The sequence below is a fragment of the Takifugu rubripes genome, chromosome 4, assembly GCF_901000725.2.
Source record: "Takifugu rubripes chromosome 4, fTakRub1.2, whole genome shotgun sequence".
NCBI classification, from domain to species: domain Eukaryota; kingdom Metazoa; phylum Chordata; class Actinopteri; order Tetraodontiformes; family Tetraodontidae; genus Takifugu; species Takifugu rubripes.
In genome coordinates, this window is record NC_042288.1 from 8186725 (window position 1) to 8475082 (window position 288358).

The window sequence follows — 288358 nt, forward strand, 5'->3', positions numbered from 1 at the left end:
TTTAAACAAGAGGAAGAAGCTCGCCAGAGACGCCGGTTTTGACGACCATATTTTCCTGACTCCATCTGTATCCAAAGGAAACAGAAGGCTTGGCATCAGCTGGAATAAAGGGATGGAAGACGTCAGCGCATGTTTTAGTGTTGGCTGTCCAAAACACCTTTGTTTTATGATCACAAATTTGGCTTTAATGTCTTTTTGCAGAGCAAGAAAGAGGTCAACAGTTCAATTAATGCCTGACTTTTTTTATTGGTCAAAAGGCTGATTTTAGTGGGATTTTATTACTATAATAACACCTTGAACTGAGTTACGGGGATGAATGAGGCATTATTCCTAAAGGAATAGTGAATGTCACAATTTGTAAAGTGAAAATTCAAATGCAAACCAGTTCAGTACTTTAAGTCTGTCCCAAGGTTCTGGAAGCACAGACACAAACTACTTTACTTTTAAATTCTGCCCACCTTTTAAATCCAGCGGTACATTTCTTGTTCTGCCGCATCAGTTAAGTACAAAACAAAGGTTCTTTGTTTGAGAGGTGTTGTTGAACTGTTGCCTGTACTTTTGCAATGCCTTTCGAAAATTGTCCAGAGTTCACCAGCTATGAAAGGCTTTCATATTTCTGGTTATTTTGGTCGAAGCTCGGCACACGCAAACCTTCAGATTTCTGGATAAACAGAAAGACACTGCATCTTTTGTTTTTTCTGTGTCCGTTCAAGTAAAAGAAGGGACGTATATCAGGAACGGAGCACGTGGAGCTCAATGCAAAGGCAGAGTGGGAGGTTTGGAACATGTTCTTCATGCAACTCGAATCCCAAATGATGGCTGAATGCCAGAGTGTGACAATTCATCGCACAGTACATTAAATAAACATGAACCGATGAAGCTCCATAAAAAAAAATAAAGATTTGACACTGATGAGGGAGGGTAAGATCAGTATGCTTTAATAATATCAGTGCAGAAAGACAAACTTAGAGGGTTCAATTCCTCATTAAGTAATAATAATGACAATATATGATAATAAGATCCATATTAAGGCACATGAAAAAAATGCAGCTAATATAACTGTACTGTTTGACACGGAAAAACAAAACAGACACAGCGGAACATGAACATAAAGGAAAAATGCTGTTAGAGGAGACAGAAGATAAAAGGTCGACTATTTCAATGAAGTCATGCAACAAGTGAGCCGATAAATTCTGAACAATTCACCCATCAAGTGACACAGCATCTGAAAGTGTTATAACACAAATGCACAAAATTTTAATAAAATCAGGATTCAGGAGCTTGAAAACTGAGGCGGGATTATCTATTTATGTGTAATCGACTTCCATCTAGCCAACGTTTTCAACATACATGAACAGTTTTATTGAAATCGCAACTTTCCTGGGAATTTTTCAAAACTATGTTCAAAAATGTCTTTGGCTGGCAATAATGATCGATAATTACTTTGCCATGGGAATATTAAAAACTCTGTTTTTTCATATTAAGGTGCTTTAAAGAAAAGCTACATATGGCTACTGCTATTGGCATTCCCCAGAAATTCAATACGCAAACTCAATCTGGTCACTGACACCCTAAAAATTTGTTTTGGGCTCTAAAAACAGACCAATGTAGGAGTGAAGAGACTGGATGAGTTGAGAGAGATGCATCAGTGGGCAGGCTGTGCAACACTTCACTCAACCTGACATCACAACCTTTCACACTCACTTCAGTCTTTTTTTAGATCAGGTTTTTATTAAGACCCAGTCCTCGGTGGCTGCAATCCAGCCGGGTCTTCTGTCCTACCAGGCAGAAAACGCTTCAGCAGTTGAAAAGTGGGATCGCTGGCAAAAGATTTGTGTGTAGTGAGACAGAAATCCTGACAGGGACACCATTGAGGACCGGGTCTCGACGCCCCTGGATTAGATCAAAAACATTGAGAAATTCAATAACTGGCCATTGGTCTTCACAGTATTGGGCTAACACAGGTGTAGGCAACCCAGTCCTACAAGTGCCACTGCCAGGCCGGGTTTTCTGTCCTACCAGGTAGACAACTGCTGTCACCACGGAAACTGGGATCCCAGGTGAAAATGCATATTTATCCGGTAAGAGAGAAAACCGCTACTGTGGCACTCGTAGTTTTTTGGGTTGCAGAGAACATTGAACTCCCTCAAATCAAGCAGTTTGCAAAAGCGAGCTTCTAACTTTTTCCCGTTAATAAACCCACTGGTCAACAGACGGACCGTCCGGTCATCTGATGAGCTGGGTATCCATTTCCTTTCAAACCCTCACAATCATTTCACCTGTCGGCACCAGGGGAGCTAAAGCACAAGGAAATTAAAAGCCTGCACACAGAAACAACAGAGAGGAGGCTATAAAGGAGCTGTGGCCGATGACAGGGGGGCTAACTCTAGCCACCCCTGTGACCCTGTGTCCCCATTTAAACAAAAAAAGGTTCTTGTAAGGCAAAAATAGATGTTAATAAATCCTTAACTGTCATAACAGGGATTTTACATAGTGATAGCCCCCCAAAATCCATAGGTGGGAAATGAACTGTGCACTTGAAGGGCAAACTCAGAATTTAAGATAGCCATACAGTTACAATAAGGCACATTATATGGATTAAACGTAATTAAAAGGTTTTCAGCAAAAAAAAAGACCCTCGATATACAGTATTAGTGGATCCAACAGATAGTTAAATTTCTAAAAATGACATATACATGATCAAGCACCACTGTCTTTATATATGCAACTGGAAAAAGGACTTGTGTTGAATTTACCTTCTGAACAATTTTTTTCTTAAAAATGCTACATATCTGGAAAATGAAACCGATACTCATCTTTTATCTGCATTCGTTTTTTTCTATAATCATCCTCCTAAAGCAGAAAAAAACAGTACTGCCCATTCAACACATAATTTAAGGATCAAATATGATATAGGATAACATTATTAAAAGAATAAAACTCTGGGAAAACGAATAATGCCACACACAGCAGACAGAAACAGCGAAAGAGGAAAGAGCACTGCGAGTCATCTGATCTATCTGCCTCTAAAGATAAGGACAAAGTACCAAGACACAACACTAAAAACAATATCTCAAACACAAGTTTTGTCTTTTTAAATATGTAACATATATGTGTACATAGCTCTATAACTGATACTTAAAAGTGGTCACCACATAGAGACAAATATACGACAGGCAAGAAGAGGAAAATACCCAGGACTCATTCTGGGAGACAGATTTCTAGTGGGAAAAGTTAAGATCCCGACACATGGAGAAACAGTTTTCTGATATTTGCAGCCACCGTCTTGCTGATTATAAGAAAAATTAAACTGGCCTTGTCCTCATCCTGAATAAATAAAGTCCAATTTCTGTCAAGGTCACAGGCGGTTGGACTGCACGGACACCAAAACTGATGCTACTGCGCTCGTGCTAAAAGAAAAACATAAGAAAAGACAAAATTTGACTGAAAAGACGGTGAAAGGGGATTTTTGTTCCTGCTTTCAAGGTGGATCATCGCAGTAACACGTGTGTAACCTGCCAGTACTATGAGGGTCGTTCACTGAAACGGTAACACAGAAAATAACAATCAGCAGGAGCTAATGGTGACAAATGAATTAAGGAAAAGAAATCCCAACTAAAGGGAAGCCTTGCTGTTAGCCAAATCTCGAATGGAATTGTGTTCCGGATGTGGTGCACATCCAGCCCAAATCTTTTGCCATATGCCCTCAGCCTGGTGGAACAACAGTAATGTTCCTTTAGCAACCCAACACATGAACGCTCAGCTGTTATTTATTCTGAGCCTATTGTGCAGCTACATTATTATAATATTAAAAGTCTTGCAGGCCCATTAGATCACCTAACAAATACGTCAACACATTTTCTACTCCCATTCAAGTTATTTATATTAATTTTGGCAAAACTTATTTATCACAATTGCGTTTTTTTCATTCGAACAATGCTTGCTTTCTACTAAAATAGACATAAAACTGAATAAATTGTGGCTAACAGCTATGATAAAAAGACTTTTTTCCTAATTTATAGTACATAGGCATTTATGTTCCTCCTAAAACATTCATACGAGTCTCAACTATCATGTCTGCTTACAGTAAATGTAAAGTAGATAAAAAGAAATGTTATCCTGCATTTGATTAGTCGGTAAAATTAGTCAGATCCTGTCTCGGCTACATTCGCTTGTGATTAAAGTTAGCTTCAGGCTTTCAGATCTATGAATTATTATTTGCGAGAAATGAAATTGAAAAATGCACATGGATAAGAAATATGACAAAAATAGGAAAGAAATATCTTGTTGTAAAACACAAGCAGAAATATACGCATATTATTGTGTATTTCACACGAAAATTAAAAAAATCTCTCATGGGGTAAAAAAAGAGAAAAACCTGGAGAAAAATAACAGAAAATTATGTTAAAGGTGACACAAAAAGATGATTCTGTTATCAAAAAACTGCAGTAAAAGATGTTACTCAAGGTATTAGTGGGTAAAACTAAATCTATAAATGGTGAAAATTGAACAGACTAGGACTGATATAGATTTTTTTTTTTAGAATAATTGGTGTCCCATCAATTAAAACAAATACATTCTTAAATCGTGCTGCATAATGATGAAGGGGGTCAAAATTCTTGAATATTTTATAGATTTTGCCATTATTCAACTGGTTAAAAAGTCAAAAGGACTAAAACAAATGTGTTCAAACACGAAGGTGCAAACAAGGTGCTCAAATAAAATCTTTTTGGCGATCGGGGAAGTGTTGATTGAGATATTTGCATACCAAATTTTAACACGATCAGATTCTAAAAGAGGAAGGCGTCTAGATAAAACGCTTTGATTGGAGCTTAAAACAAGAGCAAACAACAACAAAAACGGCTGAATATTGGTCAAATCCCACCGTCTCTCCATGCAACATCTCACCTAATCTACTGTGGATCACGTGAGGGTGGAGCTGACTAAGCTACAGAGTTTATATCGGTCTGTAGTTTCATTTCCATACTGCATATGTAGTCTGGCCACCTTGGTAGGAAACATCTGGTTGAACACCAGATCAACCTGCATTTCCAAAAACAGGTCTGACCTCTGAGCTTGCAGCAAACCAGATGATCAGTATTGAATCCCAGTGTCAAAGACTTTTTGACGTAGTTTGTAATACCTGTCCCACGATGACCTTTTTATTTAACCAAGTGGTCTATGTTATCTAAGTGCATCGTGACGTTTGTGCACTGACAGCCACCCGTCGTGTTGACTGAGAACTAGGAGAGGGTGTAAAGTGGCTTAACCCTGGTATCAAAACTCATTTAGGCACAGAGTTATGTCTGAACTGAGTGCGAAGCTAAGGCAGATAAGCTGGACTCCTGAAAGGCCCAGAGCTACAAAGATGAGAAGCTCAGGTCCCCGGAGAGCGAGGAAGTCCGAGTTCATTCTGGGATCTGGATGTAGGAGTTTAGGTGGCCTGGTCTAGGGCTCTCAGCAGGTCACAGCCCTGGAGGAGGTGCAGGTTGCCCTGCAGTGGCACATTGACCTCACAATCGTAACGGGTCAACTCCGGCAGACAGGTGGACTCAAAAGAAGGGCCAAGCAAACGGCTGGCTATACCTGGAAAATGACAGAGAAGGAGCGGATGATCGGGAGGGTTCACGGGCGCACAAGGGAAAGTGCGTTTACAGCTGCCATGTTGCTTTAAGGAAGACATCATTCCGATTTCAGCTTCCAGCCTGGTTTTCGCTGGGCCACCGAAGGTCAACTCACCCTCGCTCTTGTTAGATGGCAGCAGGTTATACTGAGCGTAGTCGCATCTCTTTTTTGGAAAGGACTCCTCGTTTGCAGCATTGATCATATTTCCAGCATACTGACACTTCCTGTGCTGCTGCAGACAGCCGAGATACGACAACATGCCGCCCGGGATCATCCTCTGCATCTCTGATTCCAACACAGCGAAAGTACAGTTTAGAAGACGGACGTGAGGGCAGTGATGCTATAAAAGTTTACATTATGACCCATTGAGACTTTTGACGTGCGTATTGGGGCAAAATCGAAGTTTTCAATTAGTTTAGGATGAGCTATTGCAAGCGCGGATCTCTCCACATACAACTGGGAAAAACAATATGGGGGCCCAATAAAAGCCCTTGAATGGACCCACAGCAAATGGTTCTGACCTGCCAGGGATCCCCTGCTGATGTGACCATCTATAGCGCCACAGTCGTCATCCCTCATTTTCTTCCACATCATTTCTGAAAACCTGTTTTCACCCTGAAACACAATGAAGTGCTACGTCAGCGAACGAAAAAAAAAAAATCACACATCAAAAGAGTTTTAACGAAAACCCACCACAGACATCTGAGCGAAGGAGCGTTTGATTCTGTTGGCTGGACTCATCTCTCTGTAGAACACACACACACACAATATTGGACACATTTGGCCATAAAACACTGGTCACACCTGTGATTATAAATACATTTAAACTACCAGCAGATTTAACTAGGCAATTCCATTATGCTCATAGTGCACGTGGTGCATGCATGATCAAATATCAAAGACTGCAATTTGTTGAAACTTTATGCCATGAATGTCACCTCTGTTTTTGCATGAAATGGGGTATGCTCTGTTGGCAGGACAGGCGCTCCTCTCCTGACAATCTGTCCAGTGGGAAGGACTTTGCGGGCTGCTGTGGTTGTTGGTAAGTTAAAAGAGGGTCCGGAGGCCACTGTAGATTTTGACGGCCACCCATAGAGGACAGAGGGGTTCTTGCAGGGGCACGGTAAGGGGGATTCTGCACATGTGCCATCATACACGACCCGTCAACGGAGCCCACAGCCGCTGGTGTGGAGCCCATCTTCTCCTTTGCGGCACTGGGTGCAGATGTAGGCCGCCGCTGGTAGTGACCTTGAGGCTGGGCAGGGGAGGACAAGGGCTGGAAGAGGCTGGCGATGTTGCTAAAGCTCTGGTGTGTGTGAGCAAGGTTGCTGTTGCTGCCCATGGATCCCTCCAGGGGCTCGATGGGATTCAGTTCGAAGTCCTCGCCATCCATAGGAATGTAAGGAGCCAACGTCTCGAGGTCAAGGTCACTTAAGTCCATCTGGGAAAAGAAGAGTACATTATATATGTAGAAATCAGAGAGCCAAGTGTGTAACCAGAGTGAGGGAAATACAAACCTTGGTGTTAGCAGGACCGTTATCCCCCTCTGTGTCCAGAATTAAGAGCTTCTCAGTCAGTTCCACCTTCAGGTCACTGTCCATGGAGCTGTAGTAATCACCTGGACTGCTGGGCTGCAGGGCAGAAGAAGAGGTTAGAGCCAACGAGGAAGCAAACAATACAGACACGGGGGAAAGAAAGGGAGCAAGGAGAAAAGAGAACAAAACACAACAGCATAAAACGGGGATGGGTTCTAACAAAGACAGGATCCTTCCAAACATCCAGCCCTGTTATTCCTACACACAGGGCCCAGTTTGAGACCTTCCAACCCTCGTGTATCAGCAAACACAGACAGAACAGAGCAACAACTGCCACCAGTCGCTCACTCATTCAAGACACCTTTCAGTTTATGATGATTGACTGCCCGTTCTCACCGTGGAGCAGCTGCTGAGACTCGGCGTGGCACTGCCAGTCCGTGGATGCTGCTGCATGGTAAAGGCAGCTGCCATATTGCTCATGTCCTTTGGAAGTGGAAGCGGGCCCTTGGCTGGTGCTGCAGGGGCAGGCTTGAGGCTCTCATTAGACCAGGATGGAACGTCTGGGAGGGCCATGCCTGCAGCAGACACCTGACCGTATCCTGGTGCCTGCCGGGTCTCCTCAAATTGAGGACGAGCTAAAAATAAATACCGGCTGTTATTTTCCCCAAGTTCTTTTAATTACACGCAACCGCATATGTGCATCATTGCAGGAACATAAACAGCAGTGTGATTAACTAAAGCAAACATGATTTATGAAGTATAAAATATTTGCTTCCAAATCAAATAGAATCTACGGCTGGTTTGATCAGGTGCAATATTGTACAAGCAGGTAAACAATTATTACTGCTAACGGCCTAGCAAATACACTCTGAGCGTGATGGAGGTTGACACACACCAAAGTCGAGGGTAATAATTGTGTCTCCAGGCGTCGGAGCCAGCTGGGTGAGATCCTCCGGCTCCTCTTTGAGTTTGGTAAACAGGGCGTCTCCTGGCTCGGCGACCACGCCCACACCTCCCTCAGTTAAGAAACCGCTCATGTGGCGCGGTTTGAAAAGCGCCTCGATCTGCTCCAAGGAGAAAATGGTAGACTTCTCCTCAATGTCGCTGCAAGATTGGTGAAAGGGAGCAACAATGGAGCGTTGTGAATAGAATAGAGAACCGGTGTAAAAATGACTGTTGTAATCGCACTGCATGTCCGGCTGTTATCCACCATAACACAGCATTTAACCTGTTTCACCTGTGAGCGCCCATGCGCGTGCTCTGTGTTGACTAAACTGTTTTTGCCTCTAACTTGCCAGAGGTGTTGAGTGGGGTGGCGATGGTTACCTGAGGACGTAGTTTATGCACACGATGCACTGGGGCTGGGAGTTCCGGCTGTTGTAAATGACCGTTCCCTGAGTTTCAACCCAGATGAAACCTCCGTTTTTAGCCAGCATACGATACTGAGCCGTCACGGCCTGACCCTTGGTGCACACTACAGAGAGAGAGAGAGACAGAGGGACAGAGACAGACAAAGACAGAGACATTGGTCAAAGGAGAGAAGGAGCACAAGTGCATGTAGGATGGTATGGATTATAAAACCTAATCCATATGTTTAGACTGTCTCTGATGTCGCTGGAACACCCTTAGAGTCAATGTCATGAATTCTTGCAAAGCTGTCAGCAACTTTCAAGCAAATTAAAATGACTTATTTGACTAGAACTGAAAAACGGCAGTGCTCCCAAATCAGGTGTCAAGTGTTTTCATGTTAAACCCCAGCATATTAGCAAGATATAGCATATAGCCATAGAAATGACTTGTTTCCACAGACAGACGCACTAATGTGACAACTAAATCCAACTGCTTTATCTTTAAACAAATGACTTTATAATTCACGACCGTTTTGGATGTTTTGACATTGATTATTATTGTGCAAAGCTGCAAAATGAGAAAATGGCGCATTTGACTCCGAGTTGAGATGTGCTGGCCAGAATCCAAAGTTCAGTATTGGCGTGGGAAACGGGCTGAACCGTGGTCGGCGTACAGAAGGCCAATCACTGTGTGTGAGCGTAGGCTGTGTGTGTGTGTGTGTGTGTGTTTGTGTGTGTGTGTGTGTGAGAGACAAAGAGATTAAATAGCACACAAGCACTTAAATATGTTCTGTATTTAAACCTATATATGATTTGAACCATCAAGAGACAAATAATCTGATGATAAAAATATAAAGTTTTAGTTAACTCAGCAAATTGACGTATTTATCAGAGTTGAAGATTTAATCTGAAATTACACAAATATATCTTTATAATTACCACACACACGCACGCACGCACACACACACACGCACGCACGCACACACACACACGCACACACACACACACACACACACACACACACACACACACACACACACACACACACAGCCATAATTATGTTGCAGGGATGGTTTGAAATCTTCCCCTGTACTGCCAGAGTTGTTCACAGCGCCTAATGATCTGGAGAAAAGCCACGACTCTTTAAGGCTATGTTCGTGCACGCACAATCATCCACGCACGCACACCCATGCATTATAATAGGCCACCTGGTCCGCTGGGTAGGAGGCAGCAGCGAAGCAAACCTGAACACACCATCAGGGGCAGCACTTTATTTAATAAAAACAAGGCATCTTCATAGCGCCTGCTTCACACCCACCCAGACATCTGTAAGCGAGTGCATGTACGTGCACACACAACGCTTACAAAGTCCTGGACTTTAGGACACCATCAGGTCAAGTAAGACAGTGGAACCAGTCAAGGATAAATGAAAAATCAAAGATGTTTTAATATCTATGAAGAGGGGTAAAATCATTTTGCTCTCACAGTTCTGGTGGCTCTTGGTGACTTTATCTGAGTCCAGCGCGTGGTAGAAATCATAGACCGACCTTCCCAGCAGATCCTCAGGAGTGTAACCCATCAACTCTGTTACCCTGCGACGAACAAAACATAAAGCAAAAGTTTAATTCCATTACAGTCCATCGTGTCTCTTCCACTTCTGAACGGCTCCACTTCAAAAGGCTTCACACATGATTTGGGAACTAAATGGAATTTTCACATTCTCACTGTATTTTCACAGAAAAGCTAATCTCCCTCCAACACTCACATGACATGAAAAAAATCGCCTTTTCCTGTAATATTCTTCGTGTTTCCCAACAAATCTCACCTTTTAAAGCAAAGGATTAGACTACTTCGCGACATGGGAGGCTCCTTCAAAAATGAAAAACACATTGGTATTTTCTGATCGCAGCAGATAAATTAGTACCAGAATAAGTAAAGGTATCGCTCATAATTCACTACAAATGTAGCAAAAACACGCTTTTTAAAATTTACCCCGATTTTATAATCAATTACACAGATTACAGATAAACACAGCATCAGAATAGCTTTTCAAGGCTGCCAGCAAAAGCAGGTGTGTGTTGAATATTTGGATTTTCATGTTTCCAGACAAATGGCCCTTGATTTGTGTAGGACGACAAAGACGAACAATCAAGATGTCTGATGAAGAAGATTAACTGCTGGAACTGATTAGAGAAAGAGGAGATGGAGAAAGAAAGAGAAAGAAAAGAGATTTGTCAGCGAAAGGTCCTGCACATCATCAAGGAGGGGAAAAAAAGCAAAAACAAGGAAGATAAATGAACGAAAGGAGAAGAAAGGGAAACATATCAGAGCTGCATTTTTGTTTTGGAGCGTTCAAAAAACATCATCAGACAAGTAACTGTAACTATAACTGACTGTTCAAAAAGCTTTGTCATTAATGCGACCAAGACACCTTTTCTACGCTCCCTCTCTGTCCCCGTCCTTCCTTTTCCTCCTCGAGCCCTCACACGGCCAGACATGAGCTAAAGAAACATTTTGTTCCTTCCCTAATGAGCGCAAGTCCCCACAGAGCCAAAAACAATAACCTCATTTGTGTAATTGGAGAGAAGATTTGGCCAACTTTTACAATGCACCAAAAACAAGGAAAATGAAAGAAAATGAGTCCTTGTGCGCACACAATGTTCTACACAAAACATTTGCATGCACAATCCAAAGCAACAGTAACTTTTTCCCCGCTCCAAAACAAACCTTTGTCCTGCTTGAGCAACTTGATAAGATAAGAATCCCGAGTGTGTGCGCTTGTGTAACTTCATCAATGCGTGTTTGTCTTTTAATTTCAATACCACAAGGAAGAAGAAGTCCAGCAATCTGCTCAGATTCAATATTTTACAACCAAAGCACTCTCCATAAAATAGGATGTGACTTTTGTCAAGGGCCTTCCTGGTTTCTGGCTGTGAATAAAAACTACGATCCAGCTAAAAAAAACAAAACAGCGACAAACAGTGAGAGAAAGGTCCCAGATGTTCCAGGTGGAGCATTTTCCACCTTTTATCAGACCTGGAGACCAGTCCACTCACCAGGAGCCCTCGCAGAGCCGTCCTGGATGATTGAGAACCCACCAACATGCTGCTCCTGCTTCACTTCTCTGTTGTGAAGCGTCATTAGCTGTTGGCAGCTTAACTGGCTACACTCCCTACCCCGATTGCTTTAACGCTGGTTGGACTCCTGGAATGCTGCAGGCCTGTCCACATCAGTGTCTGTACGTCCCTCAGACTGCAACCACGGTCAAAACATGATTCTGCACATGGATAAACCAGCCGTGTGCGCCCCACTTGGTGTACCTCTCATCGCAGTAGGTGAACTTCATGTCCATGCTGTGCCTGCTAAGGAAGGTCCTGGTGTCCATCGGCGTGTCGATGTTGGACGGGTGAGGGATGGGCTCACACATCAGGACAGCGCAGGTGAGAGGAGGCTCCCTGAAGCTGCACAGTCCTCGCGGTGGGCAGCTGTTGTACATTTTCAGCTGTCCGGTGCAGTGCAGCACCTGCCGATAGGGGACATGGAGAGGCCAAATGTCACCAAGAGTGCATCAAAGACCCAGATTATGAACTCGCTGGAAAGGGATATTTTCTGAAAAATCCCTCATAACACTGTTGTAAAGAAGCAAACCCATATTAGAGACCTATCCTGATGTTAGAAAATCCCAAAATTCAGAATCCAGCAACTCTGACCTTCCAGCCGGCTGACTTGAGGTTGACTGTGCGCCCCCTGGTGGTCACCGTGCACTTCATCCTCATGAAGAAGTCTCTTTCGCTGCTCAGCTCCTTGCCTTTCTTGTCATAGGCATTACCTAGAGTACATTTGGTGGGATACTGTGAGATGAAGGTGATTTTTCTTTATTTTTGATGATGGTGGGGGCCTTGAGTGCCTGAGTGCTGACCAGTTGTCTTCAGGCTGAGATTTTCTCTGATCTCCTCGTGGTCACATGGATGGGTGAAGTCAAAGATGCTGTGGCCAGTGAGGTCCACCTGGAAGAACACAATAAGAATGAAAATTCTAGAAAACAATCAAATCCAGGAAAAAAAATAATTAAAAAAATATATATATATATTTATATATATATATAATGTCTTTCAGAAATGTATGTTCTGGATCAGTATTGACCTCCCTGTTCCAGCAGCAGCAGAAGCAGCAGTATTTAATGTTTTTTTAGATAAATTCCTGCAGGTGATTCAAACTTTGACTCCAAGCACAGAAAAAGTGCCACCTTTTTTGGGCTGTTCATTAAACAAAATAATTCAAATAAATTAAATTGATGTGGAAAAAAAATACTCCTTTTTCTAACCCTTCGAACTCAGACTGAACAGAATTAAACGGATGGCTCATTCACTTAAATTAATCAATTCATACGACGATGACTCGTGTGCTGTTGCTGTTGTTTTTAACACGCTGTGCGCAGACATAATTCATGATTTGGGTTGGAAAAACAGCATCTGGCATTTGGAGTTCGCCGCTGTAGAAAACAAAGGCCTCCTCGGACGTGCCTGTTTTAATGTGCCTTCCCCTCTTTGTGTACCTGCGTGAGCCCCATGAACTTGTTGATGTTCTCGGACAGATATATCATATCACCGTCTGATGTTACCACGGCGACAAAGCCCTCCAGAGACTTCAGGTACAGACTGTCCATTTCCTTGTCCTCGTCGCAATTGCTGCCGCTGCTACAGCCTGGGGAGAAATAACGAGATGAGTTACACAAATTGTCTCGGTTTGTGCTCGTTATTAAGTGGTATCATTGTGGATGCACGTAATGTTTGTGATAGTGTTTCTCCGCGTGTTTTCCTCCTTGGCTCGGGGCCAAAACAAACCAGTAAATCTCCTTCCTGAAGCTCCTCAACCCCACTTTTGTCAACATCCACCCAAAATGAGTTTTATACAAGAAGCCCTCTTTAAGGACATTACACACGACAGGTTTCTCTTTAGATGCAAATGGTTTTCAATATTCAGATTCCAGTGCTAATCACTGCTAGCGGGCTAGCTTTACTGACCCCACATGTGCAAGTGTGAACAAAGCCCAGTAGCCAGTGTGGGTGGAGACCTTTGCAGTTCCTCCAGTGTGCTTCCCTAAGATAAGAACGGCTGGTTCTCAAACCTCCCAGATGGGTTTTGCAGCTTCAGTTTGGAGCCGGGCCCAGAAAGCCCTAACCCCAGGGGGCGCCAAGGGTTTTCTCATGGACCCCGTGGAGTTCAGACTCTTGAGGTTCAGTCCACAGACGTGCGGCACCTTTAGCCTAAATACTGATCCATGATTATGAGCTACTTGGACTAAGTTGCACTTTTCATCTCCGTCTGTTGTTCTGTGGTTGTGTAACCCAGAGTTCCGAACGGGATGGTGTTTTCCTTCAACAGTGCAACAGTTGTGACATTTGTGGTCTAATAGAATGAAAGGACACAAGGCTCTGCTCATTCAAGACTCGGAGCGTGCGACTGATTTTGTCGGTTTTTTTGCTTCATGTTTTATGGTACCATCCATGTAGGTCACCACATAATATAAAGTACTGGTCCACGTTCAAAAATGGCAACTTTTCCAGAACCAAGGATATCCAAGACAGCCAACGTTTAAATTCCTGCCAGATGATGGGGAAGAAAAAAAACAAAACAATCCCCCCCCTTCCAATAAACCCATAATTTAGTTTTAGTTACTAAAATTAACACAGGATGACATACCTGGAATAATAAATTCATGTTCTTTGGACCCAGTTAAACCAAAAGTGGTTGCTGGACTTGTGTGTTCCTGATCTTATGTAACATAAAAAGGTCTTTCCTACAGCTAACATTCCTGTTGCTGCATGCTTATACAGCCTGTTTGTGTCCGTGTGCATTCAACCATTTTTGGCGCCATGGCAGACGGCTGTTATGGCTGGCGCGGGTGATGCCAGCAGCAGTGGAACGATGGGCAGAGTTCTTCGCTTCCTCTCAAATCTCTGCTCCCATCGCCGAGCAATCAGCCTGGTTCTGATAACCTATCGGCCGCCGCATCTTGCGGAGCTCCCATTCCTCTCCTCCCATCAACAGCTGTCTGTCTGACCGCCCCCCCCCAGCCATCTGCTCAGTAAAAACAGAAAGTCATCCACTGCGACTCTGCTCTCTTTTTTATGTACAGATTTGATTCTTCTGTCATTGTTGCTGTCACATTTTAAATCTTTGCTAAAAGATCTTCATAAGGAAGTGTAAGTGACTGAGTACACAGAGACAGGAAGCGGCCGTCACCATTGTTTCGGGACACATTATGTAGCCCGGTTTCCCTGACGAACAATGCAGAGTGATTAAGGAAGGCCAATAAATTGAAATACTGTCAGTCACGATGTTAATCAGGTATAAATCAAAATTATTCCAAGAACAGGTGTGAAGATATTCTAAACGTAACCGAAAATATGGTCTGTTTGTCAAAGCTAAAGCTCTGTCGTTACACATTAATCTTTCAAATATCCATACGTGCTTCTGTATCTTACCGTGCGTGCAATAAAGCTATTAATGAGAGTGTTGAGATGTCTCATGACAGTATCTTGCTTCCAATGCCTGTAAACCTTTTACAAGCTTTCTTAAAAGTCTTTTGTGTTTTTACAAGTTGCTGGGGTGACCGAGGCCGCTTCTCTTCTCTGATCTCACTTCAAGATGTTACAAAAAATCAGAACAATAGGGTCTGTTTCTTTTAGAGGCTTCCTGCCTTCTAAATTTAAATGTGACAAGAGGAAGGGGTGCAACGAAATAACTTTCTACCCAACAATTACGACCCCCATCTGTTTAAATAAAAAACAAAAAATGTTGAACCCACTGAAAGACCCCCTGTTGCTTTGTGTAACATTTACCCCCAGACTCTTCAGATCTATACCGACACAATCAGGTGTATAGATTGGAATTGTGTTGCAACGATTAGGATGATTTCAGGTTACCCATGATGCCTTCCGCACCAACCGGTTAATCAACCTTCAACTTAACAACCAGAGAGACGAGTCGGTCGTCCGAAATGGATTTATGGGAAATCTGGACTCATCACAGCACCAGACGCTGTACGTACTTGTGTCGAGCAGCTTGCGTGTGCGCAGGAAGCTGATCGCCAGCCTCATGATGGAGGCCTTGTCCAGGTGAGCGCTGACACTGTGGGGTAAAGGCAGCTGGTGAGCCAGGTCGTAGAACACCTCCGTCTCTTTGCTGCGCCGGCAGCGAGCTGCGTCGCGAGATTTCTCCTTGCGCCGCTCTGAGCTGGTCCTGCAAAGAGAAAGACGAGGACGGTCACAGAAGCGAAGCACAGAAATACGACACTACTGCGACTTTACATTTGTCCCACATCACATAAGTGATAAATCATAAATCTGCAACCTTTATGTTGCTAAAGATCATATTTGATTACAGCGCCCACTACTGGTCACGGGACGCAACTGGTTAGATATCGTTAGCCCTTAATTTTGTCCTCTTGGTCATTAAATATGGGAAAATTGCCCTCTGCCAGCCCAGGCTTCATTCAAATGTCAGCATATCCAACAGAAACCAGAGCTTGTGTTGGACCTACTGCCGCTTTGGCTGCAGAAACAGAAAGAAAGAAAAGCCCATTAATTAGACCCTAGACCCAAAGGTCGACCTACTTATAATAACCTATATGACAAGCAAGGGTGAAAAAATATCACTGCTGACAGATCAGGAAAGCAATGCATGCTAACCTATATCCTATAAATATTTTGGTTTTTACGAGACCCAGTAAAAAGGCTCATTTTATGTTTGAAAGTGTGGCGGGTGAATTTTCCATTTAGGTTCAAGGGTTTTAAGAGCCCCGGGCGTCGCTCGAGGGTCTCCAAGGACGTTGGTGTCATGCTGACAGTAAAGTGAGTGGTGCGACTTTACGAGAACCGTTCAGCATTAACCGTCAATAAAGGTGTCGGGGGGCTATGAAGATGGGTTTTAACTGAAAGTCATGTTTCAAGTTTAAACATGCGAGCAAAGAGCTTCTGGTTTCTACAAGGAAACAATACAGGTGACACAAGATCAACAGGGTTGTTATCCACTTTTCTGCAATTTTTAAAAAATAACAATGTTGAAAATATCACTATGAATCCAAACAGTTTGAAAGGTAACATTTTACAGAAAAGGCGTAATTTTGTGGTGTTTTCAGCATTCGCAAAAACAGTCTGTATTCGTAATTTAAACAGTAATAGTGGAGATATATATACATATATATAAATAGTGTGTAGGTTGGCCCTCTGTGAGAAAACTGGCTGCAGCCCAAGATTAAATCTGCGCATGCACGCAAACGCGGGCTAGCTGATTAAAAAGGGAGAAAACGATTTAAAGTGGCAACCGCTTTTATATTGAGAAGATAAGTATTTGCCATTGCAAAGACTTCTAGTGTCAGATCTGAATTTTCCCTCTGGCTTCAATCCAGACTCCCCCGCAAATGCACATTAGAGAGAAACAGCGCGCAATTAGCGCAGCAGGCGCAACACAGAAGCTGCGTTATCTTATCTCATGGCGTATATATGTCCCATCGCTGCGGCTCTTCGCTGGTCTGCAAGAGCTTTAAACTCATTACCCCAGACTGAGAATCAGCCCAACTCTCATTACTACTGACCCAGCAGACAGCGAGCAGACCCCGGCTGCTCACGCTCAATCGAGTCAACGGTGACGGCTAAAACTGGACTCGCACCTAAAAGTGTGTGCTTGTGCGTGCGTGTGGTGCCGCTCTTTGATAGTCTGGCTCCATTGTTGCTACAGCTCCCAGCAGACTATTTGAGGATCCAAAACAATGGGAATCGGTCCGCCTCATTGGGGCACCGAGGTATACTCAGTGACCCCTCGTCATTTCCACCAAGGGAGCCGAAATCCGACTTTGCTCACGACAGATTTGATAAATATACACTGAAATAACAACATCTGACTTCAAAGGCATGTGGGAGAACCATATGATTCCGAGGTAAAGCTCTTTTTATGAGAGAAATAAAGCCATTAATCACTTTCAGCAGCCGCAGCCACAGAGTTTTTCAGAGTAATGTTTGAGGTGATCCAACCGACTCAGTAATGAGTAAAAGACCAAAGAAAATACTTGTGATTACTTTAAAGTGGTTCAAATCAACCTGGCCCAATTTAACAACAGTACAACCTGCAAAGTACAGCAGCTGGAGGGCAAAACAAGAGAAGCTATGATGCAACTGATAATCATTTTAATTAGCCTGGATCACCAATCTTTAGTTATTCAATACCTGAAAATGGATCAAAACCAAGGGTGCCGCCCTTTCTCATTGCTCATCTTCCGTCGGAGGTGATGTGATTTTAAAATCACAAAAACAGCCCCATGACAACAGATATTGGACAAGATTCAGCATGTTTGGATACAGAGGGCATCGAGTTCATGCAGGCAAGCCAGGCGGAGAAAATGCAGCACCCGCCGATAGTCAGCTAGTTTCTGGTCTGGTCGTCACTGAGCGAGAGCCAGCCTCGTCACTCAAAAATAATTACAAAAATAAATAATAATAATAATCTTAAAATGATGACAGAGTGTACATGTTGGTATGGGATGTGGATGGATCTTAATAGGGATTCACAGAATTCACTGCTGCAGTTGATTAATGTTATATTTGTCAATATTTTATATATTTTGTCAATATTTTGTCAATAAGCACTCCCCAAATTAAATGTACACTGACAAACACATTCACGACCACACCAGAGAAGCAAACTTTACACCAAATATTTCATATTTCTTTTAAGTGGAAAAATCACAGTATGCTTGCCTAGACTGTACACATGATTTTACTATATTTGGTACATAAAACTGTATTATATAAAACCATGTCAGCACTGTTTTGCCCCCCTACAGCACAAAGAGAACACAGGAGTCCACATTTTAACGCGATACCTGATATCTTCAACCCCTGCCACTGTGTTTTCAGGCCAACAGAGGCACGGAACAGTGTTTCAACTGCCAATTAAACACAATTCTCACCATGTCCATTGCGACAGTGTCTTGTGATGATTAAAGGTCACACATAGACGCACACAAACACACACATATACTTTAAATATTGCATTGCTTTCCTGTTGTAGTAACTCCTCAATTTACCTTTGAGGAGATAAAAAAAACAACCCACAACAGGGATGAAAAACAAACGCCCTAACGCCCTGCTTCTCTGTCTTAACCACAACATCAGATCAAACACGCCATGAGACTTCAGAGGTCGCCGTGCACGGTGACGCAAGTCCTTACGGCTTCCTCATATCATCCACAACCCAAAGACACACATGTCGACCTGGGAATGAATCAAATCCGAGACAGCCTCATTTGGGACAAAGCTCGGCTCTGGTTTGCCGTCAGCACAAAAAGGCGCTGCGGCGGCAGCAGTAACGCTTTTTTGTTCCGCTCTGATTCTCTGGCATCTTTTTCACGTTGCTTTTAGATGTGTGAGAATAGCAACCTGAGCCACAGCTATGTGGATATACAAGCTGCCAGCTATTTTCATCATACTGCACTCACGCAAGCTTGCATGCACAGCCCCAAATGTTTATCTAGAGTCGACCTTTCACCTGTTCTTGTCGCGTTTGTAATCACAGTACAATCATTTTTCGTCATTTTGCCTTTTAAGCAGACGTCAAATAGCGATTAAGTGATAGCTCAGCGTTTACCAAGTGAGCTCGTCATCGTTTTTGAAATATCGCAGTACTTGGATTGAAGAATTTGTTGTGTACGTTAGATTTCTTTATCCTTTGGTGCAAACACCAAATAATCCATTAAACGTCCCCTATGCAAAGACAAAGGGGAGGATGTGTGGATCAGTGGGTTGCTTCACACTACACAGATTGGTCATTGGTCAGAAATATCAGTACGCATTTCACAATTTGAAATGAGAATTTCCTGACAAAACCAAATATCTGAGTTGTTAAATAACAATATAAACCCACAACTTATTAAACACTAAACTATGCGACTGGAGACAGGCCGCTTATTCTGAGGCTGCCAAAAACAGAAAAATAAAGAGAAAAGGTGAGACAGGTAGAAAATGCCGTGCATTCTAAAACCTCTATGACAGAAATAACACTGTCACTCTAAAAGCAAGTCAGTACACATCGGGTAGAAAACACACACACATATTCACGTCACACAAGACACTGAGTCAGTGACTGGGCTTGAGTGCCCTCCACCTGTTTTCCTGCACATTTCCTTCAGCACTTCAGGCAACATGATCAAACCAGCGCCTCAGTGGACCTACGTTCGTGTGTACATGTACACACTGGGAGTTGACCAAGAACCTATATGCCAGTATGGACGTCGACAAAACAACTTATCTTGTTCCTCCAACTCTAGCCCCTCCCATTTTTGAGACGTGTAGGAAGAGACAATGGACCAAAGATCACGTAGTGACCAATTTACATATGAGAGCAACAGTCTAATAACCTGTTGGTCTGCCATTTTCTCACGATGTGTATTTGAAATGGCAATGTTGCATGCAATGTTTAGAATCAGTCAATAGATCAATAAATCAATCACTCACCAATCAATCAACCAACCATCAGTCCATCAATCAGCACTTTATAACAGCCTAATTGGTGACCAACTTGGTAAATATTGGTATTAAAAGCCAGCGTGATGTCTTACAGAAACAAAGGAAAAGTCAATAAAGAAAGCGACAGAGCTGCTGCTGTTAGATCTACTGGATCTGGTCCCATCGCTAATGGAGGCATCAGCAGCCCCCCCTCCCCCCCTCCCCCAGTGATTGGAGTGTACAGCCGTACCCACTACAGTGAACGGGAAAAGGCAAAGAGAAGAGCGTGATACAGGGCAAAATTAGACACGAAAATGATGATGATGACATCACTGGCTGATTTTTAGATGAAAAAAAAATGTCTCCAATTTAATTCAATGATCACTTAATAAAAACTGAAAATTGTGGGACGTCTGAAGCTGTTTGGTGCCACAAGACCAAACAGAAAATAACATTTTAGTATGTTAATCACTGCTTTCAGACAAAGAGAAACCTGCCATCTCATTGCTCTTCTGTTTTTGTCTGAATATTTTTGTTTATTCAAACTGATCTCAATTGAAGGATTAATAAGAACAATAATAATGAAACCATCTTCTTAAATCAGCTCAGCAAACACTTTTCATGTTTGCACTCTCAGTGGCTCGCAGTCTGGAATGGCATCCATGTGCGTCACTGCTCTCACACAGAGCTTAAGGCACCAAAAAGGAATTAAGAGATATTTAATGGAGAGATTAGCGTTGGATGCTGTGGAGAGGTGAGCGTTGACCAACTGTTTTATGTGCAGGTCCAAGTAAAACAAAGATGAAGAGAAGTTGTTTTCACTGCGAAGGATTATACCAAAAACCCAGCTGCACTCACATGTCTATGGGGGCATAATGGCATCTTGTTCTGTAATTTGTTCAGCAAATTTATGTTTTGAATGTTTCTTGTTTCTCCACAGCAACATCGCGTTTAATCAGAATCCCACAGCTTCAATATTGTAATTATATTGTAATTGTTTTTGAAGTGGCGGAATCATTTATCAGCCCACCTGCACGATGCACGGTGGAGAAAGTCACGCCACAAAAAATTGAATTTTTTTTAAATACAAGCTCATTTTCATAAAGATGGGAAATATAAATATCGCAAAAATGCGGAAATTACATCAAGCTGTAGTTTCATAACAGCGTTGCACGAATGTTTTCTCTTCTCTTCTGAGTAACTCGCTCTTATCTGCGAAAATCTGCAAATCGTTCCATCATTCACTGAAACCAGAGCAGTTCAGCTGGTGTGTGTGTGCGCGCGTGTGTGTGTGTGTGTGTGTGTGTGTGTGTGTGTGTGTGTGTGTGTGTGTGTGTGTGTGGGGGGGGGGTATGCAACATCATGCTGAATGTTACAAATGAAAATCTATGAAATGCAATGTGTGAGGAATCTTATTGCATATCTTCAACATGCAGCTTTATTTCTTTTGTAAATGTACCACAAAAATCAGGGGAACACGAAGTAGGTCAGGCATAAGATGTCGCTTTTTCCTTCAACCTTATTTATTTTTCACTAAAATCTCAAATATTAAATACGATAAGCTAAAATAATATTTTACCCACAATCTGAATAAAAAACAAATAATGTATATGGTGGTGACGTGCCCCGAAAGTCGAACAAGTTTGTCCACACCCAAAACACACACGTCAACAGAAATGTGTGTAGATACACACACACACACACACACACACACACACACACACACACACACACACACACACACACACACACACACACACACACACACACACACACACACACACACACACCTTTCCTTGCTTACAGTTGGTCTTCCTGCAGTTGTGGCGCCTGGCCGAACACAAACACACATCAACAATACAGTACTGCCTAATCTGTGATCCTGGGGAACACAGAGTTCTAAAAACACAGGCCAAACACACACACACACACACACACACACGCACACACACACACACACACACACACACACACACACACACACACACGAACAAACAGCATCCCAGACGGGGGCCTCCGAGTTTGGCTCTATCAAGAGAAAAAAATAAAAAGATGCAGGAGATTGCTGATGATTCTGATAAGCCATGCGGGACGCTCTCTCTCTCGTTCTCTCTCTCTCTCTCTCTCACACACACACACACCCACACAATCAAGCACACACACACCAAGACCGACCCTGGCACAAACAAACAAACCCACCTACGCCACCCACTGATGACCGGGAGAGACTCGCTGATTGAAGGAGCTGTAGAGAGAGAGGGGCCAGGTGGTGTAACCGGGGGCAACTGAGCGGTCTGGGGGCCCTTCGTCAGAATACCAAACATGCTGCACTGGCGAGATTTCAATTAAATGAAATTAAAAAAGGTATTTTATCCTCATGGAAAGTGTTCTTTCTGATCCACATTCTCCCACTCACACCAGTGAAGTTGGAGTTCGTTAGCAGGATTCACAATTTAAATATTAACATTAAAGATACATGAAAAATGGATTAAAGAGCCTAAAAGAGAATGTCATATCTGCTGTTGTACAACATCACTGCTTTCTAAACACACAAGTAACAAGATGAAGGTGAACCATCAGAGCAGTGTTACAATTTCTGGGTTTTATTTCTCATTTTTCTACCTTTACCCATAAGAAAACCACACTATAGCAGGAAGGTTGTAGGAAAATTATGACTTTTGCCTTCAAGACAATATGTTCTTTCAAACTTTAGAGTGAGAATAAAAGTCATAAAAATAGAGAACAATAGCTGCAGACACTAACAATCTGAGATGTTTTCACATGAGTCAATGGCAGAGCTCTGCTTGAATGGCAGCCAGTGGGTTTTTGTGGGTTTACAGAAGAAAAACAGTGACAGGAAAGATGACGGTGACAGTTTACATATGGACCGTGAGCGCCACATCTCCGCACGCCACCACAGCCAACAGCAGCCGATTCAGATGCCGAACCAACCAATATGAACAACATGTCCCTCAAAGTTCCAGACAAGTTTGGCCTGTTTACTAATGCAATAGTTTGGCTGCCTTCGCAAACCCACACCAATCAACTGGGTTGCTATGGGAGTTGCTTTTGCTTCTGTTGCTTGTGTTTTGACAAATTTAGCTTCTTTTTTTTTGCAATTTGTTAGAGCTATTGTCTGGCAGACAAGTGGATCTGATGGAGGAATATTACTTTCATCATTTAGCCTTATTATATTTTCTATTTTTCTTTATAAGCATTTCTTTTCCTGTATTAGCTGCAGCTGCATTTCCATTGCATTTAACCCAGATTTATGATCTAGGATTTGACATCTGGAAATAAATAAAAAAAAATCAACAGGTTTACAAGAAGTACAATGACTGACTCGACCTGGAGCTCAGCCAGGTGACACACAGTAATGGAAGCCTGCCATTTTGGTAGCAGAGGAAGAGGAAGTAGGAGAGCTGGCGGGCAGGAAATAGGAAACGGCAAGGAGACAGAGTTCTTTGGCGGGGGGGGCATGTGTGACTCGTCAAATGGCCTTAAACTTGATGGGGCGTGGAGAAGGACAATCATGAGAGAATGTGATATGAATAAAAGGACAAAGAAAAAAAAAAAAAAAAGATTGTGGAAGAATGTAAGTTCGGAGAAAGGAGGAGTGGGAGCGGGAGATAAATATAACAAAGGAAAGACACAAAAGTGTTCCCGGACCACCACTGGTCTTCCGCTGCAGCTTCCCGAAGACCAGAGTGACGCCGCCAGGCTTCGGCATCATCTGAGGCAGACGCGTCCTACTGTCAAGACTACGCTCTTTGGCCCCCACTACTCCCCCACTAAGGATGCTCCTTCAAACTAGACCAGGGTCTGGTACAAAATGATATTTCGATAATTGTTCATGCCTTACAGGAGGAAAAGAGATTAAATCGTGAGCCTCTAATGTCAAAGGTCAAGGTTTAAGAAAATGTACTTGATTTAAAACATTACAATTTCTGATAAACTTACTTATACATGAACATACATTGCATAAGAATAGAGTAAAACTTCCATGGCAGTAAGAGGGATAGTTGACCCCGAAGTTTACGGTACTTGATAATAATCCAGAATTTCCTTGAAAATCAAGGTCGTGAGTTTCCTCCATCAGGCTACTGAAATGAACCCAAAGACCCCATGACTGCATACAAATAGTTGACATAAAATGGGAAGAAAAGCACAGAGGAATTAACCAGCACCCCTCGGGGCTCACAGTGCACTCAGCCCTGACAGGGAAAATCCTCGGCTTGTTACAGAGAGCTGCGATCGCTGAAAGACTTTAAAATCTTCACTCTCTCAGCTCGAGCTGTCTAAGCACTCTCAGCAAAGCCATGTTAAAAAAGCCCGTTGGACCCAGGCTAGCATCCTCCAGCAGTGCTTGCAAACACCAGCCGGCCCATCTGGGAACTGGCTGGGAAACACTCTAGATACCTCTCTTGACCATATCTCGAGCTCATGACCTCAACACTGCCTGGCAACAATAAATCCTTTATCGCCTCTCTTTTTCTGTTCCGTTTCTATTTTTTAAACCACCTTCCTCTTTAAATCAGGAAACCTCTAAATACGAGTTTGTGCGGGAGAGTTTATGAGGACAACGACAGATTTTTGGGCCTCGGAAAGACTTATTCAGAAGTGACAAATACACTCAAATCAAATTAAGCTAATGTTTATTTTTAACCAAAGCTCCACAAATAAACTATTTTCTGTTGGCTTAAACAGGAAAACTGGACCGAGTTCTGTCCGCATCTGTTAAAAGTTGCCCAACCAGAAGTCAAGGTTCAAGTTCCCAACTATGTCCTCATTTCGAGGGTCTATGTGGATAACGGACCCTAAACAAGCTAATTATCTACAGCCCTGTAAACATTCCTCAGTGGTGGGAATGAAGACGTCACCCTTCCTCCTGCTGACAAACAATAAAATACTGGAATCACAGAACACGATTATGTGCTGGTTGGTTCAGTGAACTCGATTTCAGGGCAATCTGCTCTTTTCAACAACATATTGCATGATGTTTGGAACAATCACTGCATGGATTATGTGCCCTGTTAATAAGCATGAGAGGGGCTGTTGTTAAACTACACTGAGATAAAACGTTATATAAATGGTTCATGTGCAAGGCAGCTGCTGCAACACTGTGTTTGACTGACCAGAATATGGCTGCAAGCCAAAATTATTTAACAAAAAACTTCAGTAAACAGTAGTTTAAAATAAAAAGTCTTTTATCAACAGATTATATGAACATAATTTGTATGATAGATTACCTAAATCCAACAGGAAGTTGAAGACAAGTCTTAACTATTCTCCTGTATTGTGTCCATTTTTAGCATTATGGCCCCACAACATGGAGGCAAAACCCCAGTCCCCTCGATTGGTCGTACACATGACCTGCCCAGTCAACCCAGGACCTTGTCCAGTCAGATGAAGGCATGCATGAATCCCCAATTATGAATAAACAATTACTTGAGACTCGATGGACAGCCAGAAAAGATGCAAAAAAGTGGACCCAGGCGAGATTCACGTCCACCTGCTTCCCTCTGTAGAAACTCACATTTCGGCTCTTTCAGAAAGCAGGTGGAGCGACTGCTATGAGTTGGATGATGTCTGGCTGGTGCAGGATTAGCATTCAAGAGAGACATGGCAGCACCGTGCCAGCCAGTCGGGCCTCGGTTCACTACACAGAGATGCGATGATGTGATGGGAGTTAAGAATCTGACACAGAACTGTTTCTTCTGGGTAATATTTGTACTCCTGTTCATGCAAACGCTTCTTCCTCTCAAGACTTATCACAAATGCAACAAAGTGTCAAAGCGAGGAAAGGATAAGTGTATTCACTGTTCTTCTAAATCAGAGACTCAGGGAACACACGATTTGTTTTTCTCTCCCAACGAAATGAAAACATTGTGTTGCGTCATTACCAACCAAGATATAGTTGAAATTTTAAAATAAGAGTTCATTTCCTCCGCAGTGATTTCATATGTGCCTGACAGTCGTGGCTGCTCTGGACTTGGACTTTGAACATGGACTCTGGCAATGGACTTTGAACATGTGTAGGGGAGATCACATGCTAAGAGATGTCACTCAACCGCAACGCATATGAAATAGAGCCCTTTAAAGCGGTCGGCACGGGGGGAAAACCTCCAATATGTTAACGTGTCAAGCGGCGGTGGAGGCTGACTCAAGAAATGACACAGACAGAGTGAATCTGTGCCATTTACTGGGAGAAAGTGTGTTTAAAGTTGAATGAAAAATTAAAATGTAGTGCCTTGAATATCTAAAAGACATCATTTATGTTTCTGGAGGTTCATCCTCTCATGTCAACCCAGGTGAGAGTATCAAAACTATGAAAAGCAGCACCTTGGCATGCATTTGGCAGGCAGCTACCATTAATCACTGCATGTATCAGAGTAATTATGACATTGGGACAACCTTGACAATGTGCCGCTGGGCACAAGACAAAAACACATTTACAATTACGCACATCATTCTCCTCTAGTCGAAAGAAAAAACCTGGAATGGCCGATTGCTCTATGTGGGAAAGAGCTAATCACCCAGGAGGTACAAATGAGCTGTAGGTCAAAAACCCCGTGTACTGATATTTCATGATATTTATAGCAACTAAAGCAGAGGACCAACAGAGAAAATGGGTTTCAAACGCATCACTTCCTTCCTGAGTGATGGTGCATGTTGAACGTGGCGTTAAATGTGACGTACAGTAGTTGATGAACCTGTTTGTTTGCATTTTCCTTAATGAACATTTTTGCAGATCAAGTTCCCTTGAGCTACAAAAGTGTAACATGATACAATTATATGCTGCTAAAGAAAATAGAGTGTCACACAAATGTCTATGATCATGTATAAAGAACCAAACACACAGCAGACTGTACCACCCCTCGTTTTGACGGCACCAAATGGAACAAGGAGTGCGCATAAAAAACACGATTCTGATGATTAAATTGTATTTTCTCTTCATATTGCAAGAATATTACATTGATTTTGCAGGTACTGTTTCCCCATTTGCTGGTATTCTGGGTTGTTTAAACTGATACATGTGTTCTGATTGTAAAGAGGATTCAATTAACGTCACGGTGAGAGGAAGGGGACACAGTTTAGAGTCAAAACGCACAGCGTTGGATTCTGTTCGTGAAACATCCGAGATGGAAACATGATGCAGTAACAGTTTCTTGAGTAAATAACTGGATTCATAGTCAAACATGACTTGACAAATTGAATCATCCAAAAAAAACAAAACAAAAAAAAACAAAAACAAACAACAAACTAATATTGGAAGGCTGCTGCATTTTCTTCTTGCAAAACTACTGCACGATACCTGCAGGTCTGGAAAATTCCTGACCAGGCATTTCTGATATCTATCATAAGAGCTGATTGTAGCACATGACATCTGAAAGCAGGTCAGAGGTTAGGAACTCAAAAATGCAAAATAGAATCCCCCCCACGCAAAATTACCTGATTTGGGGGAGGGAGTGGGAAAGGTACATTCATTTTCAGCACAAAATGGGAATTAGGTCAGGTCCCTGCCAGGTCTCCTGTGGAAGGAGATACACTGATATTCTCCAGGGACACCAGACAGTGTTTCCAAACTTTTTAAAAAGGTTTTTAAGGGGAGGTCTCCTGTCAGCCGTGGACTCTGTCACTCAATTCGACTCTCATCTTTGTTACAACCCCATCACAAACGGTCTGGTGAAGCCACGGGCTGAGATTTTTGACAAGCGCACTATCTGATCAGGGCCAAGTCACATGGAGCGCTGCTGCAACAGGTCTCCTTCTGTGCAACAGGAGCCACCGACTTTTTCCCCACCGAACACACACTCCTCTGTTTAATGCGATCATTAACACAGGGGAACTAAATCCAAACGGCTCACCTCTTCTTCTCCTTATCGGCCGTCATCTTTTTACGCACGCTGGTGTTGTAATTCCCTTGGTAGTGTCTAGTCCAGATTTTAGAGCAAAAAAAGACAGAAAAAGGTTAAAGGTATAGGAGTGACATCGAAGTGGCGTTAGTCCACAGAGCACCGGGCTGGTTTGTGATCGTCCAGGCTGGAATGGTGGGGATCAGGGCCGTACAGTCTCAGAACACTGCCGAGGATTGTACAGCCTCTCACCCGTGGAAACACCGGCACACAGGCTGCTGTCGCTGCTGCTGCTGCTGCTGCTGCAGTGAAAAAAGGCGCACGCTGCGCAAAACTTTTTCAAGACGCTGAGATCTGCAAACTCTTGACACCGCACTGCCTCTGGGCTGATCAGCTGGCACCGTCAAGGCCGCTGCTCCGGTCCGGGCACGCTGATTGGCTGATTACACTGCCAAGGAAACGCCCCCAACAGTGTTGCGCCCCGCCCACAACCCACGCTTCTCAAATACGCGCCCCCACCCCCCCGCCTCTGCAACAGGTGAATAGAGGAAAGTGAAAATGTTAATATTTACAGGGAATTTCCAAAATCCCATCATGAATACACATTAGGATATTCCAATAAATTCTAAAAAAATAAAATAAAATCCCTCAGTCAGGTTTTAAGGAAAAAGTCACCACATGGGAACATTTTGGCCGTTCTGGAGGGTCATCTGCTTGACATCACTTGGAAACCTACCATAAAGGCAACTTTATTGAATGTGTATAGTGTTATATTTTTATCATGTCAAGTTTTTAAATGCAAATATAAAGCACTCTATTGATTCTTCTTTCAGATGGCATAACATTTAATTGGGTTCAAAAGAAATATATCCAAAAACACATTCACATCTTTTAAATACAGTACATTTGGCACATTTGTGCAAAAACAATTGTAAAAACAGAGACACAAATGCTTGAACAAAGAAAAAACATCTTCACAGATGCAAGGGCTGGATAAAAAAAGACCAAATCAACCATTACAGGTCACCTAAAGATGCAAACTGTTAAAAAATGAAACCCTAACACAGTTTCATCACTTAAACCACCATCAGTGCCACTGTGTCGACCTTCACCGTGAGATTAATACCTGAAAACTGAACGTTTCACGCACGCTGTAAGAGACAGTTAATGAGGACATCACATTTAGAATTTACAGCATTTTTTTTTGTTTTTTAAATACCATTTTATGTTATATTTTTAATTTTAAAAAGATGCAACAGGAGACACACTGAGAGGAGAGTACATACAGGAGGATTCCGATGTCAGCACATGCTTTAAGGGAATGTCGGCCTACAGCAAATCTATTGTCAGGAAGGAAAAGCAAACAAGGCCTTTTAGTGATAGACATAAATAGTAAGCAAACAAAATGTTCAAATACACATGCTATCAAAAAGGTCACATCAGAAAGTAAAAATGAAATAATGCAGCATTTCTATAATCTGCACCATCCTTGTGGAAGTTTATTAATTCAATTTGGAAAACTGTTATTTATTTTAGGTCAAATCTATTAATACAGCAACTTACATAGGAGTAAGAGTGCAATGTGCGTTATTTCGATAATATTTACATTGAAAATGTTTCACATGTGATTGCTGCTACGGAGACATTTCCAGATGTTTCCTCTAACAATGGTGTCTCACGTCAAAATTGATTTGGCTCTCGGTTCTTCTCGGTGGGGTGTACCAAGCGCTTCTGAGCTGAGGCAGCAGATGGTCTGTGTTTGCCGTTGCATCGGTGTCTTCAAATTGAACCTGCCGCACAAATATATGCAACAGGCGAGCATCACATCAGTGCACAAGGTCTGCAGCTCAGCAACAAAAAAAACAAAACAAAAAACAGACAAGCTAGTGAAATAACAATCATGAACTAGACAAAAAAAATGTTATACATTATGATGTATGTACACTCAGTGTAAGACAATCACACATCTGTGTGCAATCCAAAATGTCCGACTGTAGACGCGTATGCAGTACAGTTCCACATTTCAGGATATAAGGAGTTGATCTTTCAAGACAAGACATTACATTACAGAAGGTACACAGATCTTCACTAACAATGACTAAATGACCTTCATAGTGAGCCCCTGATGGGTCCAGATTTGGCATCAATCCATGACTGGTTTGTGGAAAACTCGGGTTACTCATTGTAACCTTTGACCTATTATAACAGACGAAACCCCTACTGGGAAAAATCAATTTCTAACCGTGTTCATAAATAAGTTAACTTTGACACTGAAAACTCTGGAGGGGAAAGTCTTAAATATCGACACTCCAGCTGGAAGCTAAGAAGGATAGAAGCTAATGGTACCCTTTGGTTTTGAATACTTGGACAGGAACATCAGTGTGCCGACTGAACAAGAGTACAAGCATGGGGAAAAGAATTCCTTCAGCAACCATTTCAGTAACGTCAACCGTTTAACCCCACATTTACAATCATTTATTTCTCCAGTCACATACATATTAATGGAAGAAGCAACGTCTTTGGACACGGGTCAGCACAAAAATGACAACTTTGTATACATGCAACCCTGAACACACACACACACACATATGCACGCACAGCAAATGTTTCTGCACACATATTTCATGGAATCACCTCTCAGAACACTTAATTGGCCCGTATCACATTTGGAAACATCTGGACAAACAAGGGCGCAAGCCCACTGCAAATGGCCAGTCTGAAAAAGTCCAGCAGCTCGCATTCGGGTTTTTTATATTGCCTCCTGCACTGAAGACGTTCAGGTGTGTTTATGTTGGTGCAGAAATGGACTCGTGTCAATGTGTTTGTTTAGGACAAAGTGTTGTCCCCAAAGTAGGAAAATCCTTTAAACTCATCTTGGTTGATCTGTTTGATTATACTGTGGTCCACTGGTGTCAGGACAGGCTCTTCGCGCGTGAAATCCTGGTCAAAGTTATTCACATCCCTTTTGGTTTTCTGGAAATGACAACAAAATGTGAAAAATGTGTCTTTTTTAGTTCTGAGAACAAGGCAGCAGTTGAAACATGTGCAGCACAATCTGGTAACATGACAGTAGCAGTGTTAGCGTTTAGCCACAGCCTTTTGCGTGCACGAGATGGTGCCGATGGGCGTGCAAACTCACGATGCGCGGTTTGAAAGGTGGTCTGATCTTCCTCTGCTCCAACAGCGTCCAGTCAATCTCTCGGAAGAAGCGGTGAAGCTTGATGGCCTCTTCCAGTCCCTGAGCCACAACGCACCCCAAACGTTTGTTCGGACTCTTCGTCATGAACTTAAAGTTTAAAAGAGGACAATTAGAAACATTTTTTTAGGCTTTAGCATTTTATCTGTGGACAACAGCTACATTTTTTTGAAGTTTGTGAGCTCCAGAAGCACTGAAGAGACTCTGCTCTGCCATTGTGCTGAGTTTATCGTGTGACCTTAGGTCCCTCCACTAGTTGACACGACCAATCAGAGCCACCAGCACACTGACTGTTCACAGTCCAAGACATTCTAGAACATAAAAACATTTCCCACAAGACCTTGCAAAATGAATTGCACTGGTAGCCAAATTAAACACAAAGCCTGTCATGGGAAATGAAAAGAACAAACAAACAATGTTTCACTTTATGCATAAATAAAAATATTGTGAAATGAAACAGGGAGAATAAGCCAGAGCTTCCGCTGTAGAATCAGGAAACACTCGTCCACATGTGAGAAAGGGAACTGTAGTCCCACCACTCAAATGTACATTGAGAAAACATTCAAAAGAGGCAGAGATTTATGTAATGGGCAGACTTCAGGCTTACCCAGCATAGGCAGGACAACAGGAGGTTATTATGGTAAATCATGCCATGCTGTGACTTTTGAACTTCATCTCAAACAAAGACTTTTAGGCCGCGATAGCTCCTTATAAATGATAAAGCAGCACAGATAATGTCTGAAGACTGACCGCTTTGAGAATGGACACGGCTTCCTTGCTGAGCCAGACGGGGTAAAGGACATCATCGTGTAGGATGGACTCAAAAAGGTCATCTTCATTGTCAGCCTCAAAAGGTGGCTGTCCCGCCATCATTTCATACATCAGTACTCCCAAAGCCCACCAGTCCACTGATGGGCCATAATCCAGCTCTTGAAGGATCTGTTGGCACATTTATGGGATAAAAAATAACAATAAATATCCATTTGAGGCACTGATTCATTAACAATTTTCCATTAAACTGCCTCAAATCAAAGATGAATCTAATCTTTCCAAATGAGTGCTCCACGTGGACGCGTCAGCTATGGGTGCATGACTGTGCGTATGAGGTCACCTCGGGCGCAATGTAATCTGGCGTCCCGCAGAAGGTGGTGGTGGTGACACCGTTGAGGATACCTTCCTTGCACATCCCAAAGTCTGCCAGCTTACAGTGGCCGTCTGCATCCAGCAGGATGTTGTCCAGCTTCAAGTCCCTGCAGAGCAAGAGGAAAATGTACGTGTGCACCAGCAACAGGAATTTGGATTAAATGCACAAACACACAGAGTATTTATTTAAAATGTTTCAGTGTATTGGTTCACAGCTTTTGCGCAATTAATACTGTTCAAGACAGTCGAAAACAGTGTTTTAACAGGTGATTAACAAACCAACGGAGGGCAAAGATGGAGGCAGGGGAAAAGCTAAAATGGATGGTTTTATGATGGAAGGAGATAGAGGGAGGACTCTGAGATAAAAGCGGCAGTGTTGAACGATGACAGGGTTGGTCATGAATGCAGCCACTCTGGGCTTGATGGTTGATCGCTACAAAAATGTCAACATTTCATCCATGTAGCCAATGCAACCGTTCAACACGGAGCTGTTGTTAAGATCCCGCTACCCTGACAGATCGGGGAGAACACGTTGCACATCGTGTGTGTGCATGTACGCCTTATGCAACTGTTCTTTTTTTTTTTTTCAAGGCTTCAAAATAAACTCGGCCTGAGCGCTGCTGTGATTTACTGTTGAAAGGGTTGTTGTCCCATCATGCCTTTCCTGGACGGGTCATTGGGCGAAGTACAGACGGCTTAGGAATTAAAGTGCGGTTATTACCGAAATAATACAACAAATAATACCAAATGCACACAAATGAACTTTATTATGAGCTTGATCCTAATTTTAAATCGGCCAAAGATTGTAGATCTTGTGTCTTGAGCTTTTTTTTTTAATGAATCAGTGTTGTGAGTATATCATTTTTTAGGTCACGTGAATGGCGTGTGAATGCACGTCACAGCTCATCCTTCTTGCATTTGATTTAGAGCTAGAAAAGATGCTTTCATTATTCGAATCAGCTCAGTGTTTTCAATGATGCCTTAGTTAAAAGAAAGTGTATTCCCAACCATTTTCCGTGTTATTTTTGGTGAGATTTGAGAGAATTAAGCACGCTTGGGGTTTTACATCAAGTTAAATATCCCAGGTGGTGTAAAAAGGAGATAAGTGAGCTGGACAGCTCGTAACCTTGGATATTTCGCCTCTGGGCAACTCTCAGCACATTAACTCTGGCCTGCATGCCTGCAGCAGGGCAACAGAAATATCACCAGAATGTAATTATTGTGGAAATAAATGTAAATGGCTGCTGATGTTAATCTCTGCATTACATATCACCTGAAAAGGGAAAATTTAATATCGCTGGTGTTCAGCTGCACTAATGGAACGAAATTTATACATATGAAAATGTTCCCTCAACAGCAGCCAATGATCTCTGTCAAGGAGATTAAATAGAATCAAATCATCCCAAAGTAGGTGATTCAGGTTCTTTGTGTTCGGTTGGATTTCTAGAGTTGGAGCCTTACTGTGCATTCTGTCCTAATCCTGACAGAACTGGTCAGGTCAGTTGTATTTGTACAGCCTGAAATGAAAAATCAAAGTAGGTTTCAGTAGGATTTGATGTCTGATTCCAGATCTGAGTGAGCAAAATGAGCTCTCACACCCACAAAGGCTGTTTTAAGCACATAATACACACATTTCCGATGCATAAAAGATCACAACACACTAAGAAAACATAGACAACCTAACTTAAAGGGTTAGATAAGTATAATACACTTAAACACATTTTTAAATAGAATATAAATGAATATAGAAGATAAATTATCAGTCTCGCACAAACACACATGCACACACACAAAATCAAGCTCAATTGAGAGCATTTCCTGTGTTGCTGTTTAATCTAGAGTGCTTTTTCCATTACGTCCTAAATGGCAACCCCTGTGCTCTATGACTGCTAACCCCTCGCTCTCTTTTCTCTCTCTCTGCCTCTCTTGCATTCTTTCTATCCGTTATATTTAGACATATAGCACAAAATAGAGAAGAACAAGAGAACATTAATATCAAATATAGAAATGTTATGTCCAATGTTAGGACCAGAGCTGGTCTGTGACCATCTTCAGCATACACCTTTGCTCTTACTTATATAAACTGCATATTTACAGGTGGACTAATAAAACTCAAAGCATTTCAGGGAAGATTTTACCCCTAATTTTTGCAAAGCAAAACTCAGACAACAGCTTCTAATGTAAAGTTAATAACAGATGCTGCTGCACATTAGGAGCTATGTTTAATTAACATTTTTTAACTTCTTCCTGTTCTATTGATTAATGTGTTTAAACATGTCCCTGCCTGGAAACTGGCATGAACCTGCAGCACCGTAGCAAAACATTGCTTCTTCTGTGGTCTCATGCAGACTTCAGTCAGTTTAAACTAAAGAGAAAGACAACATTTTCTTTAAAGGAATGATGACCTTGGCGTGGAAGCTGCTGATGGGAACTGATGGGATGAGTGTCATTTGGGTAAGAAAAAAAAGAAAAGAGGGACGAGGCCGAGTCTGGTGGGGGCGGAAAAAAGGAATTGGGACATGATGTTCCCATAACACTTGTTGTTCATCTTTTATTGTGGTAAATAAACAAGAGAGGCACAGAAAAAGAGAATGGGAGACACACAGAGAGAGAGAGAGAGAGAGAGAGAGAGAGGTAAATGAGTCAAATCAACCATGACTTAAGAATGAATAGGTGTGATTTTGCACTTCCAGTAAGACCAGTAAACCTTGCAAGTGTATTCACTGTCTAAACAGTGTTGGTAAATGACATTATTAGTCATGACCGATGAGGCATGACATAAAGGAGTCATTTACGGTAATCACAACTAAACTGCACATCATCTGTATGTGCATGTGTATGTGTGTATGTGTGTGTGTGTTATACAGAACATGCCAAGTACACGCTGAGCAATCGCAGGACAAGAGCTTATAAACATGCAGTAAGACCTCGGACAAACCCCCACCAAAAGAATTATTTACAGCTATTTTTGGTGACAAACAGCCTGAATCTGCAGCGACATTCTGTCCGTCACAATGGTGTTGTGATCTAGGTATCGAGTTGCTTTCCTGGGACCAGCTGTGTGTTTGTGATTAGCTGACAATGATATTATGACTGATGAGCGTGCAGACGTATAATGGGAGCTACAGGGGAAGAGTGGTGAGGTAATCTCGACCCGCACATGTTTGGGCAATTTTTGGCTGCGAAGGAAACGTTACACAACAGGCCCAAAGCATCAAATTGGGTTCCAAAGTCAAGCTTTATCCGATGCTCCATCTCCCACTGAAATCTTTAATGGGATCAGTTGTGTCAAGACTCGGTATCCTTTAAATGAGCAACATTCACTTTGAACAATCAAAGAGGTGGTTAGACACAGACAACAGCTGTGATACCTTTCAATGTTTACAGTCTGAGTCTGCATGTCTGCACGACTGGATTTTATTCCATGGTTGGAGAGAAACGGTTCGACAGCAGTGTTGTTGAAGCGGTTACCTGTAAATGACCCCATGTCGGTGCAGGAACATCAAAGCCGACGTGACCTCGGCAGCATAAAAGCGGGACCGCGCCTCGTCAAACTTCCTCGAGCGTTGAATCTGAAACATCAGGTCGCCTCCGTTGACATACTCCATCACAAAGAACAACCGGTCCTGTAGAGCAAAGTAGAGCCGGAGTCAGCGGAGCCTGTTTATCATTTCTGGGTCAGATCCAAAGCTGTGGTCCCTTCTTAAAATAAAATTAAAATAATACTGAAATGTTACGGTCAATTACAGCTCTTAGTTTTTGATGCACTGTGGTTTAATTGCTGTTATCCAACACTTACATTTTGAAAAGCCTCTTAAAAGGTTATTGATGGGGATTCGATAAAGAAACAACCACCTTTATTCAAAACAAATACTTGGCCTCATTCATTTTCATTTTGTACATAAGCTTCTTTCCGTCTTTATCCCCCCAAAAATGTCTTTTCTGCTTTTTTTAGGCAAAAGCACAAATGAAACTCTAATGAGTTATGTAAGACTAATTTCCCTAATGTGCACACTATAAGAAAACAATCTATACCGCACCCTCTGGGTTCCATTCTCTTGGTATTGAAATGGCCCCCTTCCTGAATTCCAGCCAGATCCCTTTCTTCTTATGAAAATTAAAGGGAGAAAAAAGGGGAGGCGTTGGGTTATAAACAGCTCTGTATAAAGACTGAGCCTTGCAGGTCATTGTGTGAGCCCTCAGGGTTAAAGCATACGGTGACATTCACTCATGTTGTATATCAACACCTGCATGTATGTATGTGAGGGAGCACGTGGACAAAAGTTCCTGTTTAAGATGTTCACTTTCAGGAAATGTGGAAACATGGATGGAACGCAACTATTGTTTGAACTATCAAAGCACTGTCATGTAGTCTTTCAACAGGAGCTCCAGTTTTTGGATCTGTCACTATACACATGCAGCAAAAGGTACCTGCAGTAGATGAGTAGGGGCTGGAGGTTCCAACGACAAACACAAAGCCCCCACAATCCCCTGGAGCTGTTATTTTGGCATCAGTCCACACATTCAGGAGCTTTTGGAACTCCTCAGCTCAACAGTTATTCTCAGAAGTCATCTGATTTTAGCTGAAATGTCACTTCCTGTTTGATTTTGGTGGTTTTTAGTTTCCCCATTATCAACAACTTATTAAATTATACGTACGACCTCTACAGCTTCTTCTTAAAATAAATCAATCTGATATAATTGGACTCAAATGACAAGTGCAATTTGGACAGAGGCAACAACAACAATACACATGGCAATCATGTAGATCGGTGTCAGGATTGTTTCAGAGTTTAATTTTAGATTTAATCTGGATGGCTAATGTGTGTTTGAACAAGATGAGTGAACATTAGTGCAGTCATTTAAATAAAAGAAAATAATGGAAAGGTGGAAGAAGGATTTCAAAGAGTGCCTCGCGCTTCATTTCTCCACTTCAGTATCAGTTTGAAGGGGCCTCAGGATGGGATCTTACATAAGTGCCCGCGAGTCCACCTCAGTGATTTTTTTTTCTCAATCGCTTCTCCTCCTGAAAGCAACTTTAAACAGGATGTTGAAATAGTTTGTTTAAATGTACCCAGAGTCCAGTCTGGTCCCACCCAATCAAACATGAATAAACATTTCCTGTGAGTAATTACAAATGCAAACACACACACACACGCACACACACACACACACACACACACACACACACACACACACACACACAATCTAACTGTATAGACAATAATGTCTTGATGTTATCTGACCACTGTGTTTATGCGTTTCACATAACATGGCCTATGAGTGCCGCCCTGTAATGTATGCTGACATTTCTCATCATGCACCTTTTATAACCTGCTACTAGGGCATGCAAACATTAATAAATGCTGGAGTTATAGAAAGGGACCACCTCTGTTGGGCCTGTGGATATTCCCTTCCTTCAATTACAGTCTTGACAGTCTTGAAAGCTAGGGCTAACCACTAGTAATGGAGCAGCCATCACATGGAGGGAGCAGGAGGCTAAGGCTCTCCCCACCAGGCAGATCATATCCATTCAGCAGCCAGGTGTCACATGATACCCTGTTCTGCACCCTTAATGCTCAGTGGGCAAGCTGGCTTATCTAGGAGGAGAAAGTGATATCCTGTGTGGCGGCCCTTAATATGCACTCTCAGAGAGCGACAGTATTTTAGTGATTATTATCCTTCATACTCAGAAGAAGGCAGCAATGATAATAAGGATGCTAGTGTTCCTTCAGTTTCACTTACACACATTTGATGGCTTTTCAAATGCAAGGATGCAACATAAATGTGTTTGTTTTTACAGCCTGGACACCTCAGTTCCCTCACATCCGATGCCTCAGTTGCAAGAATGGACGCAATTTCATCCAAACCCTGCAAATTGACAGTCATATGGGATTGTTACAGCACTGTCAAGTGAGACTCAATGATCATCATATAAAGTGCCTAGTCAATATGTAATCAAAGTCACGTACATTTTTGGATATAGCAAAAATCACTGCTTACATCTGTCAGAGCCCTGATGTCCAAACTAAAGGTGGCAGTGAACGTACCATATGGATGATTTGTGCATAATAAAGATTGTGTGCATAATAAAGTCTTTTATATTTGATATTATGGGTGCAAAAGAATTGTTTTGTGAGGTTGTGCACTTAACTTTAGTTTAAATCTTTGATCTTTCTGAAACACTGAGCCTTTTTAATGAAAAAAATGCCATGAGGGCTTATGCAAACTTGACATTTTTCACATCCAAGTCCAGACAAAAGGATGATGTCATATATTCCATTATTTTACACCCATTTGGCCGCTCATGAAATGCCAACAGGAATGCAAGAAAATGGCAAGTAGAGCCAGGTGTCTGCGGGCTATACTGGAAACCGCCATGTGTTAAGCTGTTCTCCATTACCAAACAGGAAAATTATTAGTTATTTTTAGATATGTCTTCATTAATTTGAATTCAACCAAGTAAGAAAAACCGTTAGGATGTGAATCTGTAATGTTCTACATTTCTGTTGTGTTGCTGTTGTGAAAACAGTGAGATACACCCCTGGAGGCACATGCTGACTGCAACCTTTTGGAGTTTTGGGAGTTGGAGCTACTTAAAAAAGAAAATAAAAATAATACCATGTCTTTCTTGAGTTTGCGTAACACAGGAACAGACGTAACCTAATCCTGCCGCAAATGCAGCCGCCATGCTGTTGCTGGTCCATCAGGTTCACAATGTCCTCACAAAACAACAACAAAGGTTCTTTAATGCATGTCTGGGTGCTCTGCTCTCTGATGTTCACCTGATTAAAGTCATTAAAAACGCTCGTTTGTCATCAGGAAACCTGGCCTGTTGCTCGCGTCATTCATGTCACTTTTCATCATCACCCCTTTCACTCCATTCAGAGAGACTTCCCTGTTTATCATCATTATTCTGCAGGCTTTACTTCTCTCCTTTCCTCAGTCACCCCTTCCCTGCCTTCACCTCCCTACTTTGCCGCTGTGTGGAGCGGGGAGGTCCGACTGTTGTATAATGTTATTTACATTTCTCTGCAGTAATTAGGCTGATAGGGGAATGGCTGCGATCCCACAGTCGATTAAAAAGAACAAGGAGGGAGTGTGTGTAGGTAGGACATAGGTCATACAGAGTACATGTATAGTGATATCAGTAACTTCGTTTATGGGATCTACAGTCCACTTAAAAAAAATAAAATGAGGTGGATAGTTCATGCGGTACACATTTTAGCAATTAGCATCCATCTATACAATTAACCACCTGATATTTTTCCAAAGAATTTACTTGTCTGATTGTATTTTTATTCATTCTTACCGTGACATTTGCATGTATGTGTTTTGATGGTGGTTATGTAAAGTGTTAAATATAAATATAAAGTTGGAGGTGTCATTTATGAGCTCCGGCATCTGAACTGAGTCTGATTCTCTCTGCTCTCATGCTTAGATGAGCCAATTCATCATCTTGGCCAAATGCCGAGTAGGTCCAGTGTTACGCAAGAGGCGAAGTGCAGAGGAGCTCAGCCGGGGGGGAGGGAATCATCGTACATAACATTTACAGTATGTGGGCTTTTTTACGGTAATTAGTTTGAATCCAGACTCCAGTGTGTGTGTGCGTGTGCTTGTATACGTATGGTGTGTGTGTAGCTGTGTGGGGCGGGTGATGTGGAGGGTCCTACAATGTTTGGAACAGGCATCACGTCCCTGATAAGAATCAAAGTCCTTATGTAAGAGCTCACAAAAAAAATCCTTTTGTTTTGCCGAGAACACACGCCCATGGACACCTGAGAACCAGGGCGCAGTGTGTGTGTGTAGTGGTGTGTGTATATGTGTGTGTGTATATGTGTGTGTGTTCTTTGTACCTGCTACATAATGAGAACCAAAATACTCACCCTTTTAGCAAAGTGAGGTAATTTGGGGGAAATTTATACTGTAAATTGGGTTGGGGTGAGTCATTGTTTTAGGGTTGAGGTTAGAATTGGGTTTAGGTTAGGGTTAAGGGTCAGGGTCAGTGTAAGGAGCTGAGGAATGTATTATGTCAATGAAAGGCTATGCGATGATTGTGTGTGAACAAAGATCTGTGTGATCCCAAAATGCAGCAGATTTTTGAAAGAATAAAAGAAGGATTGCTGTATAAACAGTTTTTGAATGTCATCGGAGAGCACCGCCGTGCAGTCTGTTATGCCCCGACTCATTCTTATCCTTCCTGTAGGAACATATTTGTGTTTGTTGTGAAAGAAAAGCAGGAATAAATAAATTGAACGGGAGACGCCATCGCGGCTTCAGCGCTACACGACAGTCTGCAACAACAAACGACCTGGACTCAACTCTTTCTCTTGGAAATCCAACAGTGGCCTTCGACCGCTGAATACGAATCAAAGAAAACTGCGGAGGGGTCAGCTGATAGTCCTCATGCTGGTTTTGCAACAGTTAATTCAGCGCATAAATAGTATTATAAATAGTTTCCTTTGTGATAAATTTGCAGCACATTCTTAGATGTAGTAGAGTGTGATGAATACTGGGGCTTGTGCCAGACCACAAGGTTAAATAATAAAAAAAGCTCTGTCCCCTTAGAAGTGTAAGGTTTACAGTGAAAGGCCCCCATGGCAACACAAGACCATCGCTTTCAGCAAGTTGTCCAACTGGAAAATGCACAAGCACACACACGTCCACATACAGAACCTCTATGTACACAAGGGCACTTATGTAATATAGGATAGACAAAACATACAGTATAGACTGAAGGAGCTGTCAACACGAGCAGTGTGCCTTTCCTGGCCTTTGTGTGTGTTGTGTGCCATGGTCTACTCACTGTAAATGGACAAGTTGGTGGAGAATTGAGACAATTAGAGGAGATCATAGTGTGAAAGACAGAGCAGCTACAGGCTTCAGTGGATTTTCCAGAGGTTTATAAGGTAAATCACCAGATGTAACAGTGTAATGATGAAAGGAGGACAGATTGTTCCCTGACATGTGAGGTGTTGTGACTTATTTAGAATTAAACACAAAAGCCTCTGTTGGTATTTGTATCATCACATTTTGCAGTGACCTGCAAAATGTGCACGTCGGGGCAAATGATATGTTACATTAAGATAAAGTGGTATTATTTAGCTTCAATTCTAAATGTATGTTATGTATAGCATTGGAAAGGACTGATTTAATATAGTACAGGCATTTATTATTATATCTTACAATATCTTGATATAAAATATTGCTAACATAAAAGACCTAGACTTGGTTTTACATATTAATTTCTCTTTTTGACAAAAAAAATACTCCCCTTTAAAGGAAATGATTCATTAACTTGAATTTAACTAACTTAGTTCCCTTTTAACATAGGAACATATAAATAATTTAAAGGCATAAACAAGATGTACTTAAATGGCTCAATTCTTCTTCCTTTTCTACATTTGGACTAAAAATGCAGACTATTGTTTTATTCTAAACCGGTGCTGCCCCCTGGTGGCATGAATAACACCAGCGTCACTAATATTTCTGAACCAACACAATCAGACACAAGCTTGGCTAATTCCATGGAAAAAACACCCAGAAAGAAACGCTGTCTGTGCCATTCACTGTGCTGACCTTTGAATACACTACTTCATATTCACTCTTTTAGGCTAATGGCATCATAAATGAGGGTAGCTACATCAGAATAAGGCATTACGCCACATTTCTTGAGAGAGGAGATACTGTAGTTGGCAGTGTTCATGAAGATGGCATGAATCTAAAACTGGACGAAACATTTAAAACAGGGTTAAGGGGCCCGAGTTAGACACGACAATGCTGTCTCACGAATCTGACGAGGAACATCAACCTTATTCAACGCTATAATCATGCCAGCTTATGGTGATTTAATATGGTGGGGTTGGGTCAACATGGCCATCCACCCTCTTTGCACATGTTCAAGGTGTTAAGCCCCTCTACAGGAAAGCCAGGACACTGAATGTCCCTCACAGCTGGATCAGCTGCCTTGACCTTCAAGATTCAATGCACGAGGCGGCCGTGACCTGCACGACTGAGAATCCGCACAAACGTGTGTGTACCTACTTTAGTCTGGAAGCAGCAGAAGAGCTGGGTCAGGTAGGGGTGTTTCCTGGCCAAGGCAAGGATCCGTTTCTCAGTGAGGGTGCAGTCCACGTCGTCATCCTGCAGGATCACGTCTTTCTTCAGCACTTTGACGGCGTACACCTCATCACCGCCTTTCAGCTCTGCCAGCATCACCTGGTCACGTGATATGGTTATGGATATGGTTTTATTTTAGTGATGCAGAGCTACAAGCATGTGTCAGGAAGGCGAAACTCACCTTTCCAAAGCTGCCTTTTCCCAGAACTTTGATGAAGACAAAGTCTTGCAAGTCCATCCTTTTGACTTCAGGAGCCATGTGACACTTGACGCCTCCATTTTCATGACTTCCTTCACCCGCAGCACTCCCGCCACTTCCCCCTTCCCCACTCTTCTTCGCCCTGATGGTCGCATCTGACGAGGCTGCAGAGAGAGGGTGCGTTTTCTTCTCTTCACCGTGGTGATCAAATGAGAGAACCTTCCGGATGTTTTCCAGCTCCGCGGCATCTTGACAAAGATAACAACCATTTGGTCTACTTGTTCTTTTGGGAGGATCAAACAGACGCCTTTCAGAATTTTCTGCTACCTTGCTCACATGGTGACGTGGGGGCAGACTTGGAACGATCATCTTCAGGTTTTGGTGTCCCTGATAAGACCTGCTGGGGATCCTGAACCTGAGGCAGCTGTTGAGAAAAAGTCTTAAAAACACAAGAGATCAGCTTAGTTTTTGTTTTGTTTTTTTTTGCAAAGTATAGAGTGTAAAACAATCCATAATATTCGATAACTGACCTTTTTTCTTCTCTGGGCGCTGTTGAAAATCTTGTCTGGCGTAACTCCGAGGTCTGAGAGGACTTTAGCGATTCCTCTGGCATCAACGCCACAGTTAGGAGCTACGTTCCTCTCACAGCGGCGGTGTACATTCACTTTGCACACTGAGACAAGCATCACAGAGCAGATTCAGCAGGTTTGTTGTCGGGTTCAGAGACTCATACAGCCGACAGGAGACATACGGACCTTTACACTGGAGTCCCTGTCGGAGCAGACCCCACAGCAGGGATCCACAGTGGTCGCAGAAGGTCAGAACCTTAAAGTTGTGGATGCTAAACTTGTGTGGAACATTGACGCTGAACCTCTGAGATCCAACTAACTGTAACGAGAAAAAAGTAAGCACTGGGTGTGATCCGCCTGAACCAAAGATCTGTCCTTTATTCTAGAAATGAGGTTTTAATCCCCAAAACTATTGGTCTAAATCAGAACATCGACGCTTGGAAGGTACAAATGCAGTGATGCATGTGCAGAGATGTAGATCAGCACCTCGCCGCCTGCATCCTCCTTCTTCATCCCTGCACACTTGGTGATGATCAGCTCATGGCAACGCTTATGGACCACACAGGTGCAAACTACAGGAGATCACGTATGCAAGCAAAGGAAATACATTAAGACTTATTTTTATTAATGATTATTATCATTATGTAATGCAAAATGACCTTGCAATAACACATGCCTAATAAACACACTACTACCTTGACATTGGTAGCCCTGTTTTCCCAAGACACCCCTGAAAATATGAGGAAGAAAGAGTTGGTCAAGATGAGTTGGTCAAGATTTTAAAATATATCCATATAAACCCAATTTTAGATAATCATCCTACTTAGGGTATATGTTATTATCCTACCAGATGAAGTCCCTGCAGTGGGAACAGTACGTGGGCTGTCTCAGGTACGTGGCCATGAACTTGTGGCCATTTACTTGGTGGACCCTGCGGCGGACGGCACCCTGACGTTTCCGGGGACGCATCCGCTGCCGAAACACACGCTCTTCATTCTCGGTGGAGCTTGCTCTAGCTGGAAACACACGTACACAGAAGATTTTTTTTCCAAACAAGATTAAAGATGTTCCTGGTCATCAAAATGTGCAGTAACGCCCTCCGGACACTAGATGGCGTCGACTGTCTGTAAGTGAGGAAGAGAAGTCATTATATTCTTTGGCTTTTAGTCCTTTTCCTTCGGAAAGTCACCATTATTTGAGCAAATTACAATGTTATCATCATTATTATATGTTCACCTTTGAATTAAGTGTAGCCATGTTCCACTTATAAAGTCAACAAAATGTCCTCCTCAATCAGATAAAACTAAAATCCCTAAAAATGTTTTTTTATTTTTTGCAAAAACAAAGCTATTCAGACTTCCTCCCCATCGCAACCTTGATTTAAAAACAAATACACAGATGTGTTAATTCACCCTGTATGAAAACAATTCATAAAGCAATTAAAATCTAAAGGCAAAACAGCATCGGCAACCAAAGACAGCACTGGTCCTGACTGGTTTCTTACACTCCAGCACATTTGCTTTCCATTAGTCACCCAGTAAATCTACACTTTAATCAGATTTTAAGCGACTTAATACGTTAACAGCCTTTAAAATACTGTCGTGTCAGCCAACGCCCAAGAACATAAGAATGTTGGTTGGTTTATAAGATATTTGGTCTGAGTGAGGCCTTTAATGTTCACCTCTGCCAGATCTAAACAAGACAGTTAAGGGGGAGGGGGATTCATTGGACTCTTTACTGCAGACTAACACGTCTTCTACCTAACAGCTTTTTAAAGACCTTCCTCTGGATTTAGTTTAAATTGGATCATATATTTTTATTGCCAGTTACAAGATTGTCTCTAAGTGCTTTACAGAAAGCTAGAGCCCGACCACAGAGCAGAGAAGTCCCTTCTCTGGGGAGAAACCTTGAGCAGGACCAGAAATCATCCTGAAGGCCGGCAAAAGACATCAGTGACCTTGATGTTGTCAGCTGGGGGGTGTTCAGCCATGGCACATTGACAGACCTGCTCGTCCTCTGACGTTCCCCTCATGACCCCAAATATTAAAGACCCGGATGAATAAGGATGCACAGCACAAAGGCAGTGTGATGATTTATTCATGAAACATGAACCCACAACAGGGAAGTCTCTGCAAATAAAACAGATTTATTTTCATTATGCTGACTGTGACTAGACGAGAGCCAGGAAAACACATTGATATTAAAAAAAGTGGCACACATATGTCACTCCATGGATGCATGTGTGTGTGTGTGTGTGTGAGAGAGAGAGACAGAGAAAGAGAGACAGAGAGATAGAGAGAAAGATTGCAGTCATTACTAAAGTGTGTTTGAATAGCAGACACCAAGAAACCATGTGGGTGAACTGTCAGGCCTGAGAGCTGCAATCAACCTATTAGCTTCACACACACACACACACACACACACACGCACACACACACGCACACACACACACACACACACACACACAATGATGTAAGCGGTCCATTAGAGAACACTCCACTTTACTAATCAATCTATCATCCACCCCCCAGCTGACCTCCAGTTAACTCACTCTCCATCTCACCCTCATTCTGTCGTGTCGTTCTAAAATTATAAACAATCCACACACACACTGCCATCTGTATCAAACAGCAGCACGCCATTAAAATGTATCTGGAATGTTTTAGTTATTCTTGCAGTCGTGTGCTCACGCTGACCCATATAGACGCACAGATCATATAATCACCACAGTTTCCACCTGGAGTTTGGATCCATTTAGAGTCTTTAAAAATGTTGTGATATATTAAAAAAAACAATTGAATGATTTAACGAAGGAAGCCATATAATCCAAATCCTATTTAATAGTCCTCACTGAGATAATCCTCAGGAAAATGATCAAAAGTTGACGCAGGATTATCGTGTCTGGCTGGAGGCCTGTAATGATTAATACCTTTCAGTCCAGGTTATGTCACCACATTAATGTGGGAGAGATCAGTCTTACCTTCGCTGGAAGATCCTGCAAGGTCAATGATCACATACACCCTCCCCACTGGCTCCAGGTCAATCTGCAGGCAGAGAGGTGGTGGAAATTAAATGAGGCAAGGACAAAGCAAAATTATCCAATTTAAAAGTAGGGAAAAAAGAGATATATTCTCATTGACATTAGAGAAGAAAGGGGAGAGAAGGGAACCGAAGAGGAGAGGTCAGGTGACATTTGGAACACTTTTTCTCTCCGTTGTTTGTTTGTTCCAGAAACAGGCGCCACCTTAGAATGCTCTTAATGTGTCTTCATTTTCGAGGGCTGAGCATGTCACAAACATGATTATTCTCATCCATTTGCGTTCGCCGCGAGACGGAGCAGGAGGAAGGAAGTCATTGTGTCTGATGGACGGAAGCGCGAGGAAGAAGATGGCTACAAATGTGGAAGAGGAGCGTAGGAGGCGCGGCTGTCCATCAAAGGGACAGAGAGCATTGTTTATCGCATTAAAAGGCGTCATAAAGTGCATTAGCAGATTGTGTCGTGGTAAGATCCAGGCGCCGTATTAATGCTTATTTCCTATAAAAGGGTTGTTTCCTGATTAAATGTATTTTAGGGTGCTGATCAAATCAAATCAAATCAATCTTTATTTATATAGCGTCTTTTACAAACAAAATTGTTTCAAGGCGCTTTCCAGAATCCCAGGGCCTAACCCCAGGCAGGCAACAGTGGCAAGGAAAAACTCCCCTTTAACAGGAAGAAACCTTGAGCAGGACCAGGCTCATGTAGGGGGACCCTCCTGCTGATGGGGGCTGGGTAGAGAGAGAGGAGAGGAGAGGAGAGGAGAGGAGAGGAGAGGAGAGGAGAGGAGAGGAGAGGAGAGGCGAGGGAGAGGGAGAGGGAGAGGGAGATTATGACATCACCGTGAGATGAAAACTGTCCGTAAACATCCGACACACAGACAGACACACGGACATCACCTCCTTTCCGCTGGGGTCACAGCCCTCTATTCATCAGCTGCGGACTGAGCGTGCTCAGACTCGCAGGTGCTGGTGCTCCTATATATAGAGCAGCAGAGGAAGGAAAAGGCCTTCTGCCTGCGCAGCACGTGTCGGTGTGCGTTGGTTCTCAGGCGTACGGCAGATGCACGGCTGCACCGCATGCGTGGGGGCAGGTAGTACAACACAACATGATCTTTACAAAATGGCAACTCTAAAGGTTGAATAAAAGGGAGTAATTAGTTGTATTTAAGCATAAATTTTAGTCCCGAGTTCCACAGCTCCGTTGATAGTTTTTTAATAGCTGAGGCAGGCAGATTTGGCTGGTTGAATTTTAATTAGAAGAGCCTCTATTCCACCTTAAAAGAATCATTGATCATGCACAGTCCACAGATTTAAAGCTCGCGGCATTATTGTTGTTAATAATGTGACCTGCATTAATGCATTATGGAAATGCGGACGCAGGATTTCACCTCCTGTTTGGAAGCGAGGAGCTTGGTTAATCATTTCCATGCATTGACAGAAAAAATACGCTCATATTTTAACTTCGTTACTGCTGCCTGCTCCTCAGAGGGATAGCCCGTTTACAATTCACGAGCCTTATATCATGTGCGCTTCATCATGTGGTCAGCCATGTGTGCACGTGTGTGTCTGTGTGTAATTACTGTACAAATCGGATGTATTTAAGGGGGGGGGGGGGGGAGTTTAATTTAATCCATGTCCATGTGCGTTTTATCCAAGCTTTTTAAAGGAAAAAAACAAACCTTCGAAGAGTTATTAAGAAGAAAAATTTAAATATGTTGGAATAAATCTGTGGCTTGAATGAACGTGTGGCCGCGTTAAGGATTCCAAAGTTGTTGTGCTCGAGTGAAAATATCATCTTTTAACACCCCAGAGAGCCAAAAAGGTGGAAAAGCTGCCTGAATTCTGAAGAAATGATGAGAACTGTGCACGGATGTGTTGATACCTCCTCTCCTTTGCCGAACCCTCTATCTCTCTCTCTTTCTCGAACACACACACACACACACACACACACACACACACACACACACACACACACACACTTGACTAGTCTGCACAACAAAAGTGAAAGCCAGGATGTCAAACTCCTGCCTCAGAGCTGCACATACACACAATTAGCGATCCCAAACTTAGCGGCAGTAGCGGAGAGAGAACAAGAAGAGCAAAATCACAGAGAGAAAGGCAGAGAGGGAAGGAGAGAGAAAGAGAGGGAGAGAACAAGGGGAACATTGTGTTTTCAGTCCTGGGTGACAGAGCATGCATACAGTGTCTGTGGAATGACACACTGCAGAGCCTTCACACACAGAAGCACACATGCCAGGAGCCCCATTAAAAGAGGGCCTCATCTGAGGCACCATCACTCTCTCCTGCCTCTTTTTAAGTTTGCCGTTGCACTGATACGCCTTTGCAAAGGAAAAAAAAAACACCCACAAATGTTACCAACTTCCATTAAAGAAAATCAGTATTGCATTTGCAATAAAATAGAAATTGGAGTAAAGGATGAGGCGTTGATGGTCCTCAGAAGTATAGCCATATCAACAATGGTTGGCCTGTTAACAATGATCCAGCGTCGCTTATTCAACAAGGACAAATTAGGCAGCGGCACGGCTAAACATCAAGGCTTGCTGACAGGAGGAGGTGTGTGTGCGTACGTGCTTGCATGTACGTTTGAGCGTGCATGCTCAGCGGACTCCTAATTTCTTTAAAGTAAATACAGTGCATTAGGAAAGGCCCAAGATGGCTTCCAGACACCAGAAGCTTGGCCAAAACCCGCCTGTCCCCTCAGCTGGTAAAGACAGGTGAGGTTCTATTTGATATACTAACTTCTAAAGATCTTTCTTTTAAAGTTTACCAGATACATCCAACTGGGAACACATCCCATGGTTGACCCAAGGCGCACCACAGGGATTTTATAGTATACCCATCTGTTCTCCAAAGGCCCTCCAAGCTATTGGCATACACAGAAGGACTAAAAATAAGGAGTGGGCAGAACTGAGGGAATATCAGAGCAACGCTAAATGTGAACTAGAGCCATTTGCAGTTCATTGTATGGTAAATCAACCAAAAGCCCCTCCAGCGGCTTCATATGCCAACATGTGTACAGTGCTCTTTAGCTGATTTATGTCAAGTGAAGAGCTTAAATTAGGATGAGGATGAATATATTCTTAACTGGTGATAAGGAAAATGGAGCGGAGAGTTATAGCAGGAAATACTGGAACTGGGACAAATACTCCACATGCAAAAAACAATAAAAAAACATTTGTCTACAAACTGCAGTTTTAATCATTCATGATGATTGCTAACATGGAAACATGCGATTTGCCGAATGCAATTATTCCCCGATCAGGTATTCAGACAGTAAATATATGAAGGAGGAAAGCAGTTCCTGCTGGTGACCGCTAGGGGTCAGAGCCTGAGTGAAATTATTAATGGCGCCTGTACATGAGCAGTCCTGATAATTATAGCAACGACTGTTTATATAAGCTCATCTCCTCCACAATGTATTCATCACACACACACACACACACACACACACACTCTTTTCTAGGCATAATACATTACCCAGCTCCTTACCCCAACCCTAACCATCCCAGCTAACCCTCATTTGAAGTTGTGAGGACCAGCCAAAATGTCCTCACTTTCCAAAATGTCCTACTTCTGGCACTGACCTAAACACACAAAGGGAAGGCGAGATACATTACTGTTAACATTAGCATTTGTATTCCCACCAACTACCACCACCCTGACCCCCTATGAGGCATACCTGAGGCTCCATGAGCACCTTTTTTTAAATCTAAATTGCTGTCTTATTAGCATGTTGCAGAGGCCAAATAGTGTATATTTGCATACCAGGCTTACAAAAAAGAAACAAAAAAAACATGCCCAGTGCTATAGCCCATCACCATGGGCAAATCAAACTGGGGAGGGGAGCAGACCTGCCTCCAGTCAACACAGTGTGAATAATCTTGTTGTTGGCGTTGTTTATTTTGCTGTTTGTTGTATCTATAGCAACAAAGTCATCAGGTGCTCCTGGGAATCAGTGAATATTTTTCATGTGTTTAGCGCTCAACTTATGCAGAAGTCTGTTAGTTCGTTAGCATGTCACGTGTTGTCAATGAAGACCTTAATGTCTTAACTTAATCACAAGGAGACGTATCCCTGCGAGACAGCGCTGTCCCTCATCTTTGACAGCTCACATGAGTCTTGGTCCAGCTTCAGTCATGTGGCTGAATGTTTGTGAGAGGACACCAAAGGCCTGCTGCAATATAAACACATTCCTATGTTCCTTTTTGTCAAATCATGGCTTGGCCCATTATTTTGGAAAGTTAATGATTATGTGATATAAATTTCCTTCTAAATGTGGCTGTATTGATGGAAATTCTTTATACACAGGGGCAGGAATGAAGCACTGGTTGCACTGGACTCAAACCATTAAAACTGTTCTTGGATGCTGCAGTTAGCATAAAGCAGTTATGCTCTTTAGTGAATATTCGTATCTGGCATGATGCACAACATTGGCCATCTTGTAGGGGAGGAAAAGGAGACGTCGAAAGTACAATTCTGCCCTGCGGTGCTCACCAGTGATTTAGTTGGCAGAAATTCCATAGATGCTTGACCTCTGAAGTTCACATTCTCTGAATTAGAATTGTTACATAAGTCTTATTGTGGTCTATAAGGACTTAAAACCTTCAGCAAGATATTTTTGTTTTTCCCTCTTATCTCTATGTTGTTCCTTCTTGGATTTAACTCAGCAGACTTTCGTGAAAACCAAGCACAAGGTTGAGCGGCGCTTTTTAAAAAAACACATCTTTTCCGAGAGAATCAGATTGTTTCCCGAAATTGAATAAATAAAAGAATATTAGGAAGCATGCAACAGCCAATTACTTTTAGAGTGTGTCTCCATTATAGCCTCCCAGAGAGGAGACATTTGTGACAATGCAGCAACATCTCTCTCTCTCTCTCTCTCTCTTGTCTTCCCTTCTATCTATGGGAAGTAAACTTGGACAGTGAAAACAGGAAGAAAGGCCCACCGTGTGACTCAAAAACACGACTGCTAATTTTAGACTCATACACACATATGCGGCCCTGCCCCTGCTTCCTTCAGTTTGTCCAAAGGACACCCCTCAACCAGAGCCCACAGGGAAATGAGGTCAGAGACAGAGAGAGAAAGCAGGCCGGAGCCTGATCTGAAATGGTCAATTGGGAGCATTTTTAGCATTTGGGGCGTCTGACATGATTCTTTGTGGGTAGTTATGGTGAAAAAGCAGCTCTGTACTTTGACATTTCTGCTGCATGCGTGTTTTACATGAGAACAACAGTGTTCAGCCACGAAGCGGAGCACTCCGCATTCCTCAGATGACTGCAGAGACAAACAGACAGCGTCACTTATTAACATGAAACGCATCGTGTGCCATTCTCTTCACCTCTGCAGACGTACAGCTGGATGCAGCAGAACCGCCGTCGCTGACACTTTCACCCACGGAACAGCCACAGCGCAACCACAGCCTTGCCCCAAATACAGCCATGTGACCACAGACCGCAGGTTGTTTAGGTTTATTAAACATTACTGTGATTTGGCTGGGTTAAAAACAACACAAACACGACTCTTCATACCAGGGTTTAGCGCATGTTGCTCAAATAATACTTAAGGATTAGATGCTAACGCGAGTGGTCAGGGAAATAGAAAAGGCTAGCGGAGTCAAGATAGTGCATTCTCCTCCAAAGAAGGGGATCTCGTGGTCGGTGTCTCATAATAAACTGGAGTTTTCAACTGACAGTGATAAAAACCCATCTGCTGACTCAGCACCTGCAGCCTTTCCTGGCCAAGTCAAACTAAACATAGAACACACCAGCAAGACTAAATCAACAGTAACGTGCTCTGCAGCTCAGAGGCAAAAATCCCCATTCACAAGGAAAATGGGAACGGGATGCATGGAAGGGACGATCTTCCACCCTCTTTTATGGCAAGCCATGCTTTATTTTTGCCCTTGAACGATCAGAGGACAGTAACTAGACTGGCTCCGACTTAGACCATTTATTTCTTTATTTTGTCCTTTTATTTAGATCAATTTGACAGGCTAGCATCCCTTTTATCAGCCAATGATCCTACAGTCAGCCTGAGTGGACTTAGTCGACTGGTTATTTTGTGCTTTTATAACATAGCACGAACATGAAATCACATCATTTGGTATTAGAAGGTCTTGTTTGAGCCTAGAACACTAGAGAATGAAAATGTCAATATTCTGTTTTGTAATTAAATAGAGGCATAAAACTGCAAGTAAACAGATAATTGATGGAACACACAACAAAAATGAATGATTCTGTGGTGTGAGTCTCAATGAATACACTCAACTGAAACCATCCAGTGTAAGAATGAAGCCACTCAACTGGCTGTTGTTGCTTAAAATAACGATAATGTGGAGTATTCATCTGCAGCCGAGTGTGCCTACGTGGGATGTGTGTTGGAGGGCAGCACTTGTGTGCAGACCACTTAGCCCGATGAACTAACATGAAACATGGGAAGAGCTGCATCCGTTCCGATCTCATCCGCTTTTAGGTCATCATTTTTCTGTTCGATGGCATTTAATTAGATGGTGTTTCAGGAGAGGACACCGAACTGAAGAGCCTATGTGAATTTCATTATATCTGCGCACTTGAGTGCATCTTAGCTGTGATTCCAGGATGGCTAAGTGCAATACCCTTGACAGAAATTCAAATTAACATCATATTCGTTGGTAATGTTAATTATAGACTGTATTATAGCTTAAAGTGGCGGCCACCTGCAGGAAGGAGCTTCCGAGTGTGGAAGACTGAAGAGCATCAGTTATCTATTAAAAATAAAAGGCTGAAGCTAGCATGTGAAGCCTTGTCCTCAACAACAGGAACCATGCTCAAGGAATATAATCAAATGCTCCAGGCATTAACAGGCATGCATTCTTACTGTTTAGGAAAATCACCCACTATAAATGAAGCCTGGTCATTTCAGACATGTCATTAAGTGATAGCAAGACCTTCAATTTTATGTTCCGTTCAAGAATGGATGGCTAAAGGATCAGACCAGGAGACCCTCCACATCATGTTGCAGAACGACACAAAGCAAACAGATGTATTAGCAGGTCTATTATGTCAAAGAGGAGAATGAAAAATCAAACTGTCCTAAAAGCCCTGTTTCTTTCCTGACGCACTTGAAAGCACCGTTTCTCCCATAGGAAAGACCTTTGTTTCCATAATCTTGTTCCCTGTCTCAACCTGCCACCGATAAACCTGATGACCTCATCAATAATACACTCAATGATCCATCAGCTTAACCTCCTTAGACAACAATAACAGGAGCTGGACAGTGTGTGGTCCCAACACAGCCCCCCCTTCACCCCTTCGGTAGCTGTGCTCTGGCTCGCTGACTCAGCTTAGGAAAACTGCATCACTTGTGCACCAGCCAATGTGATTTTCTGATTGTAATATGGTTAATTTAGTCAGAACAACATCAGTAACCGTCGAGGTCTGGGGTGGGCCTGCAGGGGCGTACAGTACGCTCTGGCTCGGGATCAACATACCCAGTAAACCTAGCATTTCTAATCGTGTTAAATGGCAACACAAGGCTGGTTATCAGCTCAATCAGTCAAATACGCCAGAATGTTCACATGACGTCAGGGTACGAGCGGCGACGGCCGTGAGAGAGCAGGAACGCCTGTTGTCGTGGCGAAAATGTTATTATTAAGTATTAAGCTGCTATTGAGGCGACCACAAGTCTCGTGAAGCGCGACATATTTGCAACTCTTGGCTGGGAAGAGAGTCGAGGACGTGCTGCTTCAGAGGAGGAGCGTGAAAAACCTCCCAATTCCTCCTGTTCGCGCTGGGTTTCGGAGTTCTTAGGTGCTCCTTCTGAGCCTGTTTCTCTCCAGCGTGACCTTCTCGGCAGCAGGTCAGCTGCGTGGTCCCTGTTTCCATGGCGATGTACCCTTGTCAGAACTGATCCAGCTCCACCAGAATAAGTCTGTAGCACAGGCCTCAGGTGTAACTGGTCGTTCCGGTTGTAGCACCGGTTTCAACTGGTGCTAGTGATACTGGCCCAGATGGGTAGAAGCTGGGTGACAGGAAGCAACCCCTGAGCCTCGGGCCAAAGGCTAACAACCTCAAAAAAAATGCTAAAACGCCATATGTGCTGTTTACCTAGACGGCAAACAGTGATGAAAAGTGAAACTGTTTGTCGACTCTGTTGTTCTGGGCTCAGCCAATGCAACAGCTTTCCAATCAGTCTGATTCAATGCATATTTAAAATCGGATTAATAATTGAATAGGGTTGCATAAAACATCAAAGGGCTTAAACAGCCTCCATTAGTCAGCATGAATACTTTTTATTTATTTTAAATGTTTCAAGCTTGATTTGTTTGCGTGATTGAATAAATCATGATTGCCCAAAATACAATATTTGACACAAAGCTGACTCCTAGATGCATGCTGGGGGCATCTTGGAGAATTTCAGTCCTGATGTTGGACATTGGTGAGACGTCTTCTCCAGCTCATAAACTTAAGTAGAGGGGTTTTATAAAAAGAATAAATAAAAAAAGAAAGGGTAATAACCCGTGTTTTTCTGCATTTAAACCACAGTTGAAGTGGATTATTTTGCACCTGTAACATCTTTAACCCTGACTGACTCACCCAGTCCTCGAAGTGTTTGCTGCCGTTGTTCAGGATGTCCTCAAACTGGATGGTGCAGTTGGCCACAAAGTCGTCGTAGCCGATAGGCGCGTCGTGGAAGACGGACAGCTCGATTTTGTGGCCATCGTGGACCTCCGTGGTGAACTCGTCGTTCCATGTGGGGCTGTTGGTCTTCTGCTTGGTGGTGGTTTGGCCGACGCGGCAGTTGTCCACGTTCAGGGCGATGTACGGGTCCAGGAGGAAGGATTGGTTCTTGGGGCCGACGGCGTGACGCAGTGACCAGGCCGTCGGCTTGAGCTCCAGAGCTTCGCAAATCTTGATTTTCAGCTGTCCGTTGAAGACCACCATGGTGAATGTGGTGGTGCTGAAGCCCCTCCGACGCTCGGTGTTCAGCCCCTGAAACCAGCCGGCGTCTCCCCGCAGCCACTTGAAAAGATTTCACTACTGTAAAGCAACGATTCAACCGGTGGTCCTGCAGACAGACACCGGAGTTCTTTTACCCCCCCTGTCGCCAACTACCAAGCTTCGGTGTGATCCAGCCGACAAGCAGAGGCCCCGCACGGGAGCTGGGGTGTCATTTTAGTTATGATCTCGGTGGGTTCAGCGGAGCGAACTGAACGCGCGGACCCGTGTTGCATTGCAGTGTGCGGCGGGTGGGAGGCTCCAGATGTCTGCTGGAGGCTGCCGCTGGCTGCGCATCGGGGGGATGATATTCGAGGCGGACCGCAGCGACTGGAGAAGAGGGGCGCAGAGGAGGGGCTAGGTCGGTAGGTATTTAAGGGTTCCAGCTGATCTCAGGCCGCCGCCGCCGTCGCTGCTCTCCGCGCACTAAATGCGTAAAACACGTCAGATTTCGAGCAGACTGCCGTGAGGAGGGAAGAGAGGGGCGGGGGGGACCCGCGGCGCACACCCAGACTAGGGAGTGCGTTTGTTGCTGGCAGATATATGGATATAATAAAGTGCTCCACATCCCCAACCACCGAGGTGCCCTGGAGCAAGGCGCGCAGGTGGTGTTGGGATATTTAGGGTTTTGTGGTGGATTTCCTGCAGCATATCTGCTCTGTCAGTAAAGGCCAGAGCTTTAATAGATGGGACATATGGGGATGAATATGTGAGACATGTATGGAATGCCACATAGATGTGGCCATATAGCCACAGTAATATATGCTGCAGTGGAAAGACTCTATATGTGCACAACAATCTGCGTGTCCAGATTAAATAGATGTTCCTTTCCCATCCTTTCTGCAAAGCCCTGAGTTAAGCTGCAGCCTGGAATGCTGTAGTCTGTCCTCTGTACTCTGCTGGAATACAGATATTGACAGAATGTTGTATCTGCAGACAGCGGCGCACTCGCTTCTACAGTCAAGTGTCCTTGTGCTGATACAGCAGCACACACCCTTGTATGAACACCCAGGACTTGTTGCAACATTACTCTCGCGCCTGATGCATCCCTTGTTGTGTTGTGTGGAACTAATAAATGTAGCAATTTTGTGCTTCTGGACTCAATGTTCTCACTGTGGAACATTATAGCTAATCAAATTCCACTGTTGTCTGCAATGTTGAACTGTATACTTCTGTATACTTGGACTTATTGTTGTTGATGCATTAAAAACTGATGGAAAACTCAATATATACCTGTGTATGTATTTAAAGAACGTATGTTGAACTGGATGGGGATGTTTCAAGCTGCTGATGCAGTTTGGATGTCCTTACTTGCCCTTCTAAATAGAGGAAACAATGTGGGAGAACCACGCTAATCCCCATTGATCGCAACAGACAAACATTCAGCCATTTGGTTGATTTTTGTATTGTTTCAAGTTCTGATTATTAAGAATATCCCATCCGAGAAGTTCCAGTTTGGATTCTGTCAGTTTAAATTGGGAACTGTTCAGTTCATGGAAGTTAAAAAGAGCTGCTCACTTGGCTTAATTGTTTCATTCTTGTGCATGAGTGGGAATGGAAGTTCTTATTCGAATGATCATTACTCCTGCCAAAAAGGATTTTTCTCTTCATAAAACACCTGTACCTCCTGGGTCTCGAGTCCTGCATCTGAAGCTGCAACTAACTGCTTTGTTCATTTTGAAGCAAGGAAGAAGAAGACGAGGTCTGAGTTTTAATTTGACTTTACACACTGTTTTTTTCTATCCCATAAAGTCCAAATATTCCTCCATCCCTCATCTTTTTTTCTCATTAAGATTCTCTGAGTTCTGACGGCAGACAGAGGAAATCCCCTGGACATCAGCCATGTCCTGCTGCCTCTCTCGCCAAGAGTCAGGAGTGGTAGACAGAATCAAACTGTAGCTTTCGTTACAGCTGTGATAATGACATGACAACAATCTCCACTCAGACACACTTAAAAGGAAGATTCCAACCAGAAGGGCATGAAAATCTTTTATTTATCCAAATAATTTACATTCACATTAAACTCCTTTGATTAATGTTTTCCAGATGAAATGGAAATTTGAATAGAGCTAGGTCCAGATTCACAGACATTCACGGATTTACCCCCTTTCTTTTTCCAGCTCGAGAAACGTACGCCCCTACAAGCTGCAGTACCTACAAATCAACAGCAGAGGTCACTATATATCAGCCTCTACATTCCACCCGCATTCACGTGTGTTTCATCAGGCCTTGGCTGCTTCTTTCTGGTCCTTCCTCAAAAAAATGACATTCCTACCAGAAAATACATTAGACATATGATACATGAATCCAATGACCTTAACGTGGAAACGTTCCTCGTTATCCAGCTCCATCCCTTATTCTACTATTAAATTATGAGCAAGCTGTTATAGCTATTTTTCATACCTACTTCTATTCATTTTCCTCACAACGTTTACCTGCATGAAACAATCAATATCTCCATTTTTGTGTAATTTTGATATAGAAATACCAGAGAAGGACAATGCAAAGGTGAATAGATAGTCATTATACTGTATCTGTAGGTGACTCATTCCATTAAATTGACATTTATAACACCAAAGTCTTATGGTTAATTTCTAGTTCATAATCAACCCAGTGTTAATGAATATTGACGTGGGAAGAGTCCATCTCCTCACATCCTTGACCTTGTGACTCGATTGGCAAGGAAAGTCTTTCCAAGATCAGTATTCCCACCACAAGGCATTTGATAAACCCTGTATAGAGAGGTGAGGCAGATGGGCTCGCTGCTGAAGAAATCAGGACAAAAAAGAAGCGGATGTCAGCAGCAGAGGTGCGCAGCAGAGAGCAGAAGGTAGAGCTGCGTCCCAGGAGGGGTGTAAAAAAAGGAGCTGGATTGTAATGAACCAGCTGTGAGTCAGGTAAGATGGAGTCCACAGGAGGTTAGAATCATCTGTAAAATAGAAAATATTCATTCGTTTATTTGAGTATATAAAACCCAGGTCCCATGGCACTGGCTGTCTATCTGCAACTAAAAGAACTCTGGAGCAAAGTCCCCATATTTCTTTGTCCCAGCCGTTGATGTTTGGCAAGCACAGCTGGGCCAAGCTTGAAAACATTAGCAGTGTTTTGGATGGAAGTGTGTGGATTGGAGGAAGACTGGGAAGAAGACTAATAAACCACACTCGCTCTCACCTTGTGATGCACCATGGTGATCCAAATCCAGTTGCTCCAATGGAAACCTTTTACACACAACACTACAAGGGTTTTTCCCATAGTGTTGGACTGAAGTTGGTAGGTTTTTTGGGGGGGGGGGGCAGGAAAAGAGAGGACAATGATCTCATTCTCCCTGCGCGCCTTCCTGCAAAGAACAGGCTGAGAGATTAAATTAAGTTTTAATCCAGGGATACGGCATGGCAGAACCGACCCCTGCTGTGTGAGCCTGGTTTTTACCCCATTGGTTCACGTACGCGCGCGTGTTCTGCAGAACAGAAAGTGCAATATGACGCGAAAAGCCGTGCGTCGCCGTCACTTGGCCTTTGCGTAGTGCCCGTCAGCTGCGGCTTTATGACATCACGTCCGTGCGGGACTGTCTCTTTAACCGTGCGCGGCCGTGCTGCTCATGCTCGGATGCTTTTGTGCCGGAGTCCCCCCCACCCCTCCCCCCCGTCCCTCCCGTCAGGGAGAGCAGCTGTAGATCCGAGCTGCGTTATCACACACGCGCGGAGGAGACGCGCCGCTTTCGCTGATGAGAAAAGCTCGTGTAACACGTGTAACCATCCGGGTCCAAGCTTCCGTTAGTGTTGTCACTCTCATCTCCGGGTGTTGACAGCCCTGTCACCGAGGGGCATCCCGGTGCAGCCGTTTGTTTACATCGGAACCATCACCGCGGAGGAAGGAAGTTGGTAAATTTGCGAGGACGCGCCGCTGAACCAGTCCCGACCATCTCATTTTAATTGCGTGCACGCTTGATCAAAGTTTCTTTGCTTTTGTCCTGAGCCACATTTTGGAAAGAGATGCCGCTCCGCACGCTCTGACAGCGCGTAAATACTGTTTTCCTGCGTCACGGGTGGGCTACCTGTGTCTGCTTGCAGAGGATCACCTCGCAGTTTAGGGTGACGGCTGCTTCTTTGCCGCCTCCCGTCCAGCACAGCCCCGCTGCGCGTCCATCATGGATGGCGCGGTGGGCATCTCCCCGTGCAAGTCGCCGAAAGGGAGCGTCCGGAGGGGATACCTGGGAGTTTGCGTTGCGCTTTGTCTTGTGCTGCGCAGTGAAGCCACCTCTCCGGCCAAGTCCTGCGATAAAAGCTGCTTTTCAGGAACCTGCACGAACGGGACCTGCGAGTGCGACTACGGATGGGTCGGAGACCAGTGCCAACACTGCCAAGGACGATTCAAGTAAGTCGGACATCTTCCTCTGAAATCCAGCAGTCCAGTAAAGCCCGCATGGCACCGGCGTGCAAACTATTATTGATCTTCAATCTAATCAAGCAAGTGCCATCAAAGTTGGCAAGGTTTTGCGTTTTGTAAGATTGTTTAAAAAACAACAACACCACACACACACACACCCACACACACACACACACACACACAAAACCCTCTGGATTCTAAATCATACAAAAATGTTAATGAAATTAGAATGTGGCTTTTGCATGCCCCCCAAAGTAGGTCATCTTCTAATGGCTATAACTCAAAAACCTGTCAGCAAACAAAGAAACGCAGGCAGCAGTGGAGGTTCATCGGCTTCAATTGGTGTGTGAGAGCAGAACAATCATTTAAATATGACAGCATGTAATTTTAATGATTGTTGTCTGGCTCTGAGTGAATGGAGCCCAGTGGCTGCCTCTCCACCTGCCACTTCTCTCTCTCTCTAAAAGGTCTGCCGTTTCCCAGCTGCTCTTAAAATATGAATCAGGATTCAGAGACCTCATGGCTCATAGTTGTCACAGTGCTTTCATATTTTCCTTGCATGAAAATCGGCTGAAGTGGGAGGACATTTGCAGAGCTGAACTGTAAAGTTTGGGTCCTGGCTCAGCTGATTTCTCATCCCTCGCTCCAGCCTGTGAGGGAGTCTGGCTGCGGAATGCTCGACATCCATCGATATTTCATCTTTGAAGACGTTTCTCCTCCTTTCGTTTGATGCCAAACCTCTTTTTACACAAAAGTTAAAGATGTTTTCTCCCTTTTGCCCTCCTCGTAACACATATTAGTCCCTAAAGCAAATGTTTTTAGCTGTGGACGACCACCTTGATCCTTCCAAACTGGGATTTTTCTCTGGTTCCTGTTCTCCACAGGGTCGTTTTACCAGCTCACTACAGCTCAGCAGCGCCCAGAGAAGGTGGCAGCCAGTCTGGGTTCTGATACGGTTTCAGCCGTCGCAGCCAGGGCGATGAGCTTATTTTAATAGATTCTTTGATCATTTTTTAAAAATTTCATTAGGCAGTAAGGAACTGGAATACCAGTTGCAATTACGTGCGGAGAAATGCTCTTATTATTCCACAATCCCATCCATATCTTTGAACGTAAACCTTATCTATAGTAGCACCTTTTAGATACAGTAGTACCTTCTTCCTTGGTGGATCCGCTGGTGGATCAGAATGGGCAGACAACGACCAGACGTGCTGGGATGATCCGATCTTCTCCATATCTCCCGGTTGTCACGGTCACCTGACGCCTGATCCACAACCGCGAGGACAGAGACATCAAGAGTTACAGGACGTCAAGACTTACATTTTGTCTCTGGAGGACTGCAGTGATTCCTCCGTTGATGTGAGCCCAACAGGCGGTAACCTGGCCGCGTGTCAACCAAAATGCATGCTGGGAGTTTTGTGGCTTCCAAATGGCACCGCAGCAGGCATTAATATGGAGTTGTTGCGCACAGACCCTAAATTTATACAATCGCCGATTTTTGGGTGTGATATTCAACGTCGGTTTCGGTTGGAGGAGCGGGAAGGACTTTAAGATACGTTTAAGATCTGCTTTGATGGTTCCTCCCGCTGTTGTTGTTCAGAGCTACATTTCTGTCTCCTGTTATTCGGGGGTTGATGTTCGGATGCAAAGCGTGCACAAATATGTTTTGCAGTCGCACATGGCCATCGCCTCATCCTCGGCCCTTGAGATGACGCCAAAGCCTCCCCTCTCGTATAATTTACTCAAAGATTACATCAGCTCATAAAAGAGTTTAATGCCGTTCAAAGAGTGCTCACACTTCTGCCGTCTGTTTTATTGTTCTGTTGCTGGTGTGAGATCGCACGCAAAGAGACGGGCGGTGTTGTGATAATAAGGACGGCCTGGTCCGTGCTGCCCAAGCAGACACGTAACCTAAAGGTTTCACAGCACTCGTGGCAGCATAAGCATTATTTATACTATAAGGAGGTGAGGAGAGCAGTGTATCAGACTGGCTGGTAGTGGTGCAGAGGCTTTAGAATCAATCTCTCTCTCTCTCTCTCTCTCTCTCTCTCACACACACACACGCGCGCGCGCACACACACACACACACACACACACCAATGTGTTTTGTATCCACACAGAAAGATCCAATAACAGAGAGATAGAGAGTAGATTCTCTTTATTGATTTCAGGTATTGGTGCTCTTTGCGGTTTTATAGGCCTGCAGTCTTACCTTTTATGCTCCTTTGGTGTTCCCTTTATCTCCTCTGCTCCTTCCCTCGCTCCTCTTCTCTTCAGCCCTCAGAGATCAGATGCTTTCATTCATGGAGGTGCCAGTCACATACCAATTAGGGGTGTCCGCAGTTGCCAGTCAATACCAGGAACAAAACAAACATGTATAGAAATAAAGTTCATCACATTCGGTCGTCAAATCTAACAACCTTTGTCCAAGTCGCTGCCGTTTCATTGTTTGTACTTGTCTGGAGGTGCATCAGGGGCTGAGCTGCTGCGTGCTGATGTGTTGAAAATGTGTTAAATACGCTACAGCATTTATAATGATTGCTAAAAACTAAACAGCCAGTTAGCATGTGCTATCTGGCTAACAGGCTCTGACATGGACATGTGACGCTGGGGAGGACAGATGGCTCATCGCTGTTTTGCTGCATGAAAAACAGCAGCGTCTCAAGCTGTAATTGAACATTGAACAGGATTTTAGGTGCATTTTATCTTCAATAATAAAGTCATAGAAGAACAACTGTTTGCTAGAATGCTGCTGTCAAACCACAACGCTATGCTTACTATGCTTACTAAGTTGCGCCTGTGTGTGTTTCTGCTTGGTTGGTGATTTTCGTCAGCCTGGATTCCAAAATCAGCAACAGTTTTGATGTCAAACCTGCGAGGACTTACTGACAAACATATATTTCACTTATGAAACGATCAGATGATAATCGCTGCTGTGGATTATTCTTTTCTGCCACATGTCTGATTTAATCTTGTATGCTAATGCTGTGAGTGCAGTTCAGATGTTGTAGTAACGCCCAAATCCTATTATGGGTCTTCTTCATCTGTCGATTCATGTCCTCTTATCCTGATTCAAACATCAGAACCTTTAAACTAACGCGCCGATGTTCAGAACCTTTGCTACATGCTTCAAGAGGGCAAAAGACTTAAATGGGGTCCCGTTATGCTCCTCATGCGAGTCACAATATGTCAACAGCATCTCGGCTAAGTGCATCTGCTCTATGGGAAGCTTAGATCAAGGTTTGTTATAATGGACATAAGTTGATTTTCCCATCGGCTGACCAATCATGCGAGCCTTGGGGCGGATGAAAACACGCTAGAAGTGAAGTAATCAATGGCGTAGGCCCAGTGTTGACAAGGGCGTCCCTGCAAGCAAGTCTGAAATTGGACGAATGTTAGCCTGTGCACAAGCACAATCTTATCGCTTGTCAATAAAGTATGCCTCTCACGCAGCTGCATTTTAAGTTCAAGGCTGTTCTGAGCAGGAGGATCAGAGAGGTGCTTCCAGCTAAGGGTCTTGGTTGCGCTTTATTGACTCCAGTATGTTCTTTGTGCAGAAGGAGACCCAAATAAGGCAACAAAATGATGTTTTATGTGATGTCCCACACTGAAGGGAGAGCAGAAAGCTTGGTTTGACAAAGATAATATAGATCTTAGTGGGATTTTTCATTTTGGTCAAGCACTTTTCCACAATGGATGCAGGGAATCTGAATCTGATGGCTACTTGGTCAGTAGTGATCACATGTGACCGTCTAAGGGGAAGATTTAGTAGTTAATCTATGGTGAGATATCCCACAATAAAAAAAAGAAACAATAAAAAAAACCACATCTGCCGGCGCGTTTCATTAACAGGAGAGAATGATGGAAAAATGCTAAATATTAACACACTAAGCTCTGATGCTAAAACAGGCAAAAACCATTCAAGGACAACATGACCACATGAGTGAGAGGCTGGCTGAGTTCAGGACAGAATACAGTGCTTTTCTGACATCAGAGTCTTCATCTGCTGACACTGTGTGTGTTTGTGTCTGTGAGTGTGTGTGTGTGTGTGTGTGTGTGTGTGTGTGTGTGTTGGAGAAAAAGAGAGAGAGAGAGATTATGCATGTTTAAGCCTCAGGCAGTGTGCGATTGTGATGACGCAGCTTTTGAACTGAAGTTGCCACTGTGCTGTGTGTGTTACACACTGTGATCAGTGTGTGTGTGCGGCCTCGCGTGTGTCTATGAGTGTACATGTTCGTTTGGGGAGGGAGGAGGGCCATCTGTCCAGTGTGTGTGATAATCCTGCCGTGATGAGACTGAAAGCAAGAGCATCACACACACACACACACACACACACGCCCTGAGGCAGTATCTGAAATATGCAAAGGACCTTTTTTTAATGACATCATTATGTCATAATGCATTGTTTATTTTTGCATTAGGATAGATGTTTGTTCTCTTCAGACATGGAAGTTGTACACTGGAGATCCTTTTATTTCTTGTCTTCTTCTGTAGAGGCAACACATTTTCAAGTCATACCACACAACCAACACATTTATTTGGGAGGGACTACAATTATCAGGAGTCATCCCTTCTACTGATAAACACGCAGCGGCACGTCATACACTCACGATAATGATGGCGGATAAAGGAGGATTTGGGAATTTGGAGAGTTCATTTTGGGGGTGTTTGAGAGAGACTCTTGAACCCAACACACCGGAGGAACGTTTAAGGGTGTTTCCCTGGTTGGGTGTAGACCAAAAAAGTTGAATTTTGTGATGGTGCTATTGCAGAACAATATTTATTTATTTATTTATTCATGCTTGGACACTGCTGTGTGCAGTAACATGGATTCAGAATCAGATTATCAGCATAAAGCAGCTGATGTTTACAAGAAAGGTAGGGTGGGGGTTAGGGTTCTGGTCAGGGTGGAACAGTTTGGATTCCCCCCTCATTCACTGTTCCTTCCACTCTTCCTCTCCTTGGTTCATCATCTGATCACACTTGGTTTCTCTGCGTCTCTCCCAGTGGGCGCATCAACGTGCATTCTTCCCCTGCAGTCCACCCATAAAAAGATGCATCCCCCCGGCTTCTAAACTGAATGATTTCATCAGTAAAACATGTGCTGGCTCTGTTCCCCCTGTGTCATATATTTTTTTTACTGTGTGTTGTACAGCATGGGCAGATTATGGTGTTGTGTTTGGGCGTATGTGCCGTGTTCTGTTCAAGCCTTAACCCTCTTTGATTTAGTTGTTCTTTTCTGTGTGATCAGACCCCTGGCTTGGGCAGGAAATGTGTGTATGTGTGTGTGTGTGTGTGAGAGAGAGAGAGAGAGAGAGAGAATGTGAGAGTGGGGGAGGAGAGAGGACCTACAAATATGCCTGGAGCAGGAGAGCATTTTGCCTGCAAATTAGCAACATTTTTATTTTTATCATGTAACTTTCAGCCTCCCAAGGGTGTTTTTCCTCTTTTCCTGTTTCTTCACACCTGTTGTTATTACTTTGAAAGGAAAAACTATCTGAACTCTGGTCCTGCTGGATGGTTCTAGACATTTCTAATGGCCGGGCACGTTCTGCCTCCTGATCCTAATCAGTGCAATATTCTTAGTTCCATTATTGTTGTGTTTGAGCATTTCCATACGCAAAAGCTGGCTGCACTTACAGCAGTTCATTATGTTGCACATCGTCGATGTGTCAGAAATGAAACCCAGTTTAGGTCGATGCTGGCCGACCCTCCAAATGTGTCGTTAAATGAAAGATCTGCAGCCTGATGTGGCTCCCAAATTAGTTCAATCAGGGACGCGTGGATGTTTACGTCTTAATAATTAAATAACGCCTCAGAGTTAGTTTTTTCATTTATCTTGCGTAGTTTCTGTCTTTGCGATCCATCCTTTTTTACGTGAGGGATTCTTGATAAGGCTCCCCTTTCATGTTTCAAGATTCAAAGGGCCTCATTTAAACAAAATCTAAATGCCTGTCATGAAATCACGGGCTCCCACAGGGGGTGAAACCACCTCAGTGTGACCTCTTATCTCACGCTGGAGTGTTGTGTTGTTGGTGTGGATTGGAGCAGATTGTGTTCTGGTGGTTTGGGTGTGTGTAGTCAGAGGTTGCCGGAACTCGCCGCACGCCGTCATTATACGATGGACAGAATGACAACGTGTGATTTTGGTCAGTATAGAAGTGCTTCCACACCCCAGCAGCTTTATGCACGTGGCCCTGAGCTGAGTCACGTGTGGTTTGCATTAAATCACCCCCACCCACACACACACACACACACACACACACACACACACACAACTGTGAGACTGCTGGACAACACACTGTATAATCAGTCTGTGGTCTGCCTGGGTTGGGTGCAAACCGGGTGATAATCCAGTAGCCTGTTGTCAAGCCGTAATAAAGGCTCCGTTATGCACATGTGCACCGGAGCTGTGCCAGGACACAGGAAAAAGAATAGACTCTATCTCCATTTGTACATGAAATTAATCCTCATGTCGGCCGTCTGACCTCATCAGCTTCAGTTCAAAGACCTGCTGAGGAATCCTGCATTCCCGCGGGAGAACTCATTAAGGTTTTTTGTGTAACTTCTTTGGGGTAAACACACTGTTTATTATGTCTGGTTTATAATGACCAGCGCTGTGACAGTTCCAGCTTTAAGCCTTTAGACCATAAATCGGGGCTTTTACTGTGCACGTACAACCAACTGTCCACATTAATCTGAAGTTGGAGGAGTGCTGATAGTCAAACTCTTCCAGTTTCCCTCCAGGGTTGTTTAGCAATCTACACCTGCTGCAAAACTGCATCCATATTTGCCCATGAACAGATAAACACTGAGGATGTACATAAGCCCCCTAATAATAACACAGTCTGCAGCGCAGTTTATAGTGGAAAAAGACTTTTTTCCCCTCTGTGGTGTGTTTAATCCTTCTCGGTTGGTGTGGAGCAGGGCTGCAGTTCAAAGGACATCTAAAACATTTGAAGATCTCCACAGAAGATGTTTCTTTGTTCTCAGTTTGAACTCAGCCACCGAAGGACGCGAGACCGACTCAAACACAAGAGGAAGAATATCCGAATATGACTTTCGCTTCCCGCTGAGACGGCCGGGAGTGAGAGGATCAGCTCATGTGTATGGATGCTCACATCGATATTCAGCCTGCTGTGGGTTTGTGTGTGACAGGCTGTGCAAACATGCATACATGCATGTGTCTCTCTCTCTTCATCTTCTCTCCTCTTTCTCACGCACTTGCCTTCTTTTTTCTGCTTAACCGCCATTTTCAGACTGATCCCCCCCCCCACACACACACACACTCACACACTCACACTAATCGTCATTTCTGATTTATGTATTTTAATTACTTTGTCTAACTGCCTGGCTGAGCTGCAGGAACATTTCCCACCTTTTTTTTTCCCTTGGTCTTGTTTTCCAGGGTTTTCTTTTAGTCAATTCCTTAGAATGAGCTATGATTCTATTACGTTTTAACCTTATTTGACTTGCAGAACTCATATGGTGTGTGTGCGTGTGTGTGTGTGTGTATGTGTGTGTGTGTGTGTGTGTGTGTGTGTGTGTGTGTGTGTGTGTGTGTGTAAAAGAGATATTGAAGTGGCAATGAGTGATGCACTGGGGTGGAAGTCATTGGACCATGACGATACTGTAGGTGATAGAGACCCAGTAACATCAATCACATATGCTCTCTCTCTCTCTCTCTCTCTTGCTCTCTCTCTCCCTCTCTCTCTCTCCCTCTCTCTCACTGTCTGTCTACCTCGCTCTCATTCCCAGGAACCTGCGCTCTCACCTTGTTATTCCCAGTAGAAGAGCTTTTCTTGATTTTTAATAAAGGATATCTGCAGAGAAGGTCAAGGTTATTCAATTGTTGGTCATTCATCTTCTCCTTTTGCTCTCCCTTGATACACACACACACACACATACACGCACGCGCACACACACACCCTGTGGAATAAATGTACAAAAACCACACTGCGCGGATCTCTTAATCTTAACTATAGTCTCCAGCTCTGGGACCCCTGTGTGCACGTGTGCGTGCTGGTTGGTGTGAACAATCCTGCCGTCATCTGCAGGTTGTCTGGTTATCCATCTCTGGTTTATGTAGCTCTGCTCTTATCTGGGATGTATTTCAGGTTAGTGGTGTTCACACCTGTCAGATACTGTTTTATCAGTACATTTCAGCTGAACGCAGGCGTAAGCGGTGTTGAATTATGATCTTTGGGCGGGATCCCATCGAGGGGGCGGTTTGTTCCCAGCAGCGCCGCGCGTTTGCAGCTCCTCGTGCAGTGAAAAAAGAAAAAAAAAAAAAAGATTGAAATTAAAACAAACTAGTTTATTTCCACGTTTCCCCCCAGATTTCACTGAATGCATCGCGGGTCGTGCACGTTCACAAAGCATTTGTTGGTGAAGGTGAGCAAAAGTCCAGGCGAAACTCCAGCAGACGGCTGGGAAGCGAATTCCATTGTGCCGTGCGTACCTGTCAGCTACTCCCTAACACGTGAACCCATTCCTCGCTGTTTTGTTCTGCACGTGGTCGTCTGCTCGGGGAGCGGTGTTTTTCTTGGAGGAACTTCAAGCGGTAATGTTCAGATGTGAGGCAGAACATTTTTGAGAGGAGAAGTCATCATTTGGACACCCTCCGCCCTTAAAACAAACCCGTGTCTGATAATGCTGGTGCGTGGTGCATCGGGGGGTTCTGGTTACTATTACATGGCTCAGGGAATGAGAACAGTCTGTTGGAAGCCCTCCGCAGTCAGTTAATCACAAGCAAATGTGTGTTTCTTGCCGTGAGGTCACTCCCAGCTGACTCAGGCCTCTGCGGTTTGTTTGCATTCTACACGACGCGCCGCTGTGTCGAGTTCTTGTCAGGACAGTCTAACTTTGGCTGCTTCTCAAACCACTCTTGTTCTTTAAAATCGGCCGACACCGTGTTTACATTTTTAAAATTAAACTTGTTAAACCTGCTAAAGCCCACACGGAGCTGAGACATAACAATGCATTCCTTTTATATTATGAACGATAAATTTATTTTCTGATGACTGAACAAAAAATGAATGCGAAAAGCCCTTTGGCGAATGCGCCTTGAAGCGGTTTTGTGCCAACACGATATTTGTTTCATTTGAATTATGAACAAAGCTCTTGTTGTGTTCCCATGGATCGAGGCTGATGCAGCAGTTAAAACAGTACCAAAAAAAAGTTCATTTGCACATTTAAATGGTTTAACATGCCCTTTTGATGCTCTCCAAATCCCTCCATGGTCTGTTTGGGTTATTTAATCTGGGAAATGACATAGAATAATATATTTTTAATGCTCTGCTCAGGGACTCTCGTCACTGTCATCCTACATTCAACATTAATTAAACATGTCTTGTTACTGTTTTCTAGTCCTTTAAGTTTCCAACTGTGCATAATTCACAAGCATTGGAATTAAATTGCCAGCTTCTGTAGCTGCCCGTCTCATTAAAAATATTAGCGATCATTCCTGGTAGCGAGTATTTTTCAACAGCACTTTGCTCTTTCCCACCATTTGTCTGAGGTGGGTGCATCTGTCTTCTGCGCTCCATCAATTATTTACTCAAAGCAAATGAATATTTCATCAAGTGCTGGACTCCTTCCTCTTACCTCCATAACCTGGTGATGTCTCTTTTTTCTTTTCTTTTCTTCTCTGTCTCTTATTCTTCCTTCACCTCTCTCACCCTCTTCTGCTAGATGTTGTTTCCGAGTGGATATTTATGTATCGAATGTGTGTCTGCTGTTTGTGAACGCACCCTGATTCACTTCCATTGGGGCCATTAAAAGAGATGATGTTGGCCTCGTGCTCTGTTACCTGTGGTCCTGGGTCACTGTTTATGGCTCAGGTGTATTTTGTGCACGTGCATGTTTGTGTTTGTGAGTACCCCTGCAGCAGGTGTTCTTGCAGGAGATTATTTGATTTATTTGATTCGATCATTATTCTACTGTAAAGTCTGTATGGAGAGCTTCTCCAAGGATTTCCACCATTTGAAAAACTGCGAGTTTATGAATGCCATTATTGAAATTACTAGAGTAGGAAGGTGTCTTGAAGGTGTCTAGTTGGTAGAATGTTTTACATTCCACTTGGAGGCTCATTGGGGATAATTAGGCTCTGTTTAGCTGGGACCACTGTTTTCTGGTAGCCGCCATCGCTGGCTTCTGGTAATAACCACTGGCATCAATTATAAATGAGGAACTTTTTATGTATGTACACACATTGATGTCTATGAAAAATGGAGGAAGTGAGAGCTTTGTGAACATGAAACCAGAGCAGCCTGATAGTCGTGTGGCTGCAGAGATCTCTGGTGTGTTTGGGTCAAATGTTCTGATTTGCAGCTGAACCACATGAGCACTTGGCTGGGGTTTCCTCCTGATTTTAGCCAGGGCGTAAAAACCCAATGACGTTTATTTTTCTGCTGAATCGTCTTTATGGGCCTTATCTACTCAAACATCACGGCAGGAATCTTTGGTATTCATGTGTCACCACAGCGAGGATTCAAGTGGGTTTTGATCAACATCATCAATCATCATCATCAATCATCGTGCCGTTATCATTTTAGTCAGGCCCTATCGCACCGTGACACCGTGGTTTTTTCCCCTTCTAATCTGGGATTAAAGTGGGAGGATGGAGCCGTGATCACCAGGGTCTGATTGCAGAAGCAGATATGGAGCTAGTGAGAAGTGAGAAGTGAGGGAAATGAGTGATTTCTCAGAGTTGGAGAAGAATACAACTAATGAGCAGTGGCAGACCTTCATCGGGTCAGTGTTTCTGTTACTGGCAGAATTTTTATGCAGAAAACAGATTTTAGAAGAGGGAGGCAGCACATTTGTCCTGACCCCCACCCCACCCCCCACCCTTAATGCCGTGACTGATGGCAGCGACCGTGTTTTTGTGTCTCCCAGTGTCTCCCACATGATCAGAACTGCACAGTGCCTCTTAGCTGCCCCCTGGTGGTAGGCTGCAGTCCCACTCTTGTCTGCCATTTGTTTACCTTGTCTGCTCCTTCTCAATCAATCTCAATCTTCTCCCTGCCCGTCAGCACGATCCGGCACACCTGTTTGAACCCCAGGGGTTTAAACCCCTGCCTGGCACTCTCTCACTCGGCCAGACTGTGTTGTGCTCACGCCTGACTTTCCAGCATTGTTTCTCGGCCTGATTTTGCGGTATTGACCTTGTCTGTTCCCCACCAGCCCGGCCCGTCCCCGTCTTGGTAAATTGCCTTCTCTTCTGTTTGATCAAGCCTCTGCCGGCTCCCTGCCCGTTATCGTCTGCCTGAGTTTTCCACGTTCTTGGACATATTCTCTGTGGATTATCGTTCTGGGGAATTACTTCCTGGATTACTTGGATGCTGTATCTCGTTATGAACTGGAACTGCTTTCTGATAAATTAAGATCTCTTGCTAAGTGCTCCTCTGTTGTTTGTGTGCTGCATCTGGGTCCTGTTTCTACTCATGACATACCTCTAGACTAGAGAACACGAGAACGGTTCCAGTAAGCTTAATTACATTTTCTAATATTCCTTTTCATTTGAAAGTCCATCTTCTACATCCTGTACTGGGGCGAGGGGCAGGTGGGGTACATCTTGGATAAATCACCAGGGGCAGGGCCGAAACAAATAAACCCACAACCATTCAGACCCAAGGACAACTTAGGGTGTCTTTGGACCGTGGGAGGAAGCGAGCGTGCCTGGCGACAGGCCCGGGAAGAACATGCAAACCCCACAAAGAAAAGCCCCCGGCCCCCAGGGAGCTTCAAACCCAGAACCTTCGTACTGTGAGGTCCCTTGTCTTCACAATGCAGTAAAACTGTGTCTCTTGTCTGTCAGCCCCCTGTTGCAGGCTCACACAATGAGCACACACATACTCAAATCGGCTGATGCAGTGTGGGTCTGTCCATCCTGAGGCAGCCTGTGACATCGTCCAACATCTGACGCGGTTGTGATTGTCCAATTGTGTGCGCGTGCAAGTCATCTTCTTCACCTTTTTCCACGTAGGCGGCAGTAAAATGAGATTACATTGACTGGCAGGTGTGGCCAGTGACACACACACACACACACACACACACACACACACACTCGTCATTGTTATTACATTTTCAAATGCATATATTATGTGGGAATTACTATGGCAACTGTAATCTTACCTTGACGTGTGTGGGAAGTCATGTTTCTGCTGCTGACAACATTATTGTGGTTCTTCCTCTTGTCTGTTCTTCACGGCCGCTGAAATCTATATTTACATATGTGCAATTCTCAAACTGTTTATTGTTTTGAATATTGCAACAGAGGGACAGGGAGAGTTCAAAACCCCCATGAAGTTACGTTTCTCAGAAAGAGAAATCACAGATGTCATGACCAGCTAAATTTCTGTCTTCCTGCAGGTTAACCGACCTGTCGGGCTCCCTGACAGATGGACCAGTAAACTACAAGTACAAGACCAAATGCACCTGGCTAATCGAAGGATAGTAAGTATTTGTGATTTTTCCATTTTTACCATTGAATTTTTATTTGTATAGCTGATCTACAGAGTCCAGAAAACAAGACCGTCTTTGAAAGCACCATGCAGATAACTATGACTACATGCGACCACATCATTCAATAAAATAGGCTTTTTTAAATTCTGCATTTCAGAGTGTATAATAGTTTATTTACGCCGCTTTTACAAAGATTGGTGGCTTTCTGTATTTCAGTGAAGTAATTCTAGTCTGAATATGGGATTTCTGGCATCTCTTTGTTCTTGCAGTGCCCGAACTAAATCAACATGAAATGCCTGTCAGCCTGCTATTTTCTGTCTGGTTTAATTCCTGTGAGCTGCTTTCGATTGATTTCACACCACTTTAACGGCGAACGCTGAAGTTGTTACCTTGGAGGCCTCCATTCAGCAGGGGGTCGGGGAGATTGCAATTTCAAAATTGACGAGCGGGGACAGAGAAATGCTGCAATTTCCACGTGAAAGAAAAAAAGGGAAACAGAGATGGTGGAACTCAAGTGCAAGGGCATTTTGAAATGAAAACAGTGCTAAGGTCGCCCACTTGTCAGTCATAAACTATGTCATCGAGTATGAAGGTCCTTTGTATCCACCAGATGTGGGTCTGTTCACTCTGTGCCCGCTCTCCTGCAGCCCTAATGCCGTGCTGAGGCTGCGCTTCAGCCACTTCGCCACAGAGTGCAGCTGGGACCACATGTACGTCTACGACGGAGACTCCATTTACTCCCCGCTGATCGCTGTCTTCAGGTGAGCGCCGGCTTTTCTGATGAGGACACCTGCAGGAGGGGGATGTATGGAAATGACTCGGGCGGGCTTCAGCACGCCGTCGTGAGTGCCAGCAAATGTGCTCTCCTGGAAATGAATGATGCCTCAATAGTAACCACCAACTACAGCAACAACATTCCTGCTGCGGTTTCTGGAGCTTTTCCTATTAACAATGTAGCTGGCACGGACAAAAAAAATCATTAAAAACACAATAGCAAAATAATTTAAGCGCTCTCTGTTTAATTGAGGCTTATCTTGTGCTCAGAGATATGAAGGAACTAATTTTGTTTTTACCGGCTGAGAATACAAAGGCAGGATTATTACCTACACTATATAATCTTTCTTCATCCATTATACGTGTATAGTCAAGGAAGGGGGGGTATGTGGTTTAGATTGATGATGCATCGGCTGCGGTTCATTTACTGAACGACGGGACAGCCAAATGGGAAACCGCAAACAAATGAAATGAAAAGCACTTTGACTGCCCACCTTGGTTCATAGCACTCATCTACACATTCAAAAATTTAGTTCCTTTTTAGCTCAGCGCATTCTCAAAGAAAACGTGAGCACAGGTCACCTGATGTTTGCTTTTTTCCTCTCTTCCTGTGTCTCAGTGGTTTGATAGTGCCTGAATCCAGGAGAAACGAGACTGTCCCAGAGGTGGTCACATCGTCCGGCTATGCTCTGCTCCACTTCTTCAGTGACGCCGCGTACAACCTGACCGGCTTTAACATCGCCTACTCGTACGTCTACAACTTTTGATTGTTCTATAGCTCTGGCTGCCGTTCCCACTAATATGAACCTCTCTCAGAGAGGACTGTGACGGTAACCTGGGTCAGAGGGAAGACCAAGTGGAACTAACTCATTTGGAGCTGTATCAATACTCTGATTGTATCAGTAGGATGGATGCGTTCTTCCATATTTTATTTAAAAATTCAGACCTTAAATCAGAGTCCTCAAATCATCCATAGAGAACGTCACACTATGTGGTGGCACAACTGCTGTGCTCATCATGGGGGGCCTCTGAATCCTGGTAGGTTGAACGCTGGGGAAGAGCGAAGACAGGTACAGCCACACGGCCTTCAGGCTTTCCAGCACACAACGCAGATCCAGCACGAACAAGCAGTGGTTGTCATGACAACTCATGTCATGGTGGAGCAGAGTTTTTCCCCCTAAATGAACGGTGATTTTTCTGTCTCTGACTCCTCTTCCCCATCAAGAAATGCTGTTTAAATGTCTTCATTATTTAGATTTTACGTGATTTGGTCTTTATTCTTTGCACCTTATTCTTTGCCTCTGGTGTTATCTTATACCTCACGAGGTTGCAATTTCCTTAATCATTGATAACTACACTTATGTTCACCGTATGTCCCAAAGGAAAGAAGGCTTCACTCCATAGTGGCCACCTGAAATAGGCATCTGTGGGTTATTATTATGGGTTATGGAAGTAATGGATTTCCTAAAATTCTGCAGCTTTAGTAGCAGTCAAATAGTGAAACTGTGCCCCCGGTCTGCTTTTTCCAGTGAGAGATAAACAGATAGAGATAAACAGGTTCAGTGTTGGGATACATTTGATCTCTTCTCAAATGCTTCATCAACTATAAATGGGAAAATAATCCACTGCGTCTGATCCCCTCACATGAAGAGACTCAGTTATTTTGTCCCCAGTGGACAAAGGGAGATGAATGGAGACCAGTTAAGCCCAGTGGAGTGTCCACGTTCTCCCATAGAAGAACCTTCCTGATGTCCTTTACGACTGTGTCTCCCTCAGGATCAACTCTTGTCCCAACAATTGCTCAGGCCACGGACGGTGCAGTCCGGCAAATTCGGCCTCTGGTCGGGTTTACTGTGAGTGTGACGATTACTGGAAAGGAGAAGCCTGCAACATTCCATACTGCAAGAATAACTGTGGCAGCCCAGATCATGGCTATTGTGATCTGACTGGTGAGAAGCTCTGTGTCTGCAATGACAGCTGGCAAGGTAAAAGATTTAATTAATCAAGGAACTTGAACAACCTCCAATTTGTATATTTTTCGAGTAGGGACTTTATTAACATGTCATGTGTAATATTCTTAAGTACTGTTCATCCCATCATAACTAAAAATCAACAATTCTGTTTCCTCTCTTATCCACCTATAACGTTCCAAAATATGACTACAGATTTTTAAGTAATACAATAAATAAATACGAATTGCACTAATTCTCGCCATAGACATAAGTAAACCGATGAAACACTGCCCCCTTGTGTACAGATGGCGTAAGTATTTTGAAAGGAAACCCCTTTTTCTTCACGACAGCTGGATTCTACCTTTAACACTTTATCATGCTGGTCCCAATAATTTCCTACCTCTTTGCTGCATTTGTGTTTTTTGCAAAATATCTGCTCGACAGCCAGTACTACTAAAAACAGATCAATACCAAAACAACATAATATTGTTGACTTTTATGGTTCCTGATACCATCTCACCAGGTCAGAATTAACTGTTTAATGTTGCCACGCCTTCTCTGTCTGTCTCAGGCCCAGACTGCTCTCTATCTGTTCCCTCTACTGAGGCTTTCTGGGTGCTCCCCAGTGTCAAACCATCAGCTCAGTCTTCAGGTCGGGCGTCCCACCAGGCTCTGGTGCACTCTGGTCTGATGTGGGTGGTGGGAGGTTACTCCTTCAACTACTCTAACTACCACATGGTCCTCAAGTAAGCTGCGCTTAAATTTGCAATGGTGTTTCATACTTTATTCATCCGGGGATGGGGGGGAAAGGTTACTTGCACCATGCTGCAAAAGTCTCTGCTGTATGGCTGAATAAACTTTAAAACCCTGCGGAGGTTCAAAAACATGTCTTACACAGATGGTTCCTTCAGGGCACTGTTGATACAGACGTAAGAAATAATTAAAAAGGGAGATAAAAGCGAATGCACTGCTGCGATGATTTGCATTGTTGATATTTATTTTTTCCTTCCAGCTATAACCTTGACACCAGTACGTGGGACGCGGTTCCCACCAGCAGCGGCCCCCTCTACAGATACGGTCACTCGCTGACTCTGTACCAGGTAAACATCAGCAACTACTGCTGTGAACCTTCAAAGACACTGAAGGGAAGACACTTCACATAACGGAACACAAAAACAACACCAATTACACACAGCCGGTTGTGCGGGTGTTGATTATTATAAACTCACCTTTGCACCTCACTTCTCCATATGCATGGAAAGACTCGCCCACGCTAATTAAAATACTATGGAAAATCCATAAATCTGGGATTATTTTGATGTTGTTTACTACATATATTTGTATTATCAGACGGAAACAGCGAAACGTCTAAATAGTGTTGAGAAAATCATAATTATCTGCTTAAATTTGTTTGAAAGGTTTTGTTCATTTATAAACTCCAGTAAAACTTTTTTTTTATAATAATCCCGACATGCAAAGGCAAACTTCACCGCCTGTCTTCTCTCCTGAAGGATGACATCTTCATGTTTGGTGGAAAGCTGGAGGTGACGTCAGCCAACGTGACGGATGAACTGTGGGTCTTTAACATCCCCGGACGTGCCTGGTCCCTGCAGAAACCCTCTCTGCCCCCTCCGTACGCCGTGGAGGGGCACACCTCCCACGTGGTGGAGCTGCCCGGCGGCGACCTGGTGATGCTGACCTTCTTTGGCTACTCACCAATTTACAGCTACATCAACAAAGTTCAGGAGTACAACATCAGTGAGTCCACCTGCTGACGCCGCCGTTTCTCTGCGGGTGTGTCTTTAATTCCTTTTTATTGACAGGAGTCGAACACGGGGGACTGGAGTTTATTGATCCGGGAACTTTAATCTTCATGCATCGTTTTAATAAACACTCGCTGCGTTTCCATTGGTATCTGTTCCGTTGACTTCTAGTTTTATGTAGAGGATGGACCAGTCGAACCGAGTGGTTAGGCGATTAAAGGTGTGTTTCCTTAGGAGAGATAAGGGTTTGTTTGCCAGTTGCATTATGCAATTATCCACAATTGATCAGGATCATCAGTACATAAGTCATTTATCTATATAGGTAAATATGTGTGGAACAAAAATGTAATATTGTTTGTCCTGCCCAAACATTTAATTATCAGGAGTTGAATTTCTTTAGAATCCTGACATTTTCATGAGACAGTTGTAAGATGAACTAAATTGAACTGTTTTGTTATAGTTTTAAGGCCATATTGCTGCAGTTTTCCCTGGCGCTTCAACGTGCAACTGTTTGACCACTAGATGGTGGTGTCGCACGGCGTTGTTTACCAGTTGAAATTATACCTCGACACGTGCGCATTCACGCGCGCATTGGAGTCATTAAAAAGGTGGTCGGCTTGTCTGGGAAAAGGGAAATGATGATAAATGTGCTCTCCTCATTCTCCTCCACACCGTTCCCTTTTTCTTTATCAGGCTCATTTCCATCCCTCTTTTCTCTCTTTTTCACCTCTCTCACCTCTTCCTGTCTTCCCACCTGACCCTCTCAGTAATCGGTGCACCTCGCTTCCCCTCGGTCCCCTACTCATCTGTCCGTCTGTTTCATCCTCCCCTCCACCCTCGTCTCGCTCTCTCTTTGTCGCTTTCACTGTCAAAGCTCAAGTCTTCGCTGAGCGCCATTAAAGTCGGTTCAACCAGGAACGGAACAAAGGGGCAGAATTTTATAAGACGGGGGGGGGGGAGAAAGGGTTTGACGGCCACTTGGCAAAGTAAGTTCACAGCAATTAGCTGCGGGAGATGAAATAAGATTTGACCTTCCGTTTTCTCATCTGGTCGTCATGGCTGCACCTCCTATTGTTTCTTTCTGTGCTCTCATCAAGAGTTTTAAGACCCAATAATAGATTTGAAAAATATCAAAAGAATGAGAAGGATCCTCATATTTCATTACATTTCTTCATCTTTGTTCAGTGCTACGTCTGTGTTTTGATGTCTGCGTTTAATTTAATGGACTTGATGTTTTTGAATTCAGCTGTCGCACATTTATATGCCGCGCCCTTGCTGAGCCCTTCTTTTCCCAGGATATCAGTTTATTATATTTTCTTTTTTGCAAGATGGTCTTACTTGACATTTACATCAGTGAAAAACAAATACACATTTACAGGGTTTTTTTTTGTATCCGTGGGGTCCGTCTGGTTTATTTTCTCGCCATTCTCTCGGGGTTACCGTTCCAGATGACGGGCACCTTTTCCCCGGCTTTTAAAGTTCCAAAGCTTTGTTTGTTATCTTTCTTCTTTATTGCTCAAATGATGTAATCCCAGAGTGTTTTTTAATAAAAACTTTTATGCACCCAAGTTAATGTGCATGCAGCATATTGGTCTAATAAAGGGCTGCAATAAAGGGCTGCTTTTAAATTCAATAAACTGTAATATCCTCTGGACTATCTCTTTTTCCTCACTTCTCACCTCCAGGAGTTCGTTGCTTTGTTTCCCCCATAAAAGCAGCCAGTGCACTCAAGGTTTTTTACAGGTTTTTGCAGCAGTAGTCAGGGCATCTCGCTGTCTTTCAGGGACAAACTCCTGGCAGGTTGTGTCCCCCGGAGGCGCGGTGGTCCAGGGAGGTTACGGCCACAGCAGCGTGTACGACGAGGCCAGCGGCTGCGTGTTTGTGCACGGGGGGTACAAGGCCCTGGGCAGCAACAAATACGGCCTGGTGGATCACATGTATCGATACCACGTTCACACCAAAACATGGTGAGTCAACTGTAAAGATACTCTTCCGTCTTTGTTGGATAATTCAAAATTCTTTGCGCACACTTTGTCTTTGTCCACCGTTAAAATTGCCAATTTCAACAACATAATTACTCCAGGAGGGGAAGCGGCGGCGTCGGCATCTTGGTTCCCCTTTCATCACAGTCTGAGCACTTAGATGCTGTTTACAGTGTTACTGGGATCAATTTGGGCAAATGGAAGCTAAGGGTTAAGTAGGGAGACGGCTCTGGTCCTGGTCTGGAGGCTCCAGAAGCCCCTGCAGGAGGGCAAACTGTTGATCAGGGTGGGAGGAAACTTTAAGGATGATGTGAGCTGGACACAGGCAGTGCTTCCTCTGGACGTTCTCATTGGTTGGGAGATGAGTCTCTGTGACCTGCTGAATCAGCGTCCTCAGGAAAAAGATGTGCTGCTGAGGCTTTTGGACAGGCTGGAGGCCATGGTGGACCAGGAGAGGTCCTTTGAGATGTAGATGTCATGTTCAACAGCTAATTTTGAATCCATGTACAGGCCTGCAGTTATTGGTGGTGAGGGAGTAGAGGAGCAGACTGAGCACACAGTCTATTGGTGCACCTGTGAGGAGAGGGATGGTGAAGGATCAGGTGTGTCCTGACCTGCTGAGGTCTATTGGTCAGGACAACTTTTGTCAAAGTTATTTCTCCCATGATGCTCTGGTGCAATCCAGATAAACCTGCGAATCTAATAATGATGTTCACGATTTTTACTGTTATGCTATGTAGCCAATCAACGATGGTCATTAAAACATGAGAAGACCTCGATGTCCTCAAAAACACATCTTGGTTTTGATCATTTTTGTCTTTCACGTGTGTATATTCATATATATATATAAGACAGCGCATTTGCACTGGTTCATGAGCTTTAGAAATGCGAGATGAAGGAAAGAATGGGAGGATATAACAGGAGGCCTGACCCTGGCAGGGGTCATGAGTCAGGCTCGTCTCTCCACATACATTCACATGTAACTCACACGCATAACCCACACATTCTGCAGCCTCTCGCTTTCCACATGGAATTTCCTGCCAGAGTCAGTTGGCATTTGTGCTGGTGGACTTTTGAACTCAGACATAGCTATGTTTACTTCTATACTTGCTTGCAAATTAAAGACATCTAGAAGATCCATAAACACTCAAAAATGAAAGAACCGGTTGTGTGTTTATGGATTCGTTGTAGGAGTTTCCACAGCTGGTCTCCACAGTGAGGTCAAGAGGTCACACACAGCTGACCGAGACCTCCTACAATGTCTTTATTTGTGTTTACGTTAGCATGTGCCGAGTCCTCAATTGAGCAGTTGGGCTTGTGTCACACACCCTGACAGCTGCCGGCGGTCCCACCGAGTGGCACCGACAGGTGAGTGCTGAGGACCGTCTGGATGTCTCGCAGGGCTGACGCTGTTTTTCTCTCCTCTCCATTTCTGCATTCCTGTTCTCGCATTCGCGTGCAGGTGGATCCTCGCAGAGAGCGGCTCGGCCCGGTACCTCCACTCTGCGGCGCTGCTGAGCGGCACGGTGCTGGTCTTCGGCGGTAATACTCACAACGACACCTCTCAGAGCAACGGCGCCAAGTGCTTTTCTGCTGACTTCCTGGCGTACGATATCGGTGAGAACAGGTTTCAGTGTAGCATCACTCGTAGGGCATAGCGTATGACCATACCGGGCTGTTTGGTTGTTTTGAGTCCTGTTTATGTAACTGTTATTCTTCAATATCATCAAGTGTCTGTATGTGTTTGCACGCGTCCTTACGCCACACAAAACACACCGCCAACTAGTGGCCCGAAATGGGAACTACACCGTTTTCAACACCTCGTTTTTTCCATCTGGATGATGTTATTTTTCTGACAAAATGGGAAAAACCGGTGTAAACAGGGCCTTGAGCATGGCATCATGGGTTAATGGAACAGAACAAAGAAACGCACTACTGGCCTTCGCTGTCCCCAAACTGGGCAATTTGATGAGTCACATGTTTAATATCATGTAACTCATATGAAATATGTGCTGTTGCCCACATTGAATGAGAAGGCTCTTTAAGCTGATTTAATTGTCATTATTATATCGATATATTTACACGGCCTCGCATCCATATTGACATTTGAGGGGACTAAGACATACCGTACATTATTGGACCTGTATTATCTGATTCCAGTTGGTGGTGGTGTTGCACTGTTGAGGTGCCAACAAGTATTAAATCAGAAGAACATTCAGAGAATCTGGATTTTATTGCTTCAAACCATCCACCTCTTCCCCCTTTCGGGGGCCATCCTTCTTGTCACTGTTTACGATAAATGATATAATAAAGGGGGGGGATATCAGCAATATTGTGAGATCAAGCAACAATTGTGAGGACGTGGATGGAATATGAGAGTAAGGTGCTGATGAAAAGAGAGGGATGAACACAGGGCAGGAGAGAAATAAAAAGGAAATGAAGGAGGGATTTAGGGAGTGGAAAGGAGGAGAGCTGCATAAAAAGGCAATAAACAACAAAGTCCCACCAACATTAATGCTCACAACAAATGTGTGTTTGCAGCTCACCTCTGTGCAAATGAAACCTCGTCATCCTAAATCACATCTCCATCATAGCTGTGGGTCTGCAGGACTTTGGTGTCTGCCAGACACCTCTGCAAAACCATCACTCAACACGTTGGGAGAAGAAACTGATCCGCCATTTCTTTCTTCCTGTAGCTTTTATTGACAGCGTCAGAGATTAATTGTGTGGTTAAAACTGTCTTGGAAAGTTTGGCTGGACTCGGTTTGATTTTATTCCTACTAGACATTTTAGTCCTCGTTTCTGGTTGAGCTGGACGCAGCTGAAGCGCTGCCCTGCGTGAACCATGCTCCAATTGGATAATTGTGCAAGGTTTTCATGCTTTAAAGGCAGTAAATCTGGTGTAAATGATTTCATTTACAAACCTCAGCCTTTTAACATCTGACAGGAAACTTTAAAACTTAACTTTTACTTGAGTTTTCCAGTCTGCAGGAACAAACTTTAGAGTAGTTTCCTCCAAACTCATCCAACACATTTCTACAAATGCTCCTCTCTCATCAGATAGATTGTCTCATCAATTGAAGAATATTTCATCCTTATTTGCTCCTTTGCTTCAATGTTCATGCTCCTTGTGTGTGTGTGTGTGTGGGGGGGGGGTACTAAGCTCTAATTTGTTTTTGTTTGGGTACTAACCTTGGTCGTGGGGGACACACTGTTATGAGCTGCTTCTGCTTCTCCGCTGCCTCGCATTAGATGCAGGTTGACACGCCGAGCACTTTTCATTTGGAGTTAATTCTCTGGCTCCCCCTGCAGCTCTCCCATCCTCTCCTGAACCTGCCACCCTCACACTTCTAATTTGATTTGGGGGCAGAATGAACTCTGATTAACTGATTAAAAATGGAGTCCTCCCTACATTGACATACCGCAGGCTGTAACACACACACACACACACACGTACGCGCGTGCGCACAGAGTAGCCCAGAGCTGATGGGGAGCTGATACGGGAGTTGCGATATTGTTGTAGGAAGAGGCACTGGCTGTTGTTAAAATATCCTCCTACCCTCCTTCGCCTGACCATCTTCATCAAGCGTTTGATTAGCGCAGATCAGATCAAATTAAACTGTCAGTCATGCCAGGTCGCTCGCTCCTGGACTCCCCGATTCTGCTCTCGGCACCATGATGCATTATTAACATAGAACTTCTCATATCCTGGGAGGAAATTAAAATCTGTGTTGATATGTCTTCCAGTGTGCAGTGCGGTGTGAGGTTTTGTCACTGATTGAAATCTTTTGATTTTGCAGGTTACTTGTGTGTGTGTGTGTGTGGGGGGGGGGGGGGGGGGGGGGGGGGGTTGGGTACTGTAGAGATCAGGAGTCACTGATGCTGTAAAATATACAGATTTTTGAAAATTATTATTCAAAAGTAAGTGTTTTCGCTATGGATTGGTTGCAGTTTAGTTTTGGAGACCTGGATGTGGACCCAGATCATGCTGGAGGGAGGACGGTCTGGGGGACCCCGCTTAAATCACTGCTCCTCTAACATGAGCCCAGATAAGCACACAGGATGGAATAATTCTGTACTCTTCCTATGGAATGTATACATGCATAATACAGTGAGAGAGCAGAAGTGTAAAGTCACATGGCAGCAGTTTGTCTGACAGCCTGAGTGACTGAGCAGATGTGCCACTTTGAATTAGCGCCTACACAATACAGCGATAATAACATTGCGAGAAATTTCTATTGCACATTCACATCCCCAGACTGACCTATGAGCACCTGTTGGGAACAGCAGCCCTCTGCAGGTCGTTATAGCGATGCTTCTTATAGTTACTTTCTCCTTATTTGAATGACGCCAGTTAAAGTTTCATGTTGGTGCAATCAAAGTTAAGAATCAAATTATCCGTTCCTCTCAGTTTTAGGGGACTTTTTACATACACTTTATTTCATATTTGGTGTTTATTTGGCTTATTTTGCATCCGTGTTCTGTGCCTGGTCAAAAAACATCTTCAGCTTGATCATATTGGCGTTGCTCCGAAGCATGTTTTGATTGACCTTTAACCTCTAATGGAGACGAGCTTGCTGTCAGTTTTTTAATAGACTGGCCTCCCCCCACATGCACTGTCATCGTGTCCTCTGGCTTATTCCTGCTCTTAAACAAGCGCTCAAACCCAGCGCACTGCTTAATGAGCTCATTAGCCACCTGGTCACACCCCCCCTTCCACTACCTGTCACTCCATTTTTGTTCCAGGAAGACTTGTCTTTGCTAAATGGCATGTTTATAATACACACACACACACACACACACACACACACACACACACACACACACACACACACACACACACACACTGCAGTTTCCCTATAAATTGATGTACCGGTACTCATAAGGGTCATTCAAACATCAGAGAGTTGTGATAAAGAGCTGAGAGCACTAGCGATTCTTGATGGTGCTTTAAGACACTGTATGGTCTTGTGGATTATTTCTTCAGTCTTCTACAAATTAGCATAAATTGCACACACAAGGCTTCACAATTCATCCTCATTTGACGACAATTTAGCTTCTCAGTTAAAGCGAAAAAGATGCTGATAGATTTTGCATTTGGAAACCATCGATATATCACCCACACGTGTCTTCTAGTGGTTTAGATGAGTGCACTTTTTCCAGAAATCCTATAATGCAGTGACATTTGAGGAATAGGTGACTTTCCAACATTCTGACAGCAGTTTAGGGAACTTTTTTCTGGCCTCAGGCACATAACCAGCTCCACATATCAGCGTTTTCCTCCAGTTGGTGTGGAAGAACTTGGCTTCTCTGCAGTCAGTGAGGCACTCAAACCAGAGCTGAGCCTGTTTTTGTTGATGGTCAAGGGGCCAATTAAGATGATAAAAATCTGTTAATCCCCCAGAATGATATATTTGATAATAAATATCCTCAAGTGACCTGCCTTTTATTGCATACTGTACCTGCATGTATAATGTAGATACTCGGAGTAGAGTAAACACGTATTTATGAGATGTCCTCGTAAATTACAAGACACATCGGACGACATTTGCATGCGCGGCACTTTAATAACAGCGTTTAATCACCATTAGTTGCCACGGCAGCCACTTAAATGATGGTTCCATAGCCTAAAAGTCACACTTCATGCTTAAATGTATATTTAAAAATGTTTGCACTTATTTCTTCAGCTTGTGATAAGTGGACCGTCCTCCCCAGACCTGGTCTGCACAGAGACATCAACCGGTTTGGACATTCTGCTGTGGTTAGCAACGGGTGAGCGTTTACTGCACCACCTTCTCCCACTGTATATCTCCTGCGTATGGTGAATTTCAGCTGGCTCTTTATCAGTGTTTACAGCATTAGTCAGTTCCTGCAAAGAATCCATACAGCTGGTGAATTATATTCAACTGATCCATTTCGAATGAATAATTCATTCCCCACTTCTTCTTTTTTTTAACATTTCCTTGATGTCTTGCAGTGTCCTCTAAGTTTTGGAATTCAGTCTGTCTCGGGCTTCTCTCGCCGTCGCTGCTACCCAGATTCTGTGTGGATTGTTCTCTCTCTTTTTTACCTCAATGTTAAATTTAGTGTACTCTGTCATTTCTCCCACTGTTGACTTCTCTGATGCTTTAGAAACTCCACTTCACTTCTTGCACCGCGACTGTTTCTCCTGCTGTTCACACTCGGTTCTGTTTTTTTGTTTATTTTTCATTCATTGCTGCAGTGCTATTTGCACACCTTCCATTTCTGACTCTTTGGACTTCTCTATTATACTGACTCGAAAAGTTTTCTCCGTTGTGGTTTTTGAGGCCTTCTCGCTGCCATTTTCCCCAAATAATTCGTTTAGTAGTTAAACTAGCAGGGAATGAGATTCTTGAATGTCCTTTTTAAATGTCATCATACTGGGTCATCACATCTGAAATCAAAAACCAGAGCTTTTCTTGTAATTGGATAAAATACCAAAAAAATATGAGATATTTCTGCAACGCTTGAGCAGATTCCCCAACATGATGCCTGACTTTTCCCTGAACTCAGAACTAATGGCGCAGCCCTTTACACTCTGTTTACAGTGGCAAAGATTTGCAGACAAATGTCAGCTTTGAACTTGAAAAGGCCAGCTTATTTCCCCACCACCAAACCCAAGTCCAGCTTTCATTTCAAAGGTTTTGCTACTCTGTTGCATTTATCTAACATTTTCTTCCATCTGACCTCATCCCTGCCATCTTTACCTCCTTCCCAGGTGTCGTTGTCTGTAGTTTTGCCCCGTATGGCCTCCAGCTTTGTTTCTGTCCCCATTGTGGTTTGTTTTAATCACGTATCTCTTTTGATATCATCTCCAGTTCCATGTACATCTATGGAGGTTTTTCTGGCCCTCTTCTGAATGATGTGCTGGCCTACACTCCTCCATCCTGCCCGGCCTTTTCTAACCCCATCGCGTGTGCTGCTGCTGGCCCCGGGGTTCGCTGCCATTGGGTCAACGGTAGATGTCTGGCCTGGGAGCCAAGATCATCAGAGCAGGTTGTTCCTGCTGCTTTCTGCATTAAATCTACTGGTATGTTATCCAGGAGCTCTGACTCCAACTTGTTTATTTACTTCATTCTAAATATTTTGACTGTCCTCTCAGCATATTTTTCTGGAAAGTGTTGCTCTCAGGAGGCCATTTTGTGTTTTAAATGATAATTATCCCGATCTGGCTTCTGAAGTTGGTGGAATGGTGTAATTACAGGAGCAGGAGGACACAGCTGCAACAGTTACCTCATTTAGAAGCAATCAGATTCAATAAGACCCTTTTTCCCCCCATCTGTCTCTGTCTGTCAGATGGATTTCAGCGACCGCGCTGTGAAGTTTTCAGCTTCCCGGATTTTGTTTTTTTAGCACTTTGGGTCCTTTGCTTTGTGTGATGTTCGCTGCTAATGGATGGAATGATGCCACGATTCAAACCACTTAACCAAATTGAGGAAATGAAAGCTATAAAAAATACAGATATAACTGTCTCTTTGACTATGTTACAGGCATTTTCCTGATGTCTGATCAAACTCAAACATGGAACTTTATGGTGAACAGGAAGTTATGACACCGAACTGATCATCCATTTGGTTCATGGTGAGGTGATTTTTGCCTTACAGACAATTCGGAAGAGCGGTGTTTCCGCTTTTCTGACTGCGCGAGCTGCACCGCCAACACTGAGGGCTGCCAATGGTGCGAGGACAGGAAGTGCATCTCTGCCTCCAGTAATTGCACCGTGGTGAGTCGCTTCTTAAAATCAAACCCTCCAACATATATGTGGAGGTTTGTCATCAGGGATTATGTAAAAAGCTTCAAAGCTGGATCTGGATGATGCCTCCTCACACAAGTACGCTACCTTTAATCCATCCCATTGTGAGTCTGGATCATGCTCATTAGGAGTTGGAGCATTTGGCAAGTAAAGCTACAACAGAGAGACACCAGGACATAACGAAGACGTGATGTGTTCTCTCTCATTGAAAATGTCCTCTCATTATCACATTGTATTTCCATGTTGTGTCATATTTTTTACTTGTCCCAGTGGATTTCTGGACTGTACTGGTGCTCTCTCTCTCTCTCTTTCTCTCTCTCCTCCCCCATCTCAGCCATGCTTTGTCTTTTCTACTGCTTATCCTGCTTCTGTCTGTGTCCGATGCTGGATCGCACGTTAACTGTTGCATGGCTGTGTGTCTGTGTCTAGCTGACTTTGGAGCTGGCCCAGCAGCATGGCGGCGCTCTGTCTCTGTCCCCCCCACCGTCCATGTTGTCCAGCCATCAGCTGAGCCTGTGGAAGCACGGCGCGCGGAGGAGGGGACATGTGTGTATATTCTCATATTGTTACTACTGATAAGGTGCAGGCCAGGTCACGGCTGCATATTCAGATCAGTCTCTGTGTGAATCCTTGTTATTCTAAGTAGATTAAATCTAATTCGAGTCACAGAGATATCAAGGTGCTTCTGATGATCTTTTCCCCCACTAATTCCCTGCGGAGTCCCATTAGGTTGTGATAATCGCATCATTACCGCTTTTGACAATCATCGAGTGTGCAAGAATTTGAGGAACATGCTGTGAAACTGAACAGAAAATACAAGGAACGTCAAGTGTAACGACCTTAGTTTTCTAATTGTGTTTTCATTTTGTGACGACACAAAACGATAATACATTTTAGTATTAATTAAAAGAATGAAACTCTGATATTGAAATGCTCGTGATCAAATCCATGTCCTTCCCAACAAGTCATCTACATCTTGCACAGACTGGATATGATTTAGATTTAATGATAAATTCCTCTAAATTTCTCTGTTACTAGTTTCCTCACTATCATGTAATGTTTGACAGCAAATATATTATAACATTTTATTTATTGCACCATTAAGCAAAACAAATGATGGAGATATAAATAATCTGCCCATTTTTGTGTAGAATACATAACAGTTTCCAAGCGAAGTGGGAATACAATCCTGTATAGTTTATTTTCTAATTTAATTTCTCTTGAAGTACCAGAATTAATATACTGTACTGTTTTCTCTGAGATTATAAACTCATTAAACTGTGAGCAAAATATAATAGGCTTAGAAAATAAGGATAAACTGAGTAAACAGCCCATCCCATTTTATCATAGTATTTATTTATTTGTTCAGCCCCTTCTTGAACGGTGTCCCCTTTAAATTGGATCCCCCTTCAGGTTTAATGGCAGTTTATACTGATTACTGTCCAGTTCTTTGCATTAGTGTTGATGGTGCTTACGTGGATTTGTTTCCCTTTTTGTGTGTGAAGTCGGTGTCAGACTCGTCCAGGTGTAAACGCAGGGAGGAGCAGGAGTGCTTCCGTTTAGCCAACTGCAGGAGCTGCTCCCTCAATTCCAACTGTCAGTGGGAGCCGCAGCAGCAGGAGTGTCAAGCAATGCCTGGTGAGAGAAACAGACTAACACAAACACACAGACACAAACTAATACACACAGACTAAAACTAACACATTTATGCAGAAGTGAATTTTTAAAAGAAATTGAATTTGACAGGTTGATATTGTGACAGTCAGCACTGTGGCTGGTAGATATATATATATATTAATATACATACCATAAGTACTTTATAAATATGTGTGCCAAAGACATAATTGTGCTGATGTAGTTATTAGCAATCATGAACTCTTTAAACCCCATTGTTGTAAGAATGGATACCATGGCAGACATCAAGGAAAGGATTTATTTTCTATATCCAACTATAATGGATGGGATAGTTCCATTTGCTGTAATGCTGTTATTTTCATCACTGGCAGGTGGGAAAGGTCTCCCAAACCCATGATAGAAAATACACTGTATTACTGTTATTATCATGTGTTTCTGTCTGTAATGAATAATTCCTATCTTCAAAAGAAAAAAAAAATAAAGTGAAATAAGTAAAGTGAATGGGCAGAGACTCTAGGAGCATTATGGCAGCACTGATTGTCTGTTTGCATTCATATCTACAGATATTCAAGAGTTCCCCAGTGGATCTTGATATTTATTTCTGCTTTAAAGCTGCTTAAATGTTCACGCATACACACCTACAAAGGTGCCATCACTCTCTTGCATATACAGTACACAAACAGGGATGGATCAGTACACAAGTGTCAGCACATATCTGTTTCTATAGCTGCACCAGCAAGTAGGCCAATTAGAGAAGAGCTTAATGGAGGTTCCTATTATGGGTCTGTGATCTGTCCCACACATTATACTGCTGAGCTGTAAGCTAGAACTTCTCTCTCTGACTCTAGCTCTAGTATGGCTTTGGGCATGGAGATCGTGCTATTTACAATCCATAAATGAGCCTCTACAAGTCCGTGTTGTATTGTTGTCAGAGCTTTTTTCTTTGAGAGCAGAATTCGCAGTAGCATGAAGCTGAGGATACTGTTGTATCAGTGCCTGCTTTCTTTTGTCTACATCAAACCCCAGAATGAATCCCCCTCCTCCCTCTGGTTCTTTTCTTCCCTCTTCAGACTCTTATGCTTGTATAATTGTCTCTTTTGCTCAGTTCAGGCAAAGTCCTCAAATACAATTCAGAGAAAGTCTTGCTTCCTTTCATCTTTTTGTTTTTTCTTCAGTTTTCCTTCATAGACCCTTTTTTTTGCTGTGCATGGCTATTTCACTCAGATTTTCTTTTACATAACTCTGTAACACCTAATCTGTATATAATTTATTTTTATCCTCCCTTTGTTTTTGTCAGAGTAACATCTGAGGCAACAAACAAAATCAGATATTTTCCTTTCTGTGGCTTGAAAAGGTGGGCGATGGAAACCATTATAGACCCAATCATGTAATCAGTCTCTATACTCCAAAATAAACTGAAGTGGTATGTGGAGGCAGATTGATTGTGGCTAATTTAGCATTTCTTTGTAATGATGTTGACCCCGAACCGAACAATCCTCATAAGGAAAGCAACCGTTTTGTAGCTGCATGTCTGTCTTCAATCGTGACAGGTATCACACAGGATGTTCACCTTGACAGTTTTTGAAGATTGTAAAGTTGGATGAAAAGCAAATGAAAAGAACATTTTCATAAAGTCCTCTTTTCATCTGGGAAACTTGCAAACTTCTTTTCTACTCCTTCTCCAGCTCCTTTGTTGACAAATTGAACATTAAAACTTATTGATATTGGGATCTGCTGTGAGCCGGGCTGAGACCCACTTTTGCTAAGATTTTCATGTAAATCTGTCCAGCTGCTTTTGCATAAGCCTGCATAAACATACAAGCAAGCAAAGTCAGCAACAACCTTCCCCCCCCCCCCCAAAGATGAAAGAATTTGTCATCCAATATTACCATATTAATGGGATAATGACAGATTATTTGTGTTATTGTGTGCAGGCCAGCTGTGTGGGGAGGGCTGGCACCATGTGGGGGAGGCCTGTCTGAGGATAAACTCGAGCAGAGAGAGCTACGACAACACCCAGCATTACTGCAAAAACCTGGGAGGAAATATAGCCTCGTTGCTCACAGACAAACGGGTCAATTTTGTCCTGGAAGAGCTGCAAAAATACCAGCTTCAAGGAAAGGTGGGTGGCAGAAAAGACTATTATTGTGCTCTGAATTAGGTGAATTAAATGAGATTGTTGTTCTGAAAGAAAAAAAAAACAGTCAATGAATTTCAAGTCAGATTATCATCAGAAAATGAAGCATGTAGTCCGCACTTTTGTCCCCGCAGACATTATCTCCCTGGGTGGGTTTGAGGAAAATCAATGTGTCATACTGGGCGTGGGAAGACATGTCACCCTTCACCAACACCAGCCTGCGGTGGTTGCCTGGAGAGCCCAGTGACTCGGGGTTTTGTGCCTACCTGGAGCGAGCACAAGTGGCTGGTCTGAAAGCCAACCCCTGCACGTCCACCACCGATGGCCTCATCTGTGAAAAACCCATAGGTAAGAGTGGAAATGCAGGCAGTCCGCAGTTAAGAAAGGACCTTTCATTCATTGTGTGACCATTTGGATTCAGCAGGTCCAAAGAGTCTGAGCGCTCGCCCCTGTAAGACCCCCTGCTCGCTGCGAACCAGTTGTGCCAACTGCACCAGCCAGCCGACGGAGTGCATGTGGTGCAGCAGCACTCAGCGCTGTGTTGACTCCTCAGCGTACGTCATCTCCTTCCCCTATGGACAGTGTCTGGAGTGGCAGACCCAGGACTGTACCGGTGAGACGCCATTTGCTAATGTCTGGGCATCTTCAGAACCAAAAGATGAAGCCTCTACAAGTCTAGGAGATGGTTTGGCATCTCTCAGGAGTTTAATGTTTACCAAATCTGATAAGACAAGTCAAATGTGAAAGTTTTGAGGCACGATATAGAGAGAGAGGTGCATGTACTTCTTTACTCTGCATTTGCAAAAAAAAAAGAATCATTGACTGTTAGTTTTATTAAATCCCCAGTTCCACACCGACACTTATTTTTTTGGACTCAATCCCTTTGTGTGTGCCTGAGTCTTCCTTCCACCATATGAGTGTGCTGTTTTTGCATTTTACATGCTATGAGCTGAGCAAAGGGGAAGGCAGCTTATGGCTTTTACACTTGATGTATTATGTATCGGGGCTCAGGGATCTGTATGCTACAGGCTTCAGTGATGCTAACTGTCAAGTCCTGCAGGATCAAATGGATTGCGCAAGATCAAGCCAGACGATATGTGGCATCCAGGGACGGCAAATGTCAAACCTGTTATGATGAACACAGTGGCACTGAGACGACTGTGTGGAGAGAATTTTTTGAGATTTTATCAGACGCGACACCTGTAAACATCCAAAAGGCTGATTTCATTTCCCTCTTTTTTTTGTTTTATTGGAGTGTGTCTGGGCTTACCTATAAAGTAACCCGCAAGTCAATGTGATGGATCAAAGTATTCTTTCTTTCTTTGCCGCATCACTGTATGAAACGTTATTCAAACAGGCGAGTTGGTTAAGAACGTACAGTATATTCTTATGTTCAGCGACGACCTGCTTTGGTGTTACCTCTACAGGTTAGGGTTTTAGCACGTTATCATTTCAACCTTTCTTTCTACCCTAGCCCGAACCCCGAAATATTTACGCAAAAAAAAGTGGTTGCTAACTTTATTAAAGATGGTTTTCTTATATAGCTCATTGGGTTTAGTGACATTTCACCTTATGAACCTACTGTAACAATTTGCTGCCTTTTGTATTCTATTTTTAAAAGATAAACAGGCCTGGCATATTTATTGAATATTAAAAACTCCTCTTGGTTATGTAAATATGTGCTTTTTGGCAAAGAGAAGCCCACTGTGTGGTGGATTAGGGATATTGTGTTAAACTGACCCCCTTTGAAATGTTAGCTACAGTAAGGATCCAGGCAGAAGTGGAGAAAGGGAACATAAGGGGAGGTTGTGAAAGTGAAAACTGGAGAGGAAAGCACAGTTGGAGAGAGGAAGGGAAAGAAAAAGGGTGCGGGAAATTTCTTTGTGCCTAAAGTGTTGCAGAGTAATCCATGAAGACATCAAATTAAGAGGGGACGTGCGGCATTGAAGAAAGATGGCTTAGTGAGCAGAAAAAGAAGAGGAAATATTTAAAACAGGGGAGATAAAGAGAAATTGAGAAATGGAGAGCATAAGTTTCTAATTATAAAAGGGAAACAAATGAATCAACGTTGCCACGGTTGAATAATGCAACACCGGGAGTTCGCAAACACACAGAGAGGTGCTTTTTAAGCAGGGCCGGCTCACCGCAACACACGCAGCAAGAAATGCATGGAGATATGTGGCTTATGGAAATGGATGGTGTTCAAAAGAAAAACAACCCCTCGTGAAAATGCTAATTTTGCTCAATGAGGCACACCAAATCTTTCTCACCGGGCTTTAAGAGACCACGTCTTGCTTAACTTCCGTCGACCTTTGGAATTTCTGTGCATTCACAGCCATATTTTTGTGGTTGCTCTAAAGTGCATATTCATCATCTTTGCTTGGTTACCGAACGCTTATCTGAGAGAAAGACAGCTGATGTTTATTTACAAGGCCACCGTTGTTGCTAAAACACAATAGATTAGTACATATATAAATGCACGGTCGACATCATTATCCTTTTCAGGTATTGAACGCTATACCGAATATCTCATTTTTAAATTTGCATCAGCAAAGTGTTCTTGAATGTCACATTGCCGTTATGGATATAAATGTGTTTCTCGACGTTTGGAGTGGCTGAAAAACAAAATTCGATGTTGTTTGATGTGTTGAGGGTGAAACAGGAAGATGGAGTGTGTCGGAAGGTAGTTTATATCACAGGAGGTGTGGTTTGTTAAAGCTGGATAAATTCGATCACAGATCTTTCAACCCCACTGTGCTACGTCGCACATCAACTACAGGAAACAGAATTTATTGGTGGTCAGACCTGTTTCTGGGTCCATGAATGCATCGGCAAAGGAGTTTTTTGGATTTACCTCCTAATCCAGTCACACGGTGATAAAACAAATGGCCAGCATTGCACAAGCTCTGCAACCACTAGAAAAGACGGACCAAATATAGTATCAGGAATACTTTTAAGTTTCAGAAACTGTGGGTGGCGATAATGAGCAGCCATGTTCCGGCTATAACGGCAGACCCAGCTTCCACCGCGGGAAGATGCCGTCCTTCGCAGTGGCCTCACGGGATACGAAGGACGAACTTTACTGTAACTCACCTTCGGGTGGCTTGTAGCCGACATTTCGAACAGAACCATCTTTCCACTTCTGCGAACAGTAGATGGGTTTGGGGTGTTTGGGAATGTTTCGCTCAAGCCTCACAGACGGTTTGCGTTGACCGGGAACAGAGTGGTAGACGGCAATAGGAAATCCGGTTGATTTGGAAGAACAAATATAATGGTTGCCGGGCAGCAATACACACCGGACAGATCATCATTCCATCACAGAGCACGCAGTCACACCCTCGGTCTGAAACACCCACACAGATCCAGTGAGAACACAAACTAAACATTACTGCTCAAGCCAGAATTAAACCCAGAACCAGTAAAAGATAAACAGACCATTAACCATCCCTCCCAAATCCCTCCACAGCTCAGAACTGTTCAGGTCTGAGGACGTGTGCGGAGTGTTTGGAGCGGGCCGAGTGTGGATGGTGCGGCGATCCCACCAACACTGGCAAAGGTGTTTGCATGGAAGGTTCCTACAGGGGCCCGATGAAGACCGCAGCTGCCAGGGTTGGACCACGAGTCCGCGACATGGTTCTGGATCAGAGTCTGTGTTCATCCGACAGGGGCTACAACTGGGCCTTCATCCAGTGTCCTGGTAAACAAACGGCTGTTTTTTTTTAAAGATATACCACCTTAATCATCCATTAAAACGTGTCCAAATGTTTTGGAACTCTGTTTACGTGTTAAGCTATTCGTTGATTGTGTATGTTGTTTTTGACAGCGTGTCAGTGTAACGGTCACAGCAGGTGTGTCAACAGCAGCGTATGCGAACACTGTGGAAACCTGACGTCCGGGACGCACTGTCAGAGCTGCATGCCTGGTTACTACGGCGATCCCATCAATGGAGGGAAGTGCAATGGTGAGTGCAAAGGTGGTGGACTTCATCATGTTTCATTTGAGCTTCAGACACACCTGCTGGTGATCCTGTACTGCAGTTTTGTTCCCAACAAGACTTAAGTGGTGAAAAATCATGCTACAAGTTCCCACAGTAATGAAATAATCACTGTTCGTCAAAAACAATTAAAATCAGAACCACATGATGGCGCCCCGCAGTTTCCTGGTTAAAAGCCTGGACTCCTCTGGTTTGGTGAAAGGGAATGTCATGTGAGTCACCTGTACGAGCGCAGGTTTCTGCTCACTTTGCCCCAGAAGCTGAGTCTTGCACGGCGGGCTGTGGGAGTCCGCTGTGGGTTCACGGTCCCTGAAATTCTGAAAATGGCTTCCAGAGTGACGCCTTTTCGAAAACGCCCCAGCCTCCATTTTTAGTGGAATTGGGATAAATGATAGTTTTCCAAAACGGGAGGTAACTGCACAGGGGTCTGCGGTCGCAGTCGATACGATTACTGTCCTTGCAAGCGACAAATTTGGATTTTTTTTCTGAACCACTTGGAGCAGGAACCGATACCAGCAATCTGCTGAGGAAGGCAGGTGATGCTAATGTGGGCTCGGAGATGCAACCCCGTATTGCTGTATCAGATCCGTTTGCAACTTCTGCGATTTCCCCCCCCCCCCCCCCCCCCCCCCCCCCGTCGCAGTAACAGCAAATCTCAGAGCTGAAAACATTAAAGACAGATTATGTTTATCCCAATGACGGAACGCGGGAGCCAGGGAAACAAACATAAAAAGCCTGCTTTGGGAGGATACTGACGTCGGTGGGTGAAAACGAGTGTAATGAATGACTGAGCGACTGCTGGAGTGGAGGGGGGGGGCAGAAGGAGGTGCAGTGGCATCAGTCTGGCTGTGACAGATGTGCGTTTTGGCCTGGCAGCAGCACAATATTAAATCGCTCTTAATCATTTTCTTATTTCCTGGGCTGACTGGTGTCTCTGTCCCTGGTGGTTCTCGCAGCGAGCGCTGATAGATGTACGCATTTTTGGGCTTTTTTTCCTCCCCCCCGCCTCCAAACAGGACTCCGTGTGCTGCTGATGCACTTTCTCATCTGCTTAATAACTGTCTTATTTCATCCATCCCTCCTCGTTTTTTGGCATGCGCTTTTAACATCCTGTCTGCTGTTTCTCTCCTGACACATTTTCACGCCTCTTTCTCTGTACGCCTTATGCCATATTTGTTTAACAAATCTGTTTATCTCTCTCTGCCTCTTTCTTTCCATTTCTTCCTTTTTTATAGTTTAATACACAGAGAAAAAAAAATATAGCAAAGTATGGGACTATATCCAAGCCTTCTCAGGCAGAGATTTTTAAAGAATTAAATAATAGTGCTAATGATGTTCCCATCCCTCCTTCAATCCATTCATCTTTCTTTCAATCTCCAGCATCCTCATTGTATTAATGGACCATTTAGATTTACCTTGGACTAAACTGTTGGGACCCAATGACCTGTGGATGATTATAGGGCTGAATGATAAAGGGACTGTGGGAAAATATCCATAAGGTTACAAAGAGGATGGAAGCATTGACAAGGGTAGTAAAGGGCTGGTGGAATGGAGACAAAAGACCGGCAGAGAAAAAGGCGGGGAAAAGGAGATAAAACCACGTGGCGAGATATATATACAAGGTTAATATCACCCTTGAACGGAGAGGCACTAAAGAAATAGAGGTGGAGATGGGGGCAAACACAGAAGAAGGGCTGGAGGACAGACAAAGGAGAGGGGAGTGCGTCTCGACACCTGTCCATGTGACAGGTGATTAACTAACCTTGTCAAATCCGGGGTGTGTGTGTGTGTTTAGTCTCTCTGAATTTACCTCTCACCTTGGCAACATTAAGCGGACGACACGTTGCCTGTCTTTGTTACCGGTAGTCCTTCAGAGGAGAAGATACACATAGTTGATGAAGTTTTTGTCATTGTTTTGTTCCTGTGGGGGGACAGAAAACATTTGTATTTAAAGGGAAGTGCACTCTCCTGCTCTTCCTTCACACTGAAATATTAAAGCCATCATTGTGTAAGACGTGCTTCATCTATGAGCACTGTGAATGAGTAAGATGGATCTGGAGTTACCAGTCATGTCACCACAGTGTCACACTCCAACACAGCTTTGTTTCATCCTCCATTTGGCTACAAACTGGTGCCTGGGTGACATGCCGCCTGAACCGTTACCCCAGTTTTGAGATGAATTATTCATCCGCCAGCGTGGTTGAGCTGAGTCCTGAGACAGTCATTACCAACAGTGTAATGGAGACCAGTACTGCTGCGGCTGAGAAGAGACCACCATTAATCGGGTTGAAGTTTCCACTTAACTACCTACAACTTACTGTCTTTGTCTGGTCGAAGCGGTTTTTGTTCAGCAAATTTGACAGAAACCATTTATAACGCTAATAAATTTAAGTTAGCAGGATTACTTTGTGGTACTTTTGCATGTTTAGGTCCCTGCAGTTGGTTCTCGAGTGTCACTGGGAATAAATTGATCTCCCAATTTATCTTCACAAGGTCATTTCTTTTAATTTTATGAATTTACGGTTCTGTTTGAAACCTTTGGGTACAGCTTCACTCTGAACTCTTCTCAGGCATCTTTACATCATCGCTGTTTTAGACTTAGACACTTGCTGGCCGTTGGCGTCTCGCACCACACACACCTTTATTGTTTCGATAAATTCTGCATGCCTTTCTCTCACTGCCTCGCTCCGATGTCCTATCTGTCTCCGGCTCTGCAGCACCTCGCTGATGGTCTGAACCGCTCTCACCGCTGTCACTGCGGTGAATAAGAACTACACCAGTCAAAGTTTGCTGAGGGGTAAGAAGAGCAGTTTGCAGGAAGCACCCAATGCTGCCTACTGCATTTATGTCCATCATCAAGTGGACAGCGCTGAATTGTTTTGTCGAAGCTTTACTCGGAAACTTTTACCCAAAACTTTTTTGTTTTGATTCTAAACTTATTTTCCTGTTTGGGGGACATGACATGATTCCGAATGAAAGACCCATCGATCCTGAACCAGGAGATGGTTCTTTTCTTAAAATTTCTTCGCTTGTGTATCAATTTGCTTAAATGAACAGCCAATCAAATGGCCTGACAGGCCATTGGCATGTCAACCTTCCCCCCCGCTCTCATTACCTTGTTTAGCTAAATTGTTCAGATACCTACATTCTGTCTCTAATTTGAGTGAAGCAGCTGGAGCTTTGGCAAGTTTTCTTTTCAGTTCAGGAGAAAGAGATGTTGATTGTTGTCTCAGCATGAGACTGGCAACCTGGCAGTGGCATCCAGAGACGGCAACAGATTGGGGTGTGTGGGAGTGTGGGACTGATCAAGCATAGCCAGCTGTTGTTCAACTTCCATAGCAATGCAGTGGCGGACTCGGGCCGAGGCCCACACACACACACACACACACATACACACACACGCACGTCTCCTGGGACGTTGACAATCATTCACCTACTGCCGGAAGGATGTCTGACTAGATGAGCTAATATGAGTCTTCATTTACAGTCACCAGCTCACACTGACTTTAAATTTGAATGTAATAGATTGATCATTTTATTTTGAACATCCAAGTTCAAATAAACACAATTAAATAAATGTAAGATTGATAGTAAATAAGAACAGACAAAGTACTTCCTTCTCCTTTTTAAACATGTATATTACATGTGACTATTTACTACCGATGCATTTATGTGAGCCAATCATTAAAACAATCTGTTCAGATGTGACGTCCTCTGTCCTTGGACCCTCGAACCGGGTCAAGAAAAGAACGTTGAATGAACAGGCATGAAGAGGCCCTTTGTCCTCTTTGGTGCATCCAAGAATAAAATGTGATGCTGATCATGAGAGTATCCAGAGAGGACTGGGACGGGCATTCTAAGATAGTTTTAGTTAATTCACAAGTTCAATCAGCCTGTAATCTCATTTTCCCAATGTGGCTTTGAGTCTGATTCAGAAATCTTGTCCCGATCTCAACAAAGTACACTTAATATATTTGGCTTTATGTGTCATCTTGGACGCGTGATTTAAGTGGTGAAACGCGTGTTTCTGAGCAGCTTAGCTTAAAACAAATCTGAGTAAAGGAATTCAACTGACATCACTGTTTTTTTTCAGAAGTAGCCATTTGCTACATCTCTATGACAGGAGATTGTTTTTTGTTTTTGCATTTAATAAGAACTATTATGATATATTCAATAAAAAGGCCTGTATGACGTTTAGTTATGACACTTGATCTTGTACTCCCACTAAAACCACACAACTCATCGTGCTAACGGAGGCTAGAGAGTGCAAGATTACCTGTAAAGTGCTTCCAAAATTCCAGCCAGTTTCAGATCTGAATCTTTGTTCGGAACCAGCCAGTGGAAAAAGTGAAATCTAAATCGGATGCCAATGAATTACTCCTTTATTACGGGTGTGTTCATGCACATACACACAAGTGCAGATTGTATTACAAAATGTGCAAAGAACGTGCAAGAAGCAGCAGTGCATTAAGCTGTAGGCACCTGGGAGCGTGCACACTTTCTTCGGTGAAAAGAATCTTGTGATTTTCATGGAAACTCAATCAGCACCTCTGGTAGGTGAGAACTTGTTGCTTCTCGGGTTTTATCTTGGTACTCCACCAGGACGTTCAGCTCATTTCACAAATTTTGTTGCACTAATTCAATCACAATACGACCTCACAAAGGTGAACCTCTCAGACGCAACCTGTGGCAGTTACTTCATTTATTTATAAATGAGGCATCTAGAGGTGGGTTTTTGCGTTCCGTTCATGAGATTTCTTCATCCGATGGTGGTCATCAGGTGTGGGATTGTCCGTCGAAATTGAACTCGGCTTTCCCAATAATTCAGCTCCGTTTCTTCCGTCAGGTTTGTGTGCCGAACCTCACATGGGTCAGCTGTTTTCTGCAAGAGGATTTTTAAGGCATCATTAGCAGTTTCCTGTTTGCTGCGTGCAGAAGGAAACATCAGAATGTGTTTGATGTATCCACTCAGGGACATTTAACAACAGCTGGGAAGGATTCAGAATCTGCGTGGGTAGTTCGAGTCTCACTGATTCCTAAGTCCAAGTACACATGAAAGCAAACCTTTGGAATAATGTTGGTGTATATGGACCTTTGCCTTATAGTTCTTTGAGTTATGTTGAGTTTTATGGCTGCACATCCCATCCCCCCTCCCATCCCTTGAAAATAGAGGTGCAGGGAAGATTGTTTCTCATTTTTACCCATCTTTTTCTGACTCAGAGGAGCAGACAGATGGTTCAGTTCCCACCAACATACACACCCATTCAAACACACCCCAAGAACAAGCATCTTTTGTGCATTATGTTAGCATGAGCCAAAGCAGTGGGCTGAAAGAGCAAGTTCTGTTCAGGGACCCTGCACAGGTTACGATAGGTGTGATTTAGATGATATCAGCATTTTTTAGCTTCATGATCGCACTCTTGTCACCCAAACTGGGATGCTTAGTTCACTCATTTATTCTTATAACAGTTTTAAGTTACTTCAGAATGCACCTTTTTATGTAACATTAATAGTTTGGCTTGGTTTGGTAGACAGACACCACTTGGTTGATTCACAGAGGTTTTCTCAGCACAAGATGTCCATAAATAAATTGCTTGTCAGTGGTCATGACACAGCGTGTCTGGGGACCCTGATGTAAGACGGTCTAAAACATTCTTGCCCCCCCCCCCCCCCCCTTTCTCTGTTCTCTGCAGCCTGCAAGTGTAACAACCATGCCAACGTGTGCCACGTCAACAGTGGGAAGTGCTACTGTACCACCAAAGGCATCAAAGGAGATCACTGTCAACTGTGAGTACACTCTTATTAATTAGTGTGTTTAGGTCTTTAGCCAAAGTTACGCCACTGTTCATAATTGGTCATAATTGGGTCTGAATGCCTGCTACACACAGAGCTACAGAGATAATAACAGAACAAGAGCATGTCATTGGTGAGGCGTCTGATACATGTGCCATTTCTGTAATGAAAGTCTTGCAGATGTTCATATGCATGGGGAGATGCCTTGATTCTTACCTGGGCCTGATATTTGCTTATTGTCACCATTTGCTGCCTCACGCATGCCCAACATGAACTTCAACACCATCTGACCTTCCCTAACGCCGACTGGCTCCACATATTTACCGTCCAAACTTAAAGTCAAGTTCAAGCGCTCTAACCTGTATTCAAATCATTAAAAACAAACACTAAATCGTTTAATATTTAAGGCGGACTTTCTTTAATCACTGTGATTTGTACTGGAATGACATTTCACTGTAATATAGGAGCCTCGGCAGAGGCTTAAAGCAGAAACGGTGCATTTGTGCGTGATTGCTGCTGCTTCTGTACTTGCTTTCACCTTCAATTTAACTCCAAGCCCCCTCCTCTCTTTTCACCGTGCTGTTTGTTTTTCTCGCGTCGCAGCAAAGTGAGCTGCCAAGTGCAGGGCCATTTGTTTGTCGTTATGATTATGAACGAACAGTTTCCTGTCGGGGGTGGCTCTCACCTACCCTCAGGTTACGGCGAATGACTGGCTGCATATTTATGTATGTGAGAATGAGTGTACTGCTGGGTCAGACATCATTCTCTGTAGTGCATTAAGGGTGTTTTTCATTTTGCGGTGCCGTCAGACTGCAAAGTGTGAAATTTAAACCATGCGTAGCGTGCTGAGCCTATCGCACAATGCATCAGTATAGATCATCATGAAATGAGGAGGGAAAAGGGCAAACCTAGACACTCCCTGTTTGTAGGGTCTCAACCAGTGCGGGAACCACTGGGGGCATCAGTCTGCATTAATTGTGGGATTACTGTGACAGGGATGACTGTGACACGCGCAACTAAGTCTGCCAACGTTGCTGCGGATGCAAACGGAACGTTGTATTCACTCTGCTAACAAAGTGTGCACGTTGTTTTTATAATGTTAATGGATTGCTGTGTGGACTTTTTTTTTTAATTTAACCGAGTGCATCCAGTCTGAACACGTTCACTTTATTAAAATCTTCAGCAATTCCTTTGATTTGATTACATTATCTCACTGAGTGTTTGCTTTTGTTAATATGCCTCTTCTGCAGCTGTACTAAAGCATAATTGGGGGCCAATGTACGTCGTACACCGAGTGCGCATTATGAGCAGATTGCGTACTTGTGTTTATGAAGGTTGGGGCCTTCATAAACACAGCTCATAAAGGTTTGAAAAAACACAACAAAGGATGGGTTTGTGTTTAGCTGCCTCAGTGTTCTGCAGGTGACCGGGCTGTCCACTGCTCCATGGTCCACTCACACCTTATCTCTCCCCCATTAGGCTTCTGAAAGCAGCTTAAGTGTTTGTCGTCTTTTGCTGGAGCTTGGCATCCGTGACTTCAGTGTTGCCCAAGGGAGCAAAAGCACACCCTCTCCTCATCTTATCTGCCTGCATGTCCACTTATACTCCCGCTCTGCAACTCCGTACGCTAGGTTTAACACATATAAATCTGACAGTATGTATCACCAGTGACCTTTCACCCTGGAGGCATGCCCGACATTACTGGACAGCGAGGGGAACAGTTGCGGTAAATGAAGTGTGCCTGTAGCAGCCAGTAAATCTGATCCTTTTTTCCGAGAGACGTATCTGGCCTGCTGCTGAATTCTCCCTGCGTTGCTCTTCAGGACCAATACAGCCTCCATTATGACTTTTGAAAGCTTCATTTTATTTCGCTTTATGAATATGTTCCATCCTTTCAAAAACATAATTATGCTTCAGTAAAAGGTTTTCTTCCCCCCACCCGTAATCCAAATGTCACATTGTCCAACCATATCCAATTAATGTCCATCAACATGCGTCTGCTTAAAAATGAAAGTCATACTCTTTCTGGTCCGAGTAAATAGCAAATAAAAGTCTGAAATATGAAAGTGAGATACCAACAACAGCATATCGGCACCTCATTTCCCCCCTCATTGATTATTGTATTTTCCCAATGGGTCCCTCAATAAAGTGGTTGATATATTTCCTTTTTTTTTTTCTCGTGGCAATTTAAGATGTTTTCCAAACCACTAAATGTATCACTGGAATCTTTTAAAGCATGCACCATTCCTTTAATGTTCTGCCTGTACAGATTAATACAAAAAAGTGAGATTATGAAACATGCACGAGCTTTCAAATAATTCTGTGCGGGAGCACACAAAGAGACCATCTGCAGACCGTCTGAACAAATAAGTCAACATGTACCAAAAACTTATTTTTGCACAAATCTAGTCTAACTTTCTTTGTGTAATAATGAGCACTCTTTCCTGTCCTTCTCTTTTTCTTGACCCTTTTCATCTCTTTCTCCCTTACTGTGTTTGTCCAGATGTGACTCAGAGAACCGTTACCTTGGAAACCCTCTCAGAGGAACATGCTATTGTAAGTGTTCTGCCAACTCTACACCTGAGTCCAATGCATAAAGACCATATAGGCAGAGGAGGGATTAAAATCACTTCTGGTTACAATCAAACAACGGAATTTGGGAAATTATTATAGAAACTTTCTTGACTGGGATCCAGTCTTATTTTCTTGTGTGTTGAACATTATCCAACTCATCTGTTGACTTTAAGAGCTTTTCTGTTCCCTAGCAACTAATCTTACCTATTTCACCTTCAAGGGAAACTTAAGTGACATTTATTTTTGAGAGAGACATGATGGTCGACCCTTGAAAATCTGTAACACCGTGACCTCTCTTGAGAATTCTTAAGCTGATTGTTGTGTTTTATACTTGTTTTTTAACTTCTCTACAATAAACTGCACCATATAATCTCTCGAGGGCAATACCTTCCCTTTCCGACACAAGAAAGAATAGCTTGGGTGCACTTTTAAATGATGTCACATTTTTAATAATCACAGCTAATAATTTTCTAAAATTCAATTCACTTAACAGAATCCAATGAAATCTCAGTAAAACAAAACAGTTGGTTTGAGGCTGAAAAAGACATTTGAAAAAGCAGAATAAATGATTGTCCCATCTTTTATGGGTGTCGTTTGGCATCAGATTGGCCAGTGGTTTGTCAAATCTGATTATAGATGGAAAATGAAAGAGCATGAAAGGTCAGCTGTATTAATTTTAAGATCATCATCTACCACTCTTGCTAATATGCTTGCATTCACTATTCCTTGTGGAGTAAAATGGTTGTTTCATCCTGTGTGACGTGGGTAAACCTGTTATAAAAACAGTGTTAAGTTGCAGTTGTTTACAGGAATTCTGCACATGTACCTTTCTTCAGACCTTTGCTTCTCTGTCTCAGATGCTCACAGGGTTCACATTGACTAAGCTCATTTGCAATAGATTGCTGGTTTTGTTTCTAAAGGTCACAAGAAGTCGAAACAGATGTTTTATGGCACACAGGAATATACTGGCCCTGTATCTCTCAAACACACACGTACACCCCACTGATGCGGGATATAAATTGCAGAATTATAATACAGTGCAACAAAGTCCACGACAAGTCAATGTCAAAAGCTATTTAAACTGAGCAAGACTGTCATTGTTTGAGTCTTGAAAAGGAAGCAGCGATCAAAGAGAGTATATCCTGGATTACAGTGATCAAATACACCATCAACGTGCTGGCAGATAGCGTGAGTTCACCTTTTCTAATCCTTTTGGACAGAGAATCTCAGTTCTTTGTCATGGCCTTCATTCAGTCAAAGACGAGCTGGGTTTTTCTCAAATGTCCCAATCCAAACCAGCCAACATTTTGGATCAGACAAAGTTTAAAAATCTAAATTCCGAGCCAGTAACCCCGTCTGAGGTGAGTCACATTCCCCTCTTGGATAGGGATATTTTTACTGCAGTTCAGACGGCACAGATTCGCTCTGAAGATTTGTGAAAGCACTAGGTGGCACCAATGCAGTTGTCTGGTCCACTGCAGCAAAAGGGCTCGGAGCAATGGGAATACACACGCGCAAAAAACCCATGGAACAAGTTGTAATAGCTGTTTGAGTCCAGAGGTGCCCGCCTCTTTGATATCTCTATGGCTGCAGCTGAAGAGGTGTCCACGTGTATGTGTTTTTCAGATGTCATTAATGTGATGTTATCTCCTCCGCTGTCCACAAACCGAGTCAGCTTTGTTTGAACAAGGGCGAGCACATTCAAAGGCACCCGCATGAATGCGCAAAGTACTTTCTCTTTTACGCACACAGAGAGGATCTGCAGATTCAAAAGCCATTGATTCCCCGGTCCTCCAAGGAAAGCAGCCGTAATAATGGTTGAGGTCAATATTAGCCTTAAATGTCACTGGAGGCAAAGTGCTGATAAGACGGGGCTTTATCTCAGTTATGTAAAATCACTTGCAGATTATACGAGACGCAGCTCTTTTCTGCTGCAGATTTTAAACATATTTACCATAATTTCTTTTTCAAGAAGTGACAAATCTAGCAAGCAGCTGTAAGCAGAGAGATTAACTGGAGCGTTAGAGTGGAAAGTGTTGCCAGAATTAGGCTGTGGACAATTCAAACTGGTTAATCTAAACTTTTATACAGTTGTTTGCAAAGTCTGTGCAAAAAAAAAAACAACTTAAAGCTGTGCCCCATATTTCAGATTCTCCTCTTTATGAACTAATCTGGCTGTCCCATTGCAAAAGCCCCAACAGACTCCAGTACTAAACTCTGACCTAATTCCTTTCATAGAGTGTTCGTTAGTGAACCACTCTATTTCAGTTTTAGCCTCCACATTTAAAACCAGAATATAGCACAGAAAAACCAACTAGACCCTGGCTTATTTAAACTATGCGGCTTGAATAAAACGCCAAATAGGGAGCAGTGACCTCACAATTCCTGTCATTTTCCTTTAGATTAAAATAAAATCAGAGAAGAAAAATGGCTCCATTTTAAAGGCAAACAAAAAAAGGAGGACAATAAACCAGAACCTGTAGCCAGCATAGAAGCAGATTCTGTGGAGGATCTGTCTCTAGATAAACGTGGCTCTGCGCTCTGTGGGCGAAAACTGTTGGTGTTTAGGAAGAACAGCTCTGCTTATTTCATATTCGTTTGGCCTGGCCTCTTTAAAGGAATGGTAAATGGCCCAACTCACAAACATACTGTGTTTATGTTTGTGCAAAAAGACCTCTGCTGCAACCAGAGAGTGTAATGGGCCTAATTTATTTCATGCTTTTCGTACATATTACAGCTGGAAAATTAAGAGGACCATTGGAATTTTACGCAAATCCATTTAAAAAAGAACAGCTAACACGTTGCATCAACATGGGGACTGTTTGCGATACCACGTGAAGTTAAACTTTGTGGACCTTCCATCCACATTGAGTTGTTTCTACCCCTTGACTGGAGTCCACCTGTGATTAATTCAATCGACTGGACATCAATTAGAAAGACACAATCCTCTCGTCTCCCATCTGATAACACATATCAAAACCAAGGAATGATGGCAAAACAGAGCTGCCTCCCAACCTCAGGGAGAGGGTCGCGTAGAGACGCTGATCCTGGGTAAAAGAAGCGCAGTGGTCTCCATCATTCTGAAATGGAACAACTAGAGAGTTCCAGGAGGTCAACATTCTCACGTTTGACAAGACAAACAACTCTCATCGGATAAATTAATTTCTTCATAATGCTAAGCATCATGTGGGCAGAAGGTCCCCCTTTCAGGGAGACACTGTCTTCAGTCCAGCTCTTTTGGCCCTTGAGGCCCCAAGCCAAAGCCCTATCTTGAACCCATTCAAACATCTCTGGAGAGGCCTGAAAATAGCATTCCATTGATGTTCTCCATCCAATCCGACAGTGCTCGAGAGGACTGATTGATTGATTTGATTAAATGAAGTGTTTATGGCAAAGATGAAAAACAAAGTAAAAAAACTAAGAGCATCTGGACAGAAAGGAGAAAACAGAGGCAAAAAATGGCAGAATACTCTTACATGTGCAGAAATACAACTGGAGGCTGTAATTTCTGTCAAAAGTGCTTCCGTCTAAGTACCGAGTAACGGTTCATACCTGTTACTCAGTCACTCATTATTCTATTTGTCAGTGCTTTTACTTTTTTTAAAAATGCTGAATTTTTTTTGTCCCTACTGATTTCCTTATTAAAGGAATATGTAATCAAATGGTGACACAATAGTGTCAGTATTATCAGTAACAGTGGTCGACCAGGACAAAGTCCTATCACTACATCTTACTATCGCTATAGAACCATACAAAAGGAACCCATGTCACACAGTCAGGAAAAGTCACAAATGTTTCATAGCCAAGTGAGGGAGAGTAGTTTCGTCTCATTCTGGTGTAACGAAAGCTACACTTTGGTTCACTTAACGCTGTCATCTAAGCCCTCAAGTCAGCCGATTAAAAGCGAGTTTGCCATTTAATGAGTTTGCCCCGAGTCAGACGAGCATTTACGAGCAGCCGTCAGCTGGGCGAGACTTTAATGAAACCGCTGTCCTATTCCATCACAGTCAGCTGCCTGGGACATCTAATTAGAGGTGGCCACCAATTGTCCCACCACTTCCACTGGGAAGACCAGCAGTCATTTGCAATACCAGCTAACACCAGTCAGTCCCCAGTCTGGGCTGCACACTGCCCCCAGGCCTACTTGCAAAGCTTAGTCAGACAAACAACAGAGACTCAGATGTGTACCGACAGACTCGCAAACCCAATTAAAATGTCAATTAGTGATGAAACAACACAAAATACGACTGGACAATGTTCAAATAAAGAGATAAGAAGATAAAGCAATGGCAGTATCACTGACGCAATACCACAAATGGTTAGATTTGTTATTAATATCCTACAATATATCAAAAACAAGCCCAATAATAGAACGCAGCAAACACAGGGAACAGTTCAGACCACAGAATACTTGTATGGTAGTAATCACCACTCAACAATGTTCTTAGCCCGAGGTCCTTCATTAGACTGAGATCTGGCGTCAGTCCACAATGCCTCAATATTTGCTGACAGTCAGTCGGTCTGGATGCGTATCCGGCATGGAGTAATTGGTCCTCCCAGGCCAAAATCTTTTTTCTTCTTTTTGCCAGCTTTCCAGCCCTGACAGACTTAAATATGATTGATTTCAGCTCACTTTGAGCAAGTTGCAGGAAGCGTTTGATACGCAACAATACAATATATTCGGAGAGAAAACATACATAAATGAAATATACATGGACTGTAACTCACTTTCAAGTGACGTGTTAATCAATGCTATTAAGTGATATAATAACATATTTGCTGCATTAAGTAACCATTTGTTTAACCTAAGCTTTAACGGGCAACAAAAATCCTCCCGTTACCAGACAATTAGTTAACGGAGCATATTTACAGGGCATTAAACAGGACAAGGAGGGGCTCTTTCCTGAGATCCTCTCAGTTGTTTGAGCCGCTTTCCTTTCCTCAGGATAAACCCAGCCATCCTGCACAGGAAACAGCCAGATCATCTTCATTTCTCAGCCACTACCCACAAATCACGACAGTGTGTAAAGGGCACCGCTCACACCCACATTAGGTCACCACAAACCAGTGAGTTTCTAACAAATAGGGGTCCCCTGCCCTCATGCATATATTACTTTTGAGTTGCCACGACCCCCATTTAAGCCTGATAGTTCGAAAGTGCCGCCCTTGGCTTTACTGCCCTTTCTCACTGAGGCAATGCCGCTGCGTCAGGCCAGCGGTCTTTCAGGAAGGTGTTGCAAATGGAAAATAATAGGCTGTTAATGAGCAATAAATGAAAGCTCAGTGACAGACGTTGGCAGAGCATCCTTGTCAGGAGCTCATGTTTGTATTGTGTTTCCGCTTGGAGGAGAAATCTCAGATTGTGTTCCGGATGAGGGCGTTCTCCTTCTGTCTTCCCTCCCCCCGTCACCATCAGTGTTATCTTTCATATAAGCTGAATCATCTTGCTTATTATGGTAATGAGATCACCCATGTGTGAATTGGAAAAATTGACAGGGGCTCTTTTCTATTCCAGTTCTTCGGGGTTTAATTAATTCCTTTAGCGATACATTGTTGAGATCCATCCTGAGCAGGTTTTTGCACCTGTACGCGGGTAATTTAGGCTGCATAAATGAAACTCTTGTCAGATTTCTCAAATGGGGTTTGTGATTTGCAAAGATGAACTTTTAAACTCTGATTTTCCCAACAGTTCCCAGCCGCCTTGAAATACTGGGAACACAGAGGGAGAGGGTGAGAGAGAGGGGGGTATTTATTAAATGTGTTTATGCAGTTATTTATATTTTTGCCATACTCCTCTCTAGACAGACATACAGTGAATTACACATATGCGGGAACGCACACGGGCAGCATTTGATGAAGACACATTACATGTTAGTCAAAACCACTTCCTGCACTTGCACACATGCAAATATGGCGAACACGCAAACAACTCATGTTTTTTGTTTTTATTTAAAGATACATTTGAAAAAAAAACCAAACACTCTGAATATGTCTGAAGACCCTTTTGGGATAAACAACTGAGCAGCAGAGCATGTGTGCCTGGGAGGGAGGGAGGAAGAGAGAAAGTAAAGGAAAAAATATTGCCTTTGATCTGATAGTGCATCTGCTGTGCAGCCTAACCCACCATGAAGGCTGCGCAAAACAAGGGGGTTTGTCAAACACAATTTGCTTTCGTCTCAGTGACGCCCTGGGATTAGAGCTGAAACGGAGGTGATGACTAAACATCTCTCTCTTTCCCTCTCCAACACTGAAGTGTGTGTCACGGAGTTATTCTGCTCTGTAAAGCTCTTTAAATGTCATGTTAGTGAGAGACGGCTCGAATCCAGTGACTCACTTCTGTTCCCAGTTCTGTCCAACTTAACTGGACTGGAACTGGTGACATGAGTCACGCCGAGTGACATCGATCCACTCAATGTTACTATGATGAATTAAAAACGAACAAATAAAAATATGTTATTTCTTTGTATTGGATTTGGTCAATGGTCCATTTATTTTGATTCGTATTTATTTATTTTAGGGAACAGGTTCAAAAGGTTATCTTTGAACAAATTATCTTTCAAATCGGTGGATTTGTAGTTTAAAATATGCTTATTAATTCATGGCCAACACATCTGATTGTGGTACTATGTACTTCATTGTGGCCGTGCTGAAACACACGCCAGTCCCACTAAAACACACTTTAATTTTGTTTGTCTTACATCCCCCTCAGTGAAACACGCAGCAAAATCTGGCTTTGGAGGAGCGCTGAAAACTGTGAAAATAGGACCTACAGCGTAAAAATATCAACTTTATTCAAGCTTAAAATAAATGAACAGCATAGTTTGCCTGAATCTGCTTTAACCTGGACTGCCACTGCATCCACACACACACAAATACACACCTGACTCACCCTGCAGGAGAAACACTCAGCAGTCATGCTGATTAACTTAAAAAATATTGTTCTCACCATATCATCCTCTCATGGTAGCAAAGATGCTCCTTCCTGTTAATTTTCTCTCTCCCTCCTTTCCCCCTTTTTTTATCCCCCCAGCGGGCAGTAAGGCAAGGTGACCCAGCCTACGCCTGCTGTCCACCCAGATGTTGAATCACTATGATTCCCTCTATATAATGGTCATTGTGTCACTAATAATGAGCTCCTCCTTGATTAAACGAGTGTTTTGACTCTTGCTCACGCCCTGTTGACCGAAGCACAACTGCTGTGACGACAAAGACATTGTCGTCTCTGGTCGCCTGTTTATGACACGTTCAGCTCATCTTATTGTTTAATGATCCTTTACTCATATATTCAAGTAGAAACTATAACCTGTTTTAATTGTTCTCTATCTTTTTTTCTTTTTTCCCTCGAGCAGACAACCTGTTAATTGATTACCAGTTCACCTTTAGCTTGCTTCAGGAAGATGATCGCCATTACACCGCCATCAACTTCATGGCTACACCTGAACAGGTAACGCCAGCCTGCAAAAGGGAGGGGAGGTTGGAATTGTTGAAGAGTTAAATGGTAGAATTAGTAAATAGATAATCGCTTCTCTAGAATAACGAGCTGTCCTTAGTTGCATTTTAAAATCTCGACTGACATTTTGTGTTGTTGAGCTGCTGGGTGTGAAATGGGAACCAGACCTAAAGGAGTTGGTTTTTACAGAACCTCAAAAGTGTCTCCTGTTTCTTTTTCTTTCGGCAGGCCAACAAGAACCTGGACATGTCCATTAACGCATCAAACAACTTTAACCTCAACATCACTTGGTCCTTCAGCTCCACAGGTAAAAGCACTGATGCATTTATCTCACCTCAGAATCATATCTGACTTTTTCAAAGGCTTCTGTCTCGGTCCTAAAAATAAAAAAGAGTAACATACTCGTGTGTTTATGATTAGAAATTTGCTTCATTCCTTATATATAATGAGATATTTCTCTGGCATTTTACTTCTGTCTCTTGATAAATAAGAGATAAAAGACACTGATTGTTTCATCTTCAGCTAAAGATATCTCTTTCATTAGCAGCCAATGGTCATAACTACTTCCTGTCTGCCCAACAAGGAATCCTCCCTCGACAAAACAAACCAGAAGCTGGTTTGAAATTTGGCATTGGTTGCTTTATACATTTCCCTGAGATTTTAATTAAGATAAAGGTATTGCTGTTTTACTGCTGTCTCACTAAATCTGTTTTAGGCCTCAGAGCTAATTTGCGTGTGTGTGTGTGTGCGAGCGTGCGTGCGTGCGTGCGTGTGTGTGTGTGTGTGTGTGTGTGTGTGTGTGTATGCGTGCGTGTGTGGGGGGTGTTAATGGCCTTGATTGACGCAAAGAAAACAAATTCCATTATAATCGCATAGACAAGAGAACCTGTAACAGCTGGTTTATGACAGAAACATGCTGAAATCAGATTATTTAAAAGAAATGAATCAGCTCTTTTGGAATTACATCAAAGTGTCACCAAACAATCAGCAGCATTAAATCTGCCCATGCTCACCAGCATTTGAATGGCCCAAATCAGCAACAATCATAATAATGAACCAGAAATTTGTTTATAATTTACATTTGTATAGACAGAAGCACCCATTGTCTTTAGAAAGAAAGAAAATGACAGTTTGTCCCTCATATTTGGTTTTAGGTTCACTAAAGTTTTTTTTGTTTTTTTAGTAGTAGATTAGTTCTATTCGAAAAGTCAGTCATATGGATTTAGCATTTAAATTGAACCAAGTGAGTGTTGGAGCTTTGTGTTTGGAGTTTTAAAAGATTTCAGACGACACTCACTGGTGCCAGTTGTCATGTCTTCTCTCATTTTCATTGTAAAGTTATTATCTTCTGATCTACAGTCACTTGATTTCTGCAGTGGGTGACGTGTTTGACGTGTTTTGACGCTCCATTTACAGAAAAGGAACAAGGAATATATGTTTTTAAAGACGGGAACAGTGTGACATCACCAACCACCAACTCTGCTTTACTGACAATAAGAAATCCCATCCATCCTAAAATGACTTCAATTTAAACAACAGTCTTTGGTCATCAGGTTCTAATATTTGTTCTTCTCCCTTATTGGCTCCAGCCGGGACGATCTCAGGCGAAGAGATGCCAATCATAGCCAGGACCAACATTAAAGAGCACCGCGACAGCTTCTCGTGCGAGAAGTTCAACTTCCGACTTCACCACAATATCACCTTCTACGTTTATGTGACTAACTTCAGCTGGCCAATCAAAATCCAGGTAGGAAGCTTGGGGGAGGGGACAGGATCATGTAAACATATATGAAAAGAGACACGACATGGGAAATGTGTCTGTAGACGTTCCAACATTCATAGTTCCTTTTCTTCCTAAATCTTAGTAGGAAGAGCGCGTTCAATCACGGAATATGATCGCCGTCATTTCCAATTTCCTGGAGCCGTCCATGTGTAAAACGGATAGCCTTGACAGCAGGTTGTGCATAAACAATTCTGTTCGGTAAAAGTGCCCCGCATTTAATGATCTGTGAGTGTTTCAGCCGCTCCCCATCAGTTATGCCGTGCCAGATCAAATCTCCAGGCTGCAGCCACCAAACGCTAACGCTCTGATCTTATGATCCATTAAATCGAAGTAGACTTTTAGCGGCGATATTTTAGGGTGACTTACGTGCAGAGTGTGGGGTGTTATCTGATGGATGGAGTGGTGGGACGGAGAAATTAGGTGTGAGTGAAGGCTGGCTGGCTAATGTTAGTGATAACCTTACACACATCAAAAGGATCATCGTTGGTGACGGATGGATGGATGGAGAATGGGCCAGAAGAGGAAATGCAGTTGTAAAAGAGTAAAAGGCAAAGATTATTTAAGTTTTTTGGGACGGTAAAAAGGTCTAAAATCTTATTCAAACATAAATTAATCAATCCATAAGCTTTTGAGTGATTAAAATGATTTATGCAAAAATTGCTTGTCCATCACACTCGTCACACCAGACTAATCCAAGTGAATTGCCTTTTCATGCACATTGTTCTGACTTCTTTATGAGATTATAGTGATTTATATCGGTTAAAGACGGGACCCAAAGACAAGGCCAAGCAGAAATTGACAGCCTGAAGTTTCAGGTCCGCCAAACTGTCTTTTTCTCCCTGTGGCTGTTACACCGCAGACGGCTGTCAACCCTTCAAGTGATCCCTGACAAACAGCGTCAGACTTGAAAGAGATTGAAGGCATGAGCGCACGAGTGCTGCCGTGTCGACCTTGAAACGTACAGCTGCCATCTGTTCTGATGTCTCTGCTGTGGGAAATAAACCACCTACTGACTCGATAAGCCTGTTCCACCAGTGAGATGCTTGTTTTGTTTTTTTTGCAGTAGTTCACATAAGGGGCTTGATATGTAATCTGTCTGTCTGTCATTATTAATTAAAGCTCATCTAATATGATTTTTTTTTTCACTCTGGGCTGAGGTAAAAGCACAGGAATGGATGGGAGTAAATTTGGGACTTCATAGCAGTCAGCTGCTATTATCAGGACCAGCTGGTGTGTATCTGTAAAAGGTTGTTATGGAGCATCCTGCACTTCGTTTTGGGTCATTTGTCCATTGATCTTTCTCCCCATATGTATGCGTTTCCCATTAATACTGCCCTATCAGACTCCCTGTATCTGCCGGTTTGAAAGGTGATATGATAATTACCACAATGAAGCCTATCTCACCATCATGCCAGACATACTCGAGGGTAACAGGAGAACCTCTCGGCGTCCGGTCCCATGACCTTGGTGGCCGAGGCTCGAACGGACCAAGGGTGAGGGATTGTCCCGAAAATTGATAATGACCTCCTCTGATGTATTTGATTTGATGGGCCTGCTTGCACAGATGTGCACACAAACACCGACAAGCATGTATTACAAACAGGAAGAGCGGCGACAGAAGAGAACAGGAGAGGTGACCAACAACCTGAAAGGCTGAAAATATATCGATGGTCTTCACAGGAGCCTTTCTCAATAGATCTGTTGGGAGAAATCGAAGAGAGTGATGGGAGGGATTCACAGTATAGTATATCAGACAAGAAGTTGCTGTCTCTTGAGTGGGTTCAGAACAACCAGAAGTCTCTACGTGTACTGTCAGCAAAGACAGCTTAGAGAGGTGATACGTGCCAGCAATCGTCTCCATCTCATCGCTGGACAGAGAATTTAATATCAAGACCTGGAAAGAATCTCAAAAAGACTCTTTCTCTCTTCGATCAAATCCACTGAACCCAACTTACCCAGACTATGAAGCACAAACCCAGCTTACCTGTGTATGGGTTCAAATAGCAGACTACACACAGTAATTGATTCTGCTGACTGCTGGCCTTACGCCCACTCAGCAAAAACCCTGTCCAGCCACTGCAATTAAATGGAATGAACCTTGTAAATGACTAAATGAAATCCAATGTGAGATCCTCCAAATATCTGGAAAGCACCAGATTTTTAATAGGTGAGCTAAAAAAAGACGCTGTCACACGAGTCCACGCAAGTATATGAAGAGATGCGCACTGATGTGACCTGTGAGTGTTTCCCTGCCGGCAGCCTGACGTCAGCTGCTTGTCGAGGGCTGGTTGCAAGGCAGTCGGGAGGTGTTGCGAAGGGTCATTCTGCTGGAATAGATTTTGATTGGTTGTGTCACGCTCACCTTGCACCTTTGTCCTCACTCCTGCAACCTCACTCAAAAAAGCATTAATTGAAGAGCGTAGTTGCTTGCTGGACATACTGTAAAAAAAAAAAAAAATAAAAAAAAAAAATATATATATATATTTGCAGATTTGCTGTTAGGATGTTTTACAGAAGAGCGGTGTCGCAGCACAGACCGTCTGCATTTTCTTAATTTTGAAGCCATTCCTCAAAAAGTAGGCCTTGAATTTGCTTTCAAAGGGGAAAAAAATAGAGATGTTTTATTGATGGAGTTCACAAATAGGAGAACACAACCCAGTTACTGTCCTCTTTCTGGTTTGTATCAATAATATAAAGCTAGTCGTATATTTTAATTCTAATCGGGGCATCGCTCCTGTCCTAGGAATGAAGGGGTTGCATCAAAAATGTATTAAACTGTGCAGTTTTTTTGGAACAGCGATTGGAAAATGAGCAATACAGAGCAAAAGCAACATCTGTCTCCAAGAAGAACATAGAACCCAGCTGATTTGCCATCTTCTGTCAAAGATTAGCAGTCATTTTGTGGCAGATGAACTCAGATGGAGCTTGATTGGGGAGTTCATTTGATTTCAGTCGTGTATTTTTCCCGTGCACCCGTTATCGGTTAATAGGTTGTTTCACCTAATCAGACATCTGACACTCACACACACACGCATCCCCCCCAGGCAGAAATAGAGTGCCCTATATTGGATTAAACACAATTTTAAAGCTGAAGATAGTCTCACACAGACAGGACGTCACAAACACTCGCATTGATTTATCCCATTTTGAAATAACTGTAATTTAAACCGATCCCTCCACATAATTATTATTTGGAGGCTTATGTTGAACTCCTTGTCCAAAATGACATAAGCAGTATGAACAAAACAGTCTGTGTACACACACACACACACACACAAACACACACTCTTTGTCCATCATTGTTACCCTAAATATTATCTTCCGTGGGGTGGAAAAGAAGTGCTGCCGCGTTAACCAGCCAGGAAGTCATCAGCAGCATCAGGAAGAATTAGGCCGTCATGTGGGAATAGTTAAAGATCTGTCAGCTACGGCAGCGACTACAATACATTTTAAAATAATAACCGTTTCAACAACATTGCCTTCACCTCAGGTGGATGTGTTTATTCACATTCTACAGCTCCAAACAGGAAAAAGCTCGAGTAACCTTTGGTAGTCACACCATTTGAGCTGATTAAGGTTTTAATAGAGCATTACTATAAAACCAGAAATGATCTTCACTCGACATCGTTTGCAGTTGTAAAAAAAAAAGCCCAAAATTGTTGCCTAATTGCTCAGTTAATTGGTGAATTTTACAAGGCGGATCATTTAACACCGACGAGAACCGTAACGACAACAGGAAAATCAGTCAGGCCGGCGCCACAGAGGTTTTCTAGAATCTAGAAAAGGAGGCAAAACTGTGAATCTTCTTACAAGGGTGCACATACAGCAGAGCGGGACTCATTTCCATAGCACGTAGGTGGAGGCGGCACTTGGCGACTGTCTCACTTTGGCCATTAGGTCCTTATGAATACACAAAAGGGGAAGAGTGTCTAAACAGTGCAAAATATGTAATTTCCCTTTGCTTACATGCTGATGTTGAAATGTGTTGACACCTTATCTGAAATGAATGCAACAGATGTTAACACTAAATTCCAGTCGACTCACTTAAAGAAGAAACATATATTTTGAGTGCTCTAAATGGCTTAAAGATTAATTGATGAAGATCAACAACACATAAATAACCTTAAAAGTCCCCTGCTGATCTTGTGTCTTTATGTGCCCGCTTGATGTCAACAGCTGATCTGGACTGCCGAACATTAATTATGTTAGTCGTTATAAAACGCTGCGAAGCGCCCGCTTTGCTGTGTCCTGGTGTTAAAAATGGCTCCAATAGAGCAGAGCTGTTTTGTCTAGGCTGGGAACCTTTCATAAGAGTGAGCGCTTGATGTGGTCGTCAGCTGCGATGACGGGACCTGATCTGTTTCAGATCACATTTAATGCACTGCCGGCGACACAAAATGGCTCCTAATGGAAAGGAAAAGCACATTGTGCAGAGGCCTGTGTGACATTATTGTTGGCTTTTTTTCTATGGTGGAGAATAAGGGAGCTTTGGAAAAAGAGAAGTTTGTGTCAGGAGTTCAGACAAACATGACCCCCCCCAAACTTGGCTTCTTACCCTCCACCCTACCAACAACCGACAGTTCCAGTGAGGATTTGGAAGATCGTTTTCTTTCCCTACAATCCTGCTGAGCCACTGTTTCTCACCTTCATCTTCTTTTTCCCTCACCCTAAATTTCATTCTTCTCTGACATTTACTGTAGCGGAAAAGCGGAATTCATCCTCTTACTTTCTTTTTTATACTTTTTAACAAGTGGCAGTTGGGGGTTGGTCCGGGGGAGAAAATGAAGATCGCTGCTGTCACAGCCAGCGGAATCGTCCCCAGAGGACGACCATAGGTCTTCAGTAATGGCTAAACTATGGAACTGGGGCCCTTAGAGCCTCTTTTTCTTTTTACATCATTCTTATCTTTTCATCATTTGCTCTTGCATCCTCCCTTCCTCTTTCGAGCTCATATTTCCTACAGTAATTGCTGTTCATGGATGGCTGGATGGATGGATGGATGGATGGATGGATGGATGGATGGATGGCTGGATGATGGATGGATGGCTGGGTGGATGGCTGGATTGATGGCTGGATGATGGATGGATGGATGGATGGATGGATGATGGATGGATGGATGGATGGATGGATGGATGGATGGATGGATGGATGGCTGGATGATGGATGGATGGATGGATGGATGGATGATGGATGGATGGATGGATGGATGATGGATGGCTGGATGATGGATGGATGGATGGATGGATGGATGGATGGATGGATGGATGGATGGATGATGGATGGATGGATGGTTGGATGGATGGATGGATGGATGATGGATGGATGGATGGATGGATGATGGATACATGGATGGATACACGGATGGATGGATGGATGGATACATGGAGGGATGGATGGATGGATGGATGGATGGATGGATGGATGGATGGATGGATGATGGATGGATGGATGGAGGGATGGATGGATGGAGGGAGGGAGGGATGGAGGGATGGATGTATCGATTCTAGTTGTTTTAACTCCTGCAGAGGTTGTAAAGAGATGACGGCTGTTGGCGGGAGTTTCTGGAAATGATGCCTGTGCGCAGGAGGGATAAACTAGGAAGATTATCGGAGTCTCTATTTCCTGATATGCTTCCTTAAATAAATGACACATTACTTTGAATTTGTATTGTCATTCTTGCTCTGCCCGTATGATTTGTGAGGCTGTAACGATGTCAGTTGTTGCACGGGAGGCAGAAAAGCCCAGCCAGGCTCTTTTCTGCCTCATGCCTGCGCTAATGTGGGTTCCCTCTGGACCAGAATCAGCTTCTCTGTAGGTTTTTCATTGTAGGTTTACCTGCCGCTCAAATGCCAGTAAACCTCTTAAGCTCATTCTGCCCCATTTCTTTCTGTCTTCTCCTCCCGCCCAGTCTCAGAGGAATCACAAAAGACAAAGATGCAGCCTTTTTGGCTATTAAGGCCATTTCACAGGTACCCCTGGCTGGACTTGGATCAAATATAAATGTATGGTAATGCCCATGAACGGTGCTTTTATACTTACTGTTCAGTCCCTGTTAGGTGCTTTCAAAATGCTTCATAGTTATTTTAGAGGTTTTTACCTTTAATTTTGGAGCAGATGTCCGTGGGTAGATGCTTTTATTTAATTCAGTAAATATGCACATTTGTCCAACCAGCATGAATATAAAACTAGAATTAACTATAGCTTAGCGAAAGAGCATGTATTAGGATGATCTTTAAAGGGGACAAAGGGTGAGAAAGGACTGTGTTTGAGTGGGAAATACTTTTATTTTGGTTTGCACAAACACAGGTGCAGCTCGAGTTGTCTCGGGAGTTTCTGGAGTCTGAAAATTATATTTTTTAAAAGTTATTAGTAAAAAAAAATGTTTGTGAGACAGTTGCAGTATGGCCAATAGATTATTCCCCCAAATTATCTCTGTTGCCTGGTTTGTGCATATCTGTCTGCAAATCTTCCTCCAGACTTTTACTGTTGGGATCCTTCAGGGCAGAAAAGTGAGACCAAAATTAATTGTCTGTGGTAATCCTCCTCTTAACACGGAGGAGTTTAAATTTGGACGATGATTACTCTGATGGTTTTTGTCAACTTGGACACACTTGTACACACAAACACACACACGGGTGCATTTTGCTCCGTTAAAATGAGAAAGAATGGAACACACTTAAATATGAACTAATTTGCAACATTGCTAACAAATAGGGGAGATACTTTTACCTTGCTGTTATAAATATCTTGCTTGTCTGTAATAAAAATGTGGATATTTTTGTCATATTAAAGAATGCTTTATAGATATTTGCTAATCTGTAAGAAAGTTAAAATGCAAATGTTTGATGTAAATTTAAGGTGCTTCATGCACGACTGTTATAATTTGCTCAAACCCATTGTGGATTTACGTATACCGGTACTCTTAGATCACAGGCTAAAACTGCCATATTATAAATCTCAGCACAACCCACAAACCTCGTGTATGGTGGCTCTCTGTGTGTGTGCACGTGCGCGCACATACGAGTGTCAGACGCATGCCAGATGAGATTTGGTAAAAATCCCCTTAGCATAGAGTGAGTGTTAGCCTCAGGGGACAAAAGAACTATCCACAGTTGTTGCGCGAGGTGCAGCTCGTGCTCATGTTTGTAGCAAGTAAGCTAACATGAGATCACGCTAAATGTTGTTGAATTAAGCATTTGTGTCGTTTTGTGACTAATCAACATCAAACCGATGTTCTGTTCATCTGTGCCTAAAAGCAATTCTGGCATTAAACGTGGCAATGTGCACATTTCTCCCACGATTGAGACGGGCTACATTCCAGTGGGCAACGCCGAGGCTCTTGGGGAGGCCATCGGCTTTGTCAGCTTTGCTGTGTGGTGTCCGCTCAACGCCACCAGACAGTTGTCATTGCAGAGGTTTATTCTGTAAATCGGAATATTTTGTGTTCTTTCTTACACGTTCTTTCTCTTCTTTTTCCAGATCGCCTTCTCTCAGCACAACAACATCATGGACTTGGTGCAGTTCTTCGTCACCTTCTTTAGGTGAGTTTTCACGCCGTTACACTTGGTGGCAGCTGCCACAGGTAAAACCCCCCACCCCCCGAGCACAGAGCCGACCCTCCACATCTGCTCAGCAGCAGCAGGCCTTTGGGGACTTATGTGACTCCAGAAGAGCCTGTGTGTGCTGCCGTCAGCCTGAGTACATTTACGTGCGCTGCGGTTACGTGTGTGACTTCGTGTCCTCCTCAGATAATTGCCTACAGCCAGCTTCAAGATGCTACTGACCTTCAGGCCAGAAGGATGATGTCATCCGTGGAGGGCTCGGCGTTACCTTGGCGTCTCTGTGTTAGTCACTTGTCGTGCTTGTGGGCTGCTGCTCTGCAGCTGAAAACATTGCGTTCTTCAGGACTCTGGGTGTATTTCTTGCCGGTGTTATGTAAGCTAAAGTGCATGTTTTCACTCTGCTAGAAAAGGTACTCAGGTCATTTAGTTACACAACAGTAGCATTTTCATGTTCACAAAAAGAAGCTCCAAACTATCGATTCACGTTTTGCTGGAACTGCAGGACAGTTTAGAGACTAAAACAGTTCTTATTTGTAATAACTAGCACAGTTTTTGTAGGTTTTCAGTGAACAAGCCAACGTGATCTTGAACCTCAAGAGGTTTTAATTTGACACAGTCCATATTTGTTAATATATTTCTGAGCAAGTCTTTGTACATTATATAATATACGGGATAATACAGTCGTACGTGTTATTATGCTTTGTGTTGTTGTAGATTAGAATAAATGAAAGCCTAAACAGTGTTGTGATAGCCAGAAGGAGTGTTTGCTGACAGAAAGCTTTAAAATGTTCTCCCTCTTGGATTTTGAAAAGTTGGAGACTCCTCCTTTCCTCTGGCATGTCTTTTTCTTCTGCGTGTATTCTTTTCATCTCTGAAAAGAGGGGGGAGGAAATGGAAGTTGCCATAATTAAACACCATTTATTCATCCACTCTCCACAGTTGCAAATGCTAATTGGTGACACTGCAGCTCAGCCTTGTCCAATTACTCTCAGCTCTCACTCGCTTGATTAGCAATCAGTTCCTCCCTCAGTTCTACTGAAGAGGGAGAAGCTCCTCCACTTTAAAGCCTCGCGAGTTCTCCGCTATCAGCCAGTTCTTGTCACTCCGGCCCTCCCGGCCGCGCTCACCTCCATCTGGATTCTGTCAAGGTTTGACTTTGTCTCCACGTTGTTCACCTGATTGACTTCATCACCTGAGATAATAAACAGACAGCAGGAATGATGAAGGCTACTACGGTGTTTGAAACAATTATTCTGAAACTGAGCCTCTGTTGAAGGACAAAATGTCTCCTCGTTAATCGGGCTCTTTCTTTTGCACCACTCTTGCTTTGAAAGTTCCCACACTCCATGCTGTCTGAGGCAACATGTGGAGAATCCGACCTTTTCCTCACTCCCTTAGCTTAACAGACCACTTTCTACTCTTAAAACCAACAGCCTGAAATCCAGCAACAATACATGCACCATTAAAATGGAGCAATAATTACAGAAACAAGCCAAAGCCTCCAAAGTGAGAATCTAAAGCCGAGTTAAAACGACAGTGAGTGCAGTGTCAGGTTCTCCTGCCTTTCTTATCTAATGTAAAGCAGAAGTAAAAGCACCTGGTTAGAATAAAAAGGCCCTTGCAAGCAAACGGCAGATAAAGGCTTCACTGTTAAACATTCAGAGGGGGGCCCACAGGGTGAGACACTGGTGCTGTTTCTGTGCATGGAACAGCTTATTGATTAGTTTTTAATTTGTGCTTTTGTGCTGTCTTTTATCATTTGCACCCTCAGACGTGTTAGCGGCGAGCGTTGGCCTCTTGCCCTGGTGGTTCTATCAGCTACGTTATTACCTGTGGCTCAGTGATCTTAAACCTGAACCTGTTGAGAATCTGAGAGGATTATTAACAAACCCCCAGGACCCTCACAGCCTCCCCACCGCATTCTGCTCCTTAATGCCTCAGTAACAGCAACAATTAGCCAGTCCGCTTTATTGGTAGGGTGGCAAAGCTCAGGCCCAGTGGCCCATTACCGGCGAGTGGAGCGGTAATACCATCTGAATGGGGAGTCTGGGGTCCAATTTGGTTTGGATTCCAACCGGCGGAGGCATTTTAAAAGGTACAGCAGATGTGGAGACTGGGAAACAATTAAAAAGTAGATATTGACTGTTTTAATCGTTGCCTTAATTGTGATGGGGAATATTCAGTTTGCTAAAGTAAGATTGGTAACTAGATGTTAAAATAGGCCCCTCTAGCAGGTCAACCATTCAGCGGCGCATTTACAACAGAGGGGAATTAAAGTGCAGTCTACAAACAGTCCAGAACCAGAACAGGACCAGTCCAGAACCAATAAAACATGCAGGAAAGTGTCCAAATGAGGGCAAGAAGTGGAGTGAGGTTATCCGTAGCAGGCTGAAAGTTGGAATCTGACATGATCCGAAGCAGCCATCTCATTAGATGTTGATCAGGTGCACCGGGTGGATGAGATCAACCCCTTCAGGATCACCGGTTTCCAGGTTTCTACAACCTGATGACCTCGACTGTGCATTTTTATCTATGAAGAAATAACGACGAGGTACAAACTAACACGGTGGTCGGACGGTGAGGCGCAGGTGCCTGGTGGCTGATGGGAGAACCCAGACGGGGCTACGCGGCTGCGCATTCAGCTCGATATTTCATGAATAAAATTGGATTTGCTGAAAACAGGCTTGGTCATTGTGGGACTTGAGCTTCTGCGGAAACTTTAAAGCCGCATTCACAGGGAGGGTGACATCATGACGCTGGTAAAATATGTTTAATGAAACTCTCCGTGTCCAACATTGTTCCGGTTGTGGTCAAGTGTAGAAAGTGGCCATGTTTTCCCTCAAAAAGAGGGTTTTGTTCTGGAAGTATCTTGTCCTTATCAGCAGAGGGGATTTCCTGTTTGCGGTCTCGTTAGAATGTATAGCTGGAGAGGTCAGCTTTGGTCTGACGAGGCCACGAACGAGGCCGCGACCGCGACCGCAGCCACTCCAGCAGACGGCCTCCGCAAATGTCACGCTCATTACAACATTAATGCGCTTTACAATGCTTTTGGCCACATACACACAGGGGGACACACACATACACACACCCTGGGACACATGAAGCAGAGGATTGTGTGAGCGCTGCTGTTCTCAGCAGTTTCTCCGGGACTTCCTGTTGTTAGGTCTTGTTTTGGGTTCTCATCCGACGCTCTGGTTAAGAGAGGAGCTTTGTGTTTAGCAGATAACTCTGCCCTCTGGAGATTGAACTTTTCGGCTGTGTGTGCATCTGTTTGTGTGTGTGTGTGTGAGAGAGAGAGAGACCTTGTTCTTTGTTCAAGAGCATCATGATGCACGTTGACCTCTTGTTAGCCTTTGTCCTTCTGGAATCCACAGCTGCCCGTCTTCACTGCTGTTTTACTTCTTGTGATCAAACTCCAGAGAATTTTTGTGCTTCTCCTAAAGCTCTTGTGTCTACATTGTTTTTTGTTTTTGTTTAATCAACTGAGGAAGATGATTTAATGTCTGGACCTGAAGCGTTTGATTTGTGATGAATGAACAGTAGAACTAACAACAAATGCTGCTTTTATGTTCGTTTGCTATGAGATTTTAGGATATATCTTATATTAAATAGGTAACCGCAGTGGTAAAGATGCAGTTTTTAGAAGACAGCCGTCTTTCTTGCTATATGAATCTGGATGTTCGGTATTTAACAGTGCAGCTGTACCCGAGCAGGTCATTCATTCATCATCCTTTATGCCCTTTGGGGTTTAAAACCCCTTTTGCCCCCTGTTCAGAAAACAAAGAGCAATGGTCAGCACAGTGCTCCCAATGCCTTGTGGGTAAAAGAGAACGCACCCTGTTGACCCAACACTATAGAAATGCATATATTAATTAAAAGTAGGTCTCAGCAGCTCTTTAAGGTTGACAGTCTTCTGAATCCCATCTCCCTCTCGCCCCTCCAGTTGTTTCCTGTCTCTCCTACTGGTCGCCGCAGTGGTTTGGAAGGTAAAGCAGACCTGCTGGGCCTCGCGACGCAGAGAGGTAGGACACAACGTATTCGGCGACATGTGCTCGTGTCTCTGACACGGCACATACAGTGGGACCTCTACTTACGTATTGTCTCTACATGTGAAATTTTCAGGTTACGAAGCATCTCAACGGGAAAATATTTCCTCTTGTTACAAAAGAAATTTCAGGATACGAAGGTCAAAAATACGCTCCCGCTGCTACTCGCAGCTCGCGGAGTTTAGCAAACGCACACTTGCTTGTAGCTGCTCTGCCATTGGCTATCGCCTAGCATCTTTCTGTAATCCCATTGGCTAGGAGGGACGTCAATCTGTACATGTTTGTGTGTATCCCAGCGCCGCCTTGGTTTCACTTTTATTTATTGTGGGTGTTCGTACGTTTGTCCATTAGATGGCAGTGTTACCACAAGTGTTAACGTTCGTTGCTAGTAACGGCTAATATAAGATTAGCCTGTAATGAAGTTCATTTTGTTCCTGGAGAGGCCTTGCACTGAATTCCTACATTTATTGTGCGGTAATCTAATTGTAACATGTATTTGTTACATGTTTTGATGCATTTTTATGATTTATAAAAAAACAAAATGTCCGAATTTTTGGGGGCTTGGAACGGATTAGGGCATTTACATGGAAAACGCATCTCTACTTACGTAATTTTCATGTTACGAAACAACTTCTGGAACGAAATTCGTAAGTAGAGGTCCCACTGTACTGGGTGTGTACAGAGTGCATGTAAACGCTTGTTTACCTGATTATTCAGGCTGTGTCCTTCAGTTCTCACGCATTAGCTGTCAGAACTGGCGCCGCACCGAGAATGACAGTAAACAGACACCGGCGCAATTATGAAGAGTGGATTGATGTCACATGTGGAATCTTTCTATTTAATGAACCCCTCCATGTTGGTAAACAGGGCCACCTCCTTAATTAAACCTCGTCGTGAAGTAATTAACTCCGACAAAATGACGCTAAACTAAGTGGAATAGAGTGATATATTATTTAAATTCTCAACGGATGCTGAAGCCTTTTGTATACTCTTAAAGCTTGCTTAACACACTCATGCACACGCGCACACTCACACACACACACACACACACACACACACAAAGCAGGTTGTCAGGTTCTTGGCTTCCGGCTGCCACTGTAACTGTTCTGACTTTGTGCAGGTCGTCCTTTTGGAGAGGCCTCAAATATGGTTGCACCATTTTACAGATATGGTCTTCTCCATTATTTTTTTTCATAGAAAGTGCCGTTTATTTTTATGCCCTGGGCTACATAGTCAAGCTTATGTACAAAAACCTACTTTGACATTATATACTAACGTCAATTTGTGTCATTTGTGGCTATTTTGTTTTTTTTCCTCCATTCTGATTTTTCCATTTTTGCCAGATTTTCAGCTTTTCCATTTTTGCCAGATTTTCAGCTTTTAGACAACATGTTTTCCACTCAGCTTATGTTGACTTCATGTAGTCTGAACAAAAACACAAATTAGACACATCCGGTCACACAGTCAACTTCCCCCTGAGTCTGTCCCTCTGTCTCATATTTAAAAACAGCTTAAAAAGCTACCCCAAACACCTTTTAGCAGAATATTTTTAATAGCTTCGCCTTATTTAATTCCTGAATTAATAAATTAAAAAAAACAAACAAACAGAGGAATGGGAGAAAGGAAGCAACTATACTGTGATCTTTAAAGCAGCTCAAAAAAGCTGAATAAGATTTTTTTTTTCAAATGTGCAATTAATTCTAAGGAGGAATGCTCATCCTGTCTGAAAGACTTGGCATTTGGAAAATGTGATGAGTTAATTTTCGTCACCAGTGACTTCGACTCTCTGACTCTGTTCTTTGGGCTGCCGGAAAAAATGTCATCACTGATTCCGAGCTCTGTAACGAAGTGAGGCGCGAAGCACACCGTGTTAACAAGTGGAGGGAAGTGCCAAAATGTCACCTTTTTCCTTTAGCAGGCTCTTTTTTCATTGTCTCTTGTCTGAACAGCTTTATTAGTTTGGGCTTCAGATTTGAGTGAAATATAGTCAAATATAAGCTTCCTACAGTCTTAAATCAGATCCTTTTTCCACTAAAGTCGAGTTTATATGCTACAAAATGCAACTATGATGGGGTTATCGTTCCAACGCTGTTTGAAAATCCTACCTTAGACTTGTCACCATACATTAGCGGTGCATATAGAGAGGAAGAGAGTAACACACAGATAAATCCTGGCAAGCTGCAATGGTGAAAATATAAAGTAGCTCATTCTACAGTACAAGAGAATCATCTGCTCTCTGCTCTCCTGGGAGTTGGTCTAGTGGGGAACCGTGGCAGGAGGTGAAAATGGGATCTCTTCTCTGTTAATTATGGATCACAACCAGCTTCAGGACTACAGAGAAAACTGTGTATTAATAGAACCACAGATGTATGTTAATTGCTTTCCAGCATTTTTTTTCTTTTTTTGTGTGGAAGGGCAGATCAAATAATCAAAAGCTACTTTGAAATTCTAAAACCCATGCACAAACAAATGCACAATGGCTCTAGTGTACTACAATAGGCCTGGATAAGGGTTTAAACCATTGCAACACCAGTGTCCTACTGTACATCCTGTAGCTGTTGCTGACAGAAGACATGAATTTGTTTTTTACTCCCTGTCGTTGGTTGCTTGCCTCTCACTCTTTGTTCCACTTGTTGGAGCATTTTCTAAGTCACATCACAGACAGACGCTGCCGCATTTACCCGTCTGCCAGAGCTGGTCATCAGCGGGGCCAACTTCCAGACCGGCTTCAGATCTGAGCAGATTACACTGATTTGACTGAAGGATTCTGTTGGCCGACAGCGTCTCCTGACCTCGGGTGCCTTAACTGTTGGGACAGCTGCTTCTTCCTCTCTGATATATTCATTTATTGAACCAAATGTTTTCACTCCTCTTCAGGATGCAGTGAAGGTATTGCGCCATCGCTGTTTTTGCCCTGCGTTTTAATTAAACCTCGGATGCTCCACTCTCAGCTACAGGAGGGTGGCAATTTGCGGCATAATGAAGTAACCTGATTAAAAATGGAGTTTTAGGGCTATTTTGTTTGTTTCAGACTTGTCAGCACTGTAAGCGGGCTTGTGGAGCTAATTAAGCTCCTCTAAATGGCTTTCTGAGGTCTCTTATAGTCTCGTGCCAACTGCCTGATAGTGAGGGAAGGTGCTTAAGTGAATTTCACTGGAAATAAGGTGGGAAATTATCGGGCATCGGGCGAACCGGTAGTGTCCTTTGACAGCAAGTAAACACAAATGGTTAAAGAAAGAATCTTTTAAATTGATTACAGAGGTGATGATTGCTCTCTCCTTGGCGACCATACCCTCCAATCTGCTGCTATAGGGATTAGCTTGTCTGGAACATCGAGTGCCCAAATCTTTGTGTGCGTGCGTGCGCGTGTGTGAGTGTGCACATGAGAATGACTCTGTTTTTCCTCATTTTAGGAATGTGTTAGTGGGGGTTGATGTGTGTTTTTATTTATTTGGCTGGAATTAATCGAGGTGGTAGATTAGCAGAGGTTTAAAGTATGGCTGAGCATCTGTGGATGGGTAAAAAGCAGGGAGACACAATCCTGCATCCACAAATACCGTGTTGCACCATCTACAGTGCTATTAACGTGAAAAAATATGTATATATAATGATGAGCTAGAGGTGAAGCTAAATCTCCTCACTGGTGGCCGCAGGAAACCCTTCCCCCCCACAGGGTTACACTTTATTCAGGCAAAATAATTTCTTGCTTGACAAGAGATAGCTTTTATCATTGCTTTCCGGACCAATAAAATTTTACAGCCTTATTTTGGTGGATGATCACTGTTGTAGCTTTGTTTAGCTATAAAAATTATTTAGAGCGGTTGTGGGAAGCAGAGCCACTGTTAATAACAAAACAAAGGAAGATTAACGTGTTCATTGGCCACGACTTGAATCTTCCGGGAAGGTGTTGATTAAATCTACTTCTAATATCACCATTGCTACATCGGTAGAACTGTGAGCGTTACATGTTTCTATAAACTTTGATTTGTGCATTAGTATAAAATACTTTCCAAGTAAACATTCTGGAATTTTGTTTACTCCTAAATTAGCTTCGTGCTGTACATCAAATGCCTCCATCTTGTCAGAAGATGAAAGATAAAAAGTCCATGATCATCAAGCCTTTTCCAGCAGTGTGTACCACTCACCCACAACCAGAGATTTGCTTTGAATAATTAATTTCAATAATTTTCTTCCAAAAAAAACAGAGGTGAATGCGTACGTGTGCTATATGCATAGAAAACGTTCCATTAGACGGCAGTCAGTGTTTGGGGGAATTTTGTGTAACCGACAGGATTATCAAGCTCAGAGCCGTGGAAACGGTCTCTTTCATGTTCTGTTTATTCACTCCTCCAGAGTCCACATTTTAAAAACATCACATCTCGCCATAAATGCTAATCATGTTAGCGCTGCTATCGGTGTGGCCCAGGTGACCGCCGTCACCGGCAGGGATCGGCGTTGGCTCGGAGGTGTCGGGCGAAGAATTTGACAGCAACCACGCTGCCACCAGCAGACTTCAAACGCACCGTAATGAGTGGAACAGGTGGGATTCTGATTGTGGAGGGAGGAATATTTTGTGAGGGACGCAGCAAGGACATCTCCCTGGAGCCATGTGGTGGTTGAGAAGGTTTTATACGGTTGCGTTTGTCTGTCTGTTCCGCTTAGGATCTTTAGCAGGAGGCGCCGCGGGCCAGCCATCTGTAGTAATATACCTTATCTCCTCTTTTACTACCCTCTCACTTCTCTCGCTGATTCCTATTTTTTCCTCCTGTTTTTTTTTTTTTTTGCTGTTGCTGTCCCAGAAATCTGTCACTGACTTTGCGAGCGACGGCTCACGTTGACTCGGGTTGTCACTTTTATCGATGAATCCTCGGTCGAACCCGACTTTGACTTCTGGACTTTTATTCCACACTTTCTTTGTCCTTGTTTGCGATTTGACCAAAGCTATAATTCACCCTGTCGGAGAGGACGATGGAGTGAATGGGAGGATCAGACGCGAACGAACTTCATCGCATAAGTGTTTGCGTTGTGCGTCGTGTCTGCTCGAGGTTGCAGCATTCGCATGCAGAGCTTCACCCGACGTATCTTCACAAAAACACACACATTTTAAGCTATATGCAAGGCTCACGTTTGCCTCCGTTCACCCTTCAACGTCTCTGTTGACGTCATGAGAAGTGAAGTCGACTGTTGGTTCCTTTTTAGGAAAAAACATTGGGGCAAAACCAGTATTTGCTCAAGCTCTAGCAAACGATACATCATAAATGTTTAGAGATTTATAAGGATTTATTCTGCAGCATCAGTTTGGTGAAGAATGTTGTAGTGCAGGCTCCACAGACATGATCATGCTTTATCTATGCCTCAGTCTGTAGATGCCTAATCAAAGCTGCAGAATGATTTGCACTGAAATGTGATGTTTATTTTAAAGAATGTCTAAACGTCACTGCTACATATGGATGCTGTGGGTGAGTGTTGCGGATCTTTGCAATGACATAATCCCTGTCCTATAATAAGCCAGTGGACTGTGGTGATTCAAATCTGACACACACACCTACACACGCAGCGGCGGCAAACACATGCTGTGCTTGCAGCTTTGCTCGTATATAAATAATAAAATGAAGGGAGCATTAATAAATTTACCTTTTAATCCTGTATCACCACGTATTCCCAGCTGCAGTTGCAGGAGCATCCTTCCGTTTTATGAGAAGGGAAAAATAAAATCAATGCAAAAATGTTAATAGGAGGAACGCTAATCTGAAACCTGTCTGACGCCAACTTCATTTCATGAGAACCAATATCAAGCTAAACATTTCTGCGGTTTTCCAATGACTGAAGCCCATTTTGCTGATGCAGATTAACATCGAACTTTTTCACACTGTGAGCAATAATGTGAGTGAGTGGAAGCTGTAAACTGTGAAGAATATTAACACCAATCCATCCCGCTCTCATGATACGTCAGATTATCACAATGCAGCAGGTAGACATGTTACATTTTTAATCAGCGGAAACATTTTAAAATGACTCTGAACCTTCCTCAATTCTGACTGTTGATTTCAGGATGAGTCCTAATCTTTCTATATTTAAACATTTGCAATCAAAGTGAAAAACACAGGTGCACATGTAAAGGCATGAGCCTCCATTGAGAAGGAGACTGATATAAAATAAGATTGTAATTAACTCCTGCATTCAAAGAATCCCATTATTCTCAGGAAGTTCTCCACCCGCATGCCGTGATTGGAAATAATCAAACGGTCTCACTTTGTTTCCATTAAGGAAGCATTAAGAAGACATCAGAGGCTCTAATGATATCCTCTAAACTGCATTTCCACTCTGGGGCTAAACGCTGTATTCCTGCTGTGTGACCTGGTCAGAGAGTCGCTGAGTGAGCTATAATTTCCTTGTTATTGTTCCACTTCTCACCCTCTGTTTTCATAAGAGCTCCTCCTGAGGCTGTCTGCAGGAGCCGAGCAGAGATTTGCATTCGTCTGTTCAGCTGGGGCTTCCTTTGACTAAAAAGCACATTATACTCTCAAGCACGCACAAGCACTTTTCCTGAAACACACACACTCGAAAGGGCAAACAGGAAAGGTGAATCAACTTTGAAAAGTAGGGAAATGTGATCCCGAAGCTGAAACGTGGTGTGAATTGAGTCCTGCACACGGCCAGCGTGGGCCGAACCCTGGCTCTGTCCAAGGTGCTGAGGGTGAAACGTAAAACTCTCCGTGGTTCACGTCAGGTCAGATTCCTCAGGGTAAAGTTGCTCAAGACAGCAGAGGCAGATGTAAACTGACCCCCGTCGTCTCCGCTTTACACTATAATACACTCCAAGAATGGAGATATTTCTGCGCTGATGCTATTTGCAGTTGGATGGAGAACATTTAGACCTGCAGTCAGTGGAATTGGGTGAACACATCACCTTTGTCCGTCTGTCTCTACAGTAACCAGGGACATACAGCAACAGGCAAGCGCGACCCTCCTACATCCACACAAGTGCTCACAGATGGTCTTCGCTGCCAGGAAGGCAGTTATTGTCTCCAATTAAAGAATGCAGCATTTCTTCCTTTTTCTCTCTTGTTCTTCTGTTGTAAATACTGTATTTGGTCCCTCCACTAAGGCTGACCTACATGTAAGAGAAAAGTAAAACGTCAGTAGGGCGCCAGAACAAGGTCTACAGAGCAGAACCTGTGTTCACATCCAACCAGTCGTGCTCGCGTGCAGCTAATGCTATTTTTCTTCTCTTTGCTCATTGATTCAAAACATTAGGAAACATTGTTTCTTTCCTGAACAGAACTTCAGTTACTCTATTTATGGGAATGTTATTGTGACTAGTTTACAAGAGTGGGGGCCATTTCTGCAGCTGTACCGACCTCCTGGACAGGTCGTATTGAAATACTCCATTAACAAGACACAGGCTGGCTCTCTGCTCGCGGTGTAATATAAACAGGCGCGTTTGATTAAAACTCCAAGTAAACAGAATCAGGCCGCGAGTGGATATTTCTTAAGCTCTTTTGGCAAATAAACAGTTCTTAACTGGATCTGTATGAACAGTTCAAAAGAGACTGGGCAGAGAACTTATGGCTTCAGATGTGACTGGAAAAAGTGCTGACATAGGCATTTATACGGCAGAATTCATCAGGCGGGTAATACCGTGGTGCTGTGTGTCTGATTAGCAGGAGGATCACTCTGGGCGTTACATTTTCTGTCTGTTCTGCCTGAGAGAGTGACGTGACGCGAGTGTCTGACTTCAGGATCTGAATATTTAACCTTTTGGTTAAATGCTTTTGGTTCAGTCTTTCTTCGCCTGAAATAAAGAACAAAATTTGGACAAGGTAGAACCTTCCTCTGCTTCTCCTAAAATCTGTTAAAAGCATCTGTCGTTAATTTACATTGGCTTGATGTATTCTGGTTTTGTCTGGTGCCACTCAGGACTTATTTGAGTCCCACTTTTCTGGCGACCGCGTGAAAAGCTAATGTGTGGAGATGAAGAGCAGCTAAAGAGTGAGCTGTGCAGACTGGTGGAAACATCTCCAGGGGCAAAAAACCACTACAATCAACCAGAGGGAAATGGCATTAACCCCCCATAGGGACACAGGCCTGTGTGTGTGTGTGTGTGTGTGTGTGTGTGTGTGTGTGTGTGTGTGTGTGTGTGTGTGTGTGTGTGTGATGATGGGGTCTGATCAACTTAAACCATTCTCATCCATTACTTTTTGCATCATTAGCTAAAACAGAAAAAAGCGTGTTTGTCTGCTTGGTGTGTGTCCGTACACGCGTTGGTGTCGGCGCTTTCAGACAAATGCACTCTTAATCAAACACTTGAGTTCCTTCTTTCTTTAATTATGTGAGATTTAATGATGCACGCGGCTTTGCTATCTTCATTAAAACAACACTCTTCTTTTATCCTCTCTTTCTGAACTTGGATGAGTCCAACTTTTATCCAATATTTGGCAGGAGGCGGGTCAAGAGACAGTGGAAAAACATAAGTGGCAAAGAGGATTCATTTGTTTTATTGATCATAAATTGCTGTCTGCCTGGGTCAGATCTCCACCAATGGAGAGTTTGACTCTGTAGAAAAGGCTGGTAAAGTGTGTAAAGGGTGTCCAAACCTTAGGGGCTGCAAACCAGACTGGATTTTTCTCCCACCAGGTAGTTGACGTTCCCAGCCGGGATCCTGGTTTTCCCTGGTGAAAGCATTTTTTACCTGGTAGGACAGAAAACCAAGACCCCCCTGATTTAAGTCATTTCCTTAACCTTTTAAAGGTTTTACTACCTTGTTTAACTTGTATCATTACTCTGACAAAGTTGAATTCCTCTATATCATTGTTATTGTTGCATCAAACCAATTATACAAAGTATCAGTTGGCAGATATGAAGACGACAGGCGGCTCTTGGACAAAGGACAGTTGAGGAGAAATGTAAAGAAGGAGCCGTACAGAAAATACTTACCTGTCAGGGTGATTAATGATATGATGAGGCAGCACGAGGAGGAACCTCTCTCGAGCCTCTTTTAGTCTTAAAAAACACACATTTGAATGTGTACACATGTTTATATATACACAATTGTAATTATGTTTTTTTTGTTGTTGTTTCATTTCCAGAGGGTTCACATGTATTTTCATCTTATTCTAATATTCAGCTGCTAGAATAAAATATGCACATTTATCACCCAGCAAGAGCTACTTTGCTGTGAAAGAAGGAAACCGATGTTAAAACGAAGGACCGCTTCACACACTTTAGATATAAATTACCCCTTTTTTTAAACATAATTACATCTGGGTGACAGTAAAAGAAGCCAATTAGGAAACATCATAAAAGGAGGTTATTCGCTGGACATTTACAGTAAATTATATATATGTGTGTGTGTGTGTGTGTGTGTGTGTGTGTGTGTGTGTGTGTGTGTGTGTGTGTGTGTGTGTGTCTATATATATATATATATATATATATGTGTGTGTGTGTGTATGTGTATACATATGTGTGTGTCTATATATATATGTACTGTATATATAATGTCTATTTTACACTGTTGTCCATTTTTACTATTTTATTTTTATCTTTGCAGCTTATATCATTTATTTATGTTTTTTCTTATAAACCCTGCAAAGTGACCTTGAGGGCTCCAAAAGTGCTTCAAATAAATAGAAATATTATTCTATAGTCGGTATGATATCCATAGTAACACAGCACATGACATTTGAAACACCCGACATACTGCTGGTAGTAAAATCTAACTAAAAATCTCACACCTAAACCGAACCTCACTGCGTGTCGTGGCACCTCTCTTGATTACCTTTTCCTTTGCTCACGTCCCTCCTCCCTGTCTCGCCCCTTCGCTGGCGTGATCTCTTTGTTAACAAGCTGCTGCCTCTCATTAAACAGCACTAATCGAACTTTTAATGAAGCTGCTGTGAGGAATTACGGCCCAGGAACACACATTTGCGCATACATTTGCACAAAGACTACAAGACAAAGTCTGAGAGGAGAAATGTCTCATTAGTTCTGTGTAGACGCAATCCGACTTTGTTAGGTTGACCTTTTAGATATGGAGGCAGCCTCGGTTTTTGCATTTCTTGTTGGTTTTTTTCCCCTACATTCTAACTTTTATCCACCTTTATCTTCACAGAACCCTCAGCAACTGCTCTGCCTCTTTATTCACAGTTCTGTCACGTGTTCCACATTCATTTAAGGCTTTACTGTGAAACGGTGGACCTGAAAACTGTTTTGCACCTTGCTTCTGATTTCACATACGGTGGCTGTACTGATTATTGTGAGATCTTCTCTGAGCATCATAATAACAGGCATCCAGTGAGTGTGACTGCTTTGCAAACTGCTTCATTTTAGTGATGTAAAAAACAACTTAAGGGGCTTTTTTTTTGCATTTCATTATCAGGTATGACCTGTATGTAAAACACTGACTTCCTCCTATGGGTCATGTCAGAAATTCCTCCCTGTTTCACAGGCAGTCACTTCTGTCCACAAATATAAATAGCAGCCTCACATCATCGGCTTTAATCACAGCAATCGCGCATGCAGCGCAACGAGTAACACTTCCCACTGTACCTTGGGAAATCCTCCCGCACTTGTACGCCATCTGTTCATGTACATAAAACACAGAGGGGGCAAGGAGGGGAAGGAGCTGTGGAGGAGGGATACAGGTGGGAAGGGAATGTTTTCCATCCAGGTGTTAGTCGGAGAGAAATGGAGCGCAGGAGTAAAAGGGGGGAAAAAAACTCTAAATGAGCTTATTGTTTACTGAACAAAAGGAAAAGTAAGTTAAAACTTTGTTTTGCTTGCATTTATGGGTAAAGCTGAACCACAACATCACAGTTCTCGCATTGACCGCTTTAATAAGGGTTTAATTCTCGTTGTTGCTGGTTTACGTGGCCGACCCGTCCTGCGTGGAGCAAATAATGTAGTAATTTATAATAACAAGCATCATCCAAAATTATAGGCCACAGTTGTACATAGGTCATGTATGATCTACTCAGACTGAGATGTCAGAGTATCAGAGTATCTAAATGCTTTAACTCCTGCACAGATGGCTGTTTATCCCTTGTGTGTGTGTGTGTGTGTGTGTGTGTGTGTGTGTGTGTGTGTGTGTGTGTGTGTGTGTTTGTTTTTTTTAAATGATGATTAATGTCTTATTTTTCCTGTAAGACTCACTCATTACCAGTAAGGAACAGACTGTGATGTGTGCCTTCCTACAATCTGCCCCCCTGCTGACTTTGCCTATTCATCCTGAGTAATTTCCTCACCTCACTACGTTCATAATTATAAGTCAGCGCTGCCAATATTAGTGTTTCAAAACAAACAACCCCCCCGCCCCCCACCACACACACACACACACACACACACACACACACACACACTCTCTCTCTCTCTCTCTCTCTCTCTCGGCTCAGCCTTGACGGACTAAATACTGTTCCTTTCTTTTTGTTAGCTCGAGCTTATTAACATCTCAGCCGTCGCGCCTTCCAAGAGCTAACCTGCAGATGATAACTGATAAACACAACTGGTGTCCACAGAAAAATCACAAACGACGCCGTCTGTATAAGGACGCGTCTTTATTAGAAAGATTAGCTGCACGGGCATGTTGTGATTATATAATATCTGTAGTAATAGTGAAATAACACCATTTGTGAGATGACATCACACAGGATGAAACAAATAATGAGGCTCACTGCTACATTTCCATTCATGCATTTATTCATGAAACGCACGGTTTGCATTATTGCTAGTGGTGAAATGCATTTGCTTTTTAATGTGATGGATGGTTGATACTGAGAACAAATGAATGTTTGGACTTCCGCAGTGGCGCCACAGCAACCGGTAAAAATATATCTGCCATTGTAATTCTAAAGACTGACAGCCTTGAACCCAACCTTACCTTATTTTAACATGTTTTCATTGTATAAATGATTTCATTTGACAAACCTGCCTAAAATATGCGCACATGAATTATGACTGAAGCTTTGTTGTGCATTAATTTCACCTTCAAGTGGATTTTTCATTATTTAACTGTTCACTTAGCTGGAATTCCTCAACACCCTTGAGAATAGAGCCTAGTTGCAAGGAATTTCTTCGAGGGTTCCCATGCAGTCCAATAATTCACAACAAAAGCCCCATGTTTTATTGGCCCATGCTGGGGGTAATCTCTTCGCCTTTACTATCACATCTTCTCCATGGTTACCACTCTGCCCTCTCAGTTATGAGCTGGAGTACCTTTTTTGCGAGCGCGGGATCATAACAGGCCTCATTCGGTCTGGCTTGCCTCGTTATGGATCGTGATCGTGAAGCTTGTGATCCATGCTTTGTTATCTGTCTTGTAAGAGTGGGTGGTGGGCTGGAGCATTCCCATCTCATCGCTCGGAGTTTGGTATTTGAGCAGGGACAGGTCCATATAATGTAATGGTGCCTGCATAAAACTGGAATTAGTATAGCTGAAGCATTCGGTCATCTTGTTTGTTTGCCGGTGTGCAGATCCAGCAGTGGATCTAATTTTTAAAGTGATTGCAGCTGAATCTCACATGCTCAGAGAGACATCGAGTAGCTCCTTGTCCAGGAACCAATCAAATCAATGAGCGAGGCTTCAGGAGGACAGCTTGCTCCTCATCGGTCAATGACCCAGTCACAAATAAAGCCTTTGTCCTTCTATCAGAAGAGTCTGCCCATCCAGAGAGCCCCATTCACTCACTAAGATATGATAAAATACGATCATTCATTATTGTCTTGGACCAAACAGTCACACGACGCCTCCCAAGTGTCGGGAGCCCAGTCTCACCCTTAAATGTCAAATAATGACACGTGCTTAGTTGCCACGAAAGGGTCAATACGATGGAAAAGGTACCAGCTTTGCATCAGTTTTAAATGTCGTCCACACAGTTTGTGAGGAGGTGCTTCACGAGCCCTTTGTCACCACAAGTTGTTAAATAATGACACATTGGTGTAAATGTCAGGTTGTTTTTAGTCCCCTCGCCATGCACGTCCGATACGTTGTGTTGCATAATGACGTCATGGAGGGTTTGCATTTATGTTCTGTTTGGGAAAATGCCAGAATATTCCCTCTGTTCACTTTAGTCGCGTGAGCCGGAAACCTTCACGAGCTTAATTATCCATGTTTGAACTGAGAACGTGAGGCAGCAAAGCTTTTCGGCGTAACTATCAGAGGATATTTTAAAGTTTCAACTGTTTATCTCAAGCCCTTATCATCTCCTCCCCATCAGAGACTGCTCCTCACCTTCCCCCCCCATAAAATATAGAACTGTAGCTCGTTCAACACTCCTCCTTGTTCTCCTTCTTCTCTTCCCTCTTTCACGAGCTCTATAGTATTTGCTCCTTGAGCTCTGTGTGATGTGAAGTGTTTCCCTCACAGCGCAGATCTACCCTCCTTCCTGCTTTCTCTTTTCTTGACAGCCATCTTGGCCCAAAAGTCACCCGTATTTGCCTTGTGAGATGGCAGATACACACATTTAGACTGCACAGAAGACTTGTTTTTTTTATTTTGTAATTTGTCCGTTTTTTAATGTGGCACTTTCAGGGTTCCTTATTCTTAAACATGCTTTGAATTGACTGAAACCATCCAGATAATTTACAGAGGGAAGTTCTAATTGGGCTTTAAAGTGTGACGGCATGGGCTTGGGTTCGCGTTGGGTTCAATAGCACAAAATCAGGACATCCAAAGGTCTGAAAACTGAGTCAGGAGAACAAAGTAGGTCGAAACAAACTGATTTTATTTTCTTATATGAGCAGCAAAAGTAGGCAGGTTGGAAATCTTTTCAATCAAGGTTTCAGTCGTCCATCCTCTGTTTTGGTACAGCGGAGCGAATCAATAATTTTGTGATTATTATAGAGCACAGGAATGGGAGATAAAAATCTGCTCATATAATGAGCCTCAGCTCACATGCTGCGGGGCAAGAAAATAATAAGAAATAAAACAGCGCACACAAAGAGTCCCGCGGATGCTTTCATCTCATCATCAACCTACATCTCACCTGGAAAGTTCGCGAGCAAGACTTTCTATTAATAATACTGTCAAGGTGCAAACAAATGAATAAACAAATAAACCAGGTTTGGTTAACACATTATACATGATTCTTACTCATTTATAATCAGGTTGCCACCTAGTTGTAAATGAAAATAAAGTAATTTAAGTAATGTAGCTAAAGTAGTCAATGAGTACCTATGATGACTAACTGGAGCTAGCTGTAATATTGACCTGGTGTTTTATTTTTTTCCTTTTTTGAAATCACGTGTGTGTAAACAGAGACTCGTACAGATGCACGATCAGCTCTTGTTCACAGGTCTGATGGGGCGTACTCACTAATGCCTTTATCCGGAATACTTAAGCTTTATGGCAATCAGTAATAGTGCTGTGCTGGCTGGTTTATTGGCAAAACTTCCCTCATTCTGCTCTTTGCCTTCTTCGCCCTCCCTCTGCCTCTGTCTCCTTCGGAACATGTTTATTCCGACATTATTGACTCCTTCCTCTCTGCCAACATCTCCTCCTGGAGGCCCAACAGCTCATCCCCAGAAGCTGCTGGGTTTTTCATTTCCACATTTGGTGCGCGGCTCTGAAGCCCGGCCCAGCAGGTACCTCGCCGCTGCGCTGGAAAGTGTAATGCCGTGCGCGTGCACACCCACGCATGCTAATATCGATCGGGGATTGATTGACTGGCTCCTCGTTACAGAGATGCAGCGATGAGGTCGGCGGTCTGGCCGCTGAAGTTGCTGACTCCGTTTATCACGTTCAGAAATGGCGTTAACTTACACACACTTGCTCAAAGAGGAGAAAGCTGATGAGGCGTGTATCAGCTAACTGTGGCCGTTTTAAAAGAGGAGGGGCCATGCTTGAACCGGGTCAGACTGGTGGAATTGTGCAGGCAGGAAGGAGAAGTGAACCAGATGTTAAGGTAAAAGATAGAGATGATGATAGATGCACAACATAAACCTTACAGGAATACCCAGAAAGCTTTGGTTGTCTAGTAATATTATAGGAGCCACAGTAGGTCCGCCCTCCTGTTGTCTGTGTGACCCTCCATCAGGCCTTGAAATTTCATTTTCCATGTATAAATATAATAAAGCTGCTTCTTCCTCATCCATACATGTGGGCAGATGAAAGTGGAAACATAACCCTCAAGAAATCCTACCTGTTTGGAAAAATGCACCAACTTGTCTCAGTTTTCTCACTTTTTGCGTCAGAAAGTGAATGAAATCATATACGACACCAAATTAGACGCAGAATGATTAAAGATCTCCTCCGATTATGAAAGTGTAATGCTCTCATTATAGAGGTTGGCCAGCTCATTAACGGACAATCAGAGATGCTCTCGTTAAGCTCTGGGTTCACAACCTCAGACCCATCCTCCGCCTCTCTCAGATCACTGTGTTGACGGAATCTAATTGGACACGAGACGGGAAGTGGCAGCCGCTGCCGCGTGGGCTGGCAGTGAATAGAGCCGGCCAATCGGACGGGCCTGAGATAATGACTTTGATCGCTGGTGCAGGTGGGAATTGATGAATGTTAATCTGACATTCAATTAGGTTTTACAGGTGAGGTGACAGAAGCTACAGACGTTCGCTCATATGCAGCAGCCACACCATCGATAACACGAGCCCATTTATGGCGATGGTCTCCGGGGCGCTGGAGACAGATGGGACAATGGTGGTGACGGGACAAACCACTAAATGAACTGAACAGCGCTTCCAAGAGATGACAAGTAGAAGTTGGAGCGGTTATGGAGTTTCGTGTTTCTGCGTGATCAAAAAGATTCAGTGTTACAAGAATTCTCATTCAAATGTATATTATAGGTTTATTGCGAACCAAAAAATTGGTACCCCCTGAAACTTGAGCTTCTTTTGTAGCCTTTCCAGTCACTATTAAAATCCCCAGAATGCACTTTTGGTAAATCTGACTTCTGTGAGGTGTGTGTGTCTCCAACGCTTATCTCTCACGCATGTTTAAGGTGGTGCGTGGTGCTCACACACATTTGTCAAACATGTTGACGTGTTAGGTGCAGCAGATTAACTCCAGCTGCTGTTGTGTGTGTGTGTGTGTGTGTGTGGTGGCCCGTGGAGAATGGGAATGGATGGTGGTTGCTGGAGTGATGAGGGCTAATGTGATGGGATTTAATGGATGACCCTTGAAAATGTCCCACTTTCCTTTCTTCTCCCTCTGATTAGTCAAGCAGGTCACCGCAGTGTTGCAATCACCATCAGATTTGACGAAAAGAGAGCCGGACGGAGCGATAATCAGCGACGTTTCATTAGTCCACATTTCCCTGTGATGTGACACTTTAGAACCACCTTGCAGCTATTTTGCTGCGTGATTGCTCAGTGTTTAGTCTGGTCACATTCACGTGCAGACAAGCGCCGTCCACGTCCAGCGTCTCGTGTACTTTCAGTGTCAAGCTGGGTTTTTTTATTAGCTGTGATTAAAGGGCGTGTTTATAACCCTTGGCATGCATCGTGAGGTTTTTAGCTAAATATTCCCATATATCATTTCCTGCGTTATTTCTGCCGATATAACATCGTCTTTTGGAAAATTCTGACTCAGCCACATTAAAATGAAGCGATGCGTCCGCTTCAGTCTCGTCCCATCACATAAAGTCCCATTCCACAAGTCGGTTTTATATGATTTGGACTAATTTTCTCTTGGCGGTGTGATATTTCTGTCACTTTTTCCTCTTTCATTTGTCCTTTTCTTCCCAGTAATTGCCGACTTGTTGGCCTTAAATGAGATTTAACACACATGCAGTGTTCAGAGTAAAAGCTTGATGTCACACCATCTTCACAGGTTTTTCTTTCTCCTTCTCTTGTCTCACGGGATGTTCTAATTAGAAATTCAACCACTGTAAATGTGACAGTCAGTAACACCCATTTCTTTCTAGCTTGGTGCTCCTTATGGGCCTTGAATTTTTTTACACATTTTCACGTTCCCACACACACACACATGCACACACACATAAATTCTTGATTAATTAGCAGCATTAAATTTGGAAATCCACATTACAATAGTACAAATACTAATTGATGCAGATACAGACATATGTATACTTCTAAAAACACATTTAAATGTTCCCTAAATAGCTCAAAACAACATGCTAGGTGTCCATGTGATGTTCTTCCAGTCCAGGGGATGTTTGAAACCGGCGAACTCTATCGAGACAGTGATATACGTGTTCTTGTTTCGCTAGTTCAGATCCCGCCTGCCATGTTGAGCCAGGGGAGGATCGTCACCTGCAGGAAAACATGCAGGAAATGAGATTTGTTATCTCCCCCCGCCTGTGGCCCCAGTGGCATACTAATGCGCGAGGCTGAAGTGGCGAGCTTCCCCGCACACATGCAGGGTTTCAGCACACGTGCCGGATAAATTTGGCTTTTTTGTCCCAAGTTTTATGATGCAGATCTAGAAGTTTACCCGTGTGTGTCCTTTGTGAAGCGGCTGAATTGAGCCAAACAGGAGGACCAGGAGCGTCTCTACGGACGCTGCCATTGAACTCAGATCTTCGATAGCTAATATCATATTTACGCCCGGAAACAAAGCTGGAAATCCGGTCTGTCTCGATTCACGGCACAGGGCTACAAAGTCCGCGCAATGAGGAAACAATCGAGTGCTTATCTGTATCGATGGCTGGTGTATGAATGCACGCGTCCGTCAGGGTTGTGAGATGAAGAAGCGTTTGTTTTTTGTGTGGTCTGTTTATTTGTTCCGGTCCTGGTCCGTCTAATGCGATGAATAAAATGAGATAGTCTCTGTCACTGGGGGCAAGTCTCATGCCAAGGTCTCCTCCTCGTCATTCGAGAACATGCTATCGACCGAGTGTTGCGTGTCAGCAGCAGTCAATACGGCCTCCAAACTTTAATGGGATGAGAGTGTGTAAATATTTTAATGCAAATTAGCCGCTGCTGCCAACTCTGTCATCCCGACTGCAGACATTGACAAAAGCGTCGACGTTGGCCTGTTTGGGAAGCTTCTTGCAAGCTTCTTGTATCTTGTAAAGCTCCGACGCTGAAACAATAGCTCGGCATTGTAGCCGCGGCAATGTTGTTACGTTGACATTAGTAACGCCGTTAGTCCTACAGTGTAAGCAATATCAATAAAACCAGGAATTGTTCCGGTGGAATGTATTCAACGGTCGCTTCACGGTGATTTGAGGACTGTTAATAAGAGTTTATGCGCCCTCTCCAGAGTTGCTGTTTCCCGTGTACATCTGATTAAAACATTAATCAGGCCCCCACTCACAGCCCACTGTGGCATTGATTAAACCATCTAAAGTTAGAGACAGACTCAGGATGCATGGCTGCTGATGTCGTTGCACTTCCACGTGTCAGATACAGGCGATAAACTCGGTGGTGGAAAGTGTGTTGAGCAGTTTTACAAGCGTTTGAGTCAGATTTGCGGTCGGGATTGTGGCGTCCAGGCCCACAAAGCCCGTTTCTCCTTCGCAAGGCTTTGTTGCTTAGTTCCACATCGATAGAAGTGATTTGTTTTTCAGCATTTTTGACTGAAACAAAAAGAGTTTTTATTATTTCCACGTTCATGAGGAATTATTTGAGGGCTTTTTGAACCTGAGATGTGACTGACAGGCAGGCTTCCCTTGAATGTGGCAACATTATCTTTAGTGAGACCTGCTTATACAAGGATTTACCAGTTTATTTACAGGATCCCAACCTGATTATTAATATGTCGAGGTTCTAGTAGCTCTTGGTTAAAGAATGTCGACTAACTTGACCTTAATTCCGGGTATCTATTGTCTCACAGCTGATGGATCATGACTTTTGTTGCACCACTATTTGGACACACAATTTCACCCTAATTGCTGTTATTGTTGTTGTGGCTGCAATATTTTGAACATTTTAGTGTCTTTAAATGCACCTCAGCAGAAATAAAGCTTTGGCACACACACACACACACACACACACACACACACACACACACACACACACACACACACACGCGCACACACACACACACACACACACACACACACACACACACACACACACACAGCTGCAGAGGCGTTGACTTTGTCATAGGCTGCTGTAACACAACTGAACATTTAATTGCGGCCTTACTAGCCCCATACCCCATTTTCATGTTGTAAAACAATAATTTGCTCTGGATTACAAAGGAAAGCAGCAAATTACAGATCATTTAAACAGCATTTTTTAAAAATGGGATGTTTTTGCTTGCAGGTGCAGCATGGGGATTTAGAAGCACAATTGTTGTAACACCTAGCTTGAGTTTTAGTATAATTTACTTCATGTACTTTTCCCGTCCTTTTAACTGAAGATCACATTTATGTTTTCTGATACATTTTACAGCAGCAAGGTAGACATTTTATTCTATTCTTGTCTGGATTTACGCAAAGAGTTGCAGTATATAGAGAAAAAAGATGGGTTGCTCTTACTTCTTGTTTTTATAGCAAGTCCTTACACCCGTGGTTGTCGTGATACTCGGGTTCCTTTTTGTGATCCAGTTGATGTTGTTTACAGCAGCTATACTTGTTAACAGCACAGCAAATTTAATTAGCTGTTTTATGGCAGATTTACAGCCCAATACACTGAAAGAGAATATGGCTGCTGTCTTGTCCTTATTAGCAACTCAAGGACTTGTCAACAAGGCCATTAAACAAATAACCTATGCATGAGTATACACATAGGTGGACTGTGATAAAAAACTTCTCGCTCAAACATAACAGAGATACCGTACATACATTACAAGGAGCACCCCGTACATACACACAATTACTGGACTTTACACAGTACGGTTGTGGCTCAACTAAGCTGTTTAATTGGTGTATTGTCTTTGTAAACATGTTTAAGAGTGTAATGTCACGTCCGCTAGAATGCTTTAGGGATTTGCATTCTTACGGCTTGTTTTTAATGGGCCTTTTCCAGTTGACCTACGACATCGCACAGACCACAAAGAGCAAGCTAGCAAAGTAGCAACCCGGAGGTCAACTGGCATGGCAACTGACAACACTGTGAATTTGTTCATAGAGCACATTCTGTCTGTTCTACTTTTTCATCCCCAATCTTACCTGTAAACTCTTATAAATCTGAGATGACACCAGCAGGAGGATAACAACGAAGCTAGCAAGCAGACACTGTCATCCGAGCAGCGGAACAGTGACAGCTAACAAGAGAAGACATCACATTAGCCGTCATGGCAGCGCTCTGGCTGCTGCTGCGGCTGCTGGAGTGCTCGTGCGCCTGTGTTGCTACAGGTGTAATATTCATTCATGCTTAAAGAGCCTGACACTAGCGAGTGAGCAGCTGGCGGCGCACCAGCACAACACCTCACAGCTGGTTAATGTCAGTGTGTGCAGCATGAGAGGACACAGGCTTGAGGGAGTTTTGATTCACAGAGTGCTAACAGGGAGTGGAGGACACGGATATTTCCGAATAGTTTTATTTCACACAACTGAATTCACGTTTACTCTAAAACCCCGTATTACTACTGTGTTTCTGTTGATTTTGGTGCTTCATTCATCCATTCTATGAATTAAAAATGTGTTTTGTACTTTTTCCCCCTGTGTGTCTCTTACTCTATAGCAGCTGATGAGGGAGCGACAGCAGATGGCCAGTCGTCCTTTTGCATCGGTTGCTGTCGCTCTGGATGCGGGAAGTGACCGCGAGGAGCTGCTACAGGTCAGAACACAGCACAGACACGCAACCATACATGACAGCAACAACCAACATCCAAAGAAGAGACTCGGGAACATTTGTGTTTTTTAGTCCATTTCAGTGGTGTGTTTCATTTAAAATGTCCCTTTTTGGCTCAGACATGAATCTAAAAATAGAAGGGAAAGAACTAATTGAACAAGGCCGCCAACAAGATGATGCATGAAAATGGCAAACTTGGCCTTTTTTCTCGCTACAGCTCATATTTTTGAATGCTGCCACTAATAGTCCGCAAAAATAAGGCAGGATTCTTCAGACACAACATTGGCTGTGTGCCTCAGCCGTCAGATGCTGAAATGAACTTCAGAACAACACTCCAGGAACAGTTCATCATTATGTTTGTGTCTGTATGTTGTAGCTCAAAAGGAGCAGATGATGTGGATTCATGCTGGCTGTACAATCTTCAGGGCTGAGAAGGTTGTTTCTACTTCATAAGGGTTTAAAGGGGTTAACAGGAATCCTGGGTACATAATGCTCTGCTATGAGGTGCATGAAGGTCACAGTCTGATGCAGCTCGGTGGAGACTCTTCATCGCCACTACAGCCAGAGATCATATCCTTGAATATGGCACACGCTGCTGCAGATAAGAAGTAACCTTGGAAGTCGGATATCCATTGAAATTGGTTTGAATATGTGCCAAGAACCAGACAATAGAATGAACGCCGTCCGTTCCAAGGACGTGTCTTTGTTGTCAATTTTGTAATAATCCCGGTGTGTCCCTTAATGTATGAACTGAGGTTGAAGAATACAAGCCAGGCTTTGGGCTAAATCTGCAATCCAGCAAAAGGGAGGGAAAAAAATCATAATTTGACAAGCGGTAAATCCGAATCAGGACCTGCTTGTTTGAAATGCCGAGGAAGTGTGGATACAGCTCGCCCAGAAAGACCTCCACATCCCACCTCTGGAAACCGCTGATGCTAACGAGGGTGGACGGCTGAGGGGAGGGAGTGCAGTTTGTTTTAATAGCACATTTTTGACTTTGCTGGTGGGTGAGAACAAGGCTTTTTGAGGTCCCACTTCACCTTCAGCCACCCGTCCTGAAGGGCTGTCGCGAGGCCCTGTGGACGTTCAAGAGCGCGACTGGCTCGGCTCTTGTGCTAAAAGATTGCAGAGAACATTTGAGCGGACGAGTAACCACTACATCCGATGTGTCCTCCTGAGAGGGAGGAGCAGGCGGCTGTTCCAACTTCTGTCCACTGTGTTGCAACGATCCAGTCACGTGATTTACAGGGCAGCTGAGCAGGCTTCTGCTCTGCAAACTTCCACTAGGTCGAGCCTTTAATATATTTGAGACTGTGTGATGCAAACATAGTTTAGTTGTCACGGCTAAATTAGCACACTCTAAAGGGTGTGTGTACCGGTGACCTGTCAGGGGTGTATTCCTCACCCAGTGACTGATGCCGTGGACTCCAGTACACCTGTGACCTTTTGGAATAAATAAGGATTAAATAAGATCAATTTGAGCTCTTGTAGCAACCGATGTTACATGAGATTTCCTTACAAGAGGTCAACAAGGTGGCACTTTAGCACCAAACACAGAGAAAACTGAGCCACCAAATGTTTTTCGCTAGCATCCCATTAGCCTAGCACATCCAGGTCCTGAGAATTTTCAATTTTTTTTTTTTTTTTGTAATTTTACCTTTAACAGCCCACTAACAGTGTGCTAAAGCTTCCTGTCACTACAAAGTTGAAGGCTATGGAAACAATGGTTTAAAGACTGCAAGGACATACAAATTAACTGGTTTTAGTGCTGTCATGACCGGACTGGGGTGGGTTCAGCTGTGTTCCTGTGGAAAGCTCTTCTTTTATCAATGCCTCACCTGAAGGTGAAAGACATTAGGGCAGAACACTGAGGTTAATTACACCACATCTGCTTCACACATGAGCATAATTGTGTAACGAACATGGTAAAGGGGACATTGCCAATGCTCCCCTGTATTATGTTGGCCTGCCTGCAGTGGATGGAGGGCAGTAAAACAAATGCAACCCTCATCGTCACGTTTCATGCTGTGGTTACAACAGAAGACCTGCAGGGTCCAAACTGAGCATGCACCTTTTGCCTTCACTCTAACACGACAAATTATCCAAAGTACAACACTATCTTTACTACATTTTCCAAATAAATGTCCTTAATTAATTCCACATCGGAGAAATCTGCTCATTCACTCCAGTGGAGGAAGTAAATCCGTCCATCAGAGTCTTGATTTAAGCTATATCTTTGTCTCTCGTGTAGAAGGTAACTACCTTTTGGCTTTTTGACTTCTTTAATGTGGACTGCAGGACTTGTCGTCCTTCTAAGCTTCCTAACAGCATTTATCAACATAAATCGACGTTTGCCCCTCATCCACAGACCGCTGCCGCCTCATTGCGAAGCCGCTGAGATAACGCGAGCATAAGCGCCTCCACCTGGGAAATGCGGAAACCACCTTGCTGCGATTAATGACGTCCCTCGATCAATTCCTACCACGTGTTCCGATGTACTGTATCGATTCTTCAGCTGTGAAGGTGTGTTTTGCCCCAGGAGGGAGTGTTTGAGAGGGTGGGAGGGGTGAATGGGAGTTGGGAGAAAGACAAAGATAAGGAATATTCATGACATCTGGGAGTGATGTTTGGGTAAATACTGATTTAGACCCACATGTGCACACACGCTGACACACACAGACACACACATGCGCGCCAGACCTTATCAGATAACACAAAAGCTTCTTTCACGCAGACGAAAAATGAGAAAAAGCACAAACACTCACTGAAAAGCGCGCTCCTTTGCATTCATCACAGACAATCGCCTGCGCACCCCTCTGGTTTACTTTGGCATCCGTCACCTGTGGTTCTCTCCAAGCGTCTCCCATCTGAAAGGCATCTCGGCGCCCTCTCCCACACAAACAGAAGCAGAGAGGGACGTTATTAACTCGATAAGTCAAGCTGCTGTCACGCTAACGAGGCTAAAACAAACCCATTCCTCTTAATGGGCTATATGCACTTTCACAAAAGGCTCCTTTTATTTAGCATCTTCTCTTGATAAAAAGAAAACAAATTGCATCATGAGAGTTAGCACACATATATTCGGGACTTTTTAACCATTGTTGTTCCAGCCCGTGAGGAAAACGTGGTACCTTTTGGGTTTTTCACCAGCTAATTTACAAAGATGTTGATTCCAACATATACAAATCTTACATTTCTGCATGTCCTGACTGGTTGTGTTGAGAGAATGCAACACCTGTGTGTACCGGCGGCCTTTGACTTTGTGAAACGGGAAAAAAAACATTCCAGGCAGTTGTGAAACGACCTTCTGATTCAATCGGACTGAAGTCAGAATTCTTCGTGTGCGTAAATGATACTGCCTTACAGAAACTGATCGCATTGGTCTTTTACAGCATGTAAACAAGCACCATTTCTTTCCCCAAACTGCTGAACAGCCAGAAATATGTTCCAAGGCTGTCAGACTAGCTGTGTTTAAACTCCCGTCTCTTTCTTCCTCTGCAGCCGAGGACCTGAGGAGGTGGTTTTAATACGGAAATATGGCTGATTTTCAGGTTAACTGCTTTTTAAAGCATCTTTTATCACCAAGTATGTCTCTTTGTTCGCGACGACGTCTCCTTGTCTGCGCTACCACATGGCAAATTACATACTGGATTTCCTCACCAGAACTGTGAAAAAATGTTGTTTTTTTAATTTAATTTTATAGTAATTTTAAGCATCATGCCTTTTAAACAACATCTATGGATTTTTTTTACACACCTGTACTTGATCCATAGTGGCAGTTTCACACTTTAATGCACATTTATTAAGTTTATACTAACATTTTTCTTCAGTCGCCTCCTCTTGGATAAAATAATAAATGACAAATGCATTGATTTTTACGGTCTGGAGTGTAGATCCTCTTGTCCCGGTGCTTTCTGAGCATATATAAATGGCTCTATATATTGTGTATGAATGTGTAAAGATCCCAAGCAGTATCTTCGTGGAGCTGATTTCTAACGAAGAGAATGTAATGGCAAGGTTTAGTATGAACCATTCTGTCTTTGTAAAAGATTACATTTAAACAAACTGAACAGCTTCAGATAGTTTCTCCCTCAGGAGCGAGTCAGTGAAAGAACAGTGGGCTCCGTGCGTACCGTGAGTGGTGCTCTGTGTGCTGTGATCGTCCCTCATTAGTCTATTTCCCCCCCTTTTTCCTTCGCTCGCCTCTTAATGATGACTGTGTTTCCTTCTCCTTTGCTCGGGATCAATACCAACGCTGCTCCTTCTCCCCGTCTCCTCCAGCACAATTTGTCAATACTGAATTTGGAGGAGGGAAAAAAGATGTTGCGGCGCGACAATGGCCTCTGCACCGTTGTTATGTAGGTTTCTGGGCTCATGCTGTGTGTGTGTGTGAGTGTGTGTTGGTTTCTACAGTGCAGCCAGGTGTGTGTCATCCCTCGTGGATATGGCTACACGTCCACGGCTGCTAGAAAACACATTCATCTTCCCAACACTAATAGTGAAAAGAGGAAGGGACTGCGGTGTGTCCGTCAGGAGACGACAGAGGATTAAAGGTGTTTCTGAATTAAAGATATACCCCCATTTCCTAAATTATAAAAAGTCGGTGGCAGGGAAGAGGTATGGCTTTCAGGGAGCATTAGAAGGATGATTAATTTGTCACCTCAGCGGAGAAGTGTGTGAGGTGTGGAGGTAGAGGTTATGAAGAGGCCCCGCTGTCCTTCCTTGCAGTAATGGGATTGTCTGCTTGCTGACGTCCTGAGCAAAAATTGAAAGCAGCAGACGGGCAACAACACACGGCTTGTTTTTATTTATTTTCCTTTTCTCTCATTTGGGGAATGTGCTCAATATGCAGTGCTGAGGTAAAGGTGTGACCCGTTCTCCTGCGCGTGCAAGACTAGGGAGAAGCATTAGAAGATAAAACACAGGCAGGGAAGGAACGACGACAAGAGAGATGCGAGTCAAAACAAGGGCCGCGTGACCACAGACATTCTCATCCATTCGATTTTTACGACTAATGCTCATGAAAATTAGTGACTCCCTTTCTTTGTACTCCAAGCAGTACATGTACCAATTTATTACCGTAGTAAAACAAAACAAGGACTTGGGTTTATATCACATATTCTGATCTTACAATGAGACAAAGGAGCTCATCAAAATGGAGACGCTTTGTTTTTACCATTATAACGCAGTTTTCCTTTTGCAAGACGTTGTCGTTCTCTTCCACAGCTCCATACAAGATAATTAAAATGTTCACTGTAATTATAGTCTAAGACTGAAAAATGAGGACTTCCTTGTGTGAGGAATGGAGTTGAGTGTTAGAGTCAGAGTGGAGTTAAGAAAGAGATAAAATATGGCTCAAATACTTCTCCTATTGCTGCTTTTTTTCGGGCATTTAAGGAAGAGAAACCGAACTTATGCCTTTTCTGTCCTCTCCTCATTTCCACTCCTCTTCTTCACAAAACTTTGCTATCTCGGTGCGATCAGACCTGTCAGGATAATGCTGGAGCTCATCCCAGGGAGGACGGTCGCAGACACAGATTGTCCCCTCTGAGGGCGTTTCTCACTTGTTTACCAGTTTTAGGCGACAAGCTGTATTTGAGACGAAGCAGAAAAACAGCTTTTATGGGGAGAAGAAAAAAGGTAGAGGTGCGAGAACAAGCGCTGCTATATCTGCTGTTGGTTCTGCCTAATTATAGGGACAACCATGCCACTTTGTTCCAGAAAATCTTTCAACACTTTCAAAACTGGAAGCCCCCCACTTTAGAAATATACATGTTATCCTGCTCCCTCCGTCACTCTCCTCCAGCACGGAGCTGCGGCACATTTTCCCTCTGACTTTTTCTTTTCTTCATAATACTCTTCATCGCCAAACCTTCTGGCTAATATGAGTGTGTTTGATTAGTCAAGTTGTTCTCAGTTCAACACCAGAAACGATTAGAAGCACGTGGCACCCCGAGAAACTTGCAAGAAAAGTAAAAAGCTGAGGTCTGACACACGGTAATTAGGAGGTGTTCCTTCTACCTTAAGTGGAAAAACACACACTGAATGAGGCGCTGTCTCGCAACCCTGATCAGCACCGTTTCCTCTCAATCCCGCCGACTCCCCGCGGAGTGCAGCCATGGGTGGAGAGACACAGGGGCAGGAAATGGAAAAGCAGTTTTCAACGGATAGAGGATTGGAGGTGACAATTTTCTGCCCTGCAGGGGTAGACATGCATGGCTGGCCTGACCTGCTGTGGAGGGCAAGATGGGAAAGCACTCTCCACACCTCCGGGGCCAGGCATACGTGCACCTCTCATGCCTCTTACCCAACCAAACGTGCATGCTGCCACATTTGACAGGCTAATATCAGAATTTGGTGTCGGAAAATGGGTTGGGTTGATGTTTTCAGGAAGCAGAAGATGTAAACAAAAGCAAACAGGTGTGAAAATAAGGAATAAAAAAGGGGTCGACTTCAATCACAAGACCATTGCTGATGGCTAATCACCGTAAAAGCCCAAACTCTGGCGTTTTTGCTTTCTCATGCTGAAAGGTGATTACATCTCTATTTCATTTCCATGCCTAAAAAAGCCACAATAGATTTACTCCACGATAAAGCAACACCATCCTAGAGAGAAGCATTAAAAGACTCGCATCCAGATAATCAGTGGAACAAAGATCCCGCTGCGTGTTAAGATTGTGCCTTCAGCTTTTGTTGATGTGAGCAACGATAAGATGAGAGCTGCGCCGGGGCAAGAGTCCGGCGTCGCATTTTCCTTTACTTCGGCGGTGATGCAGCAATCCGTCAAAGTCGAAATGTGTTCATTTACATCATGGCTGCATTTAAAAAAGAATAAATCCTTTTTTTAGTGCAAAGAAAAGAACCAGAATGATGAGTTGGACATTTCCCTGAAGTTCCAATGTTCACCGGAACCTTTTTCACACGCTTAAACAATAGTGTGCAGCACTGCTGCTAAACTGCTGATTGAGTAGCAATGTTAGGATATTTCTTGCCTCTATTTTACTTTTTTTTAGGTTTGTGTTTTTCCAAACGCTAGACTGCCCCAGTTCCTCTTATCCACCCACTTTTATTAAAGCTCTATTCTCACAGTAGGAGGGAAGTGAACCAAAAACCCACTTAAAATGTGTCTTTAGGGAGCGACCATCAAATATTGGGCCTATGGACTGTGGTCCATACGCTGTGATGTATGAGTTGTAGCATTGTCTGTTGTAGCAAAGTCTGCATGTGATGGAGGGAGCTGCTGATTTTCTGCAGCTCAGTAACAAAAGTCAACCTTCCATTGATGAACTACAGGACTGGCCGCTGGGTTTGATAAGAATTGATTTTACTCATGTTTTAAAACATTGTTGATGAAGTTGAAGATTTATAGTCAGCGCACATCTTAAAAGAAAGCTAATCCCGTATGGGATCCTTGCCGGCCCAGGATTTCTCATTGATTTGTCATTTCGGGCGACACGCTGACATGTGATAATCCTCCTGTCTGAGGAGAATAAAGACTGAAGATGGTTCTGAACCAGCAAAAAGCTGCATGGTCGCAAAAACTCTTCCTGGATTATTTCCAATAATTCGATGAGGGAAGATGAAGAGAAATTGCTCCATATTGCCAAGCAGCCAATTTCTGCATTGCCCACAGTCAGCAGAAAGCGTTGTCTGATAGCTTAAGTGGCTCTTTATATTTAAAATATAAATATAAAGATGGAGGGAGCCACTGTACTTGAGTCAGCTGAAAAAGCTTTTACAGTGAGGTGACAGCTCAGCAGGATTTTACTGTTGACTTGAACGTTTACCTGGACTCCGCCCACCGAGGCTCCTTTCCAACCTTACCCCCCCCCCCCCACACACACACACACACACACACACACACACCTATCCTCTGTCTCTCTGTATTTCACTTACTGTGATTACATTGGGAAAGGATCCAGCAGAGAACACACACACACACACACACACACACACTTACTCATCAGATTTGCAACTTTTCGAAACCACCATGGAGAGAATTTTGTTTAGTTGTTTTAACTTTGAAATATGGAATAATATTTATACCTTTTGAAATAAATTAGCACCACTTTGAAGCTATTTTGACATAATGCACTTCTTGTGATGAAGAGCCATAATAATTAACACTCCCGGTCATTTATTATGGTATTTAGCATCATGTTAATATTTCCAATATCACTAATGATTTATGCACGCAGTAGGTGCATGCTATAATTTACAAGAAAATAGTTATATTAGGAATAGTTTTCAGGATAACTGGAATATTCCTCACTGAAGCGCATGGATAAATACATTATTGTGAATTGAAATTGGTTTTACATTATTTATATTAAAATGATTGATAATTATAAATCACTGAAAACCACCAGTGCTTCATATTTCAGATTTTGAAGTAACTACACATGTTTCATGAGATTACATGATTTACTGAGCTGAACTTATCTCAGTACACTAGAAAAAAAGCACAATTAAACATAGGATTTCCTGTTGCTCTGGCAACACTGGCTAATAAAGTCAGAAAATTAATAGAAAACATTAGTTATTTGTGAATGCCAACACAGAATTATTGTCATATATTATAGTCACTCTGACTATTTCAGTTCAGCCATGTTGTCCGTTGTACTTTTTCTAATTTATCTTTATTTTTTTATTGTCTTTAATACGAGCAGGAGATTCACGGTGGAGTTCAAGAGTGAGCTGAGTCGTGTTGTGTTTGTGCATTTGAATCGAGTTAATAAGAACACCATCATTTACTGACACTCAAACACTAAACAGGAGCCTGAAGTCTCTAATTATGCTGCACGCTCCAGCACTTAAACGTATTAGAACCACAGGAAACCTTTCCATGTGTGTTTGTCTGCCGTGTGTTTGTGCTGAGGTGGTCAAAGTTGGGCACAGTTGATAATTACTTCGAAAGAAGTGAAGTCGGCGCGTCCTTCCTGATTGATTATTTTATTATTCCCTAAAATGTTACATCTTTTCAACAGTTATAATTGAAAGTCAGCTTTTACTAATTAGCTAAAAGTGGAAAGTTTGCTGTGATTAGCATTGTTCATGCTCATCAGACCTTTAATATTTTAATTTTCAGACCTCAGCATGTGATTGAAGGTAAGGTTTGGAAAAAAATACGGATGGTTTTAATGGTGAAATGAGCAGAAGATGCTCCCATTGTGAGGAAAAAAAACTTTATTGAGGAGGCTGCAGGCATTCACGTATAATGGCTGCCACAGGACTGGAAAGGAAATGTTCACGGCTCAGCTGTGAAGTTCGCAACCTCCCATGAATGGAGGCAGACTTCCCCCTGTGCAGTCAAACGGAAAGAAAACAGTTCCTACGCACAACTGCTCGCAGGCTCCGTCGGTTTTAAGATAAGATAAGAAGATAATGCGCTGCCTTATTTACTCTCAGAGGGGAGTGTGGTTAGCACAGAAATATTTCAGGTAAGTAAAGCAAACAGACCGAAAGGATGAAAATTAAAAAAAAAAAAAAAGTGTGTGTGTGTGTAAACCCCACCTCTCCATAGACCACAGTAATGTAGAGGCTTTGTGTTTATGACCTTTGTGGTAGAGAATGTCAGAAGAGTCAAACCAATAATCGACATGTCACGACTCCCCCACATGCTCAGATGAGGAGTAACTCTACACCAGCTACACACATTTCCATACAGACAGTTGCCTGTACTACCAGCCCCGAGGGCACTTTATAGAGCCTTTAGTAAGTATCTGAATCATATTTATGTGTGCGTTTAATCATTTTTCCTACATCTGGAAATGTGAGTTTCTGGGTTATGTCACGGAGAACCCCGACAATTCCATTCTAAATCATTGCCTTTTAGCATTTTCTTAGTTCGTGTCAAGGTCTCTGCATGTGTTGGGGGCAGGTTTTGGTGTCTAGTTCTGTCCGTTTTCATTTGTAAAGTATGATTGCGTCTGAAGCATTAGCAGACAAGTTGTGTCGGCTGGTGTCCAAATGGCTGTTTTTGTCTACATGAGCACGCCGCCAGAGAGAGTGATCCCCTACCTGTGTGCATTAGCTGCACAGCAGGCAGCGCTCCACACGCTGCAGTCCGCCTGCTTCCCCCAGCTGGGAGCTTTGATAATGGAGGAGGTGGCAGCAGGGATCAGGATATTACAGCATGAGCTCAGGGCGTATGAGTGTCTGCTACATCGCTTAGATGGATCGGCCGCCACCGATACCACCGGTTCCAAACACTGCCGCAGCGGTGTCACCGTCACCTCTTTCACTTGTGTTTTTCTCGCCTGTCTTAATTGTGTGGGTTTTGTGTCTGTGTGTGTTGGGTGTCCAGGCTGTGCCGAAACCCATAGCCATGGAGCCGTGTTGGGGGAGCAGAGCGGGTGTTCTGACGGTTCTACTGTATCTACCCAGAGTCCCATCTGGAATACCGCCACCAGGACAGTCTGGTATGGTCCTCTCGCACACACACACACACACACGCCATTACATGTTACTGTGGTAACAAGTAATTAACATTACAGTCTACAAATATGTGTTTTTTTATATGTTTTGATTGAAATAACCATGATGTAATGAGCAGCTATAGCATCACCAATATGTTCATGTAGAAGTGTCAGTCAAATGACTTTTTATGACTGTTTGCACCAACTCCTGTGTTGTGAGTAGTGTCTGATGCTGTAAACCTTCATCTGTCTCCAACCCTAAAATCCCTCATCAACCTCATTGTAAACTCACAGAAACAGCGCGCACCGTTTGTGATGCTTTTAGTTCTGTCTGTTTTTTTGGCGACTGGTGCTTCCCACGTGCCTGGCGGCAGCCTCTCAACAGCTCCCGTATTAATGGGTTTTGAAGAAAAGCAGAGTAAACATGCTGTTACAGCGTCCTTGAGCCTGGGTGTTTACCAGCATCATGAGCATTGAAACTATTTGTAGCCACATAAAGGAACTCTGTAGAACCTAAATAGTTTGATAGAAGGCATCAATTAGAAGTCGATGCTTTCTGTCGGCTTCTGTCCAACACATTTGGTTTTACTGGTAATGGAAGCAGAGTTGATGGGCTTTAAATATCATAGAGTCTCACTAGGAACCAGGAGTTTTCCAACATTTCACAGCTTAAAAGTGCTTTTAATAGAAGCAGAACACAGGAAAAACAAGGCACATCAAGAGTGTACAGCATCTGGGTGTAATCAAAGTGTTTCTATATGGTGAGAGTGGTATGGTCTTACTTTCGGCTCAGTGGTATAATGAATTATTCAGAAAAACTCTTGACATATGGCACCTTTTAAAAAGGGTCTAATGTGGTCAAACCTGCCTGGTTTTCCCTCCAAACCCTTCTCGTTGGATCAATTGTTCCCCTGAACGAGACATCCTGATTTCCCCCCGTCTGAGGTCATGTTGCCGCTATACGCAGAAGACATCTGATATCTCCCACCAGCTCACGCCGGCCGCTGTGTGGCCATAAAAATTAGTGAAAGGACAGCTGTACTTCCTCACCAGACCGGGAGCTCGTGCACCGTCAGCAAGAGGCCAATCTTCTCCCCATCCAGATCATCTTCCACCAAGCTCTAGTTCCACTCCCACCCACACGTATACATTTCCCAGTTTTTATTTTCTTTTTCTTCTCCCCTAAAGCTGTCTGGGAGATATTTAAAGTGTCTGGTTTTGTCTTTATACACTCTTAGAAATTCATGTTCAGATGGTTCTCCTTTGGTCAAGTAAAGGTGGTTGTATTTGGAAGCTGGTTCTATCTAAAAAAAAAAACCCTAGAACCTATAGGATTCTTTGTCAGCAGCTCTACCTGGAATGTAGAGAAGCAATTCCACCAAAAACCATATCTTGAATGGTATCATTTAAAACCCAGAGGGGATGCTATGCCAAAATCCCTTTTGTAGGAAGGGGCCCTCAACCTGTCTCAACCTGTGCAAGCAATTCCACCAACAAGGTGTTTATGTCTTCAAAACCTTTGTTTTTTCATATTTCCATTTTTTTCAGTAAAGTAATTAAACGTATGGCTTTTTAGCATCTTCCTTATGGAAGATGAAGAAGATGAAGAAGAACCCTTATGGAACCCTTCACAGCCTATGCTTCAATAGAATATAACAAAACAACAACAAAAAACAGTGACTAACACAGGAAATACAAAGGTAGCAGAAATTTAAGGAAATAAGTCATTTCTTAAGAGAGAAAGTAAATGTTTTACTCCACCCAGAGGCAATACTGATGGTATCAGACCCCCCAGAGAGCTCCATGGTAGAAAGTGCATTAGCAGCACCTGGAAGTGTAAGAGGCTAAAAGGGTCCGATAACTGGTATCGAACTGAACTGAATGCAACAGAATTCTACTAATTACAGCCGTGAGTCGTGAGTTCAGGTGCCTGATTTTAAAAGGGTTTGGGTTTAATGTGTAAATGCTTGACAATCCTTTTTGTCACATTTTATCCCCACTTAATAGTGATAATCACGCTGAGGTCATGGGTCATGACAACGCCACATAAAATGGCTTGTGTTAACACTTAAAAAAAACCTGATTGAAGGTATATTTTTTAAAGCCCGTCGTCCGACTCCTCTCTTCTTCCCATCCTCCCACCCCTTCACTCCCCAGAGAGGTTCTCAGCGGCGGGTCAGACAACAGTCCTCCATTGAAGTTAGCGTTCATGGGCGTGAAGTCACTGCAGGCTAGCTCCGCCCACTCTCGATGGGAGACACTTCAAGAGGAATCCTCGATGAGCGAGCCTGTTTTAGCCTGCGCTGCCATGCACTGCCTTCTCTTTTTTCCTCTTTGTTTTTGTCTTGTCCTCCTTTGCTTCACTCCCCTGAGGTGTTACCATTAACTGACCCTTCATGTGTGCGGGGGGGGGGGGGAAACAGCAGTGGTTTAAAAAGAGAGAACGGGAGAGGATAAAAGGGTGTAATAGCAGACTTTTTCCATACAGATGCCAGTTCTCAGCCTTTATTCTTCAGTCTCATATTGCACTATTTTACAGCTTTCTGTTAAAGTCTCAGACTGACAGCCAGCTCTTTTCATGCTGTTACATATCTTCCTCCAATGTGTTGTCTTTTGGAAAGGGACCTGGTGCCACAGCGTCCCAACAAGTCTCAGAAGTCGCAGATAAGAGAACGTCTCTTCTAGGCATGATTCCCTACATCTCCTTACTGGAAATCTCTGTTTGGCTTTGTGCTCTTTGTCCTTGTGCTATTGTAGAAACCACTAAATCACTCTGCTAATGAAAAAACATTTGATTTCCTATAAATTCAAATTATAATGATAATTCTGCCACAGTGGAATTTCAGCTCCAAGCATAAATTAAAAAGAGATTACTTTACATTTTATTTCCATATTTCCATCCGTAATTTTTTTTTGATGTTTGCTAATTAATCAAAAATGTACAACAATTACAGAAGTAACTGGAAAAGTACATATGTAGAAGACAAGAAGGTCAGTTAAACAAGGTACCCAGAGAATTCTGACACATTCTGTGACAGCTGTAATCAGCCGAGTTGCGGCGGATGAGCGGCATCAGCTGGACCCCCTATTCTGAGTGATTTTAAGCCACATTGACATGATGAATGAAGTGCAAGCAAAGCACTGACAGTCACGGCACAGAGCGATGGATGAATGGATGAAAGAAACGCTAAAGTCGTCCTATTTTTGGGTTCAGTCTTGGCTTTACTCACTCATGGAAATGACTGAAAATTAAAAGCTGAATTAGCCTGTTGGTGCAAAACCCACAGTTTTCTTTCTGAACTCTTATTGTGTTATTCTGACCTGACTTTTCTTTTTGCATAATCACCAAGCCAAATTATTGATCAGCGCCATATTGAGCGCCAACAGCCCATTTGACACAAGCTAAAGGAGAGGGCGCTCGGCTGACTGGTGGTACTTTCACTGCATTTTATCCTCATTTCTGTCCTGGTCCAGAAGCAGAGATCTCTCTTACATGGATGGATAATGTTTAAATTTGCTGGATGTTTTCCAGTTATTCATAATGAAAATGGGGGGACGGTAAGTGTTGAGTGGATTTGCGTTTGGAGCTGCACTATAGGCCTCTTTGAAACTTCTTGCTCAAGCTTACTGGGTCAATAGTGACACAGGCACAGCAGTATTTATAACAGCCCCCCTTTTCTGCACTAATCTGCCTTTTCAACATCAGAGATATTTTGAAAAAAAGGTACTGTAAGATGTTAAAAGTCTTCAAACTAGAGTAGCGCAACAGAGAAAGGGGGTATTAAAACGAAGACAGGTTCAGTAGGATGGCATGACAAGGGCAGAAATATACTTGCAAATGAAAACAAAGTTAGAGCTGCATCAGGAAGAGAAGGAGGTAAGGGATTAAAGGAGTGGTAAAAATAAGTGGAGCGGCTGGAAAGATCCTCAGCATTGCCGCCCCTCCCAATCCCCCAAAACCAGACTTGCACATTACTGCAGTTACACAAATATAAAAGCTTTTGACTAAGTGGGGATGAAGAAATGGACATATAAGCAGTTTCATTCTGTGTGATTAGTTTAGACTCTTTGTCTATACCTGCATTTCTAATTTGTTCTTCCAAATTGTTTCAGTTTCTCTTATTTTCATCCTTAGTTGCAGCAAAAAAAACAAATGTTGAACCTTATGCTGAGTCATTTTCACTTTGGCTGTGTTCCTAAAGAGAAAAAGGGAAAATTTATCCTGATACCAAGACAAGAAATTGATTCTTACCGTTTGCATTAAGAACATAGCAGTCATCAGTGTACAGAAAAGCGCAGTATTAATAAATCAAATCTCTTAGATAGCCGGTCCACAGAGGTTGGAAAGCGGACTGAAGACATTAATAAGCCCTTGGAAAAGTCTGCGAAACCTTTTTATTATCTATAAAAATGCAAGAAACTAAATCTTGAAATTATCGTTGCAAGCGATGCCAAACATTCCGATTGAAGCAATATCATTGCAAGAACAAGGTGTGTGTGCTTTTCTGATGTCGCTCTCAGATTTGATTTTTAGGAAACACAGAGATATCCTTCATCCCGTGATGTTCAGGAAGCAAGAGTGAGACTAATGAACACTGCCATGTGCTACTAATAAGACCTCCTTGTTAGAGCAAACCTGAATCCTGCACACCAACATCAAAGTGCTTCTATTTGCCCATCCTGTTTGTTGGCCTCAGCGTGCCACAGCTGCGGATAGGCGTAAATATTTGAATATCAATGTTTTATTGTTTGACCGACTTTGACTACTCTTGGTGGAGCAGATGCATGCTGTGGTGTTCTTCTGTTTACTATTACTCCAGATCTCATCCCACGGTGCCTTTATTGAGGGCGAGGGGAGACCCAGAAGCCAGGCTTTGATGCTCAGATAGAGGGGGCGGGGCCTGGAAATGAGGGTCGTCTCCAGGTTAACAGGAGCGCTCCTCCTGCCACAGATGTTTTCCAGCTGCAGACCTCATTTCTCACATCCAATCCTTGCTGATATTTGTACCTGGAGAATTTAGTCTCTCGTTAATGAACCCATTAGTCTATGAGGGGCCGGTGTGGAAGGTGGGTTAATGATGCGTCAACAGCACCTGACAAAACAATCACATTTAGGTGCCTGGTTGCAGTGAAGAAGCACTTCCATTCACCTGCAGCATGATTTGATTACTTTTGACCAATTAAATTTTGCAAATGGAGCCGTGTGTTTTCACCCGGACAAAATCAACATAATTATTGTCAATTTGTCAAAGGTGAACATTGGCGAGATGGAGAAATATTCAAATGTGACATCAGGATTGAATAAGTTTCTCATCCTCCCCCCCAGCTGTGTTTTGGATTCTGCACCTTCACATGGAGCTCATTAGGTTGAAATGTTGTGAAGGTGATTTTAGCGATGTGACGTAACTGGCGGCCATCCCAGCACATTTATCTCACCCTTGAGTCACAGCCATGAAAGTCATCAAGCTCCAGACAGCTGTAGGTCGGTTTGATTGCCGGAAGATTGACTCAGAAAATGCCTGAAAAGTCATTTTCCTGTCTGGTGTATCCTCCTTTATCCTTCAGTCCTTTTGCTAAACTTAAAAAAAAAAAAAAAAAAAAATATCTGGCTTCAGTATGAGGGAAGCATTCATAAAGCAACCGTATGTTTGGTCTTAGATGAAGGACGTTCCAACAGAGTAGAAGATAAAGAGCTCAGTTTCTAGCTCTACTTTTAGCAAGTTAAGAACTTCATTTAGGACCTCTGTCTGCATTCTAATCATAAGCTTGTTTTTCAATGCTTCCAAAGGCATTAGTTTTACGTGACAAACAATCGAGGACGGCTAACTCGCGTAATCCACTTTCCCGCTTAAAAAAACAACACCAAACAAGACTCACTTGAGTTTGAAATGTTGAAACCAGCCTGCATCCAAAGCACACAAAGAACAGAGCAGATTCTGTCTCACCGTTTTGGCTCCATCACGCCTGCAGATTGAGCGCCTGCCGTAATGACCGTGCGTTGTCAAGCCCACGGTTGTTGAGACGGCAGAGAGATGGCTGCACCTCGCAGGAGCCGCTATGGCTCCAACTCCCTCTCTTCCTGGAGCCACTGCCAAGGTGCCGTACTTCTCCAAGACACTCTGATGTGTTGGAGAATCTGGCATGGTTTCTTGCTTAAGAGAGGGAGGACAGGAGTGTGCAAGACGATCTTCGCTGTCTGCAGTGTTTGTCCGTTTGTCTCTGGCTGGTGAAACAGGATTCCCACAATCACACAGAGTCATATGAAGCTGCTTTTACTGTACATCGCTAGTCAGAGCTGCTGGATAAGAACAGACATTTAAATCACAGAGCGTTCTTGAACTGCTATCTGAGAACAAAATGTATTATTGTTGGTATATGATTGTCCTAATGATTGCCTGGTGAAGATAGACAGACGTCCCTGTTCGAGACACTTTTGCCTCTTAATGCTAAGACGAATGCTTCTACCTGTTTGCGTGCGAGTGGGTTTTCACCCCTGACTGAACCGCTGAAACAAACAAGATCTTCTCAAAACAACAGAAGGGATCCCTTATGCAGACACCTGAAACAGATACCTGTCTCTCTACATATATTCGCCCTGTTCTGCTATTTATTTCTTCTTACTGCTGCGACTTTGGGTCCTTTTTCATGAATCTGGAAGCTGTAGAAGTTGGTTTAGAATCTGTGGTCGAACTCTTTTTGCTGCTGATGAGTTAAACATTTGTCCTTGGCCTGTTTTTCTTTTTAGGTATAGCCATCGCCAGCGCTCTGGTAGACATATCCCAACAACGAGCCATGGACTTTAAAGAACGAGGTTTGAATCTGAAGCACCGCAAACACACCGTGCACCACCAGGGAACCTGTGTTTGAACCCGATACCCTTGGGCGGGAAGACTGCATGTCCTACTACTTCGATGGAGGAGGATTTCGCCTCACACCTTTTGTTGACTGGAGTGAGAGGCACCTTAATTGGACCTTTTCGAACCTCTTCTTGGGTGGCGTGTTTTCCTCAGTAAGCCCCTAACTGGTGAAACCCACATGTGGCTCCCCTTTCTTCCAGATGCAGGCGAAAAAAGCCTGTTTTAACATATCCCCGGTGTGCAAATCTTCTTCCTGACAGGCCAGAGGAGCAAACGTTTTAAGTCTGGATGTTAATGAGTGCTTGTTAGTCACTCCACAGCTTTGATAGTTGCTGTCAGAGCATTCAGACGTTTCTCCTGCTTTGAATCTCCAGGGCCGTCGGCCATATCGACAAAGGAAAACACTTGTTTTACACCAATAAGCCATGCCGATTTGGCTTTTAAGCTTCTGTGAGCTGAAATTAACTGAGGTGAAATTAAGTCCTCCACACTCAACCTCTGGAGCAAAGAAGCAACAACGCGGACTCTAACTGAAATCAATTGTAGTGGGAGGCGGTCTGTGAAAACAGCTCGCTCGAGGCCAAAGTATCCGTGGAATCTTTAAGGCTGCTGCTGCTGGATGCAAGTGTTAACATGCAAACCAACATGTGATGTTCAACATTTTGATACCTGCTCAGGTTCTCTGTAACAGAGAAGGGTCTTTTGTAATCTGTTGTAGCGCTGGGGCTCACACATCTCTATATATGCACGAGTGTTTTACCAGTACAGTAGCACCCTCTGTGAGATAATATTATGCAAATAATCCAAAAAAGTAGGGTTTATTCCTGGCTGTGATGCAAGTTCAAGGTCAGTATCATCAAACTGGTATTCACGGGATGAATATTGCATTTATTGCTGTGTGGATATGTTCCCAATTTCCTTTAAACTGGTCATGTTTACTTTAATTGTGATAAACACTGTTTTTGATGTCTATTCAGCTACTGTTTGGGGATCAGACGTCAAACCATCAGCTTTGTGTTCTTTCTGTGAATCGCCATGTATGGCTAATCAGGGTCACGGGGGGCTCCTGGAGAGCCAAGATTCAAACCCAGAACCTTTTTTTCCCACGTTCACCACTGCGCCAGTGTGCTGCCATGTTTGCACTTGCAGAAATTTGCAAGTGGAATTATTTTACTTACGTGCAAATATCCGAAACTTACTCTTTACACTAAAATACGGATGAATATCAGTTGTGTGCACGTAGCACTAGTGGCATAGACAGCTCCTTAATTTGTGACACCCACGTCCAAACAGTTTTTCCTTGTTGTGTTTTTGTCTATTTACATATTGACCCTCTGCTCACCAAATCTTTATTACCATCTTCCACAAATCCATTTTCTGTTCTCGAGCCAGAAATAATATCACGGGTGAGCTGGATCGTACAGTGTTCATGATGCCAAGAGCTGTCTGGTTCAGATTGGCTGGGAACAGGTTAAGAGGTCATAGGTCAACCCCGCTGACTAAAACACAGCAACCCGCACTGAACCGCCAAAGGTTTGGTTATTTTTTTCCGTGAAAGCTCTTAACCAACAGTGATCTCAAACACGATGAGGCGCAAAACTGCTTTTTCTGGCTGAAGATGTTCCTCCTTTACAGTCTAAACAGGGCTAGTAACCGAATCAGGAAATTATTCAGGTTATTCAGAGGATATCGTTGGAATAAGATGGCACAAACTGAGCCGGTATTTGTGTTCGTAGGTTACAATAACATTCCATCTTTTCTTTTTAATCTGTGTGAAGAGCATGAAATGTATGTGGATGAGGTCAACCCTGGAAATTACTTTATGCTTTAACGGCAACACATTCCATGTTTCCTGCATATCTGGATGGAGACGGTCTGAAATAACACGTAAATGAAGATGAGTCCATTAAAACACGGGGATGTCACTTTCTCTCCAGAACAATTTATTATTCTATGAATATCATGATAGAAGTCACTTTTTTAAAAATAAATCGGGCATAAAGTCGATCTTTATGTGTTTTCATTTTGTTTTGTCTGTTTTTGTTGGGTTTTATGGCCTCTTGCACCAGTTTGTTATCAAGAATTTACAAAAGGCAGCTTACAACAATGTCCACAGGAGCATAAATTTGAAGGATGATTAAAATGATTTGGAGCATCGTTTTGAGCAGATGTGTTTTCCAGCAGATTCTCACACATTTACACATCCTATCAGAAGCCTTTTGGCTTTCTAAAGCACATAGAATCTAAAGCTCAGCACTGAAATGGACCCATTTGTCAAATAATGATGCCTTCTGCAAGAGTAATATGAGATCAGTATCAAACGGCAGCTCACTTCCAAAAGTTGAAGCAGGCCATGATTTAACCATGTCAGATTAAGAGACAAAAGTCTCGTATCCTGTTGTACGACGCGTTTACTGACAAGTGTCAGTGGTATAACCATCATCTTTGTATTGAAACTGCATTCTCCTTTCAGCCTTTGTCCTGTCGCAGCGTTGAATCCAAGGGCGGCCCGGTGTCACCCCCATCTATAATTAAACCCAAATGCACCGGCAGCGCCGCGCGTTGTCACATTCAGTGAAAATGTATCCGGCCATTTTAACATCTGCATCATTCACTGACAGTTGCTTTGCTTTTGAATGGAGTGCTGATTATGGTTATCAGCTGTTGGACTGGTTGAAATCCAAAGCTGGACACAGTGTCGGAAACAGAGGTATAAACTAAATGAATAAGTCACCGACTGTTGCGAAGCCTAACAACATTTAACAGATAGCAGATCTTTAAGGCAGACCTGGTATTTGTCTTTTGAAAGGATGCTGTTAATGTCAGAATCAGCGGTCAGCAGGTGATGGAACGATTCCTCCGTTTGCTCCTCTGGGCTGACAGACCGCCTGAAAGGCTGCAGCGTTTAAGTGGACTTCTGGCATCGCTGCTCTGTTTACTACCTGTGTGGCGCTGGGGAAAAGCAGTGAAAGCTGCACTTTTCCCTTTATCCTGATCTAAGATGTTTTTAAAGAGTTCCTCCCTATTAAGGGTGCTTTGTATTTTTAGTCAATCAATGTGTGTAAAGCTTCTCTCTGTTCCTTCTCATGACACCACTTTCCCTGCAGTGAACCCTGTCTTCTCATCAGGACCAAAGCCATCAAGGGCTTCTCTGTACGGTACCTGATAATTCCATTAAAGGCAGTAAAATCCAGGAAATTAATAATTCATAGACTCATGTTTGGAATCAGTTATGTGTGTGTGTGTGTGTTTTTTAATTAAACCACCTACCATCAACAGTTTCACTTATATCCACTTCCCTGCAGTCAAATAAAAATCAGCAAAGATGTGAAAGTCGAATAAAAGAAAAAAGAACTCAAACATGTTTTGGAATGAAGATGGGATGTTTGGCGAAAGCCGCAGCTGCTCGACTGTGGCGAGCCTCGAGCACAGGAGTGAAGACAAAGAGCCTCAGATGGTTCTAGTATGGATTCTGCATATCCCAACACACCGGCGTTACAGCCACCAAGGAAGTGCTGTTGGGACGCAAAACAGTGTTATTTCAGCACTACTTTAAAAACAAGACTGTATACATGTTAAAGCAGGACAAAGACTCTGTCGTTGCAGATTAATTTTGTCTACGTTGGACTCATTTAATGCACGATCCAAACGTGACCGAATGGACCAGCTAGAGTAGGATAATGCTCAGTCACAGTGAGATGTCCTGCTCATCCATCAGCCTCTTCTTGCCCTCTCTCAGCCGGAGAGGCAGCGTTTCACCGTGCACGCACCCAGAACCAGAATCCCACCATCACAACAGCAGTTGCTGCTGATGACGTGGTCCTTGTTTTCCTGACAGCGTTCACAGCTCAATCCCAGCATGCATTGCTCCCGCTTTATTTTCCAAGCAACAATGCTGAGTCATATCTCCAGTAACCATGGCGATAAAGCAAGGGTCAGTTTAAGGATCGAGGTGATCAGACCACACCTGTTGTGAACTATCTACTAATAAAACATCTCTGTTTCATATCTATATATTATTAAAAGAATCAGTCCACTCTGATAAAATATGACGATACACTCACTATAATTAAAAGTCTTTAGCTAAAGGCTGCAGTCGAGGAGATTTTAGTTAATGGACTTTGTTCTTGGAGCTGTAAACAACCAAAACTGACAACTGAGCTCGACTATTTCTTTAATAACAGTCTTGAAAGGTCCAGTTTTAAAATGTACTTAAATGACTTTATTTTCCAGAGGATGTGTCCTGACCTTTTGTGAATTAAGAACCAATAACGAGTTGGATCTATGCTTATATACATTAATATCCCTACTTCAGAATCATATAAATTCTTACTGAAAGATTAATCATCCAATGTGAAAAATGAGTTTCATGTGATTCCAGTATTTCTGAACTGCAATAACAAGCAACCGTTACAATTATTAAAAATAAAGGGTTATTTACACATGTACAGTTTATCTAGGCGGCTTTGAATAAATTTACTGAAAAATTGCGACTACAGCATATAATCAAAAGTCAAACCAATTTTCTGGCAATTTAAAACGATAATGTACTTTTTCTACTTCCGGTAAAGATTTATTATCCTCTGAAACATCTCAGAGGATACAACATCTTTTTTTTAAAACACTGGGCGGAAAATGTCAGCTCTATTTTCCAGGATTTTTTTTTTCCAGTTTGTTCTACTGAACTTTTGCTCTGTGTTTTTAGTCGACGACTTTCTCAGGACTTATAGATTTGTTTGATTTCTTTGCATTATAACTTCTTAAAAATCAAATATTCATACGAACTGTGTGGCATATATTTCAGGTTTTTTGGCAAGCAACAGTAATAATGTGAAAAAATAAAGGTTTCAGAAAACTTGTGTCTTTGTTGACCTTCCTGTGTGCTGATCTTGAGGATGATTTTCATCAGAAGGTCTGAGGTCACAGGTTTAAAGAATCCTGGGTGAAGTCTTGAGGCCATGAACCCAGTCCTCGATGGCAGCAATCCAACCGGGCTTTCGGACTGACCGCGGAAACCTGTGATCCAGGACTGGGTTCCAACACCAACACGAGTGATTAGTGCCATAAAGTGGGTCCACCTCATTCACACAACCGTCTGTAATTTCATCTTTTCTTCTCAGATGACTTTACCCAATCAAGCCGTGGTTCATACGACCCTTAAGAGCCGCCTGATGACAGTAACGACCCCCACGAGGTTAAATATCTGCGAATGCTCATTGGTCCACAGCTGATGACTCTGACAGTAAATGTCTTCAGAACATGACCTTTAACCCAAACAGTTCAAACTCACATCGTCACGAGGCGTTTAAGTGCAGCATGTGAGCGTCTTCTCATGGTTATTCACTATAATAACACCATGTGCGTCCAGTCTGGGTGGTTTAACAGTTTTAATCCTTAATTTTGTACAATAGATTTTACATTTTCACAAGCTAAGTAGAGAATGATGCTGGGTCATTTGCAAAAAGCTCTTTTTCCATTTTAAACCACTGATGGAACAGATGGTTCAGCTTTTATTTCCTGTTTTTTGGGGTTCTTTTACATGACATGGAGGCGGCCCCAGCGTTCAGTCCCTGGAAATAGTGACCATCTTCATTTGCTTCATTTTAGAATCCAGCGTGATTTTCATCGTGACACTGGAGGTGGAACATACAAAACGATACAGTAAGACAAGAGTCTGAGAAATGCGAACAGTCCCATGATTTCTCTTCAAACTTCAGATCAAAGTGCTTTTTTGCAACATTCCTGCATCAAATAATCAGACGCTGAATCTCCTCCGCCTCGGTTATCATGCATTTTTCTTTTCCGTTTAGCTTTTGGTTAATGTCGTCTTCATTATGTCCGCAGTAAAACCAAAACAGTAGAATATGTAAAAAATAACCCTTTCTGTCTTGTTTAACTCCTTGAAATGGTGAAAAAAAAAAAGGTAGAAAAATAAGTTCAAATTTCAGCCCAAAAATAATAATCAATGCTATATTTCTGGAACATTACGTGAGGATCTCTAAAATAACAAACACTGATATTCTCTTCTGCATATGCAACAATATTCCATAATCATCTACATACTGGGAGAATTATACAGATGCCTTCAATCATTTAACATTATTTTAAAAAACAAATAAAAAAAACAATGCTTCCTTCTTTAGTCTATGTTGAATCTGATGGATAAAATAGCAAATATAATAGAATACCATGATTTCAACTGTTTGCTTTAGAGTTTCAGCCAAGTACACGCGAGGAATTTACAGTGTTTGTCTTGGTCAATAACATAAAGTTCGACTTGACATGACTGTGTTTTGAGACGCTCCATAAACCCCCAGCAGCATGTTTGTTCCCATCAGTGCCCAGGTGTCAAAAGTTCCCAAACAGGCTGCAGTGATGTATAGAATATTATACTGTCAGGAAGTTTGTCAAAAAAATAAATAAATAGGGATGATCTGGTGGTGCTGAGACGTAGGTGACATGCAAAAAGCTTTGATGAAATGAAGCCTACAGTGTAAGAGGAACTGAGTAGGAGAGTTGGCTAAAGTCCACCAGAGAACCAGTGTCACAGTAGTTCAGACAGCAGCAGTCCGTCTGCTTCAATGTTAGCCAGATGTGCCGTCATGGTTCTGACACGACGGTGGCTCATACTACAGCTGCAGCAACTCATTTTTGTAGAGTTCAGTCTAAGGGAGAGAGGACAAGACAGCAGAGCTTTGTTGCACTCACATATGTTCCATTTAATTTTGTTTTTAAATCCGTACGTCGGAATTGTAGTTAGATTGTTATAAAACGGTAAAGTAGGTGTTTCGACGTTTTCTGCTTTAAGATAGGTTAGAATGTTTGGAGATGAGTCTTAGACACAAGCAGCTGCATAGCCTTGGACCATAGAGCTAGCTAAGCAACCAAATGCATCTGTTCATTGCTTGTTTCCGAGTAGCTTCATGCTCTTCAACGTTGTCCAAACAGAACCTGTGTGTGTACAACTTAAGCTGTTTATGCGATCACATATTGGTAGCTAGCCTATAATATCCGGACCAATTCAGTGTTTTAGCTCTCTGGTGGTGACCGAGGTTGAATCGCTTGAACAACAAATGACAAAAGGAACGACCCGTGGCGCGTATTTTAGTCTGACTGTGTGTAAATGTGCGGTGTGTGTTCCCGGGCCTTTGCTCGTGTGCTTTTGCCAGTGGCGATGCACGCTCAGTTCGAGCTACGCTAAAGATGGTTCGGGTACAGATGGTCAAAGTCCTCTGATGGTTTCTGTTGCTGCCTTTCAACCAAGGGAAAAGGCTCAAAATGACGTGTTTGTTGGTGGAAATCCAGCTGGGCGCTTTGTGAGATATGACACATCAGAACACAACAGTTGCTGAACACCCGATTAACATTAGCGATCACTGAACCGACTGTGACTTTTAAGCAAAAGACCCCATCAATAGCCTGAACACACAGACAGACATCAGTGAGAACACATTGGAAAACTCTGCAAACGGATGCTAATTTACATGGCGTGTACCCTTATCCAAGTTTATTAGAAGGATGTCCTCCAATATTTTCTCTGTGCCGCTCTACGGAGCATCACTGAAGCTATAAAACATTTTAAAACCCAAACAGAACACTGCCAACTGAGTTAACATTTACAGCTGCAATGCAAAACAATTACAAAGAACTATAAAACAAGAGTACTTCCCAAAAATGATTAAAAACACAGAATAGAGAGAGAATCTAGAAGGAAATAAAATACAACAGGCTTTACTGAGAAGGATATATTGTTTTGTTATTCTTTTCCTTTTATACAAATGTGTGTTTGTCCAGTCCAATGTCGTTCGGTGCTGTGAAGCAGCGAAGCTACAAGACGTCTGGCAGGCGGCAGTACCACAGCCCCAGCAGCGGGGGCAGCAGAGAGGACAGGAATGTGGACCGTCTGGATACAGCTGAGTTTCTCAGAATGGCGTTGGATGAGCTCGGATTGTCTATCTGCGGGTCCTGGCAGACAGAAGGAGAAACAGAAAGAGTTTATTTCAGCTCACTTTTCCACTTTACGATGAAAAAAGTTTTACAAAACTAAATATGAATCCAGCATCAGCAGATTTTGGGACGCAAGGCACTGCAAACTGTCAAAAACTTAATGACGACTTCTGGTTTTAGGTACACAAGATGGGGCTGTTTAACTCAATTATATCTCATTTTTAAACATAAGCAGTCGTGTGATACCAAGAATATGAGAAAAGGTTGTTTTGTTTCAAACCCAAATGCCACTGTGGAAAGTTTAAAAAGTGCATGTGGCCTCTGGACTGGCCTCTGTGTGTGTGTGTGTGTGTGCACGTGCCTCACCGCTGGTCTTTGGCTTGCTAATAAAACTGCGAGCTAATGGCTTGGTCATCTCCCCCAGACCTGTCCCTGCCGCCATTAAATGTCACTCTAGTGCCTTATTATTGCACAATGACATTTACAGTGAACTTTAAAAGCCACCAGATAAGCAACAATTCCATTTGAGCCTCAAAGGAACTACAAAGAAGTTCAGTTTACAAAGAAGGATTGCCATGGCGGCTATCTTTAGAGGGAGGTCAGAGACTTCCCTCAGCCGGGTCGTTTTGGGATTATCAGTTAACTTGAAGACTTGACTCGAGGTTATTAGTAAAATTGTCATCTCTGATGGGCGAAATGACGCAAAATATGTAAATAGCTCCTTTGATGGTGTTTTCCATCTAAAGACAGAACGCTTAGTGACATAATTAATGTATCTTAATACACCAAAATGACCAGATTCCAGAGATTCCATCACTTTTTCCAGCCCAGGACATTTTCTGAAGATTCAACATGTTGAATTTTGGAATTATCCAAGTCCATAGAACTATCTTGGAGGGAAGAAGGGCTTTTTAGATACGCTCAAAAATGGAGCAAAAGGCTAAAAGCTATGAGAAAGGGATGGACGGTGAGGTCCAGACTCATATTTTCCGAGGATCCAACTCAGAAGAAGCTTTATTCCGCGACTGAATGACCGAGTCACACGTGGAGGCAAATTTGTAAAAAGTTGAAGAACCTTTAACAAGATCAGGAGAAGACGAAGAACAGCCGTGCCGCCCTCCCACAAGTCATCAGCCTGATTTGAATCACGTTGAAAAGCAAGTCCGTGACATCACGTTCCAATTTCACGTACCACCCGCTGGAACGTGCAGGACCCCATAAGAATAGGTGTTTTATGAGCCTGAGCGGCGTACTCACCACACAGAAGACACCATCCACAGTTGAGTTGGACTTCAATTTCTGAGCCTGCGAAAGAAAAAGGCACCGTTTAGACGCTTCAGGCCCAAATACATCAACAAAAAATAATCCTGAACAGGTCAAATAAGCACGACTTGTTTAGGAAATCCCAAAACAGCAGTGTTTAATGGCTTTTATGGATATCGAGGCTGGGCAACAGATGATGTCATTATTATTTAAGAGAGCGATCGATATGCACTCTAATTAGACCAAAGATATTGTCAATGGAGTTACGCAACAGGTACACGCAGCACAAACATTGTGATGAAACCGATCAATCATTCCAACGACACCGTGTTTGTGAAGTTAGCGGGTCGTTAGCGGGTTCATGTCAGGAGCCTCTCAAAGGGGGCGCTGGACCCCAGGCTCTCTCAGATGTTTGCTGCCCATTTCTCTGAGCTCTGAGAGTTCAAGGCTAATCTGTGATGGAAGTGATCTGAGGTCTGCATCTCGCCGTCGCCATCAAAACGTTTTTATTTACGTTTTCTGAATTTGTTTGGAAAAAAAAGCTATTTGATGCAGTTTCTTCGACCTAAAACTAGAGTTTCTGGACAACAAAGTTTCTTGCTCTCTTGTAATAGACCACATACTGCATCTTTGTCCGTAGGATGGATGCTGTAAGTAAATGTAACTCCAGCTTTGACGTGTGTGTGTGTGTGTGTGTGTGTGTGTGTGTGTGTGTGTGTGTGTGTGTGTGTGTGTGTGTGTTGCAGTTGTAGGGGTGTCAGTATAATAAATGGGTTCAGTATGCTGTACTGGGAAGTACAAGGTGTAGCGAGCATGGTAATACAGCAACTCTGCGACATTCTGCTGTAATCTTTTTTTCTTCTGCACCAAATTAAATAAAAAATGTCCACGTCTCAGGTACGATGATGTCTATAAATCAATGTGTAGTCGACTATTAGAGTTTCTAAAGCTCAACAGCAAGGAAGCAAAGTGAGACTGTAGGTAGAAATCTGGTTGTAGATGGATAACAAAAGAGGAAACGTGACGATTTGATGTGTGCATTGAGTCATTAGTGTAAAGATTTTATGTCAGTCATTCTGTAGCTCTAAGTGGACCCTCGGACCCTCGCAAAGAAAAGTTTGGATAGCTTAACGGTCACGGCTAACCTCTGTGTTTTCTTTTATCTTATTTTCTTTTACCTTATCCTGTTTAACAATTCTGATGAATTTACCCTTAAAATGAGTTCACTCACTGCATTCTCATTAACAAACAAACAAACAGTCCCTCCAACACATCATCACTAAAACACATTCTTACATCGTTTTTATGTGTTCTGTAGTTGCTTCATACCTCCATGTTCTTAAAAGTCACATTAGCATGCTGTAGATTTTCATATTTGTCCAGGGCACATGTACCCTGCTTTCGAGTCAACTATATTCATAAGAACACACTGCTGGAGCCCCGAGGCCTCCAAAGTGGGAGTCGACCGTGTGTTATTTTATCTGCTGCGTTTTGCTGGAGGTCTACTTAGCTTTGTGAGTTTAAAAAGGAAAATAAGCTTTCATAGTGTTTTATTTTGATGAAAACAAAAAACGCGTCGATAGTATTGTATGTCCACATTTCACGAGGACAAGACAGAGCCACAATAACACTGCTTTTGTGATGTGAAACATTAATCCTCACTGGTGGATGAGTTCTTTTAACTTAAATAATACAGTATAGCTTAGTGGTTGGGACTTACAAACATGGGTTAACCCCTAAGAGTCCCCCCACATCGCCCCCGTAAAGGAAAGATATTTCTGATGTTTTTGTGTCTACGATTACTAAGTTCTCTGCTGATTGGGTTTCATTATGAATATCATTTTGTTTAATTTTACTCAAAATCTAATAAAGAAATACAGCCAGAATGGAAATATGTCATATATGACATGTTAATAAAGCCATGGAACTGTTAACTTTGATTAAAGTTACCTTTAGTGAGGTCACTTCCTGTCCAGTCACATGACTGTCACCTGGTCACCATAATAAGGTGTTTAGTTGTTTGATGTTCAAGATGTTTCTCCTCATAATTTTAGGAGTAAAAAGTGTCTGTGATAAAAGCCCATAGTAGTATTATCAGTTACTAATCATCACTAAATGTTGCTCCTTATTAGTTTTTCGTTAGTGGAACAGACGTCTTCAGCCCTGACAAACGTGCCGTCGTTGTGCCTCAAGCGTGACAAACATTGGGGGGAAGCAGATGCTGCTGCACTAACTAAGCAACTGCCTGCAGACCTAAACATCCAGCGAATGCGTACTTACCGTGCAGGATGGAAATGCAGCTATTATTTTCCTGAACATTTGGTATTTGCGGAATGGGACTGGAACTCTGCTCGCGCGCTCTCAGAGGAGTAAACTATAACTGAAGCTGTATTACGACGCTTCACTGGGTTGGTGTATGATTAGATGTAAAATGGCTCTCTGGGCCCCTGGAAGCATATTGCCAGTAATGATGGTATTATCCAGCACTTTCTCCCTGACCCAGAAGGAGCCGTGACACTGCGGCTCAGGATTGCTGCCGGTGATCCCTCTGTTTCATCAGCTGACTGGAGCATCCGCGGAGCAGCGGTGGCTCCTCCGAATGAAAAATTCAGTGCTCCAGCCAGGCCAAAATGTAGCTGGCACGTACAGGTGTACAGATGGGTGGATACGCTTGGGCCCCGTCAACAGCCAGACTGGCAAATTGGCCGAGGCAGAGCGGGATAAGGGGGACAAGAGGAGCGGTAGAGAATAAATCAATCGCGGTGATGAATACTGTGGTGAAGCCCAGCGGAATCAACTGTGTGAGAAAGGAACTGGCAACGGCGCTCTTTAATTTCTCGTATGAGGTTTTTATGCTGGATTCATCTAAAGTGCGACGCGAAAAAGCTCCCCATCGGCAGAGTTTTCCTTGTTTTCTCGGCATCATTTGTACTACAACAAAACAAGACTCTCTGCATGGGCTAAAAATAAATATTCTAAGGATGATGACTGCAGAAACTGACAGTATTACAGTGAAAGATTAACTACAGTAGAGACAAACGCATTGTCAGGAAAGGATCAGCAGATCAGATAATGTTCACGCATCACTCCGAGGCTGTTTGTGCAAACTTTGTTCAAGTTTTTGGGATTAGATTTGCCTCTGGTTGGCTGGAGGCTGGCGCTCCATTAGCGTTAGCTGACCTGCAGGCTGCCACAGAAGTGGTAGATGCCGGGGTCCGTGTTGATGTGGTTGTCGATGGTGTTGGGGTTGCGCTCGCGGTTCCTTTGGGAGGGGGTGGTGGTGGAGGTGGTGGTCTGGACGGGGGACATCGGCTGCCACATTCCCACGTCTGTCCCATTTCCAAAGGCCTGGATGGCGTTACCTACGGAAGGGGGGTGGGGGGAGGGGTGATGGAAACATCAGGGGGGAGGAGAAACACCAGAAGCAAAACTTGGATGTGATTTATGAGTATAAATTCCATCTAAAAACAGAGTAGTAGCTTTTCCTGCCAACTGAGGGATGTTTTCATTTTATTAGGAAGGTAAAACTTTTACAAGACTAACAAGAAAACACCTAAACTGATGGCCTGTTGTTTTGAATTAATCCTCCAAAGTGAAATTCTGCGATTTGCACTGAAAATCCTTTTCCTTCGGCTCCTGGTTGGATCTGAATGGCGTAATAATTTGTCCCCACCTTAGAGCAAATGTTTATCCTGCAACAGCCTAAACCACAATTAACGGCGGGTTCAAAGATACTTAAGTTTGTTATCACTTCCCTCCATTAGAAATTCACGACACAGTCAAGAGTGATGACGTGGCTATTTAGCATTAGGTTCCATTAGTAGACCCTATTAATAGCTTTCTTTGATGTAACACACACACAGGCACACACACACACACACACACACACACACCCACATCAGAGGAATGCTGAGCTTTGAGGAACTGCTGTTTGAACGTTCTGATGTTCTTCCTTCTGTTACTGTGGAAAGAAAAACGAGGGCTCATCTGCATAATGACTCTTTAACCTCACTGAAATATTCATTCATACACTCGGGCAGCCACAAGTGCCTGGTCTTCTGGCTGTTCTTGAAAGTTTAACAAGTCATTTATTTCTTTAAACAGGAACGGTTTGGACTCTTTCTTCTGTTACGACAGTGGAAACCTTAGATTGAGCCCCACTGTGCCATCTGATGTCAGATTCCCAGATAACTAGTGGCAACAGTCAACCAGCAGATGTTGAAAACTTCTGCGCATGATGGACTGCCGGTATTAAATTGCCCCAACCGCTGACCTTTATTCAAGAAACACTCTGGATCTGATAGCAGCATATACCAAACTCATCCCGCATCGATTGTTTTTGACAGCTGAACTACTCCTGATGTGGAGGAAAAGCCAGCTAGATATCAGTCTGAAAAAGACATGTGGTGGACCCCTGTTTGGGTGGAGAGACGCATAAGGCTTCGTGCACGCAGTGTGACCTCGGCTCCTTCTCCTCCCACTTTTCATCAACCCCCCATGGAGACGGTTTCAACTTTAACTCGTCCTGACCTTGAAAGAGTGCTTCATTTTTTCCCTCTCGCAATGCTTATTTCAGAAACGTTGATCTCGAGGCTAACACTGCAGGAGAATTTATGCCTTCCAGATCAGGGATAAAGATGCGCTTTCTCAGTGGTGATGTCATGGCTTCGTTATGTCAGACACATGTGATCACGTTCTGCTCTTCAGTCTAATATTTATAAAGGTTTTATAAGGTTAGATCCTCCAGGCATCTACATAGCTGGTCAACAGAAGGAGAAGCACACTCGTACGAAAAATAACATCAATTCTCATGATCTGAACTAGATTATTGTCAGTTTGTATAATAATTTCTACTTGCTACCTCTAAAAAAACACATTTACATTCTCAAACAAGTATTAAATTAACCTTCACTGATGAAACATACTCATCTTATCACTCCTTAGCAGCGTGTATTTGTGTGAGCAAATACCGGCTTCCCTCTTGCGCGCATTTATGTCAACAGCATTTCTCAATTTATATGTACAAAAATTGACGATATTACTGAATCGTGGTCTTGCTGGATGCCGTGACCTTTGTGTATCCGCTTCATGTTGCAGAAATGTCATCACACCGGAATAGCTTTGAATACATTAAGTCTTCAGGGGCTTCAAATGCTGGGGGTGGAAAAATTACACAGCTTTTTCCTGTTGGTTTTCTTTAAATAAATGTCACATAAAACCTCTTTTAGACCACCCACGACTATCTCAGAGCTTGGCGTTGCGAATTTCTTTGATTGATACACACACATATATGCGTATTAAACATGGTGTGGTGATTTAATAAATTATAACTAGTGTATCCAGCTGTGTAGCTGATGATTCAGTCATTGATGTCAAAAATTAGGCTTTATCTGCTCGGAATAATCAGTAGTCCGAAGTCTTTCACAATGTTAAAACCAACATGCAACACAATAGTGGAGGCTTTATTACGGCCTCGGTCAAGTCATTCATGATTGCTAGACAGTTAAAAGTTAGTGACTACTATTACTCACAAGTGGTGTTCCAACTACTGAAAGCATCAATTCACTGCTGTCAAAATAAATGAACAACCTGCGACTGGAAGATATAAAAGATTCCAGATGAGAGGTGTCCGCCTCGCCTCGCTGCTAGCATTGTCAGCTATTCTATTAGCCTGAAATGAACTCAAACAAGCACATTTGGTCATTTATCCTGAGACAATAGAGTCAATTTCCATGACAATCCAAGCCAATTCTTCACTGACAATCCATGCGGTCTCTTTTGTCCTTATCATTAATTTGCAAATTCTTGAGTGGATAACTTGTTTTTCATTTGCCAGTCAGTTGGAAGGGACATAAGTTTTGCACTTTGTTAAGGATTTAATTAGAATCAAAGTTCAAACAACCACTTCTCCTACATCTCAGGCTATAGCTCTCAGAAATGGTGTCCTTGAATAAAATATTGTCTTTATGACCCTGTTTTTCTGACCTCTGTGGGAGAATCAATGAAGAATCAAATTACACTCGGGCTGTGCTGTGGGGGGTATCAGCCTGCTGATTGACAGCGGCAGTGTCGAAACAAAAGGAGCAGAATTAGCTGCGCTAACAGGGAAACACACAAAGAATCTGGCTCTTATCTCTACTGCTGATTATGAATGTCTCTGAGACTTATTAATCTTGGCTGCTAAGAGGTGTGTGGGCTAGAGACTGTGCATTTATGTTTCAAGAGGGATAGTTAATTAAAGTCGTTGTGTGAGCGGACCGGATGAAAAAGCTTATTCTGCCGGAGCTGTGGAGCTCTCGGGCACACATGCGCGCGGACGAACGCGAAGAAAAGCACACATGCAGCCACCATGGGGAGACATATCTCTCCAGTGGCAGCATTCACAATATGTGAGGATGGTGAGGAGGAGCAGAGGCAGAGAGAAGCCAAGAATCAAATTAGGGGAGGGACCAGTATAGCAGAGCTAATGAAAATTTCAAAGAGCAGCAAAAAAAAAAGGTATTCAGACAAACAGAAATGAGTCAAAAGAAATGAAGAGGCAGGGATCTGGACAGGCGGACTTACGGAGGCAAGTGTTCTCGGTGAAGAACTCTGCGAACTTGTCACAGTCGTCCTTGCTGTTGCCGCTGTTGCTGCAGTCGCAGTAGGGCGAGACGCTGATTTTGGGGGAGCGCAGGTAGTTGGGGGTCATCACGGTACCTACAGAGGGTGGATGGAAGGATCTGTCAATATATGCATCGGCCTTTATTCATCAATATGGCAGATTCTGCCCAAACAGGATATTGAAGTACATATTGACCCGCTAGGCTTAGGATGCCCTTTTCTCTGTTGACTCGGTTTTATCCCTCTACTACATTTACAACTGAAACTCTGTCCTGGAGCTTCTGCAGGAAGCAGAATGCAGAGAAACCAGGGTGAAGAATAGGCTTTCTATCTGTAAAGCGAAGAAAATAGCTTTAGTCAGTGATTTCTCTTCCCCCAATGGATTGTTGCCTTGTGTTGGCGCTTCTCCAAACCGGCCCATTTTCTTTTTTTTTTTGCTTTGCAGTAGGCAGAAGGAATCGGTGCAGCGTGGACTGGTGTAGTGGCTGGTTCCTGACAGCACACTATTGCTGTAAGGACATATTGTGCAGCGACGCAGTTTGGAGAGTCAAACGAGTGATGAAGACCGAGGTCTCAATGAGGGACCGCTGCTTTAGCCTCAACTGCATATTTATATCGATCATTTCACCACCAGGTGAAATATCGTTATTACCTGCACGTATCAGGAAGGGCTGCCCGTCACGCATGCAATCCCATCAGCAAAGTTAAACAAATGCCCTCTGTTAGAGCTGTGGGACCTCCAAACAGGAGCGTATCAAAATCTGATCCAGATGCCAATCAAATCATATTCAGCCAAGACAGGGAGAGGGAGAGGGATTCTGAGGAATCCAAACTCACCAATTAGACCCGAGTAGGCCAGGAGGCAGTCTGCGTAGTTTTCCTTCAGACAGCCTGACAGAGAACGAGACTCTGGCTGGCAGTTGACAAAGAAGTCAGCCAGACGTGACCTGAAACACACACAGAACAAATTCTTCTACTCCGCGTAATAATAACAAATAACCCTAATTATTAATGGTAAAACCACCGTTGCAGCTGCAGTTGATTCTTATGAGACAGGATGGGAGTGTCCAGCAAAATGCCTGGTCCAAATTAGCACTGGAAGCTATTAATCTCAATGCAATTAGGCTCCTTAATGGCTGCCGTCAGCGGGATGAGACGACCCTCTTACGTATGCTACTGCAGCTTTATATCCTGGAATGAACGAGGCTAAAGGCAATCCGGCGCCACGTCTCTTCTGTTTCATTTACTGCATTCATAAATGTTTGTTTACACTTTTTTTGGCCAGAGGTGCAGCAGCGTGTGAAATTGAAATGGAGTTGGATTCCTCAGGAACACATGGTCTGCAGGTAGATTCAGCACAGGTGCAAAGCAAAAACTAATAACGTCGCTTTTGGATCAAAACATCTAGGGGCTAAGCTAGTTTTTTTCTTTTCATTGTGAATAATGTGCATCCAACTTTTTTCTTTCGCCCTACAAGTTAACAGGAATGTCGTCACGTGCACCATATGCACTTTATACGCACCACATTATGTCAATTTTAGATTTTTATGCATAGTCTAACTATGGGCAACGGAATTCTGAAGCTTCATGGTGAATTTCAGATAACCTAACAGCTGTATATTTTTGACATGCATGGAGTAGAATTGATATTCATTGAACAGAAAAGTGAAAAATGCTTAAGCTTGCTGCCCACACAGCTGTAATTGCTCTAAAAAAATGTATTTTTTTGCTCATAAATGTGCAGGTGTATATAAATAGCAGATATACTGTTTGCAAGCAGGACATGGATGAGCTCTAAGTGGGAAGCCTCCGCTCCGCTGAACCGCAGTGCAGAGGCACAGTCCGAGTTTTCAGCAGTGGCCGCTCTCTTCTTGGCATATGGTGAGGGAAATGCACGGCTTTAATCTGTCCGAGCGCGAGGCTGACAAATGAACTTGGAAGAATCATTGCTCCGGCGAGACCTGTTCAGCCCACAGCATTTGTCTGACAACTCGAGAGCAGCACAGGATGAAAAAAAAAGAGGGACAGAGATGGAGAGAATACCAGAGATTTGACCACAGACGGGGGGGAAAAATGACAGAGATGGAGGGGGTACCGGATATTTACAGCATGAATTTACTGATGTCGTGCTGCGTGCTGTGAAGTGGCAGCTAGTGAAAGAGAAAGAGAGAGAGACCTGCGGCCAGGCCACCATCCAAAGCTCATTGGAGCTCATTTAGGCTGCCTAATGCTTCCACATAATCCGGCTGAATCAGACATCCAGTCGGTCTCGGCCTCACCTGCCTCAGAAACACACGTCTCATCGACATAAATGAATGAATGTGCGTTTGAACTTTGAGGTGCGAGAGTCGACGGCTTATTTTTTCCCAGTGAACGCCAAAAATGCCCTTGGGTAATGAGGCAACACACACAGAGTGTCCCCATAATGTGAGCAATTCAAAGTCAAGTTGAGACTTTAATTTGTTTGTTTGATTCAAGTCACAAAGAGGACTAAAGTCTGAATATGTGTGAGAACGTACTTTGTCATGCACATAATTTAGTAATATTTATATATACAAAACAGTTTTTTAAACCCTCTTTTTGGTTGAGAAAACATCACTTCCTCCTACAAGTGCAGCTTGACGAGGGCATATATAAACACTGTGACGTAAAATCAAGATGAATGGGTAATATCCTGCTCCGATCGTAGATTCTGCCCCTGAAGAAGGTCTTTACATTTAAATAAAGCGTTGTCTACCTGCAGATGTAGTTGGTCTTGCAAGAAGCCTGCAGTTCCAGACAGTTGGGTCTCTGTTTTTCTTCGTACGAGCAGACAGGGACGATGGTCTGCCGCCGACGCTCGGAACACGCCGTCTGATCGTTGGGTGGGCACGAGCAGAACAGCATGCCGTAGCTGTGTTTAGGGGGAACCTGTGAGGAATTCAGATACAACACGTTCAGTCTCGGATTTTTGAATTTTCGATTTCTATTTCAGTCAATTTCAATATCGAATACATAAAAATAGTTTTTTTTAAATGAACCAAATACACCTGAAACATAAAGGCTGCTGACATGGAGCGCTAGCGGTTGTATCCGATACAGAAATGTTACAGTGAAGTTTATAATGTCAGCTCCAGAAAACTACAAAGCGGAGTTTTCTTTTCTTTCACGTTGACGTAGATCGCTGCTCTCTTCTTCCAAAGATGCATCACAGGAGCTGGCTTGTAATTACTCGGGTTTTTTTTCCCCTTACAACAATGTGGCACACACAGAAAAACATCTTTTGTGTTTAATGACTGAATCAATGTCAAAGAGCTGGTGTTGAAAAGAAAAGTCCCCAACAGAGAAGGTGCACATGATTATTCATTGTGATTCTGACAACCCCGCTAACTTCCTCACTTCAAAAATCATTCTCCCCCTTGAAGCGCGCCCTTTGTGCCGTATATTCAGCTTTTATGAAACATCAGTCCTTTGGAAGATCTCCGCGGCAGGTGCCTTTTTTTCTCCATCAGGAGTGCCTTGCCTTGTCAAAGAACTGCCGTAGGGCCTTGTGGCACTTCCTCTTGTTGCAGACTTCAGCTGTGGAGACACGGCTGGTGCAGGGGCTGATGTAGGCCGAGCGGTACTTCTTGCACGTGTCATTTAGGTTGCAGGCTTTAGCAGCGTTCAGGCAGTCATTCTTTCTGACCACCGCAGGCTCCCCTGAAGGAAGGAATCAAAAGAGACGAGAACTGAGGGTGAGAATTCGGTCTGGTCTTTGTACTTTGTACTGATGAAACCTGAACCTTTCCAATTTCTGATTCACATTTATTTATTTTTTATTAGTCTAAACTCATTTATATTTGTACTTTACTGAAGGCATTTGATGGCAAACTTTTACCAAAGAAATACACAGAAAATGTCCGTTAACTCTGCACAGCAGAGCGGCAGCACAGTAGCAGAATCATTTTTCTCGACACCAGAACACAGATTCCACCAACACAACTATTATTTATTTATTTGTATTTTGAAAAACAAAATGAAGGCTTGGCTTTCTATCTGGTTTAAATTCATGCACATGTGCACTGCCAAAGAAAAGGACAGGACCAATTTGCAGTTTCACTTCCTGTTAAGCCTGAACCAAAGTGGCCCCTGCCGACACTGCCCCGTTGGCTAATAGGGCATGTCTCAAAGTGTGTCTGGAGTGTGTTGATGTGGTACTTTGCTTATCTGTCAGCTTGCACTAATTGCCAGCATCTTTCTGCTTGTGCTATCAATTAACATTTCCCCTCAACAGACTTTTCTCCAGCAATGTTTTTGTTGGGGGGGATTAAAATGAAGCCAAAACAGTATTTTTTTTCTCTCTAATGAGCAGCAGTTATAATGAGGTACAACTGGCATCACAAACACACTAAACAGAGTAGGTGGCAGGCAGCAGAGCCCACAGCAGGAGGGGGTGCACGCTAGTCAACACAGCTACTTCATAAAGGCTTCCTCTGTTGACGACTGAACACATCAAGAGACGTCGTCAAACACGCCGCACAAGTCAGAGGGGCTGGTCAATTCTTATTGGTGATGCAGGACCCCCATTTTCAAGGCAGGGAACGCAATTCCACCACCCATTACTAGGGAAACTTCAAAGGGATCAATGAGTCTGTCCAGCAAAGACAAATGATCGGGAATCAATGTTACTTGTTGGTCCCGTTTGCGACTGCTACATGTCCCAGCCAGCGTCAGTGAGGAGAGGTCACCAGAGATCAGTGGTTCATCTCTGGTGCTCAACTAGTTTCTGACACTTTAGTGGTGGCCTGATGAAGGTCGTCATGTGCTGCTCCGGCAGGGGTAACCACAATGATTTAGTCCAAATTAATAAATGATCTTATTCACAAGCTAATACTTGGAATTAGAATTTTCTTTGTTTTTGTCATGTAGTCAAATCACACTGATGTGTAAATGTTTGGGGGTTTTTTTTGTTTCTGATTGCTCATGCGTGGATGGGAGCAAAAACGGACAGAAAGTCAATGCTGCAGCTCAAATTTTGTTCTCCAGAGAACATCACCAGCACAAGATAACAGCATCGATAGTAAGCCGAGGTGAGATATAGATGGAATTCCTTGTTTAACCCGTATAACATTGTTGACAAGCTACTCTTCCCAACATCAACGGAGAAAACACTGGAGAAGTGATGCATTTGCTGCCCTCTCTTTGCACTTTTGGCGGATGACAGTCTGTTTCTCGCTCTATCTCTCTCTCCCAGGGCCCACGCAGCATCGGGGGCTTGGGCCATCTGGAGGCCTGGTGAGGGGACAGAGCACAGTGGCTCATGTTTCCGATCCAGCCTCAAATTGATTATAATGTTGCCTGTTTCCTCCAGTTCCTCCAGTGCTCCTCCAACCGCCCTGCCTCCCACCTAATTTCAATTAAAACAGAACGCCCAGGGTCAGACCATGACCCTCTCCACCTCCGTACCCTGGCATCAATCCTTGAGGCCCTCTGCTCATCTTTTTCCCTCTCAGGCTTTTCCTTTCTCTGCTCCTCTTTTGTGTCTTTCCACGTGGTTTCTGGATGTTTTCCAGTCATGACCTCCCTCCCTTTCTTCATCATCATTACTCGAATCTAGACCTGTCTCTCGTGGCGCCCATTTCTCATGTTTCTTCTTGTGTCGTCTCTCCTCTCTGCCATATGCCCATTGTGTCCTTTAGTGGCCTTAAAGAGCTGAAACCCCCCACGTGGCCACATGTCCTAAGAAACAATATTGATTTGAGAACATTTATGCATGTTTGAGAACATTTACACTAATAGGTATTGGTGCCCAACAGACCACCACTTTTCCTGCCACTGCCTCTTGACGGATACCAGAAATACAGTATCTCCTCACTTCCCCACTTCAAAGCACCATTGGCGTATTTTGTAGAACAGTAGAAGATATTATTACACTTGTTTAGCCAATTGAGACCAAGCTGGGTGTGGTGCGGGGGGTGCGGGAGCAGTGCTGTTTGTTTCCAATCCTCGTTGCTCTGCAGGAGTGAAAACACTCGTTGACTGCACACTGCGCAACTGAGTGGCTGACTATAATTTTCAGCTTCTTTGTTTGCTAAATACAAGAAATGTGCCAAGAGTTGTCGCGCAAGCTTAAGCCCCCGGGATAACGAAACAAACGGGCTGACACCCACAGGCAAACAAAAACACATTAATAGTTCCGTTTGATCCATTTAAACCTGCAGATTTTACCAGTTAATATAACTAATATTTGCAATTTCCTTTAAAAGTAAACTACTAACATGATGTACTTGCTCGCTGACTGGTCTTTGTGCTCATCTAAGTGAGTGTAGGTGCTGATTTATGGGTCAGGCATCTGGCCGTCTCTGCCCCCAGCCTCACCCAGCCCCGGCCCTGCGGCCTCTGCTATTTTGTATGACAACAATACACAGAGTGATTCCCTTTTCATGTACCAAGCATTCGGTATAGACTATGAACTCCTTTGCTACTTGGCTAAATTGGCATGTGGGTTGCCAGTTGTGCTTCATCTCCTAACAGAGATCTTTCTGCTCGTCTTTTTTTCCTCATTGTATACATTTCCTCGCACCTTCTTCCCCTCTTGAGAAATGTGCGCTCAGTAGAATTTGATAGAAAACTCTTGAATTGACACACGAAGCCCGGCGTCTCCACCCCCCCCCCCCCCCCCCTGTTGATGATCAGTTTAGAGTTACGCTGTCATCCACTTTAATAGGCTCTATGCTCAAAAGTGCAAGACAAGCAGAAATAGAGAAAGTGTGAAGCTACAAGGGGAGAGACTCACTCTCTCTCTCTCTTTATTATCTTCCCAAACTTTCTATCTTTTTTTCCCCTTTTTTGACTCACCGTTGGCTTTATTTCCCTCTTTCCTCTCTCTTTCTGTGTGGATAATAATCTTGCTCTTTCTTGAAGCACTGTCCCAGTGCAATAAAGTCACATGGCACTTGGTGCAGCAAATGCCATAACTCACCGCTCCTAGTAATTGATCTCGGTAGTATACGTCTCTCTCTGTCTTTTGCTTTCCACCCTTCCATCTATATCTCTTCCTCCCCGATCACACCGTCTTGACTCCACCAACATTTCACCTCCAATTCCCCTGAATTTATTGAGTTTTGTTGGCACAGTTCACTAAAATCCAGCCAAAGACAATTACTTCCCTGTCTGCCGTCCTTTGGATTTTTCAGTCCACTGCGATCACGTACCAGTGCTATACTCATCCCTCCAGCTCGCCTCTTGTATCCTGCTGATTTAGTAACAGTTTCAGACAGGTCTTTACTTACTGGAATACCTTAGGTGCTTTCAGTACCCCAGCAGCTCTTCCAATTCCATACACAAAATCCACTTTCCCCACTGAAATTATACTTTCGGTCCAAATTGCTTGCCTCAAACCTGGGATTATGTGTGCTGGAACTGATTAGACAGTTGTAATACAACCCTTTGGCAAATCTTGTATGTTGGCAAATAGTTTCCCTCCCTTCAGTTTTGCGCTGCCTCTCGATCTCATCCCGAGTGAATTCCCTTTGGAAGCCCTCGGCCTGTGTTATCCACGACTTAGCTGCCCGGCTCTTGTTGTCTGGGTTACCTACAAACTGTGACTCCCATATAACCTTTTGTCATACTGCATTACATAGTTCTGGTACTTGGATTTTCCAAAGATTATTATTATTGTTATTATTATGTTTTTGATTAGCTATGCTCTTTTCACATTTCTGACCAAACACTTGTGGGCCAACACAGGTGAAAGAACAAACTTCTATGTTCTTGCCATGCATCATCATTTAAAGACAATCCTCACTCTTCTTTCTCCTTAGTCACAAGTTTAAATAATCTTTTTTAAACCTTTTGACCAAGCACCATCTTTTCTGAGCTCTGCTTCTGAATTTTATCTGACATTTGGCCCTCATCTGTTACTGTTACTTGCACTTAAAACAAAAGTTCATAAACATGGAGGGAGCGACCACTGCGTTACATGGTACACAAGATGGGATACATTAATTTCTTTTTAGCATTTTGTGCTGTTTGCATTGGCCACCATTTAACTATACATACATACATAAATACACACACACACACACACACACACACACACACACACACACACACACACACACACACACACACACATATAAATACTGGAGTCTGGAGTCCGGTCTGCATCAGTGAATACATGCTAGACAATTGTGATGGCCTTGCAGTTGTCAGTCTAAAAAACACTTTAAAGTACTGCAATAAACTTGGCTGGCTTGACAGCCAGTTAGATTATGCACTACTGCTCTTGACTCTGGGGATTCTTGAGCAAACCAGATGATGTCAAACTCCCATTTAAGCAGCTTGGTTGTGATAGAACAGCAGAAACTGACAGCAAAGTGCCAGAGAGGCATGATGTTTTGACTGAAGTTTGACAAGATGTGAGTTTGCGCAGGCACCGCTGTGTTTGAAACAGATGTACTGTAGCACATTCAATTGACCAAAACAGAGACAGAAAAAAAGAAGAATGGCAGAGAACTGCCTCAGTGCTCTACAGTGATGAATCTCCAGCGAGGCCGGTTTTATTACTCATCTGCCAGTGTGGATATCAGCCAGTAAGGGCAGGTCCTGCAGGACTGCAGCAGAAATATGACTCTTCAGTAATTTCCACCAACACATTCCAGGACAGTTTTGTACAGTAAACTATGCCCCATGTCCCTCTAAGGACTTCAGCCTTGGTCTCTTCACACTGTACCTGCAGCAAATTCAGCTCGCTTTTTGTGTGACAAAGAGAATTTGAGTTAATAAAGTTGGAAATATATTCCACTTAAATAAAAGCACAACTGTGTAGTAGTCTGGGTTACTTTGACATGGCTGTATGTGAATCTTACCTTTTATTCACTGTTAAACCATTGACCCGAGGTTCTGTTATTCTCTGGGTGCAGCCTGGTTTTGATCAGACTTGTCAGGGTCAAAGTGCAGGTGGGACCGAAGACATATCTATATGTTGAATCCATATGTCCGCTGTAACTGTGTACATATACTAAATTGTATGTGCCTGGACTGGATCCTGACATTGTCTCTCAGAAATGTACCATTAGTAAAAAATAATAACAATAATTCTTCCCATGTCTTCTACCTGCCCATCAAGAATCATTGAGCAGTTTCTTTCTCATGTACTCCATGATATTCGGTGGTCAGGCGCACACAGTGCCAATAAATCACAAATGCAGAGCAGTTTTTAGTTGATGTGAAAGTGAAATCACCCCTTCCGCCAGCATCTCCCACAGTAACCAATGCAGATTACTAGACATTATCATGGATTTGGGCTTCTAGTCTGCCCAAAGCCCAGAAAATGATCACAGAATGCAGCCTTCCTTCAATGCAACACAATATATAAAGAGTTCAACAATGGAGCCACTACTCTAAAGGTCACAACAGTGCTGCTAACATCTCTTAGTATCTCCATTATCTCAGGAACAAACCACTATTCTCTCTCAAGCCCTCAGCCTCTCAAGACAAATGTGTCATCTCCCAGCTGTCACCTTCATATGTGGATAATGCCCTCAGCACCCATTGTGCGCTCTAATATACAGTACTCGCCATTCTGTTGGCACATCTTCCAACAGTGGTCCCCAGCTTAGATCAACACGTCCTGTTCCCTCATCTCCAATATCTCCCCCCACTGTCTTGCGCATGTGGTCCCTCCCTCAGCATCAAACAGTCCACCACTGAGACGGATCGGGACATCTAACATCTGGATGGCCTATTTGCTCCTGTGTGAGCCCAAGTTGCAGCACAAACACTTGGTGAATCATTATATCCAGCAGCTCACCTCCCAGACTGTCGGACTGATTTATAATGGTGCCACTGACGTGCCAAAACATTTCTTATGCAGCCAGAAGCTGCAGATGGAGTTATTGTTGGTCCATAATTACCCCTGCAGGTGTTGTTTATGGTACAGCTTGTATGTATGTATGAAAGACTGCAGTGATACAAGGAAAATAAAAGTCTCACTGCCTCCAGTGAACACAGCAGCATCAACACATCAGCCCTCGAATTAACCGGTTAAATAGAGACAAAATAAAGATTAAAGATTGTCTTTTACACTGAATGTATTGCTATGAATTCAGAACATGCATTTTCATTTTCAACTGCAAAACTGATGAAATATGGACGACATCAGGGGAGGTTAAGGTTAAGCGGTCCAACAAAGCCAACTTTGAGTTTCAGATCTGCGCTGGACATAGACGATGTTAGTCAGTGCAGCGGACTGGGAGCACGGATCGAGAGCGTAGGATTGGCCTGCATTTAAAAAAGGAAAGAAGGAAGAAAGACGGGTGAATGAAACACAAATACAGCACGAGTTGCTTTTCGACTGCAGGGTTTCACTTTTTTAGCAGTGAATTGTTAAATGGGCTTCACGATTGAAGTCAACTAGTTGACCGTGTTTACAGTTTAGAAGTGAAGGAATATGGAATTTTACAAAGGCCACAGCCAGTTATTTATGGTTTTCATTGAGTTTAAATAAGTCGACACAAATTTTCAAACTTGCCACAAAAGCTACAGTGATTGTGAGGCAGCATTATGAAGCCCTGCAGGGAGGGGTTTCAGGAAAAATGAAATTTTAAAATGGTTATAGCGTTAATCAATAACATTTTTGGCTTTGCTTCCTTAAGAACAAGAGAAAAATGTCTTGAAGAGAAACTTTATTACTTTCTGAAATCCCAAGACAAAAAAGAGAATAACAAGTTCTCCGTAAATACGTTATTCCACAAACTCACTGGCTGGCTCGCAGTGAGCACTAAATAAGCTTCCCCTCCTGACAACACAGAATGAAGGGGGGCAGCCAATAAGACTCTCTGGATAATTAGACCCACCAACACATGCCAAAAGCTTTCATTCCAGCGGGAGAGCTTATGATATATCATCATGTACCATTATTAAAGACAAAGCCTTTTTGCAAAACTGCATCGTCATTTGCGTCTCTCTATTATCGTCCATGTATCTTTTTTACCCCCCCACCCCCACCCCACCTTCCACCAGCTGGTTGTTGTGATGCCAAATGTCAACGTCCTCCAGACGCCTCTCCTCCGATGCATGAAGGTTTTGATGGATGATGTTCATTTTCTAAGCTGTGTCTTAGACACATACGATCCACTTCTGTTGGACTATATGTTTTTAATTTAATGTTCAAGCTTGTCAAAATGTGGTGCGAAGATGGATGAGAGCCCTCCTACCTCTGCTGGCAGGTTAAGAGTAGAAAAACACTGGGAGGAGTCTGTGCATGCGTACGTGCGTGTGTGTCAAAGCACCCTCCCCTTTAGGGGAAAGAAAATACTTCTGCAGACAACAGCCAGGCAGCGAACAAAAGCAGACAGGACCAAAAAGAGAAAGAACGCACACGAGGGAGAGCATAAACAAAGAGGGAGAGGCAAAAGTTTTGAGGAAGTAAAGTAGAAGTGGAGCGGGAGAAGGGAGAGTGACATCAGTGACAAGGTGGAAACAGGAATAGAGACACGAGACAGAGAAAGAGCCACCAACATTAGACAGACAGACAGACAGACAGACAGACAGACAGACAGACAGACAGACAGACAGACAGACAGACAGACAGACAGACAGACAGACAGACATATGTTTCAAATAGCACCACGAGGGAGCTCTGCATGCTCTGCGTTTACAGTTGTAATCTCAGCAATTTTCCCATCAAACTGGTTCTGGTGTTGTTTAGGGGCTGGGATGAGGTCATGATTAAATGAGATTAGTCAATGATTAGTTAATGACTTGACAGGCGACCCCAGGCTCATTTACTGACCAATGACTTCCCCTGGCTGCTCATTATTTGGCAATATGAGAACAATGGGTCAGTGTGCTCAGACAGAGTCTAATTACATTGACTGTGGGTGTTACCTCAAAATAAAAGAAAGGGGGAAGAGACGGAGTGCGAGTCCATCGTGTTTTCATTCCATTGATTCTAATCATTTTATTTAAATCACATTTGTTAAAAAAAAAGAACAACAAAATTGCTCCAGTCATTCCTCGCTCGTATAACTCTGAGGGACCTTAAATAGAATTTGAGGTCGGCATGATGCAGTGAAATAAAGTTCTGGCTTGGGCAGCGTGGTTGTACTCTTAATCCTTTTCTTAACTTTGAGGCTGGAAGCAAGTCTCTTTCCGCTCCTTCCTCCGACCATGTTGATTTCTCAGCTTCCGCCCAGCACTTTTCAATAAAATAAATCCAAATAGAAAGCACTCAGAGGAAATCAACATGGCCTCCAGCATCTTGACCGTCGACTTGCCCTTGCCGCTAAGAAAAAACACCACTTGCAGTTATTCCATCCACTCTGGCAACATGCTGAGTGAATCAGTCACCTGTAAACAATCGGAACAAGGTGAGCGAAGTTGAAACAAAGGAGAAAATCCTCCAAGAAACTATTTTGTCTGTGTCTGCTCTTTATTTCCAAACTGTAGTTACTTTTTCTAAAGTGCTGAAGGATATCTAGGCAGGATGGATTTTGTGCTCTCCTTTAAATCTATTTTGTTTTTTATTTATATTATTTATCGGTCAAATCATGTGTAAACGTGCCTATTCGAATAGAAAAGGGTTGCGGTTTTAGGCACGTTATATTTCTGTGAAACTAGATGTCACAAAGTGGCCACGAAGGCTGCGAGCCCTTTGCGGCGTGCGCTACTCATCGCCCGTGTTGCATGATGTAAAACCACATTTGCATCACGCTGGTCTGACCTGTCACAAAAGGTCGCCCTGCCCTCCTGCCCGCCGCAGTCAAAGGTCAACGCGAGCTAACTCCGACAGCGTTCTGCGTTCCCCCTACGGGGGCCGCGCCACAAAGATCGCCCATTGTGCCGCCGGCCTTCCTCGTGACACCTCTTTTGATTATGGGCTGCCATCATTTGAACTTTGTGTGGTCAGAGTTTGTAGAACAAAAGAAATAATCATCAGTGCAGTTAGTGAATTTATTCCTCTGAGCACGTTTCGACGCCTGTGTTTGCAGGACTGTTTGTGTTTGCCCACCTGTGCACGACAACGTGCAGTGAGACTAAATGCACAAGTGTGTGTGAGAGAGAGCCATACACACACACACACACACACACACACACAAACACACACAATCACACACGATGCCTACTGTGGTTTATGGGTATTCATTACAACACCATCACAGTAGAGGTTACACAGGACATGAGGGATATTTTATCTACAATACATAAAACAAAAATTGCACACAAACTCACGCACACACACACAAAGACACACACACACGTGTGCGCCTGCATCTTCTGACATCTCCTGAATGAAAGAATCCATCATCCTACACACTGGATCGACCGGAGCATCAGCGGTGCCGCGAAGTGAGATGATGAGAATCAAATCAGCTAAACACATTCCTATCTGCTACTTCCCACACAATCGAATCAGCGGACGTAACCGCGGCGACTCGCAGCCTCGCAGGCAGGCTATTAGTTAAGATGACTTACTTGTAATTGAGCTTTATTAAAATGGGAGCATGTCAGGAGTGAATGGATCGCGCTCACTTTTTCAGCTTTGGGAGAGGAGAACTTTTATGACGTCCACAGGCATTCGCTTGTTTTCCCTTCGATGCCAGATCGATGGCACATGTCTCGTCTGATCAATAGCATTGATCGGCGTAGCTGATTGCATCATGTGACGGTAAAGCAGCCTAATTCATTGCACTGGGCGCTGTCAGTGAAAACAAAGGGGAGCTTTTAATTTAGCAAGCTAAATTACAGCGTACTAATAATGACAGAGTTCTTCATATGGTGAGCTCTGATGCTGATCATTAGACAATATGTTACTGCCTCTATTTGAATTGCAACAGGATGGAAGACTGAATTAGACAGCAGTTTTTACTCCGCTAAGGAAGAACGTGCCTGGCCTAAATTATTTTAATGACAATGACGTTAATGCAACAAAAGGAATAATGTAGATTTAGTATGTTTACCAAATCCCAGAAAAATAAAAACATGAAAAAAGCAAGTAAAAAAGCTGCCGGACTTTAGATAGATTAGCCCAACATTAGCACTAATTAAGGGTACAGAATCCCTTGAAAAGTAGGGCTGTGGCTAAAAAAAAATCAGTCCAATTTCCAAATTCAAATTTTGAAGAGAGTATTTGGGAAACTTTCCTAATGTCTATATGTTGCAAGAAAAATCTTAAGGATGAGAATATTAGAAGCGTGGAGAGGAGAGTGGGAGCACGTTCTGCCTGCCTGTGGTAATGCTGAGGAGATAAATACAGGACATTAGCCCCAAGCTGGATGAGCCTCCAGGGCTGCATGAACTAATCTGCTCTAATAGCAACACATTCACTCATTACACCTGGAGTGGTCACGGTGTTGGTCACTTCATTGTAATCTGAGCTACACAAAAGCTCAGGACTTGAATCTGTTGACGAAGAAATGCAGCAACAACACCTGATATAAGAGTTTTAGTTGTGAAAACAGTCAGCAACTCAAAACGATTTGCTAAATGAAGCTTTGCGAAACTGTCTGACCAGTTCTTTGGGGGAACTTGTCACAAGTCATGAGATAAGGCCAAAAGACAAGGAAGACAGATCAGAAGAAACAATTGCTTCATTTTAAGGGGTCCCAAGGCTAAAGGGTTGGAATGTGATTCCCGGTTTCTGTTCCGTTGCTGATACTGAAGCATTAGCGAGCCTCGTGTCAGAGCCGCTGACACGCGGCAAAGAGAGAACGACAGAACGGGAGAAGTTTTAAGGGTTTTTCTTTCTTTGTTTCTGAGCTAAGTAGCTGCCACAGTTGCGTGCGCACAGCTCCGTGCTTTGCAGAAAGTCTTTTGTGCACACGGATATGAATGTCGCTGCGCCAGCGGCAAGAGCGGCTCAATGCAGACCACTTAAGTGGAAGGCCAGGACTGAACGTGTCTCCAGATGCAACGTCAGACATTTGCAGACGCATCACTGATCCAACGGAGGTCCGGCTGACAAAACCGCAACAGCCCTGATTACCTGTCCTCCAGATTCACCCGCTCAGCTAATCCCGCTGAGGCCAGGGGCACGTGGCACATTTGGATTCATGGAAGTGAGCTTTACCCAGACTCTGTCTCTGGTGTGCGCTAATCGGGATCTTCGGAACAGCATCAGAGACTATTAAGTAGGACCCGACGCGGGGTCTACATTTCCGCGAGGCGCTGATGATCCACCACCTCTGCCGGATGTTAATTCAGCCGTTTTTTGTGCTGTCACTCCCTGTTTAGCTGTAAGCCTCTCTCTGTTTGTCTTCCCGCCTCTCCCCTTCCAACTGCCTTTCACAGGAATTTTCTTCTTGTTTTCCCACATCATCTGTCCATCCCCCCCACCACCAGCCTCTCGTGGATGCTGATGAGGTGCTGCGGCCATATAAATCGGTGACACATGGAGCTCTTCCACAGGCTCAGAGCCCATTAGTTTAACAATTAATAATTGATTATGCTCCTCAAATACACGTCGGCCTACTTCCGAAGACACACAATCAGACACACAAGCGGATAACTGCGGACGTTCACGTCACACAGGCCATCGTGGTGCCAGAGATGATGACCACGCGCTTTATCTCTATTTTATCAAATCCGCCCAAAAACCTCAAACAGAATAATGAAAAAGTGCGGAATGAGACGTCGCAGTTGACGTTCGTTCGTGGATGAAGGTTATCGTTACGCAACAAAAGTTTTGTTCAGGCTCGGCGGTTGGAATTATCGAAACAAAAGTGAATATGAATATAAGAAAAAGTAAAAATGAAATAAATCAAATCCACTTTGTGTGACTTGGAACTGAACCTCTCTCTGCAGAACTGAAGACAGATGTCCAGACATCCACCCGCCCACCACTCTGCGGTACTTTAATTTCTACTGCATTATTTCACTGGCAAATGATGGTATTTTTGTGTCTTTTTCCTTCTCCCGTCTGCTCTTTCAGCCCTTTATGAATATTCCTCAGACTTTGTCGCCAAACCCCTGCTTTATTTGCATTCCGCGCTCTTCGATAAAATCAGAGAACGAAGGGATGAAGAAAGACAAGAAGGGGGGAACGAACTTGCACGAGTCTCCGTGGACAGTTGGGCACCTTCAAGATGAAATGCCAATTGCATGTCGCCGCCTCATCACATGACCCCTGCTCGTCATCGCCGCCGTAATAATTGAAATGAGCTCACAGATAATGAAAAGTCATCTTTAACAAGATTCCAGCAACTTGGTTAAGCCACTGCTGTAATCCTATAACAGCCCTGCTCCTCTGCATCTGTCCTGGGTTAATCAGGGAGCTGCAGCAAAGGTATTTGTTTTCCACATGTCGGAAAGGCTTCTCTGGTACTCAGATGTATTAAAATGTAATATAACAGCAAATGGAAAAAAAGGGGCTTAAATACATAAGCAAGATTCACATTAAGATGGAGAGGAGAAAACTCTAAAATGAGTCGACCTTTTCCATCTGTCCTATATTTAAAGCAGACTGAAAGCATGACATTTATTATCGATGTGATGTTTAAAGTTAGGTGGAGGGCCCAGACACACATGTGACTGAGCTGCGGGCCTTAGCACGAACAATGTCCTCGTCTGTTTATGTGATGCCAGTGCGACACACACACACACACATACACACACACACACATAAGCGTGCATTCAGACCTGCAGTGAGACTTGTAAAAGCTGTTGTCTCATCCATCAGCAGCAGTAAGAGAACTTCACCTCCTGACAATGTTTGATAAACACTGACCAAACCCTCCTGTGACCCTTGACCTTCCCTAAACACGCTACATACCAGTGATTGCCCCCATGGAATGCCATTAGTACTGTGAATGCAATATATAAAAATAAAATAATGTATCACAGTGATTTTTTTAAAGTTTCGGATCAAATTAAATGTTCAAAGGTTACTTTGAAAGTTAATTAAAAGTTAAAAGTTAATTAAACCTGATTATCTAAAGTGCATTTCACATAAATGGCAAGATATCATAATTTCAATAAGCCTTACGTTCATGGAGCTTTGTAATTCAGATTGATACTGAAGGGCTCCCCAGCATCTTTCGACACAACCCAGATGTCAGATCCCCTCCCCCCCGTGTGAAAAAGTGTGCATGGTCCCCGGTTGTAAAGATGATGGAGAAGATAAACAACACTGAGGGAAACCAATGAGCCAGCAGAAGAGTGTGAGGTCCCCTGTTATTTTTGCTTGAGCAGCCATTCATCAGGTGCTCAAGTTGTTGGGTAATCCATTTCTCTCTCCTTTTAGCCATGTTGTTGAGCAATGGCCTGGCAGACCCGTGGGAGAGGAAAATGGGGTGTCTGCCTGCTTCCTCAGAGGAACTGGATTAATTTTCTGTGGCGGGAAGCAGAGAGGATCTGAACAAACCCGAAGCGGATTGAAGAGCCCAACATTTTGCCGATTTAGATCAGCAATTTGTTCCAGCTAGGCACGGAGCAACATGTTTGCGAAGGGAATGCAAAAAAGACCCGAGGACAGACGCTCCAAGAACATATAACTCTATTTTCTCCACACTCCAAACTCTGTCTTTCCAAAAAAACATGTGTGAATCCTGCTACACCTCCATGAAACCTCCATTAAAGGAAGGACATTTGTGTTGCTTCATTCTTTTGACAGCTTCATCAGCGACATGTAGTCACAGCCCATCTGTAACCACACATGACAGAAGAAAGGTCAAAACCTTGTGGCTTCTGCAGCGAATAGATAGAAAGTACGTGGCAGGTTTGGACAAAAGTGAGGAAGAAGCTTTTGCATGGTTACTATACCCACTTTTTCAGTTGTGAAATATGATTTCAATCTCGTGAAGCCAGCATCGACTCTTCCACCTCCTTTCTTTCGCTCAAACGCACCCTTGAGACAGGTTTTTGAGGGCTGGGGTGGTTACATGGGGATGGTGATGGAAACAGAAGCAAATATAAGCAGAGGCTGATAGTTTCATCACACAAACAAAGGGGAAGTTGCAACGGCTAAATAAGAAACAGAAAAAAATAAAGTGGATTGGACAGAACCAAAGATATGATGACCACGAACACGATGGCAATCAGTTTGCTCTGACTCCGACGCGAGTTTGAGAACAGTCAGACTCGGCTTTATTCCTCAGGTTGGCTAATTTCAGTGTTCAAAGAAGAAAAACTTCTTAGAAGCAGCTTTATTTATTCAGTTCAGAAGACAATGCTTGGGTGAAGAACAGATTCTCTTTTGAGTGCTGCCAACACAATATGGCTCAAGCAACATCCATATTAAAGACCCCAGTGCATTAATTAAAATCTGTAGCTACCAATGCAATTTGAGTGCATAAAAGACTCCATTAATGTGGCCTAAATAATCATTAAAAGTCATGTTCACATTCAATGTTGAATGTATCTTTTATTCACCAAATATCCATTGACATTGAAGAAATCCCAAGTTAAAAGAAGGAAGGATGTGAAAGTGTAAAACAAAAATAAACTAAAATGTGTGTAGTTTTTTTTTACTGACTCACAATAAATTAGACATTTTTCTGCATGTGGGTGTACAATAATGCGATTCCCCGCCTTCAGGCAGAAAATGGACCGGCCCATTTATTGACTATAATTTGGTAGACATGGTTTGACCTTGAAAGGCACATAAAGATCAGGGTCAGCTGCACATGGTTATATACACACACACACAAACACACATGCAGCACTGGAAGCACAAAACATCCCCCAGCCACAAATTGGCAACAGTCATTCCCGAACAATAATACATATTTTTGGCAAATAGTAACACCGCTTTGTGAAATAAAAGAATAAATGAATTATAATAAAAAGATCTACTAAAACGTTCAGAATTTAGAGTTCTGTGAACAGAGTAATTTTGCGACTGCACGGAGGCTTTCTGCATTGTGTTATTCATACAAAGACACTTTTAACACAAAAAAAGAGCACTTTTAAAACCTTGAATGCACATTTTGAAAGGCAACAACACACAAGTCAAAGAGTGAATTGTTTTCATTTATCTGAGCAGCTTTGTGGCCACCACTTGTAGCGAGGCCACATCCAGCAATCTATCGAACAAGATCCAAAAGAGAGGTTCCTGAAGCATTTAGACTGGTACTTGATCCACATCAGTCCATTTCTGCAGTCCCAAACTCTTGGATTCTTGTTCCAGAGATGCTCCCAGTATGTACCACAATACTGATACTGGAAATCCAAAAAAGTGAGTGGAATGGCTGCAAATTACTCCCACTTGTCGGTGCAAATTTGGGCTACGGCTATCACTGTTCAGGGGCCCTCTAAGATATACACATTACTCTTCCACACCCCCACGATGTGTGCTATGTCCCTCATGTTCGATAGTGTAAAGTTAGACCTTTATTTTTACCTCTCATTTCTAAGGAATTTATTATAAAGGGATAAAAAAATGGACATTTTCCCACTCTAATTAAACTGACAGCCAGTTAGAAAAGAAAAAAAAATCTCTGTGAAAGCTATTGTAGTTCGGAACCCCGTGCAAGCCGTTGCTCTTTTTTTGTCCCCCGACAATTTGATAAAAGTGTCTTTCAATCATATTATCCCAGTATTTTTTTTTTTTTAAATGTGCACATTTTTAGCTTAAACAAAAGTGTTTCTAAGGTAACGTAACACTTGAAGCTGAGCAAAACAGTGAAGTCAGCAGTGTCTGTAAGTAAAGTGCAGTCCTTATCATTTTTCAGGCAGACAAATGCAAGTCATCCACCCAAGTGCATGCTATAAAACACATAAAAATAAATAAACAAATAAATAAATAAAACACCCTCTAAGACTCCATTATTTTCTTGGCCACCTTCCACTGTGTGGAAATGCTTCAGTATTTACCGAGAGCAGAAACACATCAGAACGTTTCAGACAAATTTCCATCTTGCTGCATGATCGCTGCAGGTGGAGAACACAGCCAGTGGAATCTTCCTGTTTAATTTCCCAGTCCACCCGCTTGCCATCCTGGGAGGATATGTTAAAAGTACTTGGCCTGGGGATGTTTGATTTCTCTCTGCTGCGCTCCATCTGACAGATTGGGATAATAAGGAGAGCTAATTGGAGAGGCTGCTCATATGCTGATTAGACATCTCTGCTTCTTCTTCTTCTTCTTCTTCTTCTTCTCTCTCTATGAGCATATTTAAGAAAAGTTTGGGAATCTGTTTATCAAACCATTACACATCATGCAGCTCCATTCTGTCGGCACGGCAACGCCTCTCCAGCCTACTTTTCTTGTGATCCCGGGAAAATCAATGCTCACTAGCCTATGAAAATGTACACGTGCTGTTGCCAGAGGCCTCGTTTTGCCCTCCGGGGCACTATCAAAAAGCACACCTAAGATTCCACTGCATAATGCTCCCCACATGAGCCAGAAACCAGCGCCAGTCATCAACCGCTAATGCCTCCGTGATCTCTTAATATGGGTGTCCAATAAATCCTAACACCCGAGCTGCTGCGATATTCAGAGACCACTCAACAGTTGGGCGCTATCATGCAGCCGCCAGAACAAAGACCACGCAGCCTCTTCAGGTGGGATTTGTTCTTCCCTGCGTCCCTTCCTCGCCAACTTTAACAACCTCCTTGTAGCAGCTCTTGAAGCTGAGACGGAGCTTCTATTCCACACAGCCCCAAAGAAAGGAGAAAAAGAAGATTACGCTGCTTTCTTTCCCCTCCAGACTTTTCAATCTCGTTTTGTTGTTTCTCTTAAATGTGTTCAGACCAGAAAAGGCACGTCTTGTGCAAGCAGACAAGTTATTTTTCACTTCAATACACTCGCCACACATATTTGTTTTTTAGAATAAATAAAATGGCTGCAAACAGAGGAACACAATTAAATCCATTCATCTGGGTATCAGTTGGTGATGTCTTCTTCTTTAGGGTTTGAATAAAATACTAAATGAAAACGATTTGTTGAAGAAAAGTGGTTTGATGGAAAAAAAGAGCACACAGGATCTTCGTTGTGCATGAAAGCAACGGTCCTCCTCAAACCTTTTCAATGCTCTGAACTTCTAAATCTTTCAATTCAGTACATTTTTCTAGACTCTATTTCACTCTTTTCCAACCTTAGTTGTAGAACATCAAAACAATCATTTAGCTTGGAGAACTTGTTGACTCTACCTCACATTGCGTCTGATTTCTTTCCAAATATTAAAAACCTGCCGATATTTCTCCACCTGGTGACAGTATTTTCAACGGTTTTCAGCCTTCACACTGCTCTCTGTGCAGCTCTAAGTGGTTTGGAAGGATGCAGACGCCACATCACACATTGACACAAAGAGCTGCCACCGTACCTGCGACTGAAGCTCCCTATTTGTAAAAAGGTGGAATTCAATTCTCCTTAGCCGTGCCCTTATTAATGCAAATCTTTCCTGACAGAGGCTACAATCAATCAGAAAACCTGCAAAGTCCACCAGTGGTGCCTCCAGAGAAGAGGTGTTTAGTGGGCCTCGGAGATATGACAAAAAATACAAATGAACATCAGAATTTCATTATCTCAACACATATTGTAGCTCCTGCAACTGTAATATTTCTCTTGTCCTCTTGGATGATCTGGAAACTGTGCAGGATGATTGAAAGCAGATAGAAACTGAAACTATTTGATAGTTTATGAACCGTTTTGTTTTTCTTGCAATAACCTGCAGGCAATGCACATATGATGCACCCAAAGAGGTAAAGAGGATGAGTCTGTAGCGCCATCACTCTCTCAGCGCCTGCTTTCCAGAAGTATCCTCTTAATAACATCCATAACTTGCACCTGGCAAGAGCACTTCGGCCTGGCCTTGACAATTCTGATGGAAAATCAATGCTCACACGGTGCTGAATAAGAGCCCGAGGTTGAAAGGGAGTGATGTCGCCGGGCGAAGCATCGTACGAACAAAAAAAGTGCGAAGAGAAATGTAGATATGATGTTATAAGAAATGTTTGATAGGAGCCTTGTACTTCTGTGGGCAGAAGTGTCTATTAGCTGATGATTAGTAGAGTTTCTCAATGAAGAGAACAAAAACAAAGGAAAAATGTTTAACTATATAATACAATAAAAGCACAAGTGAACAGAAGAGCTTTTACACCTTTTACAGTGAACACATAAGTATAATTACTTAAATTTGAATGAAACTGATCATTTAAGATGCATGCACACAGGGAAAGAGGAAAAACATGGCAGGGATGTGGAAATAATCTGAAGGCCCAACCTGACTTCCAGGTTGATTTTTTCCGCTCTAAGCCTCAAAGCGAGACCAATTTAAGTGTTGGTCTGCGTGGGCACTTCTAATCCATGTCTACAGGCAGCGCATAGTGAACCTGGGTGAATGTATATGCATATATTTCTGTACACCTACCATTCAGATGTGTTTGATGTCGACCCCACAGTAGAATTTTGTCATTTTGTCATCAGGAAAGTTGTGTTTTCTTAGGTTAGAAGACGTTAGCCGCTGTTGCAGATATATTGAGTCTAAAAACATGGCGCTGAACTGGAACAGAGCTTATCACAGCCTCACAGCTGTGAATCGTGTCCTTATACCTAAACGCATAATAGGTTGATTGCCCATAACTCTCCAAAATAGACGGGGTGTCATGAAGCTCCCCAAATGTGAGCACATTTAGGATACATCCTGTCGGTGGCCCTATTGCATTCATTTATAGTTACAAAAAAACCTCAATGTAAACCCTCTGTTGGCTGACTACAGTCAGACATGCTTTTTACATCACACTCAGGGTGAAATTTTTAAAAGCATATGACTGGAGTCATATTCAACTGCAAAGCAAGCTGTCAACACTCGTCTATCAAAGGATTTACATGTATTTCTATCATTCCACAGTTACCAGCTTTCACTATAAAACAAATTATGAAAAAGTAAAAAATCACTCAATTTAGAGCTTCCGAAAGTTGGTTTGAGGATGGGTCCAAAGAGACAGAAGCAGTGCCATGACCTTGCATGACAGACACGTGAAAGCAGAGACATAAAAGCTGAGAGGAGCAGCAATGATTTATTTCTACCTGACGATAAGAGCTGAGCACGGCCTATCGAGGGGGCTTCTGGTGCGAGAATCGCAATTCAGGGGGAAGTGAAGGACATATATCTGGAGTAGAGGAAACATATCTGGAGTAGAAGACAACTCCAGATAAGGGCAAGATAAGAGTAGAGGCTCAGGTATCCTGGCTCCCAATATGCTTTGTCATTGAGGCTGGAGGAGGGCTGAGAACATGAGTTGAGGAGGGAAACACAATAAATGAACTGGCAACATGGACAATGCCAAAATATTTCAGTGGTTGCAAGGCATTGACTCAACACCTAAATTATCCTGTATTGTATCCCATGTGAGTCCAAAATGTGATCCGTTCAAGGGATCATATGAGAGAAACCCCAAGGAAACAAGCATCGCATGATAATACTGTTTTCCCCATTGAGAAGACCTCCAGAAATGGAACAGGTGATGTCCATGTCACCAGACAGAGGAGGCAGGATGGATATCGCTTCAGTGGAAGAAGGACAAATGGTAATTCTGACAGCATTCCACTAAATTATCGATGAATGATTAATGGCGGCGCTTTCACTATCACCCGGAAATATAAGACTACTATTATGAGAAGAAGATGTCTTGGTGAACTTAATGAAAAGTAATTACTCAACGTCGAGTCTTATCAGATATCAGAAGAGGTTCTGGAGAACCGAGTCCTTCAAAACAGCGGCGATCCAGACGAGGTGGCGGTGCATGGAGACGTCAACTTGGCCGTAACCACATGGTCAGGCGTCAAAACACTGTAGGTAAAATGCCAACTCGCACGCTGCGTTTGAGGGACTGTTCTGGTCTCTGTGAATTCCCACTCATTTTGCCCAGATAACAATATATTTGTGTTGATCTTTTATTTTCTACATTTGAAATTGTGTTGTTGAATGGAAACTGCAACGCTATCTGATTACTAGGGTTATTAAGGAGATTATTATAAATTGTTTGGAGGCCATATCACCCAGCATTGCACTGCTGTGGCAGATTCATGACATCCTCAAACATAATGAAATAGATTATTCAACTTTCACAAAGGGCAAACAGAGGTTTCAATCTCTATAAGCCACTAAAATAAGTCTTGATATATTTTTTATTGCCTTAGAAGTAAAAGCTGTTATCTCTAAGGCAAAATATCCAGGATTTTCTTACTTTTGTAGAGGGGTTTAATACTTTAAATGACTCTTTCCCAGCAGGGCTCACCAGCAATAATTAAACTAAGACATAAATCACATTATATTATACAACATTTTAAAGCCCAACTGGGTGATCTGACACCACCACGTCTTTACATGCAGCTGTTATTATCCTCTCTTAGCTGTCATACCGGTTCACTGAAAAGCCATTATAGTGTGATTCACTTTGAGCCACGGTGACTCAAACACTGACTCAAATAATTGTACCAGATTAAAACTTCCCATGGTGCACATTAAATACCAGAGAGGTTTTCGTGGTTTTGGCCTGTCTGTTAGCAAACTGTGATGTGCTAACTTTACCGTGTGGATGCTGATGTGAAGTGTGAAGCTTGCGGGTGAGCGTGAGCACAGCGACCGTGATAAAGATGTGTTCCTTCCCTGTGATTGACTGCAAAGCCTGTTTTTCTGTGGTGAACGGGAAGGGGCGAAATGACGATACGTAAACACCACATTAACCTGCCTCCTTACCTGTGAAATAATGCACACAAATGATTCCCACCACAGCGCCTGTGAGGGGATCAGGAGTAATTCCAAGTTAAATTGACATTTTAAGATGGAGAAACTGGGGGTCTGACTTCCAATGGAAGCAGTCCGGCGCATTTGTTTCTGATTTTATGAATCTCGATCTACAATTCCAACAGCATTTCCCCCGTTTTTTAAACCCGTGATTCACGCGCCGCTTTCGCCGCGGTGACACAAATGCGCCTCTTTCCGTCCCGTCTATCAGGCAGCTGATTAGATCTGGTGTCGGCGCGTAAAACAGATTACCGTGGCATGAGGCGAACAAACAAAGCAATAACATGGCTCCCAGCCTCAATCTGTTGCTTTTAACTTCGTTTCACAAACACACTCTTCTCACTTTCAATATCTGCATCGGCATCACGGTGAGAGCTTTCACAGGATGGATAATCCTTCAGACACTCACTCCTGCTGTCTCTCACAGGGATGCTGGCAAAAAATTTATAAACCAAAGTTATTATCATTCTTGTTTTTCATGACAGCGATCATTACGGATGGGTATTTTCACTAATGTATTATTCAAACTCAGCTATAACCTAATGAATAAGTACTAAATAATCATAAAAATGAGATTAAACAATAATGGAAGCAAATGTTTGGTGCATGACGAAAGCTGACACTCAAATTATTCACTCTTATTCTTGTAATGAAGAAGGGTCAAAGGTTGATGCTTCGGTCCCCTCTCCGGGGGCTTTAATTGGACCAGCGTGAGTGGGTGGGGTTTCTTCATGGTGCCCTTTTCTAAATTTCCCTCTTCGGTTCTGTTGCAATGCTTCTTGAAATGGCATCCACCTGTCGTCTGTACAGACCGTCTCGATTGCCGACCGGCTACCTCTTCCGCGCAAGTGTGCCGAGCACAGCTTGATAGGAGAGAAGCACCCTCGCCCGTAACCCGCCAGGCCATCGGCAGTTTGCAAACTGCTCCCGACACGTTCTAGAATCCAGGAAGAGGATTAACGTTTGCACGGCGGAGCAGATGATCTGTGGTCGCACCCTGATATGACGACAACCGTTGCTCAGTTTAAAGGCCAACATAAATGGAAACAGCTCGCAGCCCAGCTGCTGTCGACATGTGTTTTTGTTTAGAATAGCTGACAACGTTGCCAGGAAGTAGATTTATATTATACAAGTCTCATAGGCAAGGCTGATGATGAGCAATGATGCCCATCGGATTACAAAAACACATTTGCAAACAAGAAAAGGCAGATTTTTCAATGGGATCAACTGAAATTTTAAAGAGATTAAAGCATGATTGGGTAAAAGGAAATAGGGAAATAGGTTTCTCCCCCTTTCTGACATCAACTATCACCAAATTGCAGCCATAAGATCAGATAATATACGGTGAAAATGTGGTGCAACAGCAGTGGGAACAGTTCAACAGAAACAAAGAGCAACTGTTTATTAGTTTATGAAATGACAACCACTGATCTTTGAGAGGGTCCCTAAACCCCCTCAATTTTACCACTAGACTGCTTCCTGTCAACCTGTTGGCGTGGCAAAAAGCGGTGAAATAAAATCACTGTGTGCTCTTATAAAGAAAAACCGACACAACAACAGCTGAATGAATCACAACGATGGCTCAGAGAAATAACAGGATAAATAAGAGAATCTCTCGGAGTGGAAGGGCATGGTCTCTCGGTGCTCTGACAGAGCCCAGGCACACAAATTAATTGCTCCTGTGAGACTTCATGCCGGCTTTCTGCAATTAACTTCTTGTGTGCTACTGCAGCAGCTATATGATCTTGTGTGTAGACAATGAGATTAGCTGCAGTCACACTCAGGCCAGGCCAAGCCTGTCTGAGTCACATCTGTTCTCCACATCCAGATTTATGACTCAAAATTGAAGGATAAGCCCCTGAAAATACACTCGGGAGAGTTTCAGGATCTTCCCCCACCCCTGATGAGAATTGACTCAAGCCTGATGAGAGCTTTTTCACCTGTTTTCCCGTTATGTGTGTATTGTTGTCATTTCAGAGCCAACTCTGTAGCTTTGACTAATATTAACGGAAAGAAAAATATAATAGAGTTGGATGGAAATGAAGAAAATCTCCTTATGCTTTTAATTGCAACATTTGAGGCGGTGAGATTTAAGTGTGACATTAAAAAAACACAACAATGAAGAGAAACAATTCTGGGGGCACCTATTTGACAGCCAAATATTCATTTTTCATGCCATTTTAAATGGCATTAAGATAGCGTTCCAGACCTTCTAAAAATCCCTCACATAAATACCCCGTAGACCCGAGAGCAGGGAGCAGGCAAGCCTAGCATAACTGGCAGTCTGAGCCCATAATCCCAACTACAACATGGCATAACACAGAGGTGGAGAGAGGCGGGCTGAGGGAGAAGGCGAAGAAAGAGGGCCACACGTGTCTTGAGAAGCACCAGTACTTAAAAGTGAAAAGGACTAGCATGGCAGAAGGGCATCAACATGGCCAGCGGGAGATAGCAGCGAGCACCTTTTGAAGGACTGGGTCACAGCTGCTGCTTTAAAATGAAATGATAAAATCAATAAAATGATCTTTCAGTGATTACAAATCCCCTTACAAACAATACACATGTGATTATCTCAAGTTAACTCAAAAGCAGGTGTGATAAGAGGCGAGACAACATAGCTCACATAAGCAGTTCCCCTGTTTTAAATCTGCTTCTTCCAATTAAAATTTCCACTGCAGTGCACATTTCAGCTTCATCAGAGAGAAAAGTTGTTGGATTTAAGGCTCCAATTCTGTTCACAAGTGTTGCCAAATTACAAAAATCACCCCTGACTCCATCGAGGAGGAATCTTCTCGTATCCAGGCAAACAAACTCTTTTAAATTATCTGTTCCTCTTCACCTACTCGCCCTGTGAGCCCACCCGCTCATTTCTGTGAACCTGGCAGACTTCCCTGTTTAGCTTAGAATTATGTACACAAGGAGTTTAAAGAGTCAGAAAGTGTATTAGAACCAGACTGTGCAACTACCAGGGATGACTTCAGTTATCGTACGATGACCTCGTTATTCCGGTCAGGAAAAACAAGGCAAACATCTTGTGATGAAGTGTGGGAATGCGCTACTCTGAGGTCCCACTTGTAAATGAAATTGGTTTCCTCACCAGTCTTAAGCGCATTTGCACAGTACATTTCAACCTTCACTTCCCCAAGTTAAGATGCAGGAGCACCAGTGCTTTGCATGTAAATCTCTCAAGTTTAAGCACACAGCCTACGCTCGCTGCCTCACTCTGTAGCTTTCATTCCGCTGACACACACACACACATACCCCCCATTCCATAACCCCCCCCACACAGAGATGCACAGAAAATCCAACTACCACACTTTTAAACTCTGTACATTGTAAATTTCCTGTGAACTGCTCGGAGGGCAGATTCAAAGTGAGCAGCGATGCAAACTCAAATGGGGACGTACGGACACTAACGGCTGGGCCTGCCAGGTACGTCAACCCTCTGATAGGACACAAATCATCATGTAGTAGCTTTTTAGCGTCTTCCAAAAATCTGCGCCTCAACACGCAGACTTTATTTCCTTCTATCAACGCAGTTCTTTAAAAAAAATCCATTCTGCATCATTAAAAACAAATGAGTTTCAACATAGCGGTGCAAAGACTTCTGCTTGGTGAGAATCTGTGAGGGCATGACAGGTTGATTTAGACGGAGACAGGCATCTGAGACGGGACAACGTCTCATTTCTTTGCAGATTCCCATGGAGTCACGCTCCCATCATAAAGGGCCTGCCAGCTCCATGGCTACCACAGAATTTTCCTCTACGGCAGCCTATCGGGAGCAGTAGGAAGGAACCCCCCCTGCATATTTTCCCCCACTGTAGCGTGAAGTCAGGTGAACCTGAACGTGTCAGTATCAGAGATCTCAGTGGATATCCTCCACCAGATGCATACTGTGAGTCCTCAATTTGGACACCTGTCTCGCAGCTGCAAACACACACATAAACAAAAATGTGTCTGACTCCACACACCGTTATGTCCTCTCCCTCCCTCTGGCAGGCCGATGCCAACCCCCCCCCACCCTTGCTTCCAGCCAGTAGAAAGCTGAATAATGGATGAAATGAGGGGCTGACAACAGCGGAATGCTCACATGACAAACAGACACAAAGATCTGACATGGACAGCAGGCATCTGTCTTTGCTTCTTTCTCTCCATCCGTCTCTTTGTGTGCTTTTATCTCAGCAGCAATATTCATCTGTCTCATTAGGGCAGGACATTCTTTTCGGCTTCCACTGAGCAGCTGATGGTGACCGCCACAAGTCACTGGACCCAGAGTCAGCCATCTTCGCTATTTTCTCTCCTCTTTGACCCAAAGTGTCATTTGACACTGATAATAGTAGAAGGACCACCCCCACTCTCCATCCTCTAAAGGGGACACAGGCCAGTTACATGTTCATCCCAGCTCTCTCTGCCATTATCATGTTTCATAGAGAATATATGGAAAGTGTTCCTCTTTGTAAGGGACGATTTTAAAGTGAAAACCTCGAGCAAGGCAGTACCAGTAACCTGTAGGTGTCATCAAATCCATCCAATGCCCCACTTGGCATTCAGGCTTTTGCTTGTAACAGCATTGAGGATGATTCATTTCAGTTTTTGTTTGTGTTTTTTTCAGCAGGTCAGAAGCATGGCTCTCCCTCCAGCTCTGGGTCCTGCCTCATGAATCTCTCATTATTGTTCTCATTAATCTTCCCATCAACTGAACCTTACAAGAAATAGATTTAACAGCTTTTCCGATGTACCCAAAATATGCAGCTAGTGGGGTTACAAAGGCAGGACTAACACACTGGGTATGGATTAAAGATCTTAACAATTAGCAGCTGCGCAGTCAAGCATTTTGCAGGTTTTTGTCCTGCCCAGTGAAGCAACAGACAACAGGTTAAAAGTCTATATTTCTTTGCTTTCACTTTAGGAAAATTAATGAAGGTCCAGGAAAATTTTCAGCAAAATATATCACAACTGCCTGAAAATCAATTTTGAGTTGAGAATGCACATTATGAAAGGCAGTGGCTTTATTTTAGATGGTGGCACCTCAACATTCTCAAACATCTCAATAATCTCTTTTTTATGAACAATGATTATTCATGTTTCCTTGCCTCCTTCATTTTCTTCCTTAATTTATGCATGTTACTTTTTTCCTGATGAGGTACGACGGGTTTGCTCTCAAAATGCAAATCTCAAACATTTAGCACTAAAGAGCTCTGCGTACCTTTCAGCTATGTTTCTAATTAATCATTTTAGATTAAGGCTGTGAGAATTGTGCAAAGTTTCTAATAATGGAATGAGAGGATAAACACTCCCAGCATGGCTCCTCCACATAAGATCCTCTGACTAAGATTTAAAATAAGCTCTGACATGCAGGCATTATTCATGTGGTTTGGAAGCGAATCACAGAAAGGAGCACGTGATTTACCCCCGAATACTGGATTTTCTTGCATTTCATTTTTCAGATTTAAAAAAAAAGGCAGCTGTAGTTTTCAAATCATGTAAAAGGCAAAACATAAAACAAAACACTTAGATGGATTTGGAGATTAAATAACACTGGGTTGAACATTTATGACATGCTGATTGCAACTTTCACCTTTAAAGATGAATATACTTCTCTAAAGAATAATTATGTCTTAAGACTGGACTTTAAGCCTTGATTGGCCACAAATTAAAAAAACAAAAAACAAAAACAAAGACCAGCATTTTTCAATCTCTAATAGTTAAATTATCCGCCATTAATTAAATAAGGACACTTCATTTTAATAAATGACTATTTTGGGGACGATTGTATGTACAGTTAAGACCTCAGAGGCGCCGAGTCTACATTCAGGAACAGAGGGATTGGATTTTTTTAATTAAATTAAATGCATCCTCCCCATAGATGTGCACATCCTCCTTTTCTTTCACTCACACCTTCTGACACAGACATCTTTGCAGGGACACATACCTGAGGAATTTGGTCAAGTTATGTTTCGGTAAAAGTGATGCCGAGTCAGCCAAAAAAGGAACCGCAAAGCAGTGAATGACCTTCTGTTTACATTATTCTAAATACCAGCTGCTCTTTTCATGCTCCAGCGACTTGATAAAAAGAATGTAATTATCTCTATTCACACAAACACGATGCAGCTACTGATGCTGCATGACACAGTATTCAGTCTCATTGCTTCGCCTCTCAAGAGCTCTCCTGGTTCCTATCTGTCAGTTTGGGGGATGGGGATGGGATGGCATCATAATAATGTGGCCACTGAAGTTTTTGTTTGATATATCCTCCCGTTGCAATAGTAGAAACCAAAAAAGAAATCTCAAAAGGGAGGAATGCCTTTTCAGGAGGCAGATGCGGCATCACGCGTGTCTTGACAATAAAACTAATGTAGCAGTCGCACGCATTGACCGCCCTCTAAAATGGAAATTCGCAGCCTTAAATGGCATCGTGGGAATATCAAAATATGACGCATTCCCCCAATGCTCCTGCGCTGGTGCTCTCCACCCCCGCCAGTTCCGTCTGTGGCAGGCTTCTCCGGGGTTTTCAACAGAGTGCATCTGCTGGAGAAAACTTTCTCTGAAGGGCACGTCAGACCTCCCTGACACAGCTGACTGAGCAGGCAGACGGGCCGGTGGGCTGACACCTCCCTCCATCATGGTCCCGGAGGAAAATATCCACAACTTGCCTAATGTCCCACCAAGTCAGTGACAGCTCCATATAGACTAACAGTAAGAGTCCAATATCTCAACCAGGGTGGCACAGTGGTGCAGTAGTTAGCAGAATCGCCTCGTAGCAAGAAGGTTTCGGGTTTCATTCCAGACTGGGGGGCTTTTTATAGGTACCGGTGAGTTGTGGATGTGTTCCTGAGAGCAGTAGGATAGGCTTCATTCACTCTGACCCTAACTGGTACCATTAGCAGAAAATGGATATCTTGCTTGATTTTCCCACTAGAAGATTTGGAACATGATTTCTTTGTTTCAAAAGTCTTAGATTTCTAAACGTGATCATTCTAAACTGTCATTTGCCAAAGAAAACCTGCATTGTGGCTCCCTGCCCTGAAATGCTTGTCATGTGGCTGAATTGATGATCTTTGATTCTTTCATTCTTTTAATTATACATATTTCTTTAATACTATACTTTAGTGAATTGAATATCTTTGTGTTTGTAGTTTGATTTCTTTGGGCAAAATAAGACTACCAGTTGTTTGTACAGTTGTACCAGTTGTTTTTTTCTGTTAATTCTATGTTGCGTCTGACACAGTTTGAAGCAAACAATCATGCATAATCATGGAAACGCTCTAATACATTTGTCTTTCATTACCCAGAATGGCCCAGTTAGGATGAGCTCTCCTGTTTCTACTGGGATCCTGAAGTTCTGTGGAAGATGGGCTGCCTCTGCCCTGGGTGCCCCCCCTGTCAGGTGTTGCAGTGACATAGTTGCTCCAAGGTTCCCCACCCTCTGCAAGAGATGCGCTTCATTCAGGGCCACAAACCACCAACAGTTATTAGGGCTCATCAGGACTAGCAAGGGTCACGGGGTCAGCAAGCTTCCAAATGATAACTCAGGGAAAGGATAAACAAAGAATGGAAAGAGGGTACCAGATCACTTAGGCGGGCAAGCGACATATTTGAAGCACAAGAACACGGAAAAGGCAGAAGGGCACACAAAAGAGCAAGGACAGATCCTTATAACACGAGGCCGGCAACACAAGGGTGGGACACACAGGGAGGAAGGAATCACTTTGTGGAGTATAGTTCTAATCTGCAGCAGACAGAAGAGAAGGGGCTCGTCTACGGACACATTTTTAAAACCACGATCAGATCTTCAAACCACATAAAATGTTTCAAATTCCTTTTTCTTTTCTATTGAGAGAATATCCACAAGCATACAATTTTTATTTTTTATTTTTTATTTCTTTATTTTTTAAAATTCAAATTCACGTCTTTCTATTGGCTGTGTGTTGAAAAAAATGTGAAAAAAAACAACGCGACCATCGGCGTGTAGTTGAGACTGTATGAGGACAGTCTACAAACCGGGCAATCAGTTACTGACATCACACACAGCGAGCAGCAGGACAACATCTGAAGGTGCACGGAAAATTGAGGGCATGCGTTCATAGATTTCAAGTAAGCAGGATTGTTTTGGATGAAACAAATGCAAATGGCTGCCCTCATTTAGCCCGAGAGCACAGACTGGAGCGCTTCAAGAGCTCAGCTGGGTGCCCTTTTTACTGTGTGTTTGGTTGTGTCTGTGTGCGTTTTACTAATGGCATAAATTTTGGGTGATTCACACTTCTGAAAGTGTGCATCTGCTCTTGACTCTGTTGTGTGTCAAAGGCCTTGTTTGCTGTTCAGGGATCCTCTGTGATCAAGCGAGAGGGGCATAAATCAGTGAAGCTTTGGTTCTAAAAACCGTGCTGTAATCACATGCACTCCCTGGTTGACTGGCACAGTCACAGGGGACAAATTCCATTCGAATTGTGTTCTTCAAAGCAGAAAGGTGCAGCCGTACTTCCAAAGGAAGATCGCCACGAAACCAAGATGCCCTGAATCAAGGGAATCCAACCAGAATGCACAAGTGAGCTCAAACATAATGACACAAGGGTCTCCACAAGACTATGAAAGCTGTAGCAGGGCAACTGCAGCAAATAAAAAGCAAGTGGTGCAGAATCTAAAATATTAGACCACAATTTACTCTATGAATCCAAGACTGTAGCCACACAACAACAACAAAAACAACAGTATTTCTCTGTATAACACATTCGGCTGTGCTGACCAAAGCGTCTACTATATAAGTGTAAACAGAAATAATCAAAGAGGAAAAGACGACCTGATGCCAGCAGCATTCTCATGGATTTAATAAGGATCAACTGTACAATAAGATATTACTGAAAGATTACAAACGGTCACGGAAGGAAATGCATTCCAGGGATTTCAAGGAGGGAATTTCAGAGTGAATTTCTCTTGATAAAGGCAGCGGTGTGGCCAAGGCTGCTGCAGCCTGCTTTAAGTATGAAAATCTGTTAAGACACAACAGCCCAAGTAAAAACCCTGAGCTGAGTCGCATTAATCCTGCTAGTTGACTGGATGCAGCCGGGGGCTTATAGCAGAAGCTTTACACAAGGCTGCGGTTTTGTCGCACCTGCCGATGGGCAGTCATGCACAAAGAGGTGCAGTGGAATCATAATGTACGGTAAATACCTGCAGTGCACTGCCGCAGCCGGTTTAAAGGAAGGCTCTGAAAAAAGCAAATATCCTAAATATGAAAAAATCAAGTCAAGATTTCTTCAAAACCTTTTGTGGAGTATCAAATGTTTCCACATTTTTTTAAAGAGGAAATTAATATATGTGTGCGGGCGCAATCAACCAATTTGACCATGAATTGAGCCTGATTGCATGTGCACACATATTCGGCATAAGTATCGGCGTAGGCGTCTGCTGTCGTGAACGTGGAAAGCTAATTGTATTTGCAGGCAAAATAAAGTGGGCAGTGTGGTGGGAGCAGACCTGGCGCGGGCAGAGGGCCGCTGGTTTGGGCTGTCAAATACATTTATTAACTATGATGAATCACCACTCCAATTCACGTCCAATCAACGGCCTCTCACAGTGACTCAACACTGGTCACCTCTACTGTAGCTAAATGATTTTCTTGGCCTGTGGCGTCACATACTGCAAAAGAACTGGCAACCCGATGATCTGGCGGCTGTCGGGATTGTTGCGCCAGTGGCACACAGCTGGATCAGTCACATTTGAAACAGTGTGGTGAATTAAGTGGCCAGCAGGCTCACAGATACGTGGGGAGCAAGGCTTTTAAGGGGCAGCTGGAACGAGGAAGTTTAAAATTAAAGACCTTTACAGGCTGTGAGACGTGGAGTGAAAAGGTGTTCTTTTGACCTTGCTTTTTGATTACGTCTGAATTACAACAAACCCCTGCTGTATAATAAAGTGCATTTAATGAATGTGAATCTTTTTATTTGCTATTTTTTGCTCCATTGTATAGGTATCTTCCCAGAGCAGCGTCATTCCTTGGAAAACCATCAATTTCCAAATCCAGACGTCCACCTCTGTAGCAAAAAAAAATGCTAAAAAATAATCAGATGCACAAATGAGATAAGGTCAGTGGATGGCTTTGTCTTCCTCTCAAAGCGGAGCTCAGTGTGGACGTGTGCATGAGCAACAGCCGTGATGGATGAAGCCCAGTCTGAGCTGAAGAGTCTGGGCAGTTAAGATGGAGGGAAGAGAAGAAAAAGGGAGAAATCAATAGATTCTTGTAGACACAGCCTCGAGTTTCCAATCCAACATGGTGCTGTATTGATTAGGTTTCATATATGAGACGAGAAGCAGGGAGAGGAAAGTCCGGAGTCGATTTAAAGTCTTTAACAAAACAAACTCCACTGCAGGACATGAGGAAACAATGTAAAACAGCATTATAAGAGAGGCATTACGTACACAGGAAAAAAAACTGACTAAAAGAAAGACACACACGCAGGTTTGGAATGTCAGCTGAAGATGGTACAAAACGAGTAATCATTTCTTTTAAATTGTCATGGAATCAGAATAAAGTGCGCCTAAGCGTTTGGCATTTTCAGATGAACAGTGTGCACATTGTTACAGTTTGACATTCATTTACTTTGGACCATATTGTCCAGCCTGAAAGGCACTGGGGCCGATGGAATGAACCGAGAATGGGAGACTCAACATTGCCACGTGCTCTTTACGGGGTATGTTAACGTAAAGTCAGATATAAGCCGACGTGTTCATCAATCCAGCATGTCACAGGCTTGTGACTAAAAGTGGCTTTGCATTCCTCATTTGTCTGACTCGGTCTTTTATTTTCCCCATGTAAAACAACACAAAACTAATTTCCTGTAAAATGATATTTTGCATTTAACGCACAATCAGATCAGGTGTCTACGAAGGTCATAAAAATCTGGGCCAATCGTGTCTCATCACTTTTAATGAGTTTAGGATGCTCTGGTGAGGGGAGATAAAGGCTAAATCCACCCACTCGCTTTAACAACTCCTGTAATTTTAACACTAAATCTGCTTGGTGGCAACAACGTAGGAATGTTTATACCCTGCAACAAATATATCTGACTGAATAAGCGTGGCGCAGGGATTGGCAGGAGTGTGCTCAGTCAACCAACTCTGGAAAAATAAAAGCAGAAAAAATAGGGTTATGAAACAGGCTGGATACACTCGCTCCCCCTGGAAGATGCAGCACAATAAATTAGGTTTCTACCTCCATAAGTCTTCGGAGTTCCATCTCATACTCACGTAAACGCCCACTTACAGATGCAGGCCAACACACGAACGAAGGCAGGGTTAAAGATAGTGGGTTTTTATCTCTAAACGCTGGCAGCTCTTAATGAAATTGACTTCTCCTGCAGCCAGTGCTCGAGTGGCGCTGACAACCTCTGGGCCCCGCGTGTCGGCACGGGAAGGTTTTCAAGCTGTGCTTAAGTTTGACAGCCGGGCCACGCACTTACAGCTGTTTTCACACCCACAACTCATGCACGCTGATGTACAGGAGCCCTCTCCAACGTTGACTTTAGAGAGGGAGGGAAGGAGGGAGGCCAAGATGAAGTCTCGCCACATGCTCAGACACAACATTGAGGTGTGGATGGAGTTGGGTTTATCATCGCTGAGTGGGTGATGCAGAGGCTGGAAGTATATATTCAAATTCTGAATTTTGGAATATCTGAATGGGCTGACAGCTGTGCATTATTTTCAATGCAAATCTATATAAGCATTGTACCATATAAGCTACGTTGTTGGACAGCTCAGTGACTGGAATGCATTTGCATTTTAATTAAGGTTGCTGACAGCAGCGGAAGTCGTACAGTATGTGTGGGTTGGTGGTGAGATTTTTATTTTTTTATGAATGTGCTGGACAGTAGAGGATTGTGGGTTGTGGTAATGGCAAAACGGTAGAAATGTCAGGTGTTCTATGTATTAAGCTACAGGTTTATGAGTTTCTCTGTGGAAAAGGTGACGTGTGTGCGTGCAAGCTTAAAGTGAGTGAGTAAGTGGACGATCAAAGTGAGAACTGAAGGATGTGGAAATGAAGAGTTTACTTGTTCCCTTTAGTTTTCCCACATTTTAAAAATGGAATTACATTCAGTATCAGGAGGTAACAGGGCATTGTTACATATAAACTTTTTTTTTTTACATTTTTTTGCACATCAGAGTGTGTTCCCAACAAGATACCCATACACGCCTAAAGAATGCACAGATGAAAGTATTTAGACTTCATGCCCATGAGAGGAGAACCGTTTATAAATTCTGTCTATTATATCCAACAGCTTGTTGGCTGCTTTTAAGCACAAGTATGAAGTCCAGGGTGCAGCCAGCTGAACATCTCCATTATCACTTCAGAATTGTCAAACAAAAAAAAAAGGTCAGTACACAAACCAAAGGGAAGATGAGAGCTGTATAAACTCATTCTTATTCACTCGCTGCACCTCTGAGAATCTGTGACGTTCTTATCCACTTTCACTCACTTCCACTGCATCATTTATCCACGGCTGCTCTATTTAAGTTCAGTCGCCCTTGGCTGCAGCCCAGACTGTCAATTAAGATCTGTGTCGCTTTCCATTTTGTGCTGTCTTATATTTCTCTCACCTCTCCAGATGACAGATGGCTCACAGACTCAGATGGTGTCTTCTTTACCAACGGTGCCGTCGCTCAGAGTGATCATATACCTCAGTGTTTGGAAATAAGTGAAGTGCCGCAGCAGTGCTTTGGCACTTTTTATGTTCAGAATGTTTAAGGAAAAAAAAAAGAAGACTACCCCACAAGGAGGGACACATGTAAGCAGCAGATTACGAGGAGTCTTTTTGGCTAAAAAGCTAAAAGTACCTGGAACTGCGACTGTTGATGTCTACAGAAACATGAAACCACCCCAGCTGTGTATTCATCCATTTCCAGCAGCCTGAGCCAAATGGTGTGGCAGTAATTCCAAGTCCACTTTAATCTCAGAATAATGCTCTGTTTCTCTGTTGCCCCCCCACCCCGCCATGGATCAGTGACTCATAAACATGGAGACTAGAAGAAAGCTTTTTCCTGACATGACGTCTACCTTGTGTACAGCAAAAGAATCAACCTAGTGAACAAAGATCTGCACGCCGGTGGTGCGAGGGAGCTGGTTTTACATAAACCTGCATGTGTGATGCAGGATGTAAACGTGAACGGGTGCGAGGAACGCAGATCCACAGCAGTCTCAGAGGTTTCAGACGCAGCAGAAATCCCCTTGATGTCAACTGAAACAGACCCATCAGGCAGGGCAAGAGAAAAGATGGAGAGACTGAACACGAGGGAGGGTGTTGTGGACAAAAATGAGCGAGCAAAGCGACCACCATCCTAATCTAACCATGGACCAGGACTCTGAAAACACACATCCACATGCACGTATCACTGCCATTTGTCCGCTTTCTCGTCTTGTTTACGAGTTTAAATTCCTGCCAGTTCGCAGTCGTTGGTTGGATTCCACAGCTGTCCTCACTTTGTTCCACGAATAAACAAATGATGAGATCTTTCAAAAGGGATTAATGTCTCTCTCTGTGTATATGTGTGTGTGTTCTGAAATATTTCAGGCGACATGCTGTTACTTAAGGATGACAGTTGTAATTATGCACTGTGGAGATCAGCCTATATGTGAGTTTGAACACCTCAGAAAAGCAGCATTTAGGTTTATTTAAAGTATATTAACTGAATATCTCTCAAACTCTTCTGCCATCCCCCCAGCTTCAAGAGGAAGGTTTTACCTGGACTCTTGCGACACTGTCCTAAAGGTTTCCAATGGTACAACATCGTGCATATATTTAGCAAAGATGCACGCAGTTATTTTTGGGTCGATTTGCAGAAAAATATGTAAAAACTTTATTCCAACTCTAAATGAGTGATTATCACTCCCATTCTCTGGTGAGGAAAAAAGTGAAGGTTTTCAGCTAGGAGCTGTCATCATCATGACAAAGACAACACAAACTGTCAAGTTAAATCATCAGATGAGCTTCAAATGTTAATCAAGGCCATAAATTTAAAAAAAAAAATAGCCTGGCAAAATGGGTTTTTCCTTAGAAATCTAAATAGGCATCTATTATTTCTCCCAAATGTTTTAGGGATGTTGTGGAAGGCAGCTGGAGCCTTCAACATTTCTTTTTTGGTTGAATGACTCGATACAAGTTGCACACAGGTAGTAAGTATATCCATAATAGCTGTGCATAGTCTGGCTGTCACAATGACACTCTTTGTGTCGTTCTAATGAAATCAGACTGCAGAATATAAGCGTGTCGCCAAGAACAGGTGTTCAGGCTGGAGCCGTGTGTGTTTGGGGAGGCCTGTGCATCTGTGCATTGCATGTATGGGTGTCGCTGGAGATTAGCTGCTTCGACTGGAAACAAGGGGTTGATTATGGAATTACAGGATCACTGGGGCTGCCTATTGTTCCTGAAGGGGGGGGGGGGGGTCACTGAGTTGTTGTGTTTAGTTGAGACAGACATTAGAGGCGCTCACAAAGACCATTGATTCCTATAAACAGCTGATTCCCCCTCATTGGTTGTGGAGGTCAGAATTATTAGTATAGAATTTGGAATTTACGCCAATGACTTTTAAGATTTCCCCATTTTTATTATTATTTTTTCACTTCAGCCTCTGAATAGTCTATGTGATCACCTCTATGATTGGTGTATTCTTATCCACTGACCACTGGAATCAGCTCCAGCACCTTGACCAGTAATAAGAGGCAGTTAGGATGGATGGACAGATGGATGGATGGATGGATGGATGGATGGATGATTGGATGGATGGATGGATGTGTAATGGATGGATGGATGGATGGATGGATGGATGGATGGATGGATGGATGTGTAATGGATGGATGGATGGATGGATGGATGGATGGATGGTGTGACATGATGAGCACCCTCTTTTCATGAGGCGATGGCAGCTGAGATGTTTAAAAAAAAAGGTCTAAAATATCAAAAGCCAAACAAATCAGTTCTAAAATCAGCAGCCCACTTTGTTTCTCTCCCAACTGTGGGATCGTTTCAGATCACCTCAGCACGAGAGAAGAAAGAGGAAAGCAAGTATGCTCTCAATCAAAAAGCACCAAAACATCAGTCTCCTCTCTCCAGACATTATAGCTCATTAGCTGCACCATAATAGTGAAAAAAAAATCCACTGCATCCACTTATTTGGCTCTCAAACACAAACAACAGTCCCAACTGTGACAATCTCTGCGCAACTGAGTGGTTGTGAAAAAGGGAATAACATCACCATCTAGAGGTTTGAGTCAGCATCACTCCCACACGCAGATGTGACGAGAAACGCGCCTGTCAGGCTCCACTCACTCATCTCAACAAGTGGACTCGAACTACAGCAAGAGGAAGCTGAATTTTGCAAACAGCCGTGACAACAGAGCCCTCCTCCTACATCTGAAGCAACTGGTTGGGTAGGGCGCCGGACTATAGCTCCCCATGCAAGCATGCAACCACAGCTGTGGAACGACAAAGTGGAGAGAAAGGCAGAAAGCGGAGAGGTTGGAGGAGCATACACGCAGAGCGCGCAGAACCCTCAGGTGGGTGCATGCACGGCCTGCGGGTAAATCAGAGCTCAACTGAGACAAAACACAGGGGACAAAACGAAAAGATCCAGATTGCAGACTTACCCATGATGGGAGCCAGGAGGGAAATGTCGGAGAGGCGGCTGTTCACAGGCTCATAGGGAGAATCCTCCAGAAAATCATTACCTGTAAGGACGATAATCCAGAATTAGAGTTTTGAGCCCCCTCCTCTCTTTTGTTTATCGTCTTCACCCCTCACACTGGTCTGCATGCGACACGGGCTATTGGGGTCAGTCGATATCTCGGCTGGCATGCAGCCACACGCCCGATTAGGCAGGTTGGTCAGCTGTGTTGCACAATGCGGAGAGTACTTTCTGACAAAAGGCTGGCTGGAGATCAGGACTAAAAGCCCCCCCCCCCCCCCCACTATGACCAACACTTTAAGATGGCACTGCCAGCGCTGAAGGGCTTCACACTCCATTACCTTCAAGAAAAGCCATTAGGAGGTCAAAAAGTGTCATGATTCGAGAGGACCACTGCTGAGAACGAGTCAGGGGGGCAAATTTGAATGAACATTTTAGGAGTGCGCACAAAAATATTGGACTGTTAGCATTTCTCCGTGTGCTTGGCCTTCGGGGTGTAGGACAAAGGAGGTCTGTAGGTTGTGGATCATAGAATTAATATCCCTTCCTGTTGGAGCAAGATATATCTCAGAGATAAAAAAAAAGAAAAAGAACTAATATGATATTAACTATAGCTGCTGGGTTTTCTCTAATTCTAGCAGCCCAGCCCAAACAATGTCCCCTTAGGGAGTTTCAAGGGATTATTGCTCCTGGAAAACTACAATATAGTTCTATTGTTTCATTCTGTAAAAGATTAAAAACGGCGTCAGATGTAGCAACTTTGGACAATTTTCAATCATAACCCGATGAAATAATATGTTGTAGGAGTGTTTGTTTGTTTTTTTTCCTTCAGAGAACTAAAATTACCTTGTAAGGTTTGATAGATCCCCCAGTAGATGCGTAGGCAGTTCTTCTCTTTCTTCATGCCCCGTTTGCACCGACAGTTGTACAGGGGACTCTGTTTGAGCGCGTCCATGGCGCTCCGGCACTCGTCCTTGGCCTCCAGACCGGCCACCGAGCTGAAGTTGCTCTCTTTGCCGCCGGCCACGCACTGCCTCATGGTGCGGTACTTAGTGCTGCACGCCTGCTCTTTCAGACACTGCTCACTGGCTCTCACGCAATCCATCCGGGTGGTCCTGACGCGCAGGTTCTCCTCGGCCGAAGACAGCACGTCTGGAAATACGGGCGGCATTGATGAGAATAGTTTGGGTTTCCCTCCACCAAATGTTGCATACTTTGTGGTACTATTACGGACAAGTGCATGACACAACTGCAAGGGTAAAACGCAGCATTTTCTACTTTTAAAACCTCAAGTGAAATCAGATCTTGTGCGAGGTAACAACTTCTGGATCCAGCGAGAGTTGCAGTCGCGCTTTAACCGATTTGTGACACTTTTTACGCGACGATATCCCGAACAGCTGCCCCTGTCAGATTAAATATCTTTACCAGGGAACTTAACCTAGAAATAATAAACGTGCCAAAGGGGCAAAAGCAGTATTAACCGCATAGCTGTAGAAGGAAATACATCAGATCTTACCTAAAAGAGACAGAAGGACATACAGCACTGCGAGGATCATTTTCCTCTCCATGTGAATCGTAAAACCCAGGCTAGAAAGAAATCTGCGGAGTGAAGAGGACTCAAATGTAGTTTAATTCCCACGGTACTTCCACTGCGCTGAGATCCATTGAAAAGACTGCGCGACCCGGTGTTCGGTACGGATCCAGATCCAAAGATTTTTTTTTTTCCCTCCAGAAAAGTGGCCACTCCGCGTTGACACACAGTTTCTGAGAGACTTTGTCGGTAATTAAAAGGACAAAAAAGTGTATTTGTCCCCTTCGTGCGGGTGGTCTTCTCACCGCGGGGAGACAAAAGACGCGGTACCAGCTCAGCGGTGCAGGAGAGACGGCAGAGTGTCCTCCCAACTCCAGCCAGTGGGATGCTTGCGTCTGTGCGTCTGTGCGCGCACAGCCAACTGGAGCCCCGCTACTGTCTATCACATTCAGCAGGAAGAGAGCGCCAGCTTTCCCCTCCTCACGCCAGCGCTAAGTACAACCATCTTATTAGAAATGTGCATAGACGATGACCGCAAGCTTTTATTAATGCGATTCTCAAATAGATCATTTGTAATGAAGACGAGGTTCTAATTCCCAAAGAGCAACACAGTTGAATTTTATAGTCACTGGTCGATTTATAGTGTTTTATGGAAAATAAAATCAGACCACAAAAGGCAGATTGAAAATAAAATCAGACCACAAAAGGCAGATGACTAGAAAGAATTAGGCAAACAGTAGTTTAACCCTCCTTACTTTTTGTTTCTTTGCCCCCCATCACAATTTTATCATAACCAGCTTCTTATGGACCCCAGCCCGAGACGCAATTATGACTGGATACATTTTAGCATATGCACCCACTGCATTACGCATGATGTCTGTGTGTAGCTCCTCCTAGTCTATCATGTTCATCCATTTTTTTTTTTAACTTTCAGAATGTTATGCAAGTGTGCACCAGTAAGAAGGCCGTTTGGTGCAGATAGCTGGTCCAAAATGTGCTTCTGATTCGTCAAGTGAGCCTCAGGCTGACGCGCTGAGAAGAGCTGCGCCGCAGACCGGAGACTGAGCAGGTGTCGCCATCTGTTGGAGGATTCCTAGCACACTGAATCAGAAAACTCATCCATCCATAGTTTCATTTGACCAGTGTGGCGATCACATTTAACACGCTAGTTTTATCAGTCCCCATTCAAATTAAGATGAAATTAGCATACATTGGGAATAAAGCAATGATGTGAATTGGTAGTCCACAGGGCCTTTTCAGAGATTCCATCCACTCCACTAAATTACTGCGCGGCTTTAGGTTCCAGTGAACCTCAGTTTCATTAGCTTTGACTTGGCTGAGTCCATTAGTCATGCTGGCATTCATCATAGAGGACAGATCATTGTATTCTCATATTGAGGGGGGGAGATATTATTCAAATGTGGCTGAATAGGAACCAAGGATTATGTGGGTATATTTCAGTTTTAGTCCATAGATATCTTACAGACCCTCAACAGCAGCTGCTTTTAAAGAGAAGATGCCTGGAAACAAGTCAAATAATTAGTATAAATGAAGACAGCCCCAGGCCTCTATCTGTGCTAATTGTCTGCTTACAGTTTGATGACTTGGCTCTTCTGAAGTCTCCATGGGGAACTTTGCCAATCAGATAAAGGGCTCTGGAGTGATTTATGAAAGGATCCCAATCAATATGTGTGATTAATTTAAAATAATAATAATAATAATGATGTCTCATGGCAGCGGATAGTTATTTTATTTATTTAAAAAACTAAACAAGAAGATCAGTCATGTGTTGTTTGACAAATATAGTCGCAGGGCCATTAATTAGGAATGGGTTGGGATTGATCAGATTTGGACTGTACCATCAATAAAGGGCGCCTGGGCATCGAGACGTCAATATTAATCAGTAACGTCGATTAATGAATATATGAATCCTTAAAAGAAAGCCACCGTCAACAGCTACGAACAAGTTGGATTTTTTTTAAAAATTTTATTTAGTGTTTGCGACTTCATTATATAAAACTAGATAAGATATTGGCGCAAATTGGTACGCCCCTGTAGCCCGAAGCTAAATTGGTAGGGGTTGTCAACACTTATTTGATTGTGTGCTCCACTTTTAAATCCAGTGATTTATCATTATGAGTTTAAACACACTCATTGAACAAATTCTGTTATCTGAACAACAACTACATGAGCAAACGGAACAAATTAAAGAAGGTATGCCTTTCTTCTTTAGCTAAATGATATGTCAGGTAGAAAAAATAGCATGCGTCTATTTGTTCTTTAAAGCTAATTAGTCTCCCTCATTAAATCTCACTTTTTATTTAAAGAAGCAACCGTATCTTACACTTTGCTTCTGCAAAATAGCTCATGACCATTGTTTTCAGTCGAAGTGGCCATTATCAGATGCAAAGAGAAGATGAAGACTGCCGCTGAATTGTACTCCAAGAACTCGGTGGAACTTGACAAAAAGGTGGCTTAAAACACTGTATCACTCAGGTTCTGCATGCCATTTAGTTTGTTCTGAACAAAGACAACGACTAAGGGCGGACTGACATTAAACTGGCTTTTCTTTGAGTCAGCATATTGTATTAAAGGAAAAGAATCACACGTTGGCATATTGATCGGCTCTAATTTATGATTGAAAACACTTAATCTCTTTCATTCATTTCATTAACAGTGCAGATGTCAGATGCAGCTGTGAAATCAATGGCTAATTTCCACCGGCTAACATTAGTGGAACCTTTTAGCGTGTGAGCCAGGAGGAGGTGGACATTGTTGACCTGTCAGACGTTAAAGTTGGCAAGATGGCTGGCTTCTTCCTGCGACTGCAACAGTGGATGATACTGTAGGATGCTCCCGAGAGCAAGAAAAGCCTCTGAATGCACCGGTGTGTCTATTGAGACACACCGGTGCATTCACTAGTCCGTCTGAATAGAGAAACTGAGAGTCCGAAGCACGGTGTTCTGCAGTTCTGATGGAAGTTTCTAAGAGCCGGCACAATGTAAGAATAGTGTTTAAAGAAATTGGAATGCCTTGTGCTTATTGTAAATGTGCACTTTTGCACCACATAAAGCATTGAGTCACTTCCTCCTTGACACCGTGAATAACAGAGCCGCATCCTCGAGGAACTGTCCCTTTTAATTTTCTTTTATGGGCTTGTTGAAACAGGGACCTGCAACAGACACACACATTTATAAAGCGTGCTTCTTATTGTGAGTCTACAGAAGTCAGTGCACGAGTCTTACATCTTCACCTTTGGTGCATTTTAGGCTCAGCACTTATTGGCAGTGAAGCTGCAGCATGATGGGCTGAAGGAAAGCCACAACCAGATGCTGAATCAAATTGAGGAGCTGTTGAATCAAACGAGGCATCTCTGCGAACATCTGGTACGGAGAAGCCTGGATGAGTGTTTTCAACATGCACTGGTCATCACAGCAAATACGTTTCTCTCTAAGTAGATCTTCCTAATCATTGTTTGCAAAGTAGTCTGCAGCTACTCTGATGGCTACTTATCTGATGCTTTTATTTAGTTTATAACTGAAATGTAAAACATAACTGCAAAGATGTAAAACATGTGGCCTGAAACAAGAATAAAAAAATCTTGCATCGGAGGCAAAGGCATATTTTATGAGACACAAACCGAGATCAAAAGAAACAATAAAACATTCCTTCAAATTGGCAATCTGAAGAACCTTTCACGGTTATGACTTTGCCAATAATATTACAAGCGGCAGAAGATAATGTTTTAGCCCCGATAACAACTGTTTTTAGTTGTTTCTCTGGAGCATTACCCATTCTCCCCATTGCTTTTCATTCCAGGCCAAGATAAAGAAGCAGTCTAAAGATGAAGAGACTCAATTCCTTCAGGAAATCTCAAGATTCAACAACAAGTTCAGTCTTCTAGGAGACAAAGAGGCTGGTTTCCCGAACCGAACGCAAACAGCGATCCAGGAGCTGGAGAGAGAAGAAGAATCAATACATGCAGGTCATTAAAGTCTCCAATGATGAGTGATTATAATCGTGATCTGACAATCACTCACAGAGACTGGTTGATGTCTGAACTGTTTTGGGAACATTATTGTAAACATGTTCTCCTTTAACTGAAGCGTTTGAGGGATTCAGTATTTACTGATTGTTTACAAAGTTTAAATGATTTGAACAGACTGCTGCATAAATTCAATTTCCGGGGTAATATTCATCTTGTTATAATCAGAGGTGGAGGCGATGATCAGTCAGAGCAGTCACGTGAGCTCCCTGCAGGAGGAGAGGGCAGCACTGCAGCAGGAACGGCAGAGCCTGGCCAACGTGCTGGAAGGTGAATTCAAAAGCTCCATTCCATGAGAGATGAAGGCCAGTTTCCCAGCTTTGTGTTTATTGTCCTCCACGTGAAAGAGAACAGAACCGGAACAGCTCAATGGCTACACAGGCCAAGACCTGCCTGGATCAAACATTTTACAGTGGTCCATGCACACATTGTTGGTGATGTGTTGCTACACGTGCTGGTTTGGAAACAGGCTAAGCAGTTACAAAAGCCATGAGGCCAATGTGTCATTGGACAATTGCTCCCTGCTCCAGTGTGACATTTTGTAGCTACCTGTAGCTTTCTGTCTGGAACGCCAAAGAGCTGAGTTTCTCTTTTTACGTGTGTCTCTGATCCCATCTGTGGTTCTTGTTTACAGACCTGGACCAGAAGTTAAATGAAGCTAAGGCAGTGACAGAATCATTAAGAGCAGAGAGGCTCCTGATCAGCCAAAAACCCCTCACTGACAGCACATGTCTTAGGTAAGAGGGCCATCTACCTTCCTCTCAGATGCGCGGTGCATTTTATGACACAAACCAGCAAAACAGCAAGTGCTGACACAAATAACTTATGAGTTTATGTAAGCGAGAGGTTATGCCTCAGAATCCCTGACGCTGCCTTGGATTCTACTCATGAGCATGTCACCGTAAAGTTATCTGATTGCTTTTTATCAGGTATACAGATAGTTAAAGTAGTCATATATCTGACCAAACAACTTTTAGGAGAGTCTGAAAAAGCACTGCAAGTACAGGTAGCATGGTAACAGGTCAGGGCCTCATCATATAAAGACATAAACAGGCCCTTATAATGAGAACAGTCATTCCGTTTATTTCTTTTTTGCTGATCTAAAGTGCACGTGCTCACGTACAGCTTGGTTAGAGCTCAACACTGTCTTTATGTTTAAAGTGTGTCTTTCCTTTTTCAATATAACTGCTAAACTTTAAGGGCAGTTGAGCATCTGGGACCTGACAAAACCAGTCATTCTAAAGCAGAACTGGACCTATCTGTTTAACAGTGTTATTTACAAGCGCTGGCCAGTATCGGAGTGTGAGAAGTCCTGAATCGACCATTAATCCTTTCTCACTTTGGCTTCCTTCGCTATATATTTGTTGGCCAGCTTCCAACTCTGCAAGTGTAAATAACATTACATTAGGTCCATTTGACTTAATTAAAGATTTGATCTGTGCCGTTCTGTCCAGTCAACAAGTGTAGAAGTACACAAAGCTGAGGCTGTGATTGATGGTGTGAAAATGATTGAGGCACTGAGAATTAACTGTTTAGGCTGAGTGCTTCTTCAGCGCTCCATAAGAGTCACACTGGTCTGAAGTGGAAGGACTCGGCTCAGTAACAAGCTCCACCGCTCATTCAAATGATTTGCTAATCACATTTATTTAAACCTGAGCTTATTATGTTATATAAAAAAAATCAACTTACACCAGTAGAAGTGTTATTAAAAGATATTGTCACATTAGACTTTTATATTTTTGATGAAACGCCTAATTTAAATAAGCAAAATTCAATTTCTGTTGGACAATTGGCTAATATTCTATATAACAGAAAATAACAGGACACAACAAGCTTGTAGAGGTTCATGTGCTCATTGTGGATTTTTCATACCGATTCAGGGCCTCTTCTGCTGAAATATGGCCGGTAGAACGCCGTGTTTCTGCTCAGAGATTTCCTTTATTTAATTAAAACTTGGAGATCAATAGTGTTCCAGGAAAGAAGGGTCATTGTTATTGCTGAGGCTGCTTCTTTGGGTAATGTCTGCTCTACAATCACCGCCTGTGAAGTCATTAACACTTTTCCAGGCCTTCCGTATCCAGGGGATGATGGGGATGAAGCGGGAATTTTGGGAATGTATTTAATAATCCTAACTAATTTGAACCATCCTGGTTCTAATTGTTTTCAATTAAAAAACCGTGTCAATGGCCTTTTTCTCCGTCCAGCCTCCCCGGCTCATACCTGAGGATAGTCTGCTCTGTTCATCCATCAGCCTCATTAAATGTACTCCCTTCATTACCCGCGGGCTAATTAGCCTAAGCAAGTGCTGAGGCTGTGGCCTGGCTCCTCTCAGTCATCCATAAGATCATCCATTCCAGGCTGGAGCCATCCATCCTGTTTTCAGCCACGGCAGCGTCTCTTTAAAAGGAATATTTAACCCTCTGCTTATCGACTTTGGGGAATTGAACGCATGTCAATTTGAAAGAGTGCTACAGTCATTTCAAAATTGGTCAGTGCCCAGCACACGATGGCTGCCACTGTGGGTTGGATCGCCGCCCCGCTATGAAAAAAGACCCCTGAAACAGCAAAAATGCTTAAAATTATCATTGAGAAAGTTAACATATTAGACTGGATGTCTAATAATTATGCTATTTAATGTGTAATGAATGCGTCTTAAGACTTCTGTCAATTTGATGTGCCTGATTTTCTCCACTTTAAACATGAGAGAAATCTACTAAAATTCAAGTGATTGTTAGTAATTTGCAAATTGAAGCGTAACTCCATCTAACTTGAGTGTGATCGTTCTGTGCTGTAGGTTCTTTCAGATGTGTCCCAAGCCAGAGAGAGAACTTTGAGAACATTCACTGAGTTAGTGACACAGTTTCCATGTGTTTACCAGGCTGAGGAAGGAGCTGGATGTTTATAAAGGACAGCTAGGGCTTCTGAAGGAGGAGCTCCGCTCAGATATACACCTCCTGAAATGAGTATGTCTCTACTGTAAACACTGATTCACTAATTCATCACATGAGAGATTCTAATTTATCATTTTTCCTTTACGATCAGACCCTGGACAGCAGACAGAGTTCTCAGCATTAACTCCTGGGCCAACGATGAGGGAAGTGATAAGTCTGATCTATTTCTTTTTTTTTCTGTTGTATGTGAGTTGAAAAAAAGCAAAGCTGCCCAGCATTACTGTAAGTGACACATTTATAATCAATAATTAAAAGAGGAAATTCTGGCTCTTAATCTCCCTCGTCCCTTTTAATTTGAAGTATTTAAAGGGGGAAATAAGCTTTTATACTTGCATCTTTTTGCTCAGACAATAGCAAGTAATGCAATACTGCCATCTAGTGTACAAAGAGGAGCATTGAACTTGACTGCGTGCGAGTGTTTATCCTGGAGAGCGCAGGCAGTTATTTTCATAATTGATGATTACACAGTCTGTCAGCCATTACCTGAGGGTCATTCTGGGGAGCATTCTCTCTCTCCGATTAGAGTGGTTTATAATAGAATGATGTGGAATGTCACTGATTACCTAATGAGCTCCCATAATGGTATTGTGACTTTTTAACCTTGAGTCCTGTCAGTTACATGCGGCTGTTTGCAGAAAGAACAAACCGCCACCCGAGCGGTTCAATTTGCTTCGTGTTTAACCTCATTTAAACTCCTGCTGTGTCCTAAGTTGTGTCACCAGGGAACAATAGAGTAAGGACCTATATGAAATCAGAATGAATGAAAAAGTCTTTATGTCCGCTGTAACACAGATAGTCCATTCCTTCCTTAGGACTTCCCCATTAGATTTAAAACCCAAACTCAGACCTGGGATGAGCAAGAGGAGGTTAAAAAAAACCTTCAGTATGACAAAATATCAGATTTGAAAACTTTTATTTGAACTCTTCCTGACTGCCTTTGGCATGATCACGGCTTTTTTCCCGCTCACACTCCTTTCTCTCTCATTGTTCGCCACATACGAGGCAGGCGTGCTGCGATTCTGCGTGCACGCTTTGATCCGCCAGCTCCTTGATAAAAGTTCTGATGACATCACTCTGGTGTTGGCTGCTGCTCTTGGTTGTCAGACAGGTCTGATTCTGTGGAAAGTACGCCGTCTTTGCTCCTGAAATTTGAAGTAGTGCTTCTGGAAATAGAAATCAAAAAAGCCGGCATCAGCGCGATTCCTTTTTCTGGCAGCGAGAGCACGTGCGCAGCAGAGGAAGACGTCTCACCGCTGCACACCGCCAGCGTGTTTCCTCCTACGTACTGCGAGTCCCATTTATATTTAGTCCGCTCGCTGCATTCGTCGTACAGTCGACTCCGCCTCAGGAATGCAAAATCAAAACCCTGCGACAAGATTTGGTTACTCCTGTTTGTTTGTCTCTGGGACAGTGTTTCTGGCTGAAGTGGGACTAGCTTGGACACAGACGCGTCACTCCGGCAGCACTGCTGCTTATTTTACTCGGCCTACTGTGGTGTTGTGTCAGCTTTCAGCCGCACCAGTTTCAAATGAAACCGTCTTGGTGCAATGAAGGATGACACAGGAACGGTGTGTGAAAGTGCAGAATTACCTTTCCTTCCCAGGTTAGAAGGTATTTCAATGTGTTGTTTTCGTTGTTGAAATGTTGTCTGTGTTTATCAGCTGTAGGGCTTCACTCACGTTGTTGCACAGAGGTTTACAGAAGCGCCTGTTGGCCGCTGTGACACACACCAATCCTCCATTTTGGGGAATTTTAGGCTCAGGGCATTCTTTTGGTTGCGCACCATGGCAGTCTGTTAATAATCAATTAATAAGAGTGGTTTATATAGTGGTTGAAATGCTAGCACCTAGGTAGCTTGTAGAACTTTAAATACGTGAGAAGTGTTAGTAAAATGTGATTATCGCTCATCACAACATTTAATCTTAAGAAGTGATATGAGCAGCTTTGGTGGCAAGTATTTATGCTGCTTGCAAGGCAGATCTCACCTTATTTGAGAGTCATACTTCAAGTAATTTGACTAAGACATTTTGCAAAACCCCCGAGTTTCTGAGACCACACTGAGTTTGTCAGTAGCATGTTTTGAATTAAATCAATATATTATATATTATTCTCATTAAAATAACCAAGTTTTCTCATGATCAGAAAATTAAAGTGCAATGAGGAAAAAAAACACCTTTCAGCTGCTGTTTTTGCAGAAGATCTTTCAGTTTCATCGTTGAGAGCAGAACCGAAGCCAAATCCTCTGAGCTCCATGACAGGTCTTCTCCGCACTCTACTACCTCCTGCCGGTTAAAACGACACATTACAGCCAATAGGTTTCTCACAGACTAGATGATGAAATGATTAATTACTGACAATTTGATTACTTTAAAAAAGAAGGATATGATCATGTATCATCTTACTTCACCTCTAGAGCAGCCAAGAGCTGATTAGCTTCTGTGCTACAATTCTGACTCAAAGTTTCATGTTGAGCAGCAGAAAAGGTGCAGACTAGAAGGAGCCAAGCATACAAACAAAAGTAACAATTTTACATTGTATTTTCTAGTGAAAGGAGTAGTGGAATACTCTATTTACTAGCCTGACCTTTAGACAAATGTAAATATTACCTGCCAGCAACCAAACCCAGCCAGGGGTCCAAGTAAACACTGAACTGGACATTTCTAGAGCAGAACTGAGGCATCAAGCCTGGGGCAGATTAGTTTATTGTCTGGCTCTCTGGCCGCAGGGGCAAAGTTTACACAGTTGGTCAACATTGAAGACTGTAACCAAATCAGTGGGTTTCCATCATTTTCGCAACACATTTGCACTTTTGATGTAAGCTGAACTTTGGTTCTGTTATTGGGATTGATTTGGGAAGGTTTATTTTAGCCAAGATGTTCTGCAGCTGGGTTTGCAATTATTGCTGTGGATGTCTGACTATCTGCCAGCAAATGAATGATTCAGACTGAACGAGGAGCGAACCAGCTCATTAACATAGAATTACCAGCGGCGAGTCGTCCTCAAAAACCGAGGCATCGGGAGCTTCTCTCCTGACACAAACATGCTTTTTCTCCGGTTAAAAGTCTACTTGTTGTCTTCGGGGACAGACGCAGCATGCGTCCGTGTGGTGATACCAGACACTAAGCTCCTGAGAACGGTGCCAACCTGATCAGCCAGAAAAGGATTTTCTGTCTGAGGCGAAATCAAAGTGAATAGAAGAGAAATACAAACAGCGAATGAGGCCGTTTAAAAGTGGGCCTGACAACTGCAGCTGAGCTCTATCAAAGATCACAGTAGCGTTAGCCAAAAAAGGCTCGCTCATCTGGGCCACGTCTGGGCCGATGTGCTAATTAATAAGCAGTTACAGCAGCAGCGTCTGCTGGGGGTTGAAGCGTGTAGCGTAGCGATGAAATGACAGCTCCGCTCGATCAGCTGTAATCTGACGGCTGCTGCACGCACAAATTAGCCAAAGCAGCTCGCAGGCAAAGAGGACGCATACAAATTAGGCCTGAATTTTCCATCTAATAGAAGCAAAAAGCCGGGGATGTAAGCTTCACGTGTCTTCCTACGGACTCCCCGTTACGGCTGCCAATGGCGACGAGGCGTCCCGCGGCAACCTGTGATTCATATGACGCCGGTGAGAAGATGCTGCGAGCAGATTGTTGTGTGGGGGTCGCAGGACTCCCTCAAACTGAAAACGATCAGTCATCCTAGTCACAGGCCAGCCACAGCCTGGGAAATGCAGATTGCTCAACACCCACGGGGATAAATACAGGCATAGAACACACACCAGATGGATCAGACTATTAACCAATTAAATATTTATTAGTGGCAAATGTGAATAAGAAATGAAGGAGGTGTTGTTGTCTCTGCATGACTGCTGGGCTCATTTGACCACCTGCCTGCACCAGCAGCATTTAGAAACACCTTAGCTGGGTTTAGCGGCGGCTAACATTTGGTCTAGATGGAAGTCTCCAGCGTAAATAAATCCACGTCTGATGCTGAACCACTGCTAGCATCAGTAAATCCGATCGTGTTTTGACGTCACGCTGCGCCGCATCGGCGGCGTGCTGAAGATTTAAAGCCATTATAAGAGAAGACAGCCCGCCGAATCACGCAGCGGGGACGGGGCGTAATGGGGATACGCTCCGTCGCTGCTCGGCACAGCGGCGCAGAGGAAGAGGAGGAGTTCAGCCCTCACGATATGAAAGGGTTCAGGAGGGTTCAGGAGGTCAGAAACCTGGGGCCACGGCTTCTCCTCTCTGTTAAGGGCAGCACGCGGCGTACGGGGAGCAACACAGAGCTAAACAGTACTTTCTCTAGAAGTAAAGGCTCTTTGGCTCTTAAATATCACCAACTTGATACCAACTTCTCCCTCTCCTCTCCTCTCCTCTCCTCTCCTCTCCTCTCCTCTCCTCTCCTCTCCTCTCCTCTCCTCTCCTCTCCTCTCCTCTCCTCTCCTCCCCTCTCCTCTCCTCTCCTCTCCTCTCCTCTCCTCTCCTCTCCTCTCCTCTCCTTTCCTCCCCTCTCCTCTCCTCTCCTCTCCTCTCCTCCTCTCCCTCTCCTCTCCTCTCCTCTCCTCTCCTCTCCTCTCCTCTCCTCTCCTCTCCTCTCCCTCTCCCTCTCCCTCTCCCTCTCCTCTCCTCTCCTCTCCTCTCCTCCCCTCCCCTCCCCTCCCCTCTCCTCTCCTCTCCTCCTCTCCTCTCCTCTCCTCTCCTCTCCTCTCCTCTCCTCTCCTCTCCTCTCCCTCTCTACCCAGCCCCCCATCAGCAGGAGGGTCCCCCTACATGAGCCTGGTCCTGCTCAAGGTTTCTTCCTGTTAAAGGGGAGTTTTTCCTTGCCACTGTTGCTTGTCTGGGGTCAGGCCCTGGGATTCTGGAAAGCGCCTAGAAACAATTTTGATTGTATAAGACGCTATATAAATAAAGATTGATTTGATTGTTTTTCAGCGATTGCCTGTGATCATAAACAACAGCCACATTTCACATTCTTCTAAAAGCTAATTAGAAATTAAACGGCATGAAAACGAAGAGATCAGTAGAGGATTTTCATGGTTTTGAACATAAGCTGGCACTTCATTTTCCTGATGCCCCTGAATGGATCTTCTGCTTTGAACCTCCAGCAGGGGAGGAGCTGTTGACTGGATGATTGATGGTCCACATTTCTGCTTGCATCTCATTTGGTCTCTCTGCCTCGGCCTGAGCTCCACAGGCTGACCTGTGCTGCAGTCATTAAATCCCAACAAAGTGTTTGGTCTAAATATATAACAGGTGTAGAGTTTTGTTTCTGTAGCTAAAAGTACTTCATTTAAATCCTATTTCCTCTTCTTTACCCCTAACTCTTCTGTCTGAGCACGCCCCCTCGTGGTCATACTTATAACAACACTAGCCTGCACATGAACCCAAATAAAAGTTTATAACCAGTTTATAACTGCATGCCACTGCACTAAGGTCAGAAAACCAAGCAGCAGCTTCACCACTGCTTAACTAATCCAGACTTTTTTCATCCCAGGCAGGCAAAAATACCATCAGCTAATATTTACCTAAGGTGTTTTTCTTTCCCTCAGACTAATTTTAGCAGTTGATTGTCAACAGAAAAAATGTTAAAAATGTTGTTGAGGTTCAGTGTCTCAGCCCAGTTTTTCCCCCCCTTTTTATTTAGTCTGAACACAAATCGATACTTATGAAATTGACACGGGGGTGTTAATGTACAGGCCGTGCGTGCTCAGGATCTGTGAAGGTGCCTGCATGAGAAACCCAAGGCTACTGTTAACCTTCACTAAGCTGATTTAAAAACTAAAAATGCAACGAGAAGTTCATAACTGTTAAAACAGTTTAAAGCACAATCTTTTCATCTCCTGTAAAATAGCTGTGCATGAATCATAAATCATGTTTTGTCCTCATGCGTGATCATTTGTGTCACGGATGATGCATGGCCCTCTTTTTGAGGCTGGCTGTCTAACTGTTGTAAACTCTTAAGAGTAAACCTTTCACATAAGTAGCAGCTTGTGATGATTAGAGTGATGATTAGCAGTGATGATTAGCAGTGATGATTAGCCTTGGAGCTCTGTAATGAACTAATTGATTGTCTGCCTCCAAGTAACAGAAGAGCCTATACAATCAAGAGATGCCACTAAATACTTTAATGGAAAACTCTATAGAACCATCAGAGTAATGAAAAAGTTTATTAAAGAAAGCCAAGATGAGAAAAAAATATTTGGCATGTGAGTAAATTAAGCGTACAAGCTAGCGTAGCTAATAAGAGCAACGATTAAATCAAATCAAATCAATCTTTATTTATATAGCGTCTGTTACAATCAGAACTGTTTCTAGGCGCTTTCCAGAATCCCAGGGCCTGACCCCAGACAAGCAACAGTGGCAAGGAAAAACTCCCCTTTAACAGGAAGAAACCTTGAGCAGGACCAGGCTCATGTAGGGGGACCCTCCTGCTGATGGGGGGCTGGGTAGAGAGGGAGGAGAGGAGAGGAGAGGAGAGGAGAGGAGAGGAGAGGAGAGGAGAGGAGAGGAGAGGAGAGGAGAGGGGAGGAGAGGAGAGGAGAGGAGAAGGAGAAGGAGAAGGAGAAGGAGAGAAGAGGGAGGGGGAGAGGAGAGGAGAGGAGAGGAGAGGAGAGGAGAGGAGAGGAGAGGAGAGGAGAGGACAGTGAGATCTACAAACTGTAAGAGCTTACCCAGCTTTGGTCCAAATTTTGGGTTAGCGGCTAACCATTAGCCATCACATGATGCACTCAAGGTCGCTAAACTAACAAGCTGTTCCCGGTTAAGACTGAACTGTTAACAGCAGTTTAAGTCACTGCTGCTAAATGATGCAGTACATTGTGATGGGTGCTGGGAAATAATTGCTTCATTGTTTTTTAAAGGCACGTTGCACTCACTACTTCATGTTTTATGCACCATGTAGTTTTTGTGGAGTTCTACAGACTGGTTGCTCATTCTGTGGGAGCAGAACTCTCGCAGATCTTGACTGATCAAATGACTTTAGCATTATGGAGCACATGAAGAAAGAGTTTGGAAGAGTTTATGCTGTTAAATGTTTGCATCCAGAGGTGATAAAGGCCAAGTTTCCCATAAAGGAAGTGCAGTTAGCATGTTATCATGGCAAAGTCAAATCAGACCTTAAAAACTCTTCTGCACACTTTGTTAGCAAGAAAAACACGCGTTCCCTTCTGATTTGAGGCCATTATTCCTTCGATTTCCTTTTCGCTGCAATCGTGAAAGATCTGGGCATTTGCATTGATTTTATTTTCATCTTCAAACAATTAAATGCGTTTCTATTTAACAGAGAATAAATAGGCTGGCTGGGGATCCAGCGGTGCATCTGTAACTGATCCTTAGGTGGACCATCTGTGCAGGCAGCCGGGCAGATGGCTAGACTGCCTAACCCATTTCTGGGCCCCGTAGCTTCATCAGCAGGCAGGCCAGGAAGAACACTGAAGGGTTTTCAACACATCAATATTACAAGATCAGAAAAAACATGAACGACAGAGGGGCTACAGTTGGACACGATGTGCTGCACAACCCAATCTAAAGCCAGATATAAATGATTGAGCAGCAGGTACCCCTGTAGCGTCACTCTCTGACGTTTTCGGGTCTCGCCAAGCTTTATTATTTGATGACTTGGGAGAGAAGGGGCTCTTATATTTATTGCCAAACACCAGGCCGGAGCAGAGGACTTCTGAAATCATCACTCACACTCCATCAAATGCTTAGTTTTGTGGCTTCATCAATTATTCACAGGTTAGTCTCATCAATGATTTATAGGTGCATGACCCTTCAAACTGCTCAGGCTCCTCTGGAATATCAGGGTTCGAGAGGACTTTACGTCATATTTATCATTACTCCGCTGTCTCACGTTGACTCCTTTATACATTGAAAATATGCCACAGTTAATGTAAAGATGAAAAAGATGAGAGATTAAATAATTAGAAAAATGAAAGCTGTTATTTCTTCATGTAACTTTCCCCGGCTGTCTTCAGAGACGTGTGTGTAAAATATTGAAGTTGAAATGATCTCAGGATTGTGGCAAAGCCTGAAATGAAAAAGGAGAAGTTGGATCTGTTTGGCTTTACAGGTCTGGGAGTCCGAGCTGTGCTGAATCGGCCTGAATGAATGTGCCTTTACTCTCTGATTTTGCAATCAGCTTCTCCTCATGACTTCTGCAGCCTGGCGCTAATGGCTTCCCCATGGCTAATATCTGCTCCTTTACTCTGCATGCCATTAGCCTTGCAATGAGAGAGTGACCCCTACACGCAGCCCCCCTCCTCCGTCTCCCTCGCGGCCTATGCAAAGCCCAATGGCGAGGCGATGGAAAATGCTACTTCTTGTCCTTATTCAATTTGATATTAGCTATCATGGCTCCTCGGAGGCTTACACGAAGGTAGCGCTAGAAATAGACCAAACAGGAACCATTTCTTTTGCGCTGTCCTTTCCTTTCTAGCACTTGGGCTATTTTCTTACTGTGTCTCTGTCACATGTGGGGATTTTCAGCTCAACGAGGGCAGGGGGAGAGTTGGAGCACAGAAAGGATGCCACTTACACACTGGGAAATCACAGATGCGACTTTTCTACTAGTTCTCGAGAACCTTTCAAATTCCGACTTCTCTGGATTCTCCCGCAGCTGCAGATCTGCAGGGTTGCTGTGCAGAGATCTAAATGTTCCGAGATCTAAATGTTCCGAGTCCTAACATCAGGCCAAAAACCCCAGACTGCTCTGACAGAGATCCTCATGCTTGCATGAAAACTGTCCTCCCTCCCAGATGCGTCGTTATGCCTTTGTTCCTTTGGAGCTGCATTGATGAGAAACACAATAATTAATGACAAACGATGCATCTAAGTGCTGCTCTGGAACTGCTGCTCCATCCAAACAACTTTATTACAGACTCATCCAAACCACAGTCTAACAGTGGTAATTCCACCAAATGTTGCCTCCTAAACTCAAACGCAGCTCTGGGAACCCTTCGTGGTTAAGTGGTTATCTTCTGACTAACAGTTACTTTGCATTAGGCCATAATTCCAGGTGTCCATTAGTGGCGACACACATTAAGCCAATGGTTCATTAACTGGGCCGGGCCTGTAAATCATTCCCCAGCCTGGAGAGAGTTCATCACTTTCCCAGTGATCCGCTTTACTCTCCCGTTATATTGCGCTGATTTGTGATGAATTTGATATCACGGGTGACGTGCCTGAGGTCAGCCGTACCGCCCGACTTCGAGCTTGGATCGGTTTGGATCGTGCCTGCGGAGTAAAACAATCTCATTGATCGTAAAACAATCTGCAGGGTTGAGGCTGTGAAAACACAGGCAGGCCCAATTTATTCAGGAACCTAAAATCAGGAAAAGTTTGAGGGCTGAAATCATCGCACCACCTCGCGCTCCCGCTAACCATCAAGATTCCCTTTTTTCCAGCTGCAGGAAGCAGCCTTTACAGCTGGGTTGTGCGAGCATAAACCACGGAGATCCCTTCAATCACGCTCTCCTCCTCCTCCTCCGCCCTTCCTCCTCCACGCTCACGCCCCCTCGCCAATTGCTGATGCAATCACCAGCTCAAATAATCAATGGCCCAGCCATTACCCATTACTTCAAATTAGAGCCGTGCGTGCTCCTGTGCAGGAAAGCAGCTGACACCTTCATAAAGGCACCTTTCATTAGTGGCTATCGACCTGGCCAAGCCGGACCAGAAGCTGCGGGACAGCGTGCACACCGGGGGGTGGAGACAGCCGAAGAGCAAAGTAAAAGAGAAGGAAGCTAAAGTTTGGCTGCTCTGCAGATTTCCAGAAGTCTGTGTGTGTGTGTGTGTGTGCGTGCGTGTGTGCGCAGATGCTTGTTTTAAGGATGGGGGTGGGGGTGAATGGCTTACAGGCACAACCGCCTCCGTCTCTATTCTGTAACCCCACCATTCGTTCAAGAGGCCTAAAAACTGGTACATCAATGTAGGTCACATGTAAATCAGCAAGGGGGGGTCGCGCATCTTCACGTGCGCTCTGGGAGATGAGGATAGCTGCCGTGGTGTGTTACGTCACTCTTGTGCGGGGTGCCTCTCATTTATTTTCTTGTTCACTGACCTGCCAACAGATGGCAGTGTGGGACAGCCAGTCCGAGCTCAAACCATCCTCCCTTAGGTCCAGTCCGCAGCTTCAGGTGACACGTATAGGTCCGCTCCTGCGCACGCATAGAGCCCAGAGCTCCTGCACGTTCATCTAAGTTTGCTGGCAGGTGGTGAATTACCGATCATAAAAGGGTAATCACCCAAACAACTGTTGACTCGTGTCTCTCAGAGACTCTGCTGCTAAACAAGGTCGCAGCCTCATAATACACACTGTAGATGAACACTTTGTGATTTTAAATCAAATACTATTATTCCCATTAGAGGCTTTTAGTGATAAACAGCATGTGTAAAGATAAATACACAGAGCGTAGCAGGATTCACAACATGCAGCCAGGTAGTGAGCTAACGGGGGACTTAAAGAATGCTAACTTACACTCTCAGAATGCACAACAGCGCAAGTAGTCGCCTCCCATCAAACCTTACACTCCCTCACACTGTCATGTATGTTCCTAAAGGCACTTCCTTATGATTTCTTATATGCATTTATGCATTTGTTTTTAGTTCTTGAAATCTTTAGTGGAATAAAGTTTGCAAACATGAGGATTTATTCAAATCCTATTACACGACTACATACAATGATATAAAGGAAGAATTCTGATGGCTGCAAATTAGTTTTTGCAAGCAAACAGCTGCATATAGCGTCTCCACAGTGTTTTCACTCAGCTTTACTGTGCTTCCTCTAAAGAAACTTCTCTATTTAATTGCCCTCCTAATAGATAATAACAAGATTTAGGCATTAAAAAAACCCATTATACCAGAAAAAGCCCCCCCCTATTATTTCCATAATATTACCACAATAATATTATTACCCATAAACTGATTAGAATGTTAGTGGGTCCTTAAGTAATACAGAAATAGCAATTAGAGTCTGCTTATTGTTGAAATAAAACACAACATTTCTAACAACAGTTGAGCATTAAAGTGTGACATGATATCCATGGATGTTTTGTATAATCCCCATAAAATATGCAAACACTGCGTTACGATGCGACCCAGCGTAGCTGCTGCTCAGCGCACGGAGAAATGTGCTAAAGAGAAGGAACTGGAGGATGGACGTCACCATGGTTTGAAGAGCAGCTGCTGGTTTAGAAGGTCCAAGGTCTGGATCTGGCTACAACTCACTGAAAATAAATCAGCCATGAAAACAGATACCTTCAGGGCCTGAAAACAGCAATTTGTCCTCAGGCGTAAAAAAAACTTAAATTTATTACTTGTTTTCTATTTGTTCTTTCTGCCCTTCAGTTTGGTGCAGATATATATTTATTTTTTTAATAAAACATTAACATTACTCACATTAATCTTAAGCAGAGCAAAATGATGTGAGCCCAGAAAAGCTACGCTGATCAGTAGCTGAAGGTAGGAAAAGAGTGCAGAGCTGCTGACTGCAGAGCTGTTAAAGGACCGTTCCGCTATTTATAGGAACAATTTCCATTTAAAGAAATGGCAGGACGACAGAATCCTTTAGCTCCACAGAATCTATGCTTCCCTACCACTCAGGCGTCTGCGATAGCATCTAAAAAGGTTTTTTAATTCTCTTTTTTTAGGATATCGGCCAAACACTCAACCTGGATTGATGTGTGACGACATTTAAAAGTTTGAGCGTAAGAAAAGCTGCCAGGGTAGCACTTGAACCTCTGACCACGATTCTATAATTACAGGTAATTTGGTTGTTTGAATGAGTTAAAAGAAGCTTAACCCCCCTCACCCAACTCACAAAAGCGAGCCTTCCTGGAAGGAGGATTTCCATTGACGCTCTCTAAGCCGGATGACCACCTCTGCAGTATTTACCCCACTGCTGACGCTATCGCTGCTGCTGCCAGACCCTCTTTGCATTTCCACAGCTCCACATTGGATTAGGTGCAGGAAAAGCACGGTGGCCTTCTTTGCTCGGAGGATACTGAGAGCTTTTTGAGCATTTTAATCAGGTTTTCAATTATGGCTCCGTTGGCCACAACGCCGCCCACAGCACTCCTTCCTTCTGAGCTCTGCTGTCGGCCAAATGAGCGTGTAGAGAGCTGGACAGCCGGGCGGGATGCTGCAGGATGTACAGCTAAATCCTCATTTTCTTCTTTTCTGTGCCACTCATTTATTTCATCCACTGTAATCCCTGACAACCCATATGATGAAGGGTAATGGATCTCCAAACCCTTTGCTTCCAGGAACATATGCGCGCGGAGACGAAGAGAAAGCCTCCACAAATAACACAAAGTGACCGATTGGTCACGGTTAATGGATGAGTTCAAGTGAATCCTGATAGAACAAATGTTCAACTGAAGAGAAACGGGAAAAAAGGATGGGTTTTTTCAATCTGTGACCAGGTTTGGAAGCAGCCAGATTTTGGCTCTTCACATTCCAGCCTGACTGTAATTTACATACATAATGTCACTGCGGGCTGAAACCTAACCTGCCCTCAGGTGTGACTGCAGGCTGTCGGGGTTATATCAGATCCATCAGCGCTGAGTTTTGCGCACAGGGAAACGGGAGTGAAGAAAGAGCCGGCGCACCGTGTAGCTGCACTCTCCATTAACATAGTCAGCAGCTGTGAAAGGGCAGAGCGCTGCTGCCTGGAGATTTATCAGGATGTCACTGTATGCCACATTAGCCCTGAGACACACCAACTCTCTCTCACACACACACACACACAGACAGACACACTTGTAGCTAACACCAGTGACCCTAATGAAGCCAGGGTCAAACTGTCAGATGCTGTCATTTCAGCTTAAGTAGTCGTACAGGCCGTCCTGTGCGTGTGTGTGTGGGTGCGTGTGTGCTGTTGTCATGCTCCCCATGCTTTTGGTTACACCTGTGTTTCTGAACAGACAGGCTGAAGGTAAAGGTGGCTGCACCAGCACGAGCAGCTGGCTCATTCATTCTGCAGACCAACAAGCGCAGCTAAATCTGAGTGTTTGTTCCACAAAGATTTGTACAAATAGATGCTCCTGGGATGACGAGAAGCTAGACGCAAAAGTGCCACCTACGCGTACGGACGCCACCATGCTGACCTGTACAAACTGTACCTAATGACCAGCAGCTGCTGGACAGACGGACAGTTTATCCGCCGTATAGAGTCGGCTTCATCATGTGAGTCCATTGGACAAAATGAATGTGTTCCTCATTTATTCTGTAATTCTGCCTATTTTTTCCTTCCTTTTTTCAGATTAGCAGTGGAAATATGTTTTTTGGGGGATTATTTATTTGGTTAATTGGCTAAGATAGCAGGATAAATGTTAATAACTCTTTTTTCACCCCCTTCAACAGTAGACATTTAACACCCGGCCTGGGCGATGTGACCTGTTCACCCCAAGGATGTTTGACAGGTTACCCTCTTCAAAAACAACCCCGTTTAGGTTCATTTCCACCAGCTTCATTTCCACTTGGGTCGCTTTAAAGGAAGGGAGGGAAACGTGTCATCTCCCCCTGCCCATTAAATCTAAAGTTTATTTGTGCCTTGTGACAGCCGCTGCCATTCTTTCTGTCTCAAATGACATTTTCAGTCCAGTTAGATTAGCCACCCTAAAATAGTAAATTACACAAACTGTCTTCAGGTGTCCACAGAACTGGAATTGTTATATTGACAGTCAACCAGCAGCAACAACAGCCAGCACTGTGAAGGATAGTACACGCCAATGGAGGTCTGGTACAACAGCACCACCAGGATTTATTATTCATAAAGTACCACATGAATGCTGAACTAACCAGCTTTAATGAAGCAACATGAGTGCAGGGTTATTAAGCACTCACAAACCTTTTCTTGGTGAGAGGAGAAGGTGTCAATCATTTTGATTTATTAGGTTTTGTCTCCCTAACACGTGCATGTGCGCCTTGCCATGCTACGTTCGATCGCTTAAGAGTTTGAAAGAGTTAAAATGTGCTTTAAGATACCTCTTATTTGGCCCCTCAACCCTGTTGAGGATGCTGGTCCTTGACAAGAGCTGCATTTTGACTGTCGTGTCTGTTCTGTAAGAGACGTCTCTTCCCTCTATCCCTTCTTTTTTGGGGATGTAAACATGCCCATTTGGTGATTTAATACAGAGAGCGGAGTACTTTAGTAGAGTTGGTGAAGGTCGCGCCTCCCCCAACACGACTGCTGTTGTCGTGGCAGCGAGGCAGCTAGGCAACCCAAGGTGAAGGCAGACACACTGCATGTGTGTGCCGAGCAGACGGAGGACTTGTGGACTAAACTCAAACCACAAATCACATTTGTGAGTGTGTGTTCTGTGTGTGTGTGTGTATTCAGATCAAACAAATGAGATATGACGTGGTGATTAAATGACTCAAGGACAACTGCCAACTGGCCGGAGATCCATGTTCATTGTATTAACTGCCTGGTGGCAATTTGTAAAACATTATCATTATCATAAAATTGTGTAATCAAGCCGACATGAAAAATAAGGACAGCAGTTGTGCGGTGCGGGTTGGGGTTGGAGCAACACTGCGGGTAGAGAATCCGCTGATGGCGTGCAGGGAAGGCTGGATCAGACGCTTCAGAAGCCAGCATTGGGCGGACCAGACAATGTTCTGAAGCGGATCCCTGGAGGCAAAGCGATGAACTAAACAGAAGAACTAAAAACCAGTTGTGGACCTGGGAAATGTGTATATCAGAAGGTTCTGAACCCGCGAACCTGAGAATGAATTGAGAGCTGTTCCAGCATCGACACATCTGGAGAATTATCCGCAGGTCTTTTTCTTTTTTGTTTTTTTTGCTGATGGGCATGAGTTGAAAGCTCAGACCACTGCGAAGGTTTGATATGCGAGGACTATGAAATGTGCCGAATGGCCCCAGGCTGCTGGACATCAGGGGTCTTTGATTTGTCTAAACTCATATATCGACCGCCGTCCGAGGTCATTGTGGCAGCGCGGCAAAGCCATTCGTTTTTCTTCCAACCTGCCTATTTATCCGCTACCCCTGCAGATATGTTAAAAAAAAAAAAAAAAGGTGGCGGAGGGATCTGCTCTCTGACACTTTGAAGTTGATTCCTGGGGAAGAAATCCATCAGACAGTCGCACTGTTGTTTGCCCGTCCATGCAAGTGATTTCAGGGGTGTGAGCAGTTCACACTCCAGATCCCACAGACTTACTGCACAGATTTACTGCTGGTTGCATTGTCTTTATTTTAGCGCTGTGAAACAACAACAAAGTTACACAGATTAATTATGAGGCGTCTGTGAATTCATTTTGATTAGCCACGATTAAATGTAATTCATTTTTAATGTATGATAATCCCGATGAGCAAACAGGCTCAAGAAAGGGGAGAAGCAATCCTTCACATGCTTGGGCAGCCAGGCTAGCTGAGGTGCTAGCTGAATCCCCGAGTAAGTTATGCTTCCTGTTGATGCCGTATTTCAAGCTGGAGGTGCTTCAGTGGAAAAAAAAACTCCTCGCTGAGGTTTAATAATATTTCATGTCGGCCGACTGTTCGGTCTCAGAAATGAGGGCCAACGTGCTGTTTAACATCTTCCATCTTTATTGGCGGCTTCTGCTGCCTGTCGTTAGCGGATAACTGCCGCTTTGAGCACATGTGACGGTAACTCTACTTATGTTTAGTCATTCTCCGCTGCAGAACGCAGCAAGGCACTCATTTTGAAAGCCCGTAATTTATTAATTTCAGTTAAAATATTAGTGTGTTAAGATTTTACTGTGTGGATCATAAGGGATGATTGACAGTTACACATTACCAGTGTTAGAGCAGCTCTCCTTCAGAGTTCGCTGGCCTTGTTTTCATATACAGTGATCCCTCGTTTATCGCGGGAGTTACGTTCCAAAAGTAACACGCGAAAAGTGAAATCCGCGAAGTAGCAACTTTATTTTTTTTAATTATTTTACAATGCAATACTGAACAGTAGAATGAAACCAAACATCAAAACCTGTTTTAAAGACCAAACTTTGTTTAAAACAATAATTTTAATCTAGTAATACAAGATTGGAAACATTGTCACTCGCGTATTTCAGTCCCAGCTGAGCCTCTTCGTCCTGACTCCGCTCCGCTGTAGCGTCTGTTTCTACTGAAGGCGCAGGAGTCTTTCTCCGAGAGAAGAACATTGTTATAGGCAGTTGTTGGCGCTCTTTCTTTTTCTGAGCAAGAAGATTATTATAAACGGATATGCCACCTTCGATTATATTTGAGAACTGCAATGAACGACTCGCAAAAAAAATCCGCGAAGCAGCGAAGCCGCGAAAGATGAACCGCGATATAGCGAGGGATCACTGTACAGGAGGAGGTGCCATCTTTTTATCGTAGACCCTCCTTGGCAGACACCTACAGGAGAGAAACACCTCACGTTCGTCCCTGCATCGGTTAGAAGGGAGCTGTTACACCTGGATACAGAGCTGGATGGATAATTATCATCAAAGTGATTGTGATAATTCAGCCATACAGTCAACCATTCTTCTTATCTTGCTGCATGGTGAGATGTACATTAAAAGAGGGGAACATTTTATTGATTGGAGGGAGCTCACGTTTAACAGTAGCATTTATGTTATTTGTTATTTACGCCTTGATACATTGTGATTGTTCACACATGTATGTATTTCTTAACGGAGTGACAGCAAACACGAAAGAAGGGCGTCTGCATGACCATAATGTGTGTAGATGCGTTAATTCAGCAACTTGAGCAGAAACTGTAGCCAACAGCAGCCCAACGTTCCACAGTTAATAACAAGAAAACCGGGCTGACAAATGTAATTAGTCTATGTGAGGATACTAGATAACAAAGGAAAAGGCAGAAATGGGGAAACCCCCCCCCCCCTCCCCGGGTTGATAAAGATGAAGACCAGAAGAAGAAAGAGGGAATGCTTCAAGGGAAATTTCAGTTGAGATGCAAGAAACAAGCATTTTTTTAATATGAGAACTGTGTTTATAGACCTAGCTCGAGTCTCACAACATAAAAGAAAAATGAGGCAAAGAGATGAATTAAACAGCTTGATGAAAAACCTAATGAGTCTGGAACCAGTTCACAGCGTCACCAAACTGGTTTCCTTTTAACCTGGGCCGATCACCATGGCAACTTCTACTGAACTCAACCTTGTCTAGTGGATGAGGTGTTTAAGTTCAAGTCATTTCAGGCTTTTTTTAGTCTTTGTGAGTCTGAGCAGCACGTTGATGTTGACCAGGTGCCTGGAAGCTGTCCAACATCCTTCCGATCCACACTTGAAGTGATGACCATATGCTGATGTTTTGCTCCGAATGTTGTTACCATGACAACAAGATGCACCTTCTTGCAGAGTCACATTTGATTCTTTCGAGGTTGCTTTGTTGAAGCTGTTGGATAACATGTTGGGAGGGGGCTGCATCGGGGGGCCTTGCATCCGAGTTGAGGTCACACACACACACACACACACACACACACACATACACACACACACAGAGGGCATCCTTATTCTTGACACACATTTACACCCACAGAAGGGGGCAACCCAAGTTCACTCTTTAATCCCATCAAATCCGCCAGTGTTCTCCACCTATGAATGTCTGACTCGGGTTCATTCGCTCACACAGTCCAGCGAAACGAGCAAGTCCAAGTAAAATTGAATTTCTAAAAATAAGACCAATACACCCAGATAATACCAAGAGCTGTCAGGCCATTTGAGCCTGTATATGCGAACTAGGGCAGGGAAATGTGCGCGTTTCATTGTTCCTGGGATTCCACCCAGACGTCGGAGGGAAGGTCAGTAACAAAAGAAAAGAAAAAGTAAACAGAAGTTGCAGGCGGAAGGTTTCCAAATACCCAGAAATGCAGGAGGTTTCTTTTAAGCACATGCGAGACACACTAATTCTCTCTCTTGTCTGATAAATGCACCCCAAGGCAGCACTCGGTAATTCAAGCTTTGTGATTAAAAACCGCAGTCTTGAAGCCCGAACGTAGATAAATCACACGCTAGGGTCACACATTGCCGGTATGAACACTAAATTTACTTTGCCTTAAGTGGTCGCGTTATCCTCACTGTTTAAACACCATCGAGCTTGGTATGCTGCATGTGTTACATTTATAGCCACCACAAACATTTCCCAGACCTAATTCAACCACAGCAGCAGCGGTGGGGGCGGAGCCACGAGAGGGGCTTGCGTTCAGTTGCACTTGGTGACTATAATGGAGGTAAATCACTAGGTAGAAAAGCAGTGAGAGGCTTCACTGCTCCAGGATCCTGCAACATTTATCTGCATTAGGATCACTTATTCCAGATGCAACAATTTATTTTAGTGGCAGCTTTATTCCCTGTTGAAAATGTGTAAGAGAACAGAAGAAGAAAAATTAGTTCTTCGAGTAAAAAAGCGATTTTTTGCAGAACAAATGGAGCTAATATTGTCCAATATATTGTATCAGAGGTTAACAAATATCTGGGGGAAAAAGGAAAACTTAAGTGAAAATTTCCAGAATGTTTCTTTTTCTGTCCGCCGCTGCCGTTTCCTCCCCGGCAGGATTTTTAACGGGATGGATGAGGCCGTGCGTGTCCATTCACGGAGGAAAGACGAGCCGAATCGTCTGGGTTGAAAATGTCGGCGCTTTTTATTTGGCGCTGTTTTTGCTCACATTTGCATCTGGAACATTTTGGGTTTTTACTCCAGTGAAGATGCGCGGATTATACACACGCCCCGTCAGACAGGCAACAACACAAAATGGTTCACGCACAGCTGGCAACCAGCAAATGTGCAGGAACAAACACACACACAGAATCAGACTTCTAAAATAAACAGACAACAAGCATTTTGCATCACATTTCTGCTACAAAAAAAAAATAAAATCTATATCCAGTTTGGATATACAAAGACAATTTTGAGCTATTTGAGTTTATGAATTCTCTTCAAGGCTCTACTTTAGTGCTGCTCATCTTTAATGCTGGTCAGCGTCCTTCTTTCTTGGGACGATAACAAGCACACCTACCAAGCAGGACATCCTATGTCCACAGGCCCGTGTAGCCAAGAGCTGAATGTCCTTGAATCGCGGACATTTTTTAACATGCAGGAAAACCGATTGAACAGTTCTGCCCGGTAACAGTTTTGTGGCTCTTAATGTTTTACCTGCATGTGATGTTGCGACTGGAAACTTTATTAAGACAACAGTCAAGATAGAGTGGGAGTAAAAGTGTGTATAACCTTGGGCACCTATTGGGAATTAAAAAAGATGTGAATTTAGAACCTGTTTTAACATGAAAGAGGCTGCACATTTTTACTTGGGAGAATGAGAATAAAGATCAGCATCAACTATTGTGGCACATGAAAAGGTTTTTCATGACTTTCTCGATATTTTGAAAGAGTAATCCAAGGACAGGTGTGATTTTAATTTTAAATGCTTGAGAAATGCTTCACTTCCTGTACTCATTGATACTACTCACTGAACTTGACTTCCATTTGCCCATGATGTCACAGAGTGCACATAACTATAAAGATGTTATTCCCTTTTTTAGCTGGTGGTGACCATGGAATAAAGCACGAAACTGCAATCTCAATCCAGCGTCAGTCAGTCTAAGAGGGAAATCGGTTTGACTTAACTGAAGAGGAATCTTTTGAATAACGTTGATGAGGAGCATTGAGTGGGTTTGCTGGAGTGGTAGACGACTCACGTGCCATGTAATCGGAGTCATTCTTTTCACATGAATGGTGGTAAGAATGAGGTTTTTTCAGTTTTATACAGGCTTTTTTTCTTCTCTTACATACAGCTGCTGTCTGTTCAGAATTTAGACATTCGCGCAGCCAAACAAGTAGCTTTTAGACCTACTGCAGGGTCTGATCCTTTAACTGTGTCCCCATGTGCTCATTTTCTAATTTGACTAGTGTTTCGCAATGAAACCCTTAGAATGAGGGGGTTTGGATTTTGAAATGCAAGTGCAAAAGGTCTGGATTTGACTCAGCAGTACAACAGCAGGTGTCATATATTCAGAGCCACAATGCAGGATGGAACTACAGAGATCATATGTGTATATCAGAAAGATGGCCCCGAGAGATGAATACCTCAGGCAGCAGACATCTAGTGAGGAGCAACAGCTGGAGGCATCATGGAAGGACCAGCCGTGATCTCTGAGTCCAGTGCTGCGACTGCGCCTCCAAAAAGTTATTAATTGTTTTCACGGATAATTTTCGGAGCCAACTGGTTGACAGAGTCTCACATCAGCTCTCCAGATGCCATCAGCAGCCGTAGAGTATTGAAAGAGCAGACGGCATCCCAGCAGGAGAAAAGCTCTGGTACCCCTGGTGGCGGCTCCTGACAGCTGACAGGGCCGTCGTCTTTCAACAACATATCATTGCACGCTTTACCTGATCTGCCCAATATTTCCCCCATCTCGAGGTACGTTCAGCTTGAGCAGAATAATAAATCACCCTTTCCTGTATGTGGTTTATTTACAGGAGGAAGAGCCGTTACTGGATGGACAGTTCCTGTCATCCATCTTAGTTGAGACAGTAGTTCATCAAACCGTCTTGCAGAAGTGGAAGAAGCTGTGTGGGAGTGTTTGCCCCGTTTTATTTTTAGTACGTGTTGAACCGAGCTGTGAAAGTCCACCCAACACCGGCGCAGTTATTCCTGGATTACTGTGGAGAAGCAATGAGACGTGATGTTTGATAGTAATAACCAATTAAAACGTGATTAGGGAACAAGAATAGGCATTTAAATACACGCTGAATAGAAATATAAGCAGGAATGGGCGAAAGGGCACCGGGACCTGTAGCTTAACCGAGATATGTTTTACTTTCCCTGTCAAGAGATGAATAAAAGAAATGCACGGTGGAGAGACGATGAGATTCTAAGACGCCAAGAAGATTCCCTGCATCGCCGTGTTTGTGTCAACGTTCGCTGCCTTGGTGACTTGCATTTTCAGTATTGTTGCTATAACCACTGCCTGAACCGAGGGACCGCCGCTTAGAGTCAATAAACAACCCCCGATAACAGAAATGTTGATTTATTGGGTTGCAATTTAGCTCCTGATCATGTGGGAGTTGGTCCAGATCAAGAACTAGAACAATAATCTACAGTCCTGTGCATGTGGGACATGGGCTTCAGACACCAGATACTGAAATCATGGCGCTAATGTCGCAGAGAGTACTCCTGTTGGTGCATTAGGCTCCTTCACATGATGAGGGAATTCAAATTGTGAGGCGTTGGGTCCTGATTTTCTCAACTTGAACGTTGTCGACATAAGGTAGCACTTTCATCAAGAGTAAAGTGCTTTATTTATACACCCCGTTCCATTTGCTTTTAAAGCCCTTTGTTCCGACTTCTGTCTGAACACGTTTATGTTGTAATTACTTTTTTCATGCTTCTGGAGTACAAGGCTTTGTGGTCCCAAAAGGCCAATGGCATAAAAGTGGATTTCAGACACTGTGATCTTAAAACAAAGCACTTTGAATGTTGCCTTTTAGAGTCAGAACTTGTAATGAGCTCGACACCATTTAAGACGAAACACATTTTAGCATTTATTTCAGTGACCGGTGGTCTCCTGGCGGCCGCGTCTTCATTTTGTCCGGCGCTCCACAATATGTCGGCTGCTTCTGGCACAGTTGCTGGAGAAGATATCCTTGTGTCTAGCGTTGCTGTCCCTGAAGGTGGTGCAAATAAACATGATTTTATGCATGAATACATGCATTAAACTGCTGGTAGAAACAGCTGCATATGTTATTTTCTAAATGTCAAGGGGTTCTTCCTCTAAACTAGGTTGCGGTTAAGGTAAAAGATGTAACCTGAGGAAGAAAAGAAATGTTCTGTTTACTTGGTTGCTGCTGTGACTCAGGCCTGGAATTAACAGGCCCTAGAGGTGTCAACTTAAGAGTAAGCATCCTCCATCAAAGCTTCAGAATTTCTGACTATACTGAGTTCTTTCATATGTTTGGAAACATCAAATTGGATTCATCAGTCTGTTAAAGATGAAGAACGGAGGAGGAGCAAAAGGGGTAAACATGGACAATGCAAAACAAACACTGATGTGATTTGTTTGAGTTTTATAAAACTGCAGAAAGCCGTGCCGTTGATTCACTGCTGTTCTGAGCTCTGCTCGTTTTTTTCCAGCTCAGACCACAAATGCATTTTTCTTGGCCTGTGTGAATTAATGGTTGCTGTTCGGTTACCTCACCTTTACTCCCCCCGCCCCCCGCCCTCTCCCTGTTGGTCTTGACAAGGACAGTCTCTGAATTTCAGAACTATGTTTGAGTTTATCATACGGACAACAGGTGCCTGGCTATTCTGGATAGATGGGTGACGTCACAAGCAGTGGTCAGCAGAAGTTCGGAGCCTGTGAAGGCATCTGAAGATGGACACTACATGTTTGACAGCTGGACAGGAATACTTCCCCAATCAGCCTGGGAATGTCACCATTGTAGGAGGGCTCAATGTATATATATATTTATTTTTTTTTGTCTAAATTTTCCCTTTTCGTTTCTGATGTACACCTGTACTGGAGTTTTGCCGTCTCCATATTACGCAATATAAAATATCTTCTTGATCAGTGTTTTGCGGTTTTTCACTTAGTATCCTGAGTGAACATAATCTTCTACGACAGTCTGTCAGTGAACACTTGTGGCGATGGTGGGGAGACCACAATACACCCATTACATTTATAGAGTTTTTAGACAGGTGTCATCCTGGCTTTGTGTACATCCAACAAGGGGCAGTCTTTCCAGATATACATTAAACATTTTAACTGCCCTTCTGGCAATGAAAAAAGTATCATTTTGGTGTAAAAAATATGCAGCTGACAAAGGTAAACCTAGTTGTTGTGGCTTGATACTTCAGAGCTTTGTCAAGTTAAGAATTTAAAGTCCTGTTTGTCGCTGTATTTTGTTTAATTTTTCGTTGGTTGATTTATGTGTGAGACATACGTCCTAGTCATACATCTGATGGAGGAAAGATGCTTTTCAGCTCAACGTCTGGTCCTAATCTGGACGCTAACGTAAGTAAAGAAAGCAGCAAACTCAAGCCAGTGGTCTAAAGCGAACAAACAGCAGAGCAGTGAACAAAGTCCAAGGAACAGCCTGGACGAGCCTCACCCAAACTCAGACCGAGGGTTCATAGTGGGGGCCAAGGACGCTGAGAATATAGGCTTCCCCCCAAACCTGGGCTGCCTTCCTCCTGGGATTTTAAGCACCTGCTGCCTGGTTCTCAGCTGGGTTTTGTGTTTCGTTGTGATTTTGGTCTCCCACAACTTGTTTACATTTGTAGAGCACAAGCTGGAAGCCAGTAGACCTCCCTCTCTCTGTCTTCATCTCTCTCCATCCATCCCCACCTTCTTCCTCATCCTCACCCACCCACATTCCCACACCACCTACTGGCTACATAGCTATCTACCCGTCCATCGCCCCAGGCTGTCGGAGGTATAAACATTTCATGTGGCGTGTGTCTGCGGGGCTTCACATCTGCCTTACACTGGGGCCCCAGCGGTGACCCCCCCCCACCTAGAAGGCCCGCAGCGGTCAATCCACATTACCACTATCGTCAGGCACGGCAGGGGGCGTCCCTAATGCTTGGCCTTGCAGAGGCAGCCTCTGGCCTGAAGGAAGTTAAGCAACGGCGCTTAACGGTCTGCAACAGCTTTGACAGAGCGCCGCCGTCAGAAACTCAGTAAACAATCAGAGTTCTGCATAAATGGAAGGGGGGGTTATCTCATTTAACCTCTCGTGTTTTCGTTTAAAGCCCTTTTTTAAATTCCACCTTGCAAATTGTACAGTGTTTTTATTTGTGTCAATATGGATAAATTAGTGGAAGACGTATCTCCCTCCTCTTTAGATAAACCAGTTATGTCAAAGAAACCCATTACTGCAGGGTAAATATGCTTTTTTAATGAGCGTGGAAATAGCACTGACGCCAAGCCTGTCTTAATGTTCAGTTTTCAGTCGATCTGTCCAATTTTCTTCAGTATCCGAGCCCAAAGCGTGCGCAGCCCCAGCGTTTGGAACCTCCAAAGCTGAAATGCAAAGTGAGCAAATCCAGGTTGTCCAACAACGGTCAACAATAACTGTGGAATAATTCTAAAACCATCGACAACTCAGAAGAGCATTTTTTTGTTTCTCCATATGGAGTGATGCGGCGCGGCAGCACAAAGCTTTTTGAAGTAAATGAAAGCCGACAGGTAACCACAGTCATTTGAAAGACAAAAGATGATGTCACTTTTTCACATTGTTTCACCTTAAATTAATAAAAGTCATCTTAAAAGGGAATTTTCTTTGTTCACACTTTCAGACTTATCTTCAAAAACTTTTCGGGCATTTTAAAGCACCACATTTATCAACGAAGCCTCTGAAATGAAAGACCAAGTTCCCGTTGCCATCATCTGAAACCCAATCAGCCTTGCTCTACTGAGACAATACATGCGCGTCAAGTTGCTTTTCTATCTTTTGTCATTGATTTCCACTACAAACAGGACAACAATATGCAATTTGGAAGTTGTCCAGTCCAATGTTTCTTCAGATTATCAGCCCGAATAACCTGTTTCCCTGTCGGATATTGAATTAGAAACGAGGACTTTGTTATAGCAACGTAGCTTAAATTCCTCCAACAGAACATTGGACCATTCTGTGCTAACAAGCTACCACCATGCTACAGTCTCCATGTCAACAGCTGGGGAAGCTTTTGTTACCCTATTTGTATGGTTACTCTCCACAATCTTCTCCATATTTATTCGCCTTTGTTGTCTGTGTCAGACTTTATACGGTCGGTGTATGTAAACCCATTCTATTGTTCCGTTTGTGTGATGTACCGGCTGTACTGTTTACAGCGCTAAAGCAACCACACAGTAGAAAAAGCTGCTTGAGCTGCATTGAAATTGTGAAATGAAATGGAATCTATTTATTGTTTTGCAGTTTCAAAACATATAAATAGACCATTGGGACATCTCTGGAGGAGACGGTCCATTTTTTTGCATTGCCTCAGTGTACGCACAAGCAGGAGCCTCACACAGAGCATGAAATAGGCTCATGAAAGGATAAAGTCAAAACAGACTAAAGGTAATTCTGCCATGGTAGATATGCTAGGCTCAGTCTGGGAGGCAGTTCTCTATCACTGCTCTCGGCGAGTGGAACATGACAGCATCCATCCACCCACTCATCCACCCACCCATCCATCCACCCATCCACTCATCCCTGCTTATTCATAATCGGGATCACGAGGGATGCTAGAGACAATCCCATTGGTCACCAGTTGAACGTAATTCATTTAAATCTTCTAAAATGCTTTGAGACGGAGGCCCGCCGAGCAGTCTCACGCAGTGTTATCATCCACAAGTGCTGTATGGATTTCTCGATAATAGAGGGCCTGATGAGAAGCGGAGAGAATTGTATCTCCGATTGTTGCGGTTGAGAGAGGTTTCGCGGCACAGACACCTTTTTGATTGTCTTGGTCGCCGCCAAACGACATGACAGCCCTTTAACGCTGATTTTGACGAATAAGCCTCACCAAATCCATTTTCCGTCTCTGACAGAAGACACTTGAGCCAGGCATTAATTTCTTTAAGTGACAAACGTTGCATAAAATGTGTAATTTCCTCCAAAAGGACCAGGTATTGGTGCCTTAAAACCGTCTCCTTTCAGGTGCTGTAATGCAGATAGGAGAATGTTTTGTTAACAAATCAAACCTGACACTTTTCTGAAAAGGACTTGGCTGTCTCTGCTCTGGATATTTTATGCAATTTGCACAGGGACAACAATCTAAGATGAGGCGGAACACACCTCAGCTCTTGTTTTGCTCACTAAACCGACAGTGAATCTTTACCGATGCCAGAAAAATCTGGAGAACGCTCCGAGGGAACATGTGGTCTTCTGTCTGTCTTGCTCAAGATTTACTGCAGACTTTTACTGTAATTTGCAGACAGTCTGGTGCTGCGCAGCAGGAGGTCCACACCGAGAACATTCCTCACTCTCCTCAGAGATGGAGGAGATGGTTTGGTATTTTCAGCTGCAGCATGATCCCGACTGCCTCCATCAGCCAAGACAGAGGCTGAGGACAGTTTAGCTCAAACTTCTAGATCAGCTCCAGAAGAGCTGCCGCAGGTGTTGGATGTCTCATTTGGAGGACTTTTCATCTTGTACATTAGGAGGAGATCCACAATAGTTTCATTAGAGTGTTTTAGCTACCAGGATTCACCCTGGCTGGAGTGAAGGGAACGACTGGAATAACCTAGATAGCGTGCCATCATGACCCAGTTCCGCATGAGAGGAAGATAATGGAGGCAGGGAGCTATCAGCAGCTATCTGCCTTCAGTGGTGACGTCACTTCTATTTTGGGTACCTACGTTAGCGCTGCGGATGATCCCAACACCAAAAGGCAGTCTGCGCTTTGACTTTGGAGCTCCCGCGGTACGTTTGGACAGTCTGAGAGCAGCTGGTTCATGGCTGGTTGAGTCTGACCACCAGCTGGTGGCAACCGCTAAACAGAACCACGGTCAGTCTGTCACGGTGCTGAAATCCCCGTGCCTCGCCACCAACTGCAGTCGCCTCTGTGGTTGAGCTTTCTCCATCTGTTGAGAGCTGAGCGTTGGGTTCGACGTCCAAAGTCGGACTGGACAGGTTTCCGTGGTTTAGTGAAGTGACAACAAATGAATCCCGTCAATCAGTTGGAGTTTTGATACGTGCATTCATTTGAACCAGACATTCCCTCTTATCAGAGTTCATCTGAATATTAAGTGATTGCAGGGAGATTTCAGAAGCAGACTTATTTAACGGTGATGCATGTCTCAGATCTGAGCAAACATATTCACATCGTTATATTTCGATTTGTGTCTGGAAGGTTTGAGGCTGATATAATCCTGGTGACTCACCTGCATATGAAGAACTCTTTGATTTAACTGTAGCTCATAAAACATGATGTGAAAAAAAAACGAGACTGCATAAAAAGGAGATGCTGAGCAGCCACCATTTTGCTCTTCACAGTGGTTCCGGCCCAACTTTAAATCACCAGAACCTGAACAACAACACTGATAAATAAAATGAGGATTCAATAAAAATGCAGAATCGATGTAATATGTGATATATCTTTGTGGATTTTCATTGTTGTGGTGATAATAAGCTCATTTTAGAGTTTCAGAGAGATCGAGCTAAAAGTCATATCGTGAGATGGGGCCCAGCTTGTTTTAATGCTCGTGCACCAGACTGGAGCGCACGTAAGCTCATACTAAGGTTACTAGTAAGTTACTAATTCATCCTGCCAAAGTTCAAGTCATTAGGTTCACATGCAAACTCATCACAGCCCCTCTCACTGCAAATATAGACATTGCTGCCAGGACACAAAGGAACCCAGCATCTTTCAATCTTCAGAGCTTTGCTTTTGAGTCTTCAGGGGGAGGAGGTGACAAACTGAGCAGATGGAGGAAACCATGGTAGGAAAACAGGAAACACAAGTCAAAGGAAAGGATGTGCACATGGCGACAGCAGGAGCGACGCATTTAAGGAAATGTGTGCACCTGTGCACCACTCGTCTTTTTTCCCACCGTTTGTGTTTCAAGACGGGCTTCGGGGTCATTTATTGATCCGACGCTTCATTCACATTCAAATTGGCACGCTGATCTTTCCGCCGCCGCCCTCGGTGAGCAATGGTTCATTTTGTGAAGACCTGTTTGCAGTTATTGGGAAATAAGTGATGTCAAAGCCGGGGGGGAACGTTCCCAGGCAGCATTCCTGACAATAGCGGGCAGATGGCAGAAAACAAATGATATGAGGTAAATAATTGCCGCTTCAGTTTTAATTGCTGGGATGCAAATGTGCACCACATTGACCTATACAGCCTTTTCCAGCTGACATAAATATTTGATTTCCCCTCACACTAATGTTCTAATGATAGATTTTTCTAACTCTGTAAGTGGTAATTTGAGTCACCATGCACAAAAAGCAAGTGAATGTGCTCATCAGCTCTATTGAGAAGTGTTTATCCACCTCCCAAGAATCTTCCCTTTTATAACGGCTATTGGATTTTAAGAGGATGCGCGGCGCTTCGGTTGGATATTCCGTTTGCTGAGGAAATTGCTGATATGGGTTACAAATGGCTGCAGAGTCAGTGAGACAATTGTGTTGATATCCAGGCTGCATTTGCTGCGCCATCTGTGAGGAAATGGGTTGAAGAGCTTTTAAATGTTGAATAAATGACACACAGAACTCTGTTCTATTAAGATAAATACTTAATGACGCCGTGGATGGAATTAGTAGAGGGCCAAGTATGGGATGTATATGTGCTGCTGGTGTAGTCATTTCCTCATTTATAAAGCATAAAAAGGGGTCGCTAATTCTTTTTAATGTCTGAGAATCACACAAAAATACCACCAAATGGTTTTTTTAATGATGCCTGTATTTATTGTTTTATTCTCTCATTGTTCTCTGACTTTTGCCGGAATAAGTTTCTGTTTTTTTTTATCAACATGGTGATTGTGGGGGAGCTCAGAGGGCGTAAAAATATACCCACACAGATGTGAAAAAAAGGGGGCTATTGTCTAGAATGAAGGGTTTCAAAGTGATTCCCTCCTGGGGGCGGCGGCAACGGTGCACACTTTACCTCCTAAATGGGCCAGAAAATATGGCACAAGGATGAGACAAGGCTGAGGTGGCTTTGCAACCCTTGAACCTAATGTTCCTCATTAGATTGCTGCTTGATTAATGAACGACGGCTCTTCATTTCCTGGCTCTAGAAACGGATGGTCTAGATGGGCTCTCCATTACAACGCTCCTGTGCTAGTTCTCTTTAAAACAGCAGCATGCATCATCTCAGTCACTGATTCCAAATGCGTCTAAATGAGATGCATCTGGGTCTGCGACAGCTCGCCGTTGTCCACTCAACTCTTATCCAACATTCTAGCACCGGGGAGAGATTCCTGTAAAGCAGAAGCGCCGCAAGGCGGATACGAATGTTCCTGTGGCAGACTGACTCCTGCTAGAAATCACTCGCCTTGACTACAGCTTTCTGTTGCCGCCCCCTGCTGCTGCCGCCTACTCTCGTCTGTTTACCAGGCGCAGATGGAGTCGACCTGGCCTAATCACAGACAAACGGGAGGGAGGGCACGCAACAGGAAAAAAGAACGGCGACAGCACGCAGAAATCCTCCTGACACTGATGAACAGGAGTAGATTTTGTTGGGTGAAGCCAGTCAATAAAATTTCGATCTCTTTTTTCCCCTCCTTAACAAAATCGTCAGCCTCCTGCTGTCAGGAGGAACTACCTTATATACAAGGTGGATAGAAACAAGCCAGTCATTGAGTTACGGGTTTGACTAAAGGAAATCTTGACATATTTTCTTCTACTCTACGCAAGCAATTCTATAGCAGCTTCATCCTAGCTGTGTTTTTTTTCTTGTATTTGTCAAACTATGTCGGGGGTATAATGAGGCTTTTTAAATTGATGCTATTAAAGAGCGTTTTACGTTGTCCTCGAAACCTCCCAACTGTCTGTTCCACTCGTCCGGTTTATTCCCCGTGAAGCGCTTTCCTACCAAGGTGTTATGAATAATAGCTTTCCTGAAAGCTCTTCAAGCTGCAAAGCCATCAGAACAAAATCAATGCAAATGTGGCACCGAGCTGCCTTTTCATCTGGCCCATTGAAATGATTTGTCTTTTTTGGTGGGGGGGGTGACTGGATGAATCCATGAGCAAAGCCTTGGACCATTCCAGCAACCTCCCTCGATGTAAAGACAGGAGAGGATAGAAAAAGCATTAATTACCTCATATTATTTAACCACAGTTGTATCTTATGGCACACAAACACAATTTTAGTTCAATAAATGATGAGACAGGCTGTCAGTGAGCCTGGTGTGACTCCCAGACTGGCTCATTAAAGAAGGGGGGTCTGCTGGTCAGTCCATGCAGTCTTGAATGTAGACACAACTGTCTCTCTTCTAACCTCTCCTCCTCCTCCTCTTCCACCCCTCTCCTCTCCTCTCCTCTCCTCTCCTCTCCTCTCCTCTCCTCTCCTCTCCTCTCCTCTCCTCTCCTCTCCTCTCCTCTCCTCTCCTCTCCTCTCCTCTCCCTTCTCTTGTAGGTCAGTGATGATGTCATGTCTTGTGCAGTTTTTGCCCCCTCTCACTCACTCACTCACTCACTCACTCACTCACTCACTCACTCACTCACTCACTCACTCACTCACTCTCTGTCCCTCACTGTGTCCATCTACAGGTATCCCCATACACTGACCTCTGACCTCACTGACCTGCTCAGCTTTCCCTTTTGGTTCCTCTGTGTAATTAATGTAGTTACATGTATGCCTATTCTCTCCTCTACATCCCCCCCCCCCCCACACACACACACTTCTCCTTTAATCTGCTGGCCATCAGGTGGGAGTTCCCCCTATGTCACAGCCTGGTCCCGCTCAAGGTTTTGTCCTATTAAAAGGGAGATTTCCCTGCCACTGTTGCTTCTTGGGGGTCAGTCTGGGTTTCTGTACAGCACCTAGAGACAAAACTGATTATAACAGATGCTATATAAATAAAGATGAATGTAATAATTTAAATTAAACAGAAGCAGAGTGACATGAACTGTTGAAATAATTGCGGTAGCCTCGGCCATGCTTAGCAGAGCCTGTTTTCATGCCCGGGATGATTGGATCGGGATGTAATTAATGTAACATGCGCCGAGAGTGCGGCCCCTCGCATGTTGCGCAGTGACACTGAAGAAGGGGGCTGGTGCATAATTCAGACTCATAACTCAGTGAGTCAGCAGGGAGTCAGACATGGCACCTTGTGCATCAATGTCAGAAAAACCACCAGCAGAGTCGTGCCAATGTGGGCCAGAACACGTTACACAATACAGAAACAGCAGTCACAGACCACACATGTATATTAGATATAACATAATACATGTAATAATGACAGAAAATATATTTGCCGGCACATTTTTGCAGCCAATAACCTTTTACAGTCAATAGCATCCTCAGATCACTATTACTGTGTGTTCCATTCGAGGGTTTCCACAAGCTTTTTAGGTCAACAATGGTGCATTATTGTTATTAAAAGGCAAAAATTGCATTCTTTCCAGACCTGAGCATAAACTTGTCGCCTGCAAACCATCAGCCATCAGCAGCTGCTATGTTCCATTCGACTTCTATGTTCCTCTGCCAATACCAATTTAATTTTAAAAAGGTCAGTATTAGTATGATTGACAAACATAAGGCGATATATACCGGTATATATTCCTTAGAGCTGCCTCTCTGGTGAAGTTTTCCAATAAATAACAGCATTTGTTTGCTTTGTGTGGAAATCCTTGTCCTTGGTTCCAGAGAACAAACACCCACTTAATAAGATGCAGATCAGAGGGTGGAAACATCCACCTCAACATCCATATTTACTGCTGAGGCTCATCCAAAAGTACATCTAAGTGTTATTTATTAATATGCATCAGTGCTGCTAAAGGATATTGAACAAAAAGTAAGGATTATTTATTTATTTGTTGAGGTTTGGTTTTATTCTAAATGGAGCAGGAGGATGCATTATTCAGCGTGCTGATACAAATATTTAGTTTTCGTGTTTATGCAGGCTTTCTCCAATAATAATTCAGTCATTCCTTCTTCACAGCGTCCACCGGAAGAGGACAGCCATCTAAAAATATCTTATAATTCCTATATCATGAATCGGTGCCTGTAAACAACGTTGTTGGCTTGGCTAGTTTTCCCCAACTGGAATGTTGTGATATCAAAGTCGACATATCTTTGATTTTTGAAGTTTTTTTTTAATGCAAACGTGAAACAGAGCTGTGTGAAAGTATTGCTCGCACTTAAAATGCGTGTGCATCCTTCTTTAAATATGGAAATACAGGACCCGTGTCAGACCCAGACCAGCACATGAGAGAAGAGCCTCACCCAGTGTTGGACCTCATTTTAGATTGATTTGCATGCAAATGAGGTCCGTTGAAGCACAGAAAGATGTGTGTGTGTGCGTGCATGTGTGTGTGTGTGTGTCTATTTTACAAAGAAGCTTTGTGTGTACAGATTTCCGACGTCTGCCTGCAGCTTTTTAAGGTTCATGCATCTATTCATTACAGATGCAGATAATGGACGCCGTCTGCTTTCATCATTATACTGATGCTTGTCTGGACATGCAGAGAAATGAAAGGTGAGAATAAAAATGAGGCTATTTCTCAGGAGGGGGAACCTCCCTTCACTTCCTCAGGTGTGCAGACCCAAACACACACGCTGCTCAACAATGAGCAACAAAAGCTGCTTTTGCACCGAGCAGGAGCTTAAATACAGTTAAAGAACTGAGCCACCAGGGGAGCTCCTCTCACGTATAGTTTGCTCCTGGGACTGACGTTCTGGGGGCGTTCACACTGAGCACAGCCGCCGCCTGGCAAATTAAGCTGACGGACTGTGACATCGTTTAAAAGCAGCGTTCAACAAGGTCAACCACTCAGAAAACCAGGATTCTGTGATTGTACGTACATTATTGATGCTACCTGTGGGAGAAGGACGCGTGCTCCCGGTTCCTTTAGAAACGAGAAGTGCTTCACATAGATTTCCAGGCACAGTACCAACAGCACCTGTAATTCATGTTGGGAAGCTTCGGAGAGACCTGTTTGACCTGCTAGTTGGCCAAACGCATGTCTTACTTTTATTTTGGGTAATTTTAGGTACTTGTACATACATTAAAAAGTGCAGGTACGACACGTCCTTGGCCTCAAGGTCTCCCTGAGGAGCGTGAAGGTTGCTGTTTATTGTAAATGTAATGGTGGCTTCATAGACATATTCAGCCCGCTGTGACGTTCATGTGCATTAATGTCAGTGGAGATTAATCCTGCAAGATCCTCTCAGTGAGTCCTCACATCCTCACACACTTATATACTTTCAACCCATCAGCAATCAAATCTGAGCTGCATATTTCTACAAGTGGAAATCCCAGATTAACGATGTTCAATTTTAACAGCAGTGTCCCAGGTATAGGCCGTATGTTGTCGATGTAAATGTAATGCCATGAGGGGACTTTAATCCTGAAAAATTAGCCCCCGGGTGCGCTAAGGTGTGGCTGCCGCTTCGCATCATCTCCACACTCTTATACTTCACATGCCTCAGCAGAGCTGTGACGGTGAGCGGTGCACTGTTGCCGCCTCCCCATCAGCCAGACAGTGCTGGGATCATAACGGCTCCCCTGCCAGCACCCACCATCATTCTGTTGAATAATGTAGAGCCAAGTCTGCTCCTTCCCTCTCACTCTGTCGCTGCATTAGCAGCAGCGCAGACATCGAGCATCAAGCTATGACATCAACATGCTAATTGCATGCAGATAGGTCTTCCTGTGGCAAATGCTGCCAAGATAGGCCATCCAGCCACCACGAGCGATTCATCATCAGCAGGTTTACGGAGCTTAAGGGATCAATAACAACATCCTGGGATCATTCCATCAATGTCGCCGTTAGCACATTATTGGCAGGCAACATTTCCACGGGTCTCTCCACCAAATATAGACACACTCCTCCCCTCCTGCACTGAAGCTCTGAATGGACTCCATTATAGTCTGAAACAACAAGAAGGTGTTTTACATCAGTATTTTATTGTCAATTTCAACGAGGTCTTGAGATGAACTCAACATATTCTGATCATAAATAGGGCCACTCCACGTTTGCACTGTTGTGCCAACGTTGTTCCTCAGCAGATTTTTGCATCTCTTTGTTAGATTGTATTAGCTGTAAGCGTCCGACCTTCTCGTGGCTCTGGGTGAGATATAGGACGCCCGTGACATAGGTGGCATGGTGTGTACCTGTCGTGGTGAGCAAACATGTCATGTGAGTTTACGGCTGCTTCTGCAGCAACATTGCTTCGGCCCTGCTTCAGAGGCCTTTTATCCACTAACTAGCGCTAACTAGCACGGGCAGCAAGCTTTATTAGTTCTGAAGTAAACAAAAAATGCAGATGGCTGTATTCTGACAAACTGTTTACGTCTCCACAAATGAAAAGCATTCTGACGTCAGCGGCACTTCGATAACCGCCAATTTCACCGCTGGGGGGAATTCTTGTGTTGGAATTGTGGCTCATTATCCATTTCACGCTGCGCAAACATCAATGAGGAGCCTGCCGATGGGTGCCATCTAACTAAGATTTTCACTCCCCCCCACCAGTCTTTTCTTGGTTAAACCAGCTTTGATATCCAGCAGTTTAAGCAGATTAGGAACAAAGATTACAGCTGGATTGGCCTTTTAACTTAATCAATGCTGAATTTCAAAAGAAAAACATTTGCGACTCCACTTGAATAAAAGTTTTAAAGACACTGATCATCACTAATTGCATTTGGGAGAGCTCCATTATTGTTTGGAATGGTTTTTAAATGTTGCTGCGTGGTCGAAGAAAAGGATCCCTGTCCTCTTTCCCAGCGGGGATCCAGTTAGATCCATTCTTACTGAAAGAACCACTGAAGCGCCGATATCATTTTTTAGAATATTCTCCTCAATGATCATTTTAATTCTTTTTTATTGAGCAGACTCCAAACGTTGGGATATTGTCACGTTGTCACGATCAGTTCCAAACAAAATCGGATCAGTTTGCCAACCACACTCTGTGTCTCTTTACAAATATTTCAAACACGTCGGAAGTCTGATCGGTCCTCTGATCTATAAGTTACCTCTCTGTGACAGTCAATCAGTCAGCTGCATCAGTGAAAATCCTACGCAGCTAAAAATCTGAGCGTGTGACATGAAAATCTCCTCCTCAGGCCAAAAGGCCACGAGGTCATCAGCAGGGTTTCGGTCTCTGTCAGCTCTGACAGGTGACATTTGTAATCCTAATATCAGAAATAACTTGTGTGTGCTTCTGTCATGTATGGACAAAGTAGCTGTTTGTGTGCATCTGTCACCTGAGCAGACATTTTTCTTTTCTGCTTTTACCTCTTGTGTCCCACCTGTCACTTGTCTTGTAGTTGCTGTCAAAATAAAGGTCAGTTTGCTGGAATGCGGGAGGAGCCGCGATGCCTGAAGAATCAGCCCGACAGTTTTGCTCTTCTTTCTCTCTTCGGGTTGGGTTCTCGTTTATTTTAAACTGTTTGTGATTGCGCGGAGACAAGATGTCTGGGCTGAAGGACCCACGCCACTGCGGCGAGTCTGTGTCCTGCAATGTAATATAGATATTTGTTCTACACGGTCGAAAACATGCAGGATTTTGCTCCTCACAAAGTCGATGGCTACCCAGTGGCGCCCAGCATGAGCGAATGCTTTAAAGTTGTTTGCTCACAAGCTGAGTGAATTATTAATTAGCCATCCTTCTCTGCATATTCAAAGTTGCTGCTGGTTTTTAGGAAAAGGAGGATAAAAACTGTGCAATGGGTGAACTTTCCCTTCCTCAGATCTTTGCAGCTCCGCCGCCATGTTGCGGCACCTTCCCGTTTCTCATCCTGCAGCTGTGAAGCTGCGCACCATTCAGCATCCCCGCCGCCCTGTCAGGATAATTCCTCAAAGGAGCACAGTAAAGTCATCTGCACCAGGCCTGCAGGCACAGCCAGGCTGGATGCCTCATAAATTTACCACACACTCTCTTTGTTATGCATTGCTCTACCCGGAGGGATGAGAAAAGTGTGTGGCATTAGCGAGGTGAGCCAGATCCCTCAGCACATATCAAGAAAAAGAGCTTTCGTTCAAAAAAAAGAGAGAGAAATCCTCTCGGGCTGTGCAGTGGGCCGGCTGCTGTAAGTGTCCTGTGTAATGTGGAGTGAGTTTGGAAAGCAGCACTTGTTGTTTAAAAGCAGGAGTCCATTTTTAGGATAAAGTGTTGATTCGAATGTGCGTCCGAATGTGTACGGGCTTGTGCACACACACAGACACACACACGCGCATTGAGATGGCAGAGATGTTTGGGACTTCCTGGTGGACACATTGACGTGTAGCTGCATTTCACTGTAATGATGATGATGATGATGATGATGATGATGCCATTCACTGGACTGGCCATGAAAGCAGAATCATCCAGATGCTTTTAACGAGGTTATGGGGGGGGTGGGTTCTAAATAATAAATATTAAATGAGGCCCTCATAAAGCTCATAATGTGTTCCACAGCCCAAACCTGCCAAATGTGGGCAGCATCGCAGCTTTTGCTGCCCGTCGTCTCTCGAGTTTGGATTGAAATATCCGTCCTGTTATCCTGAACTGAGCACCTCTTCTGTTTCAATAGGGCAGATGAGAATTTACAGTTCCTGGTGGCTGTCACGTTTGCTGCCCGAGAACACGTTGCGGCCGCTGCCAGAGCGTCACTCTCAGACACGACTGGCCTGCAGCCAAACTGCAAAGTCTGACTAATTGTAATCCTGCAGGAAAAACACAACATGCAAGCAGATCAAAGAACTTTGGAGCTTCTCTCTCTCTGCGTTTGTGTCGCTGATGCAGGGCTCATTTGGGATAAAAGGCTCTCGCCTGGAGGTGCGGCCGGGGTTGGAGGTCCGCGGGAAGACTTGATCACCGACGACCGGCTCGCACGCGTGCACGGATTGCTGAATTCGATGTGAAGTTAAAATGTCAACCTCTAAGTGACACGGGAGGGGCGAGTTCTTGATGAGAGTCAACGCGGGACTGATGGCGACGGCCGGAAAATCAACAGCGTCGATTTGCTGGAGATGGATCCAGAAAACTGCGGAGGATTATAAATACGATCATTTATAACCTGATCAGTTGTAGATGAGGATTTAAATCTGTTCTAATGTCACATCAATTAGCACATTCAAGAGGGGAAAACTATTCAAACTGAAAAGTTTTGACTGAAATCCAGTTTAATTCATGTATTATTCATTTATAACAAAGGTTTTGTGATAAATGCAGCAGCCTGGACAAAGTTGTCTAGACAAAAGTTTGATTATTAAATAAGGAAGAAGAGAGGAGGTAAAAAGGAGGCACAAAGCTCAGACAGGCCTGCTCAGATATCTCTTTATTCACCTCATTAGCAGAAACGAAAAGCGAAAAAAGAAAACCAAACGTTCAGGCTGTCGGCAGCGTCTGTTTCTATAAACTGTATTATTTGGATTTTTTGTTTTTTCCCATTTTGTTGTCTGATTTGTTCTGAACTCTGCTGTCAACCCTGTGGCGGATGGATGTCACCTCTAAATCGCCGCTCACAAAACAAGAAAATGGCGAGCCCCTTCCATCAGGCACAACATGGCTCCGTGGCGAGTTATCGACCTCTCCCTCTCCCTCTGATCGGGTTCTGCTGCTCCGCTTGTTTGGCTGCGCAGCGCACGATGGCGAAGGCTTTCTTTTAGCCTCTGCTTTTTAAAAGAAATTCATTTGTGGCCTCCATCACGCCAGGCGTTATCGGGGAGGTTTGAATCTTTAAATATGTGGGAGGCTGACATCACCCACGCCGTAGTAACGTCCCACTTCTGATGAAAGCAGATTATAACAGCTTTGATATGAAACTCTCTTATCTTGTAGTGGGATGTGCTGCCTTCCTGAGGGGAGCGGAGCCAATTTCTGCTTCAAATGGGGCTTTATCAGCCTCTCTGCACCCGTATTTCAAACAAAATATGATTCAAAGCTCCAATCAGCGATGACCACGATTTAATTTGTATCCCTCTGCAGTGCCTGCATGTGCACGTGCACCTTTGTGGTTGTGATTGTTGGTTGTAAGAAATTTGAGGGCGACTGTGGCACAGATGGTAGTGTGATTGCACTTGTAATGGTTGTTGGTTCGCTCCTTGGCCCCCACATGTGCCCTTGAGAAGGACATCGAACCATATGAGACTTAAAATAAAGGTCTAAAGGAGAGTTCCTGAAGCGGAACAGTCTATTTTGATGTCCTGGTGACGAGAAAGAGACTGAAGACAGACGCTTTCAAACTGGAGCCGCACGATTTGCTGTGAATCAACAACCATCAGGATGACAAAGCCGCTGGATAACCACCCAAAATCCTTAGAGGTGTCTGAAAGCTCCCGTCACACGTTTCCTATCAGTATGTATGAGGCTGGCGTACAGAGGTCAGAGTTCATGCCTTGTCAGGACTCTCCACTTTCCCACAACATAATGTCAATTTCATCTTTTTTCCCCCAACAGAACATTGTTGCTAACGCTCACTTGTGCTATCTGTTCGTGACGGTGGCGCCTCTTGATCTTTGTGTAATCTGCCAATTACCAGGTTGTGCTTAGTGCCAGGAGACTCATTTATTTCACAGTCTCCATGGTAACTTCTTTAAAGGCTGACAAAATGACTTGGGAGCCAAAATTAACTGGAGGATTAACGACTGACAGTAACTGCAGGACTTTTGCTTATCAGAACCAAAGTAAAAGTGGAATAAACATTCCCGTTTGAAAGCACTCATGTAGTTGGCTTGCCTGGAACCCTCACCTCTCTGGGTTATGGGTGAGATGTCAGCATTTGAAGTGTAATATATGGAGTGTTTACATTCAACATAGTTCATTGCAAAACCTTAAAAAAGATGCTTGTGTATTAGCAGCAGGTTAGGCTAACAACTCAGATACTAAATGGCCCATTCTGAAGCAGAATATGGCTCTAATCATGTTTACAGCATCTATAAATATATGTATCCATATATGTATATAACAGCAGTCAGTAATGATAGCGTTTTTCTCTTCAGGAAGGAGCTTTGCTATTTAATCCCACAGGCCTCGTCTTCACTTTTGCTTGACGGGTCCTTTCGGGGGTTGTGAACATCCGCAGTGTTTATTTGCCAGGAGACTAATTCCTGCATCGCCACGAGCAATCTCTGCTTTACATTTTCTTTACTTCATTTACTCTTACACCTGTTTGCCCTGAGCGCCGCCGTTAGCAGTCTATGCTCCTTGCTCAATTACACCTTCACGACTGATCCTGGAACATAATCACATGCATAAGGAGGTGGTGGCTCCATGGGTCAGGGACGGCCAGAAAGTTTGGCCACACATTCGCTGATAACTCTGCGAACTTTCTGACACAAATGAAAGCAGACGCGTCGGGTTTGCATGAACCGCCTCAATGACGCGAGCCTTCAGTGCAGATGAGGGGTGACATCTTCACAAAACGAGTCCGACGGGCATGCGATTCTCTCTCGGGTGTGTGCCTCTGAAGCTGTGTGGGAGCATCAGAAGCCGGGGCTGAGCGGCAAGAGTCCATATGTCCTCTTGTCCGGACATGAAGGAACAGTGCATGTGGCATTTAACACGCTGCCAATGCTCATCACCTATGTTGATAATGTCACTGCATGCTCCTTAAATCATCGATATCAATAAAAAATGTTGGTTTTAGGGCAGTCACAAAAAAGAGGGTTACTGGTTCAAATCCCCTGGAGTTTGCAAGTTCTTCCTGTGCTTTTTTATTTTATTTTTTTTTACACAGCCAAAGACTTTTCTGGGAAAGTTAGCTTCTCAAAACTGACCTTGAGTGGTTGTCTGCCTATGGGTCTGGTGACATCTTCAGGATGTCCCGCATAAGAATATGGACAGGGTCCAGGTCGCCAACATGTGTCGCATCCCAAAAAAGACAGGGGCGAAAGAGGAACGCCTGTGCTGCTGCTTCCGTTACCGCCCCTAAACGCTCCTCTCATCCCTGTGGGATTTCTGTCTCTGCTCAATGCTTCACACGGAAGCGCCTCAAAGAAGCAGGAAGAAGAATGATCTCGCCGCATCATCGCTGACTCAACAGCGAGCAGGAGCACAGGTGGTCTGAGATCAGTGAGCAGATCTGCATGTTGGCGTAATCCAAAACACAGCCCCGCCATTATTAATATATCCATGTACAAATGCAGTCCCGGGGGCAGCAAAGTACCTTCTACCACGTTTACCTCCGTTTACCACAGAAACGAGCAGAGCCCAATCATCCGTGGATTAAGGAAAGAGGTTGGACAGAATGATGCTGTATCAAAGTGATGTACAACCACACAAGTGGTTATTGACAAAACAGCGCAGCAGGTTTTGGTAGAACAATAACTGGGGTGAAGGGGGAAACGTGGCGGTTTCAATTATTCAGGACCTTCTCAGGCGAGCGAGGGGGGAGGACCGTTGGAGAAGAGGTGGCTTTCATGCCGTCATATCTGTCCAGTTGTCATTTAGACGGGACGCCAGGGGCCAGAGGCACCGCAGAAGCCTCCCCGGAGAGACGCTAGATGCAGCAAATGTCATCCGGACTGGAAGGTCACATGTTACCTGGACTATTATGGGAGGCACGTCAGCTGGTAATCGAGTTCAACACATCACCATTCAGCCCGCAGCTCCCCGTTCAAGGTCCCTCCTTTAAATTATTTCTTGTCACTTTCTGTTTAGTGATCCTTTTTCTATATCTGATACGCGCAGCGCCGGTGCAGCTCCAGCTCTGCTGCAGGCTTTATTTGATTTCGGGGAGGCAAACGCAGGCGCTAACACCCAGGGTTGCATTGCAGGGACCATCAGATTTGAGTTTATCTGCTGGCGCGACCCCCGCGATGGAAGGGCGGGACACGGACGCCATGACGCGCTGCTGAGTCACTGCAGATGCGTCGGCATCTTTGCAGGTTGAACACTGACCAACCTGCTTCAGTACCACCCTGCGATTATGATGTCGTCTGCAGCCACATTGTCTTAAGTGGCACCACCCGACGTTGGACGTTTCATCAGGCTCAGCAGCTCGTTTCATCACCTACCTTCTCTTCCTTTTATGCGCAGCGGTGAATAATTCACACTCTTCCGAAGAAGTGGCTGGAAAACATGGTTTGAAACAGTTGTTGCGTAACATGTCTCTGCCTGCATCCGTCATTGCTAATTCTCTTGAATAATTGCCCTGTGTGATATTGTCATCTCAACAAGTGCACCGTTGCGACACTTTTATTGGCTTGAGTGCATTCGCCTGCGTTCTTTTCTGATCTGCGCTGATTGAACATGAAGAGCTAAGGCATCCTACAGCCATAGCTCTTCATGTTTTTGTATCATGCAGACATTGTCCTTTCATGAATGCACCAACACGTTTGCAGCCACATCAGATCTATTATTTATTTATTTATTATTCATCTATCAGATATTTACTGGAAAATAAAAGCTGTGGATGAAGAGATTTCAGCTAAAGCTTTAAAGGTCAGCTGCGGGCAGCTTTTTGAAATCTAAGAAATGGATTTAAATTTTCACGGCTGATATTTTAGAACAGTTATTGTATCTGCTGGAGAAGCAGGAGTTTTTAAAACATACGGGGATTATTAACATACCTATGAAATGATGATCTAAAGTCTTCCTGCTAGTTTTATCAGTTATATTTGTGTTAGGGTCACAGGCGGATCAACAGAACGAGGTAGATAGATGTCACCATTACTTGACGTTCATATTGGGGGGGGTGATAACTGAGGCCTGTGATGAAGCTTGTGGAGAAAAGGCTTCTACAGCTTCCTGCTCTACCTGCCCTGGAGAGTTTTGAAGTCATGACTCACCCACTCGCACCGTTCCTTGTATCATCAGTTTTCCACTCGGGTTTCTCGGCTGTTCCCATCAACACCTCAGCCTCATTTTTCCCCCTTCTGTATTGTATCAAACAAAGCCCAGCGGGGGTCTCTCCTCACAACCTTGAAGTGTAATCAAGGCATGACTTTCGTCTCCTGCATCACAGTTAAAGACGCGGCGTGAAGCTCCCTCGCATCCCATTTTATTCTCAGACGTTTTCATCTAATTTGGTTGCACAGCTCCAGAATTAGAACTTGTGCATCTGTGAATGTGTGCTGCAGCTGGACCAAAGGTCTCTACAACCAAACAAGGTTTACTGAGACACACACACACACACTGGGTCTCACTGGGGACCCAGGCTGACTGTGATGAATGTGAGCATTAGCAGTGTTTAATTAACAGCTAGCTGCAATAGTTAACTTTGTCGGCCATATCTCATTAGGTTTTAAAGAGGTTCCTGCTTATTGGCTGCTGACCTGGTTAACCTGGCCTGTAACATACTGATCTTGATGAGCACACAAACGTGTGTTTTCATGGTTCTAAACTTTTAATGAGGGTTATTTTCATACAACGTTGCTTCTTGACAGTAAAGTTAGCATGTTGTGCGTGACAGGCATTGCTTCCCTCCTGGAAAATAGAACAAATAAAATAGAAAATAATAAATAAATTCAATGCTTTTTGCAGAAGGATTTAACCAATGTGAGGTTAAATGAAAGCTACAAATATGTATTTATGCAGCCATCAGGCCAGGGGGTCGTGAGCTAATTATTGAATGCAAATGAGGCTTTTCCAAGTTTTGAACCAATTGAACTTAATTGAGATTTATTTTCTGGAATTTTTATACCAACGGCGCCTTTGCATGATTGTGTTTCGTACAGATAAATAAATCCCAAATCACCTAATCTGAATAAAATTTTTAAATGGCTTCTAAAGACTAGAATTCATATAAAACTACACAAATTTATCAAATCAATAAGGGGACATATGAGAGCATATTAGAGACATATTAGTGGACGTATAATTAGGCGACCCTTGCTGAAAACAACTCTCAACTCAGGAGGATATCGATGCCTGACTATTTCGGAGTAAAGGGGTATTTACATTTTACTTTAAATCTTTAGTTGTATTTAGTTTTCGGCGCAGGCGTGTACAACGTTAACCGATCCGGCTTCACGCTCCAGTGAACTGCAGAATGAGAAGGGAAAACAGACTTAACTTCAGAATTAATCGATCATTTTTAAAGTGGTGTTTAAAGGTAGCTTCTCAGCTTCTTTTTGGCAGCTAAGGCTGCAAAATAAATAAGATACATGAATAAATTGTCCAAATGTCTCCTGTTGTGTGGAGTGTAACTTTAACGGCTGCTGGAGCCGATTAATTGAGAAGAAGAGCAAAATAGGTCGTTTATATCCATTTGATGAACAAAATGAGAGTGACTTAAAGGAAAGAGGAGCTGTTTATAGAGGAAAGTGCTTCACCGACACCAACCGGAACAAAGAGGCGCAACAGCCTCCGTCTGGTGGTGTCCTGGCGGTGTATCTGTGTCCCAACATATCAACGCTTGGATCAAAGTGATCCGCAGAGAATCAGCTTCCATCTGACCTCGGATGTCTTCCGTCCATAATGCAGGAGAGTTTCAGTCATTTAACGTGTCCTCACAATGACTGTGAAACCTGAAATTGCTCGTGGAAGCATTTGCCTCGAAGCACACACCGCAGCTACAAATTAAAACACCATCAGATTTACAAAAAAAAAAAAAGGAAAGGAGCAGAAAGGTGAGCACACAGAACGAGGAAGCAATAGAGTCAACGCCAACGGACATCAGCAGCGAGGACGTTAGTGTGGCGATAAGACCCCAGCTTAATGGTGTCCGGCAGCAAGTGCTCCACTGATCACCTCACCGTCTTATCTACAGCTCCAGAGGGGAGACACTCGTGACACTGTGTGTGTGTGGGTGTGTGTGTGTGTGTGTGTCCTAATTATTACTAGTACCGAACTCCACATTCTAGTAGCAACGTGAGGACATTTTTGGGATTTCTGGGGTCTCAAAACTTCTCAAAAGGTCTGATAGAGGTTTAAGTTGGGGTTTAAAGGTTGAGGTTAGAATTGGGTTTAGGGTCAGACTCAAGGTTAACGGGTTAGTTGCGATGGTTAGCGTTAGGGTTGGGAGCTGGATAATGCATTATGTCTATGAAAGTCCTCACAAATATAGAGTTAGGTTAGGAGTGTGTGTGCGCACTCAGTATGTAATGTTAGTTTTATTTACCAGATGTCTGATATTTTAGTAACAAGCATTGTTATAAATTCTGCAACCCTCAGGCTTTGGCTGGCACACACACACACACACGCGCACACACACACACACACAGTATGTTACAACCAGGCTAGCAGCCAACGAGCAAGATAGGTGAGGTCAAACCAGTGTTTACTCAGAAATCCTTTGGGGTTGCATTAGTCAGCAGGATGTGGTCGGCTGCTGGCCCGTCTGAATGTCAGTGGTTGGTACGGAGCCTTGAAGGTAGAACCATCTGTAGTCTGAACCAACGAGCTAATGAGACACAGACTAAATGTTAGGGATGTCCCCCGACTGACACGTGATCGGTAATCAGAGCCGACCACGTAACCTTCAAAGGATCAAAATCGGGCAGAAACAATCAGTTGTTTCGCCGATGTCCACGTGCACATGTTGTGAACACTACACAGTTGTGGAAAGCAGAGTGGGCGGAAATGTACCGTTGAAAGTGGTGCATTTAGACTCTATGGCGCACATTTGATGTCAATAAGTAGGTGACGAGGATTCCAGTAACGTAGATTTACATGAGTGGGCGCCCCGTTCAGGTGACGGGAGCGTCAGTGAGCTGAGCTGTCAGCTAGTCACGGGTGGGCTGGACAAGCGAGTCCAAGGTTATAGCGGTGCGGGAATGCAGCACTACTGCAACACGCAATGTCTGCAAGATGGGGATTTTATGTGGCGGGGGGGAGAAATGGTGTTTTGATACGTTGTTTCAATCATTAGTCCTGCATGCTGTGTTAAGCGGCCCTCACATGCTCATTGGGCTGTGGCACAGTTAAAGCGTCTATTTCATTGACCAATCTCATAGTATTGGATTTTTCAGCAGCTTAGACCGATATAGAAAAGTTTCACACTTTAAATCAGGCGTACTGGTACCTGGAAGCAGGGTGCTTCCTGTCACCAGCAGGTGGTGCTGTTGCAATGCATAGATCTGTTCATTGTTTCAATAATGATTTAAAAAAAACAAAAAACCTGCCAAAGTATCGTCGTGTAGTCACTATCACGTGTCGGAAACAGTGAATGGGACACCACGACTCAACGTTGTGATCCCAGTAACACCAGTGACCCAGAGAGAGGGACCCGAGCGACGGGCCAGGACTCTTAGTCGCATGCGCATGACTCAGAAGAGCGGTTCTGATCCATCCTGCAGAACAAACCGATTATTGTCACCTTCAGGAACAAACAGTCTGTACGTGTGTTGCATTTTCTGCCAACACTTGTATTTATTCAGATTATTGCTCAACTTGCTAACTTCTAATGAAACACTGAGGGGTAGTTTTAATATGCGCCATAAACTTGTGCACACAGAAATATTGTTTGTCAGTTATTTGAAGTTTGCATAAAAAGAGGAAAAAAAAAACCCAAACTGCTCATCATCAAGCGGATTTCAGCGGAGGACAGCCCTCAGTGGGAGCACTGGGATTATGTCACAAAGTATACATGTAGTGGAAATCTAAGGGTGGAGACTGGAACAGCTCTGGTAGGAGTCCAGTCAGAGGAGACAGATGGAGACGTCAGGCAGTGAATCAGCTGGAGGTAAACCTCTGCAGGGTGGAGATAGCAGAGCCGCGGGCCGCCATTAAGTCCCGCCATTAAAAACAAACAGAGGCAAGTTAAAGGAGGTCAGGCAGAGGGGAGCGCACTCGCGCACGTGCGCAGCCTCGGACTGGAAGAGTGGGGCTGCTTTATATTAGTTGCACTGGCGATCTGCTGCCTCCCTGACCAGCAGCACCTGCTCAGCGGCTACGTGCACAGCCTACGTGCACTGATATCTGAATCCATCGCTCAAATCCTTGACAGTACGGCTGTGTTAACTGGACTTTTACCATCTCCAGCCTTCTTTTAGCCGGATCAGCAAGTTCACCGACGTCCTGTGAGGCCAACGACCCCCCCCCCTCACAATTGTTCCGCCATGTCAAGCGAAAGGGACCCCGAACTGTAACCTGCCTTGACCCACACGTGGCTGCGTCCGTCTCGCCCCCCCCCCAACGGCGGTCTGAGCTGCCCGACGCTCATTGTTATTTGCAGCGCTTGGATTTTAAAACAAATAAGCCATCTGTGCAGCACTTCCACCCCCCCCCCCCCACCCCCCCTTCCTCTCGCACAGTCCATTTAATTGGATTTCCTCCTGATTTTCCTCTTTGCTCCTTTCGCAATTTATCAGCATGAAGGTTTTCAACAGCATAATTGTAGAGACGAAAGCAGCTCGGCTTCATAGAGGAGGATTGATATCCATGTGAGTCATTTTCTATTTACTGTCAGGCTGTGGGCTGAGAAGTCTGGGGACTTAATGCAGACGTCTGGGGGGGGGGGGGGGGGGGGGGATGAAAGCAGGAAGTGAGAAAAATGGGAAGCCAAATGGTGCCTGGAAGAGAAATGGGACAGAACAAAGGAAGTTTGGGAGGCAAGAAAAGCAGAGATGAAAGAAAAGACATTAAAGGAGGAATGGGAGGATATAGGGCAGACAGAGGGACGCCATGTCCTCCACGAGTCCACATCGTTCACCTGAAGAGTGTGCGTGTGCTGACTCGGATTCCTGGTGCTGAAGGCGATTCTGGTTGATCAAATAGTAAATGATTAAACAGACATTTGTTTCCTCACCTGCCAAGATTGAATTCCATGGATTAGTCCTCATTTAATTTTTAAAGAACGCACACACGTCTGTTAGAGCATCGCCTCGTTCTTGAAATATTTCACTGAAGTTACGTCAGGAGGAAACTTTTCACGCCTGCCGCCTCCTGCTGTTTGTCGGGGGCATTGTGAAATCATTACGCAACTCCCCCGAAATCAATATTTCCTGAGAAGAAACAAACAAATTGAGACAAAGGACAAACCTGTTTGCCTTGAATGGCCCATACAATTAAAACGCTTGAGCGCGTAACATTTTCCGTTCTCTTTCTGGGGACGTCTTGAACATCGGCCCATGAGCCCCCCGCAGCACTGGTGCATGATGGGATACACCCGTGGTGCAAATGCTCCCACAAGCAGCACCAGAGAGGAAAAGGCCTGTTTCTCCACAGGCTGGAGCGGCGGTCTTTATTCATTTTGTGTGTTTGCAAATCCCGCTTCTTTGACCTTTGTCCTTTGACCCTTCGCCCCGCTGTGAAGAACAGAACCGAAGCCTCTGCCAGCTGTGCCGTGTTTTGCGTAGGCAGACATTTGGAGTCTTGAACTTTGCCCAGGCCTCCGCCGCTCCAAATCAAACAAGTCTTTGGTTCCATTTCTCCGAAAACGGGCCCACTGACCTCGGCAGTAATTCAAACTGCGTCAGTCTTTAATATTTTATTCACATAAAAGCCGACTCTGATGACATTAACCCATTATCACCGCTCCCACCGAAAAATCTCCCTGAAAGAAGATCTGAAAGGCTTTATACAATACTAAAAAAAAATAGACAAATAAGACGAAAGAAGAGTCGCTGACTGTTTTTCTGGGAAGAATCAACAACAGTCTGTGGGCTCGAGGTGAATCTGTTCCGTCGGGACCGTCCAAGGTGACTCTTGCTATCTATTGTGGATTTGTGGGAAGCTAAATCAGATCAGCGTGATGTGTTTGTTCCCCGCACAGGTACGAGCTTCCCGGGCCTCATGCGCTCCTCCTACCCGTCGGCCCGGCCGCCTGTGTTTGCAGGTTCGAACAGATTTAACACCAAACAGAAGAAGACGGACCCCAGAGCTGCAACATAAACCTGGAATCTGCTCTCAAAATGAGCGCAGAGCAACACAAATATCACCAAAACATCCTACAAGCGTCTCCTCCTTGCTGCTGTTAGACAGTTTCTGGAGAGGCCATAATAACGAGGGTTACCTTCTAGTGCTGCCCGTTTGCTTCTGGGGGAGGCGCTGAATAAAAAATGATCAATGCTCCGCGGTAAAAGTCGAGCTGGTGCCTGTTAAATATTTTACACACTCAAAAATAAATAAATCAGTCTAAATAAATAAGAGGAAAGCTCTTTATCTGCTTCCAAATAACTGTGCCGTGATGTTTTGTTGCACTTATCGCTTGCCAGAGATGAGCCGTCTCTGAGCCGGGCTGGGGACCGGCACTGTTCATCTCCATGGTGACAGCGAACAACGTGGTGTGTGTAAAGCCCAGGGACGTGCACAAAGATGTCCTTCCACGATGCACCTGTGTGAGTGGGGTTTTTTTTCTTTCTCTTTTTATTCGGGGTTGTGCACTGCCAACACGCACACATTCATGTCATTAATTGCCTCTGGGGTCCGGCATCGACAGTTTCCTCACCCTGTAACTGAAACCTGGGCTTTCATTCCTCTTTAGAATCCATCGGCGCAGAACTAAATACAGAAATGACTAAATAGTACATTTAAAATGCATTCCACAGCAGTGGCTCCTTCATTCACACAGATGTCTAATGGGAAAAGTAACAATGAAAGCAGTAAATGAAGTCGTTTCCCAACAGCCTGGATTTCAGTTTCAGTTTCTTTGGTAATATTTCTGTTGGGCTCCATAGCGCCGGTGTCTGGTGAATGTTTGTGGATTTTTCCGCAGTCTGATCACCTTTTTGGAAAAGTTAGGGCGTACCAGCTCTGCGACAGCAGCCATTTGTTCATAATTGCTAACATTTCTTTAATACTACATTATTACAACTATATTCTGACAGTAAGAAAGCATTAAAACAGCAGCTTGTTCTCTTGTGCTCAGGCAAACTGGTTGACTTATCAGGAAATGTTTCAGTCAAAGTCGTACATTGAGTGAGATTTGTCTTGGATGAATTCTGTGTTCGGTTCTTCACGCACACACTCCTCTGTGGTTCAGCTGAGGGTCTTTGGAACACAAAGCAGTGCGAGTATATTTGTCGATGTGTTAGCTCTGCCGTGTGAGCCATCTGTCTCGGAGATAAACTAAAGCAAATATCAAACCAAAGCAAGTACAAATAACATGATCTGATCAAAGCTGTCCATCGTAGTCATCCACAAAAGTCTGAACTGCACAGGAAATAAATGCTGGTGGAAGCTAGTGGAAGGTTTAGCCTTAGCATTGGTGCTGCGTTCAAGACAGCGATGAAATGCTCCATCACTGTCTGATGTGAGGGTGTGCAAAATTCTAAATGAAATGGGCCATTTAGCATCACATTTCAGAACAGGGTTGTCAAGGGTTTCATTTATGTTGGATAAATGAGTCAATTATCTGGACAGGACAACTGGTCGGAGTTGAGATCGGTCAACAGGAAGCAGAAACACAGACTTACCTCGGGAACAAATTTTGCCACTAGAATTGGATTTGATTTTAAATTTCTAGTACAATTTGTTTTCATTTGGATTTAAAGTTCAATTAGTATGACACAACCAACATATGTGCTAATAGCAAACCACAAACCCTCAAATGATGCACTGATGGATATATCTAAGCAGGAGGAGTAAAGTTAAAATAAATGTGTTTTTCTTTTTCTTGCCACTCTCCTGTTGTACTAAAGTGATTAATAACAGGAGATTAGAGCAAAGCGAGAGCATAATCCGTCATCCTGACCGTTGATGTTTCATTATCAGATGTTCATCTCGTTGAACGCTACATTTGCTTCTGTGTCTGGGACAGAAACAGCAACAATCTATGGCTGTCATTATTGTTAATAACAGGTGCCAGATAGGGTACAATTGCGGTCAGTAAAGAGCTTTTAAAAAGGAGAGCAGACATATAGTTAATGGCTCATCTCCTCATGACTTTCGCCTCCCAGGAGGATAAAAAGAACGTCTGACATTGATGCAATAATTGATTCTGACTGTTGTGAGCAAATGAAGACAGAAAGCATCTCTTTAAGGGCAGAAATGGCTGAATGTTTCTCTCAGCTGACAATTCACCCCCCAAATTTCAGCACCGGGTGCATGTTTGTGCACGCACCATGTGCATGGACGGATCCCCATTCCACCCTTTGTGTGTAAGTCCATAAGGTCTGAAGTGGACAAATGAAACCAATTACTGGTACCTCACCACTTTTTATGACTCATGCTAGGCCAACATGGCCTTTGACAACCATTTGTACGCCGACGCATCCGTAGAATAGGCTCCCAGAAAGCATTTCTTATATTGTGAGGATCCCTTTTTCCCTCTGAAGAACTCTTGTTTGTTAAAGTGAAAGTGATGTTTCTATCCCACTTTTGAGTGGAATGATGTTATGGGCCTCCATGTTGGACACATGCTCAGCCAGGAGCTCCCAGACTCTGAGGTGCTGGGCACAGTTATGTCAAAGAATCTCCGCATCTCTGCGTCTCATGAGTTTTTTAAGCATGCAGTAAAAAAAGACCCAGACTCGTGATAGGGTTTTATGAGCAGAGAGGAGGATGTACGTATGTCTGTACGCATGAGGGAATAAAGCCGGCTGCAGAGCAGTGGCGGCTGGTGGAGGCGGGTAGGACCTCTATGAATGATTGACACGGTATCAAACTCCAACAAGGAAATGCTGAACTCATGTTAACAAGGAAAAATGATGAGTGTGTCTTATTTACCATTTGGGATGTGAACAGTGGAAATGGCCAAACGATTTCACCAAGCAAATACTTAGAAATGCGTTGCAGTTTGTCTTTTCGACTTAAGTAGCAAATAAATCGTGGGATCTGTCCAATGAGCGGCGGGTTTCAAGGCAGTGACAGACAGCTCCGTTGAATCGAGTCAGTGGACGCAACAGTACATATCTGAGCATTTCATTTTCTTGTCTAAATCCACAAGGTGAGGAGCTAAAGTCGTCCATTGGAGGGAGTGTCGCTGGACAGCACCGGTGGCTTTGGCCATCTGGACTGCTGCACCGGTGGGACAACGTTCAGCTTATTGTTTTCACATGGAGATGCATCAGTAAAGTAAATGCAGAGTGACCACATCGTGTGATTAAAACCAAATTATCACTCGGCGCGGTGCCGCAATCACCCATCAGTCATCAGAAGTTTATATGAACCAATGAACCTGGATGAGACGCGATGGGAGTCGTGAGGATAAATTGGGTGTTGAGGCTGTGAGGAACTCGGGCGTTGATAGATTGGTATTCATTTAAACGCTCATACCTCCCAGTGTGGCTCTTTTTAAAACTTTTGAACTGTCTTTAACATGTTCACTTTCCTTTATTGTGCCTCCTGTACCCCACCTGTAACCCAAGCTGGCGCTAAAATTCCTCTCCTGGCACTAGTCAGAGTTCCCTGGGGAACAGCTCTAACCAAAGGGAAGCGCATCAGCTGTTCTGGAGCTGATTTCAACTTTTGCCAGCAGTAATTTAAAAAAACCAACAACCTCAAAGCATTCATATTTGCATTCACCACCGAGTGTATGCATTAATGTCCCCTTAACATAACTCAACAAAAAAGCCAAAGTGGAGATTGGAAAGTGGAAATTATGTAGTCAATCATGCTGTTATTACTAATAATTATAATAATTATGTATTGCCCTGATACAGGTGACTCAAATCAAGGGGGAAACACTGTATCTCCATCTATACCTGTGTGTCTTTCTATCACAACATCAATATTGAGCATTATCCTTTCTTGTCCCTGAAGCATTTCTGCTTAGCTTGGAAACTGAGACTACCAGTGTCCACCCCTGAGGACATGTCAACGCTCTCTTATTCAAGGGAACTTCCAGGGTAACTGCTAATGTTCCTCCATCTATCTTTTGGCAATTAGATGGTCATGTGGGCAGTAGCCTAAGTGGAGGTGTCCAGATTTCCCTCTCCCTGGCCACTTCCTCCAGCTCATTTGAGGGAATACCAAGGCTTTCCCAGGCCAGGTTGAAGACAGTCCTGGTCTTCCCTGAAAACCTCACCAGGGAGGCATCCAGGAGGCATCTAATCAGATCACAAGACACCCGATATGTCAGTTCCTAATGTGCCTCACCAAAATGTGGCAGTGATGCAAACCACCTAAAATGACAACACACACGTCTTCCATCGTTGAAGGCAGTTATCAACAGTATCAACAGGCTAAACACTTTCAATAAACACGTTAAACTTGTCCGGCCAAAAGACTGATTAAAAAGATGTACATCATGTCCTCAGGGTTCAACTGGCCAACGCGTGGATAGCCCGAGTAGGTAGATGTCAGTTTTACGCTGCAACTGACTGGGAATGCAGCCGTGGCCTCATTTTCAGCTTCATTTTTCACGCTCCTCACCATGGACATGGGAAAAGTGAGCCAGCTGCTAATTGTACAGCACAAATAATAGTTGACATTAATGGAAATAATGAGTCTATTATGAGAAAAATCTGTAAGGAGAGAAGAAAAGCCGAAGCGACGTGATCATATGGTGGTTGAGGTTTTAAAGTTCGGAGAACCTCCAAGTAATGCCGATTTATTTTTCATGCACACAGACCGCTTACATTGTTTTAGCGCCACCTGAGGATCTATTGCTTACTCCTCCACCTGCACACTCTGTTTGTTGTGGGGATTTTTTTCATGTTCGGTCTTCACAGAAACACACAGTTGGATCCCTTATTCCCTCCTCATGCATGAAGGACAGCTATTTACCAGTCACCCCTGTGGGGAGAGAAAAACAAGACAGCAAGGAGGGTGGAAAGTTTTATTGAGTGTCTAACAGCTAAATAAAAGGAGGAAAATATCACCACAAATACAGAGGATTAAACCTCCGAGTGCAAAGAAAGGAAAAGAAGATGAAAGACATGCATGGCAGCATTTTGGCATCCTTCATGAGGCGCAACACAAATTTTCCAGGGACACTTTAATGTTACAGTGTTAAATTCATCGGCTGCAATGACAGCAACTCAATGAACAACTCCCATGATCTCGGGAGTCATTCCCATCTGCAGTGTCTGAGATTGATGTCTTGCTCACAGCTCATCTGGATGCAAAGCTGCCCGTTGGCATCCGACGTCCAAATTCTAATGTAGCAAATGTCACCAATACATTGTGTCTGAATGCTGCCATTGATTAAAGCTGCGTTTCCCTAAAGCCCTGGGTGGGGAGGGGGAGGTGTACCCCCTGGCAAGCTGAGCAGAAGATGGCTGGTGAGTGTTAGAGTGTAGGGTTGGAAAATAGACATGTTCTTAATGGGTAAAAAAAAAAGTGCAACAAGACCTTGTCAGCAGAGGTGAACGATGACTCGGCAACAAAATCCAAGAGGACAAATCATGACGAATCATGATTATCTCAGCCTTGGATTCATGGCAAATGTGTTGGGAGCTGATGAAAGACCTCTCTGTGTCTCAAAACTCCAGAAGCGGACGGTAAAAATCCTAATTCATTGAAATAGACAGATGCCGTTCACTCCGGCTACGTCCGTGAGCCGCTCAAAGAGGAAATTTGAAAATGCCGATAGCAGGAAAAACAGATTAATGTGCATGTAGACGATAAAGCACAACTGACAACCTGCTGCGTGTTGAGCAACCCCACATGATGGCGGAGGAGCTCATGCTCTTCTCTGGTGATGATTTATTGAAAGCTGTCCAATGACGTCGCTGCAAGGTGTCATTCAGCTTCCGTATTTTCTGCATTTCTTTGCTACCGTTTGTACTTTATTGGTCAGAGAACCTGTGCAATCTAAAATGGGCTCATGATAGAGTCAAAACATTCATCTTTGTTACCATAAATCTGTTCTTTTTTTATTTCATTGAAATGTATTATCACAGGGAAAATGCATTGAATAAATTATTCACACAAAACCTAAATTTATATTCAATTTACACAATTATTGAAAGACAAAGCTCGAATGGTTACAATATCAATGTAAATGTTACGATACATGGTGGTAGCGGACCCGAACGCAGGCCAGGACACAGTGGTGGAGAAGTCAAGGGCTTTATTTACAGGGAAGGGGAGCACACAACAGAAACAGTCCTCCTGGACCGCATGGGGATCGGGAGGCAGCGTCCGCCCGTCCCAGGTCCATCGGCGAGTCCCCGAACCAGACGCAGTCCCCCTGGACTGCCGGGAACTCGGAACCCCGGTGAGTCCTCAAACGGCTGCAGTCCTCCTGGACCGGCGAGGACTCGGGAGTCCGGTGCGACACGCTCGCCTCACGAACGTGCCCCGAGACACTGGTGACAAAGCAGTCCTCCTGGACTGCTGGCGATTAGGAGGCAGCGTCTGCTCCTCCAAGGTCCATCGGCGAGTTCCCAAACCAGACGCAGTCCCCCTGGACTGCCGGGAACTCGGAACCCCGGTGAGTCCTCAAACGGCTGCAGTCCTTCTGGACCGGCGAGGACCCGGGAGTCCGGCGCGACACGCTCGCCTCACGAACGTGCCCCGAGACCCTGAGGGCAGAGGCAGTCCTCCTAGACTGCAGGGGAGCAGGAGCGGTCCTCCAGGAGAAACGCAACAGGAGAGGCCCTCCAGGAAAACCGGAAGCTCGGGGACAGGAGTGGCCCTCCAGAGCAACAGGAACACAGGAACAGGAGCGGTCCTCCAGGGAAACCGGAAGCACGGGAATAGGAGCGACCCTCCAAGGCAACAGGAACACAGGAACAGGAGCCAACACCAAGGAACCCAAACTAGCTCCCAACACGAACAGACACCACACACAAACAGACACCCCGGCCCTGACAGGCAGGCACAACCTGCTTAAATAGGCAGCAAGATGTAAATTGCCTACAGGTGCGCCCACCTGCAGTGCCAGCTGCACCCAATTGTGCTCAACACCACACCCTGCAGGCCAAAGACAGACACAACCCAGAAATCCCAACAGTAAAGTTAAACTTGACCCATAATTACAATTTTACAAGGTTCGGAAGGCCAGAAAATGTTCTGAAAGAGAAGGGGCAAATAAAAATGTAGGGTTTGGGAAACATAGGACCTGGGAGTGGGTCATAAAATGGTTCATATTGTTGGGGGATGCAAGTCACCAAAGCAAGCTTCTTTGTGCCACTGCCTCATGAAGTTAAAAGTAAGTGGGGTCCTCAGGTGAAAGTCACACTTCAGAAAAGTCTTCAGGAATAAGAAATGCACCTCAAGTCCAACTAAATTTCCTAACACATCAGTCTAATTTATCACCTCCTACACCACTTCCAGTTTGGCTGTCTGGTGCAGCTTGATATGAATGTATTAATTCTGATACTGGCATGAAATACTGGTGATGTAACTTGACCTAATACATTCAGGTCGCAATTCAGAACTCCACAGGGGAACTCTTACAGTCCCAGCATTGAATGTTGCCACATTTTGCCCAGCAATGACCTCTAAGTGCACAAAATCGCTCAGAAATGCTGGGATGATGAACCCTCAGGTCACTCCAATCGAAAAAATAAATCCTGTACTAGTAAAACATGGCTGTGTCATTAATGTCATGAGTTTAGAGAATCAAAGTCAAATGCAACAGTGTTTGGCTCAAAATTGGAAAGGTTGGAATTGTAGAACCTGAAACCCCAGGGTGCTCAATTTTCACCAATTCCTGAGACATGGCCTTGGTGTGTATATAATGATATCTGTAGCCCTGAGCAAGTTCTTCAGTGAATCATATCCACTCTCATCCTCCCCTTGCTTTCTACATCGCTGCTTCAGTCTCTTCAAGGATTCTTCCTGTTCCGCTCTCTGACAGAATCTGCCCGGTCTCATCGGGACGCTGCCTGGAAACTGTTACCCTTGAAGTTACTATTTTAGCTTTTACTAAATGAGCGAAGACTTATAACACGGGAACAGAGGCAGGAGCGTCATCAACTATTTAGCAATTTGTGGGCTGCTTGAGTCACCAACCCAAAGGCTGCATGCATTTAAAAACAGGAATGGTGCATTTAAGTGCATGCACGTCGACGTCAGGTTAACAGAGTTAACATGAAGCGTTTACAGGTCAACCAGAACAACAGGCTCTAGAGGGACCACACTAGTGATGCGTCTTTTCCTCCTTAAACGGAATATTACATTTAATTTGGTCCTAGATGTGGTGTGTTTCAGCTTGCGTGGTCCAAGAATATCAAACGTCTTCATCTGATGATACCGCCCACATCGAAGCGTGTCAGAGCAGAACAGCGGCTGGCTGGACAGCAGTTCATCTCTCCACAGATCACATCGCTGCCACAGTCCTCGCTTTAGGAGCTTTTCTGCAAATAACGCACTTCACTTTGGTCCTGAGAAGCTTCAGCTTTTATTTACTGACAGACTGTAACCTGCTGTGTACATTTAAGCACTAGTGACAACTCACTACTTACTCTCTCCCCCCGGCTCTGCTCCACTGAGCACTCCTCTGGGCACCGCCTGAAAAGAAATGATTTTTAGGCCGATAAGAATTATGTGCTTCAGTTTTACCCAGTTAATGGATACGTTTCCACTTTTAGTCAAAGCACTGTCTTCCTGCCACAACAGTACCATAAATATACGCAGAGCTAATGATTATAAATACAGCCTCAAGTTTTTGCGCAGTATTTTTTTCCTGGAAATAATTAAATACATGAAAAATGTGAACAAAAACTCATTAGTTATGCTCAGTCCAATGATTACCTACAATAATGTAGCACGTTCAGCTGCTTAATTTTACACATCTTTTGACTCACATAATGCTCAAGGACGCATATTTAATTATTTTCCCTGCTCCAATTGTATATTTAAAATTGCCTGCTAGAATTTTCTGTTTAAAATGTGCACAAAAAGAATTGAAACCAAAATATCAATAGTGAACAGTTACTATGGTAATTATGGGAGTAACCTGTGAAACGGTTGACGCTAATTTCCTGATTTACCGTGTCTCGTTACTTCTCATTTTTTATTATTATTTTTATTTTTATTTTGTCATTATTTTTAGCCTCGCTCTCAGTCTTCTTTTTTTATACCATCACTTTCATCGCTCGACATGTTAGCCACGTATTCAATTATTCAAGACTTGATTAAATGCGACATTAAGAAAGTGACATTGAGAAATGAACGGCTACTTGGTGTCAAGAGGATACCTACCAGCATCCTGCAAGGTTCCGTTCCGGCAACGTGAACGTGAATTTAGCTGTAGTTTTATACAAACTGTGCTGCTGTGTCTCTATAAATTAGAGTGCAAAAAGTATCGGGAGGTCTCCCTTTACGCACACATGAACTTTAATGACATTTCATTCTCAGTCTGTAGGGTTTAATATGGAGTTGGCCCACCTTTTGCAGCCTCAAGTCATGAGGGAAGGCTTTCCACGAGATTTAAGAGTGCGTTTATGGGAATTTGTTTCCAGTAGTCCATCTGTGAGCCCAGACACTGATTTTGGATGATGTGGCCTGGCTCTCTTAATGAGTCCCATAGGTGTCCTATCAAGTGGAGTTGAGGACTCTGTAGAGGCCCATTAAGTTCTCCCCCACCAAAACCTGTCGTATATGTGTTTATGGACCTTGTGAGGTCATTTTGGATCAAGAAGGGGTTTTTCCCAAACTGTTCCCTCAAAGGTGGGAACATGAAAGTATCCAGAATTTCTTGGGATGCTCAGTTTCTTTCACTGGAACACCACAATGGTCCATTCAATTGCCAGGCAGAAGCATGAATCATCACTTTACATCACTACTCCCAAAGTTTTTCGTTGCCCTTGGTAATTAAAAGCCTGCATGCGACTACACAGCCATGGAAACCCGTTCCCGAAAGCTTCCTACACTGGTCTTGAGCTAAACTAAAGTTCACACAAAGTTTGGAGGTCAACAGCTATTGATTGTGCAGAGTTGGTGATTTCTGCCCAGTGTGTGCCTCAGCTTCCACTGACCCGAACACAATCAAGGCACCAGACTTGGCAAATATTAACTACAGAAAAAATGGTTTGAATAAACCATGAGTGTTATTCTGGGATTATGTCAGTCAAAGGTTTGCAGGGAACTGATGATGACACGCTCACGTTTAGGATACACTGAAATAAGATTGAATACAAGGACGCGTCCTTGTCTGTAGGTGAGTTAGTCTCGTTCTGCTGGTGTATTCAATATCCGTTTATCCCCATGATGCAGACTTTATGATGAGAGCCTCTGCATTAGTTATTCTCAATTTCATTTTCCGACATTGACGGCATCCTTCAATGACACTCGCATGGGGTTTCTGTCAAAGTGCTGCCACGTTTGAAATTACAAAGAAATAACAAAAATGATAATGTATTTATTAAGTATGCATCTCACGATGTCCGGGGAACGTTTGGGTGTCTGAACTCAAAATTGGGTCATTATCCGAGAGAGAGATAAATCTATTTTAGCTTGAAACTTTCAGTGGAAGAAGAGGCTCATTGTAACTGTTCTATTGATCATATTAATATTGTTGTTTTTTGTTTTTTTTTAAAGCAGGAAGTCGGCATTATGTACTTACCTGGATCAAAGGATATCAGCACCAAAAGTGTTGGAAATGAAGGCGTGAATGATGCTGGCTGAAGAGTCAGACACTGTGGAAGTGGATAGAAGAGAAAAAACAGTGTTCCAGTTGTCAACCCTGAGTGACGGCAACCTCAGGAAGAAGACGCAGCAGCTTGAAAGCCTGATTCTCTTGTAATTATTATCCCAATTTCATGTGATTGTTGTGCAAGTTCTTTCCGAAGATGATGTATGCGTATTTATGTGCATGCATGCTGTGCGTTTTGAGCGTTAATAAACACGGCACAGCATTAGCTTCCTGCAGGTTGCTTTAACTAAGGCTTTGCACAGTCTGGTGAACATCTGTGGGCTCTTATACATCAACAATTCCAGCAGGGTGATTGATTGAAGTGCCAGGACTTCAAATGGCTGAATACTCCCTCTACAGCATTGACTGCCTTCTCTGGAAAGTTCTGTTTCACATTAGAATCTGACATTGTGAAGGCTTAAATAAAAGTTTGATTTACATTAATGCCACTTTGGTCGGCTGATTGTCATGAATAGCACTGAAGTCATCTTACAGGTTTTATAGAAGATGAACGAAAGGTGTGTGTAGATGCATGTGTGTGTCTCTGATACGCATTTAATGGAGCCATTTATTGAGGAGAGCTGCAAGTGATGTGTTTGTGTCTTTGAGGCTTTCTTTACGTCTCTTCGGCGCGCTGAACTGTGCAACGAAGACACATTACAACAAATGTGCCGGGGCTTTAAAGGCATTGCTAAGGCAGTTGTGTTCATGTACCAGAGATAAAATCCCACCCACACAAAAACACTCAAAAGAAATCCCAAATTGTTCTGACAACACAGGACGATCAGGGAAAAGGACAGAGATCCTGGGGGAGGCCTGCAAGGAACCTCGTCTCAGACCACAGTGCATCTTAATTCAACACCAGCTTCTGTGAACAATCATGATTGAAGAAGTATGAATCCACTTTTTCCATCAGTTTGCATTTATCATTCATATAAAGAACCACAATGACCTTAAACCTTAACCAATGGCCATAAAGCTTGACCTGCACATGAGTATGTAAATGGCCATACCTAGTACTAAAATTCTCATTCTACCAGCAATGTGAGGACATTTTGGCTGGTCTTCACAACTTCAAGACAGTTTGAGTGTTAGGGAATATGAGCTTTGGAATTTCCTCTCTCTGTAAAGTCGGTCTTCTGGTGTTAAGATGACTTTCTTTTGTGTTTTAAAGCTTGTTTTGACCAGAATTTTGCAGAGGTTCTTTGTAAAAGCCGACATAACTTTTCGGTTCTGGATGGCTGGGTGTTGCATTTGGGTTTTGATGAAATTGCTTTTGCTTCTTTGATGGAGAACAAGTATTGTGTGAGAACGTGTTCTCCAGTTGAACAGGATTGTCTATCACCTGGGTGTAGAGCCAAAACAAATAATAGTGTGGCCATGATGGATTTTTGGTGGTTAAATGTTTTAGTGATGCCACTTCCTTAAACCTGTGTGTTGTGTTGGGTTCTGTGTTCTGAAGGTAAGTAGTATTTTGTGGCTAATAGATGTCCGTTTGCCTTTAAAAGATAATGCTGTCTATCCAGGATGGAGCTGATGTCGCTGGTTTTATGAGGTTTAGGGTGAACAGTTCTAGGGCCCTTGTGTTTGGTGTGGAATGATGAAAAGTTGAGATAATTTCAGTCATCACAGTTGATGAGATGTTGGGTTGGTGTGAGACATGGGGAAGTTAAGGGGGAAGTTTTTGTCGGTGTTGGGGAAGGCGGTTCTGGCCTATCACTAGGGGGCTTTTGTATGGCTTTATAGATCTTTGCTTTTGGTCTTGGTTAAAAACAAAATTAAAGTTTGGCGGAAGGATTGACTGGCATTTTTTCATAGGTCTTTAGGGGGAAATACATCTTTGCTCCTGGGTAAATGTTTAAATGGATGTTTGGGTTGTGGTGAGAGGAGATCCTATTAATATTAAGGTCTTTGAAGATGACTACTGGTTTTCTTGGTCTGAAGTGCCAGTCTTATAATTTGTGGTTGGGTCTGGCAAAGTGTGGGGTGGGTTTAAAGTGGCTGAGGAGATGGAACGTGACTTCCCTTGAGATGGATAGCAGGGGGGTGACAAGAGAAAAGGGTTGAACCTGTTGAGGATTTTCTTCAGTTAACACAAAGTCAAAATGCTGCTTTTAAGAGTTTAATAAGTCAGTCAGAACACATGCAACAACAGCATGCAGACAGATCTCTGCCCAATGTAACAAACATGTCCCTTTTATAATGCTTAGCAACTACGCCTTTCTCTCAGTACTTTTCCATCTACTTACTTCATCGTCACAAGGTTAGCATGATAAACTGTAGCATTTTGAAGGTTGCTGACTCGCACATCTTCATCATTTTCTAAGGAGTCTTTGTTCTACAACTCGTGACACCTCGTACACCTGCACAAGCATCATCAGACGAACTTGCTTGACCTTACTGGTTTATGTGATCTATGCTAAACAAAAAAATAATTTCCTTTACAAACCATTAGGTGCCCAGATTGAAGTTACCTGGTGAATGGGTCCCATCTTCCAATTGTGGAGTAGAGGGTTCAGATGGTTCAGCCATGATGGCCTTTGGGGTCCCACTCATCATGTATGTACCCTCACTTACATTAGGGTGGCCATTGCGGGCCCACTGATCGGCCTGTTCACCACAATGTTCTGGAGAAGGAAAAGAGTCCTGGGCGACTACAGCATTAGATTTGAGGGGAGCTGTGGCGGGGGAAGCGATGGCTGAGGACTCGTCGTTAAGTGGCTTTGTTGTGCGATGCCTCGTCTCTGGACCGGCAGCTCTGAACACTGGCCTCTTTTGCAGGCTATGGTAGGGGCATGGCATGAAATTGATGTGGGTGCGATTCAGGGATGGATGGCACACTCAAGGCGCTTCTTCCCTCGATGTCTGGCCGATATTGCCTGTGATGTGGATGAGGCATTGTGGCTGGACCCAGCTGTGCGGCAAGATGCTGCCGAGTTTTCTAATTTTTATGCAATGATTTTCTTTTTCAGCGAACTTTCTTGTGAGCATATTTTAATTCACTCCACTCTAAACAGCCCCGCATATGTTGCATTGAATCCCTCGGTGCAAAACAATTTAAAATAAAAATAAACTGTTTCGACAGCATGTGTGTATCTGCAAATATTTCCGAGTTATTTCCGTGTTATGGCAAAGCGAACTAACAATGACAGTGCTTTTAAAAATGGCAATGACAGTGTGTAGCTGCTTGATTGAGTTTGATTTTGAAACAGCTCTGTGTAGTTTTGGTGGCAGTGCTTCATTTTGCAGGATATATGAGACGCTTTGTAGTTTGAGTGTGTGGTTTTGTGAATTGTGTTCAGTATTTTGATAAAACCAGCCTAAAATGTTTTTTTAGGAGCGGTAAAAAAACTGCAATAAAAGACAGAGGAGAAAAAGAAAAAACGATGTCCCATTTTGTGTGCTGCAGTGTGGACTGAATAAACTCTGGCTGACCGAGCGTCACGTTGAAAAATATGGTCAGTCCATATAATGTTTCAGTACACCTTTAAACCTATAATACTGGCACGAAGAAGATTAAAAATGTATGAAACCGCAGTAAACAGTTAGCCGAAATAGGCAGTGAGAGAAAGAAATGTGATGGCAGCACGCATCACTGGGGCGTCTGTCTGTCCATCTTGTTTATGGTCTCAAACCCAGCCCCCATGCTGACAGAAACAGAACTTACCGGTAGTCTCTCTTAGTCTTAGTCTCTCTCTCTCTCTCTCTCTCTCTCTCTCTCTCTCTCTCTCTCTCTCTCTCTCTCTCTCTCTCTCTCTCTCTCTCTCTCTCTCTCTCTCTCTCTCTCTCTCTCTCTCTCTCTCTCTCTCTCTCTCTCTCTCTCTGCCACTTTGGCCTTGTGAGCTTCACTGGTCCATTCAGGTGATTTGATTAGTTTACCAGGCCTGGGACCTCGACAGGGTTCTTCCTGCTGCAAAGGGTGTTAGTGTGTATGTGTGTGTGCGTTTTTCCCTTTGAGGCCTGCATGACCATAGTGATGGATGATGAAAAGGAACTAATCAATACAAAGAGCCTGTCAGTGTGGCTACATCCCAATTTTCCTCAGCATGTCTGCACTGTCACTCAGCAGCAGACAGAGGAGCGAAACTCTGTGTGTGTGCGTGTGTGTTGGGGGAGGAGTAATAATAAGGTGAGGGGGAAATTCAGATGGGTGAGTAAATGAAGCGGCACTGTTGGCAGAAGTTGGCACACGAGGATCAACGGCGCGGTCCCTTGAAGTTCAGAAAGAAACTAAAATGGCAACTAAGTGGCTGTTTTTCCAGTTGTCATATCAGATTTTGGGCTTTGCTCAAAAAGGTCACACAGCGAGTAATTCATCATCCACATGCAGGTAAAACTGTGTGCACCCACTGTGGCCCGGAAACACGCATAATCCATCCAGTCCCAACAGGCTTGTTCTCTCCCCCAGCAGGTGATAAGAATACTCACCCTTGACGCTTCAAAATGGATTAAGAACGTCATGATTGTGAGTCAATTTTCTCTGCGCTCTAATCCTAAATGTCTGTTTTCAGACCAGCGCTCTGCTCTTAATGGCTCCTGCTCGTCTTTTTAATTTTTTTTTTTTTTAAATTTAAGGATGGAATTAAGTTATCTGAAGGGAAACAACTGCATGGACAAATCACACGGTTGTAGAACCGTGTGCAGATGCATGTGCATATTTGCATACGGGT

The 288358-nt window shown here is 43.5% G+C and overlaps 6 protein-coding genes and 1 long non-coding RNA gene across 20 annotated transcripts; 2 read left to right on the top strand and 5 right to left on the bottom strand.

Moving 5' to 3' along the window:
* Nucleotides 1–914: 914 nt before the first annotated feature.
* Nucleotides 915–28261, bottom strand: epas1b (endothelial PAS domain protein 1b). The gene is made up of 16 exons (XM_011603052.2): nucleotides 27882–28261; nucleotides 15564–15754; nucleotides 13065–13213; nucleotides 12429–12516; nucleotides 12220–12338; nucleotides 11830–12032; nucleotides 9995–10101; nucleotides 8487–8634; nucleotides 8056–8264; nucleotides 7557–7795; nucleotides 7143–7256; nucleotides 6564–7066; nucleotides 6319–6370; nucleotides 6147–6240; nucleotides 5740–5910; nucleotides 915–5586 (listed from the first exon to the last, which is right to left on the bottom strand). Exons 1-16 carry the CDS (start codon nucleotides 27905–27907, stop codon nucleotides 5435–5437), a joined length of 2565 nt encoding a protein of 854 aa, XP_011601354.2. The 5' UTR covers nucleotides 27908–28261; the 3' UTR covers nucleotides 915–5434.
* Nucleotides 28262–28696: 435 nt separating this feature from the next.
* Nucleotides 28697–55579, bottom strand: LOC101067313 (protein kinase C epsilon type). Of its 3 annotated transcripts, XR_003888295.1 has the most exons (16): nucleotides 54730–55579; nucleotides 46076–46139; nucleotides 43943–44111; nucleotides 43791–43825; nucleotides 43582–43667; nucleotides 43282–43414; nucleotides 43057–43199; nucleotides 42854–42965; nucleotides 42509–42774; nucleotides 42253–42426; nucleotides 35680–35834; nucleotides 32177–32315; nucleotides 31816–32004; nucleotides 31009–31155; nucleotides 29549–30842; nucleotides 28697–29209 (listed from the first exon to the last, which is right to left on the bottom strand). XR_003888295.1 is itself a non-coding variant. In XM_029835540.1 (15 exons), the coding sequence occupies exons 1-15, from the start codon at nucleotides 55075–55077 to the stop codon at nucleotides 30696–30698; spliced, it is 2298 nt and encodes a 765-aa protein (XP_029691400.1). In that variant the 5' UTR covers nucleotides 55078–55579; the 3' UTR covers nucleotides 28697–30695. The 3 variants fall into 3 exon arrangements, 2 of the variants coding, with proteins under 2 accessions (XP_029691400.1, XP_011601353.1); XM_029835540.1 differs by having other exon boundaries at nucleotides 28697–30842; nucleotides 42863–42965; XM_011603051.2 differs by having other exon boundaries at nucleotides 28697–30842.
* A 1533-nt stretch (nucleotides 55580–57112) lies between these two features.
* On the bottom strand, nucleotides 57113–59305 carry LOC115249617 (uncharacterized). The gene is made up of 3 exons (XR_003888293.1): nucleotides 59186–59305; nucleotides 58303–58468; nucleotides 57113–58060 (listed from the first exon to the last, which is right to left on the bottom strand). It is a non-coding gene; the product is annotated as an uncharacterized lncRNA (long non-coding RNA).
* On the top strand, nucleotides 58773–163141 carry atrnl1a (attractin-like 1a). 7 transcript variants are annotated; one of them, XM_029835533.1, is made up of 30 exons: nucleotides 58773–59505; nucleotides 71893–71976; nucleotides 72633–72746; nucleotides 73379–73507; nucleotides 74536–74744; nucleotides 75283–75457; nucleotides 75724–75811; nucleotides 76223–76469; nucleotides 78258–78441; nucleotides 79919–80073; nucleotides 84144–84228; nucleotides 85296–85507; nucleotides 86082–86200; nucleotides 86660–86776; nucleotides 87736–87868; nucleotides 89800–89987; nucleotides 90137–90350; nucleotides 90427–90615; nucleotides 93469–93699; nucleotides 93826–93963; nucleotides 99690–99783; nucleotides 102293–102345; nucleotides 109713–109807; nucleotides 110042–110120; nucleotides 111403–111560; nucleotides 119076–119137; nucleotides 123102–123180; nucleotides 143749–143844; nucleotides 154166–154280; nucleotides 161023–163141. In XM_029835533.1, the coding sequence occupies exons 1-30, from the start codon at nucleotides 59279–59281 to the stop codon at nucleotides 161142–161144; spliced, it is 4191 nt and encodes a 1396-aa protein (XP_029691393.1). In that variant the 5' UTR covers nucleotides 58773–59278; the 3' UTR covers nucleotides 161145–163141. The 7 variants fall into 7 exon arrangements, with proteins under 7 accessions (XP_029691393.1, XP_029691394.1, XP_029691391.1 ...); XM_029835531.1 differs by having other exon boundaries at nucleotides 58774–59505; nucleotides 90424–90615; XM_029835532.1 differs by having other exon boundaries at nucleotides 58774–59505; nucleotides 90424–90615; nucleotides 143752–143844.
* Nucleotides 163142–166877: 3736 nt separating this feature from the next.
* On the bottom strand, nucleotides 166878–219574 carry gfra1a (gdnf family receptor alpha 1a). 2 transcript variants are annotated; one of them, XM_011603143.2, is made up of 11 exons: nucleotides 218786–219574; nucleotides 218116–218421; nucleotides 217232–217312; nucleotides 208886–209023; nucleotides 180450–180628; nucleotides 179685–179857; nucleotides 177785–177894; nucleotides 176909–177043; nucleotides 173525–173706; nucleotides 170339–170386; nucleotides 166878–169099 (listed from the first exon to the last, which is right to left on the bottom strand). In XM_011603143.2, the coding sequence occupies exons 1-11, from the start codon at nucleotides 218835–218837 to the stop codon at nucleotides 168962–168964; spliced, it is 1542 nt and encodes a 513-aa protein (XP_011601445.1). In that variant the 5' UTR covers nucleotides 218838–219574; the 3' UTR covers nucleotides 166878–168961. The 2 variants fall into 2 exon arrangements, with proteins under 2 accessions (XP_011601445.1, XP_029691528.1); XM_029835668.1 differs by lacking the exon at nucleotides 208886–209023 and having other exon boundaries at nucleotides 218786–219563.
* Nucleotides 219575–220699: 1125 nt separating this feature from the next.
* On the top strand, nucleotides 220700–226070 carry ccdc172 (coiled-coil domain containing 172). Of its 4 annotated transcripts, none has more exons than XM_029835293.1 (8): nucleotides 220702–221014; nucleotides 221185–221270; nucleotides 222070–222186; nucleotides 222620–222785; nucleotides 223014–223115; nucleotides 223480–223582; nucleotides 225724–225811; nucleotides 225885–226070. In XM_029835293.1, exons 1-7 carry the CDS (start codon nucleotides 220936–220938, stop codon nucleotides 225806–225808), a joined length of 738 nt encoding a protein of 245 aa, XP_029691153.1. In that variant the 5' UTR covers nucleotides 220702–220935; the 3' UTR covers nucleotides 225809–225811; nucleotides 225885–226070. The 4 variants fall into 4 exon arrangements, with proteins under 4 accessions (XP_029691154.1, XP_029691153.1, XP_011601350.2 ...); XM_011603048.2 differs by having other exon boundaries at nucleotides 220705–221014; nucleotides 225724–225808; nucleotides 225888–226070; XM_011603050.2 differs by having other exon boundaries at nucleotides 220913–221014; nucleotides 221165–221270; nucleotides 225724–225808; nucleotides 225888–226070.
* Nucleotides 226071–226692: 622 nt separating this feature from the next.
* Nucleotides 226693–228549, bottom strand: LOC105416334 (uncharacterized). Of its 2 annotated transcripts, none has more exons than XM_011603046.2 (6): nucleotides 228403–228549; nucleotides 228204–228286; nucleotides 227970–228081; nucleotides 227476–227588; nucleotides 227048–227162; nucleotides 226693–226959 (listed from the first exon to the last, which is right to left on the bottom strand). In XM_011603046.2, the coding sequence occupies exons 1-6, from the start codon at nucleotides 228452–228454 to the stop codon at nucleotides 226778–226780; spliced, it is 657 nt and encodes a 218-aa protein (XP_011601348.2). In that variant the 5' UTR covers nucleotides 228455–228549; the 3' UTR covers nucleotides 226693–226777. The 2 variants fall into 2 exon arrangements, with proteins under 2 accessions (XP_011601348.2, XP_011601349.2); XM_011603047.2 differs by having other exon boundaries at nucleotides 227970–228078; nucleotides 228403–228548.
* Nucleotides 228550–288358: the final 59809 nt, after the last annotated feature.

Bases quoted from the DNA above. Each gene is read 5' to 3' on its own strand.
- epas1b (XM_011603052.2), bottom strand. From the start codon at position 27,907: ATGACGGCCGATAAGGAGAAGAAGAG. The intron at 8,265-8,486 runs GTAACCATCGCC...CCAATCTTGCAG, and splicing joins TGCATAAACTACGTCCTCAG to CGACATTGAGGAGAAGTCTA. The intron at 6,241-6,318 runs GTGGGTTTTCGT...ATTGTGTTTCAG, and splicing joins CCTTCGCTCAGATGTCTGTG to GGTGAAAACAGGTTTTCAGA.
- LOC101067313 (XM_011603051.2), bottom strand. From the start codon at position 55,077: ATGGTGGTCTTCAACGGACAGCTGAAAATCAAGATTTGCGAAGCTCTG. The intron at 43,415-43,581 runs GTGCTGATCTAC...TTCTCGTTACAG, and splicing joins AGGAGGATGCAGGCGGCGAG to TTAGTTGGATCTCAGAGGTT. The intron at 42,775-42,853 runs GTAGCAGAAAAT...ATCTTTGTCAAG, and splicing joins CACGTCACCATGTGAGCAAG to ATGCCGCGGAGCTGGAAAAC.
- atrnl1a (XM_029835531.1), top strand. From the start codon at position 59,279: ATGGATGGCGCGGTGGGCATCTCCCCGTGCAAGTCGCCGAAAGGGAGC. The intron at 59,506-71,892 runs GTAAGTCGGACA...GTCTTCCTGCAG, and splicing joins CACTGCCAAGGACGATTCAA to GTTAACCGACCTGTCGGGCT. The intron at 90,616-93,468 runs GTGAGACGCCAT...ATCCCTCCACAG, and splicing joins GCAGACCCAGGACTGTACCG to CTCAGAACTGTTCAGGTCTG.
- gfra1a (XM_011603143.2), bottom strand. From the start codon at position 218,837: ATGGAGAGGAAAATGATCCTCGCAGTGCTGTATGTCCTTCTGTCTCTT. The intron at 177,895-179,684 runs GTAGACAACGCT...TGTGTGTTTCAG, and splicing joins AAGACCAACTACATCTGCAG to GTCACGTCTGGCTGACTTCT. The intron at 177,044-177,784 runs GTGAGTTTGGAT...CACCCTCTGTAG, and splicing joins GGCCTACTCGGGTCTAATTG to GTACCGTGATGACCCCCAAC.
- ccdc172 (XM_029835293.1), top strand. From the start codon at position 220,936: ATGAGTTTAAACACACTCATTGAACAAATTCTGTTATCTGAACAACAA. The intron at 221,271-222,069 runs GTGGCTTAAAAC...GGTGCATTTTAG, and splicing joins CGGTGGAACTTGACAAAAAG to GCTCAGCACTTATTGGCAGT. The intron at 223,116-223,479 runs GTGAATTCAAAA...TCTTGTTTACAG, and splicing joins CCTGGCCAACGTGCTGGAAG to ACCTGGACCAGAAGTTAAAT.
- LOC105416334 (XM_011603046.2), bottom strand. From the start codon at position 228,454: ATGTCCAGTTCAGTGTTTACTTGGACCCCTGGCTGGGTTTGGTTGCTG. The intron at 228,287-228,402 runs GTAATATTTACA...GGCTCCTTCTAG, and splicing joins CTGGGTTTGGTTGCTGGCAG to TCTGCACCTTTTCTGCTGCT. The intron at 227,163-227,475 runs GTGAGTGAAGCC...ATCTTGTCGCAG, and splicing joins GTAAACCTCTGTGCAACAAC to GGTTTTGATTTTGCATTCCT.